The sequence below is a fragment of the Eubalaena glacialis genome, chromosome Y, assembly GCF_028564815.1.
Source record: "Eubalaena glacialis isolate mEubGla1 chromosome Y, mEubGla1.1.hap2.+ XY, whole genome shotgun sequence".
NCBI lineage: Eukaryota > Metazoa > Chordata > Mammalia > Artiodactyla > Balaenidae > Eubalaena > Eubalaena glacialis.
The window spans coordinates 5,687,913-5,961,968 of NC_083737.1; the positions used below are offsets into that span (position 1 = coordinate 5,687,913).

At 45.9% G+C, this 274,056-nt stretch overlaps 2 protein-coding genes and 2 long non-coding RNA genes across 8 annotated transcripts in view; 1 reads left to right on the forward strand and 3 right to left on the reverse strand.

Moving 5' to 3' along the window:
• LOC133082924 (uncharacterized) overlaps nucleotides 1-31,393 on the forward strand; it is a 130,757-nt gene extending 99,364 nt beyond the window's left edge. Inside the window, exons 4-5 of the long non-coding RNA XR_009699084.1 lie at nucleotides 3,647-3,767; nucleotides 31,190-31,393. This is a non-coding gene — a long non-coding RNA (uncharacterized LOC133082924). The remainder of the gene's footprint in view (nucleotides 1-3,646; nucleotides 3,768-31,189) is intronic.
• A 9,624-nt stretch (nucleotides 31,394-41,017) lies between these two features.
• On the reverse strand, nucleotides 41,018-44,845 carry LOC133082925 (uncharacterized). 2 transcript variants are annotated; one of them, XR_009699086.1, is made up of 5 exons: nucleotides 44,664-44,845; nucleotides 43,813-43,906; nucleotides 43,547-43,649; nucleotides 41,373-42,418; nucleotides 41,018-41,162 (listed from the first exon to the last, which is right to left on the reverse strand). It is a non-coding gene; the product is annotated as an uncharacterized LOC133082925 (long non-coding RNA). The 2 variants fall into 2 exon arrangements; XR_009699085.1 differs by having other exon boundaries at nucleotides 41,018-42,418.
• A 2,934-nt stretch (nucleotides 44,846-47,779) lies between these two features.
• On the reverse strand, nucleotides 47,780-243,090 carry LOC133082937 (acetylserotonin O-methyltransferase-like). Its single transcript, XM_061179620.1, has 13 exons — nucleotides 243,078-243,090; nucleotides 241,938-242,080; nucleotides 237,019-237,193; nucleotides 234,748-234,877; nucleotides 231,543-231,621; nucleotides 228,806-228,923; nucleotides 226,734-226,874; nucleotides 223,319-223,441; nucleotides 205,055-205,155; nucleotides 203,566-203,709; nucleotides 203,274-203,513; nucleotides 115,762-115,834; nucleotides 47,780-47,873 (listed from the first exon to the last, which is right to left on the reverse strand). The coding sequence occupies exons 1-13, from the start codon at nucleotides 243,088-243,090 to the stop codon at nucleotides 47,827-47,829; spliced, it is 1,527 nt and encodes a 508-aa protein (XP_061035603.1). The 3' UTR covers nucleotides 47,780-47,826.
• A 9,907-nt stretch (nucleotides 243,091-252,997) lies between these two features.
• Nucleotides 252,998-262,030, reverse strand: LOC133082911 (A-kinase anchor protein 17A-like). 4 transcript variants are annotated; one of them, XM_061179590.1, is made up of 7 exons: nucleotides 261,823-262,030; nucleotides 259,411-260,188; nucleotides 259,078-259,226; nucleotides 255,493-256,161; nucleotides 255,309-255,378; nucleotides 253,961-254,943; nucleotides 252,998-253,698 (listed from the first exon to the last, which is right to left on the reverse strand). In XM_061179590.1, the coding sequence occupies exons 2-7, from the start codon at nucleotides 260,170-260,172 to the stop codon at nucleotides 253,686-253,688; spliced, it is 2,646 nt and encodes an 881-aa protein (XP_061035573.1). In that variant the 5' UTR covers nucleotides 260,173-260,188; nucleotides 261,823-262,030; the 3' UTR covers nucleotides 252,998-253,685. The 4 variants fall into 4 exon arrangements, with proteins under 4 accessions (XP_061035573.1, XP_061035572.1, XP_061035575.1 ...); XM_061179589.1 differs by having other exon boundaries at nucleotides 252,998-253,728; nucleotides 261,823-262,029; XM_061179591.1 differs by lacking the exon at nucleotides 255,309-255,378 and having other exon boundaries at nucleotides 253,000-253,728; nucleotides 255,921-256,161; nucleotides 261,823-262,023.
• Nucleotides 262,031-274,056: the final 12,026 nt, after the last annotated feature.

Here is a 274,056-nt window from a genome sequence, read left to right on the forward strand (position 1 = left end):
AGTGGGTAGCTTAAACAAAAGTAATTTATTTTCTCACAGTTCTGGAAGCTAGATGTCCAAGATCATGGTGTGGGCAGATTCAGTTCCTGGCGAGGCTCTCTTCCTGGCTTACACATGGCATCCTTCTTGCTGTGTCCTCACATGGTGGAGAGAGAGATCTGGTCTCTTTCTCTTCTTATAAGGTCAGTAATCCCATCATGGGGGCTCCACCCTCAAGACCTCATCTACCTCTAATCACCTCCCAAACACCCACCTCCTAACACCATCCCACTGGGGGGGCAGGGCTTCAACATAGGAATTTTGGGGGAGGGACACAATTTAGTCCATACAACTCATCCTTGTAAATAGCATCATTCAGTTGCTCAAACCAAAATGGAAGCTTGATTCTTCCTCCTTCCCCATATTTAATATATTTTTAGGCTTTGCTAATTCTATCCATGACAGACATGTCCAATTTTCCCCATCATGGCAGCCACCAGCCCAGACCCAGGCACATCATGAACCTGGACCACAGCCTTAGTCTCCTAAGCATCCTACCTTTTGTTACCATTCTCCAACTCATACTCCAGGCAGCTGCGTCTCCAGCTTCACAGCCTCACCTCCAACTGCGCAGCCTCACCTCCATGCCACAGACTCTAAACTCTCCATCTCCCCACTGTATCCTACAAGACCCAGTGTGATCTTCTGGGGCCTCAGTCTCTCCATGTCACCCCACTCTCTCATCTGCCCTACTCATTTCAGGCACATCAAGCTTCTTTCTGTTCTTTAACCCACTGGTCCTCAATGGTCTCCTATGCTCCTTTCCTGGGTGTTCATTCTTTCTTGGGCTTCAAGATGAATGACACCCCCTCAGAGAGACTTTCTTTGATTTTTCCATTCACAGGGACCTCTCCCACCATCTGTTTACTTCCTCAAGACACATGTCAGATTCTTTTTTTTTTAATTTTTTAAATTTAATTTTATTTATTTATTTATTTTTTGGCTGCACTGGGTCTTCGTTGCTGCGCGCGGGCTTTCTCTAGTTGCGGCGAGCAGGGGCTACTCTTCGTTGCGGTGCGCGGGCTTCTCATTGTGGTGGCTTCTCTCATTGCGGAGCGCAGGCTCTAGGCACGCGGGCTCAGTAGTTGTGGCACGCAGGCTCAGTAGTTGTAGCTTGCAAGGCTCTAGAGCGCAGGCTCAGTAGTTGTGGCACACGGGCTTAGTTGCTCTGTGGCATATGGGGTCTTCTCGGACCAGGGCTTGAACCCATGTCCCCTGCATTGGCAGGCGGATTCTTAACCACTGTGCCACCAGGGAAGTCCCCATATCAGATTCTTTAGTTCTTCATTTCTTTTTTCTGTTCACCGTTTATCCCTCCTAGTGCAATAGATGTTCCCTGGGAGCAGGAAGAGTTTCCAATGGGAGGCTGTCCACACCTCCCAGGACCTGCCTCACAAATAAGCAAAATGTGTTAGGTGGATGAGAGAGGAGATGACCATCCTCACCTGCCTCCCATCCCTACAAGCAGGATCTCCTCCCCCCAGGATGTCTTCCACCTTCTCCTCCCCTGAGGAGCTGCGCATCCCCCAAGGCTGACCCACAGAGCAGAATCTTATCAAGACTGTGACTTCCTCCCACATGTCCAAACTCCAATTAAAATGACTAATAGGGGTTCAAAGAGGGAGAAATCAATGTCATGTCTAAAAAAAACAGGAGCTGGTGGCACTCCTATACCAGAATCACAGAAGGAGTTTAGCTGGACATATTGCTACGTATAAAACCAACTAAAATACAAACCAGCATAATTGAAAAAGAAGGAAAAAGCGGGGGAGGGATAAATTAGTAGTTTGGGATTAGATACACACTACTATATATAAAATAAACAAGGTCCTACTGTATAGCACAGGGAATGATATTCAATATCTTGTAATAACCTGTAAGGGAAAAGAATCTGAAAAAGAAGAGAGAAATATGTATGTATAACTGAATCACTTTGCTGTACACCTGAAACTAACACAACATTGTAAATCAAGTATACTTCAATAAAAAAAAAGAAAAGATTTTAGTAAAAATATGAGATTCAGAGGAAATTGGAATATTTGATCCTGAGAAATAAACAAACTGAGGTAAAATGGTCTGCACACAATAGAAAAACATGATTGCTGAGTTTAAAGAAATGATGCAGGCACTTTGCACTGTGAGAAATCAAATTTGGGTGAAGTAGAAAACTGACGAGGAAGAAAATCTTCCCAGCATGCAGAGGGAAGTTTAAAATGCTTAAGGGGAAAAAAAAAAAAAAAAAGATCAATTTTGAGACGTTAAGAAGAATCGCCAAAGCCAATCTGTGAAAAAGGATTTCCTACAAAGGAATATGGGATAGACGGACCAGAAGCAGTAATTATAGAAATGATAGAAGGTAAATGTTTTAAGCCAAAGAAATAGAAAAATGACTGCATACTGACTTCTCAGTGAAAATTTGAAAGAAAACCAATTCTAGACATGTTCTGGTAGCATTGTCAAACAAGATAAAGAATACTCTACAAGTGCTCATGGAAAGATAAAAATAACAGAAGAGCCAGGACTGGTTTGGCTTCATTTCATCTCAGCCACAAGAAATGACACAATGTTATTGGACCTCCAAGCACTGATGAGGGGAAGAAAATCATTATTAAAAATTCCTCAGTGAAACCATTATAGAATTATCTATCACTCCCAAAGTAGTGTTAATTTTCAATACCGTTAATACAATTAACTATATTCTACTTGGTAACCGTGCGGTGCTGCAGACTCAGGAGAGGTGGAGAGGAAACCACTTTCTAAGGAAACGAATGAATCCTGCAGCCAAATAGATTTATCCCCTGAATCGAACATTTTTTGTGTTATGCAAATTATTTGCCTCCAGAGCGGTTAGAAAGCGTAAAGAGGGGGTGATTCTTGATCCACACTTCAAAAAGACATCAAAAACCAGAAAGCAAAACAGATGATGATTTTCAAAAGTTTTTCAAAAGTCAGGGCACAAAATCAAGTTAGTTTTACATGTGTATTTAACAAAGGTTGGATTTTGACAAACTTTTCTTTAAAAATTAAATCCATGAAGTCGAAAAAAACAAAAACAAAAAACAAAACAAAAACAAAACAAAACAAAACTCCTGACTTAGAATACAATTTCTGTATAGGTACTGTTGGCTTCTGTCTTTAGCCTGAAATTCTATAGTAAAATTCCCTTAAGGAAATTAAAGGGTTTTGAACACACACACACACACACACACACACACACAAAATCAGGGCACAGCCAAGTCATCCTTGTCTTCAATCTATCAAGCCATGGAACAGGGATAAAATATCTTTAATAGGATTTTCTGATGATGACTAAACAATTTGCATAGTCTTCTCTGAGGGACAAAATCAAAATGAGTTGATTGTAATGTGTTTGATCCTTTCCTCTGTAGATTAGTGCTCCTTAAAGAGGCGGACAAGTCTTCCCACATGAAAATTTGGAATTGAAAACCTTTCTAAGAATTAAAGTATTTGCTAAAATCCTCAACTGGCATGTGCTACAAAGAAAAAATTACAATTGTATGGGAAGGAGATCTATCTAAGACAGGATATTTTAAGAACCAGGCATCCATGAATCTGCTGAAATGTTTTATCCTTTTCATCATTTCAGAAACTCAGTCCCTCAACTTTATGGAAGACCCTATTGAATACGCAGAAAATGGAAGTGGGATGGTCCAAATCCACAGAGACGAACTCCCGTGCCATCTGCAGAATCGTTGACTCAGTCCCTGGTGAGTGCCCTTGTGTGTGTCAGTAAACGGTGTGTGTATTCATGAGCTGCTTAGTGGAAAATATGCTTCTTAACACTGACCTTGACCTACAGGTGTTGAGGGGATGAGGTAGGTAATCCCCTGCCATATTAATCATGGTGACCATCCTCTGCAGTGGGTCTTCCGAGACAGAGATTCAACTTAGGATTTCCCTATGACATACTTTCTCGGGTCCAACTGGGACTCGGAACCAGGAGGGAGGGTACCATACGGCAGGGCCACCTGAGGCCCATTTGGGTCTGAGTCATAGCTGGGTCAAGAGCAGTTCAGCCAATCCATGGAGCCTTTGCTGCACATGAATTATATGTGAGAGTCAGGCACAAAATGAGAACAGAATACAATCAAGTACTCGACCACGATATCTAGGATTTAAGCCCTGCTCAGGGCACAGGACATGTCTTAACTTGCAGCATCTTCACTACAGCCCTTGAAGGAAGACAGTCTTCCGGCCGATATTTATAAATGAGAAAATTGAGGCACAATGCTTGAGTCAGCGTCAAGGTCACAGAGTTCGTAAACGTGGAAGAGTCTGGATGCTAATTCAGACAGTATCAGGCGCAGGAAAAGGAAATGACTTGTATTTAAGTGTTGGGGCCAATGGTTAATTTCCGAACGTGGTCACCATCTATTGGAAAACCCCTAAGGTCTAGAATTTTAGAGATGGAGGGCAGAAATTCCTTCTAGGGAAGAAATACCCAGAACCCCTGGTGGAGAGTCATCTGGGTTCTGCCGGGAAGTGCCCAGGGAAGCGGTCACAGAACGCTGTGTAGCAGCCAAGGTTCTCACCTCCCTGGTCTCTGACTTGAGGGTCTTCCACCGAGAAGCAGTAGGAGCTCCTCTTAATAGCAGAAGCTATATTAGTAGTCGTTGTGGTGACAGAAATTGTCTCCTCAACCAGACTCTCTCAGGCTCCCCTAAATTCTTCAGTGAGGTCTGATGTTTGGACTTTTGTGTACATTTCTGCATTGTCCAATTTTAGCAAGAGCCATGCTTAGTCGGTTTAACCAGAACCCACACCCTTCATATCTGGTCATCTCCATGTCTGGTCAACTTCATATCTGCTCATCTCAATATCTGATCAGGTTCCTCACCCTCCACGCCCCACGCCCTCAGGTGATGTCTGGTCACCCTGCCCTGCCTTCAGCAGGAATCCTGTGAGGTCAGTTTAGCCAGAAACCCCTCACCCCTAATTTTCCTGTTAGTAGTTTTCCATCCACTGACCCTCACCTGCTCCATGGCTATAAATCCCCACTTGCCCACGCTGCCTTTGCAGTTGAGTCTGGCTCTATACTGAGCTCTCTTTGCCCTATTGCACTAGTCCTGAATGAAGTCTGTTTTTACCACTTTTTCTGTCCTGCTCTGCTTTTTCTTTAACAGTAGTAGTAATAATAGCAGTAGTAGTTGTAGCAATGATTGGAATAGGAGTAGTAGTCGTAGTAGCAGTAGTAACAATAGCGGCAATAGTTGTTGTATTAATAGTAACAATACTTGTAGTAGTCGTTAGCCTAGCAGTAGTAACAAGAGTGGCAATAGTTGTAGTAGCAATAATTGTAGTAGCAGTAGTAACAATAGGGGCAATAATTGTTGTAGTAGCAATAATTGTAGTCATTGTAGTAGCAATGCTAGTAATAGTAGTATTGATAGTTGTTACAGAAGTTGTAGCTGCGATACTTGTAAAAATAGTTGTAGTAGTAGTAGTATTTGAAGTAGTACCTATCGTTGTAGGAGGAGGAGGAGGAGGAGACATAATTATAGAAGCAGTTTAGCAGTAGTAATAGCACTAGGTCTAGTAGTAATCGTTATCATAGAACTAGTTGTTGTAGTAATTGTAGTTGTAGCCACAGTAACAATTGTAATAGTAGTAATAGTGGTACTGGTAATTGTTATAATTGTAGTAGTAAATGTAATAGTTGTAGTAGTAATTGTAGTACCACTAATGGTTGCAATAATTGTCATTGTAGCACTAGTAATAATTATAGTAGTGTTTGTAATAGTAGTAGTATTGTAGTAATTGTTAAAATTGTAGTCATAGACATAATAGTTGTAGTGATGGTTGTAGTAGTACTAATTGTAATCATTGTAGTTGGAGCAGTAGTAATAATTGTAGTAGCCATTGTAATAATAGTAGTTTTTGTAGCACTAGCAACTGTTGTAGTTGTGGTAGTAATAGGAGTTGTGATACTAATAGTTGTAGCAGTCATTGTAGCTGTAGCAATAATTGTAGTAGTTGTGATAGTAACAGTAGTAGCTGTAGTAGTCCTAGTAGTACCATTTTGCTGTCATAGCAGTAGCTGTAGCCATAGCAATAATTGTAGTAGTAGTCATCGTCAGAATTGCTGTGCTTGTAATAATAATAGTAGCAGTTGTAGTAGCACTAATTGCTGTAGTCATTGTTGCAATAGTCACAATTGTAGCAGCAGTGGTAGTAGTAATTGTAGTAGTAGTAAGTGTTACAGTTGTGATAGTAACCCTGAGAGTTGTAGTAGTAATTATACCAGTACTAATTGCTGTAATAGTTATGGCACTGCTAATAATTATAGTAGTGTTTGTAATCATAGTAGTTGTAGTAATTGTAACTGTAGCAGTAAATGTAATAGTTGTAGTGGTGGTTTAGGAGGGGTACCTTTTATAGCAGTAGCAACTGTTGTAGTTGTAGTAATAAGAGTTGTGACAGTAAGAGTTGTAGCAGTACTAATTGTAACAGCAGTAGGTGTAGCAGTAGTGAAAATTATAGTAGCTGTGATAGTAGTAACTACTACAGTAGTAGCAGTCATTGTTGTAGTCATCGGAATTGCTGTACTTGTAAGAATAATAATAGTAGCAGTTGTAGTAGTACAAATTGCTATAGTCATTATAGTGGTAGTAGCATTTGTAGCAGCAGCAGGGGTAGTAGTTGTAGCAGTAAATAGTACAGTTGTAGTAGTAAACCTCATGGTTGTAGTAGTAATTACACCAGTACTAACTGCTGCATTCATTGTAGCAGTAGTCACAATCGTAGCAGCAGTAATGGTAGTAGTAGTTGTCATAGTGGTAAATGCTACAGTTGTAGTAGTAAATGTGATAGTTGTAGTAGTTACACTAGCACTAGTTGCAGTATTCATTGTGGTCATTACGGTCTCCACACCGTCATCACTAACAACAGTCCCGCATGTAAGCTGTGCCAGGGGCCGGGTGCAGCTATAGGAGTTCTCACCGGCTGAACTCAGTGGACCCTCGCCGTGCCTTTATGTGACCCGTCCCGGCCTCTGAGAGGCGGAGTGACCTGCCCAAGCTCGCACAGCTGGTACCAGGCACAGTCTCACCCCTGCGTCTTCTATGCTTGGCCCTGCTTAGGAGACATAAGGAATTAAAACACACTTTCTAAAAAATAAAAATAAAAACCCAAAACAACACAAAAGGAGGCATGCCTCCTGTCTTCAAAGAATTCTCCACCACTGAGGGCCATCACGTCCGGGGAGAAATGGGGCAAGAAATCACCTCCAAAGACACGCACCTTCAAGATTACGGATGACGCACATGTGTCTATATTTGGATGCTCCAGGAGAAAAGTCTACAGTTTTTGTTTGCTATGAAAGAGATGTTTGAATCCAAGGATTGTGACAAACCATTGAGAAAATGGTTAAACCGATGGCATCTTGCCACCAAATGCCATTCCTCTCCTTCTCGAGAGGCAGAGAGACCCCACGAGAAAGCCGTTCCTCATTAGGAGTAGGCTGTCATCTAAATGGGCTCTCAGTGCAGCTTTGCAATTCTTCCTTCACCCCTGGACAGCTCTCGTGACCACAGTGACCGCAGCCAGGGAGCCCCAGGGAGCTTTGCAGCCTGAGGATGTTACAGCATCTGTGGGAGCCGAGCTGAGCTCGTTTGGTAACCTCATGGGAGACCCGTCTGCATCACAATTCAGTACCGGGTGTTTGCAAGCAGCCTGGTCGCAGACCTCCCACCCCCTCCCCCGTGTGCTCTCTGCAAGGTGAGCCTGGTCTCGTCTTGTTTGCTCTACCCAGGGCTGTGAGTCCTGCAGGGCTGGCTCCTGAGGGAGTTTGCATCTTCCTGATATAGGTCGCTTATGACTTAGATCCTCTCTCTGGTTTCCACCAGGGTGACAGGTGGTCGGACCGTGAAGGGACTTTGGGGACCTCCACTTTCAGATGGAAAAACAAAAGTCCACACCAGCTCCATGATATATTCGGCAACATGACCGTGTTTGAGCCCTTTTAATGCCAAGAACATCTCAATGACTATTGGGCTTGGATTTATGCACTTACATGACGTGTGGAATCGTTAGTTGTAGGTGCGTTTCTGTGTGTATAACACACAAACACATACGTATATAAACATCCATCCCTTTACCACACACACACACAACTTATACAGACATACACACACGCACTAATATACTTTGTTATACTTCATTAAAAGCATAACTATTAAAGTACATTTAGTAAAAGTATATTTTACATCTACTCATTGGACAACCTGTCTCAGTGTATTTTGAAATATTTATCATACACAACTTTCCCCATACAGGTGAGGTCAGAAAGCTTATTCTTTTTCTTTCCAATGTAGCAAAAGGGGGACATTAAGAAGACGGTGATTAATTATCGCATGTCCCCCAAAGGGCCAGATTCTTGCATTTGGAACCATTTCCAATGTAATGTCTTTTTCTTTACCCTGGAGCCCTGCCCACAGACCCCTGGGATGGGAGAAATGGGCCTTTTGGTATCACACACCCAGAATGATGTTTAACCAAATATCCGGGTGCCCCATGACTAGTCAAGTTGAAACACGAAATTAACCCTCACGGGTCTTCCACAGTTTCCTTTCTCCTCTAATCAGTGAGAAAGATGGAACCCTGGAAAAGTGCAACAGCTCAGACATTAAGAATAAGGAAAAACATTGGCAGGCATTCTATTTAGGGCTTTTTTTCCCCTATCCTTTAAGGGCTGGTGAATCCTGGGTGGATTTATTTTGTTCTCATTTTTGATGTTTGCTTTAAAATTTTGGAAAAGTGAATTATCAGTAAATGGATTTTTAAGTTTGAAATAACAGTGCAGATGTTTACAGATACAGTCCTCTGCATGCAGGGGTCAGAAAAGGCTCTCCAGAGACAGCTAAGCTAACACCTTAAGGGGAGTAGGAAGTAGCCAGCCACGAGGTGGAGGGCAGTAGAGGGTCCAGACAGGAAGACCGGTTCTTCTCTTAAGAATCTGAAGAAGTTCAGGCTGGTTCAGGGCAGATGCAGGGAAGGGTCTGGGGGTGGGGAGTGTGGATCATAGAGCGGGAATAGCTGGGAGAAGAAAGAGATGAAATTTGGGCAAAAGGCAGGGATTCTATCACCAAGTGGCTGATTATCCATGTTAAGCCATTTAAGTCCTTTAGTCTTAACCTATCAAGTGACAATTGTCAAGTTTCTGGCTGCACCTGGGAGATATTCAGGCTGGAATCCTTACAGTTGGGTCATCTGTCACCCCTTCAGGCATCCTGCCTAATACCAGCCCGCAGTGGACTCAGGTGTTGTATTTGTCAGGGTTCTGCAAGGAAACAGAATCAGCAGGATCTAACTATCTATCATCTATCTATCTACCTATCTACCTATCATCTGTCATCTATTCATGTATCATCTATTTATCCATTCATCTATCATCTATCCATCCATCCATCATTTATCTATCTACCTACCTACCTATCTACTCATTTATCATCCATCTAATCTATCTCTATTATCTATCTACCTATCCATCATCTATCTATCATCCATCTATCTATCCATCCACCTTTCATCTACATCTGTGTATCTATCTATCTATCTACTCTGGTATCTATCAATCATCTATCCATTTATATCTATATCTGTACCTCTATCTCTCTGTATCTATTATCTATCCACCTATCAATCCTCTATCTATATCTATACCTATACCTATATCTATCTATCTATCTACAGAAAGAGAGAGAGAGAGAGATTTCAAGGAATTGGCTCATGCAGTCATGGGGACTGGCAAGTCTAAAATCTCCAGGGTAGACCAGCAGGCTGAAGACCCCAGGAAAGAGCTGATGTTGCAGCCAAAGCCCAGAGACTGTCTGCTGGCAGAATTCCTTTTTGCTCAGGGAAGATCCAGTCTTTATTCTTTTGATGCCTTCAACTGATTAGATGAGGCCCACCCACACTAGGGAGGGCAACCTGCTTTACTCAAAGTGCACCAATTTAAAAGTTAATCTCATACCAAAAAAACACTCTCACAGAAACATCCAGAATCATGTTTGACCATAGATCTAGGTACCGTGGCTCAGCCACATTGACCCATAAAATCAGCCATCACATACCTATTCCCCATTCAGGAAGAGAGAGAGCCATGACAAAATGACTGAAGACTTGGCTAGGGGGCAAGAGCCCGAACCTCTCAGACAGATACTTCATTGCTGTGCTTCCTCACTCGACAGGGCCATGCCTCATTAACAATATTCCTTGCCAAGCCAAATGCCTGATTTGGTAAAATTCCCACATGTTTCTGCCTCATTTACTTGGAATTTTATAGTTGCTTAAAGGTACAGACATCACCACCTGTTCTGTATCCTAATGGACCCGTGTACAGCCTTCCTCATAAAGTCTGAAAAACATGATGGCGCACCCTGGTGCATTTTGTGGCAAAACATATTTTTTCTCCACAGATTATTTTTGCAGAAATGAGGCAAAAGATATCAGAGACTACTTCAGGCTTCTCAAACTTTACTGTGTCCATGATTCCCTGGGGGGTCTTGTGAAAATCCGATTCTGACCCAGCAGGTCTGGGGCGGGGCTGAGATTTCTGCATTTCTAAGAAGCTCCCAGGTAAGGCTGATGGTGCTTGTGTATGGACCACACTTGGAGCATCAGCGTATAGACCTTCATCCTCCGAAACCCCAGACAACGCTGAACCAGGCACAAACAAGTTTCTTGATTTCTGGTCTCTGTGGAGCGTCTTCACCTGAGCTTCTGTTAGTCCGTGTGTATCCTCTAAGTAAGGTGTTGCCCAACCTCCTAGAGGCCAGGTGCGCTGGAAAGTTGTGGCCACCCAGGGTGTCTTCTGGGGCGTTAGCTTTGTGTAATCAGGCGAGAAGCTCATTCAGCACACGAGATCACGTTATGGCCAGCGAGCGCACGTTCCCAAGGCTTCGACCAAAGTATTCGCCCCGATTAAAATGCTCTCGTGGTGTGGCATGAGGAGGCAATGCGCCAGGCAGCCAGGATGGAGACACAACTTAAGTAAACAGACTCCTACCCGCTGTCAAAAGTCCAGGCACACAAAACCACTCATAACACCCAGCTACGCCCTCCGCTGCATTCGTTGACTGTGCCTCGTTGACAACCAACCAAAGGGCTACAGTGTGTCTTCCACTCCTGCCCTTGCAGAATTATTTCAGTGCATTGGTCTTGAAGAGGATGCATGGAAAAGAGAAACAGAAGGCATGGCTGTGTGGACAAAAATATGTCACCTGTCATATCAGTAAACAAAGGACGTTGAGGCCATCAAGCCCTCAGCCACCGCAGCCGCCCCCAGTGGTGCCCCCTGAGGGGATTAAGGATGGAGAAAAACAGGATTCTGGCCCTTGAGAGTTAAGGTGCACATCAGAGGAATGATTTCAGTGAGCCCAGACTCTTGCATCTTCCCATACATAGAAAAGCGCTACATTCATTCTCTTGAGATGTCTGGTTTCTTTAATAATCTTTTGATGTTTGGATTACTTGGTTTTTGTTGCAAAAACCCCTATATACCCTGGCTGCTCCCTGACCTCTTTGGAACAGTCCCCCAGAGCTACCTGAGAGGCTGCATCCCGGGCTTAAGTCCTCAGTAAGGTCATTAAATAAAACATAATTCTCACCTTTTAGGTTGTGCACTTTTTTCAGTTGACAGCTGACGGCAGAGGACCATGACCAAATTCAAGGAAGGAACAATAATGAAATCAGAATTTGGTGGGCTGTGTGGAAATCTATCTTGGTTTATGTGGACCAGGCCATGGCCAACCCCTAGAGCTCTGAGCCCATATACCTGGCACTGCTGACTTGAAAAACCCTAAAATTAACCCCAAATTCTATTCCTCTAGATGCCGTAGTCATGCATGTGAAAATTAAATTATATTAGCTGGTAATATAATTAACTTATATGAGCTACCATTTTACGGGTACCATGTGTATATATATATTTATATTTATACGTATGTATATTTAATTATATTTATATAAAATATATAAATATATATATATATATATGATTTCCAAAATTGAGAGGGAATAAATAAATATGAGTCCAAAGCTGTCTCCAACAGTGAGACAGAATAAATTCCTGTTGTGTTAAGCCACCGGGTGTGGGGTATTTTATTACAGCAGCCCCAGGAAAACAAATGCCCAACGTAAATATCTCAGCAGAGGGAAATATCAGGTAAATACAAGCATAGCTCGTATAGACTGTAACTGATAGACTGTAACTTGGTGATTAAAATGCTCGTGCTGAGAAATAGGAGAAAAGTCGGGGTACAGATTTCTCCGTGTTTACTGGGAACTACTTCCAGCAGCAGGCTTGGGGGTGTGTTCGCACAGGTTTGCTCTGGCAGCGTTCCTGGTGTGGTTTGCAAGCCGCCACTCGTGAAAGCCACGCTGGGACCTCACAGTTGGTGGGAAACTGTGCTGTGATTTCTGATGGCTCCAGAGCTACCCGACGCCTTATGTGTTAACCACTAAGAAGCTAAGGAAAGGGAGGGGTCCTTGCCTGGATCCTGCTGGACCCACGCCCAAAAGTTGGTTGCATGATATTCAGTGCAGAAAGCAAGGAGAGAAGCCCTCATCCCCTGCAGCGGGCACAAACCCTGCTTGCTTTGTGCGCTCCACGCCCAATCGCCAATATTCCTCTTGGAAAGTGTCGACTTGGAAAAAAAGAAAGCACAACATGAGAGTTGTGAGCTAAGTTCTATTTGGGGCAAAATGAGGGCTATAGCCAGGGAGACAGCACCTCAGACAGCTCTGAGAACTGCCACAAAGAGGTAGGAGGGGGGGTCAGTATATATGGGATTTTGGCGAAGGGGGAGTACATGCAATCAAGCACATATTTTTGCAGAAGGTTTCTGCTAGTCACGCGGAGATGTCACCAGGAAGGATTTTAGTGCTTTTCTGGATACGAGGAGATGCAAGCATTGGGCTCATAAAATCGTCTCCTGAAAGTATCTATCTGAAGTCCCGCCAGTTTTACCCAGAGCACAGAGGGCCTCATTCCTGATCTCCACCCTGAACTGCTTTCCGGGGGTGTTGAAGGTCAGCAGCTGCAGCGGCTCTTGATTTAATCCTCGTAGAGGTAGACGGCAAGTGCCCATTTGTAGTTGTCAAAAGCAACATGAGAAAAGTACTCCCCCAGCCCCCTCCTAAGTCACCCTCATGAGCAGCTAATGGAGGGTGGTAACAGAGTGAAAAACCAGTGTGGATTACATGCCCACTGAGTACCAGTGGCTCCACTAAATGCTTACAATGCTCTGTTGACAAAGGGATGATGTATCTCCCATTTCACAGGTTAAGGAACTTAAGTTTAGAGAGATTAAGTAATCAAGTCACGGTCCCTCCACTGACCAGAGGCAGAGCTTCTCCTGTTTACCGGAAAGACTCCAAAATCCTCTTCTGTGATCACCTGGTGACCATGGTTCCAGGAACAAAGGGTCTAAACCCACCTGCCTCCAAATCAAAGATGGTGCATGGCAGAATCAACCTCGTAAGTCCTGAGGTCCCACAGACCTTCTCTTCCTCCTTCCTTGGTTCACCCTCTTTCATGTATTAACTCAACAAGTATTTATCTATTAAGGGGTTCTCTGTGCTGGTCACCATTCTGGCTCCAGTGAACAGGCCAGGTCAATTCCTTCTCAATGTCCATCCCGGGGGGAAAAGCAGACAGTGAGTGGAGATGCAAGTAGATGAAACGCACAATGTGTTTTTACAACATGGTCGTGAGTGTTCTGAGGTAGAGCGGGGAGAGGACAGACTGACCAGAGGAGCCCTTGCGGCACTGTGGCCGGAGAGGGCTTCTATGTGGGGTGACATTTGTCCAGAGACCTGGATGAGGTGAGGAAGGGAAAGGACAGCTGTGCCCCAGCCAGGAGCAGGCTGTGCGGATGGTAGAACAGCGATGGTCCAGCACGGAGGGATGCAGCTTGAGCAGGCGTGTGTGCAGGAGGCTGAGGTCAGACGGACGGGGCAGGTCTTGTTATCTTACTTGGATTTTGGAGTTTATCATGAGCGAGATGGGAGCCACTGGAGGTTTTTCTCGGATGGAGCCGATGCTGGTGGTGGTCTACCCACAACTGCTGGGAATTCCTTGCCATTTCCATGAACAGCGACCTGTCTTCCAATGCAAGCCCTGACTCTTCGTTGGATACCTACCCTGCTTTCTGGAACACAGGGGGCCCATGGGAGAGACAAGCTGCAAATCTGGGAAAGGCACATAGCCCTGCTGGTAACTACTGAACACAGGGTATAAATACCCCAGCTCACACACCTCTCAGCCAGGATCACCCGAGGAAAGTGTTTCTACGGAGCTTCTCAGAGCATCACCATGATATTATGCTCCAGTCACCTGGGTGTGGCTGGCTTGATAATTCCCCCCTCCTTGGCTACTTTCCTTCCTTGTGTGACCTCCCCATCCCACTGCTGGAGCTCCCTGCCCCTCCCTGCATTCAACCCTCAACCCAGGCTCTGCTTCTGGGGGAAGGTCAGTTGCGAAACCTGACCTGGGTACAAACAGGATCAGTCTGACTGCTGTGTGGACGACAGTGACGCAGGAGGGATTGGTGGCAGGTCCCGGATGTTGGAGTTGTCCGGGGACAGATGTCCAGCGTCTTGGACCAGGCAGGAGATGGAGGTGGGCTGATGAGAAGCAGGCTCACTGGGGACTTGCTGATGAACGGCGTTAACAGATGGAGGGAATCTGCGTGGTTATCTGGGCTCCTCTTTTCCTCCCTGAGGCTACCCTGTTCTTGATGGTTCTGTTTCTTCTCGCTCTCTCGCCTTGCATTCTCCAGCTCTCCCCCATACCCACCACCTTGATCTGGCTCATTAACAGTATTGCAGAATTTAATTCAACGCAAGGCTTTTGTGGAGCATGGTGTAGGCGTTAGACACTCACCCAGGTACCAGGGAGACAGAAATTAGTACTTCCCATCCAAGGTGTGATAAACAGATGCAGCAAATAATCTGGATACAGTGTAAAACTGCACCACGTCTGTCTCATGTGAAGACAAGTTTGGGAAAATAAAACTTGTCTTTTCTGAGTAGTGTTTTTTTTAATTGGAGTAGAGTTGATTTAGAGTATTGTGTTAGTTTCAGGTGTACAGCAAAGTGAATCAGTTATACATATGTATACATTTTTCAGATTCTTTTCCATTATAGGTTATTACAAGATATTGAATATAGTTCCCTGTGTTATATAGTAGGTCATTGTTGCTTATCTATTTATATATAATAGTATGTATGTGTTAATCCCAAACTCCTAATTTATCCCTCCCCACCCTTTCCCCATTGGTGACCATAACTTTGTTTTCTATGTCTGTGGGTCTGTTTCTGTTTTGTAAATAAGTTCATTTGTATCATTTTTTAGATTCTACATATAAGTGATATCTTATGATATTTGTCTTTCTCTGACTTACTTCACTTAGTATGATCATCTCTAGGTCCATCCATGTTGCTGCAAATGGCATTATTTCATTCTTCTTTATGGCTGAGTAATATTCCATTGTATATATGTACCACATCTTCTTTATCCATTCATCTGTTGATTGGGTTGTTTCCATGTCTTGGACATTGTAAATAGTGCTGCTATGAACATAGGGGTGCATGTATCTTTTCGATTTAGAGTTTTCTCTGGATATATGCCCAGGAGTGGGATTGCTGGGTCACATGGTAGCTCTGTTTTTAGGTTTTTAAGGAACCTCCATACTGTTCTCCACAGTGGCTGTACCAATTTACATTCCCACCAACAGCATAGGAGGGTTCCCTTTTCTCCACACCCTCTCCAGTATTTATTGTTTGTAGACTTTTTGATGATGGCCATTCTGACTGGTGTGAGGTGGTACCTCACTGCAGTTTTGATTTGCATTTCTCTAATAATTAGCAATGCTGAGCATCTTTTCATGTGCCTGTTGGCCATCTGGATGTCTTCTTTGGAGAAATGTCTATTTAAGTCTTCTGCCCATTTTTCGATTATGTTGTTTTTTGTTGTTGAGTTGTGTACACTGTTTGTATATTTTGGAAATTAAGCCCTTGTCAGTCCTATCGTTTGCAAATATTTTCTCCCAGTCCATAGGTTGACTTTTCATTTTGTTAATGGTTTCCTTTGCTGTGCAAAAGCTTGTAAGTTAGATTAGGTCCCATTTGTTTATTTTTGCTTTTATTTCTATTGCCTTGGGAGACTGACCTAAGAAGACATTGGTGCGATTTATGTCAGAGAATGTTTTGCATACATTCTCTTCTAGGAGTTTTTAAAAATTTACTTTTATTTATTTATTTTTGGCTGCATTGGGTCTTCGTTGCGGTGCGCGGGCTTCTCATTGCAGTGGCTTCTCTTGTTGCGGAGCACGGGCTCTAAGCGCGCAGGCTTCAGTAGTTGTGGCATGCGGGCTCAGTAGTTGTGGCTTGCGGGCTCTAGAGCGCAGGCTCAGGAGCTGTGGCGCACGGGCTTAGCTGCTCCGCGGCATGTGGGATCTTCCCAGACCAGGGCTCGAACCCGTGTCCCCTGCATTGGCAGGTGGGTTCTTAACCACTGCGCCACCAGGGAAGCCCTCTTCTAGGAGTTTTATGGTGTCATGTCTTATATTTAAGTCTTTAAGCCATTTTGAGTTTATTTTTGTATATGGGGTATGGGTGTGTTCTAACTTCATTGATTTGCAAGCTGAGTAGTGTTTCTGAATGTCTGTCTTTATATAAAATGCAGTGGGTATATATTTATATTTATCTCCTGAAGCATAAACACACACACACACACACACACATACACACACACACATAAATTATAAATAGTTGCCTTCTAATTAACTGAAGTAGGTTGTCTTGCAGTGTGAGCCTTCAAGAAAATAAAGATGTTCATCAGAAATGGATCCGCTATACAACTGTCATGTGTATAACACATTGTAATTTTCAAGGGACTGTATAATTTAGCTCATTTGTCTCATTTAGCCTCATCTGTGAGGAGGCTACATCATTTCATCATCAAGATAATCTTCACCACTGTCATCACCATCACCACCACCATCATCATCACCACCACCATCATCACCACTATCATAATTATCACCTTCATCACCACCAGTCGTCATCATCACTACCATCACCATCATCTCCATAATCACAGCCATCACCACCACCATCATCATTACCACCATCAACAGTATCACTATCATCACCATCATCATCATTACCACCATCACCACAATTATCATCATCATTTTCATCCTCACCACCATCACCGTCATCATCACCATCCTCACCGTCATCATCATCATCATCATCATGACCATCATGTTACAGAAGTTGAGCCTCGTCCAAGGTCACAGAGCTAATAATTAATGACACCATCACTCATACACAGACCTTCCCAAAGCAAAGCTCTCTCTGCCCACTCCCCCTACCACATGCCAGGAACCTTCCTTCAAAGACAGATACAGCTTACCCTTTCCTCTCCTCCTCTCCTCTTCTTCCTACGTGCCCCCTGAAATGGGGAGCCATCCTCCTGCACCATGAGGACAGGGGCCGTAACTAGGGGTGGAGGAGTAGGGAGATGCAAGGACCCTGCTTTCTGAGGACTGACACCAGCCCTGGCCACATTCCTCGGGGTCACCTTTACGTGAGAGGGAATCACGTTGCCATCATTTTTGAGCCCTGTTGTTTGAGGGTTTCTGTTCCTGCCAGCCCTAATCCTGATGCAGTCTTCAAGCTCCACAGATCCCGCAAACCACCCCCTCCTCCCATATCGTACGCACATGCCAAACCCCCCATCCTAACTACTCTGAAGGCAGCTCAGCCATTCCCATAATCTGATTTGCTTCTAATCTGTGTTGGAAAGGATAAAAGCAATGGCCTTCGAGGGCAGACCTGGGCCAAAACCACCCAGCTGCACCAGGTAAAAACGCTGGGGATAAGTATTCGTTTGGAAAGCACTGGCTCATCGTGAGGCATGTCTAGGAGAGCTATTAAGCAGTATTTTAAAAATCCAGTTTATTCTAAAGTGCGTATTTTCCATCTCTGGCCCAGGTCCAGCCAGCAAAGAAAGGCAAGCTTTGGCTTGTGGCTTCTTTTATTCCTCATCCCAAATTGATCATCACCGATAAATGAGATCAAAGCTTCCAGACCATCAGCCCGTAAAGGCCCCTGGGAAAGGGAATGTTAAGCCGTCATCGGAATCCAGCTGGACATGGGCGTGGGTGGCCCAGTGCCCACGAGGGCATCATTGTATCTCAGCCTTGCCCTGTCGTGACTGCATGGTCTTTTGGCATGGGGGATGCAGATCTGGGAGGACCACAGATCCTAGGAATAAGTCCAGCATCTCAGAGGATTTTTCTGACACAGTGAGATGCCAGTTATCAGAGGCAGTAAGCCTTGAGGCTGGATGATGGCTCATGTCAGAGGGAGAAGTTCTTTTTTTCTTATTGAACTATAGTTGATTTACAATAATGCATTAGTTTCAGGTGTCCAGCAAAGTGAGTCAGTTTTGGGTTATTTTGCAGGTTATTTTTCCTTATTATTACAAAATATCGAGTATAGTTCCCTGTGTTACATAGTAGGTCCTTGTTGATGATCTATTTTATATATAGTGTGTATCTGCTAATCCCAACCTCCTAATTTATCCCTCCCCCTCCCTTTCCCCTTTTGTAACCATAAGTTTGTTTTGTGTCTGTGAGTGTATTTCTGTTTTGTAAATAAGTTCATTTGTATCATTCTTTTTTAGATTCCACATATAAGTGATATCATATGATGTTTGTCTTTCTCTGTCAGACTTATCACTACTTCACTTAGTATGATCATCTCTAGGTCCATCCATGTTGCTGCCAATGGCATGATTTCATTCTTTTTTATGGCTGAGTAGTATTCCATTATATATATGTACCACATCTTCTTTATCCATTCGTCTTGATGCACATTTAGGTTGCTTCCATGTCTTGGCTATTGTAAATAGTGCACGTAGGGGTGCATGTATCTTTTCAAATTATAGTTTTGTCTGGATATATGCCCAGGAGTGGGATTGCTGGGTCATATGGTAGCTCTTTATTTAGTTTCTTGAGGAACCTCTATACAGTGGCTGCATCAATTTACATTCCCATCAGCAGTGCAGGAGGGTTCCCTTTCCTCCACACCCAGGAGGGGCCCTTCTTGATCACCACTGAGCTGTGCTGCAGGCTGCTTGGGGGCCCGGAACACATCCCTGGAAATTCGTAGAAAGGGGGGGTGCTGATGTTACTGGACACGGAAAAGCCTGTGTGGTAGGATGTTTATGCAACAGACATCTGGGAAATACGTGAAGATAGTCCTGCCCTTGATGTTCCAGTGGCCAGGAGGGCACATCAGAGAAGCATGGAGTGCTGGCTGTGGGCTGCTTCCTAACGGTACTGTGAGCAAAGCCGGCTCAGCATTTACCGAAGAGAGACATCTGGGTCTTTCGTGCCAACAATTTAAATTAGTCTTGCAAAAAAGCAAGGATTTAATCCAATCCAAAGAAAATTGGATTAAGGGAAGAGCATTTTTTAAAATGCTACTGGAAACTATTCCAGAAGGCGTAGCACAATCCTTGTAAAAGACAGTTTTACAGGAGTGTAATGAGATGGGTGTGTGTGTGTACACGCAAGAGGTATATTGTGTGAGTAGAGTGAGACAGATGCAGAGAAATCACGGGACTTGGTGAGGTGTGCTCAGGGGGAATTTAAGAGATGCTCTAAGAGAAATATATACAACTCATAAAATACCTTCAGTGTAGGACTTCCCTGGCGGTTCAGTGGCTAAGACTCTGCACTTCCAATGCAGAGCGTGGGTTCAGTCCCTGTTCGGGGAACTAAGATCCCACATGTGGTGCAGCATAGCCAAAAAAAAAAAAAACTCAAACAAAAAAATCCTCCATATGATTGCAATATTAAGTTAATATCACTCTGTGTTCATTCGTCAATCAGTATGATTCTTTCTCTCCAAGTACCGCTGATTTTACCATCAGGCTTTATCATCTTAAAACACGCAGATGTGGGTATTAGTCAGCTGAGGCTGCTGTAACAGAACACCCCAGACTGGGCGGCTTAAACAATGCAAATTTATTTCTCACAGTCTGGAGGCTGAGAGTCTGAGATCGGGCGTGGACAGACTCAGTTCCCGGCGAGGCTCTCTTGTTGGCTTACAGATGCCACCTTATCTACGTGCCCTTGTGTGGTGGAGAGAGAGACGAAGAGAGAGAGAGAGAGACAGACAGACAGACCCCATACCATATTATAACCTCATTTCACCTTCATTACTTCTTTACCCCAAATACAGCTACTCTGGGGGGTTAGGGCTTCAACGTATGAATTTTGAGGGGATATACATCCGTTCATAGCAACATGGCTTGAGATAAGCATGCAGGATTGTCAGAGCCCAGCAGAGGCATCTCAGCTCCCTACCTCGTTCCGTTTCTGAATGGGAACCTTTCCCAACAAGGCTGAGAAACCTGCTCATTGAACAGTCACCCCCCACTGCTCCCCACGTTTGTAGAGCCCTTCATTTCCCTGAGGTCAGGGTGCCCCTGCTGTGCCCCGAAGCCCCGCTCCTCAGCATTCCTGCCCACATCCCAGCTGCCAGATCCTGGCTTCAGTGACTGAGCCTCCCTCTGGTCCCAGAAGGCCACTGGCCGCCCTAGAATCAGTTCAGTGCAGGGAATCCACGGCCACCAGCCCCCGAGGGGAGGTGGAGTAGAAATCCCCCAGCCCCCTTGGGCAGCTGGCTCACATGTACTGTACAGGGCACCAGGGTGTCCAGAGCAATTAAGTCCAACCGCCCCACAATGCTGCCTGGCCTGGTTCACAGTCCTGGTGCCCCATCCCTTTCCCTCACCCCACATATTCCCAAATCTGCATCTCAGACTCTGCATGCTGGGGAACCCCAGCCAAGACAATCAGCAGAGCTCCTGGAAAAATAAAACCCACCCTGGATCGTTACCCAAGAGGAAAAAAAAAAGCAAACACCTTTGGGACATCAAACTCCATCCATTCAACACCTATGAGAAAAGTCAGCTTTATTTTACTTTTTTAATTTTTGAATTGTTTATTTTTTTATACAGCAGGTTCTTATTAGTTATCTATTTTATACATATTAGTGTATATATGTCAATCCCAATCTCCCAATTCATGACACCACCACCACCCACCCCCGTTTTCCCCCCTTGGTGTCCATACGTTTGTTTTCTACATCTGTGCCTATTTCTGCCCTGCAAACCAGTTCATCTGTACCATTTTTCTAGGTTCCACATATATGTGTTAATATACGATATTTGTTCTTCTCTTTCTGACTTACTTCACTCTGTATGACAGTCTCTAGATCCATCCACGTCTCTACAAATGACCCAATTTTGTTCCTTTTTATGGCTGAGTAATATTCCATTTTATATACGTACTGCATCTTCTTTATCCATTCGTCTGTCGATGGGCATTTAGGTTGCTTCCATGACCTGGCTATTGTAAATAGTGCTGCAAGGAACATTGGGGTGCATGTGTCTTTTTGAGTTATGGTTTTCTCTGGATATATGCCCAGGAGTGGGATTGCTGGATCATATGGTAATTCTATTTTTAGTTTTTTTTTTAACATCTTTATTGGAGTATAATTGCTTTACAATGGTGTGTTAGTTTATTTTATAACAAAGTGAATCAGTTATACATATACATATATCCCCATATCTCTTCCCTCTTGTGTCTCCCTCCCTCCCACCCTCCCTATCCCACCCCTCTAGGTGGTCACAAAGCACCCAGCTGATCTCCCTGTGCTATGTGGCTGCTTCCCAGTAGCTATCGATTTTACATTTGGTGGTGTATATATGTCCATGCCACTCTCTCACTTTGTCCCAGCTTACCCTTCCCCCTCCCCATATCCTCAAGTCCATTCTCTAGTAGGTCTGCGTTTTTATTCCCGTCTTGCCCCTAGGTTCTTCCTGACCTTTTTTTTTTTTTTTAGATTCCATATATATGTGTTAGCATATGGTATTTGTTTTTCTCTTTCTGACTTATTTCACTCTGTATGACAGACTCTAGGTCCATCCACCTCACTACAAATAACTGGATTTCGTTTCTTTTTATGGCTGAGTAATATTCCAGTGTATATATGTGCCACATTTTTATTCATTCATCTGTCGATGGACACTTAGGTTGTTGCTTCCATGTCCTGGCTATTGTAAATAGAGCTGCAATGAACATTGTGGTATGTGACTCTTTTTGAATTATGGTTTTCTCAGGGTATATGCCCAGTATTGGGATTGCTGGGTCGTATGGTAGTTCTATTTTTAGTTTTTTAAGGAACCTCCATACTGTTCTCTATAGTGGCTGTATCAATTTACGTTCCCACCAACAGTGCAAGAGGGTTCCCTTTTCTCCACACCCTCTCCAGCATTTGTTGTTTGTAGATTTTCTGATGATGCCCATTCTAACTGGTGTGAGGTGATACCTCATTGTAGTTTTGATTTGCATTTCTCTAATAATTAGTGATGTTGAGCAGCTTTTCATGTGCTCCTTGGCCATCTGTATGTATTCTTTGGAGAAATGTCTATTTAGGTCTTCTGCCCATTTTTTGATCGGGTTGTTTGTTTTTTTTTTAATATTGAGCTGCATGAGCTGTTTATATATTTTGGAGATTAATCCTTTGTCTGTTGATTCATTTGCAAATATTTTCTCCCATTCTGAGGGTTGTCTTTTCATCTTGCTTGTAGTTGCCTTTGCTTTGCAAAAGCTTTTAAATTTCATTAGGTCCCATTTGTTTATTTTTGGTTTTATTTCTATTACTCTAGGACATGGGTCAAAAAAGATCTTGCTGTGATTTATGTCAAAGAGTGTTCTTCCTATGTTTTCCTCTAAGCATTTTGTAGTGTCCGGTCTTACATTTAGGTCTCTAATCCATTCTGATTTTATTTTTGTGTATGGTGTTAGGGAGTGTTCTAATTTCATTCTTTTACATGTAGCTGTCCAGTTTTCCCAGCACCACTTACTGGGAAAGGCTGTCTTTTCTCCTTTGTATATCCTTACCTCCTTTGTCATAGATTAGTTGACCATAGGTGCGTGGGTTTATCTCTGGGCTTTCTACCCTGTTCCATTGATGTATAGTTCTGTTTTCGTGCCAGTACCATATTGTTTTGATTACTGTAGCTTTGTAGTATAGTCTGAAGTCAGGGAGCCTGATTCCTCCAGCTCCGTTTTTCTTTCTCAAGATTGCTTTGGCTATTTGGGGTCTTTTGTGTTTCCATACAAATTGTGAAATTTTTTGTTCTAGTTCTGTGAAAAATGCCAGTGGTAGTTTGATAGGGATTGCATTGAATCTGTAGATTGCTTTGGGTAGTAGAGTCATTTTCACAATGTTGATTCTTCCAATCCAAGAACATACTATATCTCTCCATCTATTTGTATCATCTTTAATTTCTTTCATCAGTGTCTTATAATTTTCTGCATACAGGTCTTTTGTCTCCTTAGGTAGGTTTATTCCTAGATATTTTATTCTTTTTGTTGCTATGTTAAATGGGAGTGTTTTCTTAATTTCACTTTCAGATTTTTCATCATTAGTGTATAGGAATGCCAGAGATTTCTCTGCATTAATTTTGTATCCTGCTACTTTACCAAATTCATTGATTAGCTCTAGTAGTTTTCTGGTGGCATCTTTAGGATTCTCTATGTATACTATCATGTCATCTGCAAACAGTGACAGCTTTACTTCTTCTTTTCCGATTTGGATTCCTTTTCTTTCTTTTTCTTCTCTGATTACTGTGGCTAAAACTTCCAAAACTATGTTGAATAATAGCGGTGAGAGTGGGCAACCTTGTCTTGTTCCTGATCTTAGTGGAAATGGTTTCAGTTTTTCACCATTGAGGACAATATTGGCTGTGGGTTTGTCATATATGGCCTTTATTATGTTGAGGAAAGTTCCCTCTATGCCTACTTTCTGCAGGGTTTTTATCATAAATGGGTGTTGAATTTTGTCAAAAGCTTTCTCTGCATCTATTGAGATGATCATATGGTTTTTCTCCTTCAATTTGTTAATATGGTGTATCACATTGATTCATTTGCGTATATTGAAGAATCCTTGCATTCCTGGAATAAACCCCACTTGATCATGGTGTATGATCCTTTTAATGTGCTGTTGGATTCTGTTTGCTAGTATTTTGTTGAGGTTTTTTGCATCTATGTTCATCAGTGATATTGGCCTGTAGTTTTCTTTCTTTGTGACATCTTTGTCTGGTTTTGGTATCAGGGTGATGGTGGCCTCGTAGAATGAGTTTGGGAGTGTTCCTTTCTCTGCAGTTTTTTGGAAGAGTTTGAGAAGGATGGGTGTTAGCTCTTCTCTAAATGTTTGATAGAATTCACCTGTGAAGCCATCTGGTCCTGGACTTTAGTTTGCTGGAAGATTTTTAATCACAGTTTCAATTTCATTACTTGTGATTGGTCTGTTCATATTTTCTATTTCTTCCTGGTTCAATCTTGGAAGGTTATACCTTTCTAAGAATGTGTCCATTTCTTCCAGGTTGTCCATTTTATTGGCATAGAGTTGCTTGTAGTAGTCTCAGGATGCTTTGTATTTCTGCGGAGTCTGTTGTTACTTCTCCTTTTTCATTTCTAATTTTATTGATTTGAGTCCTCTCCCTCTTTTTCTTGATGAGTCTGGGTAAAGGTTTATCAATTTTGTTTATCTTCTCAAAGAACCAGCTTTTAGTTTTATTGATCTTTGCTATTGTTTTCTTTGTTTCTATTTCATTTATTTCTGCTCTGATCTTGATGATTTCTTTCCTTCTGCTAACTTTGGGTTTTGTTTGTTCTTCTTTCTCTAGTTCCTTTAGGTGTAAGGTTAGATTGTTTGAGATTTTTCTTGTTTGAGGTAGGCTTGTATTGCTATAAACTTCCCTCTTAGAACTGATTTTGCTGCATCCCATAGGTTCTGGATCATCGTGTTTTCGTTGTCATTTGTTTCTATGTATTTTTAAATTTCTTCTTTGATTTCTTCAGTGATCTTTTGGTTATTTAGTAGTGCACTGTTTAGCCTCCACGTATTTGTGGTTTTTACAGTTTTTTTCCTGTAATTGATTTCCAGTCTCATAGTGTTGTGGTCAGAAAAGATGTTTGGTATGATTTTAATTTTCTTAAATTTTCTGAGGCTTGATCTGTGACCCAAGGTTTGATCTATCCTGGAGAATATTCCATATGCAGTTGAGAAGAAAGTGTATTCTGCCAACTTTCAGGTGGAATGGTCTATAAATATCAATTAAATCTATCTGGTCTATTGTGTCATTTAAAGCTTGTGTTTCCTTATTAATTTTGTTTGGATGATCTGTCCATTGGTGTAAGTGAGGTGTTAAAGTCCCTCACTATTATTGTGTTACTGTCAATTTCCTCTTTTATAGCTGTTAACAGTTGCCTTATGTATTGAGGTGCTCCTATGTTGGGTGCATATATAATTGTTATATCTTCTTCTTGGATTGATCCCTTGATCCTTATGTAGTGTCCTTCTTTGTCTCTTGTAATAGTCTTTGTTTTAAAGTCTATTTTATCTGATAAGAGTATAGCTACTCCAGCTTTCGATTTCCATTTGCATGGAGTATCTTTTTCCATCCCCTCACTTTCAGTCTATATGTGTCCTTAGGTGTGAAGTGGGTCTCTTGTAGACAGCATATATGGGTCTTGGTTTTGTATCCATTCAGTGAGCCTGTTTCTTTTGGTTGGAGCATTTAATCCATTCACTTTTAAGGTAATTATCGATATGTATGTTCCTATTACCATTTTCTTAATTGTTATGGGTTTATTTTTGTAGGTCCTTTTCTTTTGTGTTTCCCACTTAGAGAAGTTCCTTTAGTATTTGTTGTAGAGCTGGTTAGGTGGTGCTGAATTCTCTTAGCTTTTTCTTGTCTGTAAAGCTTTTGATTTCTCCATCAAATCTGAATGAGATCCTTGCTGGGTAGAGTAATCTTGGTTGTAGGTTCTTCCCTTTCATCACTTTAAATTTATCATGCCACTCCCTTCTGGCTTGTAGAGTTTCTGCTGAGAAATCAGCTGTTAACCTTATAGGAATTCCCTTGTATGTTATTTGTTGTTTTTCCCTTGCTGCTTTTAATATTTTTTCTTTGTATTTAATTTTTGATAGTTTGATTAATATGTGTCTTGGCGTGTTTCTCCTTGGATTTATCCTGAATGGGACTCTCTGTGCTTCCTGGACTTAACTATTTATGTTTTGGTTTTTTGGCTGTGAGGCATGTGTGATCTCAGCTCACTGACCAGGTATCGAACCCACACACCCCTGTACTGAAAGGTGAAGTCTTAACCACTGGACCAGCAGGGAAGTCCCCTGTGAGCAGTGTTTTTTTGGTGGAGGGTCTCAGCTGACCTGTGAGACGGGGCCGAGGGTGGACAGCCCTCACCTCCGTGCCCGTCACATCTCTCTCTCTTCCTGCTGGGCACCTCTGCCCGCGTCCAACAGGGGGACCCACGGTGAGCTCTGTGGGGCATGGAGCAGAGGTGGACAGGGATGGAGTGCAGGCAATCAGTACACCCGCCATACTCTCCCCCTCTACTCGCCCATTTAATGGATCATCTGTTGCTTCCCTGATCAGAGAAATGAGAATCTGCTGATGTAAGTTACTCTGCAATCCACTCAGCTTTCGGTACATATTTTACTTTTATTTTTTATTGGAGTATAGTTTTTAGTTTCAGGTATACAGCACAGTGATTCAGTTATCCATGTACCTATTCTTTTCCCATTTAGGTTATTACAAAATATTGAGTTCTCTGTGCTACACAGTAGGTCCTCGTTTTCCTCTATTTTATATATAGTAGTGTGTGTATGTTAATCCCAAACTCCTAATTTATCCTTCCCCCACCTTTCCCCTTTGGTAACCATGAATTTGTTTTCTATGTCTGTGAGTCTGTTTCTGCTTCGTAAATAAGTTCATGTGTATTATTTTTCAGATTCCACATATAAGTAATATCAGATGGTATTTGTCTGACTTACTTCGTTTAGTATGATCATCTCTAGGTCCATCCATGTTGCTGCCAATGGCATTATTTCATTCTTTTTATGGCTGAGTAATATCCCATTGTATATATGTACCACATCTTCTTTATCCATTCCTCTGCTGATGGTTAGGTTGCTACCATGACCTGGGTATTGTAAATATTGCTGCTATAAACATTGGGGTGCCTGTATGTTTTTGAATTATGGTTTTCTCAGGGTATATGCCCAGTAGTGGGATTGCTGGGTCATATGGTAGTTCTATTTTTAGTTTTCTAAGGAACCTCCATACTGTTCTCCATAGTGGCTGCACCAACTTATGTTCCCACCAGTGGTGCAGGAGGGTTCCCTTTCCTTCAACACCCTCCCCAGCATATATTATTTTTATTATTATTTTTTTTAAACATCTTTATTGAAGTATAATTGCTTTACAATGGTGTGTTAGCTTCTGCTTTATAACAAAGTGAATCAGTTATACATATACATATGTTCCCATATCTCATCCCTCTTGCATCTCCCTCCCTCCCACCCTCCCTATCCCACCCCTCTAGGTGGTCACAAAGCACCGAGCTGATCTCCCTGTGCTATGCGGCTGCTTCCCACTAGCTATCTATTTCACATTTGGTAGTGTATATATGTCCATGACACTCTCTCACCCTGTCACATCTCACCCCTCCCCCTCCCCATATCCTCAAGTCCATTCTCTAGTAGGTCTGTGTCTTTATTCCCATCTTGCCACTAGGTTCTTCATGACCTCTTTTTTTTTTTTTTTTCCCCTTAGATTCCATATATATGTGTTAGCATACTGTATTTGTTTTTCTCTTTCTGACTTACTTCACTCTGTATGACAGACTCTAACTCCATCCACCTCATTACAAACACCTCCATTTCATTTCTTTTTATGGCTGAGTAATATTCCATTGTATACATGTGCCACATCTTCTTTATCCATTCATCCGATGATGGACACCTAGGTTGCTTCCATGTCCTGGCTATTGTAAACAGAGCTGCAATGAATATTTTGGTACATGACTCTTTCTGAATTATGGTTTTCTCAGGGTATATGCCCAGTAGTGGGATTGCTGGGTCGTATGGTAGTTCTATTTTTAGTTTTTTAAGGAACCTCCATACTGTTCTCCATAGTGGCTGTATCAATTTACATTCCCACCAACAGTGCAAGAGGGTTCCCTTTTCTCCACACCCTCTCCAGCATTTACTGTTTCTAGATTTTTTGATGATGGCCATTCTGACCGGTGTGAGATGATACCTCATTGTAGTTTTGATTTGCATTTCTCTAATGATTAATGATGTTGAGCATTCTTTCATGTGTCTGTTGGCAATCTGTATATCTTCTTTGGAGAAATGTCTATTTAGGTCTTCTGCCCATTTTTGGATTGGGTTGTTCGTTTTTTTGTTATTGAGCTGCATGAGCTGCTTGTAAATCTTGGAGATTAATCCTTTGTCAGTTGCTTCATTTGCAAATATTTTCTCCCATTCTGAGGGTTGTCTTTTGGTCTTGTTTATGGTTTCCTTTGCTGTGCAAAAGCTTTTAAGTTTCATTAGGTCCCATTTGTTTATTTTTGTTTTTATTTCCATTTCTCTAGGACCTGGGTCAAAAAGGATCTTGCTGTGATTTATGTCATAGAGTGTTCTGCCTATGTTTTCCTCTAAGAGTTTGATAGTGTCTGGCCTTACACTTAGGTCTTTAATCCATTTTGAGTTTATTTTTGTGTATGGTGTCAGGGAGTGTTCTAATTTCATACTTTTACATGTACCTGTCCAATTTTCCCAGCACCACTTATTGAAGAGGCTGTCTTTTCTCCACTGTATATGCTTGCCTCCTTTATCAAAGATAAGGTGACCATATGTGCGTGGGCTTATCTCTGGGCTTTCTATCCTGTTCCATTGATCTATATTTCTGTTTTTGTGCCAGTACCAAACTGTCTTGATTACTGTAGCTTTGTAATATAGTCTGAAGTCAGGGAGCCTGATTCCTCCGGCTCCATTTTTCATTCTCAAGATTGCTTTGGCTATTCGGGGTCTTTTGTGTTTCCATACAAATTGTGAAATTTTTTGTTCTAGTTCTGTGAAAAATGCCAGTGGTAGTTTGATAGGGATTGCATTGAATCTGTAGATTGCTTTGGGTAGCAGAGTCATTTTCACAATGTTGATTCTTCCAATCCAAGAACATGGTATATCTCTCCATCTATTTGTATCATCTTTAATTTCTTTCATCAGTGTCCTATAATTTTCTGCATACAGGTCTTTTGTCTCCTTAGGTAGGTTTATTCCTAGGTATTTTATTCTTTTTGTTGCAATGGTAAACGGGAGTGTTTTCTTAATTTCACTTTCAGATTTTTCATCATTAGTATACAGGAATGCAAGAGATTTCTGTGCATTAATTTTGTATCCTGCTACTTTACCAAATTCATTGATTAGCTCTAGTAGTTTTCTGGTAGCATCTTTTGGATTCTCTATGTATAGTATCATGTCATCTGCAAACAGTGACAGCTTTACTTCTTCTTTTCCGATTTGGATTCCTTTAATTTCTTTTTCTTCTCTGATTGCTGTGGCTAACACTTCCAAAACTATGTTGAATAATAGTGGTGAGAGTGGGCAACCTTGTCTTGTTCCTGATCTTAGTGGAAATGGTTTCAGTTTTTCACCATTGAGGACAATGTTGGCTGTGGGTTTGTCATATATGGCCTTTATTATGTTGAGGAAAGTTCCCTCTATGCCTACTTTCTGCAGGACTTTTATCATAAATGGGTGTTGAATTTTGTCGAAAGCTTTCTCTGCATCTATTGAGCATATATTATTTGTAGACTTTTTGATGATGGCCATTCTGACCTGTGTGAGGTGATACCTCACTGTACTTTTGATGTGCATTTCTCTAATAATTAGAGATGTTGAGCACCTTTTCATGTGCCTGTTTGCCATCTGTATGTCTTATTTGAAGAAATGTCTATTTAGGTCTTCTGCCCATTTTTCGATTGGGTTGTTTGTTTTTTGTTGTTGTTGTTGAGTTGTATGAGCTGTTTGTAGATTTTGGAAATTAAGCCTTTGTTGGTTGCATTGCTTGCAAATATTTTCTCCCATTCTGTAGATTGTCTGTTCATGGTTTCCTTTGCTGTGCAAAAGCTTGTAAGTTTGATTAGGTCCCATTTGTTTATTTTTGCTTTTATTTCTATTGCCTTTGGTATGATTTGTGACAGAGAATGTTTTGCCTATGTTCTCTTCTGGGAGTTTCATGGTGCCATGTATTATGTTTAAGTCTTTAATCCATTTTGAGTTTATTTTTGTGTATGGTGTGGGGGTGTGTTCTAACTTCATTGATTTTACATGCATGTCTCCAACTTCCCCAGCACCACTTGCTGAAGGGACTTTTTCCCATTGTGTATTCTTGCGTGCTTTGTCAAATATTAATTGACCGTAGGTGTGTGGGTTTATTTCTGGCCTCTGTTATTTAAAGATACAGTAAAACAGCATAAGAACTGAGGAAGGATTGGGGGAATCCACCTACAAGTCCAGAGCTGAGTGAGAGCACAGAACAGCATAAGGCATCAGTGTTGAGACGCCCACAGTGGATTATGCAGCTGTGGTCAGCTGAATAATGTCCCCAAAGATGTCCATGTTCTAATCCCCGAACGTTGTGAATATGTGAACTTACGTAGCAAAAGGGAGTTGGCAGATGTGGTCCAGTTAAGGACCTTGAGATGCACAGGTGACCTGGATTTTACAGGTGGTCCAGTGTCATCACATGGGTCCCTGTAAAGAGGACATCAGAGGAGTATTTGATTACAAGATGCTGAGCTGCTTGTTTTGATGATCAAGGAAGGGGCCACAAGCTCAGGATGGCAGACGCCTCCAGAAGCTGGAAAAGGCAGGAAATAGATTCTCCCCTGGAGCCTCCAGAAGAAACCAGCCCTGCAGATCCCTTGATTTTAGGGCTTTGGGCTTTAAAACTATAAGACGGCACATTTTTGTTCTTTTAAGCTACCAAGTCCTTGGTACTTTCTTAGAGTAGCCACAGGAAACTCAGACAGAATCCAGGGATGTTAAGTAGGGGGATAGCTGACACTTTCAGGGAAACGACGACTTATGAAGATTTGATGACTAGGACAGATGAGAAGTAACATAGGGAGAAAGATGTGTTTTTCAACCTGTTGATTTTCAGGACTGAGCATCTCCCTAAGAGACCGCAAACTCCGGCAAAGAAGGACTCAAGTGTCTTCGGCTCACCTTCCAAAGGGGAGCAGTATCTCTACCTGCTGCCCTGTCTGGCTCGATCCGTGAGAAGCAGCTGAAGGAGGGTTGCCAACATCCCGGCATGCGGAACACGGTGCAGGGATTCGGATGCACCGTGGCTTACGTTCCGGGGACACGGTAAGGAGCTTGTTAATCAATTACCGTCTAATTCTCATGGATCCAGAGCCGCCCCCCTTCCCTCCGAAGCAGATGTTGGAGCTGAAATGGTTTGTGTACCTACATAGACAATGTGGTTTTACTTCATCTCAGTAGATACAGTGGCAGCTCCTTTTCCCTCCTTGTCCTCTGTGTGGGCTCCTGAACGGCCTCTTTTTTCATCACCTCTGGGTCTTCTTCAGCCACCCAGCCAGGCTCTCCATGAATAACGCCTGAAAAAGAATGCACGGCCAAGGAGCACTGCACCGAGGTCAAGGCGGCTGAGGCTGAATCGCTGGTTTTTCTGCAGGGGTTCTGCCTTGCAATTGCAATTGAACTTCAAAGCCCCGGGGGGCGGTTCCTGCAGCAGGAATGCAATCGCCACTTCCAACCTACAGATCTCGGGTCGCAGAAGAGGCAGCCCACCCTCAAGCCTTTCCAGCCCAAGAGAAAGATGCTTTCCACTGCGGGGCTGGTAAGCTGTGCCTGTGAGCGCCAGGCTCCATCCCCCTCCCCCCTCGGTGCACCCTTATGCAAAGCACTAGCCTCTTTACTTTCTCTGCAAGATGGGAGGCTTGTGAGCTAAATTATGTGCCCCTACAGTCCATATGTTGACGCCCTGACTCCCAGGACCTCAGGATGGGGCTGGATTTGGAGGTGGGGTCTCTAAAGAGGGGATGAAGGTACAATGAGGTCACTAGGGTGGGTCCTGATCCCATAGGGCTGGGGTCCTTATAAGAAGAGGAGATCAGGAGGGGCAAGATGGCGGAAGAGTAAGACGCGGAGATCACCTTCCTCCCCACAGATACATGAGAAATACATCTACACGTGGAACTGCTCCTACAGAACACCCACTGAACGCTGGCAGACGACGTCAGACCTCCCAAAAGGCAAGAAAATCCCCACGTACTTGGGTAGGGCAAAAGAAAAAAGAAATAACAGAGACAAAAGAATAGGGACGGGACCTGCACCAGTGGGAGGGAGCTGTGAAGGAGGAAAGGTTTCCACACACTAGGAAGCCCCTTCGTGGGCAGAGACTGCGGGTAGCAGAGGGGGGAAGCTTCGGAGCCACGGAGGAGAGCGCAGCCACATTGGTGCGGAGGGCAAAGCGGAGATTCCCGCACAGAGGAGTGGTGCCGACCAGCACTCACCAGCCCGAGAGGCTTGTCTGCTCGGCCGCCGGGGCGGGCGGGGCTGGGAGCTGGGGCTCGGGCTTCGGTGCTGGCCGGGAGGGAGTCCGGGAAAAAGACTGCAGCTGCCGAAGAGGCAAGAGACTTTTTCTTGCCGCTTTGTTTCGCGGCGCGCAAGGAGAGGGGATTCAGAGCGCCGCCTAAACGAGCTCCAGAGACGGGCGCGAGCCGCGGCGATCAGCGCGGATCCCACAGCAACAGGGACGCAGAGGGAAAAACGGAGAGACTCCCGCACAGAGGCTCGGCGCCGAGCAGCACTCACCAGCCCGAGAGGCTTGTCTGCTCCCCCGCCGGGGCGGGCGGGGGCTGGGAGCTGAGGCGCGGGCTTCGGTCGGATCCCAGGGAGAGGACTGGGGTTGGCTGCGTGAACACAGCCTGAAGGGTCTAGCGCACCACAGCTAGCCGGGAGGGAGCACGAGAAAAAGTCTGCAGCTGCCGAAGAGGCAGGAGACTTTTTCTTGCCTCTTTGTTTTGTGGCACGCAAGGAGAGGGGATTCAGAGCGCCACTTAAACGAACTCCAGAGACGGGCGCGAGCCGCGGCGATCAGCGCGGACCCCAGAGACGGGCATGAGACGCTAAGGCTGCTGCTGCCGCCACCAAACAGCCTGTGGGCGAGCACAGGTCATTCTCCACACCGCCCCTCCCGGGAGCCTGTGCAGCCCGCCACGGCCAGGCTCCCGTAATCCGGGGACAACTTCCCCGGGAGAGCGCACGGCGCGCCTCAGGCTGCTGCAACGTCACGCCGGCCTCTGCCGCCGCAGGCTCGCCCCGCCTCCTCCGTACCACTCCCTCCCCCCGGCCTGACTGAGCCAGAGCCCCCGAATCAGCTGCTCCTTTAACCCCGTTCTGTCTGGGCGGGGAACAGATGCCCTCAGGGGACCTACATGCAGAGGCGGGTCCAAATCCAAAGCTGAACCCCGGGAGCTGTACGAACAAAGAAGAGAAAGGGAAATCTCTCCCAGCAGCCTCAGAAGCAGCGGATTAAAGCTCCACAAACAACCTGATGTGCCTGCATCTGTTGAATACCTGAATAGACAACGAATCATCCCAAATTTAGGAGATGGACTTTGGGAGCAGGATATATTAACTTTTCCCCTTTTCCTTTTTTTTGTGAGTGTAGATGTGTATGCTTCTGGGTGAGATTTTGTCTGTATAGCTTTGCTCTCACCGTTAGTCCTAGGGTTAGGTCCGTCCGTTTTTTTTTTTTTTTTTTTTTTGGCTTAAAAAAATTTTTTTTCCCTAATAAATGTTTTCTTAATAATTTTTTCCTTATTTTCTATTTTTAAAAAAATTTTTTAATAAGTTTTTTCATATTTTTTATTTTAAAAAATTAAAAAAATTTTTTTTAATAAATTTTTTCTAAATAATTTTTTTCTTATTTTTAGTATAAAAAATTAATAAATCTATTTTTAAAAATTAAAAAAAAATTTTTTTTCTTAATAAATTTACTCTTAATAATTTTTTTTCTTATTTTTTATTATAATTGCTTTATTTTATTTTATTTTATCCTCTTTTTTTCTTTCTTTCCATTTTTTCTCCCTTTTATTCTGAGCCGTGTGGATGAAAGGCTCTTGGTGCTCCAGCCAGGCATCAGGGCTGTGCCTCTGAGGTGGGAGAGCCAACTTCAGGACACTGGTCCACAAGAGACCTCCCAGCTCCACGTAATACCAAACGGCAAAAATCTCTCAGAGATCTCCATCTCAACATCAAGACCCAGCTTCACTCAACGACCAGCAAGCTACAGTGCTGGACACCCTATGCCAAACAACTAGCAAAACAGGAACACAGCCCCATCCATTAACAGAGAGGCTGCCTAAAATCATAATAAGGCCACAGACACCCCAAAACACACCACCAGACGTGGACGAGCCCACCAGAAAGACAACATCCAGCCTCATCCACCAGAACACAGGCACTAGTTCCCTCCACCAGGAAACCTACACAACCCACTGAACCAACCTTAGCCACTGGGGACAGATACCAAAAACAACGGGAACCACGAACCTGCAGCCTGTGAAAAGGAGACCCCAAACACAGCAAGATAAGCAAAATGAGAAGACAGAAAAACACACAGCAGATGAAGGAGCAGGGTCAAGACACACCAGACCTAACAAATGAAGAGGAAATAGGTAGTCTACCTGAAAAAGAATTCAGAATAATGATAGTAAGGATGATCCAAAATCTTGGAAATAGAATAGACAAAATGCAAGAAACATTGAACAAGGACGTAGAAGAACTAAAGAGGAACCAAGCAACGATGAAAAGCACAATAAATGAAATTAAAAATACTCTAGATGGGATCAATAGCAGAATAACTGAGGCAGAAGAACGGATAAGTGACCTGGAAGATAAAATGGTGGAAATAACTACTGCAGACCAGAATAAAGAAAAAAGAATGAAAAGAACTGAGGACAGTCTCAGAGACCTCTGGGACAACATTAAACGCACCAACATTCGAATTATAGGGGTCCCAGAAGAAGAAGAGAAAAAGAAAGGGACTGAGAAAATATTTGAAGAGATTATAGTTGAAAACTTCCCTAATATGGGAAAGGAAATAGTTAATCAAGTCCTGGAAGCACAGAGAGTCCCATACAGGATAAATCCAAGGAGAAACACACCAAGACACATATTAATCAAACTATCAAAAATTAAATATAAAGAAAACATATTAAAAGCAGCAAGGGAAAAACAACAAATAACACACAAGGGCATCCCCATAAGGTTAACAGCTGATCTTTCAGCAGAAACTCTGCAAGCCAGAAGGGAGTGGCAGGATATACTTACAGTGATGAAGGAGAAAAACCTACAACCAAGATTACTCTACCCAGCAAGGATCTCATTCAGATTCGATGGAGAAATTAAAACCTTTACAGACAAGCAAAAGCTGAGAGAGTTCAGCACCACCAAACCAGCTTTACAACAAATGCTAAAGGAACTTCTCTAGGCAAGAAACACAAGAGAAGGAAAACACCTACAATAACAAACCCAAAACATTTAAGAAAATGGGAATAGGAACATACATATCGATAATTACCTTAAATGTAAATGGATTAAATGCTCCCACCAAAAGACACAGACTGGCTGAATGGATACAAAAACAAGACCCATATATATGCTGTCTACAAGAGACCCACTTCAGACCTAGGGACACATACAGACTGAAAGTGAGGGGATGGAAAAAGATATTCCATGCAAATGGAAATCAAAAGAAAGCTGGAGTAGCAATTCTCATATCAGACAAAATAGACTTTAAAATAAAGACTATTACAAGAGACAAAGAAGGACACTATATAATGATCAAGGGATCGATCCAAGAGGAAGGTATAACAATTGTAAATATTTATGCACCCAACATAGGAGCACCACAATACATAAGGCAAATGCTAACAGCCATAAAAGGGGAAATCGACAGCAACACAATCATAGTAGGGGACTTTAACACCCCACTTTCACCAATGGACAGATCATCCAAAATGAAAATAAATAAGGAAACACAAGCCTTAAATGATACGTTAAACAAGATGGACTTAATTGATATTTATAGGACATTCCACCCAAAAACAACAGAATACACATTTTTCTCAAGTGCTCATGGAACATTCTCCAGGATAGATCATATCTTGGGTCACAAATCAAGCCTTGGTAAATTTAAGAAAATTGAAATCGTATCAAGTATCTTTTCCGACCACAATGCTATGAGACTAGATATCAATTACAGGAAAAGATCTGTAAAAAATACAAACACATGGAGGCTACACAATACACTACTTAATAACGAAGTGATCACTGAAGAAATCAAAGGGGAAATCAAAAAATACCTAGAAACAAATGACAATGGAGACACGACGATCCAAAACCTATGGGACGCAGCAAAAGCAGTGCTAAGAGGGAAGTTTATAGCAATACAAGCCTACATCAAGAAACAGGAAACATCTCGAATAAACAACCTAACCTTGCACCTAAAGCAATTAGAGAAAGAAGAACAAAAAAACCCCAAAGCTAGCAGAAGGAAAGAAATCATAAAGATCAGATCAGAAATAAATGAAAAAGAAATGAAGGAAACAATAGCAAAAATCAATGAAACTAAAAGCTGGTTCTTTGAGAAGATAAACAAAATTGATAAACCATTAGCCAGACTCATCAAAAGAAAAAGGGAGAAGACTCAAATTAATAGAATTAGAAATGAAAAAGGAGAAGTAACGACTGACACTGCAGAAATACAAACGATCATGAGAGATTACTACAAGCAACTTTATGCCAATAAAATGGACAACCTGGAAGAAATGGACAGATTCTTAGAAATGCACAACCTGCCAAGACTGAACCAGGAAGAAACAGAAAATATGAACAGACCAATCACAAGCACTGAAATTGAAACTGTGATTAAAAATCTTCCAACACACAAAAGCCCAGGACCAGATGGCTTCACAGGCGAATTCTATCAAACATTTAGAGAAGAGCTAACACCTATCCTTCTCAAACTCTTCCAAAATATTGCAGAGGGAGGAACACTCCCCAACTCATTCTACGAGGCCACCATCACCCTGATACCAAAACCAGACAAAGATGTCACAAAGAAAGAAAACTACAGGCCAATATCACTGATGAACATAGATGCAAAAATCCTCAACAAAATACTAGCAAACAGAATCCAACAGCACATTAAAAGGATTATACACCATGATCAAGTGGGGTTTATTCCAGGAATGCAAGGATTCTTCAATATACGCAAATCAATCAACGTGATACATCATATTAACAAATTGAAGGAGAAAAACCATATGATCATCTCAATAGATGCAGAGAAAGCTTTCGACAAAATTCAACACCCATTTATGATAAAAGTCCTGCAGAAAGTAGGCATAGAGGGAACTTTCCTCAACATAATAAAGGCCATATATGACAAACCCACAGCCAACATTGTCCTCAATGGTGAAAAACTGAAACCATTTCCACTAAGATCAGGAACAAGACAAGGTTGCCCACTCTCACCACTATTATTCAACATAGTTTTGGAAGTGTTAGCCACAGCAATCAGAGAAGAAAAAGAAATTAAAGGAATCCAAATCGGAAAAGAAGAAGTAAAGCTGTCACTGTTTGCAGATGACATGATACTATACATAGAGAATCCAAAAGATGCTACCAGAAAACTACTAGAGCTAATCAATGAATTTGGTAAAGTAGCAGGATACAAAATTAATGCACAGAAATCTCTTGCATTCCTGTATACTAATGATGAAAAATCTGAAAGTGAAATTAAGAAAACACTCCCGTTTACCATTGCAACAAAAAGAATAAAATACCTAGGAATAAACCTACCTAAGGAGACAAAAGACCTGTATGCAGAAAATTATAGGACACTGATGAAAGAAATTAAAGATGATACAAATAGATGGAGAGATATACCATGTTCTTGGATTGGAAGAATCAACATTGTGAAAATGACTCTGCTACCCAAAGCAATCTACAGATTCAATGCAATCCCTATCAAACTACCACTGGCATTTTTCACAGAACTAGAACAAAAAATTTCACAATTTGTATGGAAACACAAAAGACCCCGAATAGCCAAAGCAATCTTGAGAATGAAAAATGGAGCCGGAGGAATCAGGCTCCCTGACTTCAGACTATATTACAAAGCTACAGTAATCAAGACAGTTTGGTACTGGCACAAAAACAGAAATATAGATCAATGGAACAGGATAGAAAGCCCAGAGATAAGCCCACGCACATATGGTCACCTTATCTTTGATAAAGGAGGCAAGCATATACAGTGGAGAAAAGACAGCCTCTTCAATAAGTGGTGCTGGGAAAATTGGACAGGTACATGTAAAAGTATGAAATTAGAACACTCCCTGACACCATACACAAAAATAAACTCAAAATGGATTAAAGACCTAAGTGTAAGGCCAGACACTATCAAACTCTTAGAGGAAAACATAGGCAGAACACTCTATGACATAAATCACAGCAAGATCCTTTTTGACCCAGGTCCTAGAGAAATGGAAATAAAAACAAAAATAAACAAATGGGACCTAATGAAACTTAAAAGCTTTTGCACAGCAAAGGAAACCATAAACAAGACCAAAAGACAACCCTCAGAATGGGAGAAAATATTTGCAAATGAAGCAACTGACAAAGGATTAATCTCCAAGATTTACAAGCAGCTCATGCAGCTCAATAACAAAAAAACGAACAACCCAATCCAAAAATGGGCAGAAGACCTAAATAGACATTTCTCCAAAGAAGATATACAGATTGCCAACAGACACATGAAAGAATGCTCAACATCATTAATCATTAGAGAAATGCAAATCAAAACTACAATGAGGTATCATCTCACACCGGTCAGAATGGCCATCATCAAAAAATCTAGAAACAATAAATGCTGGAGAGGGTGTGGAGAAAAGGGAACCCTCTTGCACTGTTGGTGGGAATGTAAATTGATACAGCCACTATGGAGAACAGTATGGAGGTTCCTTAAAAAACTAAAAATAGAACTACCATACGACCCAGCAATCCCACTACTGGGCATATACCCTGAGAAAACCATAATTCAGAAAGAGTCATGTACCAAAATATTCATTGCAGCTCTGTTTACAATAGCCAGGACATGGAAGCAACCTAGGTGTCCATCATCGGATGAATGGATAAAGAAGATGTGGCACATATATACAATGGAATATTACTCAGCCATAAAAAGAAATGAAATGGAGGTGTTTGTAATGAGGTGGATGGAGTTAGAGTCTGTCATACAGAGTGAAGTAAGTCAGAAAGAGAAAAAGAAATACAGTATGCTAACACATATATATGGAATCTAAGGGAAAAAAAAATTTTAAAAAAAAGGTCATGAAGAACCTAGTGGCAAGATGGGAATAAAGACACAGACCTACTAGAGAATGGACTTGAGGATATGGGGAGGGGGAGGGGTGAGATGTGACAGGGTGAGAGAGTGTCATGGACATATATACACTACCAAATGTGAAATAGATAGCTAGTGGGAAGCAGCCGCATAGCACAGGGAGATCAGCTCGGTGCTTTGTGACCACCTAGAGGGGTGGGATAGGGAGGGTGGGAGGGAGGGAGATGCAAGAGGGATGAGATATGGGAACATATGTATATGTATAACTGATTCACTTTGTTATAAAGCAGAAGCTAACACACCATTGTAAAGCAATTATACTTCAATAAAGATGTTTAAAAAAAAAAAGAAGAGGAGATCAGGACACAGACACACACAGAGGGACGACCCAGGGAGGAGAGAGAGGCCTCAGGAGGAACCAGCCCTGCCCACACCTGGATCTCAGATTCCAGGACTGGGAGAGATACATGTCTGTTATCTAAGCCACCAAGTCTGGAGTATTTTGTTACAGCAGCCCAAGCGAACTCAACACCAAGTTGAGTTATAACAAGCATTTCTATCTGTCTGTCTCCCAAAGTTTATATATAATAGATACCCAAGTATTCACAAGTATGTGAGTGTATGCCCAACTGTATATATAAAATATATCCTAAGTGGTGAGAATCATAACAAAACATGTTCAGATGCATATGTTAACTGCCAACTGTATTTTCATTTAAAAAATGGGAGGGTATAAAGAAATCTTTAGTTTTTGAATGTGGGTAAATAGAAGGCAAGATGGTGTTTTCTGGATTCTACAGAACTCAGGCACTGTGTATGTACATGGGAGTCCCTCTGTGTGTGTTTGCATGTGTCTGAGTCTGTGTGTGTATGTTTGCTTGCGTGTCTGTGTACATGCATGTGTCTTTATGTGTTTCCATCTGAATGTCTTGTCTGTGTGCGTGCAGGTGTGTCTCTATGTGTGGGTGCCTGTGTACAATAGTGGCATGTGCACCCAGTTTTGGGAGGTTGCCTGGAAGGTGGTTAGTGATGGAGATGGGACCCGTGAGGCAACTGGCAGCTCAGAAAGTTAATCCAGATTTGTGTCATTGTCACCGACATAGTGAGGATCTGCTGGTTCCTGTATCCTGAATCTCCAGGAGAGGAGCAGACCGCTTCCCAGGGGAATCTGAGTCAGCTAAGTAAATGCTGCGGCCGTTTGATGGAGACACCAAGTGATTTATATTGGGGAACCTCTGAAAAATACTGTAAAGCCATTACCTTCTTTGAACAGACCATCTGTCTCCCGGTATCACTGAAAAACAGCCATCGCAGCCCAGCCTGGTCAGTTGCTAATCAAGGACATGAGTTAGTTAATAAGGCAAAATAATTAGATGATTAGTGTCATGACCTACCTGTTAAGTGCCCATCTTATATTCTAATGCCTATAATCACCGTCTCAAATGTTTGGGGGTAGAAAAATCCAGCAATGACACTGTCTGATATGGATTCTCTGATATTTTCTTGAAAGAACCAAGGGACTCGAACGCAGGAAGCAGTGCCACTCGAGGACATCAGGGCAGCGCTGACAGCCTTTAATACGTCAAGGATTCAGCAGTGTCCATCACAAACCTTTCCTTCTCTTTGATTGCCTGAGATTTTTGTCACGAGATGTCTGGGATGCTGATGAGTCACTAGGGACGTGAAATCATAACTAGAAGAAACGCCACCAAGGAAACAGTGTGTCACAGGTCAGCGTATGTGTTCGACCCTTCCTGACAACATCTCACCACCACAGAACGGACGAGACGCCTGTGTTATCCTGACGTAAATGTGGACCCCAGGAGAAACCAGCTCTTTGGACCCACGGTAACTGTTCCTGGGAGGGCATTATTGGGGGTGGATTTCCCAAGATGCTGCTTACGAGTCATTCCTTGGAAAACCCGAGATTGTAGAGAACACTGATCCAGATCACAGGATGGGGATGACCTAAAAATGGACCCCAGGGGAAAAACAGTTAAGTGGGTTGTTATGGCTCTACCGGTCCGACCAAATAAGGGATGGTGGATTTATGATCAGATTCTGAATTCTAGAACAGGAAGGGATCTGGAATGAACAGAAGCGCAGACGCCCAGGGCTCAGCTATGTGCAGGTTTGTTTGTCACGACTGTTTCTGGACCCAGAGGGAACCGGGTAAGGATGGCAAGACTCATCAGGGCTGTGTCCCCGCAGGACGTAAGGTCTACTTAGCAACTGGCCCCTCCCTCCCTGGGGCCATGTGTCATCATTCAGCCCGTGGGGGTCAGGGTAGTTCAGAGGGTACTTGCTGAGGTTGCAGACCTGGAGATCCAGGATTTGGGGGAATTTGGTGCCGAGAAGTGTCCCTTCCTTTTCTTCTCTTTTCCACGAGGAAGCTCAGCTCATCCACGGGTGTGGAAAGCTGAGAACGAGGTTCAGAGCTGCAGGCTGGCTCAGTGGTCCCCCTCACCAAGCACCGTAGGGGGGCATAGGGTCATCAGGGAAGGGCTTCGAGAAGCACGAAAAGCCGCATGGACGGACCCCCGGGAATGGACATGATGACGAAGGTGATGTACTGTCTGTCCACGGAGCATCTCCCGTTTCCTATCATAGGGTCCTACAAGCGCGTTTTCATTTCCTCCTGTCCTTAGGGTGTATTTCTTAATACGGATGAGCGTTTGAAATTAGGTTGTGATGTTGTCTGATTTTGGTGCCCCCTCCCCTTGAAGGTGGGCTCTGTGGAGCAGAGGTGGGCTCTAACTCACTGTGACATGATCACTGTGACACGACAGCGTCCAGCCGGTGCCTCAGGACGGTCTCCAGTGGTGGGGTCCCGAGGACGAGTCTTAAGGAAAGTGATACGTGGCCTTCAACGTCTTTAGTCTGAAGGGAAGCAGCCTCGAAGAAAGTAATATTCATGTCCGCACTACCCTGTATTATATGTGTGTGTATCTAATAAATATAAATAACTATTATAAATATGGCAATATGATAGACATACAATATGATTTATAATATACAACACACATATAGAATGTAAAATGTATAACATTTTACAGCATGACAGTTAACACATAAGGTATAATTTTTAAGTTGTAATGCATAGTATGTATTATATAGTGTACACATATTATAAATTATATAATGAGTATAATTGCATATATTATACATTATATATGAGTATATCTTAATACATAATAGGTGTATGTATAATGTATAAATATATGTATTATATACTTATATATTGGTATATATTAATATATATATTAATATATATGTGTATAATGAATATAATGTATAGACATATACAACAGAATATATAATATACATTCTAACAAATGATTGACATGTAATTGTATACAATATATAATGTACAGTATATAATTAATATAATGTAAAATCATAATGTAAAATATAACATGTATATGAAATATACTATATAATATACAATTTAATGTACTAAAAATTACATAGTATAAACTTAAAATTAAATACTAGACACTATATATGTATATTATATACAAAAAATAGTATATAATATATAGTTATATACTAGTACATGGTAATATATATATACAACATATAGTACTATATATTAATACTAGTATATACTAGTATATATTACTATATGTATAAGGTATATTGTAGTATAGTAATATATACTAGTATATACTAGTATTAATAATCTATACTGTGTATTATGTGTTCACTGTACATAATCTATATTATGTATATTATATATTAGATATAATATACATAATATAGCAATATAATAACCGTATAACATATATTATACACAATTTAACGGACGTCCTGTTGTTGGCTACCTAGCTTGCTTCCATTGTTTTTGAACTTTCTGTTGCGCCTGGATGCACACCCTCACTCACTTCCCTGGGGAAGTGTGGGTCCCTTTCCTACCACCTCCCCACCTGCTCCGTGGCCCCCGCTCTGGGCACAGAACCCCCCCCCCCGGTGTCACCCTGCCACCCGGTTCCCCGCAGTCGCCTCTGTGCTCCTCACTCCAGAGTCCCCACCTCCTTGCCTGTCACCTCCCCGGGTAGGACATCACCCAAGTCCCACCTGTGCTGCACCATCCCAGCCTCTGCAACAGCCGAGCTCCTTCTCCTTCAACCACCAGCCTCACCCTGGATGTCCAGAGCTCCACAGTAACCTCTTCACTCGCCTATGAAATAAGTAGTTTTAAAACTATCAGCTGCTCCTTCCTTTCTCCTGCCTCTGGACCCCCGTCCTCCCCTGACCCTGCATGAAGATGGTCCCTGAGGTCTGACCCTGGCGTCCTCTCCCTGATCAGCATGATGGGGCCAATGGATTCTGCCATCTCTCACCTTTATGGAAGCTCCAAAACCTGTCGCTCCCTCCAAAGTGAAGTAAGTCAGATGGAGAAAGACGAACACTGTAGGGTCTCACTTGTATGTGGATCTAAAAAATACAACAAGGTCAAAAAGAAGCAGACTCCCAGATCTAGAGAACAAACGAGTGGTTCCCAGTGGGGAGAGGGGAGGGGGAGGGGGGCATTATAGGGGGAGCAGAGCAAGAGGTACAAACTACTAGGTAAAAAATTAGCTACAAGGATATATTGTACAGCACAGGGAACAGAGCCACTGTTTCATAATAACTATAAAGTATAACCTATAAAAATTGTGAATCACTGTCCTGTGTGTCTGCACCTTACGCAACACTGTCCCGTGTGTCTGCACCTTACACAACACTGCCCCGTGTGTCTGCACCTTACGCAACACTGCCCCGTGTGTCTGCACCTTACGCAACACTGTCCCGTGTGTCTGCACCTTACGCAACACTGCCCCGTGTGTCTGCACCTTACGCAACACTGTCCCGTGTGTCTGCACCTTACGCAACACTGTCCCGTGTGTCTGCACCTTACGCAACACTGTCCCGTGTGTCTGCACCTTATACAACACTGTACTGTGTATCTGTACCTTATACAATACTGTACAGCAACTACACTTCAATGTGTGCTTCTGCTGTTTACAACAGCCAATACACGTCAATAAACAATTTTGTTTTTAATCTGTAGGTCCCTCCAGTAAACCGCTTCCTTCCTGAACTTGGCCCGTCACTAACAAAGTTCCCTCCCCCATCAAACATCACAGCTGCTAAGCTACCTGAAATCCAGACATTGGGAATTGATTTCTGTGGCTGAGGAAGTGGGTCTCACCTTTGTCTCACCCTAACACAAACCAGGGTGAGCGGCCTTTGTGGGGTACACTTCCATGGGGTTACCCAGATCTTCAGGGAACTCCAATTTCCTGCATAAATTGTTCTCCTTTTTCCCAGTGTGCTACTTAGAAAAAGGACAATAAATAATAAAATAATTCACGTAAATATTCAAAAGCTAGCGATGTGTTAAGAAAAATAGGAAACTAATGAAAAAGGAAAATTTGTTTTTAAGAAAGAGCAGCAAGCAGAACAATGGTTGCCAGGGGCTGGCAGTGGAGGAACAAAATTGGCAACAGAATGACAAGAGAATGTGGAAATGTACACAACTCACTGGCGGTGCTGATTCCACAACCGTGCACAGGGCTTAAAACTCACCCAACTGTCCACCTGAAAGGGTTGCTTTTACTGAAAAAAATGACGTCTCAGTAAACTTGAATTGAAAACAAAAGGAGCCTAATCGTTTTCATTCCTTTCCTGCATTAGCAGCACTAAGTCCAGTGAGTCAGATGGGTGAAGATAAGCACAAGCAATTCTTTCATTTTTATGTAAAAAATGTGTGCTTTTGCTGTTTACAATAGCCAAGACATGGAAGCAACCTAAATATCCACCGAGAGAGGAATGGATGAAGAAGATGTGGTGCATATACAATGGAATATTACTCCCCATAAAAAAGAATGAAATAACGCCATTTGCAGCAACAAGGATGGACCTACAGATGATCATACTAAGTGAAGTAAGTCAGATAGAGAAAGACAAATACCATATGATATCACTTACATGTGGAATCTAAAAAATAATACAAATGAATCTATGTACAAAACAAATAGACTCACAGACATAGAAAACACACTTATGGTTACCAAAGGGGAAAGGGGGGAGGGATAAATCAGGAGTTTGGATTGACATACACACACCACTGTACATAAAATAAATAAACAACAAGGTCCTACTGTGTAGCACAGGGAACTCTACTCAATACTCTGTAACAACCTATATGGGAAAAGAGTTTGAAAAAGAATAGATACATGAGGGACCTCCCTGGTGGCGCAGTGGATAAGAATCCGCCTGCCAATGCAGGGGACACGGGTTCGAGCCCTGGTCCGGGAAGATCCCACATGCCGCGGAGCAGCTAAGCCCGTGAGCCGCAACTACTGAGCCTGCGCTCTAGAGCCTGCGAGCCACAACTACTGAGCCTACGTGCTGCAACTACTGAAGCCCACGTGCCTAGAGCCCATGCACTGCAATGAAGAGAGTAGCCCCACTCGCGGCAACTAGAAAAAGCCCGCGCATAGCAACAAGGACCCAACACAGCCAAAAATAAATAAAATTAAATCTTAAAAAAAAAAAGGGAATAGATACATGAATATGTATCACTGAATCACTTTGCTGTACACCTGAAACTAACACAACACTGTAAATCAACTATACTACAGATAAAATACATTTTTTAAAAATTGTAATTTTCATGTTAAAAAAAGTGTGCTTTTAAGGCACTGTCCAAATGAACAACTCTTTCCTTGAGGATTTTGTCTGCATTCACGCTTTCCTTTGAGACAGTGTCTGGGGGTGGGGTCCTTCGTCATCCTACCTGTGGCCATGCTCCCGATGATACTGCTGTACACGAAAAATGGGTAAAAACACACCCCTTATCTTTCATCATCTGTTTTGGCCTCGTTGCCTATTAAAAATACCCTTAGATAAAAGGAAGAAAAGAAAGCATTAAGGTATGGAATTGCACCACTACCAATGTGTTCCCACCATCCGGGCAGGCATCCAGCAGAGGCAGGTGGTGGGTGATGTAAACCAGAGTCCTGCCCGCCAGCCGTGAGCACACTCGACACGGCCACTGGGGTACAGCCGATGGTCGTGACGGGTGGGGCAGCCCTGTGGGAAGGGCAGGGGCACACCGAGGGGGATGCCAGCGGTGTCCGGATTCCACAGGTGCTTGAGAAGCAGCATGCCCGTCGCCACTTCTGGAATCTGCAGATCATCCCAGCACAGTTTCTAAAGGAAAACCTGTACAACTGAACCACAGGTGAGGACAGACAACCGAACGGAATCCCCTGTGAGTCCCAAGGACACGGGGTGGCACAGCCGGACCCACAGAGGACCCTCCCACCGCCCTGAAAACTACCTTCCACAGCTTTAGTTTTAAATCATGGACTCACCCGAGTGCCCCCGGCTGTGTGGTTGTGCCTGGCTGAGAGCTGACTTGACTTTTACCCCATGCCATGTTCCCTGGGAGTCCTTCTGGAGACCCCGTTACAGACTGTTTACAACAGCTGAGACGTGGAAGCAACCTAAGTGCCCATCGACAGAGGAATGGATAAAGAAGATGTGGTACCTATACACACAGTGGAATATTACTCAGCCATGAAAAAGAATGAAATCATGCCGTTGGCAGCAACATGGGTGGACCTAGAGATGATCATACTCAGTGAAGTAAGTCAGACAGAGAAAGACAAATACCATATGATATCACTTATATGTGGAATCTAAAAAAAAAAAAAAGATACAAATGAACTTATGTACAAAACAGAAACAGACTCACAGACAGAGATCAGCCAAGAGGGAAGGGGGTGAGGGAGGGAAGAATTGGGAGTGTGGGATTATCAGATGCAAACTAGTTCATATAGGATACACACACAAGGTCCTACTGTACAGCACAGAAAACTCTACTCAATATACTGTAATAAACTATACTGGAAAAGAAAAAACAAAAACAGAAAAACCCCCACCATTCTTCCCTGACCTATAGACAGTGTACTGGCTGGTCTCTTCCTCACCCACCTCTCTGCCCTCTCTCCCTGGCTCACTCCATTCCAGTGTCCTTCCTGCTCCTCCAATTAACCATGTACTGTTCATCCTCAGGGTCTACACCCTTGTGGTCCCCTCCTCCTGGAATTTTTCCCCCTAGACATCCCCATGACTTCCCCTCTTCCCTCCTTCAAATTTGCCAAAAGTCACCTTCACAGGCAGACTGATTCTGACCACGTTCATGGCCATCTGCAGTCTCCCTTCCAGCACTGCCCATCCTCTTTGCAGATTTATTCTTCTCCATTCTGCTTGTTACCTTTCTGATACTATAAGGGTTACTTTTACCTTATGGGCTCTTTGAGTTGATGCTTTTGTCTGTCTTGATCACTGCTGTGTCCCAGCACCTAGAAGCCTGCCAGCGTTATGGTCTCTTCTTGCTTGAAATCTTGAACTAAAATAAGGATTGAGGAAACACCCAGTACACACATCCGTGCTGCAAACAGTTGAGTGATATAAAGACAGAAAAATACAGATAAGACCGTTTCGCTGATGTGCTCAGGAAAGTCCATTAGACCTGTTTTGGCACCACTGTGTCTGTGATCAAGTGACTGAAAGTGCCGTGGGACTCCGGGACAAATGTGGAAGAACTCCGGTGACAGGAGGATGCTTGTGTGAACACAGAAGACGCGTGGAAGGTAAAATTGGAGAGAAGATTGGGAAGCGGGTCATATAAAACCTTGGAGGCTGTGCTGAGGACTTAGATTATATTCGACCTGCAGTATTATACGCTGGGATAGTCTACCTATATAACAGAACACGCACGAATGACCTATTTTCATTTATATTCTTATAAGATACTCTGGCTTTTATGAGAGCAGTGGACAAAGAGAGACACTGTGTTAGTTTGCTAGGGCTGTCGTAATAGAGGACCACAGAATGGGCGGCTTCAACACAGAAATGTATTTTCTCACGGTCCTGGAGCCTGGAAGTCTAGGATTCAGGAGCCAGCAGGGTTGGCTGCTGGTGAGATTTCTCTTCCTGCCTCATAGATGGCTGTCTTCTTGCTGTGTCCTCCCGTGGAGCAAAGAGAGACACAGAGAGAGAGAGCTCTGGTGTGCCCCCCTCCTCTTATAAGGACAGGAGTTCTATGGGATCGAGGCTCTGCCATTATGACCTCATTTAACCATCATTACTTCCCTAAAAGCCCCATCTCCAAATACAGTCTCATTGGGGGTTAGGGCTTCAACGTATGCATTTGAGGGGGACACAGCGGAGTCTGTAACACACAACTGGAAACAGGGAGACCCATCTAGGGGCATCACTGAGAGAGCATGGTGGAGGTGGAGACAGTGAGAATCAGACTTGAGACATCTGATAACCACAGAGCCAACGGGATTTGCTGGTAGATCAAAAGTGAAGGGCAAGAGAAATAAAGATGAGGACTCCATGATTTGGGATGGAGGTACTCAATTTCTAGAAAATGAGCATTAAACGTGTATGCTTCCTGCAAGTTTATCTTAGACGGATTTCACTGATTTAGCGTGATGGCTTCCTGATCTCAGGGGCAACGGACTCGATAACAGAATGTCTGTTATCTCTGGTCACCACTGCTCTGGGTTACTGAAACCGAGCAAGACCCTGTGGGGTTCCTGGGCATGGAAGCCTTTCTGTCCCCCATTTCTTGTTTGTAGGAAACAGACTTCAGCCTCCTGGACCTTCCCTGACTCCCAAAGGGCAGATGCAAACAGTTGCTAATCAGGGAAGGAAGGGATGCAGAGACAAGGGGGGGAGCAGTCCAGACACAAGACTGCAGCCTTGGGGCAGGTCCTGGTTCCCCCTCGAGCGATACCCATGACAACACCTTTGAGCTCTTTACAGCACTAAAACCCCCCAACAAACGGAAGCTGTCATCATTCTTCATTCCAGAGAAGACCCCCTGAGGCCAGATTAAAGGGACCAGAGAAGCTCATCAAGAGATTACCTGAGGGACTTCCCTGGTGGTCCAGTGGCGAAGACTCCATGCTCCCAATGCAGGGGGCCCGGGTTCGACCCCTGGTCAGGGAACTAGATCCCACATGCTGTTACTAAAAATTCCGCAGGCCGCAACTGAAGATCCTGTGTGCCGCAACAAAGATCCCATGCACCGAAACTAAGTCCTGGTGCAGCCAAATAAATATTTTAAAAAAATAAGAGAGAGAGAGAGAGATTACCTGAGACCAGATTAAAGAAGTGCAGGCCCTGCATACACCCTGATCCTTATCAGCAACCCCACCCTTGAACCATTGTTACAAAACTCCTCACTACCCCCCCCTCCAGGTTGGGACACACAGTTTTGAGGGCATGCATCCACTGTGTCCCCCTTTGCCTGGCAAAGCAATAAAGCTATTCTTTTCTACTTCACCCACAACTGTCTCTGAGATTTGATTTGGCACCGGGGCACAGAGGCTGAGTTTTTGGCATCATTACTGCTTTTACGTAAGCTCTTCCGGCTCACGTTTCTTCCATTCCTGTCCTAAAATTCCCATTCTTAAACTTTCCATTTCCCCTTGCTAACGTCAATCAGGAGCTATGAGGTTATGACTCCTGGCGAAACCAAGTCCCCCAATACTGAGTTCCCCTGCCGAGTTTAAGATTAACCTCTCCATCCAAAACCTTATTGCCTTCCTTGTCCCATCCGTTTCCCCTAAGGTGTGAGGAATATCAAAGAAAAGACGGGACTGAAAATGAGCAGGGCTCTTTGGGGAATCTCCCGGGTACAATCACCCCTCTGTGTCCCCAGTTTCTTGTTTGTAGAAAAAGGCTTTCATGTCCTAGACCTTCCCCGCGTTCCAAAGAGCAGACTCAAGCAGTTAATGCTTAGAATTATAGAGTCACAGCTCTCCTAGTTCCTCCTGAAAGGATAGAGATAACAATCTGACCCATATCTCTTGAATTGTTCTGCAGAAACCAAGACCCCCGCCCGGGTGGAGGATGGTGACCACATGCTGACCACAAGCACTAGATCCCAGGCTGGTTGGAACCAGAAGGCTGATGATTGAGATTCCCCAAAACATCACCCTGTTACCTCATCACCAACCAATCAGAAGAAGGTCCAGGAGCTGATCAGCCATCCTAGGACCCTCTCCCCAACACTGTCTTTAAAAACCCTTCCCTGAAAGCCATCGGGGAGCTCCGGTCCTTTGAGCATGAGCTGCCCATTCTCCTTGCTTGGCACCTGCAATAAATGCTGTACTTTCTTTCTTTTCACCAGGGGTCAGTAGATTGGCTTTACTGCACCTCTGGACCCGAGTGGACCCAAGTATGGTTCGGTAACACTGGCACCCCGATGTTCTTCTATTTAAGATTCAGGGCTGTCGTATGAAGAAATAATCTATGTGTTCAGAATTTAGGAAGTAGTTAAAGTTGTTGTTATGCCCTAATTATTTACAGCCCTTTGGACCTTGTTTAATCTGTCATGAGCTATTGAAAAACAGAATTATGTCATGGTTTGTCTCTATTCAATGAATACACCAAAAACGAAAAGGTAGACACAGGTAGAATTAGAACATAAGCAGGATAGGAATTTTTGTCGTGGATGCCCTCGAATAGTCAGCATTTCCATTAATGCTGGGATAGTCTACCTATATAACAGAACATAAGGGTTTATGTCCATGTATAACTTTACTTGGAAGTGATCATAGCGGTGTATGATTTTAGAGCCAAAAGGGGATTGTTGGAACACATCCCAACCTCAACAAGAGCCAAGCAAACTAAAGACTGAAGATGTGAACTGCTTGCTCGTGGTCACGGGGGCAGCACGAGATCAAGGACGAATGTCTCGGGCTCTTTGCTTTTCCTATACTACGCTGTTCCTGTCCTTTACCTACCACGGGATAAACTTCTTAGTGAGCAAATGATGCTGCTTCCCCCAAATTACTCCTTTCTGTTTCTTCTCGGAACGAGCATGTTTTCCTCCATCCATAAATATGCTTCTCATGCATGGAGACCTGAGTTTTCTCAATTCTAAAATAATAACACCTTCGCCTACAATAGTATAATCTCCTTTTGGTTAATAAAGCATAATAAATCATGCAAGCATATTAAACTGCTGGAGTGAAGTATTACGATTTCCATTATTTCTAGGAATTGAGTCCATACTGATTGCATATGTGAGTACAGTTATGACAGGTGGACAGATGCAGTACAGCTGTTCTCTGCCGGAATCGTCCCATTCTGTTTATCCTTTAAAACCTAATTTACACAGCACCTTAGAGCCTAAATTACTCAGTGGAAAATGTTAAATGGGGTTAACTATAAATTAGGTAGTCCTCCAGAATTGGGGGACATTAGATGTACACAGTGCAATGCTAAGAAAATGGTATCTTAACCCTTTTCTCTGACTGTCAACTTATATTAAATTTGATACTGCATGTAACAATTATTGGATTAGATGCTATATTTTGAAATCAGTTCTGTTATTGTGGTAAATTTGTGTTACTTCTAATTGAAAATAAGCAGTTCAAAGTTTCATATTGATTAGATGACTTAAAATAATTAACAATGGATATTTAGAGCATTATAGAGCTTATTTGCATTATGGAAAGCAAATGCTTCTTCTAGGCTAATATTTTACCTTATCAAATTGTTATTAAATTCAGTACTCATAACCATTTTAATAATGGTTATGAAGTGATGGTAAGAATTTATGAACGTCATTAAAATGGGGGATTTTGTATTCCCAAGAGGAACACACGCAGTTGGACACCTGGTGAACTGCTTCCGTTCATACACCGAAATGCACGTGTTTATTATCCATACCTGGACATCATGGTCCGTGGTGATTATTGCATCATTAACCACTGTTATGAGATGAAGTACTGTATGTTGTACCTGCCGGGTACACTAGCAGGATACAAATACAACACCAAAAGGACGTGCTGAGAACAGCTTTCTCATGATTACTTAGAAACGGATTGAAATCACACCTTGAAAGACGACCTGGGTCTTATTCACCACTTTCATGAGACACTTACCGGACATATGTGAGCCTCACATTCTTCATCTAAGAGGATTCAGGGTGCTTTATGGATTTACAGGTTTCAAAATATTTTCACATAGACCATGTCATTTCATTCCCTCGCACACACATGCACACAGTACAGATTAGCAATGTAACCTATTTTGAAAAAAAAAAAAAGACTAACTCATTGAAAATATAAATATGCATACATATTAGCACTACAGATTAGCAATGTAACCTATTTTGGAAAAAAAAAAAAAGACTAACTCATTGAAAATATAAATATGCATACATATTAGCACTACAGATTAGCAATGTAACCTATTTTGAAAAAAAAAAAGACTACACTACAGATTAGCAATGTAACCTATTTTGAAAAAAAAAAAAAAAGACTACAGATTAGCAATGTAACCTATTTTGGGAAAAAAAAAGACTAACTCATTGAAAATATAAATATGCATACATAACTTTTTTTTTTCTGTATTTTAAATATACTTTATGAATGCAGTGTCAGAATAAAGAATCAAAAATTATAAAACTGTGATATGTGGATTTATCTAAACACTATCCTGTTAATAGTGCATACATAACTATTAAATTGAGATAAACTGTTTTCACAAGGAATATTTAATTTTCACTTCAGAAAATATAGATATAGATAGATGTAGCAGATTGTGATGATTAACATAAAAGGAAGGTATAAGTATAAATATTATATAGGTAGATAATCACCAGTATCTCTCAAGTAAAACTTTTGCTTTTACATATAGGATGCATAAACAACAAGATCCTACTGTATAGCACAGAGAACTATATTCAATATCCTGTGATAAAACATAATGGAAAAGAATAGTAAAAAAGAATGTGTGTGTGTCTATATATATAAATAAAACTGAATCACTTTATGTACAGCAGAAATTAACATGACATTGTAAATCAACTCTACTTCAATTAAAAAGTCTATGACAAAGTTTTCTCTGAATGAATTAGTTTGTGCACACAGGAAGTTAAGAGGAAAGTCGCTATCAAACTCTTGTTGTATATGATAAATTTTCTTTTTACCTTGCTAATTTCTTTAACTTACTTTTTCAGACTGGAGGTTTCACTTGAATTTTCTCTGCACTGCCTGAGCCAGTTTTTTGTTCCTGCCTTTTACTCTACAAAAATTGTATCAAGCCTCAGAGGTTTGGTCATTGTTCAAAACTTTGCACCCAGCTCTTAAGATATTCACTTTACTTAAACAGCTGGGCCTAAACCTTGAAAAGAAACCTATGAAGAAATTAAGCTTTGACAGAACACCTTTTCTTTATCCATTCACCTCTCAATGGACCTTTGGGGTTGCTTCCAGCCCTTGGATATTGTAAATAATGGTGCAGGGAACACAGGTGTGCAAATACATCTTCAAGATCTTGCTTGAATTCTTTTGCATATATACTCGTAAGTGGGATTGCTGGGTCATACGGTAATTCAGTTTTTAATTTTTTGAGGAAATTCCATACTGTTTTCCATAGCAACTGCACCATTTTACATTCCCACCAACAGTGCACAAGTATTCCAAATTTGCATCCTCGCCAATACTTGCTCTTTTCTGTACGTTTTTGTTGTTGTTATTGTTTTTGTTTTGTTTATAGCGGTCATCCTGATTGCTATCAGGTGATATCTCGTGGATTTGATTTACATTTCTCTCATGATCAGTGCCAGTAAGCATCTTTTCTCATGCTTATTGGCCATTGCATGTCTCTTGGGGTGAAATGTCTATTCAAGCCCTTTGGCCCATTTTTTAATCGAGCTATTTGTTTTATTGTTGTCGAGCTGTAGAAGTTCCTTATATATTCTTGATAATAACCCCTTATCAGAGATATGATTTGCAATGATTCTCCCATTCCACAGGCAGCCTTTTCATTCTTGATTGTTTCTTGTGATGTGCTAATGTTTTGTTGTAGTCCCACCTGTCTATTTTTCCTTTTGTTGCCTTTGGTTTTGGTGTCCTATCCAAGAAATTATGCAGCCTTAAAAAGGAAGGAAACCCTGTCACCTACTAAAACATGAAAGAACTTCGAGGACATCATGCTAAACAAAATAAGCCGGGCACAAAAGGACACACACTGCAGGACTCCACTTGTATGAAGTATCTAAATAGTTAAAATCATAGACACAGAAAATAGAAAAGTGTACACCAAGGTCTGGGAGGATGGAGCACGGGAAGTTGGTATTGAATGGCTACAGAGGCTCAGTGTTGCAAGATGAGAAAGTTCCAGAGATCTGTTGAACAACAATATGACTATACTTAACACAATGAACTGTGCACTTAAAAATGGCTAGGATGGTAAATAATAAAAAAAAGAAATTAAGCTTTAGGAAAAAATTAAAAAGAAAGCACACAAGGAAAACTTTGGAAATAGAGTGTGCTCCCTATTTGCATTCCTGCTGGATGCAGAGATCTTAAAATCACAGGGGTTTAACCATCACACACATAAAATACAAAGGATACAGACCATCATAATGGGACCATTTTGAAGGGCATTCCTATGAAACATGATACTGAGGCACTTTTAAGGCAGTTACACTACTCTATTATGGTTTATGAAGATTGCCAAAGCAATAGTTAGAACATCAGAGAAAAAAGTGTTCAATGAAATCGCTTTCTTTATGAATAGCCTAGCTCCGTCTATTAGGGAAAAAAGTGAAGAACTGAGTGGCTTATACGGCAGTTAAAATAGTTGCATTGTTCTAGTAAAGAGCAATCATTTGATATTAAGTTGGCTATTAACAGATATTAATTTGTGCTTTTAGATTACTAGTGACTGAGATAATTCATTCTTCATTAAAATAATTCCCTATTAGAGAACATTAATTTATGTACAGATTTTATTGTCCCACTTTTTAAAAATTGGAGTATAGTTGATTTACAATGTTGTGTTAGTTTCAGGTGTACAGCAAAGTGATTCAGTGATTCAATATTTATGTGTATATACAAAAAAATTGGGTTGGCCAAATAGTTCATTCAGGTTTTTCCGTAGCATCTTATGGAAAAACTCGAATGAACTTTTTGGCCAACCCAATATATATATATATATTCTTTTTCAGATTCTCTTCCTTTATAGGTTATTACAAAATATTGAGTAGAGTTCCCTGTGCTATACAGTAGAGGTCCTTGTTGTTTATCTATTTTATATATATTAGTTTGTAGCCGTTAATCCCAAACTCCTAATTTATCCCTCACCTTTGGTAACCATAAGTTTGTTTTCTATGTCTGTGGGTCTATTTCTGTTTTGTAAATAAGTTCATCTGTATCATTTTGTTTTAGATTCCACAAATATGCAATATCATATGATATCTGTCTTTTTCTGTCTGGCTTACTTCACTTACTGTGATCAACTCTAGGTCCATCCATGTTGCTGCAAATGGTGTTATTTCATTCTTTTTTATGGCTGAGTGATATTCCACTGTAATACAGATATACCACAACTTCTTTACTTTTTAATTGAAGTACAGCTGATTTACAGTGTTGTGCTAATTTCTGCTGTACAGCAAAGTGACTCAGTTATACCCACATATACATTCTTTTCTAATTCTTTTCCATATGGTTTATCACAGGATACTGAATATATAGTTCCCTGTGCTCTACAGTAGGACCTTGTTTATCCATTCTAAATGTAATAGTTTTCCAAATTCCCACCTACTCACGTCTTGTTTCTGCTGTTGTTGTTTTGTGGCATTTGGATTCCTCTCTTCGGATAAAAACCCTACCAGGAGCCATGATGCATTCCCGTTTCAGACTTTGTCAATATTAACTGTCATCTTCACGATCACACTGAAGATGGCATGGTGTTCTTCCCAGCAGTTGCCAAAGAAGGCATTCTTTCATATCCTGTAAATGGTCTCCAAGGTTGTTTCTCCAATAGAAATAGAGAATTTTCTCTTTTTCCATCAAAGAGACTGAAGAGTGTATTAAAAATATTCACATATTTTGTAGAAACTCAGGCTGGAAGATTTGAATATTATGATAGTCTTGGAAATAATCAAATTGCCAAAGACTTTGGCACGTTAAATGTTGCAAGGTGATTTGGCCCTCTTTGAAAAAAACAAGAAAACACAAAAACTTTTCATCAGCCAACCCTCTCAGAGGAAGACGTCTCTATGTAGAGTCTGAATTTCCTGTATGAGGAAAGCAAAGTATTTGTGTCCACTGTCTGGTCTGATTCCTTACTCTAGAACTGTGCAGTATTTCTTTGATCTGTAGATAAATACCAGCAGCCTCTGTACTGTTGAAAGTAATTTTTTCAGCTTTATTCATTTATTTCTCAAGCAGTGATTATGTAGAATCTCTGGCATATTCATTGTCAGCAGTAAAGCTGGTATTCTGAGTCTGGTGGATCCAAGGCATTCTTTGGTATTTCACACACAAGGGGAACCCTTTTTTGTTCATCTTGAAAACATCAAAATGGTAGTCTTAGGTCAGAAATCACAGTTTTTCGATACAAATTACAATCACCAAAAAAGCTGTGGATTCCACCTATTAAAAATGGAATCTAAATGTGGATTAATATCTCTGGTGAGAAGTGATGGCTTTCCTATTAGCTATATGGATAGTGACATACTTGATTAGAATAAATCTGGTTTCTTTCCAGATTGATCTAGGAGAAGAATATGCTCCTTTTCTATTGTGCATGTTTCAAGATATAATTATAAAGTTCTCTGTATGAATTTAGGAAGGCAAGTTACGAACCTCAAATATTTCAATCTATCTTTATGGGCACAAATCTGTGAGTCTTTGAATTTATATTCAACTGCTTCCCCAAAGATACGTGAGTTACACTGAAACTCAGTGTTCAGCACGTTTCCTGCACAGTTTATTCACAGCCTAACCAACGAATGATCAATGTTTAATGAAATTTACATATAAAATATGCATTTGAAGAAAATAGAGATATAACCAAAACCCCTGTCTTTCTCCTAATGCACTCCCAAGGTTGCCCACGGATTCTGAGGTAAACCCTACAGAGCCACAAAGATACCAAGAATTTAAACAAAGGATGTACTGAATCAAGTCTGCACCCCGTGACTTAATGAAGCAAAGGAAGATGAAGCTGTGTACCAGAAAGTTCTGGTTGGAAGAAGAGACCACCTCAAGATCCAGTGCTTCCCACTGAGATAGAGTAAAAAGAACGCACAGATTGATGCTTTAAAGATATGATTCAAAATGTTTAGGGACTTCCCTGGTGGTCCAGTGGTTAAGACTTCACCTTCCAATGCAGGGTGTGCGGGTTCGAGCCCTGGTTGGGGAGCTTAGATCCCACATGCCTCGCGGCCAAAAAACCAAATCATAAAACAGAAGCAATGTTGTAACAAATTCAATAAAGACTTTAAAAAACAATGGTCCACATCAAAAATATATATATATTTAGGGGTCTGTGTTTAGTGAATGTCATTTTTATACACAGTACTGTAAATAAAAAGTATCCCTAGAGGTAAGTGAATAGGAAAATGGACATGACAGCAAACTAAAATATTCTGGGATTTGAATGCAGCGATTACCCTATAACACAAGAAAAATATATATAATTAACAACAACAGCACTTAAGGAGTTTCAGCCCTAACGTTATATTCTGAGCTAATTTAAAATACTATAATGAAACATATTCTGATTTTAACCATCACTGAATTAATTGAAAAGAATTCCATTGGTGATACCTGACTTATTGGCCGGACCATCCAATATGAACATATCTCAATAAAGAGAGAATGAAATAGTGGGGAATGATACCTCTAAATAGATAAGGTTACAATCTTTGAATGACTTATGCAACTACCAAAAGAGAATTCTTTTTTTCTAAATTAAAAAAAATTTTTTTATTGAAGTCTAGTTGATTTCCAATGCTGTGCCAGGCCAGGCTCTGCTGTACAGCAAAGTGACTCAGTTATACGTGTAGAGATATAATTTTTTATATTCTTTTCCATGATGGTTTATCACAGGATACTGAATGTAGTTCCCTGTGCTCTACAGTAGGACCTTGTTGTTTATCCATTCTGTATATAATAGTTTGCATCTGCTAACCCCAGACTCCCACTCCATCCCTCCTCCATACATATATATATGTAACTGAATCACTTTGCTGTACAGCAGAAATTAACACTACATTGTAAACCAACTGTACTTCAATAAAATAAATTTTCGAAACTCACGTCAAGTTGCATAGCAGAATTGTGAAGTTAAGTACGATGTGTCCCTCTTTTATAAGTGAACTCTTTCACTCAATCCTCACTTGGCTGATGATGTGTAGTCTATGATGCTATGATGATGAGGCTGATTATAATGATGACGGTAGTGTTGGTGGTGGTGAGGGTGGTTTAATGACTATATGGCTGCCAGGTATTTCATTAGGTCCGTAGTTTTCGAATTACAGAACATGCAAGAATTGACTGAGATTTTTTTTTTTTTTTTGACCACTCCGCGCAGCTTGGAGGGTCTTAGTTCCCCGACCAGGGGTCGAACCTGTGCCCCTTGCAACGGAAGTGAGGAGTCCTAACCACTGGATCACCAGGGAATTCCCTTGCCTGAGATTTTAAAGAAGCAAATCACAGGCTTTCCTTCTACAGATTATGAATCAGCAGATCTGTTAAGCCCAGAAATCTCTCAGTCATTATGGTGGATATAGTACACAGCCCTTACATAGAGAAACACTCCAGAGAAAGCACCCTGATATCCTTTAACGACTAATATTTAAAAGAAAACACAAACTATAGCTTCTCCAGGGATGTCCAAAGACTTTTTACATCGACTACTTTTGGTCACTTTTTATTTGAAGGGAAGCCACTAGTTTTCAACTGACGTGAAGATAATTCACCTCTCCTGTTTCTCATATAAAAGACATCCTTCCTCACTGCTGGCTAAGTGTCAAATCTCAATACTTATGAGTCTGTTCTCTCTAAATGTTCTCTCTTCATCCTTTGTCCACATTAAGCTCAGAGGGATACTTTTGAATTATGATGGCTTCGCTGAATATCAGATAAAACCCACCAGAATTATTGGACCTAGAACACAGTGTGAAACATGGATCTTCAGGAAATCCAGTCTCAAACATAAAGCGTTTTTTCTTCAGATGCTTATAATCCAGCCTCCAGAATCCAGAACTTAATGATCATGGCTTCAACTCACAGGTCAGGAAAGAGAAAGACAGTGTAGGATGATGTCAGAGGTATTTATTGGTTAGTTTTGTGAGCAGCGTCCATCCATGGGTCATTGGATAGAACTCAATCACGTGCCATCCCGAATTGTAAGACAGGATGACAGATGTGATTTCTCTGTGTGTCTAGAAGATAGAAAGAATGGGTGTGGTGCTTCTCCACCAAAGCTGGAGAGAGATTGATGTGAAATGTGCATTACAAGCTTTCTAAGTAGCCCAACATGACTGGAGCCTAATACACGTGTAGACACAGAGGATGACAAGACTACGAAATACACAAAAGGTAAAAATCACAGAGCCCCTTGTATGTAACGTCAAGGAGTTTGACTTGTATTCTATAAGCAGAGTAGAATCAGGAAATAATACGAGTCTTAAGATTAAGGTCTGTTTTTCCTGAGATGATCCTCAAAACCTTTTCAGTGATGCGTTGGAAAACTCTAAAGTGCGCAGGAGTGGATTTCCTGAAGAGACTTGTAATACGATACAGCCTGGACCCTGCATACATTTCTATAAGCCTTTTAAGAATTGGTAGATCTCCTAACAAGTGAAAGAAAATCCCAAGGTATTTATCCAAAAGGATTGAAATCAGGATACTGAAGAGATATTTGCACAACCATGTTCACTGCAGCATTATTCACAAGAGCCAAGTTGTGGAAACCACCTAAGTGTCCACCAAGAGATGAACAGAAAAGGAAAATTTGCCAGATCCATACAATGGAGTACCATTCAGCCTTTAAAAGCAAGGCAATTCTGCAATATGGGACATGCACGAACCTCGAGGACATCATGCCAAGAGAAATAAAACGAGTCACAGAAACACAAACACTGCACGGTCCCACTTATATGTGGAATCTAAGACAGTCAAATCCACGGGCTCAGACTGGACTGAGCTGCCTGGGGCTGGGAGGAGGTGGAAATGGGGAGTTTGGAATCAATGGGCACAGAGTTTCAGGTAAGCAAGGTGAGTTCTAGCTCTGCTGTCCAACAGCGTACCTTGAGTCAACAACACTGTCCACTTAAATTTTTGTTAAGAGGACAGAGCTCACGTGAAGTGTTCTTACCCCAATAAGAGTTTTTAAAAAAGAAAGCAAATCCCAAGAACCCCAAGCAATGCAAAGCCAAAACAACAAGCAATAAAAAGCAAATCCGATGAGTTGAAACCAAAACGTAGGCTGTGGGCAAGGTCAAATGTTTTTGTTTGTTTGGTGTGTGTGTGTTTGGGATTAAGTATGAACACTGTGGAAGGAAACTGGAGATTCAGGCCGGGGCCCATCAAACAAGAGCAGGACCCGGGAGCCCTCTAGCAGGGAGCATCCTTGGCAGGAGCTAAACTGGTCTTAGGTCAATATTTATCTTGGCTTCCGGCAGAAGCCAAAGCAAATATCTCTGGAAGAAAGCAATTCCCACTGAGGGCACAGATGCTGCAATTATTTTGAATCAAAGATGAGATCACAAAATAAATAACCAAAATCCAAGAGAAGAAGCCTCTTTGAGTGACAAAAGCAGAGGATTCGGGAATGCAAAGCCATACTGTAATTGGGATTATCATACAAAGAATATAAAAACCAGGTCTGAAATGTTTAAAAGCATTCAGAGGATAATGAAAAATCTGAGGGTGTATCACTGTTGAAAGCAATTGGTGTAATGTGAAAAAGAACAATACTGACATTTTAGAAAATCTTTGAATTTAAAAATCCAAAAGATGGATAACAATTTATCCATAGCTTAAGGGAATGAATATGAAAATAGAAAAGGACTGAAAAATGCAGTTCGGGGATATAATTATGAGAAAAATAAATAGGAAGTAGAAAATGTCAAGATCTGACACACATCTAATCAGTCACAAAAGAAGAGAATACGCAAATTAGGAAAATAAGCAATACTCTAAGATTTAATGGCTAAGGATTTTCTAGAACTGGAGAAAAACATGAACCCAGGAAAATGGAAAGGAAACCAAAAAAAAGGCAGTAGATAGACTCATCAAACTGAGATAAAATAGCAAAAGGGGAAGATCTAAAAAGACCAGGAACAAAGGCATATTTAAGGTAGACTCATGGCAACTTACAAAAGCAACAATTCGACCGGATTCTACCTTTGCCTTTGGGCCATTTAGAGCTATTGCCCTGCATCGCATAGAGGTTTCAGAGGATCCATAATCATGAATCCTAAAAAAATAACTTGTATAGATTTTGTTTGGTTTCTGCTTGTTTTGTTTTACAGGGAGAGCGCCAGTTGTGAGACAGTCTTGATTTTGCAGGACTGATGATTTTCACTACTTGCTTTTTTCTTTGTTTTTGTTTCTCTTCTCTCAGCAACAAATCTCCAAGGTGTATCTCTCTCTCGCTCCCCTAATTCCTTCCCCCAAGGGCCCCCGCCTACTAAATCAAAGTCAATATCTATAATTACTTGTATTTTGCTGTAAACATGCAATTGAACAAAAAATAAATACCTTTGGCATCAGAGAACAACAAAAGAAGTATGAAGTATCGACTACTTCTATGAAAATTTGTACACATTTTTTTAATGGAGAAAATTCTCACATGTAAAGTAGGACATTCATTTAATTGGTTAATGAAATGATTCGGGATGAGAGATAATTCTCTGGGTCTGTGATGTTTCATGCTATTTAGAGGGATTTTTATCTTATGGTTTTTTCTGGGCGTGCCGCTAATTGTCAAGGAGAATTTACTCTTAGGGACCCTGACCACACCTTTGAGAAGCAGGGAATGTATCGGAGTTCCTCACAGCAGCCTCGGTGGAGTCAGAAGACACGATTCCGAGATGTAGGAGCCCATTCGTGTGCAAGAGGCATAAGTGTTAGATGAGGATACAACTAATGAGAGATGGGAGGTTACGAAAGAGGAACTAGAAAGTGCAGTTGGCAAAGCTGACCTGGGGTCCCCAGTGTTCCCCCAGGGTCCCTTCATCCTAATCCTTTGTTTCTAATTCCCAAGGGATGTCCAGCAACACAGGTGTCATTGACAGTCATTCCCAGGTCCATTTCTAGCCCAGATTTGACAACAGTGAGGCTCTGTCCCAGCTGTGCTTTCAGTCTTAGAACTGGGCAGAAAAGTAAAATCTAAACAAATGAACAGTTCTATTCAAAGTATAAACATGTATTAGGAGGTTGGGATTGACATAGACACACTACTCTATATAAAATAGACAACTAACAAGGACCTACTGTAGAGCACAGGGAACTCTACTCAATATACTGTGATAACCTATAAGGGAAAAGAATCCAAAAAAGTTATATATATGTAACTGAATCACTGTGCTGTATACCTGAAATTAACATGACATTGAAAATCAACTATACTTCAATAAAATATATATTATTTAAATGACACACCACACAGTTTTACAATAGTTAGTGGTGAAGAATGAAATAAATGATGTTGAGGGAAAAAGAAAAAAAATCCTTGATACAGAATTAAAGATATTTGATATTATGCTTACTTCTATTATTTTGTCTAAATACATAATTTCCTGCAGGTAAACAGAAATTATACATTCCACCTTGCCTTCTGTTTCTATGTTTTTACTTTTCTTAATCACTAGCTTCCTAAAGAGAACACACTGTATTTCAAGATATAAAAATAGGTGGAAAACAAGAAATGCAAACTGTCACCCTGACATCAAATATTTTGTCTCATTGGCACTTAAAAAAAATGACTACAGTGAATGTCCACATTATATGTGTTTTGAAGTGAAACAGAACAGTTTTCTTGGTGCCAATAACGCTCTTGAACCCAGACCCCAGAGCCACGTCTAAAAAGGAGTCTCAGTTTTCCATAAAAGTTCATATCATATTCATTGGTTACATTTCAAATAAGAACAGTACTAACAAGACATTGTTAAATCATTTCTGAAGACTTAGGAGAAACATGGAAAGCAGACAGTGCAAATAGAATAAAATAATATAATGCCAGGTATACTTTAAATATCTGCTACACAGTCCAAGCTTTCTGTTGGTTTTGCACTAGATGGTAATGCCTTTTCCTTTAGATAAGATGTGGTGATTCTTTCAAATTAGTAACCTGCCCCTTCTGCGGCTCGGTATTAAAAATCGGTCAGTAATGACCGTCCTTTACAGATATTCTTTACAACTGAAAATAGAAGCTCTCCTTATTCCAGGCTTTCCATGTTCACCTAATCGTTCAGGTGCTTTAAAAAGTGGCTGTAAAGAGACACTGTTCTAGAAGCAGTGAGTTAGGCTTCATTAGAATCGCGCACGTCACAGAACGCCTGCGGATGCCTTTATTCATCTAATTATAATATTACCTGGAAGAAAGGTGTGTGTGTGTGCTCACACAAATATGTAATGATATCCTTTATCTGAAGGATGCTGTTCTTTTATTTAATTGAAGTATAGTTGATTCACAATGTTGTGTTGATTTCTGCTCTACAGCAAAGTGATTCAGTTATACACATACATACTTTTTTTTTGTATTCTTTTCCATTATGGTTTATCACAGGATATTGAATACAGTTCCCTGCGCTATACAGTAGGTCCTTGTTGATGACCTATTTTACCTACAGTAGTGTGTATATTTTAATCCCAAACTCCCAGCCCATCCCTCCCCCACCCCCTCTGGCCCACCACAAGTCTGCTCTCTGTGTCTGCGAGTCTGCTTCTGGCTCGTAGATAAGTTCATTTGTGTCATATTTTAGATTCCACATATAAGTGATATCATATGGTATGTGTCTTTCTCTGTCTGACTTCACTTAGTATGATCATCTCTAGGTCCATCCACTGTTGCTGCAAATGGTATTATTTCGTGCTCTTTCATGGCTGAGTAGTGAAGAATGTTATTCTTATACATGGATTGTACTGTCCTGCAGAGTGACCACAATAGGAATAGATATTGCTGGGGTGCAGGCAGGCCATCCCAAAATGTGCCTCCCTGGCATGTTGATTATTTTGAATTAAAGTTACTTAAGAAACAGCCGATGCAGGAGGGACACTCTGACCCTCCTCTCTGTCCCCCTGAAGCAGGAAATAAATCCCCCCTGTGAAAGATTCCCTCCCTGCATCTGGAGACAGAAGGACATCCTTACGGCCAGAGACAGGGAATTCGGGCTGAGAAGCCTATTATTTCTTTAACTAACTACCTCAACCCCAAACTCTGTTTAGACTCTTCACTAACTAAACACCAGTGTTTCTTTGTCTGTTAATTCCTCACAAATGTATTGTTTCTTTGTCTAAAAAATATAAAAGCTGCCTGCTTTGGCCACTTCTTAGGTCCCATTTCTAGGAGACCTCTGTGCACACAAATTAAAATGTGTTTCTTTTTCTCCTGCTCATCTGTCTTGTGTTAATTTTATTATTAGTCCAGCTACAAGGACTCAAGAGGGGTACAAGGGGAATCTCCCTCTCCCCTACAATATTATAAGAGATTAAAGATAAAAGACAACCATTTTCCTCAAGTTGCCTTTAACCACGTCTCATCACATGATATTGACAGAGTCATTTATTCAGCACAACAAATATGTATAAAAGTGCTCTGTTCTGAAACAGCAAATATTTGCCTAAGAAATACTAATACTTAACAATCATACACATAATTTCATCAATGCTCCTGACACATGGTTTCAGATCTTATACTTAATGGAATGTGATTTTTTTTTCCTAACTGAAATTATGTTTGTAAACAGAAAATCATTGTTTCATTTCATTTCGTTTCAATTCTATTCTGTTCTACATTACTGTGTTGTAGTCAAGTAGAGTTTTTGAAAGCAAAAGGATATAAAAATCGTCTTTAGGCAAAAGCAACCGAGAAAAGTAAATAAAAGGTCTTCTCATAGATATTAGCAATTTTATCACATAAATGCATTAGGTGCTTTGTTTACTTGGTCACAGAAAAGCAAGTGTTCATGCTCTACACACACACACACACACACACACAGTCACACATGAAGATATCGGTTTCATTTACAAATGTAAACATCTTGTTCTTTCTGTGTCTGAAGGCTCACGTCTCACAATGTAATCCACACCTCATTTCCTGTTCATGAACCGGGCTGTTACAGACCCCTGAGGACGGCTGCTACGGACCGGCTGCCGTGTCCCCTGCGTTGGCAGGCGGATTCTCAATCACGGAGCCACCAGGGAAGCCCCCTTTGCTCATTTTTTTAATCAAGTTATTTGGGCTTTTTGCTATTGAGTTGTGGGAATTTCTTACACTTTTATGCCTTTGTATTGCCTATTTGCATTGCTAATTCCTCCAACTTCAGCAATGGTAAATGTTGATAACAGTAGTGAGAATAAGCATTCTTTGTGTTTTTCCTCATTTTAATGGATATTTCCCTTAGCATTTCCTCTATAAGTACATGGTGCCTTTGGGCTGCACATATTTAATTTGGTATCATTTTTTGTTGTTGTTTGGTTAGTTTTGGCTTTTGTTTAGGTTAGACATTTATGCATTTTCCCTATTTAAAAATCAGGATTTTACTGTATTGAATATATTGAAGATTTGTTTGTGACTCATGTATGATCAGTTATTAATAATATTGCATATTACTACAGAGAAACTGAGGCTTGTATAAATTTTAATATTTATAAATCAGTTTAATCTCTTTGCCAAGGATACTGGTCTACCATGGCCAATACTTGGAGACTGTCTAACTTATGACTAATACTGTCCTGACATAACATGGGTCTTTCCAAAGAGTGATTTCAAGTGTGATGCTATTTCTGACATTTTTGGGGGATTAATCTGTAATAACCGATATATAGCATAATTTTGGCTTTCTGTTTTCTGGACTACAATTATGCTTATGTTGGTCTTTTTGATAGATATATCCCTTAAAGTCTTTTTAATGCCTTTTTATTCTGTTTCATTGCATTTATTTTTCTTACACCTATCCTCTCTGTCTCTTCATTATTTTCCCTACAGGTTATATTCTTTCTTGCTTTTCTTTTAATTTCATTTCCATTTCTGTGACTTTTACTCTGTCTTCATTACACAGTTATGCTGGTTCATGACCACATTCTGCTGTCTTCTTGCGTGATTCTATTTTGATGTTGTTTTCTTCCTTCATGGGTGCGAATTGCTTTATTAAAGATGTGTAAGTGTTCTAGAAAGTGGTGTATAAAATTTATTGTTTTTAAAACTCTTCAACCTTGTTTTTATATAAGCCAAGACCCTTGTCCTGAAGTAGGTTATACTGTTACACTCATAAACTTCCTTCAGACTTTGGATATTAGTTCCTCATTATTCTCTATAATTTCTCCTCCACCTCTTTCCTGTTTTGTCTATTATTACTGCTGTCACTCTAAAATATGTAGACCTAGCCAGTATGGTCAGAGCAGACTTCTTACCATGACACTTACTGAGGTTATGATTCAGTGGCAAAATTTAGTGGGGTATTTTTGAAAATTCCCTGCTCAAAATATCATCATTTTTCCCAGTGTGAATTAGAAGTAGAATAACTCAAAGGAAAAGAGATAGTTTTGCAGGGTTGGGTGAGCTCTTGGTTCAATTTCGCTTTCGTTATGAACAATCTGGGTTAACTTTACGCTGCCATCACCCCAAAGTACTGATGTGGTTTACTGAACCGGTGTGTTCATTGTAACAATTCTTCGCCAAGCTCATTAGATGCTTCCCTACTTCACTTTCCTGGTTCCAGGTAGTTGTACGGGTACTGTACACTTTTGTTCTAGCTAATAAATGTAGCTTATTAACATCGAGGTAACTCATTCCATCAGTATCATTTCAATGATCAATAACATGTGAACACTTAAAGTCTTATTTCAGGGACTTCCCTGGTGGCGCAGTGGTTAAGAATCCGCCTGCCAATGCAGGGGACACGGGTTCGAGCCCTGGTCCGGGACGATCCCACATGCCGCGGAGCCACAAAGCCTGTGAGCTGCAACCACTGAGCCCGCGTGCCACAACTACTGAAGCCGACGCGCCTAGAGCCCGTGCTCCACAACAAGAGAAGCCACCGCAATGAGAAACCCGCGCACCGCAACAAAGAGTAGCCCCCGCTCGCCGCAACTAGAGAAAGCCCGCACGCAGCAACAAAGACCCAATGCAGCCAAAAATAAATAAATTAATTAATTATTTTTAAAAAGTCTTATTTCAGGCAGGGAGATTCAAGTGGAAATCTGACAAGCTCAGCATTTGTGCCCTCAAGTAATCAAGTGATGGAGAAAGGAAAGTAATTATTTCATTACAATACTGGTATGTTTTTATGCAGGATGCATACATATATAAAAGGGCTTTGTGAATGGGAATAAAAGTGTAAGAGAATGTTTTGGAAAGAGATGACATCGGACTGGACGCATTGAGGATAAGGCATCAACTAGGGAAGGACTGGTGGTCTGTGGCAGAGGGTGCAGCATGCATCTTGCCAAGGCGCTGGAGACCGCACACCTCATGGACGCAGTTGCTAGTAACTCAGGGACCCCGGACATGCATGGGAGTGGACGGACGCAGAGGTAGAAAAGGCAGGATGCTAACAGCAGCTGTACAGGTGGCAGAGAGATTCAGAATACAGCTGCAACATTTAATAGCAAGTGACCACGAGAAAGCAAGATTTCAACTGCAAGCGTGGAAAGCAACAATGTGTGATTTTGGGCAAGAGACTTTTCAGCTGTGAGAAGATAAGGAAGTTCATTTTGAGTGGGCTAAGGAATGAATGAAGATGAGAAAGGCAAGGAGCGAGATGCAGATGACTCTAGAAGATGAGATGTCAAGAAAAGGAAGAAGGATAAGACAACGTTCAACGCTAGGACACCGCACGACGGCTTGTCGTGCAGCTTTGCTCTACGCTGTAGGAGGTCTGGAAATGGCCGCGATCTGAAGCAGCACATTCGGGGAACACTGGCGGAGATCGAGTCCTGAGAATGGGGAGCAACCGCAAGATCCCGATTACAGCAACGAGTTCTGAAAATGGTAGAGGAATGATGGGACGGTGGGTGGATAAGATTTCTTAAATTAAGGCAGAAGCCCAAAATGGACTTGGCCATTGGAATTCAAATCCTAGATTTGATGCCTTAGCAGAAGTGAAGTGTTGACAGCATGTCTGATGGGCAGTGGCCACACTGTCAGCTTCATTTGTAAAAGCAAGATCATTCTCTTCTAATTTGCTCAACGGCCTGAAAGCTATGATGATGAGAACTGACAGCTTCAAATCTCTGGATATAATTTATCTGGACAGCAACTCGTAGTTTGAAATACACGGCTGTTTGAAAAAACACGAGAGTGAGATATTACAAGTATTACAAGTGAACTGGGCAAAAGTCAAGGATTATCTATAATCTATTATCTATTATCTATATCTATTATATCAATGATAAATAGATGATAGATATAAGCTGAAAATTTTATATATATGTGAAAATTAAGACTGCATGATCTATCGTGTTTTGTCTTACTGGAAAACTAATGCAGAGAATGCTAATTAAGATGACAATTATTGGGCTTCCCTGGTGGCGCAGTGGTTGAGAGTCTGCCTGCCAATGCAGGGGACGCAGGTTCGAGCCCTGGTCTGGGAAGATCCCACATGCCGCGGAGCAACTGGGCCCGTGAGCCACAACTACTGAGCCTGCGCGTCTGGAGCCTGTGCTCCGCAACGAGAGAGGCCGCGATAGTGAGAGGCCCGCGCACCGCGATGAAGAGTGGCCCCCGCTCGCCGCAACTAGAGAAAACCCTCGCACAGAAACGAAGACCTAACACAGCCATGAATAAATAAATAAAAATAAAAAAAAAAATGACAATTATTGCTGGCTTGAACAGGCTGACAGTATGTATAAATTTAAAAAAAAAAACAACAACTTACACTTAGTATATTCACTTAAGATTCTTCCACGTCTTTTTATGGCTTGAAAGCGCATTTCTTTTGAGCGCTGAGTAATACAGTCCATTATGCGATGCGGATGGACCACGGTGTCTCTGTCCTCTCACCTACTGCAGGACATCTTGGCTGCATCTGAGTTTGGGCAATGATAAATGATGGTGCTATAAAGAGTGCATGCTGTGTGATTCTAACTATGTGACATTCTGGAAGACCCAAAACCATGAGGACAATGAGAAGATCAGTGCTTGTCAGGGGTTAGGAGGGAGGGACGGGCACGCAGAGCACAGAGGAGTTGCAGGGCCCTGAAACTCCCCCGCATGATATTACAATGGTGGATACATCTCACTGCACACTTGTCCAAACCCACAGAACGCGCAACAGCAAGAGTGAAGCCCAGTGCAAACTAGGGACTTGAGGTGATGATGACGCTCCAATGTAGGTTCATCAGTTGTAACAGCCGTACCATCTGTGGCAGCTGCTGACACCAGAGAAGGCTGTGTCCGGGTGGGGGTGGGGGTACGGAAATGGTCTGTCCCTTCCTCTCGATACTGCTGTGACCCTAGAATGGTTCTGAAAAATAAAGTCTATATAAAAACTCATCTTACCAAACAACCGCGCAATCCCCTTCCTATGTCCTTACTCAAGAGAAACGAAAACCACAATCACACACGTATCTGATCGGGTATACTCAAGACAGCGTAAACTGGAAAGAAAGTGGACATCCAACAAAACATGACTAGATAAAAAGTGGAGTCTTTACACACGCGTAGAATGGGACTCGGCTTTAGAACGGTTGGACACGTCAATATTTGCATCTCCATGGCTGAGTGTCTAAATTACCTGCTGAGCCAGAAAGACAAACACAAAAAAGTACATGCTGTCTTATTTCCTATATTTGACATTCTGAAGCGTGTATGGTGACAGAAAACACGCCAGTGGTTGCCTTAGGGCTACGAACAGCAAGAGGATCTGTCTGGAAAAGGGCATGCGGGGATGTCGGGGGTTCTGTGCGTTGACTGCGGTGGGCATGTGGCTACGCTGATGATATAACTTTTTCAAACTCACTAAACTGTGCACTTCCAATGGATGTAGTCCCAAATTCCTAACAGAGACACACTACTATATATAAAATAGGTAAACAACAAGGACCTACTGTATCGCACAGGGAACTCTACTCAACATTTTATTATAACTTTTATGGGAAAAGAATCTGAAAAAGGATACACATATACATATATATGTATAACTGTATCACTTTGCGGTACAACGGAAACTAACACACACTGTAAATCCACTATACTTCAACAACAAAAATATTAAAAAAAAAATTAAGTGGATGCAGTCCATTGTATGCATTATACCTCAACAAATTAGATGAAAAGTACAAATTGACATAAACACATTCATACATCTATGTAATACATAGACTCAGTAAAGGTTAAAATCCAACATCATGCTCCTAGAAGAGATGCATATTAGTTACAAGAATCCCTTAAGTTTAAAAGAAGTGGATTCAAGACTTCCCTGGTGGGCCAGTGGTTAAGACTCCACACTCCCAATGCAGGAGGCCCGGGTCTGATCCCTGGTCAGGGAACTAAGATCCCTCATGCCTGCCGCAACTAAGACCCTGGACAGCCACATAAATAAAGAAATGTTAAAATAAATAAATTAATAAAAATAAAACAAAATAAGTGGATGGGAAACATCTACTATGCAACACGAGGCATAAGAAAGCTGAAGCAGCTGTGTGAAAACCAGACAGGATAGACTTCAGGAATATACGAGTATCAAGGATACCTAATGATAAGGGGTTAAATCGTCAGGAAAATATAACCATATTACAGATGTATATCTGCAAATAACAGAGATTCAAAATAGAGGGAGCACCATTCTGACAGATCTAAAGTCGAAAATGGACAAATCCACAATTAAAGATTCCGAGTTCAACCCTCCCCTCTCAGTACCTGGTGTAACAAATAAAATATCAGTAAGGGTAGAGGTGATGTGAGCTGCCCCCTCCGACACCTTGAAATAACTGACCTCTGCAGAACATTCACTCCCCCGCCAAGTTCAGAACACATCCTATCCTCAAGTGCACATGAGACACCCACAAGGATCGGCCATACTCTGGGCCATAAAATAAATCATAACACATTTTCAAAGACTGAAGTTCTATCAAGTGTAGTCTTTGATCAAAACAGAATTAAGTTAAAAATCAATGAAAACAATTACCTGGGAAATCCTTGAGTATTTGGCAATTTAAGAAAAATAGTTCTGCTTTGTACATGGGTCATAGAAGGACAAGAAGTATTAAAAACCCAACCTATTAAAAATGTGAGATGTAGCTAAAGCAGTAGCTAGAGGGATATTTGTGGCTTTATATGCTCCTATTAGATTTTGTAAAGGATTAAAATCAACGTACTTTTTCTCTAAGAATCTAGAAAAAAGAGCAAATTAAACCCAGCATAAGATGAAGGAAATAGTAGATATATGAATATATGAAATCATAAATCATTGAAAGAAATCAATACAGAATATATATGCTTGCAGATTAATTTTCAGTGCTCTATGATTTCTTTAGAGAGATGCCCGACACCTGGGAAATGTTTCCTAATTTTTTTTATTTATTTATTTATATTTGGCTGTGTTGGGTCTTCGTTGCTGCACAGAGGCTTTCTCTAGTTGCGGCGAGCGGGGGCTACTCTTCATTGCGGTGTGCGGGCTTCTCATTGCGGTGGCTTCTCTTGTTGCAGAGTACGGGCCCTAGGCGCATGGGCTTCAGTAATTGTGGCACTCGGGCTCAGTAGTTGTGGCTCGTGGGCTCTAGAGCGCAGGCTCAGTAGTTGTGGCGCACGGGCTTAGTTGCTCCACGGCATGTGGGATCTTCCCAGACCAGGGCTCGAACCCATGTCCCCTGCATTGCCAGGCGGATTCTTAACCACTGAGCCACCAGGGAAGTCCCTGCTTCCTAATTTTAATGAAAGTAAAGAGGTAGGAAAGGAAGAATGAGTTTCAGAAAAAATGGGCAGGATGAAGATTGGGTACACTGTGACACGACCCTTCTTGGTGACACACAACACCACTGGTAAGATTCCTGAAAAACCTACAGGAGCAGGGTCCTTGCGGGAACCAGCCAAGGAGAAGTTTTCTGTATGAAGACGGCCCCGTGACACAGCAGTAGGCTTGTGTGTGGGCACCGGGAAGGTGGAGAGAAGCATGGGGACAGAGGTGGGGACCTTTTAGAAACCACGGCTTGAGAGTGGACACATTACATGCTGTCCTTCTGCAAATGTCTACTGGGCATTTTTATAAACATTTGTATAAAGTATTGAGGAAGCTTAGAAGAAACTTCCTTCTCCTGGGGAGCTTCCCATTCGTCTGGGAAAAGCAGGCAAACAAGTAAATAAATGTCTATTAGGTCAGATGTCGATGAGTGTGGTGCGCAAAATAAAACGGAGAGAACAGCTGAGACAGACTACAGGTTTGAAGGAGGACGCCTTAAAATACTCGAAGGAAGATCGCTCCACACAGAAAGAAGGGCAAGGGCAGACACCTTGGGATGACCACGCTTCTGCCACTGGGAGATGCACTGTGTGTCCCGGGTGGAGGGCTACTGAACCTGTGAGGTCATGGAGGGTCTCGGGACCGGGTCAGCTGGGACCTTACAAGATTTACATGGACTTTGGGGGAGAAGTTTTCCCTGGGAAGACTCTGGAATTTTCTAAGTGGTGGCTAACATCACAATATTTGTACCTCTTCAGTGGTCACGATGCTTGCTTGCTTTGTTTGCAATACTTTTGCACAGCAAACGAGTTGAAACGGAAGCGCTTTGAAAACGATTCAACAGTCTAGGAAAGATCGAGGTCGGAGCCTTTGCGTTTTAGCCTGTGCCAAAGCTGTCCGTTAATACTTCATGGAAAAGGCAGGGAAAAATTATTTAGTCTATTTTGCACAAATTACTGAAACCTCTGAAATATTTATTTTAAAAATAACAGGTGATTTTTTTTCTTTCTCCCCCGAAGAAAAATAAACAACCCTGTTCAGCCAACCGCCCCCTCCTTGGAGACAACTGTCTTGGCCACTTACCATCTCTCACTGCAAGTATACTATAAATAGAAAGCCAACAGGACATTTTAGCTCAACTTACAAGTGGAACTTATTTATCTTTTATCAGCACTATACAGGAAAATCAGGGTCTTGCAACGTCCTGGAACTCTTGCACAGAACTGGTGAAAATTAGATGTGTTTCCTTTGAACTTCTGAAAATCTGCCCTTCCCCACATTCATAGAGAGACGTGGGGTGGGTAGTTTCTCTGGTGGTTTTGTTTTGCTTTGCTCAACCATAAAACGTGAATAGGTGAGACCCTCAAAGGATGGATTAGTGCGAGCTTTCATACCAATAAGGATATATTTAAAATTTTCACTGTTTCTCTATGCATGCAAAAATACTCTGCTTTGTTCAACTTAAATTTTATATATAATACTTATAATCAACATGTTTATGTTTAATATGAAAGTATATTATGTATTATACAAAAGTATACATTATACTATTATATATTATAAAGCTATATGTAAGGTAATATATATTAAATATTTTATATATTTATATTAGAGATGTTTATTATGTATAATATATATTCCCTATATATATCTCATATTTGTTCTGTTTCTCTGGAGAACCCTAATACAAGCTTCATGAGCAATTATTAAATTTTAAGGATGCTTTATAGATTTGCAAACAATATTATGGGGCTTGAGAAATATATATTTGCTACATTGGATTGTTTCACGCTCTTCTGAATCATTTATTTGTTATACTGTTGATACTTATTTATTTTGATTATTCCTCCTCAATTAGAAAAGTGACTTTAGCACCTATTCCTCTCCAAATATGCCACATTTCTCTCTTCTTCTCTTGCAAAATTCTTCAAGAGGGTTGTCTAGACAAGAGTACACCTATCTCTCCTCTTCACGTCTCTCTGGAACGCACCTCAAAGCCGAGGGCAGGGTGGGGCTTATGGATGTCATACGGACGTGAGCCGAAATGATGACTGACCCGGATGCACCCACATTTCAACCATCTCCACACCGTGAAGTACGACGGATCACGTCAACTTCTTACCTTATGACATGTTCTGCGGAGGCATGCCACATGCCGCCTCTGAGAAGAAACTTGCAATGTCATTGTGGGGTTCGGCGCAAACTCCTGTTTTTCCCTTTGCCCCGAGAATGGACACTTCCCACAGAAAGAGCTACTGCTCCTCCGGTGTCCTGGAATGAGGAAACATGGAGCAGAGCCTTCCACGAGCTGCCGTGTGCATGGCCGGGAGGCTGACATAAACACTGACCCGTGTCGACTACCACCGACGCTGGGTGCTGGGGACACCAGCCAAGCGGGCTGACGAAGACGTCTGGTGTGTTCTCACACATCAGGTGTCCACACACAGACTCCACCACGTGCCCCAAAACGACCCAAGGTCCATCTTCTGAGTCTTAGACGCCCGCAGACGGACGTCTACATCTCTGGCTGTCCCTCCTCTCTCCCAATCTACACTCCATCTGCAAGCACGTGACGGAGGTTCTATTTCAAAGTGTTTGCAGAAACCAAACATGAGTCATTACTAATACCAGGACCACTGGGAACAAATAGCACCCTCTCATCCATTGCCCTGTTTTCCAACAAGATCCCTGAGTGGTCTCACCCCACCCGGCCGCTGTCAAGAAGTGAAATATACAATCTGATTAAAGTTAACGTCAGAGCACCGTGTTTCTCCACTCAAAACTCACCGGGGGCTTCCTGTTTTGCTAAGGGTTAGAGACCACATTTCAAAAATGCTTCTGTGTCTCCACAATTCTACCGTCTGTATGTGACTTGCGAGGTACAGAGGGAAGCCCTGAGAATTTATGACCCATTGTTATTTAAACAGCTTATAAATTACCTCACTATTTATGGTAATTTTATTTATGCCTTACCCCAAAGTAACACCTGTGTGTGGTCAAGTTCATCTGTAATGTAAGGATAATAAGGGCCCTTATTTCAGAGGGTGGCTAAAAGAATCCCAAGAGATATGCCAAAAACATTTAGACCAAAGCTTAATATATATCCTCCCAATAAGTTCAAAATATTTTCAAATTTCCAATTATTTTTTCTTGGATCCACCTTTTTAAAAAAAAATTCTTTCTAAATTCCAAATATATACGCACTTTCAAGTTCTCTTTTTACTTATGCTGTACTAAGTTCAATGTTAAATGCATAATAATCTGTATGATTTTACTGTTGTGTCATCTGTGAGACTTCCTCGAAGTTTCAGCAAAGAGAAAATTTTGGTTTGCTTTTATAAAGTTCAAGCATTCTCCCATTGTTCTGTGAAATGTTTTAGACAGATTAGTTCAACTTGATGAATCTTCTTTTCCAAATGTTTTATATCTTTTGTGATAGTTTATTGAAATGTTCTCTCAGTCCTGAAAGAAGTGTGTTGAACTCTCCCACTCTAATTTTGCAATCGTAGTTCTGTCGATGTCTGCTCTGGTGATTTCAGGATTTAGTGTTCCTCACATGCTCTTTTAGGATTGTTATACCTTCCCTGGTGTGTCTCATCTTTTACTCTTGTCCACTGTTCCTTTTTTCCCCCCTTTCTTGCATTTTTTGCTAATTCTGTCTGATATTACTATAGCCATAACAGCTTACTTAAACTTAGTGTTTGTTGGGTTTTTATTAATTTTATCCTGAATGTGCACACAAGGTGTCTTGGTTCAGAGGTGGATTTCCTGTGAAGAATCTTACAGGAAATAATAAGTGCATTCCTGGGGTTTGCCCCATTCCTTACCCAGTGGGGATGCAATGAGAAACAAGTCAATTGTCCAAAGTAAGGAGACTAACACTCTAGGGGGCAGGAAAAATGAGTTTTCTTTGTGTGGACAGGTCAAGGGGGAAGCTGTCCTCTGAAGGAGTCTTCTCCTTCCTCCAGCCCTTTGGAACGTAAATGAAACCTCCCCAGGAGCCTGAGACACCTGTCTTTTTTATCCCTACCAATGGCCATAAAGTCATGGGATCGTTCCTCCTTGAAGTGTAAATACCCCAAGTGAACACCAGTCTTCTAGGGACCTTGGGGCTTAACCTAAAGATAAGTCTGAGTTCTAACCAGTTACCTTTGGGGGAGATAAGAGAAGTTTTATTATCCTGTTGGATAAGAGCAATTATTTCCTTCATTAGAGAAACAAATGGCTACACACCTAACCCTTATGGCATGTGAAAATGTTTCCAGGAGAAGTGAAAGGTAACATTTCCTAATTTTATATCATATATACTTCCGTGTCCCATTGACTAAAGCTTTTTTGTTTTGTTTTTTTTACAGAAACACTGAAAAAGCCAGAAAAGTTTTCTTTCTCCAAAATGTTTTTTTTAGGATTTTCAGGGTATATTCCTTTCCAGTGTGTTTGCATCTTTATATCTAAGAAGTATATCTGGTAAAGAGCATACATTGTACATTTTTCACAGAGTCTGATTCTCTTTGTGTGTTATATGGTGATGAGAGTAAACTTTAAATAAGTTTATTACTGTACATGTATGTGCAAACATAGATGACAGATAAATTTAGGTAAATTATATACTATAACATTTAATAGGATCTATCTACCTAGCTAGCTATTTGTCTATCTACATACAATTTCATTCTATCAATTTCTGTGTATTTCCCCAAAATTAACAATTAAAAGAAAAAAAAGGTATTAGACTTAGTAGTCATTCTTTCGGGAATCTTTTCACTCAAGCGACTGTATGACTTGCTGTCTTCCACTCATCAGATCTCTGCCCGGGTGCCCTGTGTTATGCTTCCATATGACCCTCATCAATCTCCTACACTGTGGGTTTATTTGTCTGTTTCCTGTCTCCCCTCCCGGAACAGAAGCTCTGTGGATCCGTACCTGTGTGGGCCGCTGTTTTCTCTGCTGCAAGCCTAGAACGATGGCCCTCCCCCTGCCTGGGCTCAACAGAGACCTGCTGAATACACACCCGACCCGCGGTATTGGCACCTGTGAAAATACCCACTTTCTGGACAGTACGCATGGGGGTAAGTGCCTACTCTGCTCTCTGCTGTACTTTTTGAAATTGGAGCATAGTTAATTTACAATGTTGCGTGAGCTTCAGGTGTAGAGCAAAGTGATTCAGTTATATATATACATATATATATACTTTTCATACATATTTTTAAAAATTTTCATCGCAGTATAGTTGCTTTACAACGTTGTGTTAGTTTCTGCTGTACAGCAAAGTGAATCAGCTCTACGTATACATATATCCCGTCTTTTTTGGATTCCCTTCCCATCTAGGTCGCCACAGAGCACTGAGTAGAGCTCCCTGTGCTACACAGCAGATCCTCATACATACATATTCTCTGTCAGATTCTTTTCCATTATAGGTTATTCCAAGACATTGAACATCTGCTATACTTTTTAATAGTTATTTTTTAAAAATCTGAGACACCCATTCATTCCACAGATACTGAATTTGTCTCCTAACGCAGTCACCAGATGGCTACAATTTAGGAAGGTTCATTAAGTGCCGTCCTTGAGTGCAGGTAACCTGCCAGGCAGGATTAGAGAGGAAGCTCTCATACGTTTCCAGCGCGACTTACTTGGGCTGAGAGTGGCTTTTTGCTCAAACGCGGGACTAGCTAATATGGAAATGTAACTCAGGGACGGGGAGGGGGAAGAAATTCCACAGTTTACGGACAGTAAACATGGTGACAAACAACGGAGCTCGGTGCCGTGTCCCCACAAGAACGCCATGCCCGCCATCAGGCAAAATAAATACACACAGCGAGACGAAAATAAAGAACGAAGAGACGCTATGCATGTGAAAAGCAGTGCACGGATAATGGGGGAGACAGTGGTGCCTGCCCTTCCAGAGGGAAGCTGCCCCTCTGACATTTGTACAAACTACGGGACTGTCTCCTCTAGTTGGGTCAATGCCTATTTTCCTGATTGAAACGGGCCACGCGCGTATCTTGAAGTTAGCACAGACACTGGAGGTGTGACCGAGGTTTGCAGTTTCTTTTTCCCCGTCTGCATGGATGGATCTGTGGGATTTCGGATGGCCCGAGGGGCGCGCAGGAGGCTTGGGGAGGAGAGATTTCTGGACAGAAAACTGCGTGGCAAGATGAAGACCCTTGCTCCTGCTGTCCCCATTTGGAGACCTGAGCCCGGCAACTTCTCCCTAACAATACTAAAGTTGAAACTAAAACATAGTAATAGCAATAATAATAATAACCATTATTAGAATATGAAGCAACGAGTAGGGGCTGCTTTGGCTACACCAGGCAACTCCTGAGATCCCCTTGGAATGATACAGTGCACTGTGGAATCCACATAATCAATGATCAGGGGGCATTTTTCTAGGACATGCATTCTCAGTGGTGGCAACACTGCCCCTAACAGGGGCCCAAAAGGGATTCCTTGTGGGTTAAAAACAATCACGTTCTTGTATCTACAAAGCCCAGACACAAATAGTGTATGTAACCAGATAGACAGTTATTTCTGCTATTAAGATTTCATGGAGGTGGGGCTGGCTGAAAAAGAAAGATCTCAAAAGGTTCCTTGGAAAAAGGGGGTCTGATGGTCGTTTTATGGATGTGGCTGCAGATGTGCATGTGAGTGTGTCAGTGAGTGTGTGTGTGTGAGTGTGTGTGTGTAAGTGTGTGTGTGTGTGTGTGTGCGCCCCTTTTGGGGCTTTATATACGTGTATCCAAATCTATCTGACCCAAAGCCTAGCCATCTCCTCTGACTCAGAATTACTCCATTACCTGGGTCCATATACACTTCTACTGAACCTATCTTCCACGGTCTCTGTGTATTTATATTGTCTTTTCATAGGGTCCTCATCCATTTCTACTCTGCTTGTAAAAGAGAAGGTGAACCAGCCACTTAACTACTGGACTGGAGTTCTTGCATTCGATAACAGAGTGCAAGTTATTTCATGAATATCTCCATTTCTTGTTTTACCGTTGATACAGGTAATCACACGATTTTATAAATCCTGCTTTGTTCAGTCAAGTTAGGCAATGTGTGCTGACGTGCAAAAGTGAAGGGAAACTATTGAGGGATGATGTCGGGCAAGATTATAAGAGAGGAACTAAAATTTCTAGAGAGAATTCTGCTTTTAGTTTTCAAGAGAATGGAAAACGCTTTACATCGCATCCAGTAACCCAGAGAAGACCAGTGAGAATGGACTATTCAAGGTTTACTTGCATAATATTCATCTTGATGATGAAAATGACAGAATAGCCTTCAACTTTTTTGTCAAGTAAGTAAAAATAATGTAGAAGGAAACCACATATAAATCCCGAAGCCTGAGGGAGGGTCTGGCTTCCATGTTTGCAGGGAACTATTGGGATTATATGTCGAACAGCATGACTCCCTGAGTTATGGGGCTGAGAAGGGTCTCTGGAGCTGTGGGATCAGGTCCACTCTAAGCCTCCAGGGAATGTCCTGGAGCCTTTGCTTCAAGGGAGGAGTCCCAGAAGCTCCACTAGCATCAACTCATGAAAGGAAAGAGGGACACAGCAGTGGGAAGAGGATCCTGCCCTCAACCCCGACAGTCCCACCCGGGGGCTTGAATCCTTCACGCGGAATTGGTAAGCGATGGTTCCCACTGTGCCCCAGAAGCTGTAAGCAGCGGGAGGACACACAGTGCGCTCTGCCCTGAAAGGGCTCACACACAGCGATGTTCAATCGCGAGTACATTTATTAAAGCTGTCACAGCCCCAAGTACTACCCATGGAATGTTGACTATACTGCAGGCGGTTTACTAAGAACTTGAATGAATAAGAGAAGAGGAAGAAACATGTTTTTCACCTTCATTGATGAAAAGAGAGTGAGGGATACAGATTCATATGCTAATAACAATATTGTACGTGAAACTCTACAATAATGGTATGGATGAGGTGGAAAGAGGGCACCAAAAAGCTGGAGAGGGTGGGGGCACGGGGAGTCTGAAAAATTACATGAGGAATGTGGTGCGTAGAGGATGCTTTGAAGGGGGACTGGGATTTCTAAACAAAGAGCTAGGAAAAGGGAGAAATACTGCCATCCTCAGAGGCACCCATTTATTTAAAAACACAGGAAATAACAAATAGCGTCAGAGCGCTGGGATAGTATGTGTGGAGGTCACTGTACAAGTGGAGATTCAGAAAAGAAATATTAGACTTCATTCTGAAGACTCCTATATGCCCAACGACTATCCGTTTCAACTTCGCCACAACAGAAATGGGTATCTATTGAGTTATGCAGAAGCTGTCAAATTCCACTTCTTTCTAATTATGCTTCTCCTGTGAACTCATGAAATAGAAAAGAAACAAGGTGTGGATTCTCAAATTTAATTCTGAAGTTTCAGCTTCACCATATAGATCAATGGCAATGCCTTAAACTAAATAAGAATATTTTAGGAATTGTAGATCTTGGTGTCTGTCTGTTTCTCTCTCTCACATTTAAATTTTACGTTAAATTAGTAATAAATGTAAACACATAATTTGATGATTTCGTCCTTAAAAGAACAGTTATTCCCACACTAACATTTAAGTTTAAGCAGAAGAAGCCAAACATAAAGAAATGAAGCAGGAGGAATTATTTAAATTAAAGAAATATAGGGTATCCAAAAGCATCAAACAGTGCTAAGAGATCTCTTGTCGACAGAATTAAAATATATACTTATACTGTAGGTATAACTTATGTTAATGTTTACTTTTATCTGTCCTTTAAATCCAGGTATGATGGCATTGAGAAATATAGCTTAATATTTCAAAAAATGGCAGTATAAAGAAAGAGGGAAAGTGCAAAGAAGAAATCTAGGAGGAAACAGAAGACTGAAGGAAATATTTCTATCAGTATAAATAACCAGGGCAAATTTACTGTCTGGAAGAGAGTCAAGCATAAAGCCTTGAAAATAAGGACAGAAAGTTATTAACCTGTTAGGAACTGAAAGAAATTGGAACTGGAGGAGAAGGGCAGCTTTTCCTATGATAAAAAAATGAAGAACAGATACCAAAAAATTATATAAGAAATTGAAGTCTATTTCTGAAGACCTGATTTCTAACTATATACGTGTAATCCAACAATCTCTCTCTCCCTATTTTCACATACTTTGAAGAATAAAAACATTAAGAAAAAAATAACTAAGAGGTTTATGCTTGGAGAGACTGGTTTATAAATATATATGATTGATAATCTATTATACAAAATATATAACTGATTGTATACATATAATTAAATTATACACACACTCATACACACACATACATATCCTATCCCAGTAGATGGATCTGTTCTCAGTATTTTTTTTTTTAAGAATACCACATTACCTGCTTGTTTGCTATTTTTAGAATGTTTGTGCCCCGTTTGACATTATACGTGGGCACACTTTTAAAAATCAACTTTATTGAAGTTTATTTATCTGTAATTATATGCACCCTTGTGAAGGGCAAAGTTCAGTGAGTTTTGACATATGTGCACACCTGTGTAATCCCCGCCACAGTTAAGATATAAAACCTTTCCATCACCCCAGAAAATTCCCGTTCTCTCTCTGACCATGAAATGTCTACCGATCTAGCCAGAGGTGACAACTGATCTGATTTTCTCACCTGTTCTAGAACTTCAAACAATTATACACTCTGCACCTTTTTTCTCCTGATTCTTTCACTCAGCATACTACTTTAAAAATGTATCCACCAGGCTACATACACAAGGAGTCACATCTTTCACGGCCAAGTGAAAGGACGATGGGGATATAAATATTCGTATTTTGGCAGTTATTGGACAACTGTGTTACTCCCAATCTGTGATGACTCTGACTAACTCTGATGTGAATAGTTCTGTACTAATCTTTGTGTTGACGTATACTCTCAGTGCTCTTGGGTAGGCATGGAGTGGCTGCTTCCTAGTACAAGTGTATATTTAGCTACAGGAATTGGTAAAGTATCCAGTAACAATTCCTTTTGGATTACCACCACCAGTGTTTAAGACATTCAACTGCAATACGTCCTTTTACAAACTTGGAATAAACATCGCCTGCAATTTCATCCAGTCTCATTGATGTAAAGTGGAATCTCAATGTGGTTTTAATTGGCTTTTCCCTAATGACGAATAATGGCGTACACAGTTTCACACCGCCATTCTTCTGGATTGTCTGTTCAATAATTTATCCAATTTTTGTTGGGTTATTTCCCCTTTTATTTGGGTTGTGTGCATCTTCATATATGACAAATAACATGTTTTTGTCTTATACTTACACACAGAGATACATGAAGACACAGCCTTTTGTTATAGAGGTGACACACATGTAATTATCTTGTGTTACATGTAATTTCCTTATGTCAGATGTGTATCACGTGTATTTCTGCATTTGCTTGTGTGTGTGTGTGCATGTGTTTGTATACACATATGTGGCTTTCAGTGTTTAATTCTCTAAAAGGTTTTTTATAGAAGACATTTGTGTTTTGATGAAATTAAACTCACTGTTTTCTTTAATTTTTTGGCTATCATATTATCTAATAAATCATTGCCAGGGTTGTGAGAGCCCCCTAAGGTCTGCCATGATGGCTAGACCTCTCAATTTCCAGAAAGTATTTAAAGGAAAGACTTGTTTTCTTCTTTTCTAAAATTCTAGATTTCTTCACGTTGATTTGGCTGTAAACGTGACCTGTTTATTTGCAGTTTATCTTTGGAACTTTTGCTCACATTTTATGTGTAGACATGACATCCTTGCCTCCTGATAGCTGCTTGATGTTAGACAACATATTTCTTCTCTTTCGAATGTCACATCGTTCATAGGCACTAAAAGGACACCTGACACAGGGTCTTAAGAGGGTAAAGCAGAGAAAATCCTAATTGTATGTCACATTTTTATCACTATCATCCACCAACTTGAAGATCTTTTGTTTTTAAGGTTCCATGGAAAATGCATAGAATTATCTGCTAACGGAAGAAAGGTAGCAGACAATGCTTGGCAAGTTGATTGTAAGTATGAGAGTTTTTCGCTGGTAAAGGTGTATCAGGGCAGAAATCTTGGTCTCAACTTCCTTCAGTCACTCCATATATCTGAATTCTAGTTCTATTAACAATGAGAGGTGTGACCAGGCACTAGTCCCTAAATCTTCCACTTGCTCGTGAGCAAAGGGGTCAATCACAGGAATTGGACAGACCCTCCCGATTAGGAGTGTTACTCATTGAGAGACTAAGCACGGGTGTGGAGAACTTGTATTTCATAAGGTTCTCAGTATACGAAACTGTTTCTACGTAATCTAAAGCAACCTTAGGAACTAACGTCTCATGGGTCTACCTTGAGTTTAGACATCAGTGCCACTCCGTAGAGCACACTTTTTAAAAACAATCTTAGAACATCTTAATCCATCCAACGTCTGGTGGATGAATATAAATCCAAGGATATCATAAATGATTTCAATTCTCAAGCACATTTCTTCATAAACACGCTTCTGTTCAAAGCAATGGGCATGTTGGCTCAGATTTCTAAGTCCTTTTTAATTCATTCATTCTGAATTTGGAATGGTCTAAGGGGTACGTATTGGATTAAAATTTAAACATTATCAACCTGTGGTTCCCACCCTTGCCTAACATAACCAACAGCAAAGTGACTGTACAATGAACACAAGTAAGTAAAACATATGCCTGAAACGTACCCCTACACATTCATCAGTAATTTTTAGATTGTAAGTAGATTTCTTTTTTAACTCCTGTATTAATTTTTCCTTTGGCTGATTCATTATTGCTTCTACTATATTTTCTTCACTTTTCTCCATTGCTGTAATCATGTAAATGGATTTCGAAAGGGCAACTTAAGATGGAAGAGAAACAGAGTAGCTGGCCTTCTTCCGCAGGTCTCTTGGAAACTAGCTATTGGAAACCCACACCCCCCCCCCTTTGATTTGGGGACTCTAATGTGTACCCACAGTATGCACAGCACAGCAGTGGCCTTGATGGCGACGTGAGACCCAGAAGACAGATTTACTTTCATTGTCTCCATCACCTTCATTGCCTTTAGAGCCTATACTAGTAATGCTGCAATGTCCACCTCTGTAAAACCACGGTTATAACACAGGTGGTCACTGAGGACCTGAAGAGGTACATAATCTGATTTAAATTGTCCCCATGTAACCCAAGGCTCATGGACTCAGAGTGGGCTTGGGCAAGACGCATGTACCTGTCTGGGGCTATGAGACTTTGAAGCTGTTTCGGCTGCTATTTTTTTCTTTTTCTCAAGCAGACTAATGCTTTTTCAGTGTTTCAGACAATAAGCAATGGTATTTGGGGTTTCAGGAACACAGCTGGGCACTTTTACATCCTACCTAGGTGAGCGATTCCAATAAGGTGTGATGCACGGCTAGACGAGAGAATGCATTTAGAGGGTTTAGAAGGAAAGCAAGGTAGGTCTCACTGCTTATTCTTCCCCAGATAAACAAGGCAGAGTGGATGGGCAGAGCCAGAGATGAAGGTGCAACCCTCCAGGTGGGGTGTGAATTAACTGTTAGGTGGTCACTGCTTGCATATCCTAGCAAGTAAAACTGTCTTCATACCAATAGACATGGTAGTGGTCTCTACACATTTGTTAAGTAATAACCTAGACCGAGGGGCAGAGGAAATGCAATAATTAATATACAGTGTTCAGACGGTTCCCTGGTACAGGGTAGGCACTCAGGATCACAAAGTTTTGAGTGGTTTATTGACTTTGGTCCTAAAGAGAAGTCAATTCCATGGCTGGGATCATGGAAAACCAAAGAACTGTAGAATTTGGATCTGAAAAATTGCTCATGTTGTTTAAAAAAACCGTTGGGTTCATTAGAAAACATGTTCTAGAAAACATCTTAGTAAGATAGCAAGGTGTGGCCAGTTTAATTGTATAAGAAGGTGGGAATAAGGAAAAGTCTTCCCTGCTTGCCTTGCTTTATAATCAGTTGTAGCATTCAGCACACCCATGGAGTGAGAAAGAGGTCAACACAGGATGTACTGTTGCTAATGCCCTAAATGTGCCAGGATAAATCTAATCGACAATAAATTAATTAACGTGGGGTTGTATATATGTATATTCTCTCTCACAGATGTAAGTAAAAATAAAATCAACATTATTCTTATCTCTGAAAATGCTCTGAGAATGTATAATGTCAACATGGATGAACAAGGCAAGACTACAAAATTTACTGGACTGATTGGTATGTATTACATCCTAATATTCCCATTGCCACTGTCATGTAACATTTCCACTGTCAGTTTTTTTATTCAGAAAGTCAGTATGTGCTGACGATATTCATTACTCAGGGTACAAGGCCTAGGTCTTTATGTTTACTGAGTTAACGACCCTGGAAAGTAATCTACCAAGAAAGAGGGGCTTGTAGGGGTGGGGAGTATCAGATCATCAGAAATTTCAAAATAATTCCCACCTGTTAAAATTAAAAAGTAAAATATGGAGTTTTATTTACTAGAAATAGTTTAACATGTCAACTAATTTCAAGCCCTGGTTATAATCAGGCTGACCTCCATTTCTCCATTCATGCCACTTCTCTAATGCATTCTGAGCCTTGGAACTGAAGCTTTTGAAATAAATCTTCATCTTGTTCCACTGTTCCGCTGCACTGTTATTAGGGATCCTGGCGTCACCCCAAATACCCACACAGGGGCACTGAGAGATGTGTGTACCACTGGGACAACAGGTGTCTAGTTCGGAAGAGGTATTGGGTAGAATGGTGGGGTAATTAGAGAACAAATTTTCTCCCATCACCCATCACCCTGTGTGACAGGGTGAATGTGTCTCTGGAAGGGGAGAATCATGTTTCCAGTTTATCTCAGTCTAGAACAAGGCATGAGTGTCAGGTATAGATTCTAGGAGGTTGATAAAGGACCAAGTAGGTTCCATATTGCGATGATTGAGCCCCAAATTCTTGGAGCTCCTGGTCAGCCTTTGGGGTCTTGCTGCTGATGCTGGACGGTGCCTAGTTACAGAGTTGGACGGGGATTCATTCTCAAGACAGACAGCAGACATCTGTGTCATGGGAAACGGTCACCGTTTGAGGCTCTCTGACATTGTACACCAAGCGAAATCTGATTTGCACATTCAATTCCTTGTTCTGTATTCAGACACTTCCCTGGGTTCTAAGGGGCAAAATTCTGCTTTCTGCATGGTGATTTTCAGGCAGAGGAAATAACATTAAAGAGGAAGACTTTGAGAAGTTCAAGCAGGTGACGAGAGAAGAGGGGATTCCCGAAGAAAATACTGTGAATGTCACGGAAACTGGTAACAGAATTATACTTTTTCCTGAATGTATCATTCACCTGGTATGTAAATATGCTATCGGGAAACAAGTCAATTTATTTAAAACTTCCTCTTCCACAAGTAATCTTTTATAAAATCCATTACTTAAAAAAAAAGAAACTTTGGAAACACTGAGAAATGGTAGTAATCGGTGGCTCTTTGATTCCTGCCCTTTTGATTTTCCCCAGTGGAAAAAAAAAGTGACTTCACCACCTAATTCTAAGTAAACACGGCCTGTTATTAATGCTGTTTCATCACACAAATCAACAAGCACACGCTGTGATTTCATATGTGCCAAATTTTGTAGGTAACGATTCTGTGTCCCAGTAACTTAAATTCTGTCACTAGAGAACTTTTTCTGTTACATTAGGTAATTTCGCTTCTCTTGAGCCCTATTAAATTTCAAATTGGTTGGTTGATTCATGCTGAGCGGTTCTGGTGAGACAGCCTTATCCTGCAGGAATCTTGCCAACCAGAGTCATTACAGAGAAGCCAGAAGATGGCCAGAAGTTGGTGGAAACTAATTTGTGTTCCCGTCAGTCCTGACATGATGGTTGTCATACACATCCCAACTCTAGGAGGACTGGGGTGAAAGAGAACTCACACTTCCTGCAAGAACAATGTTTAACTTCGACCCGCTCAAGGCCTTCCAACCACACTGTCTGAAACATGCGTTTGGTTTATGTTCCCCTTCAGAAGGTGATTTTGTTATAGTGGAATCTTTAAACTTTCTAAACTAAGAGAGCCTCAGAAAACGACACTGATCTAGGCTAAAGTGTGTTTTTATTTTTCTGTTCGAACAAAATGGAAGAAAAAAAGCAAATAAAAACACTAGCTTCCAGGTGAATGTGATAAGAAAGATGTGGTACCTATGTACAATGGAATACCACTCAGCCATAAAAAAGAATGAAATAATGCCATTTGCAGCAACAAGGATGGACCTAGAGATGATCATAGTAAGTAAGGGGTACTTACTATGATCAAGAAGAAGTAAGTACTTCTATGACTTACACAGAAGTAAGTCAGACAGAGAAAGACAAATACCATATGGTATCACTTATATGTGGAACCTAAAAACTGATACAAAAGAATGTACTTACAAAACAGAAACAGTCACAGAGAAAAAAACTTATAGGTACCAAAGTGGGAAAGGGGCGGGGACGGATAAATTAGGAGCTTGGGATTGACATATACACACTACTATATATAAAACAGATAAACAACAATCACGGGGAACTATACACAATATTCTATAATAACCTATATGGGAAAAAAATCTGAAAAAGAATTGATATATGTATATGTATAACTCAGTCACTTTGCTGTACACCTGAAACTAACACAATATTGTTAATCAACTATACTCCAAAATAAAAATTAAAAAAAATTTCTCAAAGCCCCAAAAGACAAAACTTTCAGAATTAGGAGAGAAGTATACCTCAATCACAGAACCGGTAAACCAGTTTTATTTATTTATTTATTTATTTATTTATTTATTTATTTTTTCACACACACTGTATTTTATTTTTACAAGAGATAGACTGACACCAAGCATTGTACATGGATGACCACAACAAAAGCAACAATGATTGCAATTACCAAACATGAAACACACTCATACTATGTCATAATATTGACATTCAGTCCAGTAATCCTCCACTGCAACAGCTCCTTTACTTTGCAGTGAAAATTGATTTGTATATTCTTTAGATGAACCATCCACACGAGCATGAATCCTAAAATCATAACTCCTAGAATGGATCCCAAATGGGAAAGGTCCCACCATATGTACATCCTTGGGAAAATTCCAAATGGATCCTCCCATGTCACAGAGACGTCCACCGGGAATTTGTCCAATGGATTAACTAACACCTCCTCTACCCTTGGACGTCCTGCTACCTGAGGCTCTCCCCTGTCAGCTGTCACACAGTCAGCTCCACTAAACTTTGGTCCTGTTTTATTCACCTGCAGAATGTGTCACTGAGAGCCAGGCTCATCACCTTCTCCACGGAATCAAGGTCAACAACACGAAGACAACATTCCTGGTTCCTGCGTAACAATCATCCTTCTCTCTTCACAACCACACTCCCCCTTCCCATTTCATCTCTCCTGGTCACCATTCATGTCCCGTCTGGTGCTACTTGATTTCTGAGGGTTTAAACAGATTTACTATATACCCTGCACATGTGCGTCTGTGCAGAAAGTCACCTAATTTAAAACACACAAATATCCACATTAAGTACCCAGGAAAATGTGCCTTTAATAGGATAGATGGGGCTTCCCTGGTGGTGCAGTGGTTGAGAATCCGCCTGCCAATGCAGGGGACGCGGGTTCGAGCCCTGGTCCGGGAGGATCCCACATGCCACGGAGCAACTAAGCCCGTGCGCCACAACTACTGAGCCTGCGCGCTAGAGCCCTCGAGCCACAACTACTGAAGCCTGCACACCTAGAGCCTGTGCTCCGCAACAAGAGAAGCCACCGCAATGAGAAGCCTGCGCACCGCAACGAAGAGTAGCCCCCGCTTGCCACAACTAGAGGAAGCCCGCGTGCAGCAACGAAGACCCAACGCAGCCAAAAATAAATAAATAAATAAATTTATTAAAAAAAAAAAATAGGATAGATGTTCCATCAGACACAATTCTGATGAGGATTAAATACAGATGTCCTAGAGATGTCCAGGAGAGAAGGAGAAAAAGGACTAAACCATCACCGGACAGGGTTACGGATACTCATATTGCAGTGGGAGGGGCAGCCTGGTCAAGAAGAACGTCCCCAGAAAGCATCTTATTCATTACAGGAAAGGGAACTTGTGTTTGAATCACTGAGATTTATGCACAGAAAATGCAAGATGCCACGTGCCATAAACTGAGGGGAAATGCCTATTCTGACAGCACCAACACTTCTGAAACTGCGCTGAAGACCTGATATTTCTTAATGATTAGATCCCTAGTAATCAAAGATGGGGCAGCAGCTGAGACTTGGTCAATCCATAGGATCATGAAGTCAGTGTAGTGCCTGGAGGGGCCAGATGACTGAGAGCTCAGTCAGGAAGATGTACCTGCAAACACAGCTCAAAACATCTGAAGGTGGTATTCCATCCTCTTATGCTTCAAGAGCAGTAGACACTAGTCTTCCCAAGGAGTGGGCATCCCCACTCTAATGGGCAGAGCACACTGATCAGCTCCGCACCGGCACTCAAGGTGTTTCCAGTCTGCAAGATCTAGCAGCCTCCAGGCATAACTTATTCCCAGGGTGGGGCTAAAGTTCAGAGGACTGGTCCAAGCCCTGGGAAAATAAAGCTACACCTAAGCAATATTTGTCAGAATAAATGTTTTAGTGCCTACACAGACATGGACTCCAAATGTACAGCTGGCAAATGTCAGAGACATCAGTAGTGAAGATTACAAGAGCTTTGTCTGAAAGTAATAGAGCCCTCAATGGCAATATTTGAATTATTTCTCCTGTATAATAGGGTGTATGCAAATGGAGTTCTAACTCTGGTCTTCACAGTATGTCAGGAAATGCTGGATTGGTTGGGTGGAAATACACATAGGCAATGGAATAGAGAGTGACGGGATGAACCTCTTAAGGAATGTTGAAAGGTAGGACCTGGCATAAACAAGTTAAACAACTGTGAAATAGTATATGTGTTCGTGATGTGAGCAATCTTAATAAGGAAAACAGGGTAGTCACCACGAATGCTACAGAAACGAAGAGAAATGTAGAAGAAAACCAGAAACAAAGTTATGCCAACCAAATTAACACTTCTGATGAAATGGACACATTTCTTGAAAGAAATGTTACCAACAGTGACACAAGATGAAACAGAAAATTTGACTAGTCCCTTTTCTTATTAAAGAATTTCAATCTGTCATCATACAATTTTCCATTGAGAACTTGGAGGTCCAGAAGACTTCACTGCAGAATCCTCTCAGACATGCAAAGAAGAGATGGCACTAAACTTAGTCAAAGTTTTCAGAAGGAGACGAGGGAGACTGTGCTACTCCTTTTATGAGGTTAGCATGACCTAAAACCCCCAAATCTGATCAAGACGTCTAAATATACATAAACATATGAGTTCATATTAAAATAGCTCTATATCCTAAACTGTTCTTTAATCCCCTAGACAGAATTAGGTCCTCTCAACAGATTGGTATAATTTACACATTACACATATGCATGCTTTTTCATTAACACACAAACCTCTCAATATATTGGACAGCAGTCTTTGTTTTGCACATACATGAGAATTAAACTATATGGAGAATCTTGCTTCTGTTCTTTTTCAGAGGGTAATATTTTTAGGGATTATTTGTATATTCATAGAGATCTAATGTATTAATTTTTTACATCTCGCACTATGATATGTCATAGCTACCAGATTGTTAAGTTGTTTTAAATATTTCAACATTACAAACAACAAACCAGTGAATCATATTTATATGTATCAATCATTTTAAAATTTCTGTAAATGGAAATGCCTTGTCCAAGTGAATACACCTTTAGGATATTTACAGTTACAACCAAAAGGACCTTTCAAAACCCCTGTGTATTTTCTGTTCCCACGTCCCAGCATGTCCTACCCATAGATACACACTTGACTCACCCTTCCAACTATCATCAGAGCTTCACTCAAAACCCTGCCTTTTGGAAAATGTGTCTCCCACGAAATGGACTGCAAACACACTCTATGTTCCTGCCTTGCCTTATTTTTCATCCTTGAACTTAGAAACAGGTGATATATTTGGCAATCACCAGTTAGCTTGATTGTATTCCGTCTCCTTTCACTGGAAGACACCTCACTGGATGGTGAGCTGAGTCTGGTTCACAAGGCTTAGGCTATTATGGCACCAAATCAATACTTATTAACACAGACCAAACACTGGACAGTAGGAATCTTACAGAATACACTGTCTTTATAATGTGGATATGTATAAAAGGTCACTGTATACTGGACTATACTGTATACATTCTACTAAGTTATTGTAAGATAAAGGAAAAGCTGAGTCCTTCTACAGAGAACTGAGACTTTTCCCTCACTGAGTGTACACACCTGGAGAAGGGTTGCCCTGGGATTCACTGTTCTTCACATCGGATTTTGTTTCCAGCCTGGCATTAGCTAACACTCACCAATTACTAGAGTAGGGTGGAGGGATGGAAAAGACCAATTCCTATTTCACTGACAAGAAACATTTTGATCAAGGATTAGGTGCAGAGGCTGACTGACTGAAATACCCACCCAGGAATTAAGTGTCTACCATTTAGTAAAACAAACACACAGGCTGAAATGAAAACAAAGAACAGACAGACACCAACGGATAAATACCAATACAGGAAAATCAAACCAAAGGTAAACAGAGGCGAGAGACAATGGGACCTTTTCTCTCTGGAACCTGCCATCTCTGACATTCGTAGGAAATTTTGTCCTGTCCATATCTACCTGCATGCCTAAAAGCTTCCACAGGGATGAGGAAGGTCATGGAACATGTCACTTGTTTTTCTTTTAATATCTCTCTTTTCCTCTCCACCTGGATAGGTTCGAGAGGTTCTCAATGGCGAGCATGGGCTCAAAGGAAGCTCCAAGGGGTGAGGACTTCTAGCAAGAAAACTTGAGATAAGGTCTAGATGTTGCCTTCACTACTCATATCGAGTGTTTATCTGTTCTTTGCTTGGGCCGTGTGCCACCTCCAAGTGGTTCCAAAGCGCCTGACCATTAATGGAAAGACGGTGATCCTTTCCTGAGTCAGACTGACGAGACACCCTGGGAAGCTATGCTGCAATGTACAACCCGGGTATTCATTTAACAGAGGAACCCCTATTCTCTATCAGTTTCTAGGTGGCGACTTCCTTCTTGAAACAACCCCACTGTGTTACCGAACCTGCCATGACTAGCTTTCCATTTCTTTACGTATTTCAGGTATAACCAGTCCTACAGCGGGGGATGCTGAGTGACTCTCATTTCCTTCTAAACGCACCCGGGCCAGCACACCCCGGCCTCAAGAACAAAAATCCCCAGGGACGCACACTGCCTCATTGATTAGCCAGCTCTAGCATTGGGGATGCAGCCAACACCAAAGTCCAAAGACCATGACGTTGTGGGAGTTACACATTAGCGAATGAAGACTGCCTATAAGAAGAAAATGAGATCATGAAGTGGGAAGGAGAGAGGAGTTAGGGAGTGTGGGGCTTGTTACACTGGAGAGAGGAGCAAATCCTGCTGAAATCTGCAGGTTCCCCTAAGGACTGAGGCTTCATTCTGGGCCAAAGGAGCACGTTGACTCATACGAACCAGGATTTCTCAGCCTCCCCATGGCTGACACATGACTGGACAATTCTCTGTGTGAGGTGCTGTCCTGCACGCTGTAGGGTGTGGAGCAGGCTGGGCTGCTTCATCTCTGCCCACCAGATGGACGGGGTCGCACCCACCTCTCCCACTGTGACAACCAAAAATGACTCACCGTCCGTGTCAAGTGTCTCTCTTGCGAGGTACAGAGGTCCCTGACTGAGAACCAGTATCCCACAAGCAGTTTTAGAAAGCCTTCCCAGACACGGTCAAACGAAAACTCCTGGGTAGGAACACAGACATCTACGTAGGGAATCAGTACACCAGGGGACACATAAAACAGGGCAAGCTTTGGGAAGACAGCTCTAAAGCCTTGCTGCTGAAAAGTGTGGTTTGGGACCAGAAGCGACGGCACCTCCTGGGCACTCGTTAGAAATGCAGGGTTTCAGGATCAACACCAAACACGCTCCATGAGAAGCAGCAGCACCTGTAAATTTCTCTGGGAATCACTGAGCATGTTCCTATTTGAGAGGTGCTGTGTGGAGAATGTCACCAGGATCAGAGCTCAGAAAGTGGGCTGGTGGTTCATTATCTCACCTGAGATTCTACGTATATTGGAAGCTTGGTCAGGAATCCTTGGGGAAGGCAATCTACAGATTCAATGCATCCCCATCAAAATAACAATGGCATTTTTCACATAACTAGAACAAATAATTTTAAAATTTGTGTGGAAACCCCGAAAAAAACCAAATAGCCAAAACAATCTTGAGAAAGAAGAACACAGCATGGAGGAATCATGCTCCCTGGCTTCAGACTATACTACAAAGCTACAGTCACCAAAACAGTATGGTACTGGCAAGAAAAACAGATACATAGGTCAACGGAACAGGACACAAAGCCCAGAAAGAAACCCACACACCTATGGTCAAATAATCTATGATAAAGGAGGCAAGGATATACACTGGAGAAAAGACAGTCTCTTCAATAAGTGGTGCTGAGAACACTGGACAGCTAGATTTAAAAGAATAAAATTAGAACATTTTCTAACACCATATACAAAAAAAACCTCAAAACGGATTAAAGACCTGGATACTATAAAACTCCTATTAAAGACTGGATGCTATAAAACTCCTAGAGGAAAACATAGGCAGAACACGCGACAAAAATCGCAGCAATATTTTTTTTGCTATGTCTCCTAAAATAAAGGAAATAAAAGCAAAAATAAACAAATAGGACCTAATCAAACTTAAAAGCTTTTGCACAGCAAAGGAAACCATCGACAAAACAAAAAAGCAACCTACCAAAAGCGAGAAAATATTTCCAAATGATATGACTGACAGGAATTAATATTCAACATACATAAACAGCTCAAACAATTCAACATTAGAAAAAGAAACAACCCAACTTAAAAATGGGCAGAAGAACTGAATACACATTTTTCCAAAGAGGAAAAGCATATGGCCAATGGGTACACAAAGAGATGCTCAAAATTACTAATCATCAGGGAAATGAAAATCAAAACCACAATGAGATATCACCTCACACCAGTCAGAATGGCCATCATCAAAAAATCTACAAACAATAAATGCTGGAGAAGGTGCAGAGAAAAGGGAACCCTCTTGCACTGTTGGTGGGAATGTGAATTGATACAGTCACTGTGGAGAACAGTATGGAGGTTCCTTAAAAAACTAAAAATAGAATTACCATACGACCCAGCAATCCCACTACTGGGCATATACCCTGAGAAAACCATAATTCAAAAAGAGTCATGTACCACAATGTTCACTGCAGCTCTATTTCCAATAGCCAGGACATGAAAGCAACCTAAGTGTCCATCAACAGATGAATGGATAAAGAAGATGTGGCACATATATACAATGGACTCTTACTCAGCCATAAAAAGAAACGAAATTGAGTTATTTGTAGTGAGGTGGATGGACCTAGAGTCTGTCGTACAGAGTGAAGTAAGTCAGAAAGGGAAAAACAAATACCATACGCTAACACATATATATGGAATCTAAACCAAAAAAAGGTCATGAAGAACCTCAGGGCAGGTTGGGAATAAAGACGCAGACCTACTAGAGAATGGACTTGAGGACACAGGGAGGGGGAAGGGTAAGCTGGGACGAAGTGAGAGAGTGGCATGGACATATATACACTACCAAATGTAAAATAGATAGCTAGTGGGAAGCAGCCGCATAGCACAGGGAGATCAGCTCGGTGCTTTGTGACCACCTAGAGGGGTGGGATAGGGAGGGTGGGAGGGAGACGCAAGAGGGAAGAGATATGGGGATATATGTATATGTATAGCTGATTCACTTTCTTATAAAGCAGAAACTAACATACCATTGTAAAGCAATTATACTCCAATAAAGATGTTAAAAAAAAAAAAGATACATGCACACCAATGTTCATAGCAATACAATTTACAATAGCCAAGACATGGAAGCAACCTAAATGTCCACCGACAGATGAACAGATAAAGAAGATGTGGTGTGTGTGTATATATATATATATATATATATATATATACAATGGAATATTACTCAGCCATAAAAGAGAATGAAATAATGCCATTTGCAGCAATATGGAAGGACTTGGAGATTATCATACTAAGTGAAGTAAGTCAGACAGAGAAAGACAAATATATGATGATACCACTTATATGTGGAATCTAAAAAAATGATACAAAAGAACTTATTTATAAATCACTTTGCTGTACACCTGAAGCTAACACAACATTGTAAATCAACTATACTTCAATTTAAAAATTAAGAATTAAAAATTAAAAAAAAGAAAAAGAGAAGGAAAAAAGAGGAAAATGGAACACAGAACAGATGGCACAAATAAAAATAAACAGCAACTCTATTGGTAATTAGATTAAAGTAAATTGTCTAAACACTTCAATTAAAAGAAATTGTCAAGTTAGATAAATAAGAAAGCACAAGACAACTACCTGCTGTCCATAGAAATATAAATCCTGGGATTGACTAGTTTTTCAATATAGGTTCCTCAATTTCTTAGACTTTGAGTGCTCTGATTAGAGCCTCTAGGTTTTCAGATTACTGAAGTGTGTACAATTTTCTTCAATCAAAGGAAACACTTTTTTTGATAAATTAAACACATTTGTTTTCTCAATAATAACTATAAAAAAAAAGAGCACAAATAACAAATGTCAGCGAGGATGTGGAGAAAAGGGAACCCTCCTACACTATTCGTGGGAATGTAAATTAGTGCAACCACTGTGGAGAACAGTACAGAGGTTTCTCAAAAAACTAAAAATAGAGTGACCATATGACTCAGCAATTCCACTACTGGGCATATAACCAGACAAAACTCTAATTCAAAAAGATGCATGCACCCCTATGTTCATAGCACCACTATTTACAATAGCCAAGACATGGAAGCCACCTAAGTGTCCATCAACAGAGGAATGGATAAAGAAGATGTGGTCTATATATACAATGGGATACTACTCAGCCATCAAAAAGAACAAAATAATGCCATTTGCAGCAACATGGATGGACCTAGAAATGATCATACTAAGTGAAGTAAGTCAGACAGAGAAAGACAAATATCACATGGTATCATTTACAGGTGGAATCTAAAAAATAATACAAATGAACCTACCTACAAAACAGAAAGAGACTCACATACATAGAACACAGACTTATGGTTACCAAAGCAGAAAGGGGGGGAAGGATAAATTAGGACTTTGGGATTAACAGATACGAACTATTATATACAAAATAGATAAACAACAAGGACCTACTGTATATCACAGGGAACTATGTTCAATATCTTATAATAAACTATAAGGGAAAAGAATCTGAAAAAGAATATATACACATTCATAGATATATAAAAGATTATATAAAATATATAAAAGACTATTATATATAAAATTTTATATATAAAAAATTTATACATAAAATATATAAAAGAATATATATATATATAACTGAATCACTTAGTTCTACACAAGAAACACAACATTGTAAATCAACTATACTTCAATAAAAAAGAAAAAAGAAAGATGTGCAATCCAAAGGGGAAAATGATGGAGGAAATTTTGACATACTGAGGTATAGGGAAGTCATTCTGGCCTATACATGACTTAATTTGAACTTTAGGCTAACCAAAACAGCATGTTTGTGGCCTATTAAACATGCATTGTACATCCGCTTTAGCCATGAAGGAAAAATACATTTAAAAATCAGAATAGAGTAACTGTGGTTCAGACATTCAAAATGGAGCCAGGTGGCCATTGCTGAGGTGGGTTCAGACACATGAAAAGATGCTCAACACTGCTAATCATCAGGGAAATGCAAACCAAAACCACAACGAGATATCACCTCACACCTGTCAGAATGGCCATCACCAAAAAGAACACAAATAACAAATGCTAGGGAGGGTGTGGAGAAAAAAGAACCCTCCTACACTGTTGGTGGGAATGTAAACTATAGAGCACAGTATGGAGGTTCCTCAAAAAACTAAAAATAGAGCTACCATATGATCCAGCAATCCCACTCCTGGGCGTATATCCAGACAAAACTAAATCGAAAAGGTACATGCACCCCACTGTTCATAGCAGCACTATTCACAATAGCCAAAACATGGAAACAACCTAAGTGTCCATCAATAGAGGGAGGGATAAATAAGACATGGTGGTACATGTATACAATGGAATACTACTCAGCCATAAAAAAGGAATGAAATAATGCCATTTGCAGCAATGTGGACGGACCTAGAGATGAACATACTCAGTGAAGCCAGTCAGACAGAGAAAGACAAATACCATATGTTACCACTTATATGTAGAATCCAAAATATGATACAAATGAACTTGCCTATGAAATATAAACAGACTCACAGGAGGATTGGTTGAACGTGGAATCAGTAAACCTTCGGGAGGTTGGTGCCGTGACGAAACATGAACCTGAAGAGATGCCTGCATATATGGCTTTGATTGATTTTCTTTCCTTTCATCCATTTTCTATATAAAATGCACACTCCAGGACAAAGCTCCATGCCCCCCACCCCTGCCAAGTGCTTCATGGTCACAAATTAAAACAGATCATTTGCATTTTCGTTTACAGACAATGCATGAATGCCGATGTAAAATGTTTCCCCCGTCCCACCGCTTTGCAATTCCGATGATTTCTTTTAAGTTCTGGAAGCTGCTGCAAAGAGGCTGGTCTTTGCTGTAACAGGGCTGCAGATTTCAAGGGATTACTGTAAGCGTTAGGGATGGACTCTCATGACAGCAGGATGTGGGAACGGCCCAAAGCGATTTGCACGGCCACATATCCAACAAAACCCAGAGCTTCTGAGTGAAATCAAAGACAGTGGGATCTCTAGGTCCATCCATGTTGCTGCAGATGGCATTATTTCATTCTTTTTTATGGCTGAGTAATATTCCATTGTATATATGTACCGCATCTTCTTTATCCATTCCTCTGTCGATGGACATTTAGGTTGTTTCCACGTCCTGGGTACTGTGAACAGTGCTTCTGTGAACATAGGGGTGCATGCATCTTTTTGGGTTACACTTTCCAACTGGAATTTTAAAACTCTCTTTTAAACGTCTTTCGGGAAGAAGAAAGGATGTTAAAGCAATCACCGTTTCGGAACACTGGAATGCATTTATCTTTCTGAATTATGGTTTTCTCCAGGTATAGAGTGAAGTAAGTCAGAAAGAGAAGAACGAATATCACATATTCGTTTAATGCATATATGTGGCATCTAGAAAAATGGTACAAATGAACCTATTTGCAAAGCAGAAATAGACACAGACGTAGAGAACAAACGTATGGACACCAAGGTGGGAGAGGGAGTGGGATGGATTGAGAGATTGGGACTGACATATGTACACTACCGTGTATGAAATAGAGGTTTAGTGAGGGCCTACTGTATAGCACAGGGGGAAGAAAAGAAGGTACAGTATGTTTGCAGGACATATATTAAGTTAATCTTAAAAATGCATTCCAATATACACTGGGTGCAGACAAATGCTGTTTGATACCACTTATATGAGGTACCTGGAATAGTCAAATTCATAAAGTCAGAAAGTACATTGGTAGATGCCAGTACACTGGTAGATGCCAGGGGCCAGGGGGTGGGGGAATGAGGAGTTAGTGTTTGATGGGGACAGAGTTTCAGTTTGGGAAGCTGAAAAATTCGGGAGACGGAGCATGGTGAGGGTCGTACAATAATGTGACTGTACTTCGTGCCACTGAGCTGTACAGTTACATGTGTTTAAAATAGGATGTTTTATATTATGTGACTTTTACAAAAATAAAATAAAATAATAAAATAAGTTAAATTAAAAAATTTTAAAAAGACAGTTGGATCACAGCCCCTTCAAACACGCTCGTGTAACAATTCATTCGATGGAAGGCGCATTTCCCCTGGAGGTCACCCCGCTCCACTGTAATGAGTGATAAGGACCACTTTTCCATGGCTACATTGGCTTTTCTCTGATACATCCACCCCTTCTAATCCTTTTTGCAAGCCCAAAGCAAACGACCGTTGTCTCCATTCTGCAGACAAGAAAACTGACATTTGGTGATGTTGAGGGTCTCCAAGAAGGCAGCCCAGCTACAGAGGCAGCAAAGCGAGAACTAGGATTCCAGGCCATCAGACGCCAAAGCCCATGCTCTCTCCATGACTCCGGAACATTATATTACTTTCTCCTTCCGTCCAGCGGAGAAATGGCACCACCCATGAGTACAGCATGCTGTGAAATGGGTCACCGCGGATAGCACGATACAACTGCACATTATTAAAAGTGTACGTGGGGGGACAGGATGCAGTGAGAGGTGTGGAGATCAGAGATGAGTTTTAATTAACATTTCTTTGCAACCAGGACCTATCCTGGCAGCCTTTCTGGCATCACCTGATGCCCTGGGAATCAGGCTCCTTCGGCGAGATTGCTTTGAAGCATCAAGGGAAGCTGCAAACCAGCTGAAAAATTGAATAGAATCCCCTCAGCATCACTTAGGAGTCTGTTAAAAGCTGTTGCTCTCAGGATCCTTTAAAACCAGCACAGGGCAGATGCTGGGAAGCTAAGAACAGTCCTTTTCTAATGGAAAAACCCAAAGAAGAGCACACTAGGGTTTTACCTGCACTGTCCCCAAGGCTAGGAAATGTCCCCATAATTCAACAGTTCTCTTTTCTCCAAACATGACAGGGCAAAGGGAGTCATGGTGAGGAAGGAAATGGAACTGGAAACAAAGGTAAGGTCAGAATCCCATGGCCCGTTCACCGAAGCATCCTTATTCGTGCCCATTCTCAGAAGAGGTCCTGCAGCATTTCCAAATGGGCTCCTCAAACACTACTGTCACAGCCTCTCTCCCTGCCAGCACCTCTCACCCACAGAAGTGCTATGTTCATTTCTCTGGTCGTAAAACTCAGTCACACAGGGAGATGCAAGCATCTGTCTGAACCTTCTCAGGGGTCCCACCATGGGGCACCTGATGTCACCTGCTGCTCAGGTGTTCGGCGGGCTCCCAGCCACAGGATGACGTAATGTCCCACTGTCCACCTTCTGTTGGTTTAGCCATCAGGAAAATGAACACGCTCTCAGCACTGGGAAGTGCTTTTGTTTACACAACGCCCGCCGTAGAATGTCACCCATGGGACAACCCCACGCCATTAGGGAGGGACCACCCCTGTGGCGCTCTCCCTGTGCCCACCCCATCTGTGGCTGAGTGTTCCCAGCACTGGGCAGCGTGCCGACCAGAGGGACACCTGCATCCTCTCCATCTGCAGCATGCCCGCGCCCTCCATACACCACCAACGTTGATTTTAGGCTGCTTGGGTCCAGGGAACATTCCACGCTTCCGAGACAGGCTCTTCGTTATGGGGCCAGGAGGCAGACATTCATGACACTTAAGAGGGGGTCCACTTCCCCACGTGATCCAGCATGGCTCCAAACCACCTTTTATAAGGAGCTGTGAACAAGAGTGTCTGCCATTAAGATGGGCTCCCTCTGCGTTTCTCGTGCCACCAGGTCCTCTTAGGCAGCTCTGAAACCTCACAGATAAAGGGGTCATTGTTTGCACCCTGGTGAGAGTCTCTGTCCTGGGGTTGGCATTGGCGATGGCCCAGCAACGTTTCGTAAACGCAGAAATGGACTTTGCACTCGCTGTGGGTCATCGCCTGCTCCACGGTCCCGGCGGGGAGGGAAGGATCCTTCCCCGCCAATGTATCTGGGGTGCTCTCTGCTTCGGGGGGATGAGTGAAGACCACTGGGTCTCTGGGATTTCAGAGCCTTCTCGTTTGTGGTCTCCCAGTCATGGTGACGCAAGCAACGGATTTCATAACAAAGGTAAATGGAGGAAAAATGGCTGCATCCACAGGGAACAACAATATCAGAATTCAGAACTGGGAAAGAGCACAGGGAGCCTTTAGAAGAAGTTCAAATAAAAGGAGACCGTGTTCTTAGAGACACAGTCTTCTGAGCAGGAGAAACTTGTGTGCACCTCACGCCGGTCACAATGGCCATCGTCAAAAAGTCTACAAATAACAAATGCTGCAGAATGAGAGAAAATATTGGCAAATGATGCAACCAACAAGGGTTTAAGTTCCAAAATATACAAACAGCTCACACACTCAAGAACAACAACAACAAAAAAAACAATCAAAAAATGGGCAGAACTTGTTGTAAAGCTGGTTTGGTGATGCTGAATTCTCTTAGCTTTTGCTTGTCTCTAAAGGTTTTAATTTCTCCGTCGAATCTGAATGAGATCCTTGCTGGGTAGAGCAATCTTGGCTGTAGGTTTTTCTCCTTCATCACTTTAAATATGTCCTGCCACTCCCTTCTGGCTTGTAGAGTTTCTGCTGAAAGATCAGCTGTTAACCTTATGGGGATTCCCTTGCATGTTATTTGTTGGTTTTCCCTTGCTGCTTTTAATATTTTTTCTTTGTATTTAATTTTTGATAGTTTGATTAATATGTGTCTTGGCGTCTTTCCCCTTGGATTTATCCTGTATGGGACTCTCTGCGCTTTCTGGACTTGATTGACTAATTCCTTTCCCATATTAGGGAAGTTTTCAACTATAACCTCTTCAAATATTTTCTCAGTCCCTTTCTGTTTGTCTTCTTCTTCTGGGACCCCTATAATTCAAATGTTGTTGCATTTAATATTGTCCCAGAGGTCCCTGAGACTGTCCTCAATTCTTTTCATTCTTTTTTCTCTATTCTGCTCTCTAGTAGTTATTTCCACTATTTTATCTTCAGGTCACTTATCCGTTCTTCTGCCTCAGTTATTCTGCTATTGATTCCTTCTAGATAATTTTTAATTTCATGTATTGTGTTGTTCATCGTCGTTTGTTTGCTCTTTAGTTCTTCTAGGTCCTTGTTAAACATTTCTTGTATTTTCTCCATTCTGTTTCCAAGATTTTGGATCATCTTTACTATCATTACTGTGAATTCTTTTTCAGGTAGACTGCCTATTTCCTCTTCATTTGTTTGGTCTGGTGGGTTTTAACTTTGCTCCTTCATCTGCTGTGTGTTTCTCTGTCTTCTCATCTTGCTTAACTTACTGTGTTTGGGGTCTCCTTTTCACAGGCTGCAGGTTTGTAGTTCCCGTTGTTTTTGGTGTTTGCCCCCAGTGGGTAAGGTTGGTTCAGTGGGTTGTGTAGGCTTCCTGGTGGAGGGGACTGGTGCCTGTGTTCTGGTGGATGAGGCTGGATCTTGTCTTTCTGGTGGGCAGGACCACGTCCAGTGGTGTGTTTTGGGGTGTCTGTGACCTTATGGAATCTAAAAAAAAAATGGTTCTGAAGAACCTAGGGGCAGGACAGGAATAAAGACGCAGACATACAGAATGGACTTAAGGACACGGGGAGGGGGAAGGGTAAGCTGGGACAAAGTGAGAGAGTGGCATGGACATATATACACTACCAAATGTAAAACAGATAGCTAGTGGGAAGCAGCCGCATAGCATGGGGAGATCAGCTTGGTGGTTTGTGACCACCTAGAGGGGTGGGATAGGGAGGGTGGGAGGGAGACGCAAGAGGGAGGAGATATGGAGATACATGTATATGTATAGCTGATTCACTTTGTTATACAGCAGAAACTAACACACCATTGCAAAGCAATTATACTCCAATAAAGATGTTAAAAAAAAAAAATGGACAGAAGAACTTAATAGACATTTAGGTCCAGAGAAGACATACAGATTGCCAACAGGCACATGAAAAGAGGCTCAACATTGCTAATTATTAGAGAAATGCACATCAAAACTACAAGGAGGTATCAACCTCACACCGGTCAGAATGGGCATCATTAAAAAGTCTACAAACAATAGGTGCTGGAGAGGGTGTGGAGAAAAGGGAGCCCTCCTACCCTGTTGGTGGGAATGTAAGTTGGTGCAGCCACTACGGAGAACAGTATGGAGGCTCCTCTAAAAACTAAAAATAGAGCTACCATATGATCCAGCAATCCCACTCCTGGGCATATATCCAGAAAAGACAAAAACTCTAATTCGAAAAGATGCACGCACCCGATGTTCATAGGAGTACCATTTATAATAGCCAGGACATGGAAGCAACCTAAATGTCCATCGACAGATGAATAGATAAAGAAGATATGGTACATACATACAATGGAATATTACTCAGCCATAAAAAAGAATGATATAATGCCATTTGCAGCCACATGGATGGACCTAGAGATTATCATACTAAGTGAAGTAAGCCAGAGAAAGACAAATAGCGTATGACATCACTTATATGTAGAATCTAAAATATGACAAAAATGAACTCATCTACGAAGCAGAAACAGACTCACGGACATAGTGAACAGACTTGTGGTTGCCAAGGGGCAGGGGGGTGGGGGAGGGATGGATTGGGAGTTTGGGATTAGCAGATGCAAACTATTGTATATAGGATGAATACACAACAAAATCCTGCTGTATAGCACAGGGAACTCTACTCTTCTGTGATAAACCACAATGGGAAAGAATATGAAAAAGAATAGGTATATATAATATATAACTGAATCACTTTGCTGTACCCCTGAAACTAACACAACATTGTAAATCAACTATACTTCAATTAAAAAAAATTTTTTTAAAGATTTATGGGTGGATCCCTGGCTGAACACACCCTCTACACTCAGCTAACCGCAGGCAGATTTGGCCAAAATTTCCACAGCACACCTGGTGGAATTACACCTCCAAGAATCTCCCTTGGAATCTAAGGTTCCCGCAAAGCCACCCTAGGACACTCAGTGCTTTCTTCATTTTTTTAAATTAATTTTTATTGTTGTATAGTTGATTTACAATGTTGTGTTTGTTTCCTTCCTTTTTATACTCACTTCTCTGTTTATCAGTGCAAAATCCAGCAGGGCCAAGCTGCACCTGGTTAGACTTACGTTTAGCAATCCTCCCAGAATCTACTTATTCCTTTGAAATCGGATGCGGTGTCCACCGTGAATTATCCTTGTCAGCATCAACAGTCTCACCCAGACTCCCAGCACGTCCTCCGTGGCTGAATTCTATGTTATTTGGCTACTGCCATTCAGTGGAATGTGTGTTCCTTACTGCAAATCCTTCCAACCCCCAATGTTCTGTGAAGTCTCCTCAATGCACATTACATTGTTCATTGCAATAGCTACGGCCAGAACCACCATTCCCATAACTGCTTTGAACGCTCAAAATCCAGCTTTCAAAGGCTCACAAATGTCTTTTCAGAGATTCACACAGAGAAAAGCAACCCTGGTGGAAATATGCTCAGAAGTGTTTCTACTTTGCCAACCGGCCTCCAGGCCAAGACGGGAAACTCTGGGATACAAAGTGAGTGTCCTGTAGGGTCGGGTTTTGCCCAGGATGCCTGGTTCCCATAGAAACAAGCCTTGTCCGCCCCACTTCCTGCATGGGAGACCCCAGTTCCAACGTGCACGATTTGACCATCTATCACAGCATCAGGGCCCCCTTCCTGGAGTTTTAGACTTTCAGTGTGACAAGTGTAGAGATATGTGTATTTATATCATGCTGGCAGCCAACCAACCTCTTCTGTTTCACTTTCCCCACTTTTTCTGGAAGCCACTGCATGTGGAAGGTCCTCCCAGGAAGTCCCTAGAGGCTTCCGGGCAGGCGAATGGAGTGATGGTTTACAAGACAAGGGCACCTCTCATACGCAGAGCTTGAAAGCAATGAGTTTCCGAATGAGGTTTGGTTCCCGCAGGGCTTGGGAGGCTACTGGGACTCTCACACCTTCTTCTTTCTTTTCCACCTGCTTCAAAAACATTTCTTAACAACCACAATAAAAAACAAAACTACCATATGACCCAGTAATCCCACTCCTGGGCATACACCCGGAGAAAACCATAATTCCAAAAGGCATACGCACCCCCATGTTCATAGCAGCATTATTTACAATAGCCAGGACATGGAAGCAACCTAAGTGTCCATCAGCAGAGGAATGGATAAAGGAGATGTGGTACATACATACAGTGGAATATTAGTCAGTCACAGAAAGGAACGAAATGGTGCCATTTGCAGAGACGTGGTTGGACCTAGAGACTGTCATACAGAGTGAAGTAAGTCAGAAAGAGAAAAAGCAAATATCGGATATTAATGCATATATGTGGAATCTAGAAAAATGGTAGAGATAAACCTATTTGCAAAGCAGAAATAGAGACACAGGAGTAGAGAACAAACGTATGGACACCAAGGGGGGAAAGGGGGGATGGGATGAATTGGGAGATTGGGATTGACCTATATACACTACTATGTATAAAATAGATAACTAATGAGAACCTACTGCATACCACAGGGAACTCTACTCACTGCTCTGTGGTGACCTAAATGAGAAGGAGATCCAAAAAGGAGTGGACACATGTATACGTACGACTGATTCACTTTGCTGTACAGCAGAAACTAACACAACATTGTAAAGCAACTCTACTCCAGTAAAAATTTTAAATATGTATATATAAATAAAAAGAAAATTAAAAAACGGAAATAATAAAGGGAGCCCACTGAGGGAAAAAAACTGAGTTTTTTAAATGGGCAAAGAACATGAACAGATATTTCTGCAAAGAAGATATGCCAATGGCCAATAAGCACATGAAAAGATGCTCAACATCACTAATCGTTAGAGAAATGCAAATCAAAAGCACAATGAGACACCACCTCACACCCACTAGGATGGCTATAAACAGAAAGAAAAACAGAAAGTAATGAGTGTGGGTGAGGCTGTGAAGAAAAGGGACCCTCCTACACTGTTGGTGGGAATGTAAATTGATACAGCCACTCTGGAAAACAGTATGGAGGGTCCTTAAAAAGCTAAAAATAGAGTTACCGTACAATCCAGCAATTCCACTTTTGGTATTTATCCAAAGGAATTAAAAGCAGGGTCTTGAAGAGATACTTGCACACCCGGGTTCATAGAAGCCTTATTCACAAAGGTGGAAACAAGCCAAGTGCCCATCCATGGATGAATGGATAAACAAGGTGTGGTCCATCCACACAATGGAATCGTATTCAGTCATAAAAAGGCAGGAGACTCTGACACAGGCTACAGCATGGATGAACCTTGAGGCCATCGTGCTCAGTGAAAGAAGCCAGACACAGAAAGACACATATTGTGTAACTCCATTTACAGGAAATACCCAGAATACGCAAATCCCTAGTCAGAAAGAAAAATGGGTGCTGGGGCCAGGGGAGGGGAAAAGGGGAGCTAGTGTTTCATGGGGACAGAGTTTCAGTTTTGCACAAGGCAACGAGTTCTGGAGAGGATGATGGTGATGTCTGCACGACAGCGTGAACGGACTTAACGCCACTTAACACTTAAAAACGGTTAAAAGGGTGCATTTCATGATTTGTCTATTTCACTACAATAAAATGGTTATTAAAAAGTTTCAAACACACATCCTAGGCCTTCCTTTGCTCCAATAAAACTGAAAGTTGGCATGATTTCTTCAACCCCAAGTAAAAAAGAAGGGGAAGAAAATGAAGGAGGGATGACACACACTAAAAAGAAAGAAGACGGAGAACACTGATGTGTGCGTGGGCAATCCCCCCCGCCCCGAGGTTCTCCTCCCGGGGGCAGGGATCACGTTTTACTAAAAGCGCTATTTGCCTTTTATTCCACGGCTTTCACTCTGTGGGTACCCTGGGAAGTTTCTGCGCAGCAGGACAGACCCAAGTTAAGATTTAATGAGCCATTTATATGTGTATCTCTTTCCAACGGCTGCTGTAACAATAGCGCACCCTCAAGGCTCAAATGATGCCTATTTATTATCTCACAGGTTTGGGGGGTCAGAAGCCCCACAAAGCTAAGACCCGGTGTCAGCAGGGCTGGTTCCTTCTCGAGGCGCCAAGGGAGAACCTGTTCCTTGCATTTTCCGGCTTCTACAGACCACCCACATTGCCTGGCTCCGTGGTCCCTTCCTCCATCCTCAAGTCCCACAAAGGCTGGTCCTATGCTCCTCACATCACATCACTCTGCCCCTCCTTCTCCCTCCCTCGCCCACTTTGAAGGACCCTGTGCTTACACTGAGCGCATCTGGATAATCCAGGATCATCTCCATCTTAAGGTCAGCTCATGACCAACCTTAACTCTACCTGCTACCGTAATTCCCTTTTGCCACATAAGGGAACATGCCCACCTGCTCTGGGGATGAGGAATTAGGGATTGGACATCTTCGGGGGTCATTTTTCTGCTGGCCACACACGGTCAGGAAGGGACGTAGCTGGGACCTAGACCCGTATCCTCCGACAGAATTAATGTCGCAGTTAATTTCCCACCAAAGTTTTCTATAAACTGTCATGATTCCCTCCTTCCTCCCGGTGGGCACGTCAAAGAATTTAACAAGGCTTGACAGACAGCTGGGCTTTTTGTTTTTCTAAAATAAATAAATAAAATCTAGAGTCTTATCACAAAATCAAAGATGATAAAGCACAATTTCTCTTCTAAAACATGGATTCAGACAAAGTCAGGCCACCAAAAATAAACGGTGTGTATGGGGGAAATAAAGCCTAGATGATTGCTCTTCTCCGGGATACTTTCTCTTTGGAATCCACAGCCCTGGCGCTCACCTCGGGCTGCGATACCAGGAGCAGAGCCCTTGACGTGGTTTTGTGAGCGTCGTGAAATTGCCAGGCATCTCCTCACAGACGAGGAGCTAAGGTGTTTCCCAAGGAACTGAGATCACACCTGCTTCTACCAGGGCTTCCTGGAAGACACACTTTCACTTTTATTTTGTTTGGGCTTTTGGTTTGGTTTTTTAATGTTTATTTATTTATTTATTGTTGGCCACACCGCGCGGCTTGTGGGATCTTAGTTCCCCAACCAGGGAGTGACCCTGGACCCTCAGCAGTGAAAGCACCGAGTTCTAACCACTGGACCGCCGGGGAAGTCCCTGCTTGGTTTTAAATATCAAAATTTTGTGGTTTTGATATTTAGTTTAAGTGGTTTAGGGATAATTTAAGAGGTTATATGCTATATGACGATTTTACGTTATATATTATATGCTATTGTGTATGTTATGCTATGTCAGTTATGTCATTTATTTATCATAATGGCAATTGTATGTTATGACATACACTGAGTGTCATGTTATATGTCAATTACATGTTATGGTATGTATTGCATGTTATATGTCAGCTATAATGTCCTCTTATGTATCAATCATAATGGCAACTATATGATACGACATATACTTTGTACGTATGCTGTATGTCAATTACATGTTATGACATGTTATGTCAGTTATAATGTCATGTTATATATCATAATAGCAATTATAAGATATATGTTATAGGTCAAGCATAACGTCATGATAACAATGGCATATTATGAGATATAACATAACATTTGTTATAAGTCAATTAAATCTATGTCACATGTCACATTAAAACATGATCATTTCTGGGACGAAGTGAGAGAGTGGCATGGACATATATACACTACCAAATGTAAAACAGATAGCTAGTGGGAAGCAGCCGCATAGCACAGGGAGATCAGCTCGGTGCTTTGTGACCACCTAGAGGGGTGGGATAGGGAGGGAGACCTACGAGGGAGGGGATATGGGGACATATGTATACATACAGCTGATTCACACTGTGATACAGCAGCAACTAACACACCACTGTAAAGCAATTATCCTCCAAGAAAGATGTTAAAAAAAAAAAGATCATTTGATTCTTGCATATTCTGAAATAATTACTGTGATAATACTTAACATCTCCAACCCTTCATATAACTACCATTTCGTTTTCTTGGTGAGAACACGTAAAAATTGCTGAAGAGAGTAGATCTTAATTATGCAATACAGCACCGTTAACTAGAGCCCGATTCAAGAGGGTGCAGTGCACAAAACGCAGCAGTGTTTCATTCAAAGACATGACATAAGGCAGGACTGCAGCCGCGCTCTCTGGGCTGAGCAGCGTCACTTGCGGGAGTGAACAATTCCGTGCCGTGCCTGGGCGACGCCCATGTGAGGGAGTAAAGCACTTACGCGGCAGGGGGGTGTTTTACTTGCTAAGATCACTTTACTTTGCATTAACTCAATGCCACTTTCTTGATATGGAGAGTTGCCCATAGTTTGAACATGGTGAGGCAAAATGATGCTCGTTAACTGGAAAGAAGGAAGGAAGGACGGAAGGAAGGGAGGTGGGTGGGAGGGAGGGAGGGAGGGAGGGAGAACTGAAATAACAAAGAAAGAGAACAGATATTCCAAGCATCACTTGTTCGTGGCGGGGTACCTGGTAAGGTGGAGCGTTGAAATATTTTAGCCAAAGAAGATGCCTTAAAATGTTTCCATCTTGCAAATATCTGACAAGTTGCTATAACTGAAGAAACACTGACGGAAATAACAAAATACTACGTTTCATTTATCAGATCGCCGAAGGTCTAACCATTTGGTGGTGTGCGGGTCTGGGGGCGATGTGGGAAAAGGGGCCATTTTAGTAGCTCTTTACGACAGTAGTCATTGGTGCCACGGGCACCGCAAAGGCGAGTCGGCAGCCACTAGCAAAACAACTCATGCATATTTGAGAAGATGCCACAGAGACACTCATTTTAAAGCCGAGATGAAACGCCCATGCTTATTCGTATAAGAGGAGGAAAGATGATACCAATTAACAATAAGCTTGGTACCATATGAGATCAGCAAAAAGCCGTGACAGTATCTGTTGGTCAGGACGTGGATGAATTCGAGCTACCTATACTTCCGGCGGAGGTGTAAACTTGGACCAAATCCTGAGAATCCCATGTGCAAAACTTACATTCACACACCCTGGAAACGAGTTGAGTTTCAGGTCTGCACCCCAGAAACAGGCTCGCACACACACTCCAAGACACAACTATCCACATCCACATGACTTGTGCTGGAAAAACCCAGAACCAAGCCAAAACTCTGGCATCCACTGCCCATATCACGTCCAGGGATAACTTCAGTGTATTTAACATGAAATACATACACCCGGACAATTTCTGCAAAGACAACCCAAAACCTGTGAACAAATGTCTTTCACGGGTGGGGTAGTGGGCTCACAGGTGTGTCCTGGGACCAAGTTTTAATTTTCATATTAGTAGCCTTGGGCTCTGAGTTGTTTTTTTTTTTTTTTTACTCCAATGTATTAATGATTTATAAATAGTTTTAAAAGAGTAAACAGCAATTTAATTTAGAAGCCTATTATCGCTGACAAAGACGTTCTGTAAATGTTAACACACCAAACAAGAAAGCCAAAGAGATGCAATGCAGTTCATTTTCGTAAGCTAATCAACTGACCTTTAAAATCACTTTAAACAACTATCGCATAGATTTAAATTTGCTCGACACACAAACCTACACGCACACACACACACACACTTTTCCTGAATGCAAACAATCTCAATAGCCTATCTCCAAACTAATGGACTAATGCCTGAGGAATAGACCATTGCATGAACACACATGAAACCTCTCATACACCCTGCAGTTCCCGGTTGCTGATGTCTGGTATGTCGCCCGTCCTAATGCACTCCATTGATCCCGTCTTCAGCTGCTTCACTTTCTCCAAGGAGGGGACCCCGCCAACACACTTGTCATAGATTCTTCAGGAGAACAGACACGACAGAAAATCTGTCTCGTGTCCTACGTACGCTGTCAGATTTTGGCCAAACCCATAGGCAGTAGGAGCGATTGCTGCATCTCTGCTACAGGTGATGACGGTCCCGCCTTGGACCACAGAGACTGCGGCGGATGGGGTCTCCCGACGGTCCCGTGGATCTGCCTTGTGTCCCTCAGCACACAGAGCTGGCATCGCTGGGAGCCTGAGTGGGGCTGCTTCGGGCCCCAGTGCCACCCGTGGGTCAAGGGCGCTGCTCCTTACGCTTTCTGTGTGCTGCTCTCTCTCTCTTTTTGCTCTTTCAGTGCGTTTCTTTCTCCTCTTTGATGTTCTTAACTCGCCGGCAGCTCTCAGCTGGGCAGCTCTACAGCACAAACAGCAAAGGGACGGCCAGCTCACGCGTGACCCAAACCAACCCCCTCGTCTTCCTGGGCTCACGTGCAGGAAGGGGGGCCGCTGTCCCAGCCAATGACACATACAGCAACGCGATGGGTGCCCTTCTAGACCCTGGCAGTGTCCACACGTGCCCCTTCCTCCACTTTTCCCATCTTGCCTGCCTTTCCCCACCCCCTGGCAACTTCGCTGTCATGACACTGGAATCTATGTGTTGCAGCTATTCGACTCTGATTGACACACATTCCTACCCCTTACGGAAAACACATTTTTCAATGAAATACTAAAACACTCCTAAAGGGATTCCGGGATTTAGGAAGACAACGCCACACACCCCTAGGGCATCCAGCCGGGGTCGAACTAGGAACAGGACATGGGGGCTCATAAAGGCGCTGACACAGGCTCGAAGCCTGCCTGCCCTCCGGCTCCTGAAGGCCCGTCTTCCCCTGATGCCGAGGCCACCTCCCGGGGTGCAGACGCCAGCCCACCAGCTCACGGGGTGCGTTTCTCTGCGGTTCTCAGCTGCCCCCGTGGTTGTGCCCCATGGGGGCTGCATTTATCCTTCGCCCCTGCATTTGCCATCTGGCCTCTGGAGAGGAAATGACAGTGTCTGAACAAAGAGGGTGGATCACCCAAGATGCTATCGCCAGGTGAGTTCTCAAAGACTTCCGTGAAAAATACAGCCATCGGACAAACTATTTATATAAAATAAACAAGGTCCTACCGTAGAGCACAGGGAACTATATGCAATATCCTGTGATAAACCATCACGGAAAAGAATACGAAAAAGATTAGAGGAGCTTCCCTGGTGGCACAGTTGTTGAGAATCTGCCTGCCAATGTAGGGGACGCGGGTTCGATCCCTGGTCTGGGAAGATCCCACATGCCGCGGAGCAACTGGGCCCGTGAGCCACAACTACTGAGCCTGCGCGTCTGGAGCCTGTGCTCTGCAGCAAGAGAGGCCGCGATAGTGAGAGGCCCGCGCACCGCGATGAAGAGTGGCCCCCGCTCGCCGCAACTAGAGAAAGCCCTCGCACAGAAACGAAGACCCAACACAGCCAAAAAATTAAAAAATATATAAAAATAAATAAATTTAAATAGCGTATATTGACATTTTAAAAAAAAGATTAGATATATATATTTATAACTGAATCCCTTTGCTGTACACCTGAAACACATTTGTAAGTCAACTACACTTCAATTAAAAAAAAACAAAAGTACAGCCGTCGGAACAACGTGTTCTCTCTCCATCTCCAAATATTTAATTTGGTGCTTTCTCTTCTGTTCGGTAGCTTTCTCAAGGAGAAGCAAATGTTGAAAACGAATGGGCCAAGAGACACGGACCAGAAGGTCTTCATTCCATGTTAACTTTTCCCAGGGCTGTTTCCATCACTGAGCAAAACGTACTTGGACACGACGCATTCGGAGTTTAGTCATATCCCACTATTTTGTTTGAAAATGCATCAGTGCCCATGTGGGAAGTAAACAGAGCTGCCTTTCCCTAGTTTGTCACTGTTTAAAATAATTTTGGATAATTTGAATGACTTTATTTCAGCAACATCAAGAGCCCTAGCACCAGGTGCAGTGTTGGAAAAAATCAAACAAATGGAGCAGAAATGTCACTTCTATTAGTTTATGCCCACATACCGGAAGACGATTAGTCTCCAGTCTCTACCTGCCTCAAACACCGATTCTTCATCAGTAACATGACAGGCTTGGAAGAAACTCACTAGATGCTCACTGTTTGTGGTAAAACCCACATAATATGTATATACTGTTGGTGGGAATGGAAAGTGGTGCAGCCACTGTGGAGAACAGTATGGAGGTGCCTCAGAAAATTAACAAACTACAAAACAGAGTTGCCATATGGTCCAGCAATCCCACTCCTGGGCATATATCTGGGAGAAAATTCTAATTAGAAAAGATACATGCACCCCAATGTTCATAGCAGCACTATTTACAACAGCCAGGACATGGAAGCAACCTAAATGTCCATCGACAGATGAATGGATAAAGAAGATGTGGTACATACATACAATGGGATACTACTCAGCCATAAAAAAAAAAGAATGAAATAATACCATTTGCAGCAACATGGATGGACCTAGAGATGATCATACTAAGTGAAGTCAGACAGAAAGACAAATATGATGATATCACTTATATGTGGAATCTAAAAAAATACAACAAATTAGTGACTATAACAAAGCAGAAGCAGACTCACAGACGTAGAGAACAAACTAGTGTCCCCAGTGGGGACAGGGAACGGGGAGGGGCAAGATGGGGGGGGTTTAAGAGACACAAACTATTATGTATAAAATAAGCTACTAGGATGTACTGTACAGCACAGGGAGTACAGCTAATATTTTGTAATAACTATAAATGGACTATCACATTTAACAATTGTGAATCACTATATTGTATAACATAATACTGTATGACTACTTCAATAAAAAAAATTTTTAAGATGAAAAATGACATAATGTGAAATCTACCTCTTACATGATGTACACAAACATATGTAAAACACAACTTGTATATATAGTTATATATAATTATATGCACATATAGTTTGTACACACATTACGTGGGCACAATTTTCAAAATAGCATTTCCTACTAGACCAAGAAGCTGGATGGGGACTTCCCTGGTGGCGCAGTGGTTAAGAATCCGCCTACCAATGCAGGGCACACAGGTTCGAGTTCTGGTCCGGAAAGATCCCACATGCTGCGGAGTAACTAAGCCTGTGAGCCACAACTACTGAGCCTGCGCTCGAGAGCCCGTGAGCCACAACTACTGAGCCTGCATGCCACAACTACTGAAACCCACGCACCTAGAGCCCGTGCTCTGCAACAAGAGAAGTCACCACAATGAGAAGCCCACGCACCGCAACGAAGAGTAGCCCCCGCTCGCTGCAACTAGAGAAAGCCCGCGTGCAGCAACGAAGACCCAACGCAGCCAAAAATAAATAAATAAAATAAATTTATTAAAAAAAAAAAAGCTGGATGGAAACAGGGAAATGGAGCTTTATGACATATATTACATTTTTCCAAGGTGAATATATTCAAAAATGACTACCATACATAAAAGAATACTAAGGAGGATTAAAAGCATAAACAATCCACCGACGATTAGTTTTGAATCATGAGATGCAGGGATTTCACAAAAAAGGATGACCCTAATAAAGGATGAAACGAGGTGAGTTTGGCTTTGCCTGTCCGGGAATATGGACTAATCTGATTTTCCTCTGTGATGTTCCTCTTTCCCCATAATCTATGTATAACCCATGAATGACCAAATCAGGGGAAGACAGAAGCATAGACCCATGAAAAGCAAATCAAGTCAGATGAACAGAATGGCCTGTAATAGAAACGCCCAATTAGTAGGAAAAACTAAGGTATCAGGAGTCATTTCATTGGGATTTTGGTAATACCTTTGATGCCGGCTATAAAATTGAGGTGCATAATAAACTCAGGTTCACTGGTGAAAGCACATGAGGACCAGTGCACCCCCAATGGAAAAGTGGACATAGTAACAGTGAGAAGAGGGGTCTACATACATACGCAGGGGTACAGTTGTATCTGGTTGTGTTAAATTGTCCCTTTATGTGCTATAGGCTGAATTCTGTCCCCTCCAAATTCACGTGTTGAAGTCCTAGCCCCCAGGACCTCAGAATGTGACAGTATTTGGAGATGAGGCCTTCAAAGAGGGGATGAAGGTAAAATGAGGTCATTAGGGTGGGTCCTGATCCCAAAGGACAGGTGTCCTTATAAGAGGAGATCAGGACACAGACACGCACAGAGAGAAGACCACGTGAGGACACAGGGAGGAGAGGCCGTCTACACGCCCAGAAGAGAGGCCTCAGGAGGAACCAGCCCTGCTGACCCTTGGATCTCAGACTCCAGCCTCCAGGACTGGGAGAGATACATGCCTGATGTTTATAGGCGCCCCCAGTCTGGGCTATTTTATGGCAGCCCGAGCAAACAGATGCAGCACGATTTTACAAACGCTTTTAAAAGTTGTATCAGCACACCTGCAGGTCCCATATAGCAATTTGTGGAATACACCAGCAAACTTCATTTTAGGGTCAATAAAAAACAAAGTGCGATTTAAGTGTGAAAAATTGAGTTATGGGATGAAGTTTTAAAGCACCGTTAAGGCATGATAGAATACATTTGGACAAGTACATGCCCTGCAAGCAATCCCATGCTAAGGTCACATTTTTGTGATCTGTATTTGAATCGAAAAGCATTCGTGTCTTTTGGCCCCAAAATGTCCATACAAATACTCACAGCTTGCAGCATCGCTAACCGCACACCACATGGCAAACTCGGTGGGAAAGGACGAGGCAAAACCAGCTGTGACCTATAACCAAGAGGTGAGAATAAGCACAGTGGCATCCAGAACCGGCTGTATACAATCACCACACTGACATCCAGAACCGACTGTATACAACACCCATGATGCCCCTTCCTGAAACTGTGGGAATTGCAGTTGAGACGGGCTGGGACCTGGGACCCTTTGCTGCAGGGCTTGCACCTGGACACACCTCTCCTCCAGCAGCAAAATACAAAGAAACTATAAGGGACTAAAAATAACCGCCCACAGCTGTGGGGAATTATAAACAATAAGATACAAAAAGACCAAAACCCAACTGCCGTTTCTGAGGTGGTGTCAGCAAAAGCAGGGTCCTGCGCGTGATTCCTGCGCACGGCACCACCAAGGGGTGGGCAGACCCCGTAAACCATCCCTCCACCCCAACCCACCCAATCACCACCCCCCCCAGCCTCAGCCCGTTAAGGAACCAGCTCGCCCTCAGGGAATGAGCAAGGCACCTGTTACTTGTTTTCACTCCCGCCCGCTGCAGGACGAGTCCCAGTACAGCCTCGCCTGAATTCCTCATCTGGCTTCTAATCAATTTCTATTGATTAGCGAGACCAAGGACCCAGGCGGGGAACACAGTGACCTGCTTGCCTGAGGGCACAGCCGAAGGTCAGGACCGTTGCCAGCTACCTCTGCAGCCGAGTTCCCATAAAATAAAGAATCGCCATCTTGCGTGAAAACTCTCGGAAGATGCTCACTTGGTTTGTGTACTATATGTGAATAACAGATGGTGCGTAAACAACCGTTTACTCCTAAGCGGAAACCACCAATGCCTGGAGAGGTGGCATTGTATTTACTTGCAAGAATCAAACTTTCGCACACAATTTCGGATGATTTATGAGACTTGGGAGTCCCTGTCATGAGCCCATGATGGCAGAATGAAATCATCTTATATTTTTTAAACCTACTTCTCTTTTTTTTTTTTTGGCCGTGGCTTGCAGGATCTTAGTTCCCCGACCAGGGATCAAACCCGTGCCCCCTGCAGTGGAAGCGTGGAGTCCTAACCACTGGACCGCCGGGGAAGTCCCCCCTTAAACCTATTTCTTGAACAAGGAGCTCTCCAGGTGGAGAGCGGAGAACTGACCTTTGGCCAAGAGAAACCCCCAACCCTTTGGGGACATTTTATACCCAGGGAAGAATAAAGAGTATCCTTATCGTGGGCATGAAGAACTCTGAGGAAAGTTTCCTATCGACCTGTCAGCATCCTTGCTAACCCTGAGGGATGCTCCGGGCCCAGAAACGAAGTGGCCTTGTGTCTGCAGAGGGAGCCCAACCTTGAAGAAGGGTTCGTTACGTGGGGTCTACAAGCCCTGCCTGGTGGTTTTTGATGATTTTTTTCCTTCCTAGTTCCTTCTGGTCAGTTATATTACTTATGAAACAAAACATAAGTGTGTTCCACTGTAACAAACCCTTTTGCGTCATATTTAAGCTCACTTAGCCTATATCACATTAACTGTGTAACTTATTCCCGTCTTGATTTTAAAATCTCGCTAAATAAAACTATCGCTTTTGTTGTCGTACCAGGCAAAAAAGGAGTGATGTTTTGGTTAATAATTGGGCAAATAGGGGGAGGATTCAGCTGGCCGCTCTGGGGAGCATTGTAACGGTGATTAACGCTTTTTCTGTAGCGGGGAAATGTTGAACTCATGAGGCGTTTTTAAGCAAAATGCCACTTCGCCTCTGCTGACAAAGAGTACTGAACACAGGAGTGGCATTTACCTGAACGGAAATGAGGGGCAGCTAATCCACACCTCGATGTTTTCACCCACGTAACACAAAAACAGGAGGCGGGGAAATCGGAGACGCAGCCATGGAAGGAGGAGGACCTTGACCTGAGGCAGGGGTACAACTGCAAGAGGAAGCAAATCAAGGATGAAACGGACGGACTCCAGGGTCCAGATAAAAAAAAATAAAAGATGCGGGGTGGTGGGAGCTGACGAAAAGGAACAAAGGCCAGTCTCTACGAAGAAGAAACGGGAAAAAAATTAAACTCTACTGATAAAAAAAAGTCCCCTTTTTCTTCATGGGATAAAAGATACCTTCTCTCTGCGAGCATTGGGTGGGGAAGCGGCTGGTGTTTCCCGAGTACGAGGACATGAATATACAACTTATGGATGTTCTGACAGACCGGGGGATGGACCCCTCCCCCCATGTCCCCTGCCTCTTGTTTCTAAGAAAAGCTTTAGCCTCCTAGGCCTTCCCGGATCTCCAGAGAGCAAATTTAATCAGAGAAGTGAGAAAATATAGAAACAAAGGAACACAGTCAAGCAAGACAAAAATAATAATAGTTTAGCCACTAAACAAAGTCAAGGACTTTCAGTTCCTCCCTAAGGGCTACACATCATATTCTGAGCCACGTCCTTTGCGTTGCTTTGCAGAGACTGAAAGCCCCACCAGGTGGGAGCAGTTACCTGCGTGCCGCCCACCAGCACGGAGACCCCAGGTGGTTGGAATCAGAAGGTTGACGACGTGGACTCCTGGTCCCCACCAACCAAGCCGAAGAACGTCCACGAGCTGATCTCGCACCCGAAACCCTCTCCCTCACCCTGGTTTAAACACCTTTCCCTGAAGGCCTTCGGGGAGTTCGGGTCTCTTGGGCACGAGCTGCCCTTCTCTACACTTGGCCGCATGTGGGGCGTCTTGCAGACAAACGCTGCTCTTTCCTTCACCACAGCCCGGGGTCAGGAGTTGGGCTTTGCTGAGCACGGGACTCAAGTTCGGTTTGGTAGCAATTATCTGCAAGCGCTGCCCTCGACGCCGCTGGCGAACAGGCTTGGGTAGATGGGCATCCTCTGAATTTCCCCGTGTACCCCAGTGGGGCACAGACCCTGCCCTCACGGGGCTTACACGGGAGAAGTCACGTGGACATAAAACATGAAACGCGGTAGAGTCTTCTCCGTGTTAAATGCATCTGCACAGAAGGTCCGGGGTGACTAGATATGGTCTCGGAGAAACTGAGTAATGGAGAATCGTCTATTAGTTATTTGCTGAGTAACACAGCCGGTGGGCTGAGGGTCTGATGGGGAATTTGAAGCATGCAAGAGAAGGGCAGTGCCTTGCTTCAAAGCCAGATTTTCACCAGATAATCAACCAGAATGGTTTTTCGGCAGGGAGAGGGGCAGCAAGGGCAGATGGGACCAATAGTTTGCTTATTGTTAAACAATAAATGTTTTAACACACGCAGCCAAAGGCCCCATATAAGATTATGATACAGGCACCAGGAAAGTGTTAATTCTAGCTACTCTGCTGGGAATATACACTCACTGTCTTGGGAAAGTTTCAGGTTTTAATCAGTTACCTCTTGATTCAGCCTTGAATTAGGTTTTTAAAACCTACAGGGCTTTCTAATTGAACTGTAGTTGCTGTAGAGTCTATTAGTTTCAGGTGTACTCCATTCAGTATTTTTATAGATTTCCAAAAACAGCACAAACAAATTGCAAAGTGAGCTGAAACATCACAATTTCCCCTCAAACTGATACAACGAAGGACACACGATTCCAGTAATTAGAAAAATGCATCTTCATTTCCAGATGGTATTTAGCCTGGATTCCCCACCTTGCTTTGACAATGGTCCAGCTCATTAAGAATTCAGCCCATTTCTCTCCCACGGCTGTCAGACCAAGTCCATGAGTGACCGACCACAGCCTGGGCTGGATGAAAAAGATGGGGCACAAAACAAAGATGGGCAGGGTGGGTGCAGGAGTCTTTCAGGGTGTCATATTCCACCCAGCTCCACCATATGCAAGTTTGGCAACAATTCGTGGAGACTGCTGTTGGAGTCTTAATTGGTCTTTCTTTTCCCCCGGGTGACCCTATTTGAACTAGGGAGAGTGTAAGCCTCCTTTCCCTCCGTGAGGCTGAACGGGATTGAATGTGCCTCTGTAGAAAGCACGTGGAAATCCAGCCCAGGCTGCACACATAAAGGCACCCGCATTCTTACCTTTGCATCCCATTCATGGTACAGGATCCTGCTCAACGGCATCATGAAAAATGGCGCCAGCGTCTTGTCATCCCTCTTGGACACACATCTCAGACCTCTCATCCGGCCGGTGGGGCTTGTGGAGGGCACACTGACCGAGATGCAGTATCTTTAGGTGACTCAGCGTGTGACAAGCGCCCCTAAAACTTGTCACGGAGCAAAGGCTCACCGCCCGACGTGCATAGAAGCCAGTGCTATGGCACCAGCTTTCCCAGAAGACGAAGAGCTTTACTGTCAGGTCAACCAGCAAGAAGCTGAGCTCTCAAACACATCTCCACGATTCAGCGTCTGGAGTGAACTTTAAGGGGTTAGGGAGTTTCAAGCTTGGAAGCTGATTGGCTAGTCTCGAATCAGGCCATATAAGCTACTCCTGCAGCTGGAAGCCAGATTTTCCTCATTGAAGGAGTTCTCGCTTCGTAAAGGGCTCCAGTGGTAACATTTCTAGTCCTTAAGTTCTGTAGACTGAAGATTCTTGGTTCCGAGGTCACCCTAGAAACATGGTTTCTTGTCTTGAGCATGTGCAGTGCTGTCTCTGTAAAATAACTCGAGGATTGATGAATCAACGACCTATTAAATGAGGCGAAACCAGGTTAAGCTGGTGCTGTTTCAGCTTGATTAAACAACAACCTATTTAAGGAGGCAAAACCAGTTTAAGCTGGTCCATGATTCCCGTGCTGTTGCAAACTGATTCCTGAAACCACGTCTGATGTGTCACGGGACACGCAAATAAAGTCATCTTACTTTCTGCAACATTGTGCTTGAATATCGGGCATAGTGCACGTGCAAAGAAAACGGTTCTTGAATTCTTTCCTTCTTCCAGATATGAGACCAAGGCTCTTGTTAACCCAGAGAGATGATGACGAAATTGCAAACATTCTCAGTGTTTTCCCTGAGCGCCTCTCTGTGGGGCCAGCGATAGAATCATTGGAGGAACTTCTTAAAAATACTGTCAACCTGATATCTACCCAGGTCACTCTCAGAGGACGGGGCCCAGGAATGTGTGTTTTTATGGGGTGTCTGGACTGAACTGGATGCACAGCCAGGTTGAGGAAGCACTTGTTGATTAGGGAGGGCAGAAGATCTGGGTATAAAAGCCCACTCCCTTATTCCTCATCTTAGGAGCCCCAGAGTTCCCACGTTTGATAAAATGGGATATTAATAGGGCCTTTCTCTCAATGTCTGCAGAGAATTAAGTGAGAAGACAGATCTGAAAGCCCCTGATACACTGCATCCTGCTAACAAACCAGAGCCTGCTCTGTAGATGGAAGGTCATCGGAGGATGATGGAGGGTAAGCATTTCGGACCAGTGAGTCTAAATAACCAACATCAAATATCATACATGGTGTGCCTGGGAGAGCAAGGCAGTGGATTCCCCCGGAGAACACAGAGAAATGGCGATCACTCACTGGATGTTGTTCATTTAATATTACGTTGCCCTGAACCCTGATGCAGCCAAGCCATGCAGTTTGATGAGCCACCTGAGTGCATACACCTGTATTAGTTTCAGGGCCGCCATCACACAGGACCAAACACCAGGCAGCTGAAACCAACAGAAAAGTATCTTCTCTCAGTTCTGGAGACCAGACGTCTCAGATCAAGGTGCGGGCAGGGCCGGTTCCTTCCGGAGGCTCCAGGGGAGAATCTGTTGTAGGTTTCTCTCCAGATTCTGGGGGCTGCCAGCCATCCTTGCTGGTCCTTGGCTTGTAGACACATCTCACCAATCTCTGCTCCATCGTCACATGGCTTCTCCTCTCAGTGTCTCTCTCTGTGTCTTCTCTTCTTATAATGACACCGGTTACACTGGATTAAAGACCCACCCTCAGAAGCAACCTAAATGTCCATCAACAGAGGAATGGATAAAGAAGATGTGGTACATTTATACAGTGGAACACTACTCAGCCCTTAAAAAAGAATGAAATAAGGCCATTTGCAGCCACATGGATGGACCTTGAAGGTATTATGCTAAGTGAAATATGTCAGAGAGAGAAAGACAAATGCTGTATGATCTAACTTATATGTGGAATCTAAAAAATACAACAAAGTAGTGAATACTGTATAACAAAACAGAAGCAGGCTCACAGATACAGAGAACAAACTAGTGGTTACCAGTGGGGAGGGGAGGGGCAAGATAGGGGTAGGTGATTAAGAGGTACAGAGTACTATGTATAAATAAGCTACAGGGACATATTGCCCCAAATGGCATTATTTCATTCTTTTTCATGGCTGAGTCGTATTCCATTGTATATATGTACCACATCTTCTTTATCCATTCCTCTGTTGATGGACATTTAGGTTGCTTCCATGTCTTGGCTATTGTAAATAGTGCTGCTATGAACTTTGGGGTGCATGAATCTTTTCGAATTAGTTTTGTCTGGATATATGCCCAGGAGTGGGATTGCTGGATCATATGGTAGCTCTATTTTTAGTTTTTTAAGGAACCTCCATACTGTTCTCCATAGTGGCTGCACCAACTTACATTCCCACCAACAGTGTAGGAGGGTTCCCTTTTCTCCACACCCTCTCCAGCATTTATTATTTGTGTTCTATTTAATGATGGCCTTCTGACCGGTGTGAGGTGATATCTCACTGTGGTTTTGATTTGCATTTCCCTGATGATTAGCAACATTGAACATCTTTTCGTGTACCGGTTGGCTGGCTTGGAAAACCAATTTTAAAGCTTTTTCCTAGGGCCGGTTTAGCAATAAACCAGGATACTCTGCTCCACGTGGCATCTTCCAACCAAGAAGCCAAAAATGGTGTTCCACGAAAAGAGCAGCTAGTTCAGCTCACAACTTAGTATCTGCACAAGGACTTTTCTTCACAATAACTGTCATGTTTCGTTAATGTAGCAGAAGTGCTTTATTTAAAAAAATTATTTAATTCTATAGCTTTTAAAAAATTAATTATTTAATCCATTGGCTTTTAAAAATTTTTAATATTTAAATTTAGTTTATATTTTGCTATCCTTTCTGGTTTTCTTTATTGAGATATAATTCACATATGGTAAAATTCACCCTTCTAAGCGTACAATTCAGTAGTTTTGGGTGTATTTATGAGGTTGGCTTTAACGTATTCACGGAGTTGAGCAACCACCACCACAGTTTTTTTTTTTTTTAACGTTTTTCCTTCGCCACAAAAAGAAACATCTCACCCCTTAGCTGTCACTCTCCAACCCCCTCCCCCAGCCCCTGGCATCCACGAATCTCCCTTCTGTCTCTGTGGATTTGCCTGTTCTGTATATTTTCTGTAAATGGAATCAAACACTGTTATGTCCTTCTGCGTCTGCTTCTGTCACTGAGCATCATGTGTTCAAGGTCCATCCACGTGGTAGCCTGTGTCAGAGCTTCACTCCTTTTCATGGCTGAGTCATATTCCACTGTGTGGGACCCATTCTGTGTATCCATCCATCCATCCATCCATCCATCCATCCAACCATCCACAGATACTTGGGTTGTTTCTACTTTTTGGCTGTTGTGATTAGTGCTGCTGTGCACATCCGTGTACAAACTTTTTCATGAAGATATACATCATATATATGTCTTTGTTTCTCCTGGGTATATTCACCAATATATACACCCAGGAGTGGAGTGGCTAGGTTATACAGAAGTTCTACTTTTAACATGTTGTGGAGCTGCCAGACTGTTTTCCAAAGTGTCTGTACCCTCTTCCATCCCCACCAGCCATGTAGGAGAGTTCTGATTTCCATCCACATCCTTGTCAACACTTGTTATTACCTGACTTTGATTTTAGCCATCTGACTGGGTGTGAAGTGATATTTCACTGTCATTTTGGTTTGTATTTCTCTAATGACTAATGTCATTGAGCATTTTTCTTAAGTGCTTATTGGCCTTTGTGTATCTTCTTTGGAGCAATATCTCTTCTGATCTTCTGCCCATTTTAAAACGGGTTATTTAATTTTGTATTATTGACTTATAAGAGTCCTTTATATATTCTAGATACATGTCCTTTATCAAATATATGATTTCCAAAATATTACTTTATTTTTAAGCAATTTTACCAAATTGAATAGGGAGCTTTTTAATTTAAAATATAAAAACAAAAAGTTTTTACTTCGTTTTGTTTCATTTTACCTTCTAGGAAGGTAAGAAGATAAATAAAACTATTTTGAAGGGACTTGTTCTGAATAGAAAGCAGTGGAAAATTAAGATAATTCATCATAAGATCTTAAAGCTCCTCCGGCTGTTTCTTCCATTCACAAATTTTCGTGGGTTTGTATTTTTCTGTGCCTGCTCCCTGTAATCTGATTTTTATTGCAGTAAACAGAAAGTGATGCATATTGCAATGCTGACCATCTTTGGTAAGATATTATGGATAGATATAATAAACCTATTACTCTTCCTTTTAAATGGTTTCCTGAGGCATTAAATCTGCTTTCCAAGCCTTTTAAAAGTCCTAATGAATCTGCCAAACGCTCTGATAACTTTATGCCGTATTCATAAAGTTTATTAATTGCATTCCCGGGCAATACATAAAGTAACGGGAAGACTCCTGCGCTGGATCCATATTTTGCAGTCATAATATATGAAGGTGCTCGGTCGGCTACGAGAACCACAGTGTTCTGTACTTGGCAGAAAACACTCTGGTCACACTGAACCCGTACCCCACAAGGTCAAGCACCATCATCTTCAGATCGTTTGCATGGGGCTGGGACTGTGCCTGGCACGATGATTCCTCTGTTAAAAACTGAGGGGCAGGGGCTTCCCTGGTGGCGCAGTGGTTGAGAATCCACCTGCCAATGCAGGGGACACGGGTTCGAGCCCTGGTCTGGGAAGATCCCACATGCCGCGGAGCAACTGGGCCCGTGAGCCACAACTACTGAGCCTGCACATCTGGAGCCTGTGCTCCGCGACAAGAGAGGCCGCGATAGTGAGAGGCCTGCGCACCGCGATGAAGAGTGGCCCCCACTTGTTGCAACTAGAGAAAGCCCTCGCACAGAAACCAAGACCCAACACAGCCATAAATAAATAAATAAATAAATAAATAAATAAATAAATAAATAAATTTTAAAAAAAAATTGAGGGGCAGTCGTTTTCCTGCTGCGTTTTGCATCTGACCTTTCCAGTCTCATTGTTATGTCTTCCAATGACGGGATGGATTTTCAGATATCCTTGGGTCATCAAGTTTCGTTCCACAAACATTTCCTGTGCCCTCATCCACTAAGACGTTTCTAAGGAACATGCAACTTGCCTTCCTCATTGGGAGATCCATCAAGCAGCCAACCTTTAGTCTTGAGCAGTATCCAATGACCTCATGACCAGTGGAAACTAATCAGGACACAGAGGGATGAGTGAGTGACATGCCGGTAACAGGCGTGAGCTACTGGACAACGGATTATATCAAGGACTTTTTACTTTTTATTTTTTAATTGAAGTATAGTTGATTTACAATATTGTATTAGTTGCAGTTGTACAGCAAAGTGATTCTGTTATATATATATTATATATTCAGCTATACATATATATATTCTTTTCCAGATTCTCTTCCCTTATAGGTTATTATCGAGGACCTTTGAAACCCCTAGTATCCCCCTTGTAGATTCTGTCTCTATTTTGCCTGGCAATGACAGCTCCTGTGTTTCCAGGATCTGCCCACAGTGATGCTGTAAAGATCCGCGTTGCTCTTGGCAGAATGCAGAGAAGTCTGGGCGTTTTACCAGTAATTTGTTCCCTCTTGGAAGGAAACCACTTTTAGTCGGTTAAGAACACGACTGATCTTTTGGAATCTTGCTTGTCTAAAGTAGGCCCCCGTCCCTCCTCTGCAAAGGTCCCTCCCCCACTTCTGAGACCACCACCCTCTGGAAAGGCAAGATGTGAACTGCCAACCCTAAAAGGGCTTCCATTCCTTATTAAGATGAGGGCTGTCGCATTGGGGAGATGCCACGTTGCTGTGGATTTTCAAGGCAGTTTATTCTTCTGAATTACTGCACCCATAGCCTCTTTTCACCAGTGGTAGTGTGACATCAAACTGAATTTTTGGAGTAATATCTGAAGTTGTCTTTTTTTTTTTTTTTAATAAATTTATTTATTTATTTATTTTCGGCTGTGTTGGGTCTTTGTTTCTGTGCGAGGGCTTTCTCCAGTTCTGGCGAGTGGGGGCCACTCTTCATCGCGGTGCGCGGGCCTCTCACTATCGCGGCCTCTCCCATTGCGGAGCACAGGCTGCAGACGCGCAGGCTCAGTAGTTGTGGCTCACGGGCCCAGCCGCTCTGCGGCATGTGGGATCTTCCCAGACCAGGGCCTGAACCCACGTCCCCGGCACTGGCAGGCAGATTCTCAACCACTGCGCCACCAGGGAAGCCCTCTTTTTTTTTTTTTTGACTGGCATTTAAGACCCCACATAGAAAAGTCGTTCCTCGCCATCAAGATTCAGTTTGTGTTTAGAAGCATTCTTAGTTTGGGGCTGACATGTCCACACTGCTACATATAAAACAGGGAACCAACAAGGAGCTACTGTAGAGCACAGGGAACTCTGCTCAGTACTCTGTCATAATCTATATGGGAAAAGAGTCTGAAACAGAGTAGATACGTGTATATGGATAACTGAATCAGTTTGCTGTACACCTGCAGCTAATGCAACATTGTTAATCACCTATACTCCAGTTTAAAATAATAATTTTTTAACAAGAAGCATTCTTAACAGTTTTCTCACGGAAAACCTAACAGAGCAGTTAGGTCCTAATTTAGTTCCTATTTACGAGGTAAAAAGAAAGGAGAAAATAAAGGAAATGGGGCCAGGAACAGAGCTTGGGATGGATGTCCCACGGCTGCCCATCTTAATCCTAATTTTAAAGTCGGATATTAGGGCCCCTTTCCCACACTTAGCTGCTGACTCTCGGCCTGTAGATCTATGATTTCAAGACGTAGAATCACAGATGGGAGAATTCCTGTAGATCACCTCATGCAGGACTCGCTGTGGAGGGGAAGAGCCTGACACTCTTAGAGAGAGACCGGGACTTGGTCCAGGTGAGGGAAGGGTGGGTGTCGCTCTCCCGACCCCATACACATAGACACAATGTTTTTCTGGTATCCCACCTTGCTTTTCTGACAGCCCCACCTGCTTCAGAGTCATCCATGGCATTTTCTTTCTGGCTGTGCCATGCGGCAAGCGGGATCCTACTTCCCCGACCAGGGATCGAACCGGAGCCCCCTGTAGTGGAAGCGTGGAGACCTAACCACTGAACCTCCAGGGAAGTCGGTCCATGGCATTTTTATCTCTTCCCTTTCAATCTGTCTGCCTTTTGTTCATCCCTCTAATCATTGAACGTTGGCTAGGATTTCCCGTACGATGTGGGGAAACTGTAGCAGTGAGAGTGGGCATCTTTTTCCCCAAGATGAAGCAACCCCTTTCTAATCCTAGGTGGCGGAGGGTCATGGATGGATCTTGAATTTTGTCAAAGGCTTTTTCTGCATTTATCAAGATGAGTGAATGGGTTTTTCTTCTCTCGCCTGTTCAGACGGAGAAGTACATCGACTGATGTTCAAATGATGAAGGATCTGGAAATGCCCACTATAAACCCCACTTGGTCAGGATCTGTCATCCTTCTAAAATACTTCTAGATTTGGATTTGCTCATATTTTGTTAAGGATTTTTGTAGCTACGTCCACAAAGCATATCCATCTGTAGTTCACTGTCCTTGTAAGGTCTTGGTGGGGTTTTTGTGTATCCAAGTAATCCTGGCATCTAAAGGAACCGTAAAGTGTTTCATACCCTTCCATGTAGGGAAGATGTTTTGTAGAATTGATACTGTTTCTCCCTTAAATGTCTGAGAGAATTCACCATTAAAGCCATCCACGCCTACAGTTTTCTTGTTTGGATGTTTTTAACAAAGAATTCAATTTGTTTAATAAATAAAGAATAAAAAAATAAATATAGAGCAATTCAAGTCATCTATTTCTTCTTGGGTGAGTTTTGGTAATATGTGAAGAACTGCTCCATTTCATGGAAACTGTTGAGTATATGGGTCAAGTTTTTTTGTTATTTCCTTATTATCATTTTAATGTCTCTCAGGTCTGTAATGATGTCCCTTCTTTTATTCCCGATGTTTTTATTGTATTATTTCTCTCTCTGTCTCTCTATGTGCATCTCTCTGTGTCTCTCTCTCTTTTATCTATCAATCATCTATCTATATTATAGAGAGAGAGAATATATCTATATCTGTATCTATATCCATATCTTGTTTTCCTTGGTCAGCCTGGGTAAAAGTTTCTCAATTGTATTGATGTTTGCAAAGAACTAGCTTTTGCCTTTATTTATTTTCTCTGTTGTCTTTCCTTTTTTTTTTTTTTTTAATGGAGGAAGGGCAGGTTTTTGGTTTTTTGTTTTGTTTTTATAAATTTATTTATTATTTATTTATTTTTGACTGTGTTGGGTCTTCATTGCTGCATGCAGGCTTTCTCTAGTTGCAGCGAGCGAGGCCTACTCTTCGTTGCGGTGCGTGGGCTTCTCATGGCAGTGGCTTCTCTTGTTGCGGAGCACGGGCTCTAGGCGCACGGGCTTCAGTAGTTGTGGCACGCGGGCTCAGTAGTTGTGGCTCACGGGCTCTAGAGCACAGGCTCTGTAGTTGTGGCACATGGGCTTAGTTGCTCTGTGGCATGTGGGATCTGCCCGGACCAGGGGTCAAACCCGTGCCCCCTGCATTGGCAGGTGGATTCTTAACCACTGCGCCACCAGGGAAGTCCCCCTTTGTTGTCCTTCCCTGTTTGATTTCAACGACTTCTTCTCTCACCTCATTATTTCCTTCTTTCTGATTGTTTTGGGTTTCATTTGATCACCTCTTTCTAATTTCTTAAGGGAGAACCTTAGATGAATGATTTGAGAAGTTTCTTTTTTCTTCTACTATAAGCATTTAATGCCCCAAATTTCAAAGTACTGCTTTAGCTGCATTCCAGAAATGTTTATTATTTTTTTCCTTGAGTTCAAAACATTTTCTAGTTTCCCTTGAGAATTTATCTTTGAGCCATGGTTATTTAGCAGTGTATTATTTAATTCCCAAACATTTGGTCATTTTCTGGTTGTCTTTCAGTGACCTATTTCAAGGTCAACTCCATTCTGGTTAGACAACATATCCTGTGAGATTTAAATTCTACAACATTATTTAAGGTATGGCTTCTGGTCCAGCAGAGGGTCTGTATTCCATGTGACCCTGAAAAAACATGTCCTCTGCCGTTATTCTGTGAAGTGCTCTGTAAATGTCAACTGGGTCCTCTATATTCTCTCCAATTTCCTGTTTACTTATTCTATTGACTGTTGAGAAAGGAGTGTGGAAGTCTCCAGTGATTACTGCAAATTTGTTTGCTTTTCCTTTTTGTTCTATCACTGCTTGCTTTGCATACTTTGGAGCCCTACTTTCAGGTGCAGACACAAATAGCATTTTTATGACTCTTGCAAATTGTTCAGCATTGTGTAATTTCCCTCTATCGTGGGTATGCCTCCTTCTTCCAAAGATTCCTCTGTCTGATTATTAATCTACCCACTCCAGCTTTCTTTTGATTACTGCTTGCATGGTTTATCTTTTTCCATCCTGATACATTATATCTGTTTGTATCTTTCTATTTAAAGTGGGTTTGGGGGACCTTCCCTGCTGGTGCAGTGGTTAAGAATCCGTGTGCCAATGCAGGACACGGGTTCAAGCCCTGGTCCGGGAAGATCCCACATGCCGCAGAGCAACTAAGCCCATACGCCACAACTACTGAGCCTGTGCTCTAGAGCCTGCGAGCCACAACTCCTGAGCCTGCAAGCCACAACTACTGAAGCCTGTGCACCTAGAGCCCGTGCTCCGCAACAAGAGAAGCCACCGCAATGAGAAGCCCGCGCCCCGCAACGAAGAGTAGCCCCCGTTCGCCGCAACTAGAGAAAGCCCACGCGCAGCAACGAAGACCCAACACAGCCAAAAGTAAATAAATAAAAATAAATTTCAAAGAAAAATAATAAAGTGGGTTCCGGACTTCCCTGGTGGTCCAGTGGTTAAGACTCCACACTTCCACTTCAGGGGATGCGGGTTTGATCCCTGGTCGGGAAACCAAGATCCCACATGCCGCACAGTGTGGCCAAAAATAAAATAAAATAAAATAAAAATAAAAAATAAAGTGGGTTCCTTTTAGGTGATGGGTCACTGGGTCTTGATTTTTACCCAATGGACAATCTTTGTCCTTTCCTTGGTATGTTGACAACATTCACTTCGAATAGCAGCGTGAAGTGGCTTCAAAAAGAGAAGAGGAAAAATACTGGGGCCCCTATATTTTTCACTCCATGAAAAACCCCCCTTTTCTGGCTTTTTTACCCAGAGTTGGGGATCCACTTGGGGTTTGGGGTGCCCTTGACACTGTCACCTTGGTCGTGTAATTTCACAACCGGAGCCGGCCTTGGGGCTGAGCCAGAAGAGGAAAAACAGATTAAAAAACAGAATCTTCGCATCTGTTCTGACTCAGACTCCCTTCTCACAGCTGTCTGTTCAGCTGGGTGGGCTTATCTCTTGGAGTTTTTGCTGCCCATGCCTGCTGCCCACTTTCCACCTATTCACGGGTGAAACCCAGAATAGAAAGGAGACTAGAAATTCCAAGAAATTCAACCCCACATTATTGACCGTTGTATTAGCTTGCTAGGGTGGTCATAACAAATAGCCACAAACTGTGCAGCTTAACTGATAGAAATTGATTCTCTCTCCGTTCTGGAGACCAGAAGTCTGACATCAAGGTGTCTACAGGGGTGTTTCCTTCTGGAGGCTCCAGGGGGGATCAGAGCCTAGCCCCTCTCCCAGTTTGCCGTGTTTGCTGGGGATCCTTGGTGTCCCTCGGCCAGTGGATGCACCACTCCAACCTCTGTCATCCCATGACTCTCTCCTCGTCTGTTTCCGTGTCCAGATTTTCCCTTTCTTAAAAAGCTTAAGCACCAACCCTACTTCAGTAGGACCTCGTCTTAACTAATGACGTCTACAAAGACCCTATTTCCAAATAAGGTGAGATTCCAGATGGACACGGATATTAGGGAGAAACACTCTTCAACCCGGTGGTGTCATTCCTTAAGTCCTGACTTTCCACCCAATCCAGGGTACTCAGGCCACTGCATTCTGTGTCTTATCCGATGTTTCTTGGTGTAATCCGTCGAAGAAACAGGCTACTGTGGGCTCTCTCCACTGAGGCCAGTGCTAGGAGTCTCTTCATTCTGCTTTAAAATGGTTTTGAGATTTTATAATAACTTTAAATGGAGTATAATCTATACAAATATTGAATCACTATGTTGTACAACCTGAAAATAATATAATATTGTAAATCACATATGACCCAGCAATCCCACTCCTGGGCATATATCCAGACAAAACTCTAATTCGAAAAGATGTATGCACCTCTATGTTCATTGCAGCACTATTCACAATAGCCAAGACATGGAAGCAACCTAAGTGTCCATCAAGAGAGGAATGGATAAAGAAGATGTGGTACATATATACAATGGAATGTTACTCAGTCATAAAAAAGAACAAAATAATGCCATTTGCAGCAACATGGATGGACCTAGAGATTATCATACTACGTGAAGTAAGTCAGAGAAAGACAAATATCATATGATATCACTTATATGTGGAACCTATTAAAAAATGATACAAATATTTACAAAACAGAAGCAAACTCATAGACACAGAAAAGAAACTTATGGTTACCAAAGGGGAAAGGGGGGGAGGAATAAATTAGGAGTTCGGGATTAACATATACACACTAGTATGTATAAAACAGATAATCAACAAGGACCTACTGTATAGCACAGGGAACTATATTCAATATCTTGTAATAACCTATAAGGGAAAAGAATCTGAAAAAAATATATATGTATAACTGAATCACTTTGCTGTACACCTGAAACTAACACAATATTGTAAATCAACTATATCTCAGTAAAAAGTGGTTTTGATTTTTCTGGTTACTAGGCTTCTATCGCCTCAAAAGCAACATTTTTATCAGGCGAAAAATAACAGAAGATGTACCATATTTGTACGTTGAATTATAGCAATAAAAGCATAGCAGTGGCATCTCCGCAAGCCAACATAAACGATCCACCAACCCCGCAGACGTTCTCAGTGACTTGACCACTATGTGCTGATGAAGAGGCCCTGGCATTCAACAGATGCATCTTTCCACACCCCCACCTCCCCTCCAGCCGGGACAGGTGACCCCAGCAGGTAGAACGTACACAGGGCCGTTTGGATGAGGCTGAATTAACCCTCAGCGCACAGCCTGGGCGTTCTTGTCCTGGACTTTCCGCAGGCAGCAGACACGCAGTCACCGGGCCACGAAGGGACCTCAGGGCACGGCCCCAGGTGACCACATACAGTGGCATGTATCTCAGTGTAAACCCGGGTGGCAGAGCTCAGAAACACACAGGAGCCATTTCAGCTTGCCCCCTGCTGCTCCCTGACCCTGGTCAATGGGGCACCCATGGCTGCCTCACCCTGCTATGGTCCCGCCCCTCCCCTCCATGTTCAAGCCCATCTCCAGGCTTCTGCAAAGATGAGTCACAGCTCCCTCCTGGCCGGGTCCTGACTCATCCAAGGCTCACCGTCCCCAAAGGGTCCAGAGCTCAGCAGTGGGCCACAGGCATGGCAGCACCCTAAGCCCAGGAGGGAGAGCGAGACACTCAGGGCCACAGGGAGAACGCGGGCAGCCTGCACGAATCACCCTTCCATTTGGTACCACAGCGGTAAAGGCAGGTGAGCATGCTGTACAAGCATCACTGCCGGAGCCAGAGGCTATGATTCCTCCTAATGGGGCAGCCTTGTACCTGAGTCTACTTAACCCGTCCCCCATCCTGCACTCACAGGTGCACACACACTGCACCCAGCTCCCACACACTCACACACAGACTCACATTATCACACTGCCCACCCCCCAACTCCATAATTACAGCTTTCCTTCCTGTCACCCCAGGCTCGGAACAACTGGATTCTCTGCTCCTGGAGAGGCTTCTCATTAACGATATTGCCCATTAGTTATGCTAATACACATTATTGATATAATAAGATTTATTTTACTTCTTCTCAATATTATTTTTTTAATAAATTTATTTATTTATTTGGCTGTGTTGGGTCTTTCCTTTTTTTTTTTAATGGAGGAAGGGCAGGTTTTTGTTTTTTTGTTTTGTTTTTATAAATTTATTTAGTTTTGGCTGCGTTGGGTCTTCGTTGCTGCACGTGGGCTTTCTCTAGTTGCGGCGAGCGGGGGCTACTCTTCATTGCGGTGCGTGGGCTTCTCACTGCTGTGGCTTCTCTTGCTGCGGAGCATGGGCTCTAGGCGCGCGGGCTTCAGTAGTTGTGGCACATGGGCTCAGTAGTTGTGGCACACGGGCTTAGTTGCTCCATGGCATGCGGGATCTTCCCGGACCAGGACTCAAACCCCTGTTCCCAGTATTGGCAGACGGATTCTTAACCACTGCACCACCAGAGAAGTCCCATCGATGAATATTATTTTTAACAGAAATAAATCATTTATGTTTATTATGTGAATAATAAATAATATGTAATATGATAATATAAAATTATATGTAAAAGTTAAATAATAGATATTATCATTCTGGTAGCAGTGTTATTATTTTCTAAATTTTTATTGTAACTGTCACGGTAGCAGTATATTATTATTATCATCATCATCATGGTTGTATTATTGTTATTGTCATTATTATCATGGTAGCAGTATTATTATTCCTCCTCCTCTCATGGTGGCAGTATTACTATTATAATATCATGGTAGCACGATTTCCATTATAATATCATGGTGGCGGCATAATTATCACAATATGGGGGCCATATTATTATTATTACTATCATGGCAGCTGGGTTAATATTATAATGGTGTTAGGATTACGATTATAACATCATGATGGCTGTATTACTATTATACTATTGTGGTCATATTTTTATTATTACTATCATGGTAGCTGTATTACTATTATACTACCATGGTGGTCATATTAATATTATCACTACCAAGGTGGCAGTATTCCTTTTTAGAATATCATGGTGGCCATATTATTATTACTACTATCATGGTAGCAATATTACTATTATAATATCATGGTGGCAGAATTACTATTACATACCATGGTGGCCATATCATTATCATCACCATCATGGTAGCTGCATTACCATTATGTATCACGGTGGCCGTATCATTATTATTACCATCACGGTAGCTGTATTACCACTGCATATCGTGATGGCCGTATCATTATCACCATCATGGTAGCTGTATTACCATTATGTATCACGGTGGCCGTATCATTATTATTACCATCACGGTAGCTGTATTACTACTGCATATCGTGATGGCCGTATCATTATTATCATCATCATGGTAGCTGTGTTACCATTATGTATCGTGGTGGCCGTACCACTATTATTACCATCACGGTAGCTGTATTACTTTCCTCCCATGGTAGCAGGATCACTCCCCCTCCTCCCCCTCTCGTGGCAGTGGTATTATCAGCCTCACGGTAGGAGAATGACAATGACTCTCACCGCAGCACCAGCTAATGTTGGCCGAGCTCTTGCCGCGGCCCAGATACCGCTGTACATGTTGTATCTGTGATAACTCACTTCACGCTCAGAATCCCAGAGAGGCATTTCTTACCCTCATCCTCCTTTACATATTGAGACGCCGGGGCACAGAGAGGTTAAGGAACTTCCCCAAGGTCCCCCAGCGAGGAGGCGGTGCAGCCAGATCACACCCTGGCATGTTCTTTTCAGAGCTGGCACTAACCCCCCCACCCTGCAGCCTGGATTAACCCAAATGGAGAACTCCATCCCCAAAACAATCTGGCACCTGCTTTCTTTTCCATCCATCTCCCTATCTTTCTTTTCTTTCACCTGTCCTCACAGCCTCGCCTCCCACTTACTCCTTAATTTATTCCTTTTCTGAAGGGGTAGGTAGATCTTCATCTTCCCAGAACTTCACCCCCTGGAGTCACACCTGTGAATGTAAGTTACTTACCTCTGCAAAGGAGCCTTTGCAGATGTAATGAAGGTCACTACTCTGTTGGACTCAGGGAGATTGTCCTGGATGACCCAGGTCACCCCCACGCAATCACGTGAGCTCTTGGGATCAGAGCTTTCTACCTATTGAGGACAGAAGAGGAATTCAACGGTTCAAAGCATGAGAAGGTCTTGACTGCTGTTGCTGGCTTTGAGGATGGAAGGGGCCATGCGGAAAACTTGGGAAGGAACTGAATTCTTCCAACAACCAGTGAACTTAGAGGAGGGTCCTGAAACCCTCATGAAATTACAGTCCCAACCTGTGACTTGATTTCAGCCCTGTGAGGCTCTAACCAGAGAACACACATCCTTCCAGACTTCCGATCTACGGAAACTACGAGATAATGAATGGGTTTTTTTTAAAGCCGATAAACTTGTAGTTGTTTGTTACACAGCACAGCAAACTGATACAGTCTCTCTGTCCACTAAGCCTGCTCTCGCTTTGCCTCTGACAAACTTAGGCTGCCTTTCCTTCCCTCCTCCGATGTGAATCTCAGCAGAATCGGGGACCACCTTCTTCTGAGATGCTCCCTGTCCTAATTTCCCATCTCTCTCTTCCACAACTCCTTATTCATCCTTCTGGAAGACCCAGTTTCCTCTCTCTGACTTTTAATTTTCTTCATTATTTTTTTAAGATTATTTATTTATTTATTTTCTGCTGCATGGGGTCTTAGTTACGGCACGCGGGATCTTTCATTGCAGCACACAGGCTTCTCTCTAGTTGTGGCGTGCGGGTTTTCTCTTCTCTAGTTGTGGTGCGTGGGTACCAGAGCGGGTGGGCTCTGTAGTTTGCGGCACACAGCCTCTAGTTGAGGTACACGAGCTCGATAGTTGTGGTGCGGGGGCTTAGTTGCCTCGTGACATGTGGGATCTTAGTTCCCTGACCAGGGATCGAACCCACGTCCCCTGCGTTGCAAGGCGGATTCTTTACCACTGGACCACCAGGGAAGTCCCAATTTTCTTCATTACTTCAGAATGAAGTTCTTACATTTTTCATTCTCCAGCCCTACATCCTCCTCCCTGTCTCTTTACTAGACAATCTCGTCTTTGCTCACTAACCACTCTCCAATGGGCATCTCTGCTCAGATGTCTCTCATCTCTACCTCCATATAAACCCAGCATCTTCTCAACAGCTCAGGAAGACGGGTTGAGTCTCCTCAATGGGTCTCTAAACAACCCCCTGATCCCTTCCTGAACCTGACCTGTCCTGTAATACCTCTTTCAGGAAGTCCCGCTGGGTAAACCAGAAGCTAGGAGGCAAGACTTCTAGATGCCATCACATTGAGAGGAAAAAGAAGACGATCTTGCGTTCTGGTCTTCTCTTAGGAGGGAGAACACATACCCCAGAAGCCAAACCCACGGGAGAAATCTTCTCCCATAGGATTGCACAGTTGGGTTGCATGCCCCTTCTTCAAACAATCTCTATAAGGGACCAGTCCTGGAGGGCAGGTGGAGACGGTTGTCCTGGGGGCTCAGGGGAGGGGAGCAGAGGAAGGCTGAACAAATCAGACATCTCTGAAGGAGTTGGGGCAGGGATTGGGGGGGGGATTCCAAAGGCAACCAGCAACCTTCTGCCCAGACATACAGCTTCATCCGCTACAGAGGGATACTGCTGAAATTAAGTTTCTTTTCTCTAGCAGATGTATCACCAAAACAGAGATTTCTGCATTTACAAAATGAATGTTTCCAAATGCATAACTAATTGGACCCTTTTAAGGCATTTAAGGTTTAACTCTGATTTCCACAAGTCTTTCTTCAGACCTTAATTATAAATGTACGCAGCAGGATTTATTTTCAAAACGTCTCATTTTTTTTCTTCATCCAAATATCCAGAAAGTCATAAACAAACAAACAGAGCTGTGTGCACAGCTTGGATGGTGTCAGCCTCTAAATCAAGTCACTTGTTTGGTTTTAATTAGTGGAAGTCTGGCTTTAGCAGGAAAAACATCGTTTTGGAAAACAACTTCGTTCTGGAGTTGGAAAATTGTCATCCGTTAAGGAGACATAAACGCCTCAAATTTCCCACATGGAAACGCACGTTGTGGTAAATTTAGTCTATTTTTATTTCAGCCGATAAAAATGCTATTTATCAAATAGGCATTTGGAAAGTGTGGGAATCACAGTGACAGTTTCAGGAAAGGCAAAAATATTTTGAATTATTATTTGTGACATCTAGTCAGTATATAAAAGAACAGATTGCCATATTTGTGGGTTCTTTGTGCAAGAAATTTGATTATATTTGTAGAGATATGTACATATATAAAGAGAAAGCCAATAAATGCACAGATGTGAAGGATGAATTCTAACTTCACAGTAGTAATGACCCCTAAAGAGAGGAGGGGCAAGGGAGGATTGGGGGCTTTAAATATCTTACACACACACACATTCCTATCTCATCCATCCAACTATTACTGGCAACAGAATATTAAAATTTAACCATCCACTAGGCACCAAAATAGATTTGAAACTTCAAGGGGAGATAACACATTGTCCTATGCTTGATTACAAAGAAAAGTATAGGAACTACTTCCCTAACTCTTGATCCCATCTCCCTTTGAAAATATGAAAGGATCTAGACAATTTGCTGGAGATTTTCTTAAAATAGAGGTAGTGCTGAGAAACTTTTCCCACCCTAGAAGATGCTTGTTTTCTGTATCAGTCAGCTCTGACTTAAACTGTGCTGCATAACAAACAGTCCTAGATCACAAAGCCCTACCACAATAAAGAGTTCCTTTTCAGACCTATGAGTCTGTGCGTCAGTGACTGTTGGGTTGATCTAGACTGGGCTCCCACACACACACACCATGCTGAGCAGAACCCAATGTATCGACTTAGAGTCATGTCTGCTCTACATGGTTTCATTACTTTGGAACTAGTGGTTATCCTGGGCATATTTTTGTAATGTTGGAATGTAGGTGGGCAACATCGTACAGAGGGCAACTCGAACCATTTGGGTTTGCAGGATTTTCTGCTGACATCCCATAAGATAAAGCAAAATGGATGCAAACTCCAAAGTCCATGGAGAAGGGAGGTGTGGTCCTCCCATGAAAGATGAGCCAGGCAAGGCAGAAAGGAAGAAAGAACTTGTGAGCAACTCATGCCATCAACCACACCTTCTAACCTGAAGCTTGGTAAGAGGGGACTTATTTCCCATTTCCCTCTTCGGATCCAAACTCCATTCTTTCCTTCCCAACTCTGCACCCTGAGACACCGATGGACATGGTGTGCATTGCCCAGGGTCTCTGGTCCTCTGGATCCCAGGTGAGTTCAGACAGTGGGAGGCGCTGGCAGGAGATGGGAGGGAGGGACACAAGAGTCTAGGATCGTTTTCCTTGGAAACTTCCCTGTTTGGTTGCTGCCCATTTAGCAGTGTTCTCCATCAGCTAAATCTGTTGCAGGGCAGCCTCTCTGCCACAGCTCTTGAGCTGAACTCCAGGAGCATCTTGACCTTACTCTCTCTTGACCCACAGGCTCAGGGTGGTAACGGTTTCTCTTCTATGTTGATAGGGTCTGGGAGCCCCTGCAGCCTTTAGGACTTTCCTTAACCCTTCCCATTCATCTCTGCAGACCCTTAAAAATCCTAAGTGGACGCACTTTCCATTTTCTGCTAGAACCCTGATTGAGACGATGCACATGCCCTCCACTTGGAAGACATTGTAGATTTGCACCTGGCAACAAAATGTTGACAGTGAGAAGCCAGCCAAGGATCAAACGTGGTGGTGGAGCCAGGACAGAAAATAGGGCACATTTGCGGAGTTTCTGAAAATCAGTCCATTCTATTTAATTTTTAGACCCTTACACCCTCCTACCCCATTCTGGAGGGATTGCTGTCCAGACTTCTTTTTCTGGGAATTTCCTTCACCGTCATCTTTGGAATCCCTGTGTGTGTCCCTCAGAGGTGACCGTAGGCAACAGCAAAGCTTTCCCTAGCAGGTTTCCCGGGGAAGCTGTCCCCACCCCCTGCACCAGACTTGGTGCTGGGCCAGTGCAGTCCCGGGGGCGGGGGAAGTTGCAGTCAAGGACTCGGTCCCGCAAGCTGGTCACACTTTTATGTGTCTCTGCATTTCCAGCCCAGGCACCTCCTCCAGACATCTCTCTACTGGGGGCCCTTAGACCACGCATGTCCTGGCATCTCTGTCCAGACCACCTTCTCGGCGGGAAAAGGGGAGACCCTGAACACAGTTTTCTCCCCTCTGACTCAATACTCAGCACTCTTCCATCTGGCCCAAAGTATAATATTATAACATTATAGATAATAAAATATATAGCAGAATATAAGCATAACTATATGGAAAGTGGGAAAATCCTATGTGACCAAATTGCACTGTTACATATTGTTATATAATGCAGTGTATACCGTACATTATTTACATAATATAATTTATTATGTATAATATTACATATATTATTATAACAATATTATAGCTATTGTATACAATTTAATAATATAGCATAGACTATATTGTATCTATATTGCAAGGTGGGAAAAATCCTATGTTTCATACAAATTGCACTATGATATTTGCAAGCACATACCATATCATACATTATATATAACATGTGGCATGTATAATGCTATATATGCCACATGTTTTAGATAATATATAATACAACACATGCACATCTATAAGCAAGGTAAGAAAATAGCTCTACTGTCTACACCGTATATAATATGTATTATACAATATATACCATATGATATAAAGTATTCTGATATATGTATATTACAGAACAGTAGACTGCAGAATGCTCTTGCTGGAATGACCTTCAGAAATCATCCTGCTGTTCAGACACACAAAAGAGTGAAATAATGCCATTTGCAGCAACATGGATGGACCTACAGATTATCATACTAAGTGAAGTCAGTCAGACAGAGAAAGACAAATACCGTATGATGTCACTTAATATGTGGGACCTAAAATATGACACAAATGAACTTATTTCCAAAACAGAAACAGACTCACAGACATAGAAAACAGACTTATGGTTAACAAATGGGAAAAGGGGGGAGGAATAAATTAGGAGTTTGGGATTAACATATACACACTATATAAAACATACAAACAACAAGGACCTACTGTATAGCACAGGGAAGTCTATTCAATATTTGATAATAACCTATAAGGGAAAAAAATCTGAAAAAAAAATATATAACTGAATCACTTTGCTGTACACCTGAAACTATCACAACATTGCAAATCAAATATACTTTAATTTTAGAAAAGGGAAAAAGAAGAAATCACCATCTTGCCCTCCTTGCCCAGTCTCCTTGCTGAGTCTCTGTCGGTGGGGGTCCCCTGAGACAGATACGTCTTGGGGCCCCACTGTCGAAGCCAGGGTGACCAGGGCTCGGGCAACAAAGCCTCATATTCCTGGGGGCTCCTGGGGGCAGCCCCCAAGCTACGAGGAGAGGCTGTGAGGTGAGGGATGCCCACCTAGCTCAGGGGTTCCTCTTTGCACTTCACCACCCCCTGGGGAGAATTTAGGATTCCTTTGCCCAGCTCCCACCTCAGATCAAATAAATCTGAGTGTCTGGGGATGAGCCCTGGCATCAGTCATTTTTAAAGCTCCCAGGGGTCTGGGTGTTGAGATTCAGCCAGAGTTCAGAGTCACTGCCCCGGAGTGACAGGCCAGGGTCACACTCGGCCAGTTCACAGCAGTGGTTAAGCACACATTCCAAAGAAAGCAGAACCAAAGAACGCCAGCCCAGGGACATTCTTGCGTCTTCCATGCAAAGAAACCCAAGACTCAGAACCCGAAATGGGTAAATGCAAAGCGGAAGAAGCTTTGTCTGTAAAACTGGGTAGTTGCAGAAGACAGGACAAAAGGTATTTATATACCTAAGCCCTAGGCAATCTGTGGAACGTGAGTGGCCAGCTCCTGGAGAGACACTGGAAACGCTGAGATCAAAGCAAGGGCCAGAATTCCTGGGAACGACCTGGATCCACTGTGGGAAGAACAATCACACGTCCACGTAGTGTGAACCTGTCCCCACCTTCACCCCAGCACCCCCCGAGACCTCTCCACTGTCCCTTCTTGGAGAACAGGTGTTCGTCCAAACAAAACACACATTTCAATCGAGCACTTAGTAGGTGGCGTGTCTTTTCCAGAAAGGCACACTGCCTGCATCCACGTGGCTTCTGTTCCGGCTGAAGGATTAACAAGGAATCATACTCGCCACAAACCATAATAATACATTTATTTATTATTTCTTATTGATGCATAGTTGATTTACACTCTATGACTTTCAGGCGCACAACATAGTGATTCAATCTTTTTATAGATTATACTCTGTTTAAAGTTATTACCCCTGTGCTGTGCAATGTATCTTTGTAGCTTATTTATTTTATACCTAGTAGTTTGTACCTTACTCCCCTCCCCCTATCTTGCCCCTCCCCCTTCCCTCTCCCCACTGCGAACCACTAGTTTGTTCTCTGTATCTGTGAGTCTGCTTCTTTTTTGTTATATTCACTAGTCTGTTTTATTTTTTAGATTCCTTTTTTAATTAATTTTTATTGGAGTATGGTTGCTTTACAATATTGTGTTAGTTTCTGCTGTACAGCAAAGTGAATCAGTTATACATATACATACATATATATATATATATATATATATATATATATATATATATGTATCTCCCCTCTTTGTTGGATTTCCTTCCCATTTAGGTCACCACAGAACAGTGAGTAGAGTTCCCTGTGCTATGCAGTAGGTTCTCATTAGTTATCTATTTTATATATAGTAGTGTATAGATGTCAATCCCAATCACCCAATTCATCCCACCCCCCCTTCCCCCCTTGGTATCCATACATCCGTTCTCTGCATATGTGTCTCTATTTCTGCTCTGCAAAGAAGTTCATCTGTATCATTTTTTTAGATTCCACGTATAAGTGATATCATATGGTATTTGTCTTTCTCTGTCTGACTTACTTCACTTAGTATGATCATCTCTAGGTCCATCCATGTTGCTGCAAATGGCTTTATTTCCTTCTTTTTATGGCTGAGTAATATTCCATTGTATGTATGTACCACATCTTCTTTATCCTTTCCTCTCCTGATGGACACTTAGGTTGCTTCCATATCTTGGCTATTGTAAATAGCGCTGCTATGAACGTTGGGGGTGCGTGTATCTTTTCAGATTAGGGTTTTCACTTTCTGTGAATAGATACCCACGAGTGGAACTGCTGGATCATGTGGCAGTTCTACTGCAAATCATAGTAATAAATAGTTAGCACTGAATGAGATCTACCAAGTATCTCACAAGGATTTACTCATTTCATCCTCTTGACAACATTACATGGTAGGTGTGGTGAACACTCCCACTTTCTGTGGGGATACTGAGGCACAGAGAGGTTAAGTGACTTTCCCAAGGTCACTCAGCTCGGAGTGACCCAACTTTCCCCAGCACCTGAGGTTCAAAATTTTGGAAGCATGACTGATTGCTCTTCCTAGAGTTCTTCCTACATCCCCAGAGTTGAGAGGATGGACTGAAGACTGTCCGATCTCCTCATCCTAAAAGTATCCAAACTACCCGTCAGTACAGAGGGAAAAAGAAACACGTCTCCAGGAAAACGAAAGGGCGTGTGTCCCAGCTGTGCCCTGATCCCTACGGTACCCACAGTCTTCCTGGGAAGGGCGGCCACGTCTCATCCATTTGTCTGCACCTCCCACTGCAGGTGACTGACCGGCAGGTGGGCACCTGAGCTGAACGACGACAATCCACATCTCACCGGTGGCCCCCGGCGTCTCCCCATGTGGCACGCAGAGCAGGACGGATTCTCTCCCTTGCAAATGCTGGACTGTCTTAGTCTGCGTGAGCTGCTGTAACAAAATACCATGAACTGGGGGCTTATCAACAACACACATGTATCTCCCACAGCTCTGGAGGCTGGAGATCCCGGCGAGGGCTGATTGAGTGTCTGGTGAGCCTGCTTCCTGGCTCCTAGATGGATGTCTTCTCGCTGTGTCCTCACATGGAGCAAGGGGTGAGGGAGCTCTCTGGGGTCTCCATTCCAGGGACACTAATCCCATCATGGGGGCTCCACCCTCATGACCTCATCACCTCCCGAAGACCCCACCTCCTAACACCATCGCCTTGGGGAGTTAGGGCTTCAACATCTGAATTTGGGGGGATACACACATGCAGCCCACAGCAAGAACTCTTGAGAGAATCAGAGCATTCAGTGAGGCCAGATGCTCAAAGATCATGAGGTAGAGAAACGCACTTGAGGGAATGATGGCCACATACAAGACCCCCCTGCTACAGCACTCCAGACCCCGCTGCCCCTGAAGCCCATCACCCACTTCTGTTTCCACCCTGCACACGTGAACACAACCCATAAACCCCACAAATCTAGGTGCCTCAGGGACCCTCTGTTTCTCCTTTGCAAACGCGCCTGATTAAAAATATGTGGAATGACCAGTTGCCCCTTGCAAGATGTCCCAAAATAGCACAGATCTGAGGCTGCCACCCCCCCGCCCCGGGGTGAGGCTATTTGGAGAGTTTTGTTTTGTTTTGTTTTTCCTAATCAGTGCATTTAATAAGGACATATTATCACACCAACTCAACAAGGAGCAATTTCATTGCAGGGGTGGATAATGGAGGTTTCTTGTTATTTTAAGGGCTCTGCATAAGACCCTAAGTGTCTCAGTTTTCAAACATATTTTCGGTGGCTTATTAAAGGGTCAACATCAAAGTATCTGTGAAGGAGGTAGAAGAATAGATGCTGATGATGAAGGGGGGGAGGGGGAGAGGGAGGGAGGGGAAGGAAAGAGAGAGAAAGACATGCATGTGTGTGTGTTTGTGTGTCTGTGTGTGTGGGTATCTCTAAGTTACTATCTGGGAGGACAGAAGATGCAAAATCTGAGAACTTAACAAATGTTTCCAGAAAGTCATTTAAATTTCACTAATATGAGTTATATATCTATATATATAGATATATATTTATAAAACTGAATCACTTTGCTGTACACCTGAAATTAACACAACATTGTAAATCAACTATACTCCAATATAAAATAAAAAGTAAAAAATAAATAAAGAATATCAATGGCATCAAAAAGAATAAATTTCACTAATACGGAAGCTAAGAAGACAACAGTATTTAGATTGTATTTTGTGCCACGGAGGGTGTTATAAGGCTGTTGACTTGCCTCCAGGTTTGGTCTAAAATGTACTATTTCAATCCAGCTAGAGAAATCTTTCTGGATCACCAAAACCTAATCATGTATTTTAATGGCAATGCTTTTCACCGTAAACATTCCTTTTTTTTTTTTTTTTAAAGGTTTTCTACTATTTTCTTTTCTTTTTTTTTTTTTTTTTTTTGGCCATGATGCATGGCTTGAGGAATCTTAGTTCCCCAGCCAGGGAGTGAACCCAGCCCCTCGGCAATGAAAACGCAGAGTCCTAACCACTGGACCACCAGGGAATTCCCACAAACCTTCCTTTTTAAAAAAATTCTCTGTGTATTTATTGTTGAGTAACTTATCTTTACAGAATACAGAACAATTAAAGCTGACCAAGTACAACAAACAAGCCTGACGATTATACACAGAGCTTTAACGCCAACCATATAATGCAGCCAGTTGTCAACATTCCAAAAACAAAGCATCCAAACTTCCAAGAGTTCTCAAATATCTAACGCCTTTTGCTTACTGTAAATTCAGATGATTCAAGGTTACCATCACTAGTGATGCTCTAGAAAAGCAGGATAACTACAGCAATGATTGCCCCTATTATTAATAGTTCCTGGATGGCAGACACACATCTCACTTTCACACGTTTCATGGGTGTAAAGATGCTGGGAGAAGGCAGAGCCATTTTCCCTTCGTCCCGACAAAAGGGAGGATGGTCCAGCCCCACCCATTCCTGGTTGGATGGAGTCATAGCACGAGTTTTGAATAGCAAGTTGTGAGTGGACTTCACGTGTTTCCCGTTTGAGCTAAACCATTTAAATGCTAAAGCAAGACCCTCCCGGACACTCTTTTTTTCTTTCCTCTCATTCAGACTCACAGCTGCCTTGCCAGCCTGTATGTTGGACGGTCGCGATGACGTGGAGCAGAGCCCCCAGCTGACACCCCGTCAATGGACGTGCAATGTGAACAGGAAATAAACCCCCATTTGGGACTTCCCTGGCGGTCCAGTGGTTAGGACTCCGTGCTTCCACTGCAGGGGGTACGGGTTCGATCCTGGGTCAGGGAACTAAGATCCCACATGCCATGCAGTGCGGCCAACAAAACATAGTAATAATAATAAGCCGTTGCTTTAGACCACGCCGACACTGGTGCTACTTCTTACTGCAGCAAGCGTCTTCCACCCTGACTGATACTGAGCACGTGAGTAGGAGCAGGAAGACCCCCTGGAGGGAGACTGCTACCCGAGTGCACGCAGCACAGAGACAAGAAACGTGACAAGTGTTCAGATCGCGTGTAACATGTAGGTGAATGACTGGCTGACCAGCGGGTTTGGGGACGTTTGGCCGGAGCAGGTAGCAGAACAGATGTGGTATTATCCACTGCGCCCCTGAGGAGGATTTCCTGAATCCCAACCCTTCATCCTTTGCCCGCACACAAGATTTCACCTCCTCCCCGCAAACTTCATACATGGCCCATCTGGAACCCTCCTACACTCTCAGAATGGCCATCATCAAAAAGTCTACAAAAAACAAATGTTGGAGAAGGTGTGGAGAAAAGGGAACCCTCTTCCACTGTTGGTGGGAACGTAAATTGGTGCAGCCACTATGGAGAACAGTATGGAGGTTCCTTAAAAAACTAAAAATAGAACTACCATATGACCCAGCAATCCCACTCCGGGACATATATCTGGAGAAAACCATAATTCAAAAAGTCACATGCACCCCGATGTTCATTGCAGCACTATTCACAATAGCCAAGACATGGAAGCAACCTAAATGTCCATCGACAGATGAATGGATAAAGAAGATGTGGCACATATACACAATGGAATATTACTCAGCCATAAAAAAGAATGAAATAGTGCCATTTGCAGCAACATGGATGGACCCAGAGATTATCATACTAAGTGAAGTCAGAGAGAGACAAATATCATATGATATCACATGTGGCATCTAAAAAAATGATACAAATGAAGTTATTTACAAAACAGAAACAGACTCACAGACACAGAGAACAAACTTAGGGCTACGAAAGGGGAAAGGGAGGGATAAATTAGGAGTTTGGGATTAACATATACACACGACTATACATACAGTAGATAAACAAGGACCTACCGTATAGCACAGGGAACTCTACTCAATATTCTGTAATAACCTATATGGGGAAAGAATCTGAAAAAGAGTGTGTGTGTGTATATATATATATATATATATATATGGCTGAATCACTTGGCAGTACACCTGAAACTAACACAACATTGTAAGTCAGCTCTACTTCAGTATAAGATAAAATTTAAAAAAAAACATGCCCCGTCTGTTTTCATCATTACACACCCCTCTTGGCTGACTGGAGTGAACCCGTTCCCCATAAAGCCCATTTCTCTTCTCTCTGTTCCCCAAGAGCATCCAGCTATTGGTGTCACGCCCACATCCTTCTATCCATCTCTCTCCGCTGCCCCTCGTCCCAGGGCTTTCCCTGACCACAGTGCCCGCCGGGTCCCCCCCGCTCCTGCCACCAGCACAGGGAACTGGGCAAGCATCCATTCACCTCATTTCCAGAGGCAAGCTCCGGAGGGAATGGTGTTAGAGCATCACATTTAATTTCTTGGTTTTCCAATTCAATCCATCGATTAAGAACCTGTGCATCATATATGGAATCTAAAAAAAATGGTACTGAAGAACCTAGGGGCAGGGCAGGAATAAAGACGCAGACCTACTAGAGAATGGACTTGAGGACACCGGGAGGGGGAAGGGTAAGCTGGGACGAAGTGAGAGAGTGGCATGGACATATATACACTACCAAATGTAAAATAGATAGCTAGTGGGAAGCAGCCGCATAGCACAGGGAGATCAGCTCGGTGCTTTGTGACCACCTAGAGGGGTGGGATAGGGAGGGTGGGAGGAAGACGCAAGAGGGAGGAGATATGGGGATATATGTATATGTATAGCTGATTCACTTTGTTATACAGCAGAAACTAACACACCATTGTAAAGCAATTATACTCCAATAAAGATATTAAAAAAAAAAGAAAAGAACCTGTGCATATCCCAGCTCAGCTGCCTACCAGCTGTGTGACCTGGGGCGGGTACCGTCACCTCTCTGTGCTTCGGTCCCTTCATCTCCAAGTGGGAATCACCACGGTGGCTTCCACAAGGCAAGGAAGAAAGGAGTAACAAAAGTGTTCATAGCTAGGATGTGCCTTAGATTCACACCTGGAACTCATAACGGCTTAAGAAAGGTGGGTACCATTTTTAATGCCATCCCCAGCTGTTCCTTTTTGACTTTCCCCCCCCTTTCTGTCCTCTTTATCACAGCATTTTTGAGAGAATAATTGACACTCATGGCATCACTTCGTTACACAGCATCGACCCCTTCCTGTCTATGGCACAGCTTTAATCCCCTCCTCTTTGCCAAAAAAAATCATCATTAAGAAAGTCACCTTCTAGTGTGGAGAAAAGGGAACCCTCCTACACTGTTGGTTGGAATGTAAGTTGGTGCAACCTCTATGGAGAACAGTACAGAGGTTCCTCAAAAATCTAAAAACAGAGCTACAATATGATCCAGCAATCCCACTCCTGGGCATATATCCAGAGAAAACTCTTAATTCAAAAAGATCCATGCACCCCAATATTCACAGCAGCAGTATTTACAATAGCCAAGACATGGAAGCCACCTAAATGTCCATCGACGGAGAAATGCATAAAGAAGATGTGGTACATATATACAATGGAATATTACTCAGCCATGAAAAAGAATGAAATAATGTTATTTGCAGCAACATGGATGGACCTAGAAATGATCATACTAAGTGAAGTAAGTCAGACAAAGACAAATATCATATGATATCACCACATGTGGCATCTAAAAAAATGATACAAATGAAGTTATTTACAAAACAGAAACAGACTCACAGACACAGAGAACATACTTGTGGTTGCCAAGGGGAGGGGGTGAGGAAGGGATGGATTGGGAGTTTGGGGTTAGCAGATACAAACTATTATATATAGGATGGATATACAACAAGGTCCTACTGTACAGCACAGGGAACTCTAGTCAGTATCCTGTGATAAACCATCATGGAAACGAATATAAAAAAGAATGTCTGTATATGTATAACTGGGCCACTTTGCTGTACAGCAGAGATTGGCACAATATTGTAAATCAATTCTACTTCAATAAAAAAAAAGTGGGCAAAGAACTTGAATAGACATTTCTCCAAATAAAATACACAAATGGCCCATAAGCACAGGAGAGGATGCTAAAAAAAAAAAGTCACCTTCTCATTATGGAGCCGGGGTTGCATCTTTATGTCTGTCCATGTGTCACCACCCCCAGCATTTGACAATTCTGACCCCCACCCATCTCCTGAAACTCTTTCCTCTTTTTACTTCCGCGAAGCTCTGCGTCCTGAACGGCCTTCTGATATTCTCACCACTTCTGTTTCTCGTGTTCCTCACCCTTCCTTTACCCGCCCATTAATTTCAGTTTTCATCTGATGGATTTTAGTTTTCATCTGATGGATCGATTGCATGTTTCCGCGAACATGTGTCTCGATCTATGTGCTGCTCTTGGGAGACTCTCATTTGAAGCTCTTACGCAATCTTCCATTTACCAACTGCGTTTAAATCCAGTCTTCCGAGGGAGGGAGACGCAAGAGGGAAGAGATATGGGGATGTATGTATACGTATAGCTGATCCACTTTGTTATAAAGCGGAAACTAACACACCATTGTAAAGCAATTATACTCCAATAAAGATGTTAAAAAAAAAAATCCAATCTGCCCAGGGGCTGCCCAGCAGAGCTCTCTGTCTGGATGTTCTTAAACAGCTTAAATCCAACCAATTTAAAGCCGAAACCTCCCCTGCACACTTCCCAACCCGTGATCTTTCCCGCGTTCTCTCTGTCACCATAAATGTTGTCAGGCATCCCATCTCCCAAGCTCTGAGCTTTCCGAGTGGGCACAATAAACTCTTCCCACATGTTTAGGAGAAGAGGAAATCCTCTGTCGCCGTGGCAACAAGTCACCACCAGGACCAGGTTTCGACGCTGCGCAATTCATCCGTGTACGTGCTTTGGCAGCTCCCCGACCAGGTGTGACCCTCGCATTGGAATGCCAGCCCATCAAGAACACACTTAATGTAATATGCCCACCTCCGCAGGCCAACAGTCTCACCAAACAACCGGCTTCTACAGGTGCCGTCCACGCCGTCTCCACTCTGAGAACCCACGCTGTTAACAGATCCCCGCTCTGCATCGGGAGCTGGTAGCCCACAAGCCCAACTCCCAGCTCCTGGAGCAGGCGATGCACCTTTGCATCTCAGACGGCGAGTGCGGGACCCATCCCGGTGGACACACACCTTCCACCTCCTCTGGCAGCCACGGCTCACCAAGTCCGGTGTGTCTCCTGTTCCATCCACCCCTGAAGTAGCACCCACCCCCCCACCCCAGTTCATACCACTGTCTCCCTGCCTCACATCCTGCCCATCCGAGATGGACACAGCGGGAAGACTGGGGTGGGAGACACAAAGTGATGGCCCCATATGATGTGCTTCCTTGAGACGTGCTAAAATCGGGAGGTCTCTGTGGCCCCAAACCGCAAGTTCTCCCTACGCTGCCCCTGAAATTAAGGTCCCCGAGCCAAATAATCCTCCTGACCCCAGGGACCAGGCACAGGGCCTGCTTGGTGCTGTCAGTGCTTGGAAGGGTCACGCAAACAGGCCAATCACATCCTCCCAGGGGAACATTCATACTGTCGTGCATCCATCCCCAGGTCTCATTGTCCCAAACTGAGACTCTGTCCCCATTAAACACTCTCTCCCCATCCCCCTCTCCCAGCCCCTGGCCCCTACCACCTTACTCTTAGCCTCTATGAATTTGATAACTCCAGGGACCTCCTATAAATGGAATCACATAGTATTTGTCTTTTTGTGACTTTCTTTTATCACTGAGCATCACGACCTCAAGGTCCATCCACGCTGTAGCCTGTGTCAGAATGTCCTTCCCTCTCATGGCTGCCATATCCCACTGAGTGGATGGACCATATTCTGTTTATCCAGTCAGTCAGCCAGCCAGCCAGCCAGCCGTCCATCCATCCAGCCATCCATCCATCCATGGACACTTGGGTTGCTGCTACGTCTTGGCTGTTGTGAATAGCTCTGCGGTGAACATGGGTGTGCAAATATCTCTTGGAGACCCTGCTTCTAATTCTTTCCATCTCACTCTTTTGACCTGTTTCATCAATATAGGACTATCCACTCAGGGCTGTTTAATAATCCAAAGTCACGGCAAACTCTCCTAAATTTAATTTTCCTGCAATGCCACTGACTATGCAGACAGAGTATTTCAACCAAGCAAGTGACAGACAAGTGACATGGTGCTTCCCTGCCACCAAAGCTTGATGAGAAATGTAGTAATTGCACAGTTCATCTGAATATTAGGATCCCTCTTGGGTCCTGCCCTGCCTGTGTCTAGGTTTGTTAATTATTGAAATCCCTCTGGGTTCCCCTGATGGGTTTCCCCATAACTGAAAACATACAGATGATCCTGACCACCAGTACCAGGTCCAGGAATTCACCCATTTTTCTCAGAAAGGCGGCTTTCATGTCTGTGTAGCCAAGAGGGGCTCCCCGGGCAGCCCTGTGCTGATGCCAGCCACCATCCCACTGCCACACCCTCGGCTGGTTGGAAATGGGAAGCTGTCCGGAGGTGGCAGGAGCCGGCCAGCAGGACACAGGAACCGTGGCCAGCCTGGCTCACAAGTTCTTTTTGCCTGAGTGGTGATGATGGAAGCTACATGGGTACAGTACTGAGCGTTACTTGTGGAGAAGCTTGGGTGCACTGATGTTCCCGGGGTCCTGGGGTCCTGGGGTCTGGGGTGCAGGTTCCTTTGCTGTAGAGCTGAATGTGAAAGGATGGATTTCAAAAGCCCGAGAGCAAGGGCGCAGGGTCTGAGGGCCGTCCCGTTGCAGCAGGCAAGGTTGTGCCACCCCTGAAACATGCCTCTGACTATTTAAAGATGGTGAGTATGGAGCCTCATAGTCTGAGGCATCAGACTTGGAAAGGAGGGGAGCTGAAATGTTTCCTGGCTCTCCGCCTGGACGTGCCCAGCCTCCCTGTAGGTCATTCCAGGAAAACACACCCCATCAGCCTAATGCTTCTCCTCCCCCAGATGCCAGAGTCACTCACACTTTGCATATTTGGTATGTTTTGTCCCAGACCGGGAATCTTAAATGAGTTCCCACTCACTGGCCAGCATGGTCCACAGGTGAAGGCTGCCTGCATCACACAGTGGAGAGGAATCTGGAGTGACCCCTGGGCTGGGTGGGAAGGGAGTTCTGCAATGGATTAGTAATGTCTGCACAGGATGGGAAAAGGAGTGGGCAGCCTGCGTGCTGAATGCTGGTTTGGCTGGACGCTGGCACTCACATTTCCTCTATTAGATTGGCATTTTCTCCACCCTGTACCACCAAGTAGAGAAGAGTCTGGAGTGACCCCTGGGCTGGCTGGGCAGGAAGGGACTTCTGTAATGGATTAGTAACATCTGCACAGGATGGGAATAGGGGTGGGCAGCCTGCGTGCCGTATGCTGGTTTGGCTGGACGCTGGCACTCACGTGTCCTCTATTAGATTGGCATTTTCTCCACCCTATATCACCGAGTGGAGAAGAGTCTGGAGTGACTCTTGGGCTGGGCATGAAGTTCTGCAATGGATTCGTAATGTCTGCACAGGATGGAGAAAGGGGTGGGCAGCCTGTGTGCCGAATGCTGGTTTGGCTGGACACTGGCACTCACGTTTCCTCTATTAGATTAGCATTTTCTCTGCTCTGTTTTATCTACCTAGTGGCAAACCACAGATATCAGTGCAATAGGAGAGCTTGGACTCAGGGCTCCTCCCATGAAAAGATCCCAAACTGCAAACTCAAAGGGATTTCTTGGCCAAAAGGTCCACCCTCTGGACGTGGTCATCCCTCCCCACAAAGACACGCGTCTTGAACCTGGCAGACCTTGAAGTGAAAACTCCTCCAGCACGAATACCAGAACCGGCCCCTAAGATCTTGCTGCCATGTTCTGGGTCATCAGACAGGAACAATTCTAGCCTCAGGTAAACACACCCAAAGATGCACAGAGCCACCGGATAAAATAAGCCTTTGAATTCATCCAAGGCCCTAAATCAGATCTGCTGGGGCGGGGGTGGGAGTTCCTAATGTAGGGCAGTAAACATGTGACATCCGTCCAAGGGCCAACTTGTGCAAACCAACCAGGGTGTCCTGATCCTGCGGTTCCCAAACACTGTGCCAAGGCACCCCCAGCTACCACAGGGAACTCACAGAGGTGCTGGGCTTGTTTTAAATTTTCAAGGGAAACCCAGCAGAATCTGTCCAAGCATTATTATGCCATTTGGGGCCCAGATAATTGGTCGATAGAAATATTGGGTATTTCTCTTGGCCCCATGGGAGCCGTGAAAAAAAGGCCAAGGCACCAAGAGTAACATGAACAGAGGAAGGGTGGGAATCTCTGTGTTAATCTGCACCTATGACGTCCTGGGTTAGACAACTGATGACCTTTGCATCAGGCTACCTCCAGAGCAGTGCTTTTCAAGTTGCTTCTGGGAGACACTGGTGCCCCCGAAAGGTGCCTTGGACTCACGGCAGGAAGGGGAGAAAAGAAGGCGCCATGCTTGTCTTCCAACACCATCAGATCCATGACACGCGAATGTGATGCCCCAAGGGGAATCCATGGTCGTGAGGATCCACTGGCAGCCCCCTGAGGACAGATTCCTGTCCTTACAGATGGGAAAACACACAAGAGGTGCTGGGAAAAAAACCACCTACTGATCCAATAATTAGACCAGAAATGGATGCCAACCTGTGGTCCCAAATGTTAGGACACCCATCATAACCCAGTGCAGAAACCTCTGCAAAAGAAAAAAAGAAATGCCCGTCCGAGAGCTGATCACAAATTCTGGTCATGCAGGTGGCTCCGGGGACAGTGTGTTTAATCCGGGAACATCTTAATATTTAAACTTCTCAACTGTAAAAGAATTAAGGCCCTGAAATGATTGGTCCCGATGAAAGAAATGTCACCTACACTAAGGGTTATTTTAATGGCCTGGCTCTGCCCTGGAGCTTTGCCCGATTCCTCAATTAAAAAGGGTTTTTGCGTTTTTCCCTGAGCCACCCCCTCTGCTTTGTCCAGAAAATATTGCACGAATACTGCACCATGCCCCCTGGTTGGAGCAAGTGGCTGGTCTTTGCTCTCGACTGGCAGTTCTCAAGTGCGGTGATTTTATTCCCCGAGGGACATCTGGCAATGCCTGGAGACATTCATTACAACTCAGAGGTGGGGAGAGATGCTCCTGGCACGTGGTGGGTGGAGACCAGGGAAGCTGCCCCACAGCCCGCAGGGCCCAGGACACCCCTCATCAGAGGGTCATCCAGCCTCAGATGTCAGTCGTGCTGAGGCCGAGAAACCCTGACCGAGCGTGGAGACAATATCAATCATCTCTCTCTCTATCCATCTATCCATCCATTTGTCTACCTATGGCTGTGGTTTACAAACTGGGATGACCTGGACCCCAGGGGACATATAACAATGTCTGGGGACATTTTTTGTTGTCACACTGGGGGGAGGGGGGCTCCTGGCACCTGGTGGGTGGAGACCAGGGAAGCTGCTCCACAGCCCGCAGGGCCCAGCACGCCCCACATCTGAGAGTCGTCCAGCCCCAGATGTCAGTAGTGCTGAGGTGGAGAAAACCTCCTACATAAAATGTTAACCTGTGAAATGGTGAACAGCAAGCTCCGATGGAGAGCGCCCATAGCCTGACCCTTCTCAGACCTAAACCCCAAAATTAGCTTTGAAATTCTCGTCTTTAGATTCTGAGCAGACCCTGGAACCATCCATCCCAGATCTCCACTCTCTAGGTCAATAAAACATCTGCCAAGGTCCTGATATCAGGCACGACCCTGAAAAGTCAAAACTGTGGTCACTCAAAGTGCAAGGGGGGGACTTCCCTGGCGGTCCAGTGGTTAAGACTCCACCCTTCCACTGCAGGGGGCGCGGGTTCCATCCCTGGTTGGGGAAGTTCTGCATGCCGTGAGGTACAGCCAAAAAAAAAAAAAAAGTGCAAGTGGGTGACTGGAAATGACAGAGTCATAAACCTGTGGAAAAGACCACATAGAGAGTGTGGCCTGAGGGACAAGAAAGTCTTCCTCGAGGTTCAGAAACAGAAAGTCCAATGGAAATATTTATCCTCCCCTGTGGCAGTTTGGATGAGGAAAGGTGATGGCCTCAGGAGATGATGCTTGGCTGGGGGCAGGGGACCACGGGGAAAGGTCATACCCTGAAATTCATCTTCACTGCCAGTAGGAGGAGGAGTAGGGACTTTCCTGGAGCTGCCACAGCCGTAACCCCAATCCAGATGGCTTATAGCAACAGGCATCCATCCTCCTACGGTCCTGGGGACCAGACGTCTGAGGTCAAGGTGTCCCAGGGCTGTGCTCCCTCCAGAGGCTCCAGGGGAGGGTCCTTCCTGCCTCTTCCAGCTTCTGGGGGCTCCAGGCATCCCTGGGCTTGTGGCCGCCTCCCTCCTGTCTCTGCTCCCCTAAAGCCGCCGACACTTGGAAATCAGACTTCTGGTCTGCAGAGCTGAGAGAGCATAAATCTCTGTTGTTTTAAGTTCCCCGGTTTGTGGACATTCGTTATGTCAGGACATGAATACACTGGGAGAAGGTTTGTGATGTTGCCTGATTCTCACTGTTCTGAGCCTGGAAACAAAACGCATCCTCAGCTTGCCTTTTTCGGTCTCTTCCGGGCTCTGCATCCCCGCGTGAGTTACTCCCGGGGTCTCTAGCAGCCGGGACACCATGCCTCACAGCCTGCCCTGCACCCTTGGTGACCACCCCCGAGGCCCACTGCCCGCCTGACTCTGGGCTTGAAGAAGCAGGGGAAAGAACCCAATGAAAGAAGTTCCAGCAAAGGCAGTGGTGTGTTGGCACCTCCCGCAAATAGGGGAGGACAGATAGTGAAGTGCCGTTGGCGTGACTGCCCGCCAGAGTCTCTCTCCTTCCCCATCGCTGCTTCTTCCTGTAAGTCGGCTCCATTCCCCGCAGTAATTGCACCCCGTCCATCAGGGGACACAGAGGCCCTCTACCCACCACCAGGGAGAAAGGACTGCTGGTCCTTCTGTGTCCACTTCTCTGGACTCTAGTCCCCAGTTGTTTAATCAAACATGAGCCTAGATGTCACCGTTGGACGTACTGTGTAGACGTGATTGATATCTACAAGCAGCCAGCTTTATGTAAAGGACGGCACCCTTCATGGGGTGGCTGGCCCTCGTCCAATCAGTCGAAGGCATTCAGAGCAAAGACGGAGGTTCCCCAGAGGAAAAAGGAATTCTATCCCAAGACCACAGCCTCTACCGGAGTGTCCAGCCTGCCCACCTGCCCTGCAGGTTTTCAGACCTGCCAGCCCCCATCACTAAGTTAGCCAATTCCTTGAGATAAATATCTTAATAAATCTCTTATTGCAGCCAGGAGGCGAATCAGTCGTGGAGATCTAATGCACAGTATAGTGAATGCAGACAGCAATGTTGTATTAGAAACACCACACTTGCTAAGGGACCTTATCTTAATTATTCCCACCACAAAAAGGAAATGGTAATTATGGGACATGGTAGAGGGACTGACTGTTGCTACAATGGTAATTATATTACGATAAATAAATGAAACCAATCAACATGTATGCCTTAAATTTACACAACGTTATATGTCCATGTAGGTAAATTCAAAAATAAATAAATCTCTATATAGTACTATATAAAATATATTAATGTATTGTGTATTACATATTAGATATGTGTATATATATACGTATTATAGGTTGTAAATATAGATACTATAGTCGTTTGATATGTAGTATATAGCTGTATACACTATGTATACAACCAGTGTATTTATATGTATGTACGTGTGTCTGTATACATATAATGAGACCGGGGTTCTGTTTCGCTGGCAGAACAGTGACTGATACAAACCTCACTCAGGAAAATTGCCAAAAATCTCTGGTCCAGCCTGAGTAATCAGCCCACTGTTTCTCCCAGAATGTCTCAGCCTCAGCACTACTGACATCGGGGCTGGAGGACTCTCTGATGTGAGGCGTCCTGTGCTCTGTGGGATGCGAAGCAGCTTCCCTGGTCTCCACCCGCCAGGTGCCAGGAGCTCCCCTCCCCCATAGCTGTCACAGCCAAAATGTCTCCAGACATTGCTATTTGCCCCCTGGGGGCCAAGTCATCTCCTGTTATTTGTCCCCTGGGGGCAAAGTCATCTCTGGTTTGGAACCACTGCCACAGACAGACAGATAGAGAAGTGATAGCCTGATAAATGGATAGATGCATGATCGATAGAGATGATAGATGAATGATGGCTAGATGATGGATAGACAGATACACAGATAGATAGATAGATGATAAAGTCTCTGATGCTAAGTCAGGGCTCTAAGGCTCAGCCCTACTGACATCTGAGGCTGGGTGACTCTCTGATGAGGGGCGTCCTGGGCCCTGTGGGGTGTGGAGCAGCTTCCCTGGTCTCCACCCACCACATGCCAGGAGCCTCCTCCTCCCGGGTTGTGACAAACAGGCCCCCAGACATCGCCAAGTGTCCCCTGGGGGGCAGAATCACCCCAGATTGGGAACGAGCGGTTTAAACTCATCTGTTTGTGCAGGGATTTCATTGGTCCTGCTGGGAGAATCTCCTCCTCCTTTAGGGATAAGCCGGGATGGGATGCTGGAGGGAAATCTAAATACATACCTAATCCGTTGCTTCTGTGGCAAGCCCATCACCCAGTACGACCTAACTGATATTTATAACACTTGGCACCAACAAGCACAGAATAATTTTCAAGTGTCCGCAAAACATTCACCAGAATCAACCGATTCTGAGCCACAAAGCAAAAGCCAACATATTTTAAAGAAGTGCAATTCTGCAGTATATGTTCTCTGACCACAGTGGAACTAAACTGGTAATCAGTAACAGAAAGTTACATAAAATCCGCCAATATTGGTAAGTTAAACAGCACATTTCAAAATAACCCACAGACCAAAGGGGAGTGGGAGGGGAAACTGGAAAATATTTTGAATCGGATAAAAATGCAAACACATCACAAGAAAATTTGTGGGGTGCAGCTTAGACAGTGTTTAAAGGAGTGTTTGCAGTCTTCAATGCTTGTAGGAGGAAAGAAGAAGGGTTTTGAATCAATATTTTATGCTCTTACCTCAAGAAATTAAAGAAAACCATAGTAAACACAAAGCAAGTATCAACAGAAGCAAGGAAACAGTAAAGAGTGTAAATCAATGAAATTGAAAGCAGAAAATCAATAGAGATAATCAACTGAATCATACACTGGTTCTCTGAGCGGTCAGTAAAATTGACAAACCTCTAGCTAAGTAGATCCAGGAAATAAAAGAGAGAAAAATAACATACCAGGTATGAAGGATGGACATCTCTCAGACCTGATGGATTATATTAAAAGATTAATAAGAAAACATTATAAACAAATTCATGCTCACCAACTTCACTACTTAGATAAATATATCCAAATTCCTCAAAATACACAAATGGCCAAAGTTCACTCAAGAAGAAATGAATAACTCTCATATATCTACTAAAGGAATTAGATTTATGGTTAAATGCTTCAGACAAAAAACTCTCCAAACACAGATGGCTTCACAGGCAAATTCTACCAAATATTTAAGGAGGTAAAAAAAAAAAAAAATCTCTATTCGGTACAAACACTCCCAGAAAACAGAAGTACAGGAAATACTTCTCAATTCATTATGATAAGAGTTTTGGCGTATTTGCCGTTGACGAACTTTTGCCAAGAGTTTTAATTGCTCGTAATGTCTTAGTCTGTTTTTTCAATTTTTAATCAGAGCAATGCTGGCCTCATCAGATGTTTAAAAAGCAAAATCATCAGTATGAAGAGAATAATTTCCATGAGCAAGGGTAGAAGGAAGCAGGACTCTCTCCCAGAAATGGGATATTGGTTTAACATTTGAGATAGATCAAGGTAATTCACCATGACAACAGAAGAAAAAATTAAAAGTCTATGATCTCAGTACATGCAAGAAAAGACATTTGGCAAATGTCAACATTCATTTCTGTTTAAAAAATAAAACAAAAAAAACTCTTCTCAAATTAGGAATAGAGAAAAGGTCTGAAACCTATAAAGAGCATCTACCAGAACTGACAGCTATAATCCTTCATGGTGAAAGATTGCTTCCCTCATCCAACTGAACATCCTACAGTGAAACTAGGGAAGACAAAAAAAGAGAATGCAGACTCCAAGGAAGAAAGCAAACTTTATTTAAAAAAATGACTGTCTGCATGGAAAACCTCAAAGTGTCTAGAAAAAGCCTACTGAAAGCTGTAATGTGAGCTTGGCAAGAATGTGTCACAAAACAAGATCAATTTACAAAAGTCAAAGGTATTTTTTATAGACTATCAGTGAACGATTAAAATTTTTAAAAATACTATTTAGGGTAAAAAAGATGTGAGATACATATACATGTATGTATCATTTTTTATAGACAGTGAACGATTAAAGTTTTTAAAAATACTATTTAGGGTAAAAAAGATGTGAGATATATATACATGTATGTATCATATATGTCACATATATATATATTTACACACACACACATACACACACACACACACAATGGAATACTACTCAGCCATAAAAAGAATGAAATAATGCCATTTGCAGCAACATGGATGGACCTAGAGATTATCATACTAAGTGAAGTCGGAGAAAGACAAATACCATATGACATCAGGTATATGTGGAACCTAAAATATGATACAAATGAACGGATTTACAAAACAGAAATAGAGTCACAGACAAAGAAAATAAACTTATGGTTACCAAAGGGGAAGCAGGGGAGAGATAAATTAGGAGTTTGGGATTGACAGATACACACTACTCTATATAAAATAAACAACCAGGGCCTACTGTAGAGCACAGGGAAGTAATCTATAAGTAATCTATAAATTCAATTCAAACTCAATCAAAGTCCTAGCAGGTATTTTTGTAGAAATAGATACACTGACCTGACTGTAAAATTAATATGGAAACTCAAAGGATTCAGAATAGCCCAAACAATCATATAAAAGAAGAAGCAAGTTGGAGGAATTACACTTGCTGATGTGAAGACTGACGATAAAGCTACAGGAATCAAAACGGTGTGGGACTAACATCAGGGTAGACATGAATTAACAGAAGAGAAGAGACCGTCTGAAAACACAACCACGCTTGTAGGGTAAATTGCAGGGCAAAGACGCCAAGGTAACTCAAAGGAGGAAGGATCATCTTTTTAACAAATGGTGCTGGAACCCTGGGACCATCCGTCTGCAGAAACAGGAACATGCATCTATACCTCACCTCAGAAGATTAACTCAAAACAGCTTATAGACCTATGGGTAAATCTTAAATGTGTAAAACCTATACAGGAAAAAGAGGAAAAGATCTTTTTGACACTGGGTTAGGCAAAGACTTATTAGGCAGGACACCAAAATACATGGTCCATAAAAGAAAAAACTGGTGATAATTTGGACTTCATCAAAATTAAAATCTTCTATGCTTTGAGAAGCAGACTCACAGATACAGATACCAAACTAGTGGTTACCGGTCGGGGGAGGGGCAAGACGGGGGAGGGGATTAAGAGGTACAAACTACTATGTATAAAATAAAAAAGCTACGAGGATATATTGTATAACCCAGGGAATAGAGCCAATATTTTTACAATAACTATAAATGGAGTATAACCTTTAAAAATGGTGAATGATTATACTGTACACCTGTAACTTATAATTGTATAGCAAGTATACTGCAATTAAAAAATGAGAAGAAAAAAATTAAAATCTTCTATGCTTTGAAAAACACAATTAAGAAAATGAAAAGACATGCCCTAGACTGAAAAATAAAAATTTAAACACACAGCTGATTTTATGCATATATGAATCCATCTTATAATCTACACAAAGAGAAATATATACATATATATACATCTTATCATCTATTCATCTGAATATAGGTTTACATAGGATAAGAGACAATATAAAAGTCTATAAATGATAACAGACTAGGATATACACCAACTCTCCCCAGTTCAGTGATAAGAAAACAAAACATTGCTTTTAAAGATTTCCCCGTACACATCACCACTTCATCAAAGAAGAGACGCACAAAGATGACAAATGAGCTCATGAAAAGATGCCTGAAGATGGAAGGGTAGGAAAAGTAACTTTCCCTCTACACTTCTAGGTTCTTGGTTGAGACCCTCCTGCCCCATAATAAAAAAGACAGATTAACAGGAGAAAAGCGAATGTAATTACATACGGGAGCCCCACTAACCCATGACCCCGTCACTAGAGGAGGGAGCTTTTATATTTTTATATAGTTTTAAGAAACGATACATTTGTAAAGAATTAAGACAAAAAGGCTAGGAGTGTATAATGGTGCCGAAGTAACAAACTTTGTGCCCACAGCCCTCTCAGCCCTAAATTCCCTGCGTCTGGTGATGAAAATTGGTGGGACTGATCAACCACGAGGACAGGAGAGCATTTGGGGGTGATGGATGGATTCTGTAGGTTGGTCATGGTGCGTGTTATACCACTGTATACATATGTGGTCAAAACGCACAGAACTAGGCATCTAAGAACTGGAGAATTTTATCATCTTTCACTAAACCCGATTTAAGAAAAAGTAAAAGCTCAGAGATCTCACTGAACATTTTAGACAAGCAAACATTCTTTGGATTTTAGCCCCTCACTGGCTGAAGGGATAAGGTACGTCCAAGACAAGCAACGCTCCTGAATTCTGAATTTCGAGCGATGGCTTCACAGTGCGGGATTCCAGTAGAAAGCAATTCCCTTATACAGACAAGGACCTCCAGACACGTTTAAAAATACAAGAACAGGTGATGGGATGGTTCCCGGCAAAACTATGATTGAAAAGATTAAAATGTATCTATCACTCTTGCAAACACCTTTGAAAGTATGAAGAAGGAAGGAAGGAAGTGTCTGTGTATCAATTATCAGCGGATGAAAAGATTTTGGAAACCAGCTTTGCATGATAATAGGAAAGAAATGCAGTTGCTCCAAGCAAGGACCTTCATCAATGAAAAATACCTTGAATTACGCTCCCATAGGAATAAAACAGATGTGTCAGAGCTTGAAAAGGTTTACAGGAAACAGTTATTTATGTTTTCACATCCAAGTAAACGTGAAAACTGCACCATTTGGGGCACTGTTGTTGGGGGTGTGTGTGTGTGTGTGTGTGTGTGTGTGACCCCAAAGCAGCACTCTGCACTCCGCGTGTGCAGTACCGTCACGCTCCTCTCGCCCCAGAAGGAAGAAGCAAGGCTGACATCCAGGCTGGCTCAGGCTTGGCTGGGGACCAGAGGCTCAGAAAGGGAGCTGAGGGTCTCAGGGGACCCCAGTCAGGTCCCCAGGATGGAGGATCCCTCATGGGAGGCACAACCCCAGGTGGTACGTGACTTGATACGAGTGCCCCCGTCATCCTGTTCCTTTAATCCCCACGTCTTGGGCAGCTGAGTTCTCGGGGAGGACCTCTGTGTGCACAGAGAGATCTCTTATAATGGATGTGTGTTTGTACATCCGAGTCACGCACCCACATGTAAAGAGCTGTGCTCTATGGAAATGACAGCTGTGTCAACACCGCTGGCTTAGGATCAGGTCCCAGCCTCTGCGTTGTGAAATACCAAACTTCTCCAAGTTCCTGACTGGCTTATTTATTTTATAACTGGACGGGGATCTCCTATACAGCTTTAGGAATGTGGTCAATAAGATTGTAATCATTTTGTATGGGAACCGCTGGTGACTAGACCCATCGTGGGGATCATTTCATAACATAGGCAAATGTCCAGTCACTGTGTAGTATGTCTGAAGCTAACATAACATGATACGTCAACTCTATTCAAATTTTAAAAACTTCTTGATCACACTTGATTTGCTTTGGTACATTTTAACTGTCAAACATCCGACTCCATAATGTTGCAGACGCTGAAAGACCCTGAGGCTGGGGAATGCAAGGGTGAACGTCACGGGTGCAAAGCCCGCCGACCAAGGAACAGATGCCCACAGGTGTCTGGCTGGAAACCAATAATGTGATGAGACCATAATATTCTATTTCTTCTGCAGGAACACAAGCTTTTCAAACCATCCTTCTTTGTCCATGCTGTGTCGCTTAACTTCTTCAGAGTAAGTTTACACACACTCTAACCGGAAGAGTTACAAGCAGAAAGTCAGACACTGAGAAGAAACATTTTTTTTCCCTCAAATGTCACGTTTAGACCTATGTCTTCTATAACTAAGGGAACACCGGTAAGGGGCAAATGGTGCCCCACTGGGACCCTCTCACTCTTTTTTCAAACTGCTATTTTTTGAGTAGAGTTGATTTATAATGTTGTGTTAATTTCTGCTGTACAGCAAAGTGATTCAATTATACATACATATATATGTATAAACACATATATACATATATATTCTTTTTCATATTCTTTTCCATTATGGTTTATCACAGGATATTAAATATGGTTCCCTGTGCCGTACAGTAGGACCTTGTTGTTGATCCATCCTATATATACTAGTTTGCATCTGCTAATCCCAAACTCCTAACCCTTCCCTCCTCCACCCCCTCCCCCTTTGGCAACCACAAGTCTGTTCTGTGTCTGTGAGTCTGTTTCTGTTTTGTATAAGTTCATTTGTGTCATATTTTAGATTCCACATATGAACGATACCATATGATATTTGTCTTTCTCTGCCTGACTTACGTCACTTAGTATGATAACCTCCAGGTCCATCCATGTTGCTGCAAATGGCATTACTTCATTCCTTTTTTATGGCTGACTAGTATCCCATTGTGTATATGTACCACATCGTCTTTATCCATTCCTCTGTCACTGGCCACTGAGGTTGCTTCCATGTCTTGGCTATTGTGAATAGTGCTGCTGTAAATACTGGGACGGATGGATCCCTCTCACTCTTTAGATGACTAGATACGCCTCTCAAATTTGGGGGCTACAGTTAAGAAATACTTTCTTGCCCAAATGGGTTTCGACCATCATCTTCCAGAATCTGTTTCTGCAAATATATTGTGTGCATGTGTGTGTCTGGTTTAATGGACATCACTGGCAATTAACTCTCAAAGGCGGAAAGACCCCAAAATGGATATATTTGGAAACAATGTACTTAAATGTGCTGTAAGAATTGATCATTCAAGTCCTTCCCCCATGAAAGAAATATTCCATTCGGTATGCTGTCTGCCACTTGGTTCTAAATTCCCGCGCATTTCTGACATGAGTAGCATAACCTCTTTTTACTCCTCGGGATAACAGGTTTATCTGAGTGCATCTCTCTCTCAGCTCTGTGCCTTTCAGCAAAAGCTTTCCGAACCTGAAAGGCGTACTTGTGTTTTAAAATAGCATTTTTTAAAGACTCGGTCATTAAAGGAAAGAGCCTTTCCACCTGACAACCCAGAGATGCGTTGCAATCATCCTAACAGCCAATTTGGGGAAGAGTTTCTACGCCTGTGCCACCAGGTGATGTTAGCAGCTGGGTTCAGAGGCTTCCGTTACATCCACTGTAACCAGCTAATGCCCCAGACTGGGCAGTTTCATGTCTATCTCCAAAGAAGCCGATGCCGTGTCTGACTGTCTCCCTTATGTTTTCTTTGGAAACAAGCTGATTTTGAAATCCAACAATTAACCGTCACTTACAAAGGAAAACGAGGAAGGGGGTGTGTTTGCAAGGGTCCTTATAGAAGTGCGTCCCTTGGCTAAGTAGATGGTGAAGTTACAGTAGGTTCAGAGGGGGAGGAGGCAAGTGGGGGTCCCACTCAACATCATTCTCAGGAACCCCCATTCCACGGGGACCTCTGCAGAGCTTCTCCACCCTGGCTATAGAAGAGACATCTCCCAGGAAGTTATTAACAGTACCAGGGGTACCATCCTCAGAGATCTGGATTGAACTGGTCCCACCAGGTGGTTCCCAAGTGAATTATATGTGTCTACTTGATGGCCACGGGAGTCTCAGACAGCTGGTGAAACGTGATTCTGGGTGTGTCTGGGAGGGTGTTTCTGGATGAGATGAGCATTTGAATTGGTGGACTGAACAAAGCAGATTGCTCTCCCCAGGGTGTGTGGGCCTCGTCTAATCAGGTGAAGGTCTGTCTAGAAGGGAAACACAGACCTTCCTCAAGTGAGAGAGAATTCCTCCTGCCTGACTGCTCAGCTGGGACATCAGTCTCCTCCTGCCTGCGGACCTGAACAGGAACGTCGGCTCTTCCTGGGTCTCCAGCTTGCTGCCTCACCTGCAGATCTTGGGATTTTTCAGCCTCCAAGGCCCCATGAGCCAATTTCTTATAATAAATATCTGTCAATCATCTATCTATCTATCTACCTACCTATCCATCCACCCATCCACCCACCCACCTACCTGTCTAAATCTTATCAATCTAGGTATCTACCCATTTACCTGTCTACCTATTTATCTACCTGTTTGTCCATCTATCCATCCACCCATCTAACTATCTTATCTATCTATCAATCTAGGTATCTACCCATCTACCTATCTTATCTATTATCTATCTGTCCATCTATTATCTATCATCTATCATCCATCCATTCTTCTATTTATCTACCTATCCACCTATTATCTATCCATCCATCAATAGTCTCTCTACATATCTTTTATCTATCCATCCATCCATTCATCCATCTATCAATCATCTATCTACCTACCTACCAATCTTCTATCAGCTATCTACATATCTAATCTATGTATCTATCTATATCATCTATGTATCTAATCTCTGTATCTATCACATCATTATTATCTGTCATCATGTATCCTCAGTCTATCTAATCTAATTTATATATATCTATGCATCTACTTTCTCTCTCTGTATATATACATACACACACACACACACACTCACACTCACAAACACACACACTATCCCTAAACAAATTCTCATGTTAATTTTAGAACACACGTGAGAAGAAAATCCTTCTTTGCTCCTGAAACCAGAAGTCCCTGTGCGACAGTGTCTCACAAATACAAACTTCAGATCCCCAATCACATCACACCAGCAGCATCCACCCGGGCAGCGTGAACTCCGGAAGAGAGAGTCCCAGCCTCAGGCCGGGTCCTGGAGGTGCAATCCACCCAGAAAAGAGCATCGGCCAGGGGGCGGGCTCCGCACTTGTGCCCACCAATACAATTAAGCAGTCAGGGCTGCCCAGGTCAGCAAGAAGCAGATCACTGCCTGGGCCTGGGGGGGGGGTCCCATCAGGACCACCGTTTGATTGGATTCATTGCCCTGGGGCGTCTGTGCACGGGCTTGGAATTAAAGTGTATTTAGCTACCAAAGAGTTCTGCAAATGCCAAATGCAGGGAAGCCCCAGCCCGAGCAGACCCCTGCACGGGGGGACGTTTCTGGTTCGTGCAGAAATACTCCAATCCCCCACCGGGCTGGGTGCATTTTGTAGCCCCTGGGTGCATTGAGGGCTCTGTGCTCCCCTCCCACGCTCAGCCGTGAACCAGCGGTCCTTCCCCCACCCCTACACCGGGCTCAGCCTTATTCATCCCTGTGGGGCACCCAGAGCCCCAGCTGTGCTCAAGCAAACAGAATCCAAGCATCCGTCCAGACACTGAGTCCCCTTCAGGGCATCCCGGCCAGGACCGCGGATCTGCCCTCACACGTAGGTGAACGCAGGGGACGCCTCTCTGATGAGATCTTGGGAGCCCCCCTAAACCCTCTGCACCAGGCAGTTCCCCCACACACAATTTGACCACGACAGAGTGAATGTTTCAGGAAGGCACCGTGGTCTCACAGAATCAGGTTCTTAAATACACGTCCTCCTGGGAGAGGTCACCCCTGACGCTGTCATAAGGGTTTGAGACTTTTAACGAAAGCAGGTGTCATCATAGCAGTTTCTCCTGCCGGGCGACCAGAAACCAGAACATGTGATGGACCATCCCTGTGAGGGATACGTGTGTCCTGTGTGGACTCCCGCGTGGGTCCCCCGAGGGCAGGCCATGGAGAACGTCACCGTGAATTCAACAGCTGATGAGGGTCCCAGATATATGGGAAGGAGAGGGGTGTGTGGCGCCACCTCCAGGGACTGCCAAGCTGTGCCCAGAATCTGACCAATGAGAAGAACCCCCATCCCCCCACATCCCAAAAGATGGGTTAGAAACTCAAGAAACTGGTCCACGATGGCCTCGCCATGTCAGATCGCTAACCCCCTCACCCACTAGGATGGGTAATCCAAAAAATGGAAACTAGCAAGTTGACCAGGATCTGGAGAGATGGGGACTCTTGTACAACCACTGGTGTGAATGTAAAGGGTGGCGCCAATGTGGAAACAGTTTAGCACTTCGACTCAATTTTGAAACCCGGCAATTCTACTCCCGGACATAGACCCAAAAGAAAGGAAAATTAGGGTTCAAACAAAAATACATGCCGGAATGCTCACAGCAGCACTAGTCGCAATCGCCAAAAGGTGGAAGCAGCCCAAGTGTCCATCAAGGGATGATGGATAAACAGAAGGTCCATCCACACAGTGGAATATCACACAGCCATGAAAAGGAGTGAAGCTGTGACACAGGCTACAACATGAATGGACCTTGAATACACGATGCTCAGTGAGAGAAGCCAGACACAGAAGGACACACAGTGTGTGATTCCATTGATAGGAAACATCCAGAATAGGCAAATCCAGAGAGACAGAAAGTGGGTTCATTGTAGCCAAGGAGGCGGGGGGGTGGAGGGAATTGCAAATGATTGTTAAATGGGCACATGGTTTCCATCTGGGGGGATGAAAATATTCTGGAACTCAACGATGGGGATGGTGGTACCACATTGTGAATGTTCTCAATATCACTAACGGTAAATGCTATGTGATGTGTATTTTACCATAATTTAAAACTAAATTTAAAAATAAATAAAACCCTAACCCCCAGGCTCAATGTCGCTAAGGTTAGGTAAGCAGGAGAGCAGGGTCATCATAACCAGTGCATTTCTATGTGTTGTTTTAAACACAATTTTAGCATCAAACACTGTGTATCCCATTTAATGATAATGCTTGAGGATTTCTAGCAGTTTCCATGAAGTTTCCATTTAGAAAATCGTGGTCAATTCTTGGCCCTACACCTGTCCTTCTCTGCAGGTCAACCCAAAAGGAATCCAGGCACATGGCACCTCCTGATGGCGGGAGAGCCTAACTGCAGGCACATTTCCATGTTCAGATCGATAGCTCACCCAAGACTCTCCTACAATGAGGTCTCAAACCTTTGCAACAGGGGTGCAATAGGAAGGGGATTTTTAAAAGCAGGGCACTTTTTGGGCACCCTGAAAACAAAGCTTAAAAACAGGATTGCTGGGTGCACCCAGCAACAGACATACCTCGTTTTATTGTGCTTCACAGATATTGCATTTTTTTTTTTACAGATTGAAGGTTTGTGGCAACCCAGCATCCAGCAAGTCTATCGGCGCCATTTTTCCAACAGCCTTTGCTCACTTCGTGTCTGTGTCACGTTCTCATAATTCTCTCAGTATTTCAAACTTTTTCATCATGATTATATTTGTTATGGTATCTGTTTATCAGTGATCTTTGATTTTACACCTATGACGTGCTGAAGGCTCAGAGAATGGTGAGCATTTTTTAGCAATAAAGTATTTTTAAGTTAAGGCACGTACATATCTTTTTTATAGAGATAATGCTATTGCACACTTAATAGCATACAGTCTAGTGTAAACATAACTTTTATATGCAGTGGGAAAACAAAACATTCATGTGATACTGTGATATACTGCTGTGGTCTGGAACGGAACCTGCAATAATCGCAGAGGTATGACTGTATGTGAAGCATCCAGGCCAACCTTTATTATCGAAGAGCTAAGGTTTGCTTCTACTGCAAGTGAAATAAAATAATGATATCAAGTCACATTGACTTTCTTCCACTCCAACTAATAACATGCCCTCATTATGCATACAGGCTATGGATCTAGGCTCTTAATCCTGGCCTATACTTTGGGGAAAAGAATGAGATAAACTTACTCTTTTTTTTTCCAACCAAATACCAGGAAAGAATGAAGATCTCAGGAATTTCAATGAGAATGAGCTGCCTCGCTCTGTTTTCATTCATATGAGGATAATGATGACGATGATTATGCTTCCAGAGCGAGAACAGAGTTCTTATCTCATGAAAACAGGTGTTCTCAGGATTTTCTGTTTTACTTTCTTTTTATAACACCCCCCCTCACTTTTCTTCTTTCACTGTCAGTAAACAAAGCACAGAAAACAGCAGCACCTTTGTTAACAAAGTCTGTGCAATGAGATGGGACATTTCTGAAAATCCACCTTTCGTGTCCCCTATTGCAAAGAAGTAATTGTGACTCATTTCGACAAAACGCATAGTTCATTTTCAATCCTGCCTATGACGTGGCGTGCGTGAAGGAAAAGTTCATAGATTTGAACTTCTCACGGAGGTGTGTCTTAGGTCAAAGGCACTTGAACCCTTTTGGAAGCGTTGACTCAGGTAATGAGTCCTATGATGGCATAACTCACATGGGTAAAGCGTGTTCAAGTTGACAAAACACTGGTGTAAGCTTTGCCTCGTTGGAACTGTTCAACGGGAATCATCATCCAATCCTCGTACAGGTGAGAAACCAAAGCTCGGAGAGGTCCAAGGCTTCCTGCGCCCCACCCCGACCCAAGGTCCTACAGCTTGTTCAACCCAGATGCTGTTCAGGAAAATCACACAGCTTTACAGTTTTTTTTTTTTAATTTTTATTTTATATTGGAGTATAGTTGATTAACAATGTTGTGTTAGTTTCAGGTGTAAGGCAAAGTGAATCAGTTATACATATACATGCATTCATTCTTTTTCAGATTCTTTTCCCTTATAGGTTATTACAGAGTATTGGGTGTAGTTCCCTGTGCTCTACGGTAGGTCCTATTCGTTATCTATTTTATATATAGTAGTGTGTATGTTAATCCCAATCTCCTAATTTATCTCTCCCCCTTTCCCCTTTGGTAACCATAATTTTTTTTCGAAATCTGTGAGTCTGTTTCCATTTCGTATATAGATTCATTTGTATCATGTTTTTAGATTCCACATATAAGGGATATATGGTATTTGTCTTTCTCTGTCTGACTTACTTCACTTAGTATGATCATCTCCAGGTCCATCCATGTTGCTGCAAATGGACAGCCCTGCAATTGATAGAATTATTGATGCTGACACATTTCCTGTGTTCAATGAACCCTTAAGGCAGCAGCGCCTCCTGAAATCAGCCCGGCTACGAGTCATCCGAGTGCCACGCCGCCACAGGGAGTGTGGCCCCGCCGTCCGCTCAGAACTCCCCATCGACGCCAGCCCGGGGAACAACGCCGGTCAACATTCACAGACGCCAGCCCGGGGAACAACGCTGGTCAACATTCACAGAGGAAACTCTCTGCTCAAAGGTTCATTCTGCCTCTGGCGGGTGGCTGACTTCAGAGTGTTCACGCAGTGACCTTTCTGACTGTTTAGTTTTTTACTTAATGGTTGGACTCTCCAGAGGTGGCGTTTTGAATGCCGGGCCTCAGGATGGGATGCTTACGTGTCCGTTATATTCAATGCGTCAGCACTTTGTGATACATAAACGCCATCACCTGGAAGAACTCCAGAGCCCAGTTCAAGTTCCCAGTGCCTCTTTTTTTCCTCCTGATAGAGCCGGAAATGGTGTCTCTGGGTGGTCACAGAGAACACTCTATCCGGGGACAGTTCCATCACTTGTGTCTGTAAGGACTCACTGATTAAGGGAGAGCTTCAGTATAAATGTGAATCAATACTAGACGCCTACGGGGTCTTCCCCTGAACCTGCTTAGACCCGTGTGAGGTTTTGACTCTGCCATATTTGATGGATAGGACGAAAGGTCCCCAAGGGAGGGGGGACCCTAGTCTCCAGCATTTGTTCCATTATGGCTGCACGTATAAGACGGCTCACTGCCAGGAGGGTTAGGGCATCAGGAGCCCAGGATTTCTTGGTCTCACAAAACAGTAGTGGAGGACCATGGCTCATGCTATGTGGGCAAAGGTCTCAAATCTGCCCAATGTGGGCACCTCTGGTCCCCCCGCTTTCAATGGTGGATATACAGGTCCATGTCAACAAACCACCTTGCACGAGCATCCTAGGGTGGGTGTAGCAAAGCTCTGCAAACTGGGTGGCTTAGAACAACAGGACATTTATGTCCCACAGTCCTGGAGCACTCAAGTCTGTAACGTGTCATCAGGGTCCGGGGGAAGGTCCTTTCTTCTCTTCCAGCTTCTGGCGGCCCCAGGCAATCCTTGGATTTCCTTAACATGTAGATACAACCCTCCCCTCTCTACCTCCATTGTGACATGGCCATCTTCTCCCTGCCTGTGTCCAGATTTCCCCCTTTTATATGGACAAGGGTCCTAACTGGATTAGGGGCCAACCCTACTCTAGTAGGACCTCCTCTTAACAAACGACATCTGCAATGACTCTATTTCCAAATTTGGAGATACTGGGGGTTAGGACGTCAACGTATCTTTTTGGGGGGACAATTCAACCCAGAACACACTGCACTGCATTCAACCCATGCATCGTCTTGTAGTGGGGGTCTGCCGCGGTCACGCCCTCTCTCGCATCAGGAGGTGCCGGCTTGAATGATGTCATTTTGAGCGTTATCTCCAGAATGGAGAATATTCTGCAGAATTAGGCTTAGAAGAGCTTCTGAAAGAGGGGTATGCAGTAAAGAATTGACTTTGCCCCCCCAAGACGTTTACCTTCTCCCCCACCTCTTGGAAGATCACCTCTGAGCCCGTGGGATGTCCTGCTTGATAAGAGTGTCATTGTTTACATGGGGGCCTTGGGTCACTGCAGAGAGTCTATTCTACAATGTGATATACAGCGGGGGCCCTGGGTGATGTGGTCTCAGCTTGACCTCTGGAGGAGCTGGAAGCTAAGGTCAGCTATGTGGGTGGACAACCATTTCTACATAACCAACCCCCCAGTAAAAAGGCTGGACACCAAGGCTTCGGTAAGCTTCCCTGGTTGACAATGCTCCATGAATGTCGGCACGATTAATCGCTCCAAGGCCAGCAAAGCAGAGATGTGGTTAGTTAGCAACGTGGAACGGTTTTATGGCTTTTGGAGACAGGACTAGTTAGCATCCTTGTAGGGCTAATGTCAGCAGCGAGATGACACAGCACTGGGGATCAAAAACGAGCTCAGGGCCCCGTGACATAAGCACCATCTGGAAGCAAAAAGTGTTCCTCCACTTTGATGAGCCCACGTGTAGATGGGGACATGTCCTATTCACTTCTCTGCTTCCAGGTCATTTATTAAGGTTTTACACTGATTGTAAAATGCGGGGAAATTGTATTATATCATTCAGAAAATATCGACCTCATTCTGTGAAGGCAAAATAAATTGCTTCATCAAAGAGAGACAGAAGAACAAAAAAATGAAAGAACCCTTAGCGAATCCAGCAGCCCCATCATCTGTGTAAATACGACCTTCGTCAGGCATCTACCATTTCATCTGCTTTATGATCTTTTATGTTCTAGCTGAAACCCTCCATGGCACCCTTTGGAACTGTTTCCATAAATCACGCAGGCACCGTTGGGGGTTAGAAATTGCATCGTAAACTATGGCGCTCTTCATTATGCTAATCAGCGCCCCGACTTCATAGTTTGGAAGCACTTCTGTTGATTCTCAAGGATTTCAAGCTGACACATGCCTACAGAAAGGTTGATCAAAATGTCCTTGGGACAAAAACCTTGACAGGAGCTTTTATAACCAGTGTTAAGAGCGTTGGGTGAAATATATTAATGTACGGCGATGGATTAACTTCACTGAGTTTCCAGCACAGCAAACGTTTTCATCTAAGATGGCTTTTTAAATGGTTCCCCAAGTAATTAAAGACCTGGCATCAACAGTGTCATTATCAACAATTGTTTCTGAGTGAACAAGGAATCATTATGGAAAGCGGATGTGCAGGTGTATTGCCAACCCTATTCACTGAATGGCAACCTCTTTTTTCTTTAAAATTTTTATTGAAATAGGGTTGGGATAGTTGATTTACAGTGTTGCGTTAGTTTCAGGTGTATAGCAAAGTGATTCATTTATATGTATACATACATATTCTTTTTCACATCCTTTTACATTATAGGTTATTACAAGATATTGAATATAGTTCCCTGTGCTATACAGTAGGTCCTTGCTGTTTATCTATTTTACACATAGTAGTCTGTATCTGTTAATCCCTAACTCCTAACTCATCCCTCTCCCCTCCTTTTCCCTGTGGTAACCACACGTGTGTTCTCTGCCTGTGACTCTGTTTCTGTTCTGTAGGTAAGTTCATTTGTATCATATTTTCGATTCCATGTATAAATGATATCATTTGATATGTGTCTTTTTCTGTCTGATTTACTTCACTTAGTATGATCATCTCTAGGTCCACCCATGTTGCTGCAAATGGCATTATTTCATTCTTTTTTATGGCTGAGTAGTATTCCATTGTATATATGTACCACATCTCTTTTATCCATTCATCTGTTGATGGACACTTAGGTTGCTTCCATGTCCTGGCTACTGTAACTAGTGCTGCTATGAACACCGGGGTGCATGTTATCTTTTTGAATTATAGTTTTGTTCAGATACATGCCCAGGAGTGGGATTGCTGGATCATATGGTAACTCCATCTTTAGTTTTTTAAGGAACCTCCATACTCTTCTCCATAGTGGCTGCACCAACTTACATTCCCACCAACACTGTGGGGAGGTTCAATGTCAACCTCTCTTGACAAGACTTCTTCTATCCAAAAGCATTCACAGCACCATGGAGCTAGCAACGACATCAAGATGTGATCTGCTACAGCTCTCGGCCTTGGCAACTCTGAACACATTCATTAAAGGAAGTTGCTTCAGTGCAGTATTCAGAAAGATCCAACTATTACTGAAACCCCATATGTAGCTGAATTAAGGTAAACATTCCTGTGCTATTTTGCGTTTTCTCCTGGGCTGTCCTCTGTGGAGAGAACATTCTCTACACAAGGTGCGTCAAACCCTCTTGTTCCTTTAAAACAAGCCTTGAAGACTCACCCAAGTCTCTCCACTGAACCCTACAAGTGGCCACAAATGTCCCTCCTTCACATCATGGCTTTAACAGTTCACCTTTGACTGGCACTTGTATTAGTCTCCTAGACTGGCTGTAACAAATTATCGTAAGTGAGGGGGCTCAAAATAAGGGATTCAGCTTCTACCGGTTCTGCAGACCAGAAGTCTGAAGTCGAGGGGTTGTCAGGGTTTCTTCCTCTTGGAGACTCCAGGGGACACTGTTCCAGCCTCTCTCCCAGCTCATGGTGTCTGCTGGAGACCCTCGGTCCTCCTTGGCTTATAGAAGCATCATCTCCATCCTCACAGGGCTTCTCCTGTGTGTATCTCTGTGTCTCTTCTCTTCTTCCAAGGACGCCCATCATTGGATTAAAACCCACCCTACTCCATTATGGCTTCATCTTTTGTTTGTTTAGTATACGTCACCTCTTGAGTTTATTCTGGTATTTCCAATTCAAATATAGTACTGTGTGATATTACCGAACTTTTTCTAGATTACATCTTTCTGCTTTTCTACCCCAAGAATCTTGATTCCCATAAGCACACAACATGGCCTAACTGGAATATCCCATAATTTCTCATTTGCTGTATTCAATACTACACACATAATATAGATATAATAGTGTTATGACCTCATCTTAACTTGGCAAATTACAGCTGCAAAGATCCTATTTCCAAACAAGGTCCCATTCACAGCTCACCAAGGGTTAGGATTCGAACATAACATTTTGGGAAACATGTCTTAGATTGGGGTCCCTCAAAAACAGAAATGGGAACTCACTCGGACGCCAGTACGTTTTTTGGGATGTGATTGCAGGAAGCAGAAATGAGGGAGTAGGGAGAGCCATACAGGGGAAACAGAAGCTCCAATAGCAGGTGTGCTAGGGGTGCTGGCTACTCTTATGAGCAATGGGTGTTCCATCTTGCTGGGGACCCACTGGGGGACCACAGCCCTTCTGAAGGATGGAGAGGCTGTGGACCTTTCTCCACCAACTCCTGTTCTCCCACTGAACTGATGGAATTAACTCCCCAGTGCTGACCTACCCCCTGTGCTTCCAAGAGAAGCCCATTTGAATGTATCTACCTTCACCCAGGACTCCCAGACACTAAAAACCATGAGGATTTGGGACCTAGCACCAGAGGTAGAGCAGGGGCCATGTATCAAGTCAACCCCCCCGGCTCAAGAAAGGCTGAGATTTAACATCCAAGACCCAGAATCCCACCACCTGGATGGGTGGTGGGCATAGCCACCCAGGAAGGCGTAACTAGGAAGGCGTAAGGATCTGGTCTCAGGCATCCACTGGACTTACAGCCCAAGCCTGACTTGTTCTGGATGTGTGGCCTTCCAGTACCTTTGTTTTCTTATTCATGGAATAGGCATAAATATTCCTTGGAGGAACAGTGATTTCAAACTAGCTTCCTTTCCTCAAAGCTTAAAGAGTTCCAGCCCTGGCTCTTCTGGGGACACAGAAGGTCATGTCATTAATGTCCTCCTCCATGCTCTCTAATCTGACTCAAACTCACATTTACCCTACTAGGTTGGGGGGTCCTCCAGACCACCCTCAGGCTTGATGATTCACTAGAGGGACGCATTGGACCCAAAGGTTGTTATACTCGTGGTTATGGTTTGTTACAGTAACAGGAGGCACAGCGAAGTCAACAAAGAGAAAGTGTGCATGGGGTGAGGTCCAGTGGGACCCAGATGCAAGCGCTGAGGGTCTTCTCCCCATGCAGTCCTGCAGAACGTGCTTAATCCCCCAGCAATGACGTGACAACACACATGGGAGGTTACGGCAACCACAGGAAGCTCCCCTGAGCCTGGGTGTCTCGTGTGCAGTTACTTCGGGGCGGGGGGTGGTCTTTCACTAGGCAAAGAGTTATTTGGAGGGGGCGGGGTCTGTCACTCAGCCAACAGTACATATGTGACTGACCTCAATTACAGACACTCAAGACCCCAAGAAGAGGGCTTCCCTGGTGGCACAGGGGTTAAGAATCCACCTGCCAGTGCAGGGGACATGGGTTCGAGCCCTAGTCCAGGAAGATCCCACATGCCGCGGAGCAGCTAAGCCTGTGCGCCACAACTACTGAGCCTGCGCTCTAGAGCCCGCGAGCCACCACAACTACTGAGCCCACGCGCCTAGAGCCTGCGAGCCACAACTACTGAAGCCCATGCGCCTAGAGCCCATGCTCCGCAACAAGAGAAGCCACTGCAATGAGAAGCCCACGCACCGCAACGAAGAGTAGCCCCCTCTCGCCGCAACTAGAGAAAGCCCGCGCGCAGCAATGAAGACCCAATGCAGCCAAAAATAAAGAAAATTAATTCAAAAAAATGAGTTATCATTTAAAAAAAAAGAAATGACAGACTTCTGATTTATACGTAGGGAAGCCACCTTATTTGAACAACTTGAGATTTATTTACAGAAGAACCAAGAGTAAATTCAGTTTAAAGGGAAAAAAGAGGACAAAAGAAAAGTGATAAAAGATGAACCAACAAAATTGCTCTGGCATTGAGAATCAACTGTAACCAAATTGTTCCTGTCTTATCAAAAGGAGGAACTAACTCACTTCTATGAAAGATCATTTTTAAAGCAGACGTCATTTCAGATAAAGACAAATACTGTTTGATATCACGTATATGTGGAATCTAAAAAATTAACAAACTAGTGAATATAACAAAAAAGAAGCAGACTCACAGATACAGAGAACAAACTAGTGTTGACCAGTGGGGAGAGGGAAGGGGGGAGGGGCAACATAGGAGTAGGGGATTTTTAAAAAGGGTTATTATGGGATTATATGAAAGCAAGTGTATGAAACTTTTGAAAACTGTAAAGCACTACAGAATTTAAAGAATCTTTCACTCAGTAAAGTATTTTTTAAGTAAAATGCATATGAAAAATAAAGTAGTGACAACATTGTAAATTATACTTCAATTTTTAAAACATGAAAAAAAACAGGAAAAAATAGACGTCATAAATAAACGTCATAAATAGACATAAAAAATAGACTCTAGGCCCTTGGGTTGTTTGATGAGCTGGTAAATGAAGAATGGGTCATATAATTACATTGGGAAAAGGATTCTGTCCCTCGCTGATTTCACGCACATTACGGACATCTGTGTAAAGAAGGTGAGATGTATGTAAACCGCCACACAGGGCATGTGGAGAGCACGCACGTTAATGAGAGGTGCCAGTTCAAAGCCATCGTGGAGGAACGTTTCTGACATCTTACAGTTCTTGTAGAACAGAAAATGGATGGAGACCTTCCCAACAGTGACAACAATCCTAAGACAGTGGCTACACACGGTCAATAAGGAATGATGATACTTGAAGGAACATTTCTTTTTTTTCTTTAATTTATTTATTAATTTATTTATTTTTGGTTGCATTGGGTCTTCATGCTGTGCACGGGCTTTCTCTAGTTGCGGCGAGCAGGGGCTACTCTTTGTTGCAGTGCACAGGCCTGTCATTGCGGTGGCTTCTCTTGTTGCAGAGCATGGGCTCTAGGTGCACGGGCTTCAGTAGTTGTGGCACACAGGCTCTAGAACACAGGCTCCATAGTTGTGGCACGTGGGCTCAGTAGTTGTGGCTCACGGGCTCTAGAGCGCAGGCTCAGTAGTTGCGGCGCACGGGCTTAGCTGCTCTGCAGCATGTGGGATCTTCCCGGACCAGGGCTCGAACCCATGTCCCCTGCATTGGCCGGTGGATTCTTAACCACTGCGCCACCAGGGAAGCCCCTGAAGGAACATTTCTAAACTCTCACGTCATAAACAAACGATCAGCGGGGCTGGAGGAATGACTGTCTATAGATCAAATGCGCTTTCCCACGAAGAGAAGATCACAGAGCACGCCACCAGAAACGGTAGGGAAACAATGGCGGTATCGAGCAGCTGTTTAATAAAAACAGTACCTTTCTGGATGCTTGGGAATAGTTGTCAGCTTTCCAAAATTTGAAGTGTCTTATTTTATTCTAAAGAGGAAGTTCCCTTTCATCCCAAAATTTGTATCTGTAATTTTCTGTTCTTTTGGTTAAAAGGCTCCCTGAATGATAGCAACGTCTTGCCTCTTCCACGGAAGAACTTTGCCTGAGCGCCCAGTGCCTAGAAACACAGAAGGTTCGAACGTCCCCCACTTTTCTGTGCTCGGGAAACGGCTTTTTGCAAAGAACCCCTTTCCCCATGTGATTAAGACTCAAGAATAACCACCCCACAGGCGGGGCCCCCAACCCTACAAATTCCCATTCTGTGCCGAACTCTTTATGAGCTACACTCCATTTCTGGGGCTTGCAGTCAAGAACCAGATCTTCTCCTCAACCAGCACCCTGTACATGGGATTCTGGCTTGTTTCCGATCATTTGCAAATAAATCCTTTTTTGCAAGATCCCTTTACACGACTGTGTTTGTGTGTGTGTGTGTGTGTGTGTGTGTGTGTGTGTTTCAGCTGTCAGCCAGAATCTTAGCAATTGAACTAGGACTCAACGGATTCAGGTGGGGTTTTTTTGTTTTATTTTTTGTTTTTTGTTTTTTTTTAATTTTTGGCTGTGTTGGGTCTTCGTTTCTGTGCGAGGGCTTTCTCCAGTTGCAGCGAGTGGGGGTCACTCTTCATCGCGGTGCGCGGGCCTCTCACTGTCGCGGCCTCTCTTGTTGCGGAGCACAGGCTCCAGATGCGCAGGCTCAGCAGTTGTGGCTCACAGGCCTAGTCGCTCCGCGGCATGTGGGATCTTCCCAGACCAGGGCTCGAACCCGTGTCCTCTGCATTGGCAGGCGGATTCTCAACCACTGCGCCACCAAGGAAGCCCTCGTGCATTTTTAATTTCACCGAAACTCCACCCCGAACGGAGAATACTTTTTCCTCATTCCCTCGAACCCGTGTGCACTATGACTCTTCTTCACGTGTTTGCCGAACTGTTCACAAACACAACACGCAAGTCTATCAGCACCACTTTTCCAGCAGCATTTGCTCACCGCTTCTCATTCTTCTTCTGTTGAGCGTAGGCTGCGGAAGACACGTGTAAGGGGAAAACGTTTGTTTTTTAGCAATAGAGGAAAAAGGGTTATTTTTGAATGAAAAAATGCGACAGTGCTGTGTCTCTAGAAGATTCTTCTCAGACCTCAGTGGGTGGCCATGCATCCAGGCACTGTCCCTGGAGGCCACACCTCCCACGGCTGCCCTCCCCTGACCCCGTAAGTAGGGACCAGAAGGCAGGTGCGTTCCTGGGAGAAGCAGGAGCCTCTCGACCTTGGCTCTGGGGCCGCCTGGCAACCTCAGAAGCTTGTCCACAAACAGCCCTGCCGAAATGACCTTCCTGCCCCAGCTCCAAGGCGAGTGCTTCTGAGCAATCATTTCCTCTTCCCGATGACTCTTCCCAGGTTCAGACCCACATGATGGCTCCCCAGGCAGCCCCCTGCAGGCCCCTCCCCGTTCTCCCAAATGTACCCCGTCCACAGTTAACCCGTCGTGCCGTCTGCTTCTCGCAGGACCCATGGGACATATGCATCTTCTAAGATTCCATTGTGGGGGCTGACTTGGTGGTGCAGTGGTTAAGAGTCCACCTGCCAGTGCAGGGGACACAGGTTCCAGCCCTGATCCGGGAAGATCCCACATGCCGCGGAGCAGCTAAGCCCGTGCGCCACAACTACTGAAGCCCGCGTGCCACAACTACTGAGCCCGTGAGCCACAACTACTGAGCCCGTGCACCACAACTACTGAAGCCTGTGCTCTAGAGCCCGTGAGCCACAACTACTGAGCCTGTGAGCCACAACTACTGAGCCCACGTGCCACAACTACTGAGCCTGTGTGCCACACCTACTGAGCCCATGCACCACAACTACTGAAGCCTGCGCGCCTAGAGCCCGTGCTCTGCAACAAGAGAAGCCACCACAATGAGAAGCCCACGCACCGCAACGAAGAGTAGCCCCTGCTCGCCGCAACTAGAGAAAGCCCGTGTGCAGCAATAAAGACCCAACGCAGCCAAACATAAATAAATAAAATAAATAAATTTAAAAAACAAAGATTCCATTGTGCCGCCTGCTCTACTAAACGTGAAATCGCACTGGCGGCAGGTGGCGCCCTGAGCCATCCCTCCCTGCCCTGGTGCTGGCGTGGCACCTGTCGCCCTCCACACCGCAGCCGGCTGCCAGCCCCTCCTGCAGCAGGAATGGGCTGAGCCAGGCGTCACGATCTGGGGAGTGGAGTCCAGCTCAGCACCGGCGGCCTCTGCCCAGGTCCTGATTTGCCTTGTGGGGCTCAGTTCCTATCCACCCTTCATACCCTTCGGCTGGACGGCATCCTCCGTGGGGAAGCCCCCAGCCCTTTCAGATGACTTGATGGAATTCTACCAGTTTCAAAATGCACAAAATCGTGTCAAAAGGGATCTCAATCAAATGCCGATCCTTCACGTGGGCGTTTATCTGAGCTTCTCTTAGAACAGGTGATGTCGGGGACCAGGAGCGGATCTCAGGTTCCTGTATGTGTGACTTTGGGCAAGGGGACCTCTGCTTCCTGCCCCCCTCAAGTGTGTCGTATGGGTAGTGGGGCTGGGTTTGTGGGGGGGCACCGGGGAACAGGATGGGAGTGTTTCCGACCAATCATTTTCTCTTTCCCCAGCATCCTTCTCAACATGGTCCCCCCACCTAGACAGGAAGGTACGCCCACCCCACAACCTGGCAACCCCACCTCTGGGTGGACGCCCCACAGAAACCCCAACCCAAGCACAGCCAAGGGCACGGACCAGAGCCCCGCGAGCTGCCTCAGTCACCCTTTCAGCAGGTGGGAGAATTCCTACACGCCCCTCAGCAGCGGAGTGGATAAATCAGTCAGGAATCCCCACCACCAACGGTGACAACGAACCAGCTACGGTGACACACAGAGACTTGGAGGAATCTCAAAAAAGCAACGCTGACCAGTAGAAGCCAGCTTCCACCACCCCAAGAAGAAAAAAAATTATGATGTATTTATATAAAGCACAAAAATGGCCAAAACCATCAGTGGGTAGCAGTGAGAGCAGGGCAGCGGCAGGGACCTTCCACCAGCGTGAGTAGGACCACAGACAGAGTCGGTCAGCTCTGGTCTCCGTCTGGGAGCTGCTGCGTTTGTGGGTCACTTCTGTCTGTGGACAGAAGACAGAAAATAATATCCCATCTTGGTGGCTCTGGCACCACTTAAATGAGTGCTCCCTTATACTTACGAGAACAATTTGCACAGCAGAACTTTAAAAAAGGGGGTATGTTAGTCTAAGTCCTCCCAAATGCAGACACCGAGATGGAATATTATTTCCCCTATTTCCAGCTAATTTCCACCAATAACTGTATGTGCTCCTAGGACCCGAGGACGTTCTCTGCATGTGTTGGATGCTGATAACAAGTCATGAAAGAGCTCTCCAGGCAGCTCCCACCAATGGGTTATTCACTGGTTTGCGAAATAAAGGAAGGACAGCTCCTGCAACCAAGGATAAGATGACCCTAGAGGGCAATTAAATAAATGAAGCCAGAGACCAGTGTGATCCTATAAGCGAGGGGGCTTGGCCCCGTCCCGTCTTCTACATCCACTGCCGCAGTGAAAGCTCGTCTGACGTCTACGTGGCCCCGAGAAGAAAGCCCACCCGCGCTGCGTTTCCCCCAGCGCCTGCGGTGGACTTGACTGTGCACTTGGTGCTGGGTCCACTCAGGGGGGGATCAGAGTGGCTGGGCTGGCAGGACGCAGAGCAGAGGCGGACGAAGCATCGAGGCTCATCCTGCAGCCACCACCCAACAGCAGCCACCCAACCTGAGACCCTCCTGGTCCCCCGATGTCACCAGTTCTAACAGAAGCTCAGGTAAATGGCCACGTAAAGCATCGGCATTTAACTGAGATCCCTTTTGACACGATTTGTGAATTTTAAAACTTGTAAACAACCCAGCTGATGCCAACAATAGCGTTTATCACCAGGGCAGACACACACCACACACACACACACACACACACACACACACACACACAAACCACGTGCATCTGTTGTGGCAGTTGGTAAATTCTATACTCTTGTGTAGGATATTTTGACTCAAGGTTGGGGGTTGCCCCCTCCCCAAAATACTGCAGGAAAAGTCACCTTCGATATAGATGCAGTGACTCAATTTATACCTGTCATATATTTCTACCAGTTCCTTTTGCCCAAAGACATCATTAAAACTAAATTAGAGGCGCCCATGTGCTATGACCTTAAGATTTGGCGATGCCCAAATTCTTCCTTGGCAGCGTGGAACTGCCACCGGTCTGAAAGCCGGGTCCCCCAGCCCTGACACGGGGGGGCGGCCTGTCGGCTGGCATCACGGGGTGACCCTTGGATCGGGGCCAGGCTCACCGTGACCTCTGGGAACAGAGAAGCGTGTCTGCACACCGGGAAGAGATGCCATCCGACAGATGCCAAAACTGCCCCCGACAAACACGCTGAACCTCCAAAGCTGACATTCCCAGGAGGGAAACAGAACCAGCCGAGCTGTCCGCAGCCCCCAGAGCAGCTCTGAAGGTCTTAGCTGCCTGACTGGCAGACGGTGACTCAAGGTTTCCAACAACACAATCTATTTCCAGGGCTGCAAAGACACGGGTAAAAAGCTGAGCCCTACAATCAGTATTAAAGCTGCCCCTCAGCCACATGCGTGTTTAACTGCCCCTGAAGATGCGGAATCAAGATAATCCTTCAGCCCAGTCCCTGAATTCCAGGGGAAACCGTCATGCTTCCTTTACATGCCCAAAGCCTCAGTGATCACAGGCTCTCAGCCAAAAAGCCTGAAGCTGGAACCTCAGCTCTGCTGTGCACTTTTCCAAGGTCACACAGCTAGTGATGAAACTCCAAGCCTCAGTTTGCACACCTGCAATCCTGGAGGGCCACAGCGTACCCACGATGGAGGGGTGGTAAAATTAGACGACGCAATGCACCGAAATGAAACTCTTGGGATGGCCCTTTAGGCAGTGCAAGACCTTGGTCAGCTACCGCTGTCATTCTTTTAGTTATTAACAAGAAAAGCTCGGCCACCAGCTCCCCAAGCCCGTCTGAACTGCAAAATCCAGGGGTCTCTGGCATCCAAGTTCTGTCCACAAAGAGAATCAGCATCTCAGAATGATGCTGGATACAACGGGGGGGTAAACAAAAATTGGGACCATCCTTGCCTCTCCCTCCTCTGTATTCCATGGCCTCCCTTCTCTTTAGCTCTTAGAACGTCAGGGCCCAGCCACCGAGATTGCTTGCCATGGCACCCACGGAGGCCTGACCCCTGGTGGCCGCCCCTGGGAACTTCTTCCCTTTGATCACCTTTTCTGCTGAACCTTCCATCAGAAAGTACAGGTGTCCGGGGCTGCCAATACAAGCAGCCAGCATGAAAGCGTCCTGGGATGAGCTGCTTAACCCAATCCCCTCCAAAGCAGACGCTTTTTTTGCCCATGTGGCAAGACACTGGGTCTCTCGGTGGGATGTTTTCCACCTGGAATTGTTGGAGGGGCCCTCAAGTCCCTGTGGTTTTCGGCTCCGATCTCTCTTGTCTCATTCGACTTCAAAGTGGTCACCCGTGCGGCACCCCCAGAACACTCTGAGCATCACCCCATCGTGGGGGGGGGGTGGCTTTGCTCTGTCCACTCTGCTTCTAGACCACTCGAAGAGGAATGGTTGGGAAACACAAGTAAAATTGGGCTGTTGCCACCGTATGTAAATATCTTTGATACAAACGGCAATGGATTAGGTTAACCACCGCACGCAGAAATGCAAGTAGAAAGAGCAATGGAACCCAAAGTCCATTTTCTTTGTATTCCTGCACAAAGGGGCCCTTTCATCCTGTAAATACACAGCTGAGCAAAACAGTCCAAGGGAAAGTGAACCACTGATGGAGGTATGGGCCACGATAGGCTAGGTGATGCTGCTGTAACAAACAGCCCCGGAATCTCAGGTGCTCACATACACTCAGGCTACCTGCCCATCAATGGGGCTCCCGGTCTTCTGAGGACCGGGACCCAGGGTGATGGAGCAGCCCAGTTCTGCAACATTGCCAGTCTCAGAGGGGAGAGAGAAAGAGAACAAGAGACATAGGAAACCAGGAGCCAGCTCACTGAACTTCAGAAACAACACACTTTATTACTACCCAAGTTCAGGTGGTGCCTGAGGTCAATTCAGTGGAAACCTGTGATCTTCCCCCACCAGGGCAGCTATATTTGTAAGTGACCACAGAACCGTAAGAAGAAAAGAAAAGAGTAATACTCTAATACTCACTGTATCCGCTGACAGAAAGTAAAAGATGGGAGCTCCTAGGACGAATCCAGGAACACAAGCAAGATGGCATCAGAAATTAATGGGCTCTGCACCCCAATGTTCACTGCAACACTATTTACAATAGCCAAGACATGGAAACAACATATATGTCCATCGACAGATGAATGGATAAAAAAGATGTGGTACATATATACAACGGAATATTACTCAGCCATAAAAAAGAATGAAATAATGCCATCTGCAGCAACATGGATGGACCTAGAGATTGTCATACTAAGTGAAGTAAGTCAGACATAGAAAGACAAATATCATATGATACCACTTACATATGGAATCTAAAATATGGCACAGGGACTTCCCTGGTGGCTCAGTGGTAAGAATCCGCCTGCCAATGCAGGGGACATGGGTTTGAGCCCTGGTCCAGGAAGATCCCACATGCCGCGGAGCAACTAAGCCCGTGCAACACAACTACTGAGCCTGCGCTCTAGAGCCCGCAAGCCACAACTACTGAGCCCACACATCACAACTACTGAAGCCCGCGTGCCTAGAACCCATGCTCCACAACAAGAGAAGCCACTGCAATGAGAAGCCCACGCACCGCAACAAAAAGTAGCCCCCGCTCGCTGCAACTAGTGAAAGCCCACAGGCAGCAATGAAGACCGAATGCAGCCAAAAAATAAATTCATAAAAAAATTAAATAAAATATGACACAAATGAACTTAGCTACACAACAGGAACAGACTCACAGACATAGAGAACAGACTTGTGGCTGCCAAGGGGGAGGAGAGAGGAGGGATGGATTGGGAGTTTGGGATTAGCAGATGTAAACTATTATACATAGGATGGATAGACAACAAGGTCCTACTGTATAGCACAGGGAACTATATTCAATATCCTGAGATAAACCATCATGGACAAGAATATAAAAGGGAATGTATATATATATATATATGTATAACTGAGTCACTCTGCTGTACAGCAGAAATTAACACATTGTAAATCAACTATACTTCAATAATAAAAAAGAAAAAGAAAGAAATTAACGGGCTCTTGATCAAGAATTTTCAAGGGTAGCTTTGTACCAGGAGAGGGCTATGAAAATTCAATCACTGGGTTCTATGGGGTTTGGGGGCAATAAAAATATTCCACTCCACATAGGACATAAAATCCAAGGTAATCAATGTGTTTCCAAAGAATTCCCCACCACAGTTCCATGATAAAAAAACAACAGTCGCATAGGGAGGGTGGGAGGGAGGGAGATGCAAGAGGGAAGAGATATGGGGACATATGTATAACCGATTCACTTTGTTATAAAGCAGAAACTGACACATCATTGTAAAGCAATTATACTCTAATAAAGACGTTAAAAAATAAAAAAATAATTTAAAAAATTAAAAAGAAAACAATAGTCGCTAAACCCAACAGAGGTCAATAGTACGTATGAAGAAACATCCCTCCTTAAAATCCCAAGTTGTTAACAATTTTAATGCCCCATATTTTAATTCTTTTCTACTAAAACGTCAGGAGGAACATGAATGTTTAATTAAACCAGCCTCATAAAAACGCCTCGAACTTTTTATATCCTTAGTCAAGAAATTCGTAGCTTAAAGACACGTGCTTGAAACTAATGACATTCACTTAAGGGAGAGTGGGTTCCCTGCCAGTGAGCACCTTTAAATAGAAATATAAAATAATTGAGGTCCCGAATGCCAACCACACCCTCAAAATCTCCAACTGAGCTTTGGTACAGGGCTTTAAAGGACTGTATGACTTCCCTGGGGGCCACCATAACAAAGTACTCCAGAGTGGGCAGGCTTAAATAATAGACATTTATGTCTCCCAGTCCTGGAGGCTGGACATTCAAAATCAAGGTATCTGCAGGGCTGGTTCCTCCTGAGGCCTCTCTCTCGGGCGTGTAGACGGCTGTCTCTTCCCTGTGTCCTCACAGGGTCGTCCCTTTGTGTGTGTGTGTGTGTGTGTGTGTGTGTGTGTCTGTGTGTGTGTGTGTCCTAATCTCTTCTTATAAGGACACCAGTCCTATGGGATCAGGTCCCACCCTAATTTTAACTCAATCCCCTCTTTAAGGACCCCATCTGCAAATACAGCCACATTCTGAGGTCCTGGAGGTTAGGACTTCAATATATGGATTTGGGCAGGGAACACAATTCAGCCCCAGGAGCCCCACAATGAGAGCATGTCACTTCAGAAAACCTACAAAACATGCAGAGCTGTTTCTGCCCCCTTCCTGCTGCCCTACAGTTCGTTGTCCTTAGTGACTCTCCCGCACTGGCCCCCATCTTCTTCTGGCCTCCGGCCCCTTTAGAAGGCGTCAAGGGAGACCCTGAGTGTGAGTTTCGAAGACAAAACTGTCTGGGATATTTGCATTGTCAGAGGTAGTTCCTGTACCCTCTTGAAAGGGAAAGACAAGTCCCCAGCATTTTCGTAAAGATCACACCGGGATTTACACAGAACGCCAAGCAGAGTTCCAGACGCCCGGGAGGCATGCACGAAAGGCAGCGACAACCAGGGACTCCTAAAGGTTAACACTTTATGAACAAATATTGACTTTCTCCCTGAGCCAGCGCCCTGCATCAGCTCAGCGTACATGATTCTCCCAAGCACTAAATCAACACAGCCCTTGGTCAGCCTCGGATGAAACATCGGCACCTGCTCTGAGCACACAGAGGAGATGGCAGCAGCTGGTGAGCAGGATGTGGTCCTGAGAAGGCAGAGCTGGGCAGCGGTCAGCAGGGACCTGTGTTGTCCATCTCGCTGCAAGGGCAGCTCTGAGCCACTCGCGAAGGAAAGGACAGGAAGATGAACTCCGGGGAGGGATGGGGAGGTGCTGGCCAGAGGACTTGAGAGAAATGACTCTTGTCTTTCCAGACAAAGGTGGTGGCCCCCCAAAATATGCCCACATCCTAACCCCCAAACATGTGAATGGAACCTCATTTGGAAACAGGGTCTTTGCAGATGTGATGCAGTGAAGGGTCTGAGATGAGGTCCTCCTGGATGAAGTGGCCCTACATCCAATGACAGGGTCCTTCTAAGAGACAGAAGCGGAGAGACCCAGCCACAGAGGAGAAGCCCCAGGAAGATGAAGGCAGAGACGGGAGGGATGCAGCCACAAGCCCAGGGACGCCTGGAGCCCCCAGAAGCTGGAAGAGGCGGGAAGGACCCTCCCCTGGAGCCTCTGGAGGGAGCTCAGCCCTGGGACACCTTGACCTCAGACGTCTGGTTTCCGGGACTGGGGAGGATGGATGCCTGTGGTTTGAAGCCTCCTGGTTTGGGTTATTGGTTCTGGCCACCCTAGGACACTCCTGCACACACCGTGTTGGTGGACTTTCTTGTCTTGTCCTGTTCTTTCTCTCGTTATTGGGAAATCACTGTGATTATCATCAACAAAAGTGCTTTTGAGGGCATGAAGGATCTCCAAGCTGAAGAGTAGAACAAGCCATTTTGACAGTCATTTTGGCAAACCCGTTCTCGAATTTCATCCTTTTGCACATTTATGGACGTTCTGTGCAGGCTCCTATGGCTTCCGTAGCTCTGTGTTAGTTTCCTGCGGCCGCTGTAACAAACTACCACAAACTGGGTGGCTTAGAACACACGTGTGTCTTATACTCAGTGGAAGTGAGGAGTCTGATGTGGGTCTCATGGGGCTAAAATCCAGGTGTGGGCAGGGCTGGACCTTCTGGAGGCTCCAGGGGAGATCAGGTCCTCGCTTGTTCCAGAGTCTAGAGGCGCCTGCATCCCTGGCTGGTGGACACATCACTCTGACCTCTGCTTCCACTGTCACATCTGCTTCTCCGATGCTGACCCTCCAGTGTCCCTCTTACAAGGACCCTTGTGATGACATTCGGGGCCACCCCGATAATCAGGGGTCGTCTCCCATCTCAGGCTGCTTCTCCCCCCACACATGCAAAGTCCGTTTTTTCTTTATAAGGTAACCTATTCTCATGTTCTGGGGATTCGGATGTGGCCATCCTTCTGCTGGGGGGCGTCATTCTGCCCAGTGTAACGTCTGTACATTTTTTTGCAACTGAATCATTCCAGGTCCTCATTATAACAATATCAAGCTAGTGGGCCACTTAGTCTATAAGGGACGGTTTTCTTAAAGCATCACCGTTTCTGCAATGGAACTGATATACCGTGTTTAGGAGGGAGAAGACAGTAAATATGAAATCATTTTTATTCATCTGTATTTGCATTTAATACTGTGACATTTTATATACTGTCTTTATTTGTCTATATTTGCATTTAACACTGTGACATCTTACTGCCTTTGTATTTGCATTTAATATTGTGACATTTTATGTATTTTCTTTGTATTTGCATTTAATGTTGTGACATTTTACATACTGTCTTTGTCTATATTTGCACTTAATATTGTGACATCTTACACACTGTCTTTGTATTTGCATTTAATATCAAGTCATTTTACATATTTTCTTTGTATTTGCATTTAATGTTGTGACATTTTACATACTGTCTTTGTCTATATTTGCATTAATATTGTGACAGTTTTATATTGTCTTTGTCTACATTTGCATTTAATATTGTGACATTTTATATATTTTCTTTGTATTTGCATTTAATGCTGTGACATTTTATATATAGTCTTTATTTGTCTATATCTTCATTTAATACTGTGACATTTTATATATTTTCTTTGTATTTTCATTTAATATTGTGACATTTTATATATTTTTTTATTTGTCTGTATCTTCATTTAATACTGTGACATTTTATGTACTCGACTCACCCATTACTACTAGCACATTTCATTTATTTTTATATCAAAAACACTACAAATTTGTAAATAAATGCTAAATAATTCAAAACAATATGTCTCTTTTTTAATTCTTAAAGAAATGAGATATTTTCTTCCTTTTTGAGCTTTCTGGCTATATCTTGAACAAGTTCCCCGGCAAAAAAAAATACTTAAATTTCTTCTTTGAAATAAACCCACTCATGCCTGTTCCTAGAAATCCGAAGAAAGAGCTGCTAGTGTGTGAAGAACTTCCATCTGAAAGAGAACGCACATGATGGCAGCTTCCTCTCTTTCTCTGGGACAGACTTTGGCTGTTTAGGGGGCTTCAAGCGGGGTCCCCATGAATCCAGGAGGGGCGAGGCTTCTGTCTGTCCCGCCGGCTCAGTCCCAGGGCATCCCCGTGGGCTGCTGCCCCTGCCTGTGTGTCTCAGGAAAAAGCATGCATCAGGCAAGTTCGTGGAATGTTTCCTGGGAGGAAGGTGGAGTCCTAAGCTGGCAAAGCAGAGGATGGGACCCAGAGCCAGACAGGCCTCGTCTCGGGAGAAGGGTCTTTCCTTACTCCTCATGCCTTTGCCTAAGGATCCGGTGATGGCGGAGGAGAACAGAGAACCAATGACAGGGAGGAGGGGGGATCTGCCTGTGCCCCTGTCAGCTCTGTGACATTGAGATGACCTTGAAGGAGGGAAGATGCACATCCCCATGGTCCTCTGTACCTCCTGTTATTCTAGGCTCCAGAACATCAAGATTGGAATAATAACCATAAAGCATCCTCAGCGAGTAGATTTGCATTTTAACTGCAACGACGGAGGCCAACCTGAGAAATTATGGGAAAGCACGCGCCCGGCAACAAGGTGGCTTTGAGTGGAGTGAGCTGATAAATGAACAGATGTCAACAGTTTACGTTTCCTTTTTCTCAACAATGGAAACACTTGATTCATAAGCAAAGGCTCTTTCATTGCATCCATCTCTGCCTCTCTGCAGGGAAGGGTTTGTGATATGGCGAACAGAACCGGAAACAGTAACTACTTTTGCTCTTGTTGCGTCTTTGCTCGTCTGGAATGTACACTCGGTAGAAATACCCAGGGAGTCCTTTGAGCACCTTTCACAGAATAAAACAGTCCACCTGGAAATTTAGGGACCAACTGAAGAGATTTGGAGGACACTTAATTACACAGCAGGATAACCCATCAAGGGGCTCATTATCTGTGGTCAGAAGAGGAAACCACGTGGGTCGTTGGTATAAAATAATGATAGCTGCCTCTCAGGGTATGTACGTGTCACCTCCACATAAGTGTTCCTCTCCCCTTCAAAGGACGTATCAAACACATGCTCGGGACCTGGGTTGGCCCAGACCTCACCCTTTTCCTGATGCCTTGGGGTGAAAGAAATGTTCTGTAAAACAAAAATCACCTTCTTTTTTCATATTCTTTTCCATGATGGTTTATCGCAGGACACTGAATATAGTTCCCTGTGCTCTACAGCAAGACCTTGTTGTTCATCCATCCTATATATATAATAGTTTGCATCCGCTAATCCCAAACTCCCACTCCATCCCTCCCCCACCTCCCCTCCCCCTTGGCAACCACAAGTCTGTTGTCTCTGTGAGTCTGTTTCTGCTTCATAGATAAGTCCATTTATGTCATATTTTAGAATCCACATGTAAGGGATATCACACGGTATTTGTTTTTCTCTGTCTGCCTTACTTCACTTCGTATGATCATCTCTAGTCGCAAAGAACCAGCTTCTGACTGAGGCAGCGCATGACTGCAAGTTCGCACACAGAGGACCCCATTCCATCCACACACTAGAGGCAGCAGAAAGAATAGGCAAAATTTGGATTTGGGGGCTGGGATTCCTAGATTTCTTGCATACTTCTTCAACAGCACAGGGGGGAAGGGGGCTCCCCCACCCCAAAGCATTCCCCCAAAGCAGACCCTCCGACAAGGAGTAGGGGACAAGGAATTTATTTGAGAGGTGGTCCAAAGAAGCGTGTTTTTTGGGGGGGGGAGGGGGGCTTCTCTATTTATACATCATGCTACTCTCAATACCTCTGGCCACCACATCGACCAATTCTCAACCAAATTTCAAGACACCAGCTGGGTGTCCTACCATGCAACTCAGTCCAGATACTATCGTGGGGTGAGTGTCTGATGCCACAGGTTGAGGACTTGGCCCCACAAAACTGCCCCCACTTCAGACGCCCATCCAAAAGTCCCAGCACGTCACCTGTGCTTCTCACCGACCAGGTGTGCATCGGAGGTTCCCATGATCTCATTTCCAGGTTCCGTAATCTGCTAGAGGGGCTCAGAGAACTCACAAAAACAGTGCACTTGTTGGAGTACAGGTTTGTTACGGAACGATGCAACTCGGGAACAGCCCCACGGAAGCTGTGCGTGGAAACCTGTTCACCGACCCGGAAGCTCGCTGACACCCACAGTTCAGGGATTTTTATGGAGGCTTCAAACTATCGACTGAAAAAAACGCACAACCTAAAGGCTGAGAATTATGTTTTGTTCGGTGACGTTACTGAGGACGTGAGCCTGGGAGGCGGCCTCTCAGCTCTGAGGGATGGTTGGGGACGTTACTGAGGACGTGAGCCTGGGAGGCGGCCTCTCACAGCTCTGAGGGATGGTTGGGGACGTTACTGAGGACGTGAGCCTGGGAGGCGGCCTCTCACAGCTCTGAGGGATGGTTGGGGACGTTACTGAGGACGTGAGCCTGGGAGGCGGCCTCTCTCAGCTCTGAGGGATGGTTGGGGACGTTACTGAGGACGTGAGCCTGGGAGGCAGCCTCTCAGCTCTGAGGGATGGTTGGGGACGTTACTGAGGACGTGAGCCTGGGAGGCGGCCTCTCTCAGCTCTGAGGGATGGTTGGGGACGTTACTGAGGACGTGAGCCTGGGAGGCGGCCTCTCACAGCTCTGAGGGATGGTTGGGGACGTTACTGAGGACGTGAGCCTGGGAGGCGGCCTCTCACAGCTCTGAGGGATGGTTGGGGACGTTACTGAGGACGTGAGCCTGGGAGGCAGCCTCTCATAGCTCTGAGGGATGGTTCCAAAAAGGTCAGGGAGAAGCCCGGTTACATAGGAGTTTTGCTGGGGAAAAAAAAAAACACTTCGTTGACCATCAAAAGATTACTGCTAATTACAAAACAAAGACGTCTCAAGTGAATGAATTTAGTGGTTTTCTATGTATAGAAAGATCCAAGAGTCTGGGCTCATCCAAATCATTCCTTTGATGTGCACCTAGGGCCAGGATCCTGTTTTTCTCCAACCTGAGTGACCCCAGGGTGCACCGCTGCGGGGCGGCTGCAGTGGCCGAGGGCTTGACGGCCTCAACATCCTCTGTTTACTGATACGGCAGGTGTGAATGGAAAATGTCACCTGCCATATCAACAAACCAAGGATGCTGCAGCCATCAAGCCCTCCACCACTGCCTTGGCCCTGGAAGGTGAGCCCTGCAGGGACTCAGGATGGGAACACACAGGATGCCCAGACTCTTGCATCTTTCCATACAAAGAAAAGCGTTAAATTCATTACCTTGAGATGCCTGATTTCTTTAATTAACAGTAATCTTCTGACGTTCAGAATACCCGGGGTTTTTTTGTTGCCCAAACTCTTATATATCCAGGCTCCTCCTGGACTTCTCTGGAGCCGTCCCTCAGAGCTATCTGAGAAGCTGACTCCTGGGCTGAAGTCCTCAGTCTTCTCCACCAAATAAAACATAATTCTCAACTTTTACGTTGTGCTTTTTTTTTTTTTTTTCCAGTCGACACAGGTGACCTTTTTTGTCCACAGTACGGTAGGCATGACTGATTAAATTATTGTCCCCGGGGGATTAAACTCAACCCCCAGCCCCTCCATTCTCCCCAGATGACGGTCAGGGGGCTGGCCTGAAAGTTCCAACTCTCTAGTCAGGGTTGGTCTCCATGGCAACGAGCTCCATCCTGAGGCCATCCAGGAGCCACCCGTTAGCCTACAAAAGACCTTATGGCTTCGGAGATTCCAAGGGTTTTCGGTGTCGTGTGCCAGAAGACAGGGGCAGAGACTAAATGCATATATTTCTTATTATGTCACTGGAGTGGGGAGGGGCTTGCCCTTCTGGGGCTCACCAGTCCCTCTGGGGGTGGCTTCTGGAGCACGCCCAGAATTTTCGCCCTGCAGGAGGACAAAGCAGGGTCCTTCGGTCTCACCCTCCTGTTCCTCCTGGGTGTTCACGCGATGCTATTATGTCCCAGACTCTTGCTTCACCACGCATGAGTTTAAACGGGTCAGAGGGACACAGGAACCCACAGCCCCAGTGGAAACTGTCTGCAGACGGCGTCTCAGGAAACAGGCAGGGCAGTACATCCTCCTGACAGAGTCCCAGCGCTCTGGAAGAAACCTCACTCTTACAAACGACAGCCAAGAAAAAAAGTCAGCAAAATTAGAGAGCCATCATCGAAAAAGAGATCAGATTTGTGGTCGCCAGAGGTGGAGAAATTGGATGATTGTTAAGACATATAAGATGTTCAGTTGTAAGCCCTAGGGATGTAAGGTACAACATGATAAATGTAATTATCACTGCTCTGTGTTATGGATGCAAGTTGTTAAGAAAGTATATCCTAAGAATTCTCATCACAAGGAAAAAAATTCCTATTGCTTTCATTCTGTATCTACACGGGATGATGGATGTTTACTAAACTTACTGTGGTCATCATTTCATGATGTAGGTACTCAAATCATTATGCCGTGCACCTTCAACTTATCCAGTGCTGTGTGCCCATTAGAGCTCAATAAAACTGGAAGGAAAATAACTGTTAATTAAATCTTTATTTAAAAAAAGGCAATCCTATGTTTGCTTAGGTGATTCTTCTTGATGTGTTCTTATGGGAAAACGACCAACTTCTAAGTTTCCATCCAATCATCAATGCAGAACAGCAAAAATGAAAGAGTTTCTCACTGTTATTCTATTTTAGTATCTATCTTTGGCCAAACTACCATACATACAAACTACAAAGTGCAAAAAAAAATAGAGTGCCATTGAAGTCAGGACACCAGTGACGGCGTGTTTGCTGGAGAAAGATAAAATCTCATGCTAAGAGCAACGATGAACTTTGGATAAAATAGAGAAATGTGTGTTGAAGGCACTGAGCTGGGACCACCAAAAGCAGAGGCTGGTGGAGGAAGGGTCCTTGGGGGAGAGGAATCACAAGGGTGAGACTGATATCCAGCCACACTGCTGTCTGAGGGCAGCCCCCCGCCGTGGGCCACAGCTTCTGGGGGTCAGAGGTCAGGAAGCAAGGGACGGCCTTGCTGAGCGGCTTAGCGTGGGTGGAAACTGAGGAAGTATAAGAAAAGAAAGGAACCGTGGAACACCAACGTTTGCAGAACAAATTTCTGCTCACATCGTGGCCGACTCCCCCGTCACACGTTGTAGGGGGTGGGGACACAGCTGCAAAGACCCCGGGACGTGCAGCCTGAAGCGGGGCGTGCAGTCTGCAGCGGGGCGTGCAGTCTGAAGCCGGAGCTGGAGTCTGAAGTCAGCAGCCGGCATTTCTGCACCTGCTCCCTGACGGGCAATAGAGTCTGCAGTTCTCACCCTGTCCGTCAGACGGGCTTGACGGACATCAGAGACCTTCCACGGAGCCCCCGGAAAGACCAGGCCTGAGGAGTAAGGGCCACAACCCAGGTCGAGAGAATACGCCCCACGACAAAGGGCAAAACGAAAATCAATCCACCCGCAGAAACCCACAACCAGGTGTCTTCAAGCTCAAGGTGATGCCGCATCCGCTTCCTGAAACAAAACTAAATGCTCTTCAGAAGAAGATGACGTAATAAAAGTCCCCAACACACTGTCCACAGTTTCATTTATATGTATAACCTCTATTATCCACCTACCTACCTCACATCTATGTATCTACCTATCACTTTTCTCTCTGTCCATCCATCTATCTGTCCATCTACCTATCCATCTATCTACCTATATGTACATCAATATCTATCTATATCTATGTATCTACCTACCTATTATCTCTGCCCCCTGCCCTCCCCTCAAAGAGGCTTAGCTAAAAAGCTTAAAAAACAAAACAGTAACAATAACATGTACGTTTCTCAGTGGAACCACAGAACAGAGACCCAGGCACTCAAGAAGCAGACCCCATATCAAGCACACAGCACTTACATCATCTGGGTTCTTTACAAAGTATACTCCCTACACTTTGAGATCAGATGCAAAATTGCAGAGACACATGCATATGCAATTCCACGAAATCCAGAACATCAGACTCTGGGTCCTAAGAGTGGAGACTGGAGAAGGTGACTGAAGTGGATACATCAGAAAGGGGGGAGGGGGAGGGGAAGGAAGGCAAGGGAAATATGATGATGAGGAATGCACTGAAAAGGCAGAACATTTCATGAACTGGCCCCCGCCTGTGCCCCCCCCACCCCAAAAAAAAGGCATTAGGAAGCAGTGCATAGAAAAAGATGTGCTTATTTTAGTTTTGAAGGCTCCACCATTAATTCAACCAAGAAAGAGAAAGCTAACCATATAATCCAGCAATCCCACTCCTGGGCATATACCCGAACAAAACTCTAATTCAAAAAGATACATGCACCCCAATGTTCATAGCAGCACTATTCACGACAGCCAAAACATGGAAGCACCTAACGTCTATCGACAGAGGAATGGATAAAGAAGATGTGGTACATATATACAATGGAATACTACTCAGCCATAAAAAAGAATGATGAAATAATGCTATTTGCAGCAACATGGATGGACCTAGGGATTATCATACTAAGTGAAGTAAGCCAGACAGAGAAAGACAAATACCCTGTGATACCACTTACATGTGGAATCTAAAAAAAGACACAAATGAACTTATTTACAAAACAGAAATAGACTCACAGGCATAAAAAGCAAACTTATGGGTACCTAAGGGGAAGCAGGGGAGGGATAAATTAGGAATTTGGGATTAACAGATACACACTACTGTATATAAAATAGATAAACAACAAGGACCTAGTATATAACAGAATGATATTCAATATCTTGTAATAACCTATAATGGAAAACAATCTGAAAAAGAACATATAAATGATATATATAAATAATATACATATTATATATAAAACACATATATAAAATCACTTTGCTGTACACCTGAAACTAACACAACATTGTAAATCAACTATACTTCAATAAAAAAGTTAAAAATTTTTTTTAAATAATTAAATTCAATTTTAAAATAAAGAACAAAGGTCCTTAATTCACTTGGCCCCTCGCACCAGAAGTGAGAGGAACAGAGGGAGAGTTTCTATCTCCCTCTCCGGGAGGCTTCCAAAAACACACCTTGGTCCACACCAAGAAAGGAATGGAACACTTCATTAAACAGAAATGTGAAGTGAAGAGATCCGATGTAGACACATTTCCATCAGCACCTGCAACATCTGAAAATCTCACCTCTACCTCACACGTCATAATCTATAAGGGAAAAGAATCTGGAAAAAATACATATATATGTATGTAAATATAACTGAATCACTTCACTGTACACCTGAAAGTAACACAATATTGTAAATCAACTACACCTCAATTAAAAAAATTTTTAAAAAACAATGGCAAAGGGGGCAGATCAAGTCATTAGAAGGTTTTGTTTCTGTGCGTTGCATCTCAGTGACTGACTGAGGGTCCCCTTCCTGTCCAGGGCTCCACAGACCCCCCACGCTCTCATCTTTCTCTGTGCTGGTATTATTACTAGTTGCCCTAAAGGGTAACAGCGATACTTGAATTTACTTTGTGGCCAGATGTTCTGCTGGGCACATAACTCACGAACGCCCCAGAATGAGGGTATCTGCATCCCGTTTGTACAGGTAAACAGTGAAAAAAGCTCGCTGCTAAGGAGGGTCAGGATTAGGGCGAGGAGAGCAAGGCACTGCCCTCAGGTAGAAAATTGAAGATGACACCAAAAAAAAAAAACAACAACCAGAAAGCAAGATAAATAATGTCTAGTGCAAGATTTTTAAAAATCAAAATGAATACAAACATCGCATAAAATATCAGCATTTTGGATCCAGGCAGGAGCCCCTCACCCCCGGGACTCTGGTCCTGAGTGGGAGAACCAGGGTGTCCAAGCTTCTTTACCTCAGGCAACAGGGTGGAATCACCCATGGGTCTAAGGTTACAAACTGGTATTTGAGGACTACAAACAGGTAGTATCAGCTCTTTCCCAAGTCCTCAAAGCCCCCCAGCAGAGGTCAAGTGGCAGCTTGGTGAGAACATCACATCAATGGAATCACACAATGGAATGAGGACCAATGAACCAGTGAACCAGGGATGGCAGGGCTGGGTCGACCAGACGGATGCACCAGATGGACCCTCTGGGAAACTCCTGCCACACCCAAGGGGCACAGTGACCACCCACAGGGTCGGGGCACAGGGCACGGGGACAACCCACAGCAGCCGTCTGCTGGCCTCCACCCTCGGGACAGTGTCTGGAACCCAGGACAGAGAGGGACACGTCGGATACTCCCCCACAGGGCAGTGTACCCTGGGGGCCCACCCTGGAAGCCCACTGTCTTCCACCCCATGTGGCTCCAGGGAAAGGGCTCCTGGAGCCCTGGCATCCACTACCTCGTCCTCCTTGGCAGTCCCACCAGCCTCCAAGGACCCTACGATGAAATGGTGTCCCAAGCAATCCATATTAAACTGGAAAAAGAACCCATCTCCTTGTGGTATATATATATATACACATACACACACACACACACACACACACACACACACACACACACACACACACACACACACAGAGGAATACTATGCAGCCATGAAAAAGAATAAAATAATGCCATTTGCAGCAATATGGATGCAACTAGAGATTATCATACTAAGTGAAGTGAGTCAGAGAAAAACCAATACTGTATGATATCACTCACATGTGGAATCTAAAATACAAGTCAAATGAACTTAGCTACCAAAAAAAAAAAAGACTCACAAATATAGAGAACAGACATGTGGTTGCCAAGGTGGGGCAGGGGGGACGGATGGATTGGGAGTTTGGGGTTAGTAGATGCAAACTATTATATATAGGATGGATAAGCAACAAGGAGAAAGGCAAATATCATATGATATCACTTATTTGTGAAATCTAAAATATGACACAAATGAACTTATTTACAAAACAGGAAGAGACTCACAGACATAGAACACAAACTTATGGTTACCAAAGGGGAAGGGGGGGAGGGCTAAATTAGGAGTTTGGGATTAAGAGATACAAACTACTATATGTAAAATAGATTAACAAAAAGGACCTACTGTATAGCACAGGGAACAATACCCAATATTTTGCAATAATCTATAATGGAAAAGACTCTAAAAAAGAATATATATATACACAGATACATATATGTACATATGTATAACTGAATCACTTTGCTGTATACCTGAAATGAACAAAACACTGTAAAACAACTATACTTCAATTTTAAAAAAATCCTCTCTAGTCAAAAATAGGTGAACACCCTCAGAACTAGACCTTCTTTCACTGAATTCTGCCAAGCAATAAAGTTCTGATGTTCTGACTTAGAGATACTTCTTTCGGTGAACTGGTTATACAGCGACCAGCTTCTAGCCGCTAGTTGACCTTGACGATCATTCAAGAACAGTCCCCCATCTACCCACAAGGAGCCAAAAGCCAGAGAATAAGATAACCATCCGACGAGTCATTATCACAAAGAATCACCATCACAGCTCTCTGACGGTTCGCCATGAACCCCCAGAAACAATCCATCACAGCGATGGACGAATAAATCACTTCATTCCAGCTTTCAGATCACGGATATTTTTATAAAGACATGCAGGTTGTAGGTTTCCATAAAACGTTCACGGGTTTTCGTTCAATGCCTGGTGAGACTCACGTTTAATCAATGCGCATTTGTACCAAAAAATGGAATCGTGCATTTAGCAGAGAAGAAACAGAGTAAGTGTGTGGTTCATGTTTTAACTCAGGATCCCAAGGCTCTGCTCAGGCCCAGGTCTATTCACCAAATAAAATTCCTCTTCGAGACAGGCGCGGTCTCCAGTTTATGACACTCTGCCGGCTAATCCTCGGGCACGAGAATAAAGTCCTTGGGGACGAGAGAGTGGCCACAGTGCGATAAAAACCATGCAAAGCATGGGGCCCTGGCGGCTTTACGGCCTCGTAAACCCTCCTGCTCCCAACCCCCCCCCCGAGACTGAGCCCTGTGTCCCCAGCAACACCGTGCACGGTGCTGGTTTATGGGCGCGCGGTCCTATGGCATGTGTTTACGGGCCTTCTGGTCTCCTAGGAGGTGAGACCGTTTTGCTCTCGGCATCCTACCGAGGATGGTAGGATGCTGAATCTCAGCCACCTCAGCCACGTGTGTCCTCACTCCCTGAACTTCGATGACCCCGCACGGTAGGAAACAGGGCTGACAGAGCCGATGGAAGGCATAATTGCCCCGCTAAATCAAGCTTTATGGTCACAGAGAGACAACTGGCCCGGGGAACACAGCCACATGGGGTGCGGGGAGATAAGAGTCTGCAGTGAGAGGCCTCGGGGGGAGCTCACAGGGACACGCATGGACACAAGAGACACACACACAGACACACGGATGCAGGAATAAATACAGACACACAGACACATAAGCAAAGACACACACAGATGCAGGACAAAAAAAGATGCACCCAGACGCAGGAATAAATATAGATGCACACGGGCGCACACACACAGACACACAGATGCAGCAATAAACAGGCACACACAGACATACAACTGCAGAGACACACACAGATGCGGGACAAAAAAAGATGCATCCAGACGCAGGAATAAATATAGATGCACACGGGCGTACACACACAGACACATAGACGCAGCAATAAACAGGCACACACAGACATACAACTGCAGAGACACACACAGATGCGGGACAAAGATGCCCATACATGTAAACTTATATAGACACAGCCAGACACACACAAAAACACAGACACATACGCAGACACACATAAACCTGATACACACATGCACACACACAAAAACACAGACACATACGCAGACACACATAAACCTGATACACACATGCACACACACACACAGCCTCAGGGACCACACAGGCTTTCACGACAAAGTAGGAGGACCTGATGCCTCGAAGAGGAGGAGGATTTGCTCAGAAGCCTGGACTCTCCCTGCCGTCTGGGGTGGCGCGCAGGTGACAAAGCCCCTCAGCATCCCCCCCACCCCCCACAGCGACTTCGTCACACAGGAAGAAAATGTATCCCTGAGTTTCCTGGTGTTCCAGAAGCCACGACTGCACCGTGCACACAGTAGGTCCTCCGCCGTGTCCGCTGGAAGCAAAGCCTGCGAGCTAGCCAGAAAACACGACCCGGCTCCTCTGAGGCTGAGCAAACTCCAGGCAACGCCGAAGTAAGGAAGTAAAACCCAGACCAGCTGCGAATCCCAAGACGCCCTCACGGCTCCCCTACTATAGGAGAAACGGAGACCCTCCCCAAAGAGGCGTATGAAAAAAGATGTAAGATGTCAAATGAGGTGCGTGAAGAACGGCACCTGGTCCTGAGTTTCTCCTGGATGCCCAAGAATCTCCAGGACCAGAGTCCCAGGACACCCCCCACCCCCCGCTTTTTCTCGATTCCTCCAATGCACAAGGCGTTGGCTTCACCAGGAACACGCCCAGAGCCTTCTGCGAACAACGTGCCTCTTTTTTCCAGGGTCCAAGTGCCCCCAACCCTGAACTAGCAGCCCTTTGCACGTCACGGCCACGGTGGTTAAGGGGACCCGCGTCCCGGCGAGGGTGCAGGGGCTGCTTCTGAAAGGCAGACCCTTCCAGAGGAGGGGAGCTTCCTCAATCCATCCCCGATGGATTTTACCCAAAACACGTCCAATCGCAGCGTTTGGTGCGAGGGGCTGGCCATTTAAAATGGGAGAGGGTCTCACCTGCACCGCAGAAAATGCGTAAATACTCTCTACTCCTTTACAGGGAGAACCAAGGCTTTAGGGATGAAAGTTTCCACGTGTTTTAACTCACTCCGAGCGTGGAAATCGTGGAAATTCACCCAAATAAAAGGTGTATCACATGTTGCTTTTTGGAGAGCGTTCTTGGTGGAATTGTGTCCCACCACCAAAGCGTTAAGTTGACGTCCTAGCCTGGTACCTCAAAACGGGACCTTATTAGGAAACGGGGTCTTTGCAGATGAGATGAAGTGAAGGTTCTGAGATGAGGTCCTCCTGGAGGAGGGTGGCCCTACATCCAATGACACGGTCCTTCTAAGACAGAAGAGGACAGACACAGGACACAGAGGAGAAGCCCCGTGAAGACGGAGGCAGAGACGGGAGGGATGCGGCCACAAGCCCAGGGACGCCTGGAGCCCCCAGAAGCTGGAAGAGGCGGGAAGGACCCTCCCCTGGAGCCTCAGGAGGGAGCGCAGCCCTGGGACACCTTGACCTGAGACGTCTGGTCTCCAGGATGGGGGAGGATGAATTCCTGTGGTTTTTTGGTTTTTTTTTTTTGAGTTTTCAAATAGATACCTCTTTATTTTTGGATTATGGAAAATTTCTATATAAAAATAGAATGGTATAATAAGCACTCACGTACCCATCACCTAGCTTCAACAATTATCACCTATAGATTTCTTATTACATAGTTCTCCAATTTATTAGTAGTTCAGCTACGATTACATTATCCTTTAGTACTGGTTAAATCACTTTTTAAAAGGCAAAATGTTAACAGGTGTTAATAGGTGGTTATAAATTTATAGATAATTTACATTTTCTTCATTTTAATTCTCAGCATCTTCCAAACTTTCCACGGTGAATGTGTAGTACTTTTGTAATGAGAAAAAATGTTATTTTAAAATGATTGAAAAATGTATCTCTTTGAGTGTTTTTTTAAATATCTATTTATTTTGGCTGCACTGGGTCTTAGTTGCAGCATGTGAACTCAGTTGAGGCATGCATGCAGGATCTAGCTCCCCGACCAGGGATCGAACCCGGGCCCCCTGCATTGGGAGTGCAGAGTCTTACCCACTGGACCACCAGGGAAGTCCCAGGAGTATTTTTTCAAATGCTTAATCCCAGAGTATTTCTCGCTCTTTCTTAGAACAGTCAAAAGTGGGGGATCCTTTCCCCATGAGCCCATAACTCACTGCGAGGGAGTGGGATAAAATTTGGTTTTTAAAACATTCTTTTTGATGGTAAGGTAGAATCTTTGTGAAACTAGTGAACAAAAGAAAAAAAAAAAACCTAATAGCACTCAAGAGAGCTAATGAATAGAGTTGCTGTGGTTCTACAGCAGAAATGTTGAGGATTCTTCTTTTCATGAGACTTTTCCTTAAGGAAAATCCACCCGAACAAGAAATGCCAAAACTTCTTACAGTCTTTCATATTCCCTTAGCAAGTCATGGCCCTGGTGATTGACAGGTGGTTTCCAAGGACCGGCAGTCAGTATCACTGTGCATCAGGGCTAAATTGGAGAAACAGGGACTCCAGAACATCACTCCAAGCTCAGATCAGGACCATCTGAGCCAGTCCCTTCCCAGCATGTGTCCTCCCTTTAGGACTATTGGGGGTGACTGCTCACAGGACAGCGGGTGACTATCCTTGCACTTGGGGGCTGGGTGGCCATGCACATGCAGAGCCCCTCATGGTGCAGGATGGAGCCTGGGCTTCTACTCCGGCAGCTTCTGACGCGGACAGTCTCCAGTGAGCGTAGCGCATGCGGTCCATCGAGACCCTTCTCCAGCAACCGCACTCAGACCCTGTCTTTTGTGAGGTACAATCCCTAGGGTGCAACAGTTACAACCCCAGCAGCAAGGAGCCTTACATCAGATCTTTAGAAACAATCAAGATGGGTGCCACACTGGCCACCGTGACTCCATCTTGGGTTTCCCTATTTCTAATAAAGCAGAGGTTCTATTCTAAATTCTATGAGCAGGAATCATAATATAACGTCACATCACAAGGATAGCTTTAGCTATGGAAATAAGAAACCGTATTCTGGTGAACTCCCGCCTCCAAACATCGGCTTCCTCGGTTTGGCAGAAATTTTTTTCTAAGCTTTCCGGCACGGCACAGGAGACGGCCTTCCTGTGGTTTTAACCCACCTGATTTGTGGTCATTTATTACAACGACACCAGGAAACCAATTTACGGTGCAAAGAAAGCAAAGCACCCATGTTACTGTACTTACGTGAGAATCAACAAATGCAAAATTAAATTTCAGAGACACACTTGTCTTGACCAACAGGAGCATGGGTCACACCATGTATTTACAGATGCTATGACGGTCTGCCTTGCAAAACTCAACGGGTCCGCTCTTAGGTGGTAGGGCAAAACGTTTAGCCCCAAAATATTTTAATCGCTTTTCTACGTCAAACCTAAGTAATAAGAAAACATTTTGAAGGTCTTGAAGCAACAGAACACAGAGTATAAACCCCGAGACGTACGCCGTGGGAGACCATTTCCACCAGCCCCAACTCATGTTCATTACATCAGGAACCACCCTTCACCTGCGGCCCCTCCTCGGTCAGCAGGACAGGTGAAGGAATTTGTCCTTTTTTCTAACAGCCTTGGAAAACCAGGGAGGCTCTAAGCAGGTACGGACATGATCTCATTGTGGCTTCAGACAATTCTCTGACCATAGAGAGAAGGCTGGCTTACGGGGAAAAGGCCAAGGGCAGAGAGGTCAGCGCCAGGAGAAGGTGTTTGCTCCAAAGGAGTAGAAAAACTAATAATAATTATTAAAGGAAAACTGCGTCTCTACTCACAGCACTTCCGACACCCAACGTGTGGGCTTTCCACGCCGAGCAAGTCTCCGGCTCTCCTGGGACACCAGCTGGGCGGCCTCCACTTCAGTTCACCCGGATAGGGGCCCGGGGGCGCGCAGACCTCACGGGGTAAAGGCTCGGCCCCCCAGGGCGGCTCCCACGTCAACACCGAGCGCGGGGACTGGGTCCCCAGGCCGCCCACACTTGCGTCCGACAAGGCTACACACGGAGGGGCCCCGTGGCGCCCTCCTCAGAGAACTCAGGCACCACGTGGCTGACTCACCCGTGTAGCAGAAAGGGACCAACAGCCAGAGAGAGCGGTGGACGGCGAGGCCCGGGAGGGCCCCGAGCGCCGCAGCTTCCGTCCCCGCGGAGCTTGGGGGGCGTCACTCTCCCCACGCGCGGACGGGTTCCCCGACCCGGGAGCTCTCGGAACCCCTCTACGCAGGGTTTTCGCGGGGCCGCCGCCAGGCACGACTCTCGGAAGCCTCGCGCCTCGGGAGCCGCTCGAGCCCCGCCCCGTCTGCGCTGCGTGGCGCCTGGGGGCGGGGCTGAACGGCCCACCCTCTCGTCACGTGGCTGGTTCCTCGGGGCAACCGGCCCGCGCCTCCCAGGGCTACGCCTCCGCGCAGACTCAGGCGCGGCGGGGCTCGTTCCGAGGGTCGCAGGATGCTCCTCGCGCCTGCGTCACTCGGGAAGCTCCTAGGGTTTCGGGAGCTCTGCGCCAGGAACCGGGAGATCACCCTGCGTGAGGATGCGCCCTAAATCCAATAATAAGCGTCCTTATACGTAGAATATTATATTGTATAGTATGATTTATATATAATTTTATATACGATTATAATTTTAATTATACGTAAATTACAATATATGAGACACACATATACAATATAATTATATATAGATTGTACACATGATATACATTTATAAACTATATGATATATATTATATATAAACAGATAAAGTGTTACCCGTATGTTATAATCATATGGAATTATACTTGTATATCTATAATTATAGGTGATTAAAGATGATTATTATAATATATAATAGGTATATGATTATATGGCTATAAATAATATGGTATATATTTATATTTTAATATATATTAATTTTCATGCTATATATTTAATTTATATATTTTTTATTCCTTATATAATATAAAATGTATTAAATGTATAGTATACATTATACATAAAATGTATACTCTACATTATATGTATATATTATAATTAATAAAATATTAATATATATTATTTCCATGTATATAATTATGTTACAATATATAGTAAATTTATATGTAATTTATATATATAAATTATAATATAATTAATATATTATAAATATATAATAATATATATGATTGCCGTACAATATATACAGTATAATACGTATAATCATATACAGTACAATATATAAGGTAATAACATATATCATTGTATACAGTATAATATATATTATAGAGTGCAACCTATAACGGTATAAGAATACAATGAGTATTCTATTTTATATATTTACATGTATATAATTTATAGACAAATCATACATTACATTTATGTTTTCATGGATCTTATACAATTTGTAGTTAACATATCATGCACAATGGAGAAGCAAAAATGTTATTTGAGACCCCGATGCATAAGTTTCTTTCACAGACTCTATGCGGTTTCAGCAAGACGTGGGATAGGATTCAAACACTGGGGAAGAAAGGTGGCGTCTCCCCAGGCACCTTCTGGTCCCTCACACGATGCATGGGACGTGAACCCGGCGGTGGTGAAGGTTCCGCGGTTGGCGCCCAGGTTGCAGGGAGTGTGGACTCCGGGAGCCGCAGCCCCTGGGCTCCGTGCAGCTGCTCCTCCGAGTAAGGACGGCCCCTCTCTCCTCCCTCAGGCAGCCCCTGACCTGTGACCCCTCACGTCTTCCAATCCCCCAGACCCCTGCCCATTCCCTGACCCCCATCTCCCCTCCTTCCTCCTACCGACCCCACTCCTCCCAGGGCCCCACCTGCCCTTCCCTCCTCATCCTGGAACCAGCTCTGCCCAGGACAGCAACCCCAACACTCACCCCACTCCTGCCGGACGGGCCCTGCGTCCTGATTCCCACCGCATCCACACACACCCCTGTCTTCTTTCCCAGGTCCTTTCCCCAGCTGTGTCCGTAGTCCTCTGCAGAGGAACAGAACCAATGGGATACGTGGATGGAAAGAAGACAGGTAGATAACAGATGGATAGATGATAGATAGACTGATGATAGATAGACTGATAGATGATAGAGATGATAGACGGAGATGATAGATAGATAGAGAGGATAGACAGATAGATAGAGAGGATGATAGATAGATAGGATAGATAGATACATACAGATAGATATAGATACATATAGATAGATAGCCATGATATATTCTCCCTCCACTTTGTTCTATTCAGACCTTCAACTGATTAGACGAGGCCCACCCACCCTGGGGAAGACCACCTGCTTCACTCAGTCCACTGATTCACATGCCCATCTCATCCAGAGACACCCTCCCAGACAAACCCAGAATCACATTTGACCAGCTGTCTGGGCCCCTGTGATCTATAAAGTTAAGTGGACGCATAGAATTAACCATCACAGCTGGCGAGCGGCAGCAATGCCCATGTGGAGGGGGAAAAGCAGAGTGGCCCCTCCAGGTCTCTCTGCAGAGCCAGCCAGGAGAGGCTCGTGGCTCTGGGCCTCTTCTTGGGAGCATCAGCCTGCAAGGAGAGGTCAGGGCGCTCACACCCTCCTGTCTCGACAGAATCTGCGAGCCCCCCATACAGACGTCGTCCCAAGCTGGCAGGAAGCTGAGGAAGCCTCTGTCGTTCCTCTCTCCGTGTGGCCTGTTCCAAACGCCTGTCGGTAATAAATCCCCATCAAAAGGAAAGAAGCCATTGCATCTGGGCACTTTGATGCAAACCCATTTTCCTCGCAGGGACTCACCCCGACTATATCAACGTGCAGAATTCAAAAGAAATCATTCTCCTTTCCCTCGGAGAGATGCAGCCTAGGGAAGCAAAGACCTACAGGGTCAGCTCCTGGGGTCCCTTCCTATTTACTTCACTCCTCAGAAATCCTTAGAATCCTTAGAATTCCTATAAACAAGGGGTCGCGTTTGCAGGTGAATTGGGACTATCTTGACTGGCTGGTATTCATACGGTAATGGAGGATTTTCTTCCCGCTAAATAAAGCACATCTGATGCAAACTATCCTGTTCCTTCCTCTTCGTTTGTCCTCGGATGTTTCTGAAATCTAACCCGGGTTTGTAGGCAAGATTGAGGTGAAGACGATAGTTACCCCTGGTGACCCCCAACCGGATAATCCAGGAAGATGTCATCTTGAGATCCTTCAATTCATCCCATGTGCAGAGACCCTGTTTCCCAACACGGTCACATTCACAGGTTCTGGAGATAAGGATGTGAGCACATTTGGGGGGACCCCCATTGAACCCAGGCCATGCTAGTATTGCCATATTGTAACCACATAATCAATCAATGAATTTGGGTTGTCCACAGCAACCCAAACGGCCAGCACACAAGATGGACAACCCTTCCTCCAAAGACCCAGAATGGAAATTAATCTCAGAAACACACCTGCCCCTGAATTTATACCTTCCTGGAAGTGACAAGCTCGTGACTGCACGAAACCTCTGTATGAGCAGGTACGGCGAGACACTCATTTTCTGCTTATTTTTATAAATTCCCAAACCTAGGTCGGAGGTAATAGATTTCCTTTTCCAAATAATATGCCTCAGCATCTCCGTATATAAATAACCTTGCTTATTCAGGGGTAAAAATAGCAGCCTGGATGGGATCGTTCAAACAGAAACAGCGAAGGAGAAGAAAATGAAATATGCAGACTCCAAAGGTTAAAAATTGTGGGGGAAAAACCTGAAAGAGCACGTACGCAGTCACAAAAGAAACAGTTTGACAAGAAGTGTCTGCTCTGGAAATAAGCATGTGGGAGAACAGGAAGCACTCAGGTGTGCTGGGGGCTCATAAACCAACACAGGTAGAAGCAGGGGGTCTCCTCCACCCCATCATTGCCTCCCTCACCTGGGGAAGGTCGTCTGGACCATCCAGGCTCCTCTGTAAACCAAGGATTGGATATGGGTTTGGACGCTGCATCATGGTTCCCAAGACCCCCCGGGATTGACAGACAACTGTCTGGAAGGACTCAGGCTCATTACAAGGTGGAACTCATGGTCATGGTTTAGTCCCATGAATGGATACACAGCAAAATCAGCAAAGGGAAAGCTGTGTGGGGTAGATCCTGGGGGGAACCAGGTGCGAGCTTCCAGGGTCCTGTCCCTGTGGAGTCACACGGGATGCACTGAAGTCCTCAAGCAACGAGTTGTGACCACGTGTGTGAGATGTTGTCGCCAGGGAATTTTAACTGAATATAGTAGCGCTCAAACACTGTGACTGTGCCCCCAGGGGACACTTGGCAATGTCTGCGGACATTTTTGGTTTTCACCACTGGGGAGGGGGAGCTCCTGGCACCTGCTGGGTGGAGACCAGGGAAGCTGCTCCACAGCCCACAGGGCCCGGGACGCCCCTCATCAGAGAGTCATCCAGCCCCAGATGTCAGTCGTGCTGAGGCTGAGAAACCCTGACCTAACATGAGAGAGTCTATCTATCATCTATCTATCATTTATCTATCTATCTATCTATCAATCTATCTATCATCTCATGTATCTATCTATCCCTCCATCCATCCATCCTGTCTTATCTACCCATATATCCTCTCTATATATAATCTATCTATCCATCCATCCATGTCTATGTATCTATATATCTATCCATCCATCCATAACCTCTCTCTCTCCCCACCCATTTATCCATATATCTATCCATCTATCTATTCATCCATCTATCCATCCATATCTATCTATCTATCTACCTACCTACCTACCTACCTATCTCAGTGGTTCATAACTGGGGATGACTTGGCCACCCAGAAGGACACTTGACAATGTCTGGGGACATTTTTGGTTGTTACAACTTTGGGGAGGATCCTACTGGCTTGTGGTAGGTGGAGACCAGGGAAGCTGCTCCACACCCCACAGAGCACAGGACGCCCCGCATCAGAGGGTCCTCCAGCCCCAGATGTCAGTCGTGCTGAGGCTGAGACACCCTGTCTAGCATGAGAGACTATCTATCTATCTATCTATCTATCTATCTATCTGTCCATCCATCCATCTATTTATCTGTCTATGGCTGTGGTTCTAAACCAGGGATGACTTTGCCCCCAGGGGACATATGACAATGTCCAGAGACGTTTTTGGTGTCACACTGGGGGGAGGGGAGCTCCTGGCACCTGGCGGGTGGAGACCAGGGAAGCTGCTCCACAGCCCACAGGGCCCAGCACGCCCCGCATCAGAGTTATCCCGCCCCACATGTCAGCCGTTAAAACTGCTCTAAGGAAGTCCTGCCACCATGAATTTTCAAAACATTCTTTGCTCTCAGTCTTTCCCAGACTTGGTACCAACGACATCTGGCACCTGAAAGGCTGCACATGCCCGGCTTGTCAGGAAAAGACTTTTAACGGGAAAACGCAGAGGTGGGTGGGAATGTGAAATTGGAAGAGAATGGCTGAGTTCAGGAGGAAGACGGTTTACAACTCAGACACGGAGAGGCCAGGAGAAAAGTGAGGAACAGAACGGAAAGCTCAGGGGAGCAGCCACGCCGGGAAGTGGGCGGTGTGGATTCGTGTATTAATCCAAAGCAGGAAGCGAGGATGCGGGGCGCCTCCCGGTGCAGCTGAGATGTTGGTCTGCGACGTCTCACGGGGAAGCCAGGGCTCACCTGGTCCAGCCTCACCTGCTCAGGAAGCCTCGTTAAAGTTGCTGAAAACGAACATGGGGGGCGCGAGCCACGGGCAACAGAAGCCAGAGCTGAGGAGGCAGGAAACACAGGCTGTGGGGAATCCAAGGTTGTCAGCGGAGCCCCCCAAGGGGATCAAAAAGAGTCTCCCCACCCTCCTGCTCAGTTAGACACACACGACCTTCTCCTCCCCTTTCATCTGTCCCTTCATGGTCAGCAAATGTCAGGGCCTTTGAAAAGCGCAGGACCTGCCCTCCGTGGACCCCGTGTGGCCGTCCCCCAGGGAATGACCCACAAAGGGCCAAGCAAGAAGATGCCCTGAGTATCGCTCCCCGAATTCCCTCCTCCACCCTGACCCCCCCCCCACCCAGCCCCAGGCAGCCACTGACCTGCTTCCCGTCACTATGGCATTGATTGCATCATTTAGAACTTTCTAAGCATGGTATTTCCAGACATTTACATTTTCCTAGAAATGGAATGACACCGAGTGTTCTTTGGGGTTCTGGCTGCTTTTACTCTGCATCATTATTTGGAGATTCCTTCACCTTGCTCTTTCTTACACTTTCGTGCCGGGGTTTTTTTGGTTTGTTTTTTTGTTTTTTTGCTTTTGCTTTCTTTTTTTTTGAATGGCCCATTTCAATAAATCAAAGAGGTAGATTCCTAGAATGCATCCCCCCCATCAATTCCACAGAGTTAATCCCACACATTTTTAACTGTAAAAAATAAAATACTGTACTAAAAAAGAGATTGGAAGCTACGTTTATACTTTTATAAAGGAAGGCCTTTCTAAACATAATGGACAGAGGTGGACACGGTGAACAGAGATTGGATGATTTGCTTTGCCATCAAATTAAAAATGGCAAATCAAAAAAACTTAAGTGGGAGGGATAAATTGGATATTAGGACTGACATATACACATGACTATATATAACACAGATAACTAATAAGAACTTACTGTATAGCACAGGGAACTCTACTCAATACTCTGTAATGACCTATATGGGAAAAGAACCTAAAGAAAGAGTGAATACCTGTATATGTATAACTGATTCACTTTGCTGTACACCTGAAACTAACACAACACTGTAAATCAACTATACTCCAATAAAAAAATTTTTTAAATAAGTTAGGGACTTCCCTGGTGGCGCAGTGGTTAAGAACCCGCCTGCCAATGCAGGGGACACGGGTTCCAGCCCTGGCCTGGGAAGATCCCACATGCCGCGGAGCAACTAAGCCCGTGCGCCACAGCTACTGAGCCTGCTGCGCTCTAGAGCCTGGGAGCCACAACTACTGAGCCCACATGCCACAACTACTGAAGTCTGTGCACCTAGAGCCCATGCTCCGCAACAAGAGAAGCCACCGCAATGAGAAGCCAACGCAGCCATAAATAAATAAATAAATTTATTTATTTTTTTAAAAAAGGTTAAAAAAAACGTAAGTGGCAAATTACAAACTGATTGGAAACGGACAAAGCAGGCAAATGGGCTTTTTGTACAAACACAAAGTCATCACGCTTTGCACGCAGGCCAGGACTCATATTTTTCCAGCTGAAACCCACCCTCCTTCAAGTATTTATCAATAGGTAAAGTGCCTCAGAAACACACAGTAATTAGCCCTGCGTGGAGGGTAACGGACGCTTTTCTGATCCTTTCTTCCTTTCTCTACATCCTGATGTTTTCCACAGGGACTGTCTTCACTTTTGCTGTTTGAAGCCACTTGTGTTATTTCTGTGAGAGCCTCGTTTCTTCTCAACGGAGACTCTGCTCTCAGGCGGCCCTGGGACCTGGCTGTCATGTCCAGCCAGTCTCCTCCGGGCACAGTTTGGACGGTTTCCGGAGTACCGAGCGCTCTGTGTGGAGCACCTGCTCGGGAGGTGGGCAGCCGGGATGGGGGTGGGGTGTCTCTGCACGTGAAAACGCGCCTGGGGAAAGGTGACTGCTAGCAGCGGCCAGCGGTCCAAGGCTGTGGTTTCCGCTTTCTTTTTTTTCTTTTTTAATTAATTTATTTATTTATATATTTATTTATTTATTTTTGGCTGCTTTGGGTCTTCACTGCTGCGCGCGGGCTTTCTCTAGTTGCAGCGAGTGGGGGCTTTTCTTGTTGCGGAGCACGGGCTCTAGGCGCGCGGGCTTCAGTAGTTGTGGCACGCGGACTCAGTAGTTGTGGCTCGCGGGCTCTAGAGCACAGGCTCAGTAGTTGTGGCGCATGGGCTTAGTTGCTCCACGGCATGTGGGATCTTCCTGGACCAGGGCTCGAACCCGTGTCCCCTGCGTTGGCAGGTGGATTCTTAATCACTGCGCCACCAGGGAAGTCCCTGTGGTTTCCTCTTGGTGCAGCCTGGTCCCCGGTACACGACAGGGAAAGTCCAGCAAGGCTGCATGTAGCCCAGGGCCTAAATGATGCCGATAAAGAGGAGGGAGTGGGGGCATGGGGGTCGGGCGGGCAGCCCTACTCAGCTGGCATGGGGAGAGGACCCCCTCTCGGGAAGCAGCACTTAACCCAAAAGCCAGCGTCCGCACGAACAAGCCACACGGGGGTGTGTTCTGGGCACAAGGGATCCAAATCCTATTATTTTTACAAATCCTCCCGGTTTCCCAAGTTCTTAGAATAAGCAGTGTCACGTTTATCGTCATACAAATGACCTGTCACCTTTTGCTTCAAAAAGCATAAAAAGCGATAAAAGCCGAAAGGGAGATGATTCTTTTCCCGGGACAAATTAAGCAGAAGAGGCCAACGCATCCGACGGAAGCCAAAGCAAAGTCAAGGAACTGGAAACTCATCTGAGGAAAAAAATACCTGGGGCCGATAATCCCGTAAAAAGTTAACTCTGCTAGTTATGGCAGAAACGCAAATGAGACTTCACGTGTCATAAAGACTAATGTGGACTCTTCGGTGGAATGGTCCCTCCGACTTGACCGGCACAGTCTTTCTGGGTGGAAGTTTGTCCACATACATGAGTCTTGGGTCCTCAGATCTGAGTCGGAAATCAGTATTTTAGAGTTATTCCTCAAGCCCATATGGATCAAACCAGTGTCACTGTTGGTGGCTTTCTGGGACCAGCACACTGTAGGATTTATCATCTGCCTGTGGGATGAACAGTCTAAGCCCTGAATCACCTCCAGGGACCACACCTGAGGGTCCCACATCCTCTCCTGGGGCCCAGCCTGGGGTCTGGCTTGGAACCCGTTTACTGAATGAATCAATCAATCCATCAGTGATTCAATGAGTGAGGACATCCATAGCTTATTTACAGTGAAAAGAGTCAGAAATGACCTAAATGTCCTACCAAAAGAGAAGCAATTCAATGTATTTACACAGCCATCAAAAATCACATGGTTAAGGAAACTTTCAGAATGTGGAGGAAAGACCCTAATAAAATAGTAAACAGACATGATCAGTCTATTTTTAAATGTTTGGTGCCTAGCAAAGAAATACACCAATTATAACTAGTGGTTATCACCAAGAAGTGCAGTTTTTAAGCATACTATCTTTTTCCTAACTCTTATTGATAATCCTCAATTTTTGTTTTAAATTATAAAGAAAAAAACCTTGCACTTTCAAAGCAGTTTTGTAGTTTCTTGCATTAAGTAACTGAAATTTATCTGACGCCTACGTTACACAAGAACTGGCCTTGACATCTCCACATGTCCTGTCCCCGGGGGCCCCAGGTGGGGCAGGCAGCGGGCAGCCTGGGTGGGCGTGCCCTGCACCCCGCTCCCACATGTCTGGCTCCATTGCTATGTCAGCTGTCCCGTCTGAGGCTCTTTTCCTCTTCTCCCCACTTATAAATTCTCTTACCCCTCTCATCCATAACTTCAGCCACGCCAGACAACTTCCCCGCCGGAAACGTTTCCTCCCGTCTACACCAAGGCCACGAGCTCCCGAGGCTCTCCCTCCTCACCCATTCCACCTAGAAGCAGCGGGGGACTCAGCTTCCCCCCAGGTAATGAGCCAGGAGGACCTGATTTTCTGAGATTGGGAGCGGGGGGAGGGTGGACCTTGTGTCCGCCCCTCATTTATTGTCTCTCCAGGGGAGCACTGATGTTTATTTCCTTCCTGGAAAACCACACTTTCAACGAAACATTTCTACTAGTGCCTTCCCATCCAAAGGACCAAAATATTCCCCAGGGTTACACAGTACCTCTTCACAAGCCGTCCCTCTGGTGCTGGACCAACTCCATGGAAACCAGAAGCTGAATCCCTCTGTCCACAGCCTTTTATCTCCTTTCCATACACACTTGACATTAGGTTTGGGGGCCGTAGACTTTATTTATTTATTTATTTTTGGCTGTGGTGGGTCTTCGTTTCTGTGCTAGGGCTTTCTCTAGTTGCGGCGAGCGGGGGCCACTCTTCATCGCGGTGCGCGGGCCTCTCACTATCGCGGCCTCTCTTGTTGCGGAGCACAGGCTCCAGACGCGCAGGCTCAGTAGTTGTGGCTCACGGGCCCAGTTGCTCCGCGGCATGTGGGATCCTCCCAGACCAGGGCTGGAACCCGTGTCCCCTGCATTGGCAGGCAGACTCCCAACCACTGCGCCACCAGGGAAGCCCCGTAGACTTTAAATAAAAGCTGGAGTTGTCTGTCTTAGCCACAGGACCCTGTTATCCCCGCTCCAGAATTTTCATTATCCCCTTCCACCTAAGCTCAAATGGGGACGCAGAGCCCAGGCTGGCTTGATTTGGAAAAACAAAGAACTGTGACATGTCCCTTAAAACAGTCCACACATCATCCCTCTTCCACGTAGCAATCGGGTGACTTCTGGTCATCCCATGACCCTCAGACCCCAGCCCCACCACCAGCACCCCCAGGCTCAAAGCTCAGTGCTGAAGCTCACTTCCAGCAAGTCAGTGACGGTCTGTGCCTCGGTTTCCCCATCTGTAAGGTGAGGATAAGGATGCCTGCCTTGGGGGGAGGTTGATAATGAAAATAATGAACGAAATATGGAAATCATGCAGGATGGTGCCCCGCACAGACTAAGTGCCATATGGCTGTTAGCACTTCAAAAAATATTATTAATCATTATTAGAATAATTCTATAATCCCAAGGGGGAAAATTGCTTCCTGAGATTACACATCTCAATATGTGTTTAGTCAGACATAGTGAACAGACTTGTGGTTGCCAAGGGGGGTGGGGAGGGGAGGGAAGGATTGGGAATTTGGAATTAGCAGATACAGACTAGTATATATAGGATGGATAAACAGCAAGGTCCTACTGTACAGCACAGGTCACTCTACTCAATATCCTGTGATAAACCATCATGGAAAAGAATATAAAGAAATATATCAGGTGTTTTGAACCCTGTGTTATTAAAAACCAAAAAAAAATCAAGAAAGCAAGAAGAGAGAAATAAACAGAACAGGGAGAGAGGGGAAGGAAGGAAGAAGAAAAAGAAAGAGAAAGTTGAGTCAGGATTGGCAAACTCCATTGAAGAATGTAGGGGAAATTCATACCCAATTTAGGAAGATTTATACTCAAAATTTTTTTTTAATTCAGACTTTAATTCAGTCGTGTGGAATACCTCTTTCCATGGCCACCTGGAATAAATGAGGTGTCTCTGTAGTTGGAAAAAAAAATGCACAGAGATGCCAAGTATTTGAATAAATTGTAACGTTGTAAAAAAAAAATTGTGTTTAGAACACATAGGTTGCCTATACTTATAGACAGACCACAGAATAAGCTTTCAGATTATACAGAGACAGCAATGTGGTCAGGGATTAAAGACACAGATATAGTCCTATCATCCCGGACACACACAGGTGTAGACACACACGCAGGGTCATAAGTACAGACCCGGAGATATCTACGGACGGGCGCCATCCTTGGATTATGTATCATAGAACCAGGTATAAACAGATGCTGTATAATTACAGAAGTAACACATGTAGTCACACACCGGTCCGGTCTCCACGTAAAACAGCAGGACAATTACTAGAAGTCATAAGTCAGACACGAGTAGATGGGAAGCCACTTCCGACCCAGAATCCCCGGCAGAGCGATCGCCTCGAGCGCCACCACCAGGCATCTTTCTTGGGGAACTGCACCAGCTTGACATTCAATTCCCCGCCACCCCCCCCCTCATTCCCCCCCCCCCCCCCCCCCCCCGGCGCAAAGGCGCCGAGATGCTCGGGGCGGTTACCTCCCGAGAGGTACCTGGCCAGCCCAGGGCACCTGTGTGTTTCCCACTGTGCCGTCTCCCCGGCGATGCCCAGGTGCTTTAAGTGGCACGGTCATCATCGTTGGAAAAGCCGCTCGGGTCTCCTCCCATGGTGGGGGGGAAGGAGGGGGGCCCCCCCCGCAGGCCAACCTCCTTCTGTGTATGACGAGGACCACCTTCCTGCCCCCGCCGCCCACGCTAAGGGTCGTGATGCGTCCCCGAGTCGGATTCCACCGGGCCAGGGTGTCCGGATGCCCTCACATGACACATCCAGTGATGGAAAATCTAACCATCGCAAGCCCAGGGAGAGGGCTGCAGGGTAAAAGCAGCAGCGAGGCCAAGGCACAGGTGACAGATTTCCATCACATTCGCTAAAACGACCCAGGGAGCCGACCCCATGTCCCTCCCTCTACGGACGCTCCCGTGTTGTGCTTTGTGGCCCAATTCTCGACGCCACCGAACGAATTCTCCGGAAATTGTCACGCCCGAAAATCTCAGGTAAGCAGCTCAGTGGAGAGGAAAGGAAAGACAGGGGCGGGGACACAGGGAAGCATCCTCCTGGCTAACCGGGGTTGTACTGTCTCAGCACAGACGTTTTAAAGGGGCCGGGGAGCTGTCAGCAAGGCAGGCCTCACCAAGGGAACATCTGTTTGCAGACACTCATGGAAGCCTTCCCTCCGTGATGAATTTCTAGGGACGACGGGTCGACCGAGCAGGTGGACGGGATGATGGGGCAGGAGCGCCCCCTGCTGTCCGTCGGGACACCTGCTCGCTCCCACCTGGGACGCGGCTTCCCGGACAGGACACCTGTGTCCCCCAGCCCCCCGCCACCCCTACCTGCGCAGGTTCCTCTCACCTAGTGGGGTGGGGTCACCTGCTTTCAGGTCTCGCAGGGGCTCAGCTCCTCAGGGCAGCTCAGCAACCCCCGCTACCTTGTCTGTGGCCCCTTCCCCACTGCTAGGACCCCCTCCTCACTCTAGGTGCCCTCCCCTGGGGGCCCTGAGCCAGCCTCCCTGGGGGACAGGGGTTCACAGGCACTTGTCTCCCCCAGTACTCTGGCTGCAGAGAGAGGAGACTGGGCGTGCTCTGCCCCACGAGTGCGTTCCCTACCCCCATCTGCAGGTACGCCCACCTGGAGCCCACCTCACACCTGCTAAGGAGGGGAAACTCCAGGGGCCAGACGGGGTCACCCACCCCCATGCCACCCTTCCACCCTCCTGCTGCTTCTCCCAAGGCAGGTAGCAGGAATCCTAGCTTCCGCTCCCGGGGCGGGGTGGGGGGTGGAACTCTCTGTCCCCTGTTCTCGGTCCTCTGTCTGCACAGGTTACCCGCCTGTCCTCCAAAGCCAGCAGCTTCCTTCTCTGGCCTGGGTCATCACGTCTGCACTGAGGGGAATGTGCCTACAGTCCTTTATAGGGGATTTGTTTTCATGATGGAAAAAAGACACACATCAAATTGACCATTGTTAAGTGTACAGCTCAGTGGTCTTGAGTATATTCACGTTGTACAACCATCCCCAGCGTCATCTCCAGAACTCTTTCATCTGCCCAGACTGAAAATGTCCCCATTAAACACCCACTCCCCAGTCCCAGGCACCCACCCTCCTGCTCTCTGTCTCTATGGATTTGACTCCCCTAGGGACCTCATATAAGTGGAAGCCTACAGGATTTGTCCTTCTGTGACTGCCTTGTGTCACTGAGCCTCACGTCCTCAAGGTCCATCCATGTTGTGGCCTGCGTCAGAACTTCCCTCCTTTTTTAGGACTGAGTAATATTCCACTGTGTGGATGGACCCCATTCTGTGTGTCCATCACCCATGCATGAACATTTACGTTTATGGACATTTACAGTCCATATTTTGGCCATTGTGAATAACGCTGCAGTGAACGTGGGTGTGCAAATACCTCTCCGAGTTTCTGCTCTCATTTCTTTTGGGTAAATACGCAAGGGCTGCATCCTATGGTAGTTCGGTGTTTAACTATTTGAGAAACCTCCATTCTGTTCTCTGCAGCAGCAACACCATTTTACATTCCCACCAATATTGCACACGTGTTCACGTTTCTCTACATCCTCACCAACACTTGTTATTTTCTGGGGTCTTTTTTTGATACTAGCCATCCTGAGAGATGTGAACCTGTTTATGACTAATTTTAGAATCTATTTTCCCAACTAAAGTCTCATTAGGTTTTGATTTGCTGGTAGCTTAATGACTTGGGTGGCGGGTCAGGTTATCTGGAGGATGGTTTTACTATTAATGACAAATTTTTAAAGCAATTTCTACTTTTCCAAAGCTAACCATTCTGTAGCCATGTCCATCTATAAGCATCATGAAGATCACTTATTATTCTAAAAAGTAAAATAATGTTCATAGCTGCACTATTTACAATAGCCAGGACATGGAAGCCACCTAAATGCCCATCGACAGAAGAAGAGATAAAGAAGATGTGGTACATATACACAGTGGAATATGACTCAGCCATAAACAAGAATGAAATCATGCCATTTGCAGCAACATGGATGGACCTAGAGACTGTCATACTAGGTGAAGTCAGTCAGACAAAGAAAAATCATATGATGTCACTTATCTGTGGAATCTAAAATATGGCACAGGGACTTCCCTGGTGGTCCAGCGGTTAAGACTCTGCACTCCCAGTGCAGGCAGCCCGGGGTTCGATCCCTGGTCGGGGAACTAGATCCTGCATGCCGCAACTAAAGATCCCGTGTGCCGCAACTAAGACCCGGCGCAGCCAAATAAATACATAAATAAATAAATACATATTTTTAAAAACCCTACTATACGGATTTACATTTGTTAAGGAATCACATTAGAAAATTTAAAATAAACGGTGCCAAGGTATTGTCTAGCTGAGGATGGCCCTTTGAAATTCTGACAACGTCCAAATAATATCCGTTTGTACAGCCTGGCACTGAAGAAGCTACTTGCTTCCTTCCTGTATGGGTCAGCGTCTTGGAGATCATAGACTAGACATTCCTACAGCGTGGGCTCAGCCAAGGGGAATCCCCAGGGGAGGGGGATGCACCCCCCCCCCCAGGTCTCGAAGACCAAGGGAAAGAGCTGCTCAGTTTGGGGAGAAGAACCCAGGAAAACCCTGCTAGGCAGCAGCCCCTTCTCACCCATTGGCCGACGCCCCCTCCCCGAAATCAGGCAGTTACAGAGCCAGGTAGGTGTCAATCACATGGGCACAGGGCAGCCCAGAGATGAACGCCAGCGGATCTGGAGGACCCCGTAAGCCATCTCCGGCGCAGTTTCATCACCAGCATCTCCACGGGCCAGGGGCTGGGGATGACAGTCCCACCCTGGTGCGTCGTTCCAAACAGGACAGTCTCCGCTCCTTCGCAAGCGTCTCCCTGCATGCATTTGCACAAGCCCGGCAAGTCCATTCTTGCACAGTCGGCCCCAGGGGTCCCATGAGATCCTAGGCGTGAAAGCTTTGTAAAAGAGGAGCGTTTTGGGTGTGCTTACTGCCGTCTCCCTTCAATACCATATTTCCCTTCAATGCTTTTCCCATAGACACGGTCGTTCTGCAGGAGTGAAAAAAGCCAGAAAGGCAAATTTTTGTTTTAATTTTTAAAAAATATTTATTTATTTATGTGGCCACGCTGGGTCTTAGTTTGCGGCAGGCGGGATCGTCACCGCGGCGTGTGGGATCCAGTTCCCTGACCAGGGATCAAACCCGAGCCCCCTGCATTGGGAGCCCGGAGTCTAAACCGCTGGACCGCCAGGGAAGTCCCTTTTTTAAATTTTTAAAATGACTTTTTATTGGAGTATAGTTACTTTACAGTGCTGTGTTAGTTTCTGCTGTAAGGAACCGTTAACTTACATGGATGGATGCATTCGGCCCCTGCGCACAAAGGGGTTCTACTTTGTGCAGACTTGGGGCCCCAAGTGGAGGATGCAGGAGGCATTGCAATGACCCAGGCAGCGGCAAACACGTTCTTTGGGAAATGTTCATCAGTTCAGCATACATCGTCATCCCCCGTGGAAGCTAATACGTCAGAGAAACAAAAGAGAAGGGGTTTTCGTTTTCTGTGACAACCCTGTACAAGAACTGTAGTTTTTTTTTTTTTTTTTAAAAATCCAAAGGGTTCATGCCGCGCTGTGTGTTTCAGCAGCTTTTCTTCTAAACAAGCTGACTGGGGGCTTCCATATCACCGCTGACCACGCAAATTCTTCATTGGGGCAGAAAACCTCCAGAAAGAGGTGGTGTTTCTGGCAATGGCTCGAGGGCTCTGCTGCGAGAGATGCAGCCGGCCCTACTGTACAATTTTATCCACCAGGCCCAGGGTGTCTCTCCGCGGGACAGGGTGTTGGCGGGGGGCAGTGTCCCCTCCCTTACTTAGAACCTGGAGAATGATGCCTTTTATTCTTACTTTGTAATCGCACTTCACGGGGGAAAATGATGAAAAGGTACTTCTTTTCGTGAAACCTAACATTTTCGGGGGCAAAGGTATAAAGTGGGTGCGTCTTCTCCGTTTAGGGCCTCCCCAGCCTCCTCTGGTTGGCGACTTTGCCTGGTCCGTGGAGCCAACGTCCATTAAACCGCCCCATGGCGCCATCTGCTGGCAGACAGGCATCCCGGTCCTGCCCCAAGTGGTCCAGCGTCGCCGTGGCAACAGGAGGATGTCTCCCTCCAAGGCTCCAGGCTGTCCTGAGAGGTATTTGGGAAGAAGCCAGAGCAGGTGATTCCTGGCGCCCTGGAGGGTCCTCCCTGCTGAGTCCACCCGGTCCCTCCCCAGGCTACGGAGCTGGACCAACGCTGGGGAGCACAGTCTGGGACCAGCAGCTGGCTCTCCATCATCTTCTGAAGAAGGTCTTTCCAATACCTGTTTCTCTTCCTACCCCCACGAAGACAGTGTGACCCTCCCAGAGCCCTCAGCTCAGGAGGACTCTTAAGAAATCAACGCACCCCTAAGAGCCAGTCCTGTCGTGACAGCCACGGGATCGGGGAAGCTGCAGTGTGACCACATCCTGACCCAGTCTCTCTAGCCCGGCACTGTGGGCACCGGGGGCTGCTGGGCCACTCTCTGACGTGGGGTACCCTGTGGCGTGTTGAGCAGCATCTCTGGTACCCAGTCACCGGCTGCCAGCAGCATCCTTCAGTCCAGCGTGACAGCCCAAGACGACTCCAGACCCTGCCAGGTGTGTCCCCAACCGGGGGCGGGGGGCAAAATCACCCCAGCTGAGACGCATTGGTTGGACGTATTCAAAGAATCACAGGGCATTTAAGACACACTTTAGAGACTACCCAGTCCCGTCTGTTAAATTTGAAGGGTGAGGGTGCAGAGAAGGTAGGTGACGTGCCCGAGGTCAGCTTCCTGCTGGGTAGAAATTCCGGACCTGCAAAGCCATGCTCCTCCTGCTTCCGAGGGCTGCCCCTGGCTTCAGCATCATCGATGGCTTCCCTTGCAGAGTTCTGGCCATCCAGAGAAATATGCAAACCGGCAGGTGCTGCGTTTGGATCTCAGAGACAAGGGGGGGTGAGGGGCAGGGTGACCGTGGATGCTGTGGGCAGCGGCCCCGGTGCCAGGTCCCTCCCGGGCGTGGCTTCACCCAGGAAACATGGCGGCTTTATTTATTTATTTTTGTAATTTTTTTTTTTTTTTAAAGAGCATAAATCAGCTCTCCTACAAGAGCTGGGGAGAAATACGTGTGAGGGGGTCAGATTACAAGCTGGATTTCTCTGCATGTACCTTTCATCAGCATTTGGTTTTTGAAACATGCAAATGTGTCAGTCATCCAAGAATTAATACATAAAAAGCGAAGGCAAGGCCTAAACACTGGAAGCAAACCAAAGGCCACGAGCAGGCTGTGATTCGATTGGCCACATCACCTCCGGGCGACAACCATAGTTTCTGTGACCGTGGACGCACCAGTTTGTGGATATTCTAAACAGAAGAACTGCAGACAAGCCACAGCACCGCCTGGCAGTTCCCTTGTTTGTAGTAACCTTGGTTTTGCTCCTTTGGAATGACGTCATGCACAGAGCAGGACAAGGCAAACAAGTAGTATTGATGATCTTAGGAACAAGGCTCCAGGTGTAGGACGCCACACAAGGACAAAGTTATAAAAACTGAGTAACTGCCCGGTAATGCCCCTATGGATGGACATGTAAATAATTCAGCGTGTTCAATCCATTTCCTAGTTCTCTCCATGGAAGGGGTCTAGAAACACTGCCCTCCCAGCAATGGCAACTCCGCCTCTGAAAATGATTCCCCACTAACAGAACCACAGTTTCTGGGGAAAATGGACGATCCTGGAGAGGGAGAAGCAATTCAAAAGCCTGAGACGTGGTGATGTCCCGAAAGCAAGGAAACCTTCAGCGGTGGGCTGAGACTGTGACCTTATCACACTCAGAGGCTGTGCCCACGTCCTCATGGACCCTCAGGATGGTGACCTCACAGGATACTGTCCCTCTCGCACTCAGAGGCTGTGCCCACGTCCTCATGGACCCTCAGGATGGTGACCTCACAGGATACTGTACCCATCACACACAGAGGCTGTGCCCACGACCTCATGGACCCTCAGGATGGTGACCTCACAGGATACTGTCCCCATCACACACAGTGGCTGTGCCCACGTCCTCATGGACCCTCAGGATGGTGACCTCACAGGATACTGTCCCCCTCACACACAGAGGCTGTGCCCACGTCCTCATGGACCCTCAGGATGGTGACCTCACAGGATACTGTCCCCCTCACACACAGAGGCTGTTCCAACATCCTCATGGATCCTCAGGATGGTGACCTCACAGGATACTGTCCCCATCACACACAGAGGCTGTTCCCATGTCCTCATGGACCCTCAGGATGGTGACCTCACAGGATACTGTCCCCCTCACACACAGAGGCTGTGCCCACATCCTCATGGACCCTCAGGTTGGTGACCTCACAGGATACTGTCCCCCTCACACTCAGAGGCTGTGCCCACGTCCTCATGGACCCTCAGGATGGTGACCTCACAGGATACTGTCCCCATCACACACAGAGGCTGTTCCAACATCCTCATGGATCCTCAGGATGGTGACCTCACAGGATACTGTCCCCATCACACACAGAGGCTGTTCCAACGTCCTCATGGACCCTCAGGATGGTGACCTCACAGGATACTGTCCCCCTCACACACAGAGGCTGTGCCCACATCCTCATGGACCCTCAGGTTGGTGACCTCACAGGATACTGTCCCCCTCACACTCAGAGGCTGTGCCCACGTCCTCATGGACCCTCAGGATGGTGACCTCACAGGATACTGTCCCCATCACACACAGAGGCTGTTCCAATGTCCTCATGGACCCTCAGGATGGTGACCTCACAGGATACTGTCCCCCTCTCACTCAGAGGCTGTGCCCACGTCCTCATGGACCCTCAGGATGGTGACCTCACAGGATACTGTCCCCATCACACACAGAGGCTGTTCCAACGTCCTCATGGACCCTCAGGATGGTGACCTCACAGGATACTGTCCCCATCACACACAGAGGCTGTACCCACGACCTCATGGACCCTCAGGATGGTGACCTCACAGGATACTGTCCCCATCACACTCAGAGGCTGTGCCCACGTCCTCATGGACCCTCAGGATGGTGACCTCACAGGATACTGTCCCCATCACACACAGAGGCTGTGCCCACGTCCTCATGGACCCTCAGGATGGTGACCTCACAGGATACTGTCCCCCTCACACACAGAGGCTGTGCCCACGTCCTCATGGACCCTCAGGATGGGGACCTCACAGGATACTGTCCCCCTCACACACAGAGGCTGTGCCCACGTCCTCATGGACCCTCAGGATGGTGACCTCACAGGATACTGTCCCCATCATACACAGTGGCTGTGCCCACGTCCTCATGGACCCTCAGGATGGTGACCTCACAGGATACTGTCCCCATCACACACAGAGGCTGTTCCAACGTCCTCATGGATCCTCAGGATGGTGACCTCACAGGATACTGTCCCCCTCACACTCAGAGGCTTTGCCCACGCCCTCATGGACCCTCAGGATGGTGACCTTAGAAGATAGTGTCCCCCTCACACACAGAGGCTGTGCCCACGTCCTCATGGACCCTCAGGATGGTGACCTCACAGGATACTGTCCCCCTCGCACACAGTGGCTATCTCCATCTTTCATTGGGATACGCTGCAGAATGGTTATCAATGCCATTTTTTGGTCGGTTTTAATTACTGATGCGGAAGGAGAGCCATTTGGTTGGATGACTCCCCTTACCTGTGACATGAACTCAGTCCCCAGCATCCCAAGGAGAGTCTTCCAACCCTGCCCCGAGTTGACAGCACAGCGACACCCAGCCCTACCACCTACCTGTCTTGCAGGCTTGATATGTTCTCCCCAGCAGGTGTGAACACTTCTCATCTGTCCAGTCATGCAGGACCCTGGCCAGGATGCACAGATCCGGCTCCGGAAGGCGGTCCTTAAAGAAGTCTCCTGTAACCCAGGGCGAGTGCCCTGGGGTCAGCCTGCATCTCAATCCCGTTGGACCACACCAACACACAGCGGGGAAAGGCCACCTGTATGGACCGAGCTTTCCCCAGATCTTCCAGCTGGTGACCTTTCAACCAGACCCTGAACAAAAAGAAATCTCAGTGAAGACAGGACCATTCTGAATGATGTTTGGGGGCCCCTTTCCCTCCATCAGATCTGGACAATGGTTTTATTTTTATTTTATTTCCGAAGGTCCCGTGTAAACAGACAGCATCCTTTAAGCCATGGATTTCAGGAGGTCCCAGGCAATGCATCAGAAGCTCCATTCCGATGAGTCAAACTGGACCAGCAAGGTCCATATGTGTTTCCCTGACTGAATAAAAATGCCCAAGAGAGACTCTTACCTGTAGGTGGTGGCCAACACTCAACTCTCCTACCGTTTTTCCTTCAAGAAGTATCAATGTGGGAAGAGAGCTTGGATAGCCCTGAGCCGTACAGGGTTACCTCAGCTGACCTGTGTGGTCCAGACCCTGCAAATTCACGGGAATTGCGGAGGATGTCTTGGACGACATGGAGGCTATCCCCTGGCTCTCTTCCTTGTGCTGAGTACCCCAGGAAATATGGACCCCAGAATATTCCCCCATGAGATAGGGCACGGAGAAGGAGGTTCCTCCAAATGGATTTTCTTCCACTCAATGAAGAAAGACAGGGGTTTTTCTTAGAAAACTACGGCCCAAGGGCCAAATTCAGTCAGGCGTCCGTTTGCCTACAGCCTGGAGAGAATGCAGACCCAGGAATGAAGGTCGACATGCCTGCACCTTCTACCAGCTGCCCTTGGGGACCAATCGCAGACACGCAACCTCAACGGGGTAACAGCACATAATAAAGTGTATTCCACTTAATTCCCCCAACGTCCAAAGTCTGCTTCGTCACCCCGTTTTCCAAATGAGGCACTGAAGTAACACTGATCGTGTCTCTCCAAGAAGCAGGAGGAAGACTCCCCAGGGGTGGGATTAGGGTTAAGAGCAGGGTGAGGCACTGCCTCTGCGCACAAAATTTAAGGGGCCCCAAAACTGGGTCATTGAGATTCAATATATTTTAATACAATGGCTTTAAAAATCAACATTAAGGACTTCCCTGGTGGCGCAGTGGTTAAGAATCCGCCTGCCAATGCAGGGGACACGGGTTCGAGCCCTGAGCCGGGACGATCCCACATGCCGCGGAGCAACTAAGCCCGTGCGCCGCAACTACTGAGCCTGTGCTCTAGAGCCCACGGGCCACAACTACTCAGCCCGCGAGCCACAACTACTGAAGCCCACGCGCCTAGAGCCCGTGCTCTGCAACAAGAGAAGCCACCGCAATGAGAAGCCCGCGCACCGCAACGAAGAGTAGCCCCTGCTCGCCGCAACTAGAGAAAGCCCGCACGCAGCAACGAAGACCCAGCGCTGCCAAAAATAAATAAAAATTTAAAAGAATTTTTTAAAAATCAGCATTAAGCCCCCCACACCCCCCAACAAACTCCTGATGGTCAAAATTTCACAATTTTAAATATTTATTTATTTCTTCATTTAGGCTGCACCGGGTCTTAGTTGCAGCACGCAGGATCTTTACTTGTGGCGTGCGGACTTCTTAGTTGCAGCGTGCATGCGGGGTCTAGTTCCCCGACCAGGGATCGAACCCGGGCCCCCTGCATTGGGAGTGTGGAGTCTTACCCACTGGACCACCAGGGACGTCCCCAAATTTCAGAATTTTAAATACAGATGGTATCCAGCCCTTCAAGGACACGATTCAGCACATTCTTGTCACCTTGAAATCAGCCTATCGGATCCAGAGTTGTTCAAAAGGAGATGATCCTTCGTCTGGATCAGTCAACATTTCGGGAGTGTCTACCCCACATCTGGCCCCAGATGCAATGCTGATGGCCTGTCCCATGAGATGCCATGAACTTGGCTGTGATTTTTTTTTTTTAAAGATCTTTTGATGTAGACCATTTTTAAAGTGTTTATTGAATTTGTTACAATATTGCTTCTGTTTTATGTTTGGTTTTTTGGCCGTGAGGCATGTGGGATCTTAGCTCCCTGACCAGGGATCGAACCTGCACCCTCTGCATTGAAAGGCGAAGTCTTAACCACTGGACTGCCAGGGAAGTCGCGTGGAGGTGATTTTTTTAAAAAAAATAATAGCGAGGGACTTCCCTGGTGGTCCAGTAGTTAAGACTGCACGCTTCCACTGCAGGGGGCACATGTTCAATTCCTGGTCGGGAAGCTGAGATCCCACAAGCCGTATGGTGTGGCCAAAAATAATAATAATAATCATAGTGAATTTACAGCAGATCTAAGAGCGGACAGAAATGATATCCCCACCTGGTGTTTTTCTTCTGAGCGAGCAGAAAAAAAGAACCACGAAAGGCCAGTTTCCTCCATAAATGGAGGTACAGGGCATCTGCTGGTTAGACCGTAGTTCCTGGGATAGCCCATCTCTGGGAGCCGCACCCCACATTTCCAAAGCAAGAGGAAGTCCCTTCCAGCTCTTGGCAAAGCTGCTGTAGTCTGTGAGCCTTGGAAAGCCTGAGAAGCTTCTCAAGCTTCTGAGTCAGGAACTGACCCCTGATCCTACCTTCAACCCATGTCATTTACTATCATTCATAAATGACCTGGATTTAGATACCTGTGTGGGTGTCCTGGGGCAGCCGTAAGAAATGGCCACAGACCAGGAAATCCATCCTCCCCCATCCTGGAGACCAGACATGTGAGGTCAAGGTGTCCCAGGGCCACGCTCCCTCCAGAGGCTCCAGGGGAGGGTCCTTCCTGCCTCTTTCAGCTTCTGGGGGCGCCAGGCGCCCCTGGGCTCATGGCTGCCTCCCTCCCATCTCTGCCTCTGTCTTCACGTGGCTTCTCCTCTGTGTCTGTGTCTCTCCTCTTCTGTTTCTTAGAAGGACCCTGTCATTGGACGTAGGGCCACCCTCATCCAGGAGGACCTCATCTCAGATCCTTCACTTCATCACATCTGCAAGGACCCTACTTCCTAATAAGGTCCCATTCACAAATTCTAGGTGGACATGAATTTTGACGGGACACTGTTGAACCCAGTACAATACTCAAGAAAGAATTAATTGCAAGAAAACCACATACCCTCCCAGAGTTTTCCATCTGTCATGACTCACAGTTCTAGGCTGAGGGGGAGTATATTTGGAGTGTGGAGGAACCCACTCCGACCATGCACCGCTGCCTTCTCCCACGCCCCCCCCGGGACGCATCCGTTTCCCCGTGGACACAGACAGCACTTGGAAACCCACCTTCACAGAAGCCGATCCGTTCATCCTCCGGGAATGAGAAGTGCCTCTTTGCCATCTGGACCACGTCCGGGATGTCAAACACGGTGACCTGAGACCCCGGGTACAGAGACATGCATGCCTTGGCCAGAGCCCCGGAACCACCTGCAAGCGGACACAGGACGTGACAGGGTGGGGACCTGGGTGGTACCCACACTCTGGTCTCCATAGTTACAGGCTCACCTAAAAGCCCTGGAATCTAGGGGGTCTTCCTGGTTGGGCCGACCCACACACCAATCTTCCACACAGACTCTGACCTGACTGTGTCCTCTCGTGCCGGGGCATCTGTCCACCCGAAGACAGACAACAGCCAGGCAGAGGAAGCCCTGGGCAAATGCCAGAGTGAGATGTGCCCATGGGTCCCTGTGGGGCACATTTCCAGGGGACACCCCAGTGAGAAACAAAGGCGACCCTCCCAGACGCCAACAGCATGCACGTCCCAGGTCCTGGAGACCCTCCTGTCTTGTGTTTTCATGCCCAGCTGCCCCCAAGGCAGAGCAATTGCAAGTCTGCTCTTGCTTAGAGGAACCTGCTACCAGCGAACATGGCAAAGACACCCCTTGTGCACCAGAGATGAGTTTCTGAAGCCTCACATCCCTATCCGAAGGGGGACCCGTGCTTTCCGTCCCTCCTCTATGGGAAGGCAGCGCTGGGTCGGGGAGGCAGCAGCAGGGTTTCCCGAAACCAGACCAAGGGGCGGCGCTCACCGCTGCTGTTCCGACCTCAACGGAGCCCCACCTCCTTATCCCGTAAGACAGGGAGGAGGACCACCAACCCAGTCCTGCGTCTGTTCTAAGAGCCGCCCAGTGTCCAACGCCCAGACATGGCCGGCCATCCTTCTCATCCCCGTCAGCATCACAGTGGAGGAGTGACATCCCAAGGGAGGAGTGACATCTGTCCCCCAGGACCCCAGTAAACGCTCCTGATCCTTGCAGGCTCACACGGTATTTTCCTCCACCAGGAAGGCAGCATGAGAAGACTCTGCTCTCGGAGTTTCAGCAGACCACCCTCCAACCCCGCCCAGAGGGTTCTGACTGTTGCCCACACGGAGACCCACGTCTGTGCCCCACGCCCTCGTCCTTGGAGCCATTGCTAGTTGGCTACAGTAAGGAGCTGCGGCCACGACAGCCTCCGGGAAGTGAAAGGAAGCTGTTCCCCGCTGTCCTAACTGGGATTTCCATCTTCCTCCTTCACTGGGTCACCGGGAACTGTTCAAACCAGGGGCGTCCTTGTGCACTGTGGGTGGAGATGTAAATTGCTGCAGCCACTACTGAGAACAGTATGGAGGTTCCTCAGAAAACTACACAACAGAGCTGCCATATGAACTGGCAATTCCACTCTTGGGCGTATATCCGGAGAAAACCGTAATCTGAAAAGATCCCAAGATGCACCCCCGATGTTCACTGCAGCACTGTTTCCATGCAGGACATGGCAGCAACCTAAATGTCCACTGACAGAGGAGTGGATAAAGAAGATGTGGTGCATATATACAGTGGAACTCTACTCAGCCATAAAAAGAATGAAATCATGCCATTTGCAGCAACGTGGTGGACCTAGAGATGATCATACTAAGTGAAGTAAGCCAGACAGAGACAAATACCATATGATACCACTTCTACGTGGAATCTAAAATATGACACAAATGAACTTACGTATGAAACAGAAAGAGACCCACAGACATAGAGAACAGACTTGTGGTTGCTAAGGGGGAGGGGGGGGTGGCGAGGGATAAATTAGGAGTTTGGGATTCACAGATACACACACTACTCTATACAAAACAGACAAACAAAGAGGATCTACTGTATAGCACAGGGACCTATATTCAATATCTTGTAACAACCTATAAGGGAAAAGAATCTGAAATAGAATATATATATATATATATATGTATGTGTAAAACTGAATCGCTCTGCTGTACACCTGAAACTAACACAACAGTGTAAATCAACTAGACTTCAATTTTAAAAAACCGAGGATTCATACGCTCCCCACACCGAGTTCCAAACCCAGCTCCAAGGTATGGGGCAGACACTCACCTCCGAGGTCACAGATGCGCGGGAAGGGTGACAGGTCAAAGGCAGCCACCACCCTCGGCCCTCCGAGCCTCCACTCGTCCTGCAGGCCCCGCACGGCTTGCAGCCTCTCGCCTTGGACCTGGCGTGGGAAGGCACGCCCGTGAGAACCGTGCAGAATCCGGGGCGGGCATCGTGAGTGCCGACACGGGGAGCCCTGTGCCGAGACCCGCAGGCTCTACGTCTGTGTACTGGAACCCGAGCTGCTGGAGGTGGGTGAGATCCGGGGTGTCAGGAGCCCCGGGTCAACGCCCCACACACAGACAGGCACCTGGCTCCCGGGGCCCGGGAGTACGGCCGGAAGGAATGGATCCTCCTCTAGGAGTCCCCGCGGGAGGCCGCGTCTGTTGCAGCAAAAAAAGAGAAATGAGACTCTCCTTTTCTGGTAAACAAGGAAAATTAGGAAACAACGAACAGGCTAGGAAAACAGCCTAATCAGGCCGGAAAGAATTAAGCAGTCTTGGTTATTCTTCAGCTGTTGCTACCAGCAGACACTTGCAGCTAGATGTGTCCCGCACGAAGCTAATTACACTCTGACTCCCTATGAACTACACTCGCAAGTGGCATTCCTCTCCCCCTACCCTCCCTCGCAACATTCTTCAGTTCAGAAAGGTCACGGGCGGATAACCTCAGGAACACCAGGCCTGGTTGCTGAGCCACCTGACGCCAGCTTCGGCCGAGAATTTGCAGAAGAAAAGAAAGGCAAGACCGGCCTTACTCTGAGCCTTATCACCTACCCCAGACCACGAGCCCCAGCTGTAAAACCCTCTCCCTGTTTCCCAGGTAGGGGGGCACAGTCATTGAGGCACTAGCCTGCTCTGTTCCCTCTCTGCCTGGCAAAGGGTACAGCGATTCTCTCTTTTCCTCCAAAACTCTGTCTCCGTATTTCCATCTGGCATCGGTGCCCAGAGAGCCAAGATTTTTGGCATCATTTCCATCGTAAGAGCAGGTCAGAGTCAGGGAAATCCAGGGCGTGTCCCCCGCCCCACAGGGCGGAATGCAAGGCGACCTGGGCCCCTTTGCAAGTCCAGGAGGGAGTCCACACACGCGGGGGCCAGGCCTCCAAAGGGGGGGATTCGCGGAGGTGGGGAAGAGACTGTGGGACGGGGCGGGGGGTCTTGGGAGGGGGCGGAGAAGGATTCAAGGATGTTGGGTAGGTGAGGAGGGCCTGGGGGTCCCTCTCTCCTCTGGCCCCTCTGCGGAGTCTGCTGTGTGGGTTTGGTCTCCGTGCAGGAAGTGCGGGGAGGGGAGTGAAGGGGGGAGAAAGGTGGGGGGGGGGAGGGGAGGACAGGCGCCAGCTCGTAGAGGACCCTCAGCTACACCCCCATCCTCTGTGCTTTTCCTGCTGTACCTGTGAGCAGCGCCAAACGCTGCAAATAGTCATGAAGTCATCACCATCTCACAACGTTCACACCAGCGCTTCATGCAAAACCCCAGGCCTGCGTCTTTGTACAGAAAGCCAAAAAAAAAAAAAAAAGAAAAAAGTATTCCCGGCATCACTCCAGCCAAATCAAAACAAGGCCTTGTTTTTCTGCTTTAAAATGAAGATTAAAATATTGGCATCGACGCAGGGAATTGATCCACACAAACATCAGAACTGCCAAATCTGGGTTTTTTTTTAAATTTTAAATTAAATATCAACTTCCTTCTGTTTTGCTCTATTTGGACACACTTCCTCAGCCCTGTATTTCTTTTAAAAATAAGCGTGACTCTACAGTGAGGCATCACCTCACACCGGTCAGAATGGCCATCATTAAAAAGTCTGCAAACAGTAAGTGCTGGAGAGGGTGTGGAGAGAAGGGAGCCCTCCTGCACTGTTGGTGGGAATGTAAGTTGGTGCAGCTACTATGGAGAACAGTATGGAGGTTCCTCAGAAAACTAAAAATAGAGCTACCATATGACCCAGCAATCCCACTCCTGGGTGTATATCCAGATAAAACTCTAATCCAAAAAGATACATGCACCCCAGTGTTCATAGCAGCACTATTCACAATAGCCAAGACATGGAAACAACCTAAATGTCCATCGACAGATGAATGGATAAAGAAGATGTGGTACATGTATACAATGGAATATTACTCAGCCCTAAAAAAGAATGAAATAATGCCATTTGCAGCAACATGGATGGACCTAGAGATGATCAGGTAAGTGAAGTAAGTCAGAGAAAGACAAATACCATACATATGATATCACTTATACGTGGAATCTAAAATCTGACACAAATGAACTTATCTACGAAACAGAAACAGACTCACAGACACAGAGAACAGACTAGTGGTGGCCAAGGGGGAGGGGGTGGGGGAGGGAAGGGTTGGAAGGTCAGGATGAGCAGATGCAGCCTCGTATATACAGGATGGATACACAACAAGGTCCTACTGTAGAGCACAGGGAACTCTATGCAATATCCTGGGATAAACCATCATGGAAAAGAATATTAAAGGTTGTATATATGTGTATAACTGAGTCGCTTTGCGGTACAGCAGACAGTAACACAACACTGTCAATCAACTACACTTCAATAAAATTTTAAAATATAATAAGCATAACCCTGTCGGAGCAGGTGCTTGGGACTTCCCTGGCGGTCCAGTGGTTAAGACTCCTGCACTTCTACTGCAGGGGGCTCGGGTTCAACCCCTGGTTGGGGAGCTAAGACCCCGCATGCCGTGCAGGGTGGCCAAAAAAAAAAAAAAAAAGCAGGTGCTTGGCGTGACCTGTAGATGGCAGTGAAGAGCTCCTCGGAGGGAACCCCAAAGGCCTTCAGATACTGGTTCTTCCCGTCTCTGAAAACGGGGCGTCTCTGAAAACGGGGCGGGCATCACTCAGGTTCTGAGACTTTACTGCCCATTAGGTACCGCACACTGGCGCTCACAGACCCTATCCTTACATCGCAGACAGAACAAACAGGAAACAAGTAACCCAAGACACTCTCGAATTCCTTTCTAGTTTGCAATAAATAACTGCACATTCAGAGCTGCAGGTTACCCGTCTAGCAGGCCTCTCTGATGTGAGGAAAGAAGAAACGAAGGACAGTCTAAAGAGAGTGTAAAGATGACATGAAATGGGGCGACGCCTCGGTCCAGGCGGACGCAGCCCCTGGCACCTGGGGACGGGACCCTCCTTGCAGCTGGAGGGCCAGCAGGTCTCCCACAGCTTTCTCCTGCTCCCCTGAGGCCGGGGGGGGGGATTTCTGGGTCCTCCTGGGCCCCGCTGCCTGGCTCCCTGATGTATAGGTGTGCTGTCCCCCTTCCATCCTGGATCTAGTCTGGCCGCAATCAGCCCCCTGCTCCTTCCACGGATATGAGGTGACCCAGCCTTCGGTCAGGTGAGGCATCTCCTTCCCACGTGAACTTCGGGAGACGCTGATGAAAAATACACAGCAGCAGAAATCCATGCCTACACGTGGCACCCAGACACACCAGCACGAGGCAGAAGGAAGAAGACTGTTCCTCTCCATTGCTCCAAAACCAGGCTCCTTTTGCACATGGGACAAAGCACTGAAGTCCCTCGGACCGACTCCAGAGGGTCCAGCCAGAGCTGCGGAGACGTGGAGGCGCTGCTGGTTACCTGCACCCTCGGGCAGTGTCCACTGGGCTGTGTCCAGCTCGTGCTGTGCTTGCTTTGCTTCTCACGGCTTCTTTCTTTAACTGAACAGGCCCCAAGGTCAAAAACTCAGGGGACGTCCCCTTAAAATCGAGACACCCTGCTTCTCGTAAAACACAAAGCTCGGAAGCTGGGGCAGCTGTCACCCCACGGCCGCGTGGGAACAGCTGGTGTGAGCTGACGGGGGGCTGGCCCTTTAGACGGGCGTCCATGCTCTGCGGTGCCACTGCCCCTACTGGGCCCTCTTGTCTGGCTGTGACACGAGACCCCTGACACTTCAGTCTCCCTCAGAGACTTACTGAGAGTCCCCTTGGCTCCAAGCTGTGGGCCCGACCCTGATGCACTTTACACACCAGCCCTGGGCCACCTGGAGACGCTCAGAACAGCATCGACGCTACGTGCGCGGTGAGTCTCACATGGGTGTGATTTTGGAAGAGAAATGTGAAGTCAAACAATGATGATAAGCATGAATCTGATGACCTGTATCTTTTCCAAAACCAGTGGCAGAACTGGGTCCCCGGGTTCTCACAGCTAAGCTACCGGAGGCTCAAGATGGGGTTTAAGTTAAAATAATTAAGAAAGAAAATGTAGAGCCACGGTTCTCAACAATGTCAATGTCTTCAGTTGGTTGTCAGCAATGGGGGGAGGGGAGCTCCTGGCACCTGGCGGGTGGAGACCAGGGAAGCTGCTCCGCACCCCACAGGGCCCGGGACGCCTCACATCCGAGAGTCATCCAGCCTCAATGTCAGTCGTGCTGAGAAACCCTGACCTAGCATCAGAGATTCTCTCTGTAAGTCACCTATTATAATTCTATTATCTATCATTTATTATCTATCTATCTATCTATTCAGCCAGGGTTCCCCAACCCCTGGGCCGCGGACCGGTACCGGTCCACAGCCTGTTAGGAACCGGGCCGCACAGCAGGTGAGCAGTGGGCAAACGAGCGAAGCTTCATCTGCGGCTCCCCATCGCTCCACATCGCTCCCCATCGCTCCGCATCGCTCCCCATCGCTCCCCACCGCTCCCCATCGCTCCCCACCGCTCCCCATCGCTCTGCATCGCTCCCCATCGCTCCCCATCCCTCCCCATCGCTCCGCATCGCGCCCCATCGCTCCCCATCGCTCCCCATCTCTCCCCATCGCTCCCCATCCCGCCCCATCGCTCCCCATCGCGCCCCATCGCTCCCCATCGCTCCCCGCGGCTCGCATTACCGTCTGAACTATCCCGCCATCGCTTGCATTACTGCCCGAATTATCCTGCCACCCCCCTCGCCCCGTCCGTGGAAAAACTGTCGTCCATGAAACCGGTCCCTGGTGTCAGAAAGGTTGGGGACTGCTGTATTCATCTATCTCTCTATCATCTATCTAGACCCACCTATCAATACTCATCATCTTCTATCAATATTTATCAATAATGTCTATCCATCATCATCTATCTCTCAAACTATCCGTATTATCTATCAATCACCTGTCAATATCTATCATCTATTGATCACTATCTATCAGCATTTATCTAACAATATTTATCTACCAATAACATCTACCTATAGATTCACGTATCTGTAGATCCATCTATCTACCCATCATCTATCCATACCTATCAATAGCTATCATTTTATCAATATCTATATCTATCAGTCACCTATCAAACTATCAATATTGTCTATCAATCATCTATCATCTATAATGTATCACTACTTATCTATCAGTATTTATCTAATAATATTGATCTATCAATATCTGTCACTTATCTATAGCTCTATCCACCTGTCTCTACCGTAGTGATTCCCAATTACAACTGATTTTGCCCCCAGGAGACACTTGTCAATGTCTGGGGACACTGTTGGTTGTCGCACTGGGGGGAGGGGTGCTCCTGGCACGTGGTGGGTGGAGACCAGGGAAGCTGCCCCGCACCCCGCAGGGCTCAGGACGCGCCGCATCAGAGAGTCCTCCAGCTCCAGATGCCAGCGGGGTGAGGCTGAGAAGCCCGGTGCGGAGCACAGCGATCACACAGAGAGCAGCACGCAGGGTTTTCCACCCACATGTTCCAGGTTATCCTCCTGCTTTGCCCTGGGGCACCCCTACTTCCCCTGGAGACTCCTGAAGCAAAAGGATTCTCATCACGACATCATTAGATTAATCCCGTCGGTCGACGCCAGGTGACCTCACACATCTGCTCCGGATTCCCAAATCTAATGCTGTCGCGTTTGGTTCTACAAGAAACCCGGCATTTCGATTCCTCGGATGCCCTGAAACCAGCCCCCAGGCAGCCCTGGGACTCAGGAGCGCCACCGACACCGCACCCACCTGCCAGCCGCGGCCAGGTGGCCCCAGCACAGGTAGGGGGTCCTGGCCGTGTACAGCAGCATGTCCTGCTGGGACTTGGGGCTGGCTCTGGCCAGGTGGGTGCTGGCGAGCTCTGTGCTTTCATACACAGCTGAAAACACACAGAACAGAGGGAAAAAAAACCAAAACGCGTTAGATACCAAGGCATCGCCGACATGCCAACACCAGCATTGGCAACGTCCTGAGTGAACGTGACTCCTGCCGGGACCATGGAAGTCCCAACAGCTGGACCCCCGTCCTGAAGGACCGGCTGACCTGTGGGCAGCAGGCGCACCTGCTGGGTTCAGCTTTGGCAAATCCCACGGGAAGATCCGGTGGAGCTGGTGGAAACAGCCAACGAGCCCGAGGGAAATGTATATTACAGTCTGCGGACCTTTAAATAACAACTGGTTTTAAAATGGACATATGGGGGCAGCACCCCGACTCGTGCAGAGAAAACAAAGATCAGGGGAGAAAGGGGCGCTTTTTGGGTGAGCTCAGCTGTGCAGCAGGGACCCAAGCCTGGTGGGGACGTCATCTTCACCACAGGTGCAGGAGGCCCACAGCCCCCGGGGCAGACGGCACCGTGCTCCCTGGCTGGACGCTAAGCCACTCCATCCCTCCAGCCCCCGACAAGGCGAGACGGCCCTGGCATCTCGGGGCCACATGTCCGAAAGGCTTGTCCGGTGCCTGAGCCCGTCCCAGGGGCCCAGCTGTGGTGCTTGGGGCCCAGCGTGGTCCTGTTCTTGTTCATGGCATCCCTCCTAGGACAGGAGCGGCTTGTCCTGCTCATGAGGAGGAAGGATCTAGCCTTTCATTGCTCTGCACAATGTGTACCTGCCCAATGTTTGCGGGTCTCCGCGGGGACCCCAGAGGCAGAGCCGGAGTGGATGCTGCCGTCACGGGGCTTCCTAGCCTGCGCGCTTGCCCAGATCCTCACCTGCCTGGGTCGCGTGTCAGCGGGAACCACAGGCTCCTCCCACCCCCAGGTGCTTCCCACAGAACATCCGGCATCCTCCACAGGTGTGTCCTGGCCGGGTTTCAGCATGGGCTGGGCATTCAGGGGCAGTGCTGCAGTGGGGGCCGGGAGGGGGACCTGCAAAGCTTGTTCACGTGGTGTGGCTGGCACCTGCTTGATTCCCAAGCCGGGCTATCTGAGCGCCGTCAACCCCTCAGATGATGTCTTCCTGTTCAAGTTAACTCGCCCCCGCTGTTTGCACCCCAGAAATCGAACAGGTACACAAGTCCTTGCTGCAAGAAAAAAGCCCCCCAGCCACCCCTCCCACCTCCGGGCCACCCACTCCTGTTCTATCAAGCGATAGTCCCTACACTTTGCAATTTCACGGATTGACAAAACTCTAAAAAACCATCTGGATGACCGACATAGGGTTGACAATTTTGAATTTTGCAAAGGAAGGACATTAAAAACAAAAAAAAACCCACCTACCTTCACCACCTTCCATAAGAGAAAAGCAGCTTCAACACCAAAATAATATACTCTCATCATAAATGGCAACCCCTGAATTGAATCAATTCAGCTTGATGGAAAATTACTCCCCAGAGATTTTTTTTTCACATTTGTATCTTGTTCCTTGGATACTTCATTGGGGTTCCAGTGCATACACCAGCCTGAGGAAACCTCTAGATCAGGAGTTGGTAAATGACATCCCGCGTTTGCTCTCTGGTTTTGGCCCTCTGCCTGTTTTTGTCAATAAAGTTTTATTGGAACCCTGGCCCACCACCTGTTTTGTCAATAAAGTTTTATTGGAACCCTGGCCCACCACCTGTTTTATCAATAAAGTTTTATTAGAACCCCATTCCACCACCTGTTTTGTTAATAAAGTTTTATTGGAACCCTGGCCCACCACCTGTTTTGTCAATAAAGTTTTATTGGAACCCTGGCCCACCACCTGTTTTATCAATAAACTTTTATTAGAACCCTAGCCCACCACCAATTTTGTCAATAAAGTTTTACTAGAACCCTGTTCCACCACCTGTTGTGTTAATAAAGTTTTATTGGAACCCTGGCCTACCACCTGTCTTGTCAATAAAGTTTTATTGGCACTCAGCCCCGCCCATTTGTTTGTCTCCAGCTGCTTGGGTGTGCCAAAGGCAGAGATGGGTGGCAGCTGCAGAGACCACACGGCCAGCCCACAAGGCTGAGAATACTTACTCTCTGGCCCTTTACAGAAAAAAAAATGTGCTGAGGGTGCACCTTTAAAATGTGTCCTTCAAAATAGCCAGGATGCTTACCTTTTTCTCTCCTCACTTCCACTTGAAGCAGCTTCAGGGACACACAGGCGTCCAGCAGTAGCTCTGTCCCTCGGGAGCTGACGCCCAGACGTGCAGCCACTGCAGCCGAGCCCAGGGCCTCCGGGGCCTCGGCCAGAAGGTCAAAGACTCCCAGCTCACAGGCGGCGAAGAGAACCTCGGGGCAACGGCAGAAACCAGACTCAGCTTTAATTCTCTTAAGAACCACGCTCAGACGCACACACCGTGGGGAGGGAGCGTGCATCTGGAAGGGCTCAGGAAAACAGGGCAGTTCCTCAAAAAATTCAGCATAGGATGACCATAGGGTCTAGCAATTCCGCTGCTGGGTGTAGACCCAAAAGAACCAAAAGTAGGGAGCCGAACAGATAGCGTGGACACCCGTGTGTTCACGTGAAGCATTCTTCATAATGGCCAAAAGGTGGATGCCACCCAGGTGTCCACTGATGGATGGATGGATAAACAAAATACAGTGTAAAAACAATGGAATATGACTCAGTCTTAGAAAAGATGGGAATTGTGATCCAGGTACAACATGGATGAACCTTGAGGACATGACGCTGAGTGAGAGAAGCCAGACACAGAAGGACACGTATCGGGGTTCCCTAGAAGAGCCAAATTCACAGAAAGTAGATGGTGGGTCCAGGGGCTGGGGGAGGGGGAGTCAGTGTTCAATGGGGACAAAGTTTGGGAAGATGAGAAAGTTCTGGACATGATGGTGGGGATGGTTGCCCAACAATATAAATGGACCTGATGCCAATGAACTGTGCCCTTAAAAATGGTTGAAATGGTAAATTTTATAGTATGTCTATTTTACCACAACAAAAACATTTTTTAAATGATGCTTCCACCTTGCACCCAAGAAGAGACTGCTCCTGCTGTTTGAGGGGTTGAGCCCTAATCCTGCCCCATGGAGAGGATGGATTGGTCCCCAGGGAGGGTGGGCGCCAGGGCCCGGTGGGGGCTGTCCCCCCAGAGGCAGGGGCCAAGGGGGTCATTCATGGGCTGGCCAGCCGGGCAGGAGCAAAGGTGTGGGAGCCTGGGAGGTCCAGGCGTCTGCAGCAGCTGCCCCTGCCCTGTCCGTCCACAGAAGCTCTTCACGGAACCTGCCTGGAACAGCATCAGGCTGCAGAAGGAACAGCAGGAGCCTGTCCTGGGAAATGCACGCCCCCCGTGAGGGACTCTGAGGTCCCCAAAGGGGATGCCCGAGGGATAGCGAGGGGCACATGCAACCACGGGAAACCACACGTGAGTTTTCAGAATCCTATAATCCTCTCTCTGTCCCTCGCTAGTCACAGTGATCACCTGGGAGCAGAAATTCGGGGGATGGGGGACAAACAGGGTCTTCTGCTTTTTCATTCTGGACCCTTCCTTCTGCATTGTTTTCATTTTCCAAACAAGGAAATATACGCATTCCTTTTTTTTTTTCCTTAAGGTGTCAGCAGTGTTCCCTACCTGCTGGTGTCAAGAGTCTTAAGATGGTTTATTTTCTCTTTTTCTCTCTCCATCTAAAGAAGTGAATAGGGTGCCTCCAAATAATACATAAAGGGTAAAAAAAAAGAATATACCATCAATGCATTTTTTTTCCCTTGCACACATGGTTTGGGATAATACTGGCCATGAGAGGTGTATCCATAAATGCCCCACGAGGAGAGACAGTTTTTTTTTTTTTTTTTTTTTTTTCCAGAATTGTACCCTAGATTTCGGGTACAATTTTTATTTTTATTTTTTTGAAGTAGGGTTGATTTACAATGTCGTGTTAGTTTCAGGTGTACAGCAAAGTGATTCAGTTATATATAAAAGAATACATGTATACATTCTTTTTCAGGTTCTTTTCCCATATAGATTACAAAATATTGAGTATAGTTCCCTGTGCTATACAGTAGGTCCTTATTGTTTATCTACTCTTTTTCATTTTTAAAAATTAAAAAAAAATTTTACTGGAGTAGAGTTGGTTTACAGTGTTGTCTTAGTTTCAGGTGTACAGTGGAGAGATGGTTTCTTGAGACAATGTGTTTCCCACACTTACGATTAGGCTTGTTTTAACAGCATAAAAATAAGACCTGTGTCTATGTTAACTAGGGAAGTTGCTGCTTCCCGACCCACGATTACACTGGAAAGCCCTCCAAATGCATGTGGGAGAGGGGAGTGTAATACTATTGTGTTAATTCCTAATTCTGTTATTAAGGTTCTAGTAACTGTTATTCTATTAAGGCAGCGGCACTACCGATGTTTGGGGCTGGATCATCCTCTGATGTGGGACGTCCTGGGCACTGCGGGGTGTGGAGCAGCTTCCCTGGTCTCCACCCACCAGATGTCAGGAGCTCCCCCTCCCCCCTCCCCAGTTGTGACAAGCAAACATGTCCCCAGACATTGACAAGTGTGCCCCCGGGGGCACAGTCCCCATTTGAGAACCATTATATTAAAATAAAGTTCCATCAACGGCTCACTCTACGAAGATTATATTTTATATTCACTCTCATTAAGATTGTATCCCTTCCTATTCCCTTAAGGTTGCATTAACTCTTATTTTATTAAGATTGTATCTACTCTTCTTAAGGTACTATTGGCTGTTATCCTATTAAGGTCGCATGAAGTCTTACTGTATCAAGGCTGCACTAAGTTGTATCCTATTAAGATGGTATTAGCTCTTGTAGTGAGGTTGTATTAACTCTTGGTATAGTAAGCGGCAATCACTCTTGTTCTATTGAGATGTTATTAACTCTCATTCCATGAAGGTTGTATTCAGATTTTTTCTGTTAAGGTTTTATTAAGTCTCGTTCTATTAAGGATGCGTTAAGGTGTATTCTCTGAAGATGGTACTAGTTCTTCTTCTGTTAAAGTTGTGTTGATTCTCGCTCTGTGAGGTTTGCATTACCTCTTACCCTGTTATGATTGTATGAGCTCCCGTATTAAGGTTGTAGTCACTCTTTGTGTACGAAGATTTTATGAACTCTTATTCTATGTGGCTGTAGTACGTTTTATTCTCTTAACGTTGGATGAACCTCTTGTCGTATTGAGATTCTATTAACTCTTGTCCTACTAACGGTTGTATTGTTTTATCTGATTAAGACGGTGTTAGCGTTTATGTAGTGAGGTTGTATTAACTCTTATTATAGTAAAGCTGTAATCACTCTTCTATTGAGAGGTTATCGACTTCTTCTTTTAAGGTTGCATTCAGCTTTATTCTACGGAGATTTTATTAACTCTCTCGTTCTGTTCAGGTTGTATTAAGTTTTATTCTAGTAAAATTGCATCTGCTCTGGTTCTGTTACGGGTGACAGTACATGGCACGAAATTGCGTGTACCAAAGCGACTTTCCTCCCAAGATTTATAAGCCACCGAACGCCCTGTGAGCACGCAGCTGGCACCGAGTAAAGAGCGGGCAGCCCCAGCCGGCTGGGGACGGGATGGGAGCACAGCCAGGTCGCGTGTTCAAGCCAGGGGAAGGCAGCAAGTTACTCTGTTTTCTGTAAGGTCCTCTTCCGTCTATCTCAGTGGCGCTAAGATAGGCGTCGTGGCCCTCGGGGGTCCCCGGGTAGCATTCGGAGGATCTGGGGCTTGGATGGGGAAGACGCTTCGCTCCCCTTTTCGGTCCACCCTTCCTGAATCTGAGCACCCGCCTCGAGGACAAAGTCCGCCCAGACCACGCACGTGTGACCACGTGGCCAGGAGGAGCCACACCGTCCTCAGGCGCACGACAGCAGCCGCACAGACCGTGGGACCCTGCCGGCGGGCAGTGCCCTCCCTGATGCCGGGGGTCTGGATGGACCACCAGCTGCAGACAGCGCCCCGTCTTTCTGCCACAGACCCTCACACCCCTCCCCTCCCGCCAGCGTGGCCGAGCTTGGGGCAGCTCTAGGCCCCGAGGACAGTCAGCTGCCACGTGGCGAGGCTGTGTGTTCTCAACGGTGGAGGCTCACTCGAGACAGCCTGGAGGGATCGTGCTCTCCACGAGACAGGCCCAGCCTCGCCCTCAAGCAAGCGGAGGCTGGCTTGCCCCCACCTGCTTCCGAGCGGCTCTGCACATGGCGAGCTTCACCACTTGGACCCCAAAGCGAGGACGGACTGGGTTCCCAGTGCATCCGGCCGAAGGCCTGCACCCGCCGCTCACAACCTCATTCAACACACCTGCCACCCCTGTCTCTCTACAGCATAAAGTCCAACTCTAACTTCCCTCCACTTTTCATTGAAGCAAAAATTCAAGTAGCACAAGAATCACCTTTAACCATTTTAGACTAAACAGTTCGGCGGCGTTTAGCACATTCACACTGCTGTGTAGCCACCACCTCTATCTGGTTCCATAACCTTCTCATCCCCCCAAAGGAGACCCCGTCCCCATGAGCCGTCACTCCCCATCCCCCTCCCCAGCCCCTGGCACCACAAGCCCACTCTCTGTCTGTCTGATTTGCCTGTCCTGGACGTCGCCTATAAACAGAGTCACACACCCTGTGACCTTCTGTGTCTGGCACTTTCACTGCACGTAATATTCATTCAGCCACGAGAAGGGATGAAACACTCACGTCTACTACATCGTGGGTGAACCTTTCAAAGCTGCCTCGATTTTAAATGCATCACCTTGTGTTTAGGGTGTAGCAGATGAGCACCCGTATTCCTCGGCCACAAAGTGTTTGAAATAGTTGCTACCTGTATTCCAACAACCACCATCTCCTTTGTAATCTTATCTAGCTCAGGTTAAGCTTTCATCAACATCATTCTGAGATGCGGTCCATGGGGGTCAACAGATCCCCAGAAGGGCCCCAGGCCCCGAGGGCCAAGCTTCTGCACGTAGTCTTGTCCAGAGTTCCAGGACATTCTCACCCCCCCCCAGAGGAGACCAAATAATCCAGGTGGCGGCCTCAGGCTGTCTGCCCGCCCACCCGCTAGCTCTCAGAGCTTCCTACCTGGGAGACCATGAAGGCACTGGAATATTCCTTCAGGAGACGGTAGCCCTCCTCCCCAGGGGGAACCCATCTTCCTTCCAGGCCAGCCTGGCTTGGAGGACCCCAATCGTCCTGGCTTCGGGAATCACGGGTCTCTGAGCAAGCTGAGGGGACGGCCAGGGGCTCAGTGCTGATGCCACAAGCTCTTTGCTGGAGGCCCGGGAGTGAGCCCAAGATGGATTATTCTAGAAAATTCCATCAGCTTGATTAAGGGGATGACAAAGCTTATGGGGACCCCCAGGGTTTCTGCTCACTCCTTCTGTCCCTGATGAGCACACAGCCCTAAAATCACCCGCACCCCCAGCCCCTGCCCGCCCTTGCACCATCAGCTGTGGAACTGGTCCCAAACCCATATGCCCACTAATCCCTGGCGTTGATGAGTCATTGGATGGATTGAACAGGCTCTGGGCCCTTCATATGGGGAGAGGGGGGGTGTATTAATTTTCTGGTGCAGCTATAACAAATGACCACAAACTGGGGGGCTCTAAACCACAAACATTCATCCTCACCTAGTCCTGGAGACTAGACGTCGGAAGTCAAGGTGTCCCAGGGCCGAGGTCCCTCCAGAGTCTCCAGGGGAGGGTCCTTCCTGCCTCTTCCAGCTTCTGGGGGCTCCAGGCATCCCTGGGCTCGTGGCTGCATCCCTCCCGTCTCTGCCTCTGTCTTCATGTGGCTTCTCCTCTGTGTCTGTGTCTCTCCTCTTCTGTCTCTTAGAAGGACCCTGTCATCGGATGTAGGGCCACCCTCCTCCAGGAGGACCTCATCTCAGACCCTTCACTTCATCATATCTGCAGAGACCCCTTTTCCAAATAAGGTCCCGTTCCTGGGTTCTGGGGATTAGGACAAGGACATATGTTTTGGGGGGGCCATCATTTAATCCGCTACACCAGGGTGATCAATTATTTCCACTGGAGGCGTTTCAATCACCAATGAACCATGGTGAGCCATGCTAATCCCAGAGGAAGCCCAGAACCCGCCCTGAAGTGGGTCCTGCCGTGGCCCAGCCCCGCTGGGGAGCTGCTCCCCCCGTTTTCCAGCCATTTCTGATGCTCAGGTTTAAACCCTCAGAGCCCAGATGGGGGCTGCAGCTTCCCCCCGCACCTACCCCCGCCATGGTGGCCCTCCTGCCTTTTTCCACCCTGGACCCCGGCAAGCAGGACCTCAGTGCCAGCTGACCATGCCACGGTGGACACAGCCTGAAGGCGAGAGCGATGGGGGGCCCCTGGGAGGGACCCACAGGAGGGCAGAGGGACTGGCCATCGAGACCATTTGCTTGATTAAAACGCAAGCAGCCCTTTCTCAGCCAAATCCCCCTTGGCTGCAGGATCAATCCGGGATCTTCACTTCAGGCGATTAGTTTAGTAATGAGATTGAGCGATGAGAAGAACCAGGACACGTGCAGAGACTGAACCTGTGAAATTCAAGGTCGGGGCTTGGAGTTACTCTTCCAGGGGCAGAAAGTGTTCCCGACCGGGGGTCTTGGCCTCCTTAATCAATAGAAATTGATCACAGGCCAGACAAGAAATTCAGGCGAGGCTTTACTGGGGTCCCTGCTGCAGCGGGCGGGAGCGAGAACAAGTAACAGGTTCCCTGGCCCCGCTCCCCGAGGAGGGGCGAGCTGGTTCCTTCTATGGGGTGAGGGTAGGGGTGTGTCCAGGGGTCGGGCTGGAGGGGAGGCGGCTTAGGTGGGCTGCCCACCCCTTAGATGGTGTCGTGTGCAGGGGGCATGCGCAGTGCCTTGCTTTTGCTCCGGGCTCTTCAGACGTCACAGTTGGGTTTTTGGTCTCTTTGTATCTTTTGTCCAGAATTTGCCCCAACTGCGCATGCACGCAGTTATTTTTAGTCCCTTACAGTTTCTTTGTATTTTGCTGCTCCAGGAGAGGTGTGTCCAGGGGCAAGCCCTGCAGCAAAGGGTCCCGGGTCCCGGCCCGTCTCAGAAGGACTTGGAGGCCACGAGAGGCCCAAGGGGCCTGGCCGTGCCGAGCTGCATCTGTGCCGCGCAGCCGGGCCCTGAACGGTCCCCGTTTCTACCAGAAGAAGGAAGACGGCATCCTGACAGAAGGCTACTCTCATCGGCCAGAAAAGAAGTTATGTTGACAAGTGCTCTTTAAAAATGAGCCTAGGGGCTTCCCTGGCAGTGCAGTGGTTAAGAAGACTCCGCGCCTCCACGGCAGGGGGCTGGGTTCGATCGCCGGTTGGGGAACTAAGATCCCACGTGCCGCGCAGCGAGGCCAAAGAAAATAAAAGCAAAAGGCACACAGATATCCGCTGGAGAGATTGCGGGTTTGGTTCCAGGCCACCCCAGTAAAACAAATATTGTGAGTCATAGTAATAACATCAAAAACCATAGACACCATAACAAATAATTTAAAGGTTTGAAATACTGCGAGAACGACCAAAATGTGACACAGAGACACAAAGTGAGCAAATGATGTTGGAAAAATGGCGCCGATAGACTTGCTCGACGCAGGGGGGCCCCAAACCTTCCATTTCTAAAAAGTCCACCATCTGTAAAGTGCAGTAAAGCAAAGCATGACGAAACAAGGTCTGCCCATCCGTGGAAACTTAGGAAGAACCAGAACACGAAAGTAGCCTCAGGTGATGGCACGTACAGGCTGGAGGAAAATGCACGGCCTGCTCTGGGCCGCGTGGCCGCCCTGCCTCTGTCTCCGGGGGTCCCTGCACGTCAGTGTTGAAGACACACACGAGCAGGGCAGAGGCGGATATGCCCACCGCTCCTCTGCTTCCAGCACAGGAGCTTGCAAACAGCCTCTTCTGCTTTCACTGCAAACAACCATACGCGTTTTAAAAACATCTCTAAATCATATGATCCAGTAAAACACTGACTGGTAAAGATCCACGCGCCCCAATGTTCATAGCAGCACTATTCACAGTAGCCAAGACACGGAAGCACCTAAGTGCCCATCAGCAGAGGAACGGATAAAGAAGATGTGGCACATGTACACAATGGAATACAACTCAGCTATAAAAAAGAATGAAATCATGCCATTTGCAGCAACGTGGTGGACCTAGAGATGATCATACTAAGTGAAGCAAGCCAGCCAGAGAAAGAGAAATGTCCTATGATATCACTTATACGTGGAATCTAAAATATGACGCAAACACCTACGAAACAGAAACAAACTCACAGACGTAGAGAACAGACTTGTGGTCGCCAAGGGGGAGGGGGTGGGGGAGGGATGGATTGGGAGTTTGGGGTTAGTAGATGCAAACTAGTATATATAGGATGGATAGACAACAAGGTCCTGCTGTAGAGCAGAGGGAACTCTATTCAATATCCCGGGATAAACCATCATGGAAAAGAGTATGAAAAAGAATGCATATATACGTATAACTGAGACACTTTGCTGTGCAGCAGGAATTAACACATTGTAAATCAACTCTACCTCCATAAAATAAATGTTTTTTTAAATCTCTAACTTAAACGTAAGCACAAATGTATAATGTCTCTGAAGAATGCTTTCGCGCCTGCCCAGAGAACACCACAGGGAGTTTAATTGATGGAGAGAAATCCCCTTTCCTGGAGAGAAAAATCTATACTATGATTCCCAACACGGCTGCTGCGGTAGGAACGTGGGATCTCCCCAAAGTTAACCCGTGAATCGAGGGCACTTTTGTAAAAAGGTCTAAGGAAGCTTGGGGGGTGGATCCACGGACTTGGAGCCTCTGATGATTTGAGCATCGAGACACCTCGTTCTCGAGACGGTTACCCTCACATCTGGCCACAGGCTCTGACCTCAGGAACCACAGTAGGACTTAAGGAAACAGAGAAGGAACAGGACCCTTTACCTGCCCAAATCCTCCACCTTGATTGCATGTGGGAGCCGCCTGGGGGAGGGGCCATTCCTGGGCTGGCTTGGAACCCCGAATCAGGAAATCAGGCTTTCGGCTTTTTAAACACTCCCAGGGCTGACGTGCAAGGAAGATGGAAAATCAGAGATTCAACGTGATCTAGTCATTAGGTGAGAAATGGTTGTATCAATTCCAAAATGTACATTTAAAAAACCCAAACACTTAACATCTCCGAAATTGGGATGTTGCACTGGGTTGAAGACTGTCCCCCTAAAATTCCTGGAACATCAGAAAAGACCTTATTTGGAAAAGCAGTCTTTGCGGGTGTGATGCAGTGAAGCGTCTGAGGTGAGGTCCTCCTGGATGAGGTGGCCCTACATCCAGTGACAGGGTCCTTCTAAGACACAGAAGAGGAGAGACCCAGACACAGAGGAGAAGCCCCGTGAAGACAGAGGCAGAGACGGGAGGGAGGCGGCCCCAAGCCCAGGGACGCCTGGAGCCCCCAGAAGCTGGAAGAGGCGGGAAGGACCCTCCCCTGGAGACTCTGGAGGGACCTCGGCCCTGGGACACCTTGACCCTCACATGCCTGGCCTCCAGGACTGGGGAAGGATGACTGTTTGTTATTTTAAGCCCCGAGCTTGTGGCCATCTGTCAACAGACGCCCCAGGAAACCCACACAGATTTCTCACCAGTAGCGGCGAGTCACGGCTCAGTGGCGGACGGCAGGGTTCCTGTTTCAGAGGTGCACCCCTAACTCTGCGCCTTGCAGCGGGTGGGGTCCAAGGCTGAGGAGATACTGAGCTGGTGTAAGGACGATGCACGAGCAGGAGAGACGCCCCGGGCTGTGAGCCGCGTGGGCCTAAGCCTGGAGAGGCTGAAGCATGGCAGGTGGGCGGGGCCTCACCATCCTCTGCTCCGCCCCGCGGCCCAGGAGGGCGGGGCTGGCCGACGTCCGGGGAGCTGTACACCCTCCAGCCCCGGAACCAAACCAGCCTTCTAAACCTTTTCAAAGATCGAGGCGCCCAGGGACTTGTAACCGAGTAGGACCCTCTGGGGCCTTCCCGGGACAAACCCCTCCCCCATGCCCTCTGCCGTAGCTCGTCCCTAAAGTACTTAGATAACAGTATCTGAGGCACGTTCCCGGAGTTGTTTTGCAGATGCCAAAACCACCACCAAGTGGAAGCAATTAACTACCTGATGATCATGAGCACGCAGCCCCCAGACCTACTGGCACCTAAGGACTGATGACGTTAACCCCTGTGACCCCGTCCTGGTACCTCACCGTCAGTCAACCAGAGAATTGTGCAGGAGCTGATCACACATCCTGGGACACGCCTACCGCACTTTGCCTTTAAAAATGCTTTGCCGAAGCCCTTCGGGGAGCTTGGGTTTTTTGAGCACCAGCCCTGTTCTCCTTGCTGGGCCCTGCAATAAAGCTGCTTGTTCCTTCGCCACAGGGGTGAAGGAGATTGGCTTTACTGCACACAGGTGAGCGGACCCGAGTTTGGTTCCGTTACAGAGTTAGACCAAGAACCCGGGAAAGGAGAAATCAAAGAAAAAGCCAAAACACCATATTCTTAGGTTTTTATTCGTGTAAAGTGCACATAACATAAAACTGACCATTTTAACCATTTAAAGTAAACAGCTCAGAAGCATTTAGGACTTTCACAGTGTTGTGCAAACATCACCTCTGTCAAACCTTCCCATCCCCCCCAAGGAGACCCCGTCCCCATGAAAAGTCACTCCTCCTCCCCCTCCCCCAGCCCCTGACAACCATGAATCTCCTTTCTTGTCTTTGTGGATTTGCCTGGTCTGGACGTTTCCTATCAACGGAATCACACACTGTGTGTCCTTCTGGGTCACCTCTCACTGAGCATCCTGTGTTCAAGGTCCATCCACGTGGTAGCCTGTGTCAGAGCTTCACTCCTTTTCATGGCTGCATAATATTCCACTGTGTGCATGGACCCCATGCTGTTTATCCATCCATCCATCCATCCATCCATCCGTCCATCCATCCATGGTCACGTGGGTTGTTTCCACATTTATCGCCATTGTAAATACTGCTGTTATGAATATCCCTGTACAAGTTTTTCTTAGATGACTGTTTCCAGTTCCTCTGGGTGTACACTTAGCAGTGGGATGACTGGGTCCCACGGTACATCTATGTTTCACTTTTTAGGAAACTGCTAAACTGCTTCCCACAGCAGCTGCCCTATTTACATTCCCACCAACGGTGCACAGGGACCCAGTTTCTCCACATCCTCATCAGTGTTTATTTCCCTTTTATTATTACTATCAGCGATGATGATTAGTAGTAGTAGTAGTATTGCCGTTCTAGTGGGTTTTGATTTTTTTAATTGAGCAAATTGTTTTCTTTTTAGTTTGGAGCCTGGGGCCTCAGGATGATTTAACTTGCTGCCCTAAAGCAAGAGGGAACGTGATTGGAGAAGGGTGAGTTCAGACATACTTGGAGACCACCTGGTATTCGTTACTTGCAGCTCCTGTAATACCTCCGACTGGGGGCTTATAAACAACACACATTTATTCCTCACGGTCCCGGAGGCTGGACGTCCGAGATCCCGGTGAGGGCAGATTTAGCATCTGGTGAGGACCCTCCTCCTGGTTCCTAGATGGACGTCTTCTCGCTGTGTCCTCACACGGAGGAAGGGGCGAGGGAGCTCTCTGGGGTCTCTTTTCTAAGGACACTAATCCCATCCACGGGGGCTCCACCCTCATGACCTCATCACCTCCCAGAGGCCCCACCTCCTGACACCATCGCCTTGGGGGTAAGGGCCCCCCCAACACGTCTGAATTTGGGGGGACGCAAACGTTCCATCTACAGCGCCTGGGTGCGAGCGTTCTGACGGGGCGGTGAGGGTGGTGGGAGTGTGAGGGCAGTGCCTGAGTTTCAGGGCAGAAGAGAAGACTCTCCTGCAGGGGTTTTATGGACGAGAGCAGAGATGGGGGGACTCAGGCTGAAGCGGGTGTGGGGAGACACATACACAGCCCGGGGGTGGAGCCATCAGCCTGTCCGCGGGCTGACTGGAGGGGCCTGATGTGAGAGGGGGGTGCGTATGGCACCCGGGAAGGCCTGCCCGGAGGAGGGGGCTGGGCCTCAGGCACGCCATGTGCGCGTGGGCAGTGGGGCAGGTGGGAGGGGTTGGAAGGGATGCTCCGCGAAGTGCACCCCCCTCCTCCGATAGAGCATCAGCATCACCTGGAAAACACCTGTTACAGGTGCTCCATTTCCCCCCCACACCTGCCGGGTGGAATCCTGCCTTTTCCTCTCACCCCGAGGTGAGTCCAGAACACCTGCAAGTCTGAAACCAGACCGCCATCCTGGGGCAGGGGTCTTTCAGGGACCCCCTACGCTTTTTTTAAAAATATCATCTAAATGCAAATGCAAATGGTGCAATGTTTGGCATATAATAGACATTTTTCAAATTTGCTGCATTCTTTAGAGTGTGTCTGATAGAATCTAAACACCCTAGCGATTTAATAACTATATCCATCCACTTAAAACCCCACAAAATAACAGTGTGTTTAAAATAATAATGTTGTATGGTTTCCTTTTCTAGTTCTATCCACATTCTCAACTCACTTTTCTCCCCGCCAGGATTCTGGGCTCTATTTTTTGTGCTTAGAAATGTACCTGGTCATCCCATCATACTTGTGAAGTAAGATGTGTATACACGAGGTGACGGAGGTTAACTAGCCTTTTTGTGGTGATCGTTTTGCAGTATACACAAATATCCAACCAATATGTCAATTATATCTCAATAAAACTAGAAAAAATAAAACATAAATTGAAATTGTATGAGAATTTACATTTTGTGTGTTTTTTTACTGTTAACAGAAGGTTTTATGTGTTTTATGTGCTCTGACTCATCACGAGCAAGTGTATAAATGAGAACTTTGCAAATGTTAAGTATTAACTGACGTTCGATTGGACATGCATCCTCTAAACGAGGCAGACAGGGCTTCCTCTCATGATGGCTCAGAATGAACTTTTTCCCGGTTCTCCTTGTGTCTGGGGGAACCTGGTTCATGTACTCGATGGGAGCAGAAACGTGGACAGAAGGGTGTCATTTCCTTTTTAACAATCTCCCAGCAGACACCTCCGGGAGGCCCTTCTTCCGTTCCGCTGTCGCCGTGTCACTCCCAGACCCACCTCTCCAGGTGACACTGGGACCCTAGAAGCCGTGTCATCTTGGGGCGCAGAGCCCAAGTACGAGGAAGGAGGAGGCACGGTGCCTCCATGGGGGCCGGGAGAGGGAGGAGAAAGGGGACGCTGGAGGCACTCTCCCAGGACGATCAGTTACAAGAACAAGTTTAGAGCGAAGCCGAGGACTCAGAAATGGACCCGATCCCCTTCAAACGGTGTGTGCATCGAGGACCCCGTGAGCTGGCATGAAACCCCAGGTGGGAGATTACAGGGCAAAGACAGGAATTGGGGAATCGAGCAAGACGGCAGCCTAGGTGACTCGGGTGAGTCGGAGGGGTTTCCGCCGTGCGTGCTGAGCAGGGATATGCGCGGTGAGGAAAAGCACAAGTGCCTGGAGGGCGAGGAATGGTTACAGTGATGACAACCTCCTCTATGGCAGTACTTTAAAAATCCAGGTAAATAAGCAACTATAAAACGAAAGCAGGTCAAAATCCCTTTGCATCGATAGTTGCCTGTTAGATTCAGGGTTTGCAGGAGTGAAGATGGCAGTGAAAGGGGTGAATCAACTGCCTGATACCACGTTAATCTCGTTCTTCCCTGGAGCCCCCCCTGAGATCTCTGCGCCTTTTGTCATTTCCCACTCTCTCCTCGAATGCAGGTTGCTAGGTTCCAGAGGACACAAGAGCCACAGTCAAGTCCCAAATCCCAGACCACCTGGTGACCCCCAGGCCCTTAGGTCTGGAGAACACCTCCACCGGGTGAAACTGTGATAAATTGGGGGTGGTTTTTATTTACCCACAATGAGATAACGATCCCACTCGGCTAGAAAGAGGCTCAGGACAAAACGCTATGAGACAGACAGACAGAAAAGGAGGAGCAAACCTCCCATTCATTCACCCCAGAAGTTGGCAGGACAACGCTTCTAGGGTGGAAACCTTCTGCTTCCTCAATAAACGTGTTCCATAGTCACAGCGCCCTTGGTTACAATCTAGTCACCTCAGAACTAAGAAAAATCCTGGTTTGTGAAGATAAAATCTAATCAGTTAACAGACGTGTTTCAATTAATCTCTATTTTTTATCGCTAACAATCCCTACAGAAAACAAGAGAACTTTTAGAAAATAAATGAAAGCACAATTGTCCCTCTACGGGGACATCTACGGTATCTACGGGGATCGGTTCCAGGACCCACCGCCGGTACCAAAATTCGCCGATGCTGAAGTCTCAGAGTCCACCTCCCGTATCCATGGTTCTGCACACACGGATTCAACCAACTGCAGATGGCAAACATAGTATTCAACCTGCGGTTCACTGAATCCGTGGATGTGGAACCCGTGGATAAGGGTTGGTTGCACTGGTAACCTGGGAAATCCCACCCTAAGTCATAAGGATGACAAGTGTCTTAAAGCCAAGATGAGTCCAAACGACCAGGATCCCACACGGGCAGTAGGGGTGCTCTTCACCTGGTCCCCACGCAAATCACTGCCATCGGCCTCACGGAAGAGCGGCTGTTGGGTGAAACGGTTCTAAGCCAGGCTCCCGAATCCTCATTCTTAGTCACGCTGCCTCTAAAAGTATCTGCTGTGTCACAACAAAAAACTACTGTCCTCTCCTCTGCAGAGCTTGGCTTGAAAAGAGAGAACAATCATGGCTTACGCCAAAACCTTCTTTTTCCCTGACACCCTTGGATGCTGTGTGTCTAGGAGACACATACACGTAACGGACATCTCTTTCCATCAAATTCCTTTCCTCCCCATTTACCATCAAACAGACTTCAGGACAAGGAAAATTATCAAGGTACAGAAGGGCACTGCAAATGACCGAGGAGCCAGTTCTCCAAGGAGACGTGACAATCCTTAACTTGTACGCAACTAATAACACAGCGTCAAACACAAAAGGCAGAAACGGATAGGCCTTTGAGGAGAAAAAGATGCATCTGCTGCTACGGTTGGAGATGTCAACGCCACCCCTCTCTCAGGAACTGACAGATCCAACAGGCGGAGGACCGGTCGGTAAGGGAGGATTGGCCTGGGCAGCATTTGTCACGCCTCCGCCTTCTGCCACGTAGCTCAGTGGTGTTGGAGGTGGAATATGCATGATCAGTCGAACAGGTTTAGAATTCAGATGCGTGACTCTCGTCCACAGCAATACCTCCCCTACCTCAGAGATGTCCCCTGATCTGACTCTCCCTCACTTCAGAGAAACCTCCTCTGACCTCACGGAGATCTCCCTTGACTTCAGAGACCTCGCCTACATACACACGCAACGCCACGTGGCCTGCTCCTCATGCCTGTACTTGCTCCTTCAAGATCCCCATGTTTCAGGGGGCCTGTCTCACCCAGCAACATATCCTGGGCACCCAGAGTGACACCCAGTCCCCCGACTTTCTCAGGGCTGCTGATGGGGCAAGAAACACTCAATGCCGGGCTGCAGGAATCCTGACACAGCTGCCCGTGTGCGTCTCCGAGAGGCATCTCCAATCACTGGGCATCTGAGCACGTCCTGCACCCACACCTCGGCTGGTGACAGACCAGACCAATGCCAGCGCAGAGAAGGAAAGCGCAAGTCTGTTGTGCCGACCTGAGATTGTGACGATGATGTGACTAGGGTGGAAAAGGCATATAACTGCGCTCCACGTGCTGAGAAGATCTGGGTTTGACTTAAACACAGACAGACGGAGGGATCACTTGCAGCTCGGGGTCCCAACAGGGGCACTGACACCTACCTGCTACATCAACTCAAGGTGAGAAGAGAACCACTTTCTTTAAATCTTTTTTTTTTTTTTTTTTTAATGGCACTGTAGCTTTAAAAAGACTGCTTCTGTGAACTTGCTAAACTTTTATGTTCCTGGTAAACAAATCAAATGAGTCTCAGGACGTGTGTTCTCCTCCAAGGGGTTATTTTACAATAGTCACAGCATGTGAAATGAATCTTTAGAAATCAGCGATTTCAAATATGCCAAATTACGCTCAGGTCAGTGAGGTAGCCCAAAGAACTTAAAAACGAGAAAACACATAAGTATGGGAAACATTAGTTCATTGGAAAAGGATTTTATTTCACCATAAAAATGCAAACTGGAATAAACACCATCTCTCCTAAGGCGGACGATACAGCTATTTTTAAGTATTTCTGAGCTTCACTCAGAGAAGCCAACGATTATAAAATTTAACATGTTTGCAGCATTAAATCTGAAACGTTCCAAGTAAAAATAATTTAGCAAAACGGTTTCTTAAAAAAACCACACAAGCTAACCTTGACTAGGAACCAAAACTAACTTTCATCAACCTTTTTTTTTTTTTACGCTGAATTACTTGAATTTGTAAAAAAGTGACTGTCTGGGACCCTCCGTACCACTTCCGCACCTGCCCACACCTAAAAAGATGGCACATCTGAGTTTCCGTGTTGCAGAACGTACAGCTTCCCCGCCGATGACTTATATGCACCAGAGCCGTTTTCCTTTGGCATTCCACCCAAACTCTGTTCCCAATCCGTTGAACTTACAAAAGAGGGAAAAACCCAAAAAACAAAAAAACACCCGCAGGGCGAGGCTTCCTCGTTTCCACGCCCCGTGGGGCTGTGGCCGCCACACTGGACAGTCCGTCCCCGAGACGCGACAGGCGGCTCCCGTGAAGTGAGTACGAGAGGCGTCTCCGAGCAGGTGCAGGGATTCGGCGCTGCCAGCCTGTGTGCCCGGGGCGGGGCGGGGTGGTCTGCAATTCTCACGGCGGGCGGCCTACGTGTTCCTCCTGATTCAGAGAGGACTGCTGACGTTAAAGCTATTGGATCAACAGTTTTAAGGGAAACGAAAGCTCGTGACCGGGGACGATGCCTCTGAACTAGACCCACGGCCACGGAGGAGAGGAGGCTGGAGGCGCTGCCTTCCTCCCCAGGGGGCTCCCTGCGTGTGCTGGGGGGGAGGCGTGGGGGGCGTGGGGGAAGCAAGCAGCAGCACGTGCGCTCCCCCGTCCTGGTCCTCCGGGACGGCTGCCTGGGCCCTCCGTGCATTACCTGTTCCAGGTGCTGCGGTGCCGGCTAGGGGAGCCCGAGCGCGACCTCTCGCTGCGCCGGTGGCGGCTGCGCCTCCTGCCCGAGCTGCCCCTGCGGTCCCGGTCCCGGCTCCTCTCCCGCCGGCCGTGCCGGTCTCCGCTGTGGGACCTCCGCGACCGGCCGTGCTCGTGCTCGTGCTCGTGCTCGCGCTCGCGCTCGGGGCTGGCGCTGCGCCGGCGGGGGCTGCCGCCCTGGTGCGAGCGCTTCCGGTGCGGCCGCCGCTCCTTGTGCGGCCTCGCGTCCTCCCGGCTGCCCGCCCGCCGCGGCCGGCTGCGCTCCCGCTTGGGCCTGTCGTCGCTGCCCCGGTCCCCGCTGGCCCGGCCGCGGCCCCCGCTGGGCTCACGGTTGCACTTGTCTTGCTCGGAGCGCGCGTCCTTCCTGGGCGCGCTCTGCTCGCAGGCGGCGGGCGCGGCCTTGGGCTGCTGGTTGTTGTCGGGGATGCAGGCGAGGACGCCGGGGCACCTCTTCTCGGCGGGGCCGTCGTCGGCGCCGACCCGGCGAGGATGCTGCCCCTCCTTGCTCGCGGCCTCCTCCTCCGCGGCGCTCCCGTTCACGCTCTGGGCGGGGGCGGGGGCGGGGGCGGGGCCGGCGGCCGGGGGCGGGGGCGGGGCCTCCGGGGGGCCGCTGGGCGTGGGCGTGGGCGTGGGCGGGGCGGCGCCCGCGCAGCCGGCCGACACGGTGTGCAGCATGTCCAGCACGGGCTGCAGCAGGTGGGCGTGCGAGGCGCCCGGCTCGGCGGGCGCGCGGGGGCCGTCCGCCTTCTTGCTGAGCAGGATGCTGAGCAGGCGCTCCCGCAGCTCGCGCTCCCGGCGCTGCAGGCCCAGCGCGCGCTCCTTCTCCTCCTCCACGCGCCGCAGCTCCGCCTCCTGCAGCCGCCGGCGCTCCTCCTGCTGCTGCAGCCGCAGCGTCTCCTCCTGCTGCTCCTGCGCCCGCAGCTTCACGGCCTGCGGGACAGAGGGGGCCGCGCCTGAGCTGGGCTCTGAGCCCGCACGGACGCTCCGAGGCAGCGCGGCTCTGCAGACGGACGGCCTGGGGGACCGGGTGGGCGGGCGGGCGGGTGGCCGGCTGGCCGGCGGGAGCCTGGCCCGCCCCACCTGACCTGACCACGCCCGCGCGTCCTGCCCAGCCGGGAGAGGAAAGCCCTGGCCAAGCTCCTCGCCGCAGCCCCGGGGCGGGCCTTCTGCGCGGGCCGGGCCCCTCCGGCTGGCGGACGGGGCCTGCTGTCGGTGCCAAGGTCGCCGGCCACGGGGAGCTGAGATTACGGCGCGGAGGCGCGGGGCCGGGCCTGCTCAGGGTCTTCAATATTCACCATGAAACAAGAACACGCTGCCACAGGTCTCAGCGCGCCCGCCACGCTCCTTCCCGCGGACTGATCACAACTGTAACCAGACAACAGGTTAGGGTCGCCCCGCGCCTGACTTCGCGGCCCGCCTGAGCACCACGAGCGCCCAGCAAGGTCCGTCCACGCCCCCGGCCCGGCTCGCGGGAGTTACCGGCCTGGCCTCCAGGAGGAGCAGCGGGGGGAACCGGGAGGGCCGTCCGCACAGCGCCGCTGAGACCCGTCAGCTCTGCAGCTGCGGACCGAGGGGGCACGGCCCGGCTCCAGGCGCCTGGCTTCCCGGGGCCCCGGCGAGGACCGCGCATCTTCCGGCCTCCGCCCCGACCCCCGGCCGGCCCCGGCCCAGGGCAGCGGACCTGACGGGGCCTGAGCAGCGCGGCCCCAGTGAGCCCCGGGGGTGGGCGGGCGACCCTCGCGAGGCCTGGACGCGGGGAGGCCGGCCCACAGCTCCGCGGGCTCCCTCAGCGCAGGGCCCGGATCTGGAGCGACACGGGGACGCCACACGCGTCGTCCCCCGCCACGAGCCCCACCCCGGGCCGGGGGCCCGCGTCCCCGCGTCCCCGCAGGCGCAGCAGGCGGTACCTTGGCGCGGCTCAGCAGCTCGGCGACGAGCCGGAGCGACTGCAGGTTGCGCTGGGCCAGCAGCAGCTTGCGCTCCTCCAGCCGGATCTTCTCCTGCAGCTTCCGCTGCGCCTCCGCCTGCAGCTTCTCCAGCTGCTTCTGGCTGCGGCGGAGCTCGCGGTCCCGCTGCTTCTGCTCGCGCCTGCGCAGCTTCTCCTCCCGCTTCCGCTCGCGCTCCTGCGCCTCCAGCTCCTTCTGCTTCCTGCGCGAGCGACACACACGGGGCTCCGTGAGGCCCGCGGGCCGCGCGGGAAAGGGGGCCCCGGGACGGCGATCGCGGGACTCATCATCTCAGCGCTTTATCCCCGGAGAAAGCTCAGTCGCATCCAAGGACCCCAAGGAGCGCGGGGCACAGCGGGTGAGAGTTTCCGGCGTCCGTCGTCCGAGGGAGAGTCTCGCTGAGTGCGATCCCAGCCCGGAAACGTGAAGAAAGGGACGGACGACCGGGGAGGACGCGTCGGAAGCCGAGTTTTGAACAAGATGCACCCGGCTGGTGGAGGGGCGACGACAGACGGACGGGGAAAGGGCTGCGGCAGCGGCGCGGAGCGCGGGGAGACGAGGCCCCTCCGCCGGCCGCACGCACCCCGAGCACAGAGCCAGCGTGCTGGACCGGCCCCAGTCCCAGTGGCAGCGGAGACACCCGGCCCGGGCTTTCACACCCCGGGAACCCGTGGGCCCTGAGCGGGAGGGAATTAGCAACGTACACGGCCGCAGGAAGATCCCGGAAGCAGCGAGCTAAGGGCAAGACCAAACACGAGAGACTGCACTGCATGGCCTTTCATAGGAAGTGGTAGAAACGACAAAGGCACGGGGACGCAAACCCGACCCGGTCTGCCCTGGGGTGTCCCCCGATCAAGGGGTCCCGAGAGCACGCACTGCCTGGGGACACCCTGCGAGGTCACTGCGTACACACGCCCTGGAGACAGCGACTGTTCCATGAACACCCCCGCACCACACCCGCCAGCCTAGACCCTAACAACATCCTTTCCTCGTTCGGAAATGAGGATGCCACCGAAAGCAGGATGGCTCCAGACCCCCAAGGAAGGTCTGAAGACCAACGGATGTCTCCACCCGGCACACCCGCATCTCCCTCGAGCTTTAAAGTTCGCTGAGTCGCCGGTGGGGCCGGCACAGCAGACAGGCGAGGTCGCTCTGAGCAGGACCAGACACAGAAGAGACCCCCGAGGCCAGGAGGCACACCGTCTGCAGAAGAGCCGACATCACTCCCAGGGCGCCAGGCCCGGACGAGGAGGCGGGAGGACCCAAGCTCACCCGGACACGGAGGAGGGGGGCGGGCTGGGCACCGAGGCCAGGCTAACGCGGGGAAGCAGGACAGCTCGAGGGTGCCGGTGTCCAGGAGGCCACACACACCTGAAGGCCTCCCGCAGCAGGTGTCCGTCAAGAGCTGCGGGTCCTAGCGGCCTCACGGGCCTCAAGTGACCACAGCTCTCAAGCGTGGAGCTCATGGCCCACGACCCGCCACGACCAGGAACGTGACCGCTGCTGGCCGGCTGCACTCCGTTCCTTATGAACACCAGAGGACCCAGACACACCCGCCCGTGATGCGGCACAGACGCCGAGGCTCCCCCACAGCCCTGCCCACCAGAGTGCACCCTGGGCGCCTCCCGGGCCCACCGCTCGTCCCAGGCCAGCCCTGCCCCCTCCGCGGCCACAGCCGGGGCGCCGCCCTGCGGCTGTGAACCCGGGTCCTCGCCAGGACGTATCCTGCTCTCTGTCCTCAAAGGCCACTCTCAGTCCCGGGTCCCCGCCCGCTTTTCCTAACATTAAGGTCAAGCAAACTGCCTTTAACGAGACCTCAGAGCTGCTGTCAAGAAGGCCGTGGGGTAACTTCTACGCCCCCCAGCTCGGGGGCCTGTGGTCACGGTCCACCCTGGAAGAGGGAGGACAAGGCCCGTTTGGGACAAGGGCGGGTGGGTGGTCCGCACGCCACTCGCGCTTCCCGGTTCTGCCTGAGGGGGCTGTGCTGGCGCCGCGGCCCGGTTCAGGGCGCGATCCAAACCGTCCCCGCCAAGGGCCGCCTCCTGAGGGCAGCCACGCCGCGAGCACGGCCTACACTCCCCGGGCGCCCGTTCCTCTCTCTGCACCGACGGCCTCACTCCGGGGCTCCTGGCCCCCAACCAACGGCCACACGCTCGCCCCTGCCCAGCCACCCCCGCCTCCCCGCGGGAGCCACGTGGGGCTGAGCGGAGAACAGCGGCGGCGTGTGGACCCGCTACCCTGGGGCTGGGTTCCGGTGCAGACAAAGGAACTGCTACCCGCCGAGACATCTCCGCATCTGTGTTACTGCTATCGGTGAAGAAGGGAAAACAAAACAGGAACCCGACAGCCGGGGCAAGAGCTAAGTCAGTTCAGCCAAGAGGTAAACAGACTGGTGAGCAATGAACTGCCCAGATCACGCACGCCTAAGACTGAACAACACTCTGCAAAACACACGAAACCTTGACTGTAACACACACACACACACACACACACGCTGGAAAGAAACACCAAGCGCACAGCAGCCGTGATGGACCAAGAAGAATCTCTCCTTGTTTTCCAAAATCCAGGTAGTATCGTTGGTCAGGTTGCTTTCATAACTCACAAAGCAAAAGATAAAAGGGGGAAAGGTCATCCTCCGAGTTTGCCTTTAGACGCGTGAACCTGTTACTTTACAGACCTCCTACATGAAGCTTTTTTGTTAAAACCCACCAGCGTCATCAGTTCTCTACTTCACTTAAAAGCAGCTTCAACCTGAACGCAAAAAACCTGCAAAACAGCCAAGACTCCGTGCCTGTGTCGGCAGGACCTGCGCATGGCGCTCAGGGAGGCTCGGAGGGGAAGGCCCGTGCGGGGAACCGGGCAGGGGCCACGCGGGATGCGGGCGGCGATCTCCGGGGAGGGGGCGGGGGGCGCACCTGCCCGCGGGGTCTCCAGCTGCCCCCGCCCGCAGACGCGCGCACAGATGCGCACAGATGTGCACACGACCGCAGATGCGCGCACAGACGCGCCCCCGCCCGCAGACGCATGCGCACACCACGGCGGCCGGCCGGGAGCTCCCGGGGCGGGGCGGGGCGGGGCGGGGCGGGGCGGGGCCCGTTCCGGCCCGGGCGGGACGCACCTCTCCTCGGCCCTCTGCCTCTCCTCCGCCTCCTTCTCCCGGCGCTTCTGCTCCTCCCGCTGCTGCTCCAGCTCCTGAAGTTTCTGCCGCTCGAGCTGCCGTTTCTTGATGGAGGCGTCGCTCAGGTGTTTGGTCGAATCGAAAGAAACCTTCAGAGGGAGAACGGGCCGGGTTGGGGCGGGCTCGGGCGACCCGAGAGCCTCCCTGACGGTGGCAGCCCCGCCCGCCCGCGAGAGGCCGGCTCCCCCAGACCCACCGCTCCCCTCCCCGCGCCTGACGTCCTGCAGGACGCGGGCCTGCCGCTGGGGCCTTCCCCCGGGGCCCCGCGCGCACCTTGATGTTGCAGGCCACGGCCTTGCCGTCCTCGCCCTTGTACATGAGCTTCATGCCGCGCAGGGCGCTCATGGCCTGGATGAAGCCCGCGTACTCGCGGTACTGCACGTAGGCCTCGAAGTTCAGGTGGCCCCCGAAGCTGAAGGTGTGGAAGTTGCGGCCCGTCATCTCCTCGCGGTAGGGGTCCAGCATGGGGATGTCCACGTTGCGGATCTCCCCGAAGCGCTCAAACACCCGGACCAGCACCCCCTCGCTGGGCTTCTCGGAGCCCGACTCCTTCAGGGCGAACCACTTGCAGGGCAGCCCCTCCAGGTGGATGGTGTCGGGCCGTTCGCCCGGCAGCGTCTCGTTCATGTCCTTGGCGTCCCGGAAGAAGGAGTCCCAGTCGTGGCGGGTGGGGAAGTCGATCTTGAACTCGGCGGCGCGCACCTTGAGGATGTCGGAGAAGCCGCTGAGCTTGATGGTCTTGCCGTCCAGGCAGGCCAGGAAGGACCTGACCAGGCTCTTGTTCTCCACCTCGCCCTCGAAGCGGATGAAGTCCATGGTGCTCTTGGAGATGCGCAGCGTGGAGAACTGGTGGTTGTGCACCATGCCCTTCAGGCGCTCCATCACCTCCCAGTTGGAGATGGACTTGCCCGGCTGCTTCAGCTGCGGGAGCGCCACGCTGATGGTCATCTTCGTGATGGGCTTCAGGTACAGGCCGTAGGGAGGGCACAGCTCCACCGCCTCGGACGTGTCGTGCACGATGGTAGCCGCAGCCATAGCCGGGACCTCAGGCCTGAAAAACACGCGCGCGCGAGGGGTCAGGGCCGGCCACCGGGGCGAGGTGTCCCAGGCTGGCCGGTGCCGCGGGCCCAGCGCAGGGAGGCAAGTCTGCTCTCTGTACGTCAGGCACACGGGCCTCTACGTAGGGAAAGGCCCTCAGCCCGAGACGCTGGTGCTTTTAATGAGATTACACTAAAGCAGGGGAGAAAACGGGCCGACAAAACGTTTAGGCACAGCTGGCAGCCCGACTCCTCCAGCAGCGCTACTTGCCCCCAGTACCCAGAGGCAGGTCTCCTGGGGCCAGGGCGGCGGGAGCCCAGCTCGGCGGGGTCGGTCGCTGCCCTCAGCATACACGGGGCAGGCCGGCTCCACCCGCCACCTCCACCAGCGGGTGCAGACACCTCACGGGGGAGGGAAGGGACGGCCCAGGACAGGCATCTGGGAGGGTCTGTGGAGGAGGCGGCCCTGTGTTTCCACGGAAGAAACAGGAAGGAAGTTTCAGGCTGAAAAAAACAGCCAAGGGCCATCGACTTCAATTTCCCCACTGTGGGCAGAGGCACCCCCTCTGTGCCCAAATAAAGCATAAAAGTGACAGGGCCTTTCGGAAACCGGGGGGGGGGGGGGGTGAGGGGCCCTCCTCCCCCAGCTCTTCCCTCCTGGTGGGACAAGCGCCTGCTTCCAGAAAGCCAGGCCGCAGCAGCGCTGAGCCTGACCCAGACCCACAGACACCAAGCCCTACGGGTGGCGGCCTCAGCCGGTCTGCCCGCCCACCCGCTAGCTCTCAGAGCTCCCTCCCCAAATCCAGGAGGAACCCAAGGGGTGCGGGCCTCCCAGCTGGAGGGAAGAGCCACGTGGCAGAGTCAGGGGCACCGCAGAGGGACTCTGGCCTGGGCTGAGACCTGTGACTCCCCCCTCCACAGGACCCCAAAGGCCGCAGGGAGGGCCCGAACCAGAGCCCCGGGACACCCACCCCCCCCTCCCCCGCCTGCCTGCCGGGAGTCCTGGTACTCCCAGCTTCCCTGGTCGCCTGGCTTCTCCTGCATTCTGGGCGCGACCCCCAGCCCCTTCGCTGCCCTGATACCCCCAGCTGCCCCTACGCGGTCCCCAAGACCTCCAGCCCCTCCAACTGCCCCCCCGTCCCCCAGTTCCCGCCTTCCCTGTCTCGGGCCGCTGCCTGTGGTCCCGGACACCCCCGCCAACCCCATTAACCTCGGAACCCCCAGCCCCCCGGCCCCGCCTCCTTACCTCTCTGGCACCGGCCCTGCCCTCCCCCCCCGCCCCCCCCCGGGGACCAGTGGCCTCCTGGGAACTCCCGTCTCCCCGGCCGCCTTTGGCTCCTCTCCCAGCCCCCGGTGTCCTCGGCCCCAAGATCCCTGCAGACCTCGGCCCCTGCTACCTCGTCACCCCAAGTCCCCCGCCCCCGGCTCCTCAGAGACCTCGGCCCTCGATTCCCCGACTCCAGGTCCCCAGGCCTACAACCCCCGCCCCCTGGCCGCCCGCAGACTCCCGACCTCTGGGTCCCCCGCCCCTGGGTCCCCGTTCCCGAGAGCCCCGCAGACCCCCGCCCACTGATACCACGGCCACTGGGTCCCCGCCCCCAGACCCCCGCCCGGTTCGCGGGCGGAGGCGGCTGCGGACGGCGCTCACCGGCGCGGGGTTCCACTTGCGTCCCAGGCCGCCGCCGCCCTGGCCCCAGCCCTCCGCGGGCCCCTGGCAGGCGCGGCCTCCCCGCCCGGCGTCGCGACCGTCCACCGGAGGCACCCCCAACGCGACCCGCCGCCGCCTCCGCCGCCGTCGCCCGCCCCTGTGACGCATCTCCGCTTCCGGCGCCGGGGCCCGCGGAAGCGGCCGCGCGGCGGCTCCCTGTTTCTCCTCCAGGCCCTGGTCCCGCCCCCAGAGGCGGGACTTCCGGAGACGAAGGGGTGGTGCCGGCCGGGGCCTCCCCTCCCCCCTCCCGGGCTTTGCACTGCTCATGCGCGAGCCCACCCCGCCCCCAGGCCGCTACCTGTGTTCAGGTCCAAGCGGAGGCCACACCTGGGGCAGGAGTGTGAGGCCACCTGACTTAGGACCGGGACCAGGTGTTTGGGCCTAAATTACTATTATAATTATGCATCGCACATAATATATAGTATAATTTATTATAAACTATTATCTAATTACATATTGATTAATTATTGTATTATAGGAATTGATTCGTTGCATAACGTTATTATATTATAAGGTAATTACATCTACATATGTAATATAATGTTAGTGTAAACATGTAGTATTTTTACATTTTGAATGTTTTACATTTTAACATTTATTTTTCTATAATATTTATTTTTAATAATATCTGAAAATGACACAAATTACATATCGATTATTTTTACTTACTTGACATATACTTTATGTATTTTATCATTTTAAGGTGAAGCCTAATAATATCTAAAATTTAAATGTAAATAAGTAATAATATGCTTTAGGCGTTATACGTAACATATTTCATATGTAATGAACTTTTGCATAACTTTACATGTTACATATATTTTATGCATAATAATATACATATAATTTTATGATATAAATTAACAAATGACAATTTATTAAGCTCCCACTTTATGCCAGGCGCTGCACAAGTCATGTGATTCTGATGCCCCAAATATGTCACAAGTCCCCAAATTGAAAATCCAGGGTTGGGGGCTTCCCTGATGGTGCAGTGGTTAAGAATCCGCCTGCCAATGCAAGGGAAACGGGTTCGAGCCCTGACCTGGGAAGATCCCACATGCCGCGGAGCAACTAAGCCCGTGCGCCACAGCTACTGAGCCTGCGCTCTAGAGCCCGTGAGTCACAACTACTGAGCCTGCGCTCTAGAGCCCATGAGCCGCAATTACTGAGCCCGCGTGCCACAACTACTGAAGTCCGCGCGCCTAGAGCCAGTGCGCAGCAACGAAGACCCAACACAGCCAAAAATAAAAATAAATAAGTAAATAAATTTATAAAAAAAAAAACCCAGGGTCGGAGAACAAGAGCACAGACCCTCTGTTTTTCAACACGGAAAGTGCCAAAGCATTTGCTTCAGAAGGGGCGAGGGTGGGTAACTCCACCCTATGTCAGGTGGAGTTTTGAAAAGAGGCTCCTGGGTATTTGCTGGGTGTCTGCTATGGGTGAGATATGTAGTCGAATTAAATGCTACCCATATAGTCAAATATGATCATGACATCCACCTGACAAGGAGGAAACGGAGGCTCCAGGGTCCCCCAAGGTAAGAGGGTCCCTCTTTGAACACAGGCAGGCTTCTCAGTGGGGTATGCATCTTTTCTGTTTTCTTTTGTCTTCTTCTTCTGGAGAACATAAAGGTGTTTGGTGTTCCCTTGAAAGCCGTTCTCCCAAAGGCTGCTTGCATGTGGATGGCTTGCTTATTTCCCTGGAGAACCGTTAAATTTGGAAACTGCTTTTCTGCTGTGTTCTACCAAGCAATTTGCAAAGTGAATTAAGAAATGAGGTATTCACTTCTTTGGAAGTGGCAAGACTAAGAGAGGACTGTAATAATTTGGGAAATGTTCAAGGAAAATCCTTTTACATTTTTGAGCAAAATGTTCCTCCAGGGGATGTACCCCAGAAACAGAGAAACAAAGTTCCCAATTACCTGTAGCCCTAATCCTTTGTCCTGGCGTGATATATGCGTGGGTATATAAATCACTCTCGTTGAGCGTGACGGGGACGGGGAATCGGATGAGATCTCGCTCCCAGGATTATATGGCAATGGTGAAGGAATTGTGTGGTTGTAATTAAAGTCTATAATCCACTGATTCAAGCTAATGGAAGGAGAGATTATTCTGGATGGGCCTGACCTAATCAGGTGTCGGAGTCAGGGCTAAGACGTCGGAGAGCTTTGAAACAGCAGAGGAACTGCCTGCTTGCCTTGAGGAAGCAAACTGCCTGGTGGAAAAAGACCACGTGGCCGGGATTGGCAGGTGGCTTCTGGGAGATGACGGTCTTAATGCTCCAACACAAGAAACTGAAATTCTTCCAACAAGCACTGAGCTTTGAAGAGAGCCCCAAGCCCCCAGTGAGACCCCTAGCCCTGGCTGACAGCTTGATTTCAGCCCGGTGAACCCTTGAGCAGAGGACACCATTAGTCCCTGCCTGGACTCCTGACTTAGGGAAACTGGGAGATGATAAACATGTGTTGTTTACAGCCTCTACGTTTGGAGCCCTTTGTTACCCAGCCATATATGACTGCTACATCTGGAATAAACATATGGATCCTCAGCCCTCCTTAATCACAGAAAAACATGCCTCTTTACCCCACACAGAAAATGACCTCCTCTCGTGCTTAAATAAGCAGTGATTTTCTTATCATCACTCGATTCAGTTTTTAGGACTGCTGTAACACATTACCCCAGACAACACAGAAATGTACCCCCTTCAGACCAGAAGTCTGAAACCAAGGTGTGGGCTGGGTGGGTTCCTTCTGAGGGCTCCAAGGAAGGATCTCTCCCAGGTCTGTCTCCTGGCTTTGGGTGGCTTGCTGGCAATCTCCAGTGTCCCTTGGCTTGTGGCAGCCTCACTGCCATCTCTGCCTCTATCCTCAAAGGATCGTCCTCCCTCTGTGTGTGTGTCTCCGTCTCTTTTTCTCATAAGGGCCCCGTACACGTTAGATTAGACCCACCCTCCTCCACTGTGCCCTCATCTTAGAGTAACTAATTACAGCTGTTACAGGGGTACTCAGGTTCATGCTGGATGTAGGCATTCAATGAGGCACTGCGAGAATTGAGAACAGTAAGCTGGGCACCTGTTTCTGAACCCAGACCTACTCCAATTCTGGCTTCCATCTAGATTCAGATACTTCCCTCCAGGTTAGACACCTTCCCCCCTCTGTATCAGTATTCCTTTCACTTTGAGCCATATCGAGGGACCCTGTTAATCCATTCCTACGAGAAAAGTGCCTGGTGTTAGTATGGGTATCTGTAAATGTATGTATATATGTATGCAGACATCTACCTATCTGGTCATCTATCCATCTACCTACGTATCCATCTGTTCATCCATCCATCCACCCACCCATCCATCCATTCATCTACCCATCTATCCATCCATCCATTGACCCATCCAGCCACTCATCCACCCACCCATCCATCCATCCATCCATCCATCCATCCATCCATCCATCCATTCACTTATCCATCTGTGTGTCCATTCACCCTCCACCCATCCACGCATTCGTCTGTCCATCACCCATTCATCCATGTACCCACCCACCCATCCATCCATTCATCTACCCATCTATCTATCCATCCATTGACCTATCTGTCCTTTCATCCAACAATCCATCCATCCAATCATTTGTCTGGCTATCCATCCATTCATCCACCTGTGTGTCCGTTCATCTGTCCATTCATCCTCCACACTCCATCTGTCTGTCTCTTCATCCATCCATCCATCCATCCATCCATTCATCCATCCATCCACTCATCCATTGGTCTACCCACCCACCCACTCGTCAGCCTATCTGTCCACTCACCCATCCATCCACCCATCCTTCCACCCACCCACTCCCCCACCTGTTCATCTGCCCATCGATCCACCTACCCACCCAGCCATCCCTCTCTCCATCCACCTCACAGATCCATGCCTCTCAAGACTTTATTCAAAACAACCCCTTTCCACCAGGTGGCGCACCCACCTCCTTAATGAACACTGGCGAGAGCTCCGCCATATTAATCCTCTGGTCTGGATGTGAAGCCAAGGTCTGAAGGGTCATCCATCCTCAGCAAAGTTATCAGTCCAGTCATTTCCCATGAACATGCCCCTATTTATGGAATCCACCGTCTGCCACTCAGTCTCCTATTAGATCATTTTTTATTTATTCCAGAACTTTCTACGCAATTTATCATGCCCTAAGCAGCACAATAAAAAGAAAAAGGCACACCACAATTGAAGACACTGCAGAAATGCACTCTCGCCTCTGCTGGTGTTGGTGGTACAAATTAGCCTGATGTTCAAAAGTAAATTCAATAAAATCTATCAATTACCATTTTTAAAGTGCACACATTCTCTTTGAGTCTTCAGTCTCAGTGTTGGTAATTCATCCTATAGAATTATTCCCCACAGATATACAAAAGTATATGTGTAAGTTCTGCATACGTGTGCGTGTGGCCACACACACACATATATATAGTATGCATATATAATGTACATATGTGTGTATATACATATATATATGTGTGTATGTAGATATATATGTGTGTGTGTGTGTGTATATATATATAGTCCCTGTAGGTATAAAAGGCATATGTGCAATTAATGCTTCTGGCTGCATTAGGAGACCTGAAATTGGAAACAGCCCTAATGCACACACACAGGATGCTGAGTAAGCCGTTACAGCAACCCCTGTGCTGAGTCAGGCACAGATATACTCACCCACTCACTCGCTGAGTGTTACATGAAAACCTCATGCTGCAGACGTGTTACACGCCCCCACTGTTGTGATGATACGGTGGTACTCAACGGTGACTTCAGACTGTGGGATCAGTAGTTTGGGGTGGGTGACTGCATCACTGTCGAAGATGGAGAAAGGGGATGAGGCTGGGATAAAGGACTCAGGGATTGATCAAGGGTGTCTGGTTGGATTACAGGGGTCAGGGGTGGTGGGATAAGAATGACTCTGAGGTCCCAGGCTCTGGCCACCGGGTGAGGTCAATGACATGCACTGAGGGGAAACCAACAGAAGAAGATGCAGTTTGGAAGAGGAAGGAGGCAGGTGGGTCCAGGAGGGTTGACTTAGCTTGGAGGTGCCCGCAGCCTTAAGGGAGCTGTCCTGTAAACTCAGGAGCCCAGGGGGAGTCTAGAGCAGGAAAAACCATGATATTGGAGGTGCATCCCTGGTACAGGAGAAGATACTGGGCACAACCCAACCATCCATCCATCTATCCCCCAATTCATCCATCCATTTCGTCCATCCATCCATCCGTCCATCCATCATCCATCCATCCATCCATGCATGCACGCATCGATGTGTGACAATATGCACAGAATATTGTCCACTAGGGAAACTCACCTGAGCCTCAGCATCCAGTATTTATTGGTACTCAACCATGTACTATCCACGTGGCTGTCCTTTAGTCTCCGGCCCCTTCCAGAGGTTCAGAATACTAATAATTGTAGTCTCCATCTTCTCCTGGAGTTTGGAACTGATATGGCATGTCCCAAAGTCCCCATCATAAATCGCATCGTTAAAGGGTCCAGCAGCCAAAGTCCCCAAGCAAACAAAGACATGCCTATGAAGCAGGACACTGCAGGGGCCTGGAGGTCACCTCTCAGGAGTAGAGGGCAAAGACAGGCCTGTCTTTTGGTCAGGTTAAGTCTCCACTACACACAAGCAAAGCACAGAAGTCCTACAATTTATGGCAGTGCTTTGAAGGAAGACGAGAAAGGGTGACATAAAGCCTGGGGAGGGCGAGGGTGGGGTCCCCTCAGGAGAACAGGGCGAGAGCTTTAAGGGCAGTACTGCAGGGCTTGTGGAAGGAAGTTGAAGGGAACCTGGCCTCCTGGTGCAGGGAGGCATCCTCTGCACAAGCCCAGACAGGAGTGGCCAAATGTCCTTATGGGACTTTCCCTGGGGGAGATCACAGAGCCCTCCAGTGGGGTCCCCAGGACAACGAGATCCTGGCGGGTCCAGGAGAGGCTGAACCATACACCAGCCGTCAGCATCCAAGTGGAGGGTGCAGTTACATCTTGCTGCGTTAAGATCGATTTCATCTCCCACTTCCCCTCGCCTATGTGGCCCATCACATGATCGCAGAGAGACACACAGTGTTTCCTGGAGCAGAAGGTCGGTTTAGCAAGGGCCCTCCCTCCTCACTCTGTGCAAAGACGGACTATACTTTCAGGGTGGTTGTTCCCACTTTGTAGACATGAGTGAAGTGTCTTCATGCTTTGGTGCCTTCCCCATCATTTCTCGAGAGCATTCCTTAAATCTCTACATTCTTTCCCCCCCGCCCCAGATCTGCATAATTAGAGCTGGAATTTTTTTTTTTTTTTTTTTTTTTTTTTTTTTTTTTTTTTAGTAAACGGTACCAGCCTCACCTCTCCAAGTCTTTGGAAGGAAAGGTATTATGTGTGTGGTTCTCTCAGAGACTTTCTCCCACCGTCCCTTTCTCTTCCCCCGACTGCACTACACGTTAATCATCTGAGCTTGGGTTTGCAGATACAGAGACCTAAGGGGTGGTCGACAGGAGACAGACACCATCCCAGTCACTGGAAGTGGTCTGGAGGTGAGGTCACCAGGAGAGATGATCCATGTCTAGCCCTGTTAATGATGAGATCACAAGAATCAAATACACTCCATGAGAAAGGACCCAGGGTACCACGATAGGTTATCTAAGGTTGCTAAGGAACAGGGGGGCGGGGAGATTTCATTGACAACATAGCCTGATGAAAAAATGCTGCTTCCTGTGTTGCAGATTCCGGGAATTCATTAGCTGTTGATGTGCAAGTGATATTTTAAGGAGCTATGCTATGGGGGGGGGGTTCTTATATGCTATGCTGGGGGGGGGTCTTATTTCCTGTGTGAGGAGGAGAAAATCAGATGTTGTGAAGATCAGAGCAGAGGGCAGTCTCAGAACAGGAGATAAAGATACAAAACTGAGATAAAGGAGAGTCCCTCCCTTCACAGAAATGACGTCCTGAGGTCTGTCACCAACGTGCGGGCCTTCCCTTTTCTCTTTAGGGTAACCAGGGTGTAATTCGGAGCAGAGTGGAAGGTGTCTGGCCGGGATGAGCAGAGCCAGGAAGAAGCATGGTCTCCAGAGCCAACTGTGTAGGGATGGCCAACTGGAAGTTTCCAGTGGCAGGTGACAGCTGGGGGCGGGGGAGGCCCAGGACCGTGGTCCGCGTCAAGAGGCCCCCAACAAGTGAGGGCTGCCAGACAGAGCCCGGTCCCGGGAGGTCGGCGAGAGAAGGACTCATCCTCAGAGACCGGGCTCTCGCCTCCTGTAGCTGGACCCCGAGGGCGACGGCGGCAGTGGGTAAGCATTGTGTGGACTGAAAAAAATGCACGAGCTAGAAGTTGAGAATTGTGTTTTGTTTGGTGGACTTGCTGAGGACTTAAGTCCAGGAGGCAGCCTCTCAGAAGGCTCTGAGGCACTGCTGCCAAGAGGTCAGGGAGGGGCCAGGGTATCTAGGGGTTTTTGCAACAAAGACCAGGTGGTCGGAACATTAAAAGATCACAGTTAATTAAAGAAAACCAGACATTTCAAGTGCATGAATTTAGCGCATTTCTATGTATGGGAAGATGCAAGAGTCTGGGCTCATCAAAATCATTCCTTTGATGTGCACCTTAGCTATCTGGGGCCAGGATCCTGGTTTTCTCCATCCTGAGTCCCCCCAGGGTGCACCGTTGGCAGTGGCTGTAGTGGCCTGATGGCCGCAACATCATTTATTTACTGATATGGCAGGCAATATTTTTCATTCACAGTTGCAAGGATCAAGAATCCCAGCAACCAGGGAACTGAACTAGGGTCCAATGTTAGAGCATTGGCCACCTTTGTCCTCTCCAGCCATCCATTCACCCACCCATCCACCCATCCAACCTCCCACCTACCCACTCATCCATCCATCCATCCATCCATCCACCCACCCACCCACCCATCCACACACCCACCCACCTAGTCTACCATCCACCCACCCACCCACCCATCCTTCCTACATTTCTACTGTCCCAACTTTGATGGATGAACGCTCATCAAAAATATTCTCAAAGTCTCCTTCTTCACCCATCTCATCTTAGGTTGAGAGAATTGCCCCATTTGACAAAATTCTCTTGACCAAGGGACCATCAACCTCTCATGTTTAATTAACTTCACCTCATGGGTCCCATCCTTATTTAAAATGCTAACGTTTTGTTCCTTGTGGATTTTTGCATCAATTTTTATTGTTGTCAGTGATCACATGACATGAGCATCGTTACGCCGATGACTGAATTTGGGGCACGATAGTTCTATTTTGCCCCCCCCAAGGGCGTGCAATCAGCAAACCCAGGGAAACTCTCACCAGTAGTGCTGGGTTTTCCCCCCAACAGCTGGGTTGCCAGCCCTTCTCAGTCACCCAGGCTTGCTCAGAGGTGGGGCTTCGGTGACCGTTTAGCTCCCCACGGTGAGGGGGTGGCTTGGGCCGGCTCTTCATTTCCTGCCTTCTTTCTGTTCCATTTTCACCTCATGGCTCACCAGGCATCCTGTGGCCACTGGGACACGACTGACATGCACAATTCCAGGGATGTTTAGAGCCGGAGAAAGTGTTGCCTGCCATGTCCCCCTTCTCCCTCTACCCACTGTGGCCAGGGCCACCACGCCCAGCTCTCTCCACAAACCAGCCAGTTCCCTAGCATTCACTGTACCAGCCTCTTGTCCCAGGCAGCTGCAGAAACGCAAGCTACCTTTATGATTTTCTTCCTCGCACACGGAAAGCTGTGAGGGTAAGCTTAGCCTGGACGCAGGAACAGTGGTATTTGCACAATCTTCTTGTCAGCAGACCCAAACCTGAGCACCGCCTTCTCACTGGAAGGCTTGTCCGCGGGAACTTAGCACCTTCCTGAAGCTCGGAACAGCAAGCCTTTCTGGTAATGAACACCTCCCAGCCTGGGCATGCAACAGACAGCAACCGCAAGCCTGCCGGTCTCTCCACCAAGGCAGCAGAAAGAACTCAGCCGCCTGCCCTGGTCCAACGTCCCATTTCAGCAAACGTCAGCATCGTGTTTCCCTGACACCTTCCAGCGGTGACTGCGTCCCCGGACACAGACCACAGGGTCTGCATCCCAGGCAACAGCCTGTCTGGGGGACAGATGTCCCCCCTGTGACCAAGCCTGGACCCCACCCCAGTTTGTCACCCGAGCCCGTTGCATTCCATCGGTGTCTACGCAAACCAACCGACGCCAGTAAATAAAAACAGACAAGACTCCAACTCATAAGGCTGTGGATTCACTCATGCTGGTTGACCGAATGGCCGCCACTTCTGGGTCTGCATTTCGGATGCAACGAGGAAAGGAAGAACAGGGTCTCAGGGCACAGCAAGCCACACGAGCTGGTCATAGGACCTGTTGGATTTTTGTAAATATTTGCAGGCTCATTCCCGGTGGTTCTATCACATGGACCACCTGCACGGTCTTGCAACGTTCACTGGCCCAGTGACCATTTGCAGAAACGCTGGACGGCGGCCCGGGGCGTATTAGGAGTGCACACAAGGGCCCTCCTTCCCCACCCTGGTCCCTAAGAAGCTTCATTTAAAAGCAGGTATTTTTCTTTACTGCGGTGAACCACGTAACATGTAACTCACCATTTACAACGCACAACTCAGGGGCGTTTAACACGTTCACAGCGTTGTGTAACCACCACTTCTCTCTGGTTCCAGAACCTTCTCATCCCCCTAAGGGAGACCCCGTCCCCATGAACAGTCACTCCTCATCCCACTGCCCCAGCCCCTGGTAACCAGGAACCCACTTTCCAACTCTGTGGGTTTACCTGTTCCAGAAACCTCTTATCAATGGAATCCCACACTGTGTGTCCTCCTGGGTCTGCTTCTCTCACGGAGCATCCTGTGTTCAAAGTCCATCCATGTTGTAGCCTGTGTCAGAGCTTCACTCCTTTTCATGGCTGAGTTTTCACCCCAAGGAAAGAAAACCAGTTATTTTTATTCTAAAGAGAGCAACAGGGCATTCTGCTGATTTTTTAACCTGGGTTTGTTTTCAGTAAATGTTCTGGGAACAGGTCACAGCCGAGAGCATCTGCCTGCACGCCTTCAACTAGCATGTGCCCGTGGACCTGTGGGGCAGGATGGTACACGCTTTCCAGGTGTGGAAACCTGCCCAATGCGTTAAGTAACACTGGGGTCTACCATGGGTTTCAGAGCTATCCCACTAACCCCCAAAAAGAGAAAGGGCCCTGCTTAGGATGGGAGCTGGGGAATTTTTAGGGACCAGATAGCATCTGCGCTTTGCTTTGCATCTCTGCTTTTCTCTTGGGTCCTCCTGTGATCTGCTCCCTGCAGACAGGTTTTCTCCATTCTCCATGTGGAGCAAAGAGGCAATCCCTCCACCTCTCAGCGTACAAGGTTATCTATTTTTGACGGTTACTGATATGTGTCCACGTGGCCAGGCCACAGTGCCCAGATATGTGGCCAAATATTATCCTGGATGTTTCTCTGAAGTTATTTTGTGAGTGAGATGAACATTTACATCAGTGGACTTGGAGTAAAGCAGACTGCCCTCCCCAATGTGGGTGGGCCTCATCTAATCAGTTGAAGGCCTCTGAAGGCAACTGATGACATAAAAGGATACACAACTCCTCCTTCCTTGTATTGAAGAACAGAGAGAGTCCCAGGGATGTTTCAGAATTCAGAAAGATTCCCTGAAGGATGATTTTGGACCTGCTTCCCATGGATGAGTGGGGTGAAGGTCGGCTGACCGCAGAGATTGGTGATGTCATGGGCGGGGGGAGCCCCACTTTACGGGGTGTGCAGCCAGCTTAGAAGGGTCCCTTTGCCACACGGTGTTGAAGGAATACATCCCATCATCCCAGCATTATTGGATTATCTCCCAATATTAAAAAAAAAAAAGTATATGGTGTTTGCAGGTGGAATTCCTGACCCAAATGCCCTTCCTAATTGCATTGCAGATCCAACCTCAGGATCAACCCCAGATGCCTCGCCCTTGACATCTTCCTGCTTCCTCACCCCTCCACACTCCAGCCACACACACGCTCAGGGTCTCCTTCCCTGTAAAACATCCTGAGAAATGGCACCACGTTATTACAGAAACTAAACAGCACGTATCTTCCCAATAGGGTGACTGTTCCCTGATAGAGAAAAGCCACCCGCAAAACAAGGGGGAGTGTCAGTGCGTTGGTCCCTAAACCGAAGGATCCTTGGAGACCAGGTGTCGTGTCCATAAGGTACCCGGGGGCCTGGGGCGGCTGCTCACACCTTCCCTGCAAACTGGGGCTGACGCGCACCCTCCAGGGGGGTGTGAATCCCAGGAGACGACTGTCCTGTCTGGGGTCGCAGTCACTCCCCAGACGGGGACGGCAGGAGTGTGAGAGGAGTGTGACCCTCCCCGGAGCCAGGTGGGGTCAGGACAGGGCCCCCGGTGGCGGTATGGCCCCGGTCACAGGGCAGAGGGACCTGCAGGAGCTCAGAGCCCTCCAGGGCATCCGCCACAGCCAGGGTCTCTCTATCTGGCTGGTCTCCAAATCTCCATTCACCGTGATGGTGACCGCACAACAGCTGAGCGACCCCGAAAGCATGCTGTGCTGGGAGGTCAGTGCGGGGCAGACCAAGAGGGACAGTGTGGGAAGACTCACCCTCTTAGGGCAGACTTCTCAGCCTCAGCGCGGCTGACATCGGGGCTGGAGGACCCTCGGATGCGGGCCGTGCCGGGCCCTGCGGGCTGTGGGGCAGCTTCCCGGGTCTCCACCCGCCGCGTGCCAGGAGCCCCCTCCCCCTCCGTGCTGACAACCGGAACGTCTCCAGACATTGTCATATGTCCGCTGGGGGCAAAGTCATCCCTGGGTGAGAACCACAGCCGTAGGTAGATAGATAGATAGATAGATAGGTAGATAGATAGATAGATAGGTAGGTAGGTAGGTAGATAGTAGATAGATAGATAGATAGATAGATAGATAGGTAGATAGATAGATAGGTAGATAGATAGATAGATAGGTAGGTAGGTAGGTAGATAGATAGGTAGGTAGATAGATGGGTAGGTAGGTAGATAGGTAGGTAGATAGTAGATAGATAGATAGATAGATAGGTAGGTAGGTAGATAGATAGGTAGGTAGGTAGGTAGATAGATAGGTAGGTAGATAGGTAGGTAGGTAGATAGGTAGGTAGATAGTAGATAGATAGATA

Excerpts from the sequence above, each read along its gene's own strand:
- LOC133082937 (XM_061179620.1), bottom strand. Across the intron at positions 234,878-237,018 it reads GGAAGTGAGGAGAGAAAAAG|CTGTGTATGAAAGCACAGAG; the intron begins GTAAGCATCCTG and ends GTGTGTTTTCAG. Across the intron at positions 223,442-226,733 it reads ACGGATCGGCTTCTGTGAAG|GAGACTTCTTTAAGGACCGC; the intron begins GTGGGTTTCCAA and ends CCTGGGTTACAG.
- LOC133082911 (XM_061179589.1), bottom strand. The coding sequence starts at position 260,172 with ATGGCTGCGGCTACCATCGTGCACGACACGTCCGAGGCGGTGGAGCTG. Across the intron at positions 256,162-259,077 it reads AGGCAGAGGGCCGAGGAGAG|GAAGCAGAAGGAGCTGGAGG; the intron begins GTGCGTCCCGCC and ends TCGCTCGCGCAG. Across the intron at positions 253,729-253,960 it reads CACCGCAGCACCTGGAACAG|CTTTAACGTCAGCAGTCCTC; the intron begins GTAATGCACGGA and ends TTGATCCAATAG.